Raw genomic sequence first — 236,663 nt, 5'->3', positions numbered from 1 at the left:
CTTTATATCCCTCAAGTTCCCAAAACGGGAAAAACAAAGCCCATGGAGAAAATATATAAGAATATTGCACGTGGTTATACTAACTTGTCCATGCAAATCATATAGGAGAGGGCGGAGAAGAAACAAAAGACACCAAGCAAGGAAAATTTAAAGTATTTGAACTGATTGGGTGTTTTGAGAAGAATATGAAGGTCTCCACATTTCTTGGGAAAAGGGTATTTAGGGTATTGTGGTATTTGTTGCCATAAATATTTCTGTGAAGCTGCTCTGGACATGCACAGGAGTGGATCTGTGCAGCACAATACATGGTTAGCGCACTTTAAGCCAGTGACATGGGGAGCTGAGGTCTCACAAGCTTCACATAGTGTCACCAGTTCTCCCGCAGGCTGGGAACTCTGGCATATCTTTAATTATGAAGATGACTGCATCATTTTACATATTTAAATCCTCTTCCATTTTTTTTTGGTATTTGGTTTCTATGAGCTGCCTATTCCTGTTTTTTTTTTTTTGCCATTTTAATTTTGATAAACAGGGGTTTTGTACTTTTTTCTCATTGAAGAAACTGATCACTGTGCCCTCTGTGTTAACATAATACAATGTACGTCCTTTATCTGCTCCATCTGTTGCATGTTTTTAATTTTTATTTTTTCAAATTTTACTTTATCGCACCTTCTTGATTATACATGACAGTAGAATCCATTTCGATAAAATTATACAAGCCTACGCTCTATCTTATTCTAATTAGTGCATATTTTTTCACTTTGAGAAATCTCTTGATTTGATATGTGAGTTTTTTTGGGGGGGCTATTTATATAATCTTAATTTTTGCATAGTCATATTTGTTACTTTAAAATTTTAAATTGGGGGTGGATGTCTTCCTTAGGAAAATCTTCCCTACTCTGAAATTATAAAGTAAAATTTCCACGCCATGGGGGTCTTACGGATTTTGTGTTTGGACAACTGTGGAGTCCATCAAACCATTTTCAGTGTCACGGAGCTGCTGACACGTCCTGTGTCCCTGAATCACTACTTCAGTGACCTCTACCAATAGTCCTACTGCTGAACCCTCGCTGCACTCCTGGCCCAGCAGTCACTGGATCTGGATGCTGTATCCTTTTAATCTTCTGCCTGGCCCTATGAGGAAATAATAATCATAAATTTATTATTATTGTTATCATCATCATCATCATCATCATCATCATCATCATCATCAGTCAGCTCTTGATCCTGGGGTCTGCTCAGCAGGAGTGAGATCGGCATGCAGATTTCCCCCTCCCCTCTCCTAAACGTACTGTCTTAAAAATCAGGTTTCCATAACAACGCAGGGATCAGGAATGGTATTTGTTTTCCTACTGCAGGAGATGGGAAGCAGCTCCATCCAGGGAGACTGGACACAGGGACCTGCCACAGAAAGATGCTCAGGGCAGGGGGACGAGGCACAACAGAAGTATAGCATTGGCTGCCTGTATCCACAGGCTCTGGAACGGTCTGTCCCTCTTTCGACATACATTCAGAGCACAGAATGCTTTAACACCAGAAAGAATCCAATCTGTAAAAAACAAAGGAAAAGCCCCCAAACCAATATTTTTTTTTCAGAACCTATGCCGACATTACATCTCTTTATCCCAACACCGTCAGTATTATTTATTAACACCACGAATATTCTCTTACATATCCTAATTCAGTGATCAAAATTAATATTGCTACAAGCCATTATCTAAACCATAGACGTTTGGGGGTTATTCTTAATTGTCTCAGTAATGTCTTTCAGTACCAAAGAAAGTCCAGGATGGACTTTGGTCACTTGCACAGGTGGTGTCTGGCAATTTTCCCCATTCTGGAGTTGATATTTTTCCTTGTCTGTTATTGACAGGTACGGTCTCAGAGTCACTCGCTCTGCTCAACCACAGACCCAGTCTATGTCAGTGGACCTAGAAGTTTATAACAGGGCTGAAAAATTCCTGTTGCCCAGTATTTTGACTGTACGTTCGATGCTTAGATACATTTAGATACACAGCTCACTGCTGTGCTACCATCTGCAGGACTCAGTGCAGTGACATTCTGCACAGGAGCAGCGGGCTCCACCAGATAGTCTAGGTGTGTGGTCTGTGACCCCTCTAGGTTTGGCAGATACACTCCCTGTTTTTGGCTTGGGGACAGAATCACCTCAGAACATGTCCTTGTTGTTAGCTGATGCATGACTGTGTTTTGTAGAGCACATCTTAGGGACTATGTGATGATCCTGTTACTCTTCACGGAAGTTAAAAGAAAGTTGGAGGAGGAGGAGTAGGAGGAGAAAAGGGGGGAGGAAGAGGAATAAGAAAGGAGAAGGAGAGGAAGAGGAGAGGGGGAGGGGGAGGAGGGAGGAGACGGAAAGCAAATATTAATATGGAACATTCCTGTTTTGCACCTTCCAGTTCTGCCCATGGATTAGGTTTCTCCTTTTCCCCTTTGTACAGCTATGGTGCCTCTGGGCCTTTGCAAATGCTGTTCCCTGTACCTGGAACTCTTCCCTGGTAACTCTGGCTGCTCTTCAGTCATCGAATTTCAACTCGAACTTGCTTCCTCTGCAGGTCCTTCCCACCCCGCCCTTTCAGCTCATCACATAACATGATTATTTAATGCTGCCCCTCTTGTTTGCTCTACAAGGAAATGGATCATGTTTATTTTGCTTACTGTAAATCCCTTATTACTTACTGCTTATTGATTCTTCCACTCAACAAATATTCATTAACCAACGGATATGTCAGGCACTGGGGGTAAAGTAGTGAACAAGACTGACAAGATTTCTATCCTTCCAGGGGAGGGAAGATGATCCACAAAATAGTAAATCTGGTGGCAGAGGTAAGCTAAACAGGATGAAAAGGGCAGGGGAAGGGAACAGAAGCGCTGAAGGGGTGGGTATGATTTGCGAACTGAGGTCCGGACGGGTCACTGGAGCAGAAAGTGAAGCAGGGTTGAAGTGTTACAGGGAAGGGTCAAGGCCTTGACGCAGGAATAGGTTTGGCATGTGGGAAGAACAGCTCCTGGCAAGCCAATATTTGTTTAATAAAGAGACGATTGAATGCCTTGGGTCTTGGGTTGTGTCGGGCGTTTTCCCAAGTTGTATTTCCTGTGCACCTCATCAAATCTGGCATGCGGGTGCATCAAACCAGCCTGCTGGTTGAGCAGAACTGGAGGTGGCAAATTCATTCAAGACTGCACAGGAAGTGAGGGGTAGAGGGGCTGCCTGCCCACTTGGTGCTGGCTTTCCTATATTTAAGGTCTCTTCCCTGATCCCTGCCGCTAGATGAGTTGGCCATTGTCATTCCGGTTGTTCCTAGACATTCAGACACAGGGACGGGTGTGCGTGTTGAAGACTTGAGTGTGGCCACCTGCCCTCTCTCGGAAATCTCTAGAGCTTCGTTTATTTTTTAGGGATTTCGGTATATGCCCTGGCTCCACCCGGCGTCAGTTCTTCAATTCGAATGACAGGTTGTGACGAGAGACCCAGGCCACGGAATAGAAGAAGCACACAGAACTGTGGACACGTGGCTGTCCCCAGGAGCCAGGCTGCTGGGCGGGGACGCCCGCGGGGAGGACTTCTGGGGCGCCAACTAGCTCTGGGACCGCGGCTGGCAGGCCAGTACTCGGCAAATGAAACACTGCTCGCCTGGGCTGCAGAATTTAAGGGAGGGCCCCAAAACCGAGACACCAAGAAAAAGAATATTTTAAGGCCAGATTTAAAACAATTAAAATGAATTCCCCAAAGCCACGGTGAACAAAATAGCAATACGGTAAAGAAAGGATCCGTTTGGTTGTGTCGGGCATCTGGGGAGACCCCAGGGTCTGATATTGAAGAATTAGGGCTGTTTGGGGCGCTCGGGCCGAGCGGCGATCTGGGGCGCCCCCTGGGCGGGGCGCGGGGCCCGGCACCGGGAGGAGGGCAGATGGGGCGGGGTGGAGCCAGGCCTCGCCTCCCTTCGCCGGTCTTCCCTCCCCCTCCCCGGGGCCTCTCCCGGGCGCCCAGTCCCTTCCCAGACACATTCCGCGCCGCCTTTTCCCGCGGTCCGAACGGGGCCCAGCTGACTGGCCGCGTTGTTTACGGGCTCCAGCAGCCCTTGCTCCCGCCGCCCGCCCGCCGCCCGCCACCCGCCAGCCCAGGTGCCCGCCCGCCTGTCCGCGCGCCCCTCTGTCCGCGCGTCCCTCTGTCCAGGCGTCCGCAGATCGTGGTCCAGAGCGCGCGGGGCGGAGATCCGCGAGGCCGGGGCGCAACGAGGAGCTTCTGGGCCTTGAGATCGAGGGACCGGGCCCGAGTCGCCGTGGCCGGGGGGTCGGGACCGCCTCCTCCCTGCCGCGCCACCGCTTTTGTAGCGGCCAAAGCCGCGCGCACGCCCCGGGGCTGTCTCAAGGGCCCTCTCGCGTGGGGGCTGCGGCCAACAAGTCACCCGCGTGGAAGAGAAGGACGCGTAGCCTCCAGCGCCTCTCCGATAGCCGCCTCGGAGCATGACCCCCGCGGCCCGGCTCCGCGCGCTCTGATCCGCGGAGACCCCGCGCTCCCGCAGCCATGGGCGCCGGGGGCCGGCGGGGGGCGGCGGCCGCGCCGCTGCTGGTGGCCGTGGCCGCGTTGCTGGTGGGCGCCGCGGGCCACCTGTTCCCGGGAGAGGGTGAGTCTCGGGGTGTGGAAGTGGGCTGAGGGCACCGCGGTGGGGAGGGGGACCCCCGACCCAAATAGAGCCTCCGCTAGGGACTGAGAACCCTCTGGGGCGGGGGGGAGCGGTGGCGGGGACCGTCGCTGGGGCCCCGCAGGGGGCGGGAGGCTGCTGACCTTGGCTTTTGCCCGCTGTGCTCGCGGCTCCTGCCCCGCGTGCCCGACCCGGGCCTGAGGAACCTTGCCCCAGTGCCCGCCCTGCCGCCGGCGCCTCTCCAGAGCGCGCCTCCGAACTGTGTCTGGCCCCTCGCGAGCCCAGCTTGCCCCGGGGAGGTGACACGCGTCCTCTCTGGGTCGTCTCTGGAAAGTGGGGTCACTGTGTCGGGGCAGCTTGGGACAGACAGCCAAGCGCCCTAGCAAGCCCATATGGTTTGGAGCCAAAGCGCAGGGGGCCCCCCTGGTGGGTGACGCTCAGGCTTCTGGTGGGGAATTTTAGAAACCCACTGCCCTGGCTCCTTGGCTGTAGACCCGGGGCCACCCGTGTTTACACTTCAGCTTCCAGATGTTCAGAGGCGAACTCTAAACCTTTGGCAGCAGCAGTTATAGTAGCAGTAGCGGCGGTTTTTCATCAAGATTATTATAATTAGTATCACCGTATGCCACTGGGCTGCTTAGTCTTATCTCTCTGGACCCTTGGTGGCCCCTGGAGCCTGATACTGTTGTGCACCCATTTCAGGGAGCGGTAAATCGGGACTCAGGCTGGGTACATAATTCCCCGGAGAGGGAGGACTTGAATCTGTGTCTGTCCCACCAGGCTGTGGACTACTCTCTCCCTTGTCTTTGGACACCCAGATCCACTCCTACCCTTCAGCTTGTCCTTGCTGAAGGGGTCCTTGACCTTGAGTGAATCTCTAGCTCTGGCATTCTCTAGTGTCTCTCCTGGATGTCCCAGTGTGGGGACAGAGGGAAACCCCAATCCCGATGTCCTCTGGGGGCTTGGTAGCAGGTGCCTTTCTGGTTTTGATACAAAAATTGAAGAATCATGTAAGAGAATATAGCTAGGGTTTCCCACCCTGGGGTCTGAAGTCCTCTTAAAAAATATCTGCTGAGTTACTGCTTCAGATTTCCTCATAAAAGGAATTTCATCATGGAGAGGAAGGGGTCAGGGAGGGAATTGAGGCTCCTAAAATTCACTGCCGGAGAATGAGTTACATGAGACAGCAGTGACTGTGGAGTTGATCAACCCTGGTGACTGAGCGGCTGTGCTGATTGCACAATGTCTATAAGCCCCAAGGGTCTGGTATGCAGTAGGTGCTCAGTGAAGGGCGGCGGTTGGTTTGGGTTCTTGTTAAGATAGTGCAAGCTGACTTGTTAGAGGTATGCCAGGCTTCCCAGGTGCGCGCCCTTGCCTGCGTAGGTGTGGTTCCCTGCTCTTCTGTTCCTTGTGCTGTGCTAATTGTGGGTCTGTGCCTGGGCTTTCAGGGATCAGTAAGTGCTTGTGCTGTTTCTTTGCATATGTACCATTTCCCCCAGGACAGGGGCCTGGGTTGATGGGTTTGGCACTGCATTTCTAGAGCAGTGCTTGGGTCTTAGTAGGTGTGCAGTAAAGACTTGTGAATGGGCCACCGGTGGTGGTGGTGGTGCCATCTGGGCCTCTGTGGCGTGTTTGTCATTTATCCTGTGGAAGATGTATGCCCCGTGCGATTATTGTCCCAGCGGTTCCTCAGCACCACCCTGGAGGTGGGGGTGAGTCTTCCCTGTTCACAGGCAGGGAAAGAAACTCCCTGAGGCCTCCAGCCAGCTCGGAATCCCCCCGTCTGGCTGTGGAGCCTTGGCTTCTCAGCAAACAGTCCCTCTTTTGGATCGGATCCTCCCCGCCCCTGCTTTGGGGTTTAATGGTTAACAAAATCCTATCAAATAAATGAGATGTGATGCCTCTCAGAGGCTTGGGGAGGGGCAAGGAACCTTCCAGATCATTAATCTGCACTGCCAACCAATACAGTGGAGTGTGGAGGGAAACGGGCGTGACTCGGAAGGAAGGCTTTTGGAGACGTCCTGGGCTCCTGCTGGGTCTTCCTTGTTGCCCTGAACTGAGGGCTGGTGTCCTTCTGCATTTCGGGCTCCTCCTGGGCCTCCTCCCTGCGATGCAGACCTCCTGGCAGTCAGTCATTCCTGATGCTGGCTTCTTTCCTCTCATTCAGGGAGATCTTTGGGGGGACCCACCCCAACCCACTCCATTGACTTCCATTCTTGTCTGCTTCAAGCAGGTCTTCTCAACCTCGGCATTTGGGGTTGGTTGGTTCTCGGTGGTCGGGGCCGTCCTGGGCACTGTGGCGTGTGGAGCAGCCTCTCGGTCTCCTCCCGCCTTAGGGTTGGGCCCCTTCCCCAGGCATGGCAAGGAAGGATGTCTCCAGGGTGGCCAGCTGTCGCAGACCGCCCACAGACCCTGGCTCTTCCCTCTTTGTTCAGTAATCTTCATTCACCCACAGCCTGCCTATCAGTACTCAGCACCCAGGCCATGGTGCCCACCCCTGCCCTCTGGCCTTCCCCTCACCCTCCCCTAGCAGGCCCTGGACGCTCTTGCTGTCTCACCTTTCAGCCACAGTGTCTGGCATGGTCTCTGACCTCCCAGTCCCACTCCTCCATCTTGACCTCAGCTAACCCTGGGGTTTGACACTGCTCTGCGCCTCCTGCGTCTCCGCCCAGTGCCTGGCTTTCCCTCGTCTCTGTTCCCTCCTGCCCAGGCGGGTGCCCACGTCTCTTCCTAGAGAGCCAGACTCCCTTCACAGCCTCCTGTCAATGGAACTGACATCTAGTCCGACTCCTAGAACAGGAGTCCTACCGCCTTTCTGCACACAGTTTTATGGGCACGGGCCCAAGCGTGTTTGTTTATTTCTCATCAAGGGCCACTTTGTGCCCTAATGGCAAGAGTTAAATAGTTTCAACAACAACAACACATTTACACATAGGCTCTTCCCTGAAAGAGTGCTGATCCGTAGTCAGGACCAAACTTCTTAAAATGCTTTAAAACATTCTTAGTGTTTTTGCAGTGCCGAGGATGAAACCCCAGGCTTCCTGCGTGCCAGGCAAGTGCTCTGTCACTGAACCACACTTCTCCAGAGTTGATCTGGACAGTTGATCAATAACTAGTGTGGTCCCTGGTAGCACCCGAACAAATCAGCTGACACAAAGTGCCCAGGAATGTGACAACTTTTTCTGTACCATGCACTCCAGGTTAGATAAATGCGTGTTGTCTGCCTGGCTGGGCAAACGGGTTCAGGGTTGGGGACCGCCCCCCATACCCCCATAGAACTGTGTGCCATCTTGGGGTTTATGGATCTAAACAGCCGTGTTGGCATGGAATGAGGATCTGCGTCGTTGGCGTTTCCTCTAGAAGGAAGTGGGGGATGCTGTGAGCTTTTTCTTCCAAGCCCTCCTGTTTCATTTCTATGAAGTGCACATCCAGAGGTCATTCAGGTTTTGCAATTGGATCATATTATGTTTTTTGTTAGTTAAACTAACGACCAGAAGTGCATCTCACCTTATCTGTCTAGATAAGTGTGTATAACACACACACACACACACACACACACACACAAGTACAGAGTGAAGAACAAAGGCCCCCCTTCAACTCCTGCTCCCCCAAACCACCCCTTCCTGACCCGGCAGGTAAATGGGCTTCATGTGTATCCTTTTAACCTTTGAAAATATTTAGTTTTAAATTCTCATGCAGCACACTGACTTTGGGGCACTCCTTTGTGCACTTGTGGAGGTGTGTGGTCCCTCCTGCAACCAGGACGCAGAGTAGCCTCTCTACTGCCCAGGGGTCGTTTAAGTATCTTGAGTCTTGAATTTGAGGACCAATGAGGTGATCCTTGGCTTTCTTTCAGGGCTTGTGCTGTGGATATGCATAAGCCTCCTATTCTTTTTGGAGTCACGGGTTTAGCATTTTTGTGCTTTTTGTTGACGATCTGGTGTTTAAAATGACCCCCAGCCACAGTGCTAAAGTCCCTCATGTGTCCCTGAGGCAGCAACCTCAAGTAGGAGATACATTGTCAAAGAAGTTTCTTGTAAGTCAGGCGCCGTGGCGCACGCCTGTAATCTCAGCGCTCAGGAGGCTGAGGCAGGAGGATCACAAGTTCAAAGCCAACCTCAGCAACTTAGCAAGGCCCTAAGCAACTTAGCAAGACCCTGTTTCAAAATAAAAAATAAAATGGGCTGGAGATATGGTCAGTGGTTAAGTGCCCCTGGGTTCAATGCCTGGTACCCCTGCCCCCTCCTCCCCTCTGAACCCAATGCTGGGGTTCAGACACAAGAGCTTGTGCTGCTGGCTGTGAGCTTGATGTTCTTGAAACTATATACAGGAAATAAAGTGTCTTTCAGCATCCACAAAGCAAGGTTAGGCATTGATCTGTTGAAGACATTGCGGGCAGCAGGTCAGAGGAATCTCACCTGGTATTTCCCCCAGGAAAATGGCTCAGTATTTGCTGATCCAGCGCCCCTGGGGTGAGCCATAGAACAGAACCACTGCCAATAAGGAGACTCTGCTGCAGGTGGTTTTTTACCAATGTGGTTTAGAATTTGTGCATTCGAGCTTGCGGTTTCCCATTTAGAATCCTCCAGAACCCAGAGGCCCTTTCTGCTGGGTTTCCATCTGTGTGCAGGTCCTTGCTGACCTTTTGGAGAGTTCACAAGATGGCACAGAATCCCTGGCCCGTGTTGCCTGGAGGAGGTCCCGCTCTTCCTGGTGCCGTGTCACACGCCTGTCACCCCAGCGACTTGGGTGGCAGAGGCAGGAGGATCGCAAGTTGGAGACCAGCCTCAGCAACTTAGCAAGATGCTTTCTCAAAATAAAGTTTAAAAAGCCTGGGGGTGTACCTTGGGGGTTAGAGCACTTGCCCTGGGTTCAGTCCTCAGCACCCTAAAAAGTAAATAAATAAATAATGTCCAACCCCGGTGCCCACGAGTGCCAAAGGGGCTTTTGGGACGTCACGATCTGCTGTCCTGTGAGGTCAAGTGCAGGCTGGCTTGAAGTCCCAGCAGGAGTTGCAGTGAACTTGTGACGGTGGACTTTTAATTTCAAACCTGGCTTTTCCTTTGAATTCCTTCAGTGAACGGAATGTCCTCAGGTTCACAGGACGGCAGTAGCAGGGCAGCCCGGGGAGATTGTCTTTTCTGTCCATCGCCTTGTGGAAACGTGGAAAACAGGTGCTTTCCAGATGCTGTGGTGGTCGAGTGTGTGGTGGTCGTGGTTGGGGACAGAGGGAGAAGCCTCCGTTCTGACGGCTTTTCTGTGACTTCTGGTGTCCCCTGTCCCCAGGCGCGCACCCTTTGTATCCTTCCTGAGGACCAGTAGAGGGGCGTTTCCAGGTGGCTTTACCTTCACTCCGGGGCATTGCGTAGGTGCTGCCCGTTGCCTGTCTCGGTCCTGGACCTCTCCGGCAGGCACCTCTGGTCCGGCCTCTCTCACCGACCGCCCGCGCTTCCCTGGGTGCTCCGTGAGTGCAGTGTGCTCTCCTTTCCTACTCTGATCCTTCGGTACCTGCCGGCTGTGTCCCGTCCCCAGGCCCTGGAGTGGCTTCCTCAGCTCCAGAGGCTGCCTTTCCCCGTTCTTGGTGCCTGTGCATTTCCGCATGCACTTCCTGTGTGCAGAGGGGCTTCTTCCCTGTTTTGCTCGAGGACACCTGCTCCTTCCTCACTGAACCGGGCCTGAGGTCTCTTTCCTCCCCGCTGGCTTGGCTGTCTCTCTGGTCTTCTGCTCTGGTGTAGGCTTGACTTAGCGGAGTCCCCATTGTCTGCAGGTGGGGGATGGTCCCAGCAACACATGGACTCTGGATAAGAGAATCATGCTCCGAGTGCAGAATGGTAGCCCAAGCATACTAACTAATGAGCTCACATCCAAGCTCTGCCTCATCTTTGCTGTGTGACCTTATATAACCCACATCCCTCTCTGAGCCTGTTTTCTCTTCTTCCAATAAATTCTTCTCAGGGATCTGTTTTGCACTGTACGCTGCTGCCCCTCAGGGTATTTACTGCCCCTCCTTGCCCAGCGGTTTGCAGCGGAGCCCACCTCTCACGCCACGGCTGCTCCGACTTTTTTTATGACCCTGGGGATTGAATCCAGGGGTGCTGAACAACTGAGCTACATCCCCAGCCCTTTTTATTTTTTATTTTGAAGCAGGGTTTCCCTAAGTTGATTAGGGCCCCATTGAGTTGCTGAGGCTGGCCTCAAACGTGTAATCCTCCTGCCTCAGTCTCCTAGCGGCTGGGACCACGGGTGTGTGCCACTGTGCCCGGCCGTCCTGACTTCACAATGGGGCCTCTTGTGTTCACGTGGTGGAATCCGCTTTTCAGAGTCCGTCTTTCCTGGTCGATGCAAGATCCACAGAATGTGTGGGTCTCCTCTGGCCTTCTGACGTCCCCGCACCTTGTGCGTGTTTTGGGTGGGCGCCTGCGCCCCCCAGGGAGAGGGATTCTGAGAGTGCTGTTGGCCTTGGGCCCAGGGCTTCCTTCTTCCACGTGGCCGGCCGCCACTTCCTCCTTGGTGTGTTCGAAGGTCCCGGTCGGTACATCCTCTATGAGTGCTGCCGCCGTGAGAACGTTCCAAAAGGCGGACGCTGGAGGTGCAGGTCCGTCCAGCCCTCTTTAACCTCTCAGTCAAGGCTGACTCCTTTCTTTTCCGCCTTCTGCCTTTGGCTGCCCGTTCTCCTTCCCAGGTTCCCCTGCCTGGCCCCCGGGCAGTGGGAGAGGGCCCTTCCACTCCACTCAGGTGAACCCCTTCATCTGGGCTCGGTCCACCCACACTTTCTAGGAGAGGAAAGAAACGGAGGCTCAGCAAAGGACATATTTTGCTCATGGTCACACAGCAAGGCTGAGGCAGAGCTGGGATTCGAGCTTCAGCTGCCCTCGCAAAGTGCCCCAGGCTGGGTGGTTCCCGTAACAGATCTTAACAGATCTGCTCCCCGTGCCGGAGGCTGGAGGTCCAAGGACGAGGTGTCCGCAGAGTTGGTTCTTCTGAGGTCTCTCTGCTCAAGGTCCCTGTCTGGGCTGCTCCTTTTCACGCCCTCTGCCTCCATTTAAAGTGCTCTGTGGCTTTCCTGAGGCACCCGGGGCCCCGGGTATGCTCAGCACGGGCTGCCCCAGCCACGCTCCATCCAGCTCACTCGCTGTTTGATCGTCCGGGCTGGTCCCAGAACCACACGTCCCGGCTGGCCGGAGTTATGGTCTTCCTCCCCCTCCTCCCGCGGGGGAGCATGCGCTGACTTTCCTAGAGAAGAGCGGCTGTGTGTCCAGGCCAGGGTGTCTCTGCCTTTCCATGGAAGTGACACCGTCTCACACAGCCCGCCACCTGCTTGTGCTTTGCTCTTAACGACACGTCCTGGGGTCTTTCCATATCACCCGTGGGGCAGCTTCCTGGTTTCTGTTTTAAAATTTAATTTTTAGTTTTCATTTTGAGACAGGGTCTTGCCAAGTTGCTGAGGCCGGCCTCCAACTTATGATCCGCCTGCCTCAGCCTCCCGAGTAGCTGGGATTACCTGTGTGTGCCATCAAGCCAGGCTCCTGGTTTCTTCATAGGGCAGCACATCATGTCCGTGGCCCGTGGACCAGATCCTGTTTGCATATGGCCTCCACCATAAGAATGGCATCAAAACCATTATTCAATGGTTGAACAAAATCTCAAATTTCTATTTCATAGCCCATGGGAAATATATGTAATTTGAATTGTGATCTCTTTCCCTCTTTGGGGTGTGCTGGGAGTCTCACACACTAGTTAGGCAAGTGCTCTACCACTGAGCTGTACCCCGGTCTGTAATGTCTCTAAATACGGTTTTATTGGAGCACAGCCTCGGTCACTTGTTTATACATGGTGGCTATAAAGGGAGAATTCGGTAGCTGTGACTGAGATCGCATCTGTCACCCATGGAAGCGAAAACATCCTCTGACTTCTAGAAAGAGTTGGTCGACACCTGTGTTATTTCACTGCAGCTGAGACCTAACCGTGTGTCAGGATCACCTGGATGTTTCTGGTAAAATGCAGATTCCTGGGTCGGGGAGGAAAGGACACAAGAACCTGCTTTTCTAATGGTTCCCAGCTGCTGCTGCTGGCCCAGGGCCCCCTGTTTGAGAACCACTGCATCAGGCAGATGACCACAGTTGATTTAACCAATCCCCTCTTGATGGACAGCTATGTTGTTTCTGGCTTTCAGTGTTATGGTTAGTTCTGGGTCGAACTATTCATATTGCTCCTCTGAAGCCATCCAGGGGTCCAGAAGAATCTGCACTTATAAAGTTCCTGCCCACTGTTCCCGGGGTTTCATCTCGCACCCTTCAACCTCATACAGTGTGCCTAGGTCTCTGGAGGTCCCAAAGGCGGGCTTCCCTGTGACATTTACCATGATATTTACCCAGTTCTTTTCTCTTTCACCTCCTGTGCACCTGCTTCTCCACTTGCCAATTCCAGGAAAGGTGATGCCCAGAAAGGTTAAGTCATTCACCCAGTGTCACACAGCTGCCAAATGACAAATCTGAGATTCTCACCCGGGCTCTGGGGCATCTTGGTTGTGCAGTTCCCTGTGGTGCTACTTGTCTTTTAGCTCTGATGGCAGTGTGTCAGGGGTTCTTAGGCTTCTCCCCTCCATTCCTGCTTAGCTGCAGCCGTGTTTCCTTGCAGGGCCCCCTGTGCCCAGTGTGAAGCCCAGCACACTGGGGTGTCCAGCCAAGGTCTGTTGAATGAATGCCGAGGTGGATCTGCCCGGCTCTCTTGCCGGCTGCAGGGCCTGTGTTAGAGTCCAGTCTCTGGATGCGGCTGCCTGCTTCGGCCTGACGCTTCTCCTTTGCAGAAGCCAACCTTAAGAGCAGGTAGAGCATCGTAAGGTCTCTGACACTCCTTGTGTCTGGGCTCCGGCTGCTGAAGGGGCTGCATCTGGGAATTGGTTCCACTGGTTCAGGCTGGACAACAGACAGGCACGCGCGACCAGATCCCCGTTCTCACCCGCCCCTCTTGGCTTTTGCTGCTTATGGGTGAGGAAACCGAGGCACACAGAGAGGTAGAGGGTTAGCTCAGCCTCACACAGCTGGCAGGGGGCCGAGGTGGGGCGAGGGACCACCTCTGTAGGGTCTCTAGTGTGCCCTGAGGCTGGCGTGGCTGGTGACTCTGCACCTGAGTTCAAGACTCGTGGGGGCAGGACCCCCCTGAGTTTAGGAGAAAGCCGTTTTAAGACTGGAAAGAATGCAGAAAGGACCGTGTGGGCCCAGAATGGGTCACTAGGGAGCACTTGAAGAATGCTGTGACCAAGGAACGGGGACGTTGGTGACGGAGGCAGCAGCAGAAAGGCTCTGGGTTAGCGCTGGGTGCGTCCTTCCCAGCTGCCCCTCCAACATGCCCCCTTTGCTATTTTCATGGTGGAGAGAAAAATCAGGAAAGAGGAGACGCTTTCCAAGACAGCTCCCATGCAGCCTGCCTCCTGGAAGATCCTCAGATTCCCAGAGTTCAGGACGGCACTGTCCACTGGAACATTCTGCTGCGTTGGGTCTGGGCAGCACCGGGGCCCTCAGCTCCGGGGCCCTCAGCTCCTGAGCACTTGAGTTGTGGCCCGTGAGCCTGAAGTTTTAGTTTTACTTAACGTTAATGTATTTAACTGTGGGCATAGATGTTTATGTAACTTTGATTCATGTAAATATAAAAAATCAGCACTTGATTTTAACTAGAAAACTCTAGAGTGTGTTTGGAACAACTTGGGCAACTCGGTTTACATTTTCTAAACCGTCTCGGTCTTCAGTGATGTCCTGTAAAGACCAGTCCACGCCGATGGCGTCCCTGAGTTGCGGTGAGCTGCTGAGGCCACACATACTCTCCCAAAGGCTAAGTGTGGAAAAAGTCCCGCGGATGAGCTCAGTGATCATGTTTTAGGGTTGATTACAGGTTCAAATTAGGTTCAAATTAAATAAAAGACGTACCATTTTCTCTTATATATATATTTTTCCTTTTCTTTTTGTGGTGCTGGGGATTGAATCCAGGGCCTCACCCTGCTAGGCCAGGGCTCTACTGCTGAGCTACATCTCCAGCCCAATCTCTAGACCTTTATAAAGACAATTTCCTATGTGACTTGCACCTCCCTGGCCACCCACATTGAAAAGCTATAGCTTATCATTGCCCTTGACCTTAAAGTGACAGGTGTAGATGATTCTTATTGGACTCTGTGCTACTGTTGTAGTCCTGGTGGTACCGCCTCCAGGAAGCCTTCCTGGATTGTCCAGACTGAGTCTAGGGCTTGCTTCATTCTCCTCTAGCCCCTGAAGCTGCTCTGGGTGGTTTCCTTCTTGGTCATGTATGCCTTTAAGAGATGGGGTCTCACTCTGTTGCCCAAGCTGGTCCCTAACTCCTGGGCTCAGGCCATCCTCCTGCCTCAGCCTCTGTGGCTGGACTACCTGGGCCATACCAGGCTTGGTTCCATTTTAGGTGGATTGGGTGGTTACTTAGTAACGGCCGGGCGGTACCCTCAGGGACAGCCTGGGTCCTGTTCCTGCTGCAGTTGGCAACAGTACCTCGGGTTTCACATCCGCAGAGTCAACTATCCATGGACTAGAAATATTAGAAAAACAAAAAAAGCAAAAACGTGTCTTTACGGAAACTGGTTGAACTTTTATCTCTGTCACTGTCCCCTAAACAATGTAGCGTGACGACCTCTCACGTGGCGTCTGCGTCATTCCGAGGTGATTTAAAGTCCGTGGGAGGGTGGTCGTGGTCTTTGGCCCATCACAGAGGGTCCTTGTGCACCCGCGGGTCTTGGTGTCCCCTGGGAGTCCTGGGACCACGTCCTCATGGACGCAGAGGGGTGGCCGGGCTTCCAGGATCCGCAGCGTCTGGCGTGGCCCAAGTGCTCAGGGGCGTTGACTGGAGGAAGGAACGGAGGTGATTCTCTCTAACAGGTTTTCCAAGGTTTTGAGGCCTGAAAATGACGTCCTGCGTTTCCCGCTTGGCCACGTCCACTTGCCTCTTCCCGAGGTACGTGTTGGAAGGAATGGAGCTGGCGACACTAGCCGGGCAGTTTCAGGCACAGCTGCTGCCTTCGCCGCAGGACCGGCTGGATTTGGAAAGGGGCCTGCACCTCTCGGCTGGCGAGCCCCCCACGCCGGGGCCTGCCGTGGGCACCTCCTCTGGTCCAGGTGCCGTGAGGACGTGTGCGTCCGCCGAGGACAGGTTAGCTGCTGCTCGGAGCCCCCTGCCGCCTGCTCCCCGGGCTGCAGCCACCCCGGCGGCCCTGGGTCCCACTGAGAACGGAGGCAGCAGAAGCCCCTCCGCTGGGCTGGTGCGGCTGGCCTCCTGCGGGCACTTCTTTCCAGCAGTAAATTGCTCCATTTGGCTGCTCAGGGCACATCAGGCTTTAATGAGTTAAGAGTTAGATTCAGAAGAGATTAAAAGAGCAAAGCAGTTCTTCATTATGGCCGCTTGATCCCCGACAGTGTTGGTGAGCTGGAGCCCAGGCCCGCAGCCTCCCGGGAAGCTCGCCCTTGGTGCCCAGTGTGCCCTCAGGCGGGGCCGCAGTCACCCAGTCACTGCAGACGGTTTAGGACATTTCATGGCCCCCCAGAGAATCCCCGCGTCCAGCTCGGATTCCCGACAGCCCATGGCTCTGGACGTCCCACGCAGACGGAATGGGACGCTGGGAGTCCCTGTGTGTCTGGCTCTTTGCGTGTGGAGGTTCGCCTTGCGCCAGGCAGTGAGAACTTCTTTCCTTTTTCTGGCGGAGTGACCTTGCTGTGTGGACGACCACATCTGTTTATCCGCTTGCCCCTGGGAGTCTTTGCCCATGAGTTTCCGTGTGGACGCGTGTTCCCATCTCTCGAGGGCTGGGCCTGCTGATCTTCTGTCCTTTCTTGGTTTCATATTCTGAGGACCTGCCAGCCCGTTCTCCAGAGCACCTGCACCGTCTGCCACCCCCACCGGTAGCGTGGGGTTCGACTTCCCTGCGTCCTCCTGAGCCCTTGGTGTTGTCTCTTTTGGTGGCCTCTGCCCTGGTGGGACAAAGCAGCCTCTCACGTGGTTGTTTCCATATTCCTGGGGTCTCGTGGCCGGTTAATCTTTGAATGTACGTTCATGTGTGACTTTGGTTCTTCCTGATTGAATGGGGACAAATCTTTGCATCCACAGTAATGAAAGACAGAGTGTGAAGTTCAGGTTTGAGTAGCCCAGAGACGGGACTCTGGAAGCCAGGTAGAAGGCAGGACACCTATTATGAACGTATGATAATTTATAAGGTCATGTATATCCCAAACATTGCCTGGGGTACACTTATCCTAAAAAATCTATTCCTTATGTGACATTCAAGTTTAATCGCTGCATTTGGCAAGGGTGGTGTGTCCTTGCTTTGCAGCTTGGCGCTCCTGCAGAGTGGGGACGGAGCTCCTTGGGCAATGCCTGTCAGTTCTCTGTGTGTGACGCTATTGAGGTGACAGTGGCCGGGAGCCTCGGACCTGCCTGGGTGGCATGACCATGTGGGGCTGGAACTGGCCTCTCATACCCTGGAGGCGGCCTCCCAGCTTTGGCCTCTGAGGGCTGCTCCATTCAGAGCTGAACAGGGAGCCCTGGTCACTGGGGGCCCCGACTTTCTCTCTGAGGGCCCCGTGCGTGAGGGTGGTGTTTCCCCTTAATTTAGCTCAGCCTGTCTGTTCTCCCTGGAATGTGCTCCAAGAACACGGCTTCCTTTTTCCCAGTCGTTGGCTGTTGTGATGTCTTTTGAACTTGTCCTTCTTTTGTGGGTTGTTCTCAGGGTGGATTTGTAAGAGGATTTGCCGCTTTTCTTTGGAACAGTCCGTTTGGCTCAGTGTTCAGGAAAAAAGCAAGCAGGGTTGGGAGCTGAGGTGTCATCCCAGGTGTGGGGGCTGTGTTGAGCGTGGTCTGCGCTGTGAGCGTGCCCTGTGTGCCATGAGTGTGCCCTGTGTGTGTTGTGCGTGGGCAGGGAGATGCTGCCTGTGTGTGACAAATGCCCACCACATGGAAGGGACACAGGAGAAGGGACAGACCCAACTAGGTAGTCAGAGGAAAGGAAATCAGGGAAGGCTGCCTGGAGGAGGTGCATTTGAACTGAATCTTGAAGGATGAGGGGCTGGATTTGGAAACAGAGCTTAGGGACAAGGGGCTTTGCCCGACAAAGGAGAGACTAGTCCAGAGGTGACGGTTGCTCTTTTTGAGGGATACGCCACCACGACACAGTGGAAGTGAACTGAGTACCTCCTGCATGCAGGCACTGCTTGATCTCTTTTCCTGTGTTATTGCACTGATTCCTTGTCTAGAGTCACGTCCAGAAGGGACCTTGGGGTTGTGTGACTGTGGTGGGTTGTTTGGTGTGGCCGGGGCCAGAGGGGTGGAGTCTTGAGGGCCGTGAGAGAGAAGGGCAGGGTCATGGGGAGCCATGGAGGGTGTGGGAGCCAGGAGGCACCACCTTCAGGAGAGTGAGCATGCAAGGTGTTCCTGAAGCGAGAGAGCAGATTTCCTGGGGCGCTTTTGCCCCACCCAGGTTAAAGGTAATTAGGCCTTGATTGCTGGCCAGGAGGGCCGGCCAGGAAGCAGAGTCAGCTGGGGAGGCGGGAAACCTGATAAAACAAACAGATGCCGCTTTCCCTGCCCGTTCTGCGGTGGGCACCTCTGTCCCCAGGGGCATTTCCTGGATCCACCCGCCCCCCCCCCCCCCACCTGCCATGGTACAGTCCTGGAGGCCTGTTGTGGAGGCTCTGACAGGGCTGCCCGAGGAGTTCCCTCTGCCTTTTGAAGGCCCCAGCTCAGGTCCGGGCGCCAATCAGGGAAAGCCTCGTCCAGGGCCGGGGTGGATGGAGTCTGGAGTGCAGGGCCTGAGTCAGGTGCCCGTGAAGCTGGCACTTCAGTTCTTCACCTTGAAGTGTGTTGTTTACACATGATCTTGATGGCACCTATTTACGGGGAGAGTGGGACGGGTCGATACACACGTGCAGGGATCACGTCTGGGTGAGCACATTTCTGTCGCTCCCCACGTGGATCATTTCTTGGGGTGAGAGCGCTGGGAACCTCCTGCTCTTCTGGAACACACCAGCCGTCGTTGTTCTCTGTGGAAGCTGCTATGCAGCAGGTCACTGGGACTCCTTTCTCCTGTCTGCTTCTGACTTTGTGCCCATTGACTGGCCTCTTCCTACCTCCTGGCCGCCTGGCCACGCCCACAGCCTCTGGCAACCACTATTCTGTTCTCTGCTTCTGTGAGGATAGATTTTTTAGCCTCTACAGGTAAGTGAGGTTTTATGGTAACTGTCTTTCTGTGCCTGGCTTATTTCATTTTAACAGTGTCCTCTGGGTCCATCCATCTTGTCACAAATGATAGGAATTCATCCTTTTTTGTGGCTGAATAGTATTCCCTTCTATGTGTTTATCACATTTCTTTTATCCATTCATCTGTTGATGGACATGTAGGTCGATGACTATCATTGAAAACAAGAAATAGCAAGTGGTGGTAAGAATATGAAGAAAGGGAACTCAAACGCAGTCATGGGAATGTAGATTGGTACAGTCACCATGGGAAACAGCATGGGGTTTCCTCAAAGTGTTGAAAATGCAATTACCAGGTGATCGGTGGTCCCAGCCCTGGGCACACCCGGGACGCAGCGCCGCTCACGTCCCGGTCCTCGGTGGTGGCCCGTGCGCCCGCTCACCTGTCTCGCTGTTTCCTTCCAGTGTGTCCCGGCATGGATATCCGGAACAACCTCACCAGGCTGCGTGAACTGGAGAACTGCTCGGTCATCGAAGGACACCTGCAGATCCTACTGATGTTCAAAACCAGGCCCGAGGACTTCCGGGACCTCAGTTTCCCCAAGCTGATCGTCATCACCGACTACCTGCTGCTCTTCCGGGTCTACGGGCTGGAGAGCCTGAAGGACCTGTTCCCCAACCTCACCGTCATCCGCGGCTCCCGCCTCTTCTTCAACTACGCGCTGGTCATCTTCGAGATGGTGCACCTGAAGGAGCTGGGGCTCTACAGCCTCATGAACATCACCCGGGGCTCCGTGCGCATCGAGAAGAACAACGAGCTCTGCTACCTGGCCACCATCGACTGGTCGCGGATCCTGGACTCCGTGGAGGACAACTACATTGTGCTGAACAAGGACGACAACGAAGAATGCGGGGATATCTGCCCGGGCACCGCCAAGGGCAAGACCAGCTGCCCCGCCACCGTCATCAACGGGCAGTTTGTGGAGCGCTGCTGGACGCACAGCCACTGCCAGAAAGGTACGGGGGATGGGGCCGGGCCTGGGCAGCAGCCGCGGCGGGGCGGCCTGCTGCTTCTGAAGTAAAGTTGGGGTTACCTGAACACAAGCACCACGGGACGTCCATAGGCGGCCCGGCAACCTTGAGGCGGCTGGGTGACTAGCGGAAGGGTAGTACATACAGCTCGGAAACACTGCACAAAGGGTCATCCACATCATGGGCAGAACGGAGCAGGCTGGCTGGAGATTTATTTCCTCGTCCTACTCAGAATAGTGCGCAGTTCAAAACTCGTGATTTGTTTATTCCTGGAATTTTCCATTTAATATTTGTGGGCAACTGAAACTCTGGAAGTGAGACCTCGGATAGGGAGAGGCTGCTGTACTGAACGGTGCCATTAGAGCAGGCAGGTGTGAACATGTGGGTGTGGCTGTGTTTCAATAAAACTTTATTTACAAAAATGAATCGTGGGCCAGATTTTGTCAGTGTCTGTCCTTTGCCACCCCCTGTGTCAGACAGTGGATGTTCCTGTGTTCCTCGTCTTGGGAAAGGGGTCAGAATGGAAGAATGCAGATTTGGTTAAAAAAAAATTGTTTTTTTCTCTCTTATCTGATTATAGAAGTCTAATTGCTCGTGATAGATATTTGGAAAAAGAAATGTGTGATGAGCAAAATGTCCGTCTTCTGCTTCCGTGACTCTCGATGGCAGTGCGTGGGTGCCTGCTCCCGGCGGGTGTGCAGGGGGCCTCTGTGCGGCCGTTCCTTGTCCTCGGTTACCGGGCACTTGGGGCCTTTCCAGCCCTCGTTACTTCTTCAGGACTGCTTTCCAGAAGCGGCTTTTCTGGGGCAGAGGCTCTCCAGGGGGATTGCCACATGACCTCCCGAGGGGGCGGAGCCGTCCCTGACCGCGCCCCGGTGGGGAGGAGCCGGGCGCTCGCCCCTCCCTGCCTTTCTGTGATTGACATGGGCTGCACCTTGCCAAACCCGGCCCGGTATCGTTGGGTTTCCGTCCTGTCTGCGTCCTTCCTGCCCTTCGTCCTTTGGTCTTTTAGCTCCTCGGTGGCTTCTGAAAGGTTCGTCTGTACTTGGCTTTCCTAGAGAAGGTCGCTTTCCGACCTTCTGGCTCAGTGGTGAGAACACCCTGGGGTGCTCTCCCCAGGCAGGTTGCTTTCAGGCCCCTCTCTGATTCATGCCTAGGAAGCCTCTTTTTATCTATAAGACAAACACCCACCCACAATTTTCTATTTTAATTTCAATTATTATCTTTTTTTTTTTTAAAGCTCCCATCCTTAGCATTTGGGATCTGTTCCTAAGTGTGATTTGGCGGGAATGTCCATTCTCGCCCCCAAATGAGCCAGGGTCTTGATGGTGTTTATGACAGAAATCTACCCCTTGGCCTGTTACGGTTAAGATGAGGTGTCCCCCAAAAGCTCACGTGGGACACAGTGCAGGAAGGTTTGGAGGAGAGGTGGCCGGGTTATAGCCTGACCCTAATCAGTGGCTCAATCGCCGATGCGATTAACCGAGTGGTAACTGGAGGCAGGTGGGAACTGGGGCGTGGCTTTAGGGTATATATTTGTACCTGGAGCTTCCTGATCACCGTGTGAGCTGCTTCCCTCTGTCAGGCCCCTTCGCCATGAGGTCAGCCTCACCTCCAGCCCTGGCCTTCTATGGGCTAAGACCTCTGAAACATGAGCCCCTAAATAACCTCTCCTCCTTTACATTGGTTCTGGTCAGGTCCTTGAGTCACAGCAGGGGAAAAGCTGACTAAAACCTGGCCTTGCCTGGGGTTCCGCTTCTGTCTGCCTTTCCTTGCACCTGGGAGAAACCATTCTGAGCACTAGCTTTATGGTGTTTTGATACCCAGGAAGGCAGTTCCACACACATATTCACTGCGTGTTTATTGTTTTATTGACCTCTTTCACATGTTGTGAAATTCCCAGGAGTGAACAAAAGACTGAGGGGAGAAAGCCAGTGGTTGACTTAAGGGTTGTATCACAAAAGATAGGGGAGAGGAGAGAGCCCCAAAGCTCACCTGAGCCCAAAGCAATGAGGAAGCCACACAGGGAGAGTGAGTCCTGAGTAGAGTCCTTGGAATTTCATTAGGACCCCAGGAACCCCAGAGACCCCTTCTGTGGTACAGGGTTGGGTGGTGGGCCTTGGGAGGCAGGAGAGCTGAGGAGAGGGAGTGGGACAGAGGTATTAGCAATTGTGGAAAGGGCTTGAGAATGTGGGTGAGTCAGGGGTAAAGAAGCCCCTGGGCATGGTGGTGTGTGCCTGTGGGCTCAGCAGTCAGGAGGTTAAGGCAGGAGGATTGCTTGAGCCCAGGAGTTAGAGGCCAGCCTGGGGAAAGAAAATGAACATTCTTATCCCAGTGCTGATTTCTCCAAATTCAGGTGCAGCTTTGAAATACCCCTAGCTCAGGCAACTTGAGGCAGAATTTAAGACTTTCCTCTGTGGATTTATTTCTGTATCCATGTTAATCAAAATACCCAGGATGGAATCATCTTTAGTTTAGCCTCCTGTGCACTGATGTCCCCAGCAGTTTTTAAAACCCATTGATGTGGAGGACTGGGCTTGTGTGTGCAGCACGGGGGGCTTTGTCCCCGGGTGGGGCAGGTGCAGCGCCTCCTGTTGCTGTGACAGACACCTGTGTGTGTAGCAGGATCCTGAAGTCTGGCCTCCATCTTGGCCCCAGGTAGTGGAGCCAAGAGAAGATAGGTGGGGCTGCTTCTGAAATCTGGCCACAGGTTCTATGTTCTCGCAAGCTTGCCTACTTATAAAGACGCTCTGTAAGAAGATGATCATACAGGTTTACAGATCACCCTGTGAACACACACCGTGATCAGGTAGTTGTGTAATGACTTTGGTATCGTCATGAATTACACAATTTCTGTGTAACTCATGGTCTGGTCCTAGGTGTGTGTTTAGGTCCAGGAATGAGTTGGTTTTCATTATTTTACTGTTTCAGTCCCAGTAGTCAGACATTTTTGAACTTGACCAGGCGGTACTACATCCTCAAAGTTACCATACCAGATGAAAATCTGCCTATGTCAGAAACAGCAGGCCAGTGGTCCCCACTCCTGAGCATACAGCAGGATCACCTGGAGGGCTTGTTAAAATAATTGCTGGGTGGGGCCTGTAATCCAGCAGCTCGGGAGGCTGAGGCAAGAGGATCGAGTTCAAAGCCAGCCTCAGCAACTTAGTGAGGCCCTAAGCAACTCAGGGAGACCCTGTCTCTAAATAAAATACAAAAAAGGGCTGGGGATGTGGCTCAGTGGTTGAGTGCCCCTGAGTTCAATCCTTGGCACACACAGAAAAAATTGCTGGCTTCCAAACCTGATTTGGAAGTGGAGTGTGGAGTCAGACCTGGGAACCTGCATTTCTTATAAGCTCACAAGTGAGGGTGGTGATTCAGGGACTGACTTCTGGAACGATCTGATTCCAGCCTGGGTGTCTGCATCTAACTGGCCCCTACCTCAGCAGCCCCCGTCTTGCACCTGGCTTTCCGGGTCGTGGGATCCCTGGGCCCACCTGTTGGTTGCCTGCTGTGGAACAGCACCCTGTCTGCTCAGCTGCAGCCTTTTATTTATATTTATTTTTCAGTTTCTTTTTTTGTAGTAAAATATATGATATGACATTCACCATCTCACCCAATTCAAGTGTCCCGTTCAGCAGCTCCTGGCACATTCACACTGTCATGCAACTGTCCCCGCCGCCGTCCATCTGCAGAGCTCTCTCATCTTCCCAAGTGGACCGTCCCCATGAAATGCTAATGCCCCAGCTCCTCCCAGCCCTGGTTCCTGCCATTCTGCTTTCTGCCTGTGTGGATCTGACAGCTCTAGGGAGCTCCCGTGATGGATCTGCAGGATCTGTCCTTATGCATCTGGTGTATTTCATGAGCACAGCGTGCTCAAGGTGCACCATGTGTTGGCATGTTAGAATCTCCTTCCTTTTCATGACTGAGTAGTACTCCACTGCTGGACGGACCGCTTTGTTTGTCTGTTCATCTCCTTGTGGACATTGGGATTTGTTCTGCATTTCAGCTCCCACAAATCCTGCTGCTGTGAACATGGTCATGCCGCTCTGGTTTGTAAAATGCTTACATTAACCTGTGACTGTGGCTTCAGAAGGTTTAGTTTACATCTGGTGGGGCCTTTGAACACAAAACAGACTGAAATGAGCCTTCAGAAGCGATTCCCCTTCCTAGGCCACAGAAGCTGGCCTGCAAACAGCCTAGCAATCCCTCTCCCCTCCACCCAGAGCCCGTGACCCAGCCACCTCCTTTTCTGGAACGCTTGCCAGGTTCTGGAAGCATCTGGGGAGGAGTCCACATGGGGGACGAAGGTGTTGGCTTGTCCTCTGATGCAGGCTCCATTCTCCGTGATGCCCTCCTGTCTTCACCTGTCCCTGAAGCAAGGCTGCTCTGGGCAGAGAGAGCAGGAGAGTTTTCAGTGGTTAGTGAGTTCAAACGGGAAAGCCCACCAGCAGCCCAGTGGCTGGGGGCGCTCTCCACCACCCGCTCACAGATCTGGGGAGAAATGCCAGGCGAGCGCACATGCCAGGGACCCTGAGTGGGCAGAGTGGAGGCGAGCCACACCTGTGGATGGCCGGCTGTGTACCAGGCCCCGGGTGTGGGGCCCGTGAGGGGCCAGCCCTGTGTTGAGAGCTGAGCTGCCAGGCCAGGGGCCAACAGTGAGCATGTGACCAACGTACTTGGGTCTTTGTGTGCCTGGGACAGAGCCGAAACTGTCCTGCAGAGTCCAGAACATGCCACGCCCCACACTGAAGTCCTTAAGGCCTGGAAGGTTGGCCTCCTGGGAACCAGTTCTCAGTGACCGTGGATGTGCTCAGAGTCCGCGGGTCTGGCTTCAGGCTGTTTTGCCATCCACCGTTCACCAGATGGATCGAGCCTTGGTCTCCCCATCTGGAAAATGGGGATCATTATGGCACTTGCTTCTTGGTGCTGTAGTTTAGGGTTAGATGAAGTGAAGTGCTCTTAGCCGTGTCTGGCACTCCGTGAATATCATGGAAACTTCCAGCAGGTGAGCACGGCAGGTCCATGCTTTTTGGGCCAACGAGCTGCCAGATGAACCCCTGCCCCATTTCTGAGTTCGGTCTTGAGGCTGAGAGAGGACCGTCTACCACACAACCAGCTGAGGAGGGGTGGGTGCCAGCCCCACAGCCCCGGGGCGAAGACCCCGCTGCTGCCAGGTGGCACAGCTTGGGATGGGCTGGAAACCCCCACCCTGGGCCTTTTGCAGGGACCAGGAGCCACAGGGTTTGCCTGACCAGCTGCTCTGGCCAAACCCACTGGCATTTTTAGGGGGGGAAGTCACCCCAGCTGCTCCCTGCCGGTCAGCGGGGTGGATGAGGCTGGGTCCGCTGGGCACCAGGGGAGCCGGTCAGCGATGCCTCAGGTGGATGTGGGCATGAAAGCGGGAGGGGTGTGCCGCCCCCCACGTCTGAGTTTACGGCTCTGCTCCAGGCTGTCAGGCCAGGCGCTGCTCAGAGGAGCGTCAGGTGTGCCGGGCGTGCTGGGGGGGCTTGATCTGGGTGGAGGGCGCCTCCCTGGAGAAACTGCCTCTCCTCTTCCTCCTCCTCCCTCCTTCTCCCTTCTCCTCCTCCTCTCCCCTCCTCTCTCCTCTGTCCTTCCTCTTCCTCCTCCCTCTTCCCTTCTCCTCTTCCCTCCCCCTCCTTCCTCCTCCTCCCTCCTCCCTCCTCCTCCTCCCTCCTCCCTCCTCTCCACTCCTCTCCCCTCCTCCCTCCTCTCCCCTCCTCCTTCCTCCTCCCTTCTCCTCTTCCTCCTCCTCCCTCCTTCTCCCTTCTCCTCCTCCTCTCCCCTCCTCTCTCCTCTGTCCTTCCTCTTCCTCCTCCCTCTTCCCTTCTCCTCCTCCCTCCTCCCTCCTCCTCCTCCTCCCTCCTCCCTCTTCCCTTCTCCTCCTCCTCCCTCCTCTCTCCTCCTCCTCTTTAACTTTGCCTTGATATCCTAAGAGTCGGAATCGCCTTTCCTGCTGCTCTGAGTGCTTCAGCAACCTCTTCGGACACTCATGCCCCTAATGCTCGCTGAGCGCCGACTGTATGCTAACAAGCTCTCCAGGCACTGCCACTCAGAATCCCTACGCCTTCGGGTTTCCATTTACCCTGGGGGCGGCTGGGGCTGGGCTGGGAATGGAGAAGCTCACTCTCGGAGACCTAGCGGGAATGCTCAGACCGCAGGCTTGTGTGACCCGAGACCCTGACCAGAGGTTCATGGGCACATGACTTCCATTTTTGTATGGCATGTGAGGTTTTTTTACACTTTTAAGAGATTGGGGAGAAAAAAATCTAAATAATAATATTTTGTGGCAGTGAAGGTTATGTGGAAGTCGCATTTCAGTGTCCTTAAATACGGTTTGATTAGGGCGTGTGCCTGCGCACTGGTCCCGTGAAGTTGGCAACACCCAGAATCAGGGGACACCACCGCGGGCCCTTGATGGCCTGGAAGGGAGGGTGCTGCCAAGCATGGGCACCACCCTTGCCCTGCAGGCGCCCTCGACGGGCAGGGGCATTAACAGGCGGCTGGCCATTGGGTAGGAAGTGTGCCAGAGCCCCGCAGGTCCCCCAGCCCCCTCCTCCAGGTGAGTCATCCGCCGGTGGTCCTGGGCACGCTTGGAACCAGAACGCCCGCAAGCCATGACGTTCTCTAGATAAGACGGCAGAATAGTGATAAGTCAGGTTCCCCGGGTCTGCGTCACTGTGGTCCCTGCCGAGCGGAGGAAAGTGTGTCGTGCACAGGAGAGAACGCACCTGGAGGCAGGCAGCAGAACTGTGACCCCAGGGACCCCTGAGCTTATCATTCATCTCCATTCTGTTTTGCTTCATGAATGACATTGTACAAAATCTAGCGGGGACGGGGAGAGCGAGCTCCAAGCTGCAGACATTCCGTGGAGGTCGTGACTGCACAGAGATGACTGGAACTTTTAAATGAACTTTCGATTTTGGGCATGACAGCTTTTATGTATCGGGGAAAGGACAAATGCTCTAGGGTATATTTCTGAGCTCCCCTTCCCCTCCAGGATCCACGAGCTGCCATTGGCATTTATAAAAGCTGAGATTGTTCCAGATGGGAGTGACCAAGAAGTCGTTTTGGTTTGGGTGGCAAATGACTCCAGGCGTGAGCAAGAAGGAACGGTGTTCTGGGTGCGTGGAACAGCAACGACGGAGCACAGGCTGCTGGAAAGGGAAGCCAAGGCCAGCACATCACTCTCTGCTCTGAACGTCACCCTGAAGGTCACTGGGGCCGAGTTCAGGATCTCTGTCCATGTCGAGGCTCAGCTGCGCAAGCTGGGCACTTGGTTGAGACCCCTCGTCCTTTCTGAGGAGAGGAGAAAGTCAAAGAAATGTAGTCGTCTCCCCTTAAGTTTTGCTTCCTGTGATTTCAGCTGCTCTGTCAGCCACAATCTGAAACTCTTAAACGGAAGAATCCCAGAAGTAAATACCTCATGGTTTTCTGAACTCCACCCTGCTCTGAGTAGCGTAACCGAGCCCTGCCAGTCCTCCACGGGGCCCTTTTCCAGCGTGTCCGTGCTGTGTGCCTCACCCTCCCGTTGGGCACCTGGTAGCTGTGCTGGTTATTATCACAGTGCTCATGATTTTATGTAGTAAAGGAGCCAAAGCTGGAATAGCGATGCTGGCACTTCCGACAGTCCCAGGAGAAGCCAGAAAGTGCTTCTTTCAAGTGAAAAAGTGAAATACAGTAAGATACCTTGAGAGACTTGGAGCACTTCTATTACAGAATGGTATCATTTTTCCATTTAATTATTAGTTATTGTTAATCTCTTAAATTTTACCAGAGGGGTGTGTGTGTAGGAAAAATAGTATAGGTAATGTGTGGGGGTATCTTTGGTTTCAGGCATCCACCTTGGGGTCTTGAACATTTCCCCTGCAGATGGGGGCGGCTGTACTGTGAGGGTATTAATCCAGGGAGGCAGAAGGCCGCTTGGTGGGCAGGGATGCATGGCGGGGTAGTCCCGCTGGCCACATGCTGTGGCCATTGCCGGGCTTCCTTTTCTAACAGGTGCCCTTCCTGGAGGGGCTTAGGGATATAAGCCAGAAGCTGCCCCCCAGTGAGGTGGGCCCATCCTTCAGGGAGAGGCCGGGCAGAGTCAAGGCGCTCCCGCAGCTGTTTGGTAACTTGGTAACTGGTCTGACGAGTTTTCCTTTGACATGATGAAATGCATTGACCAGTTGTTTCCCATCCACCCTTGGCCAGAATCAAAATCTGTTGTCACCGAACACCTGAAGTGCCTCAGGGGGGTCCCAGGGACCTCAGAGTGCCTAGGGCTTGTGGTCTGCCCTTCTCTCCCGCACAAGTGCCTGCGAGAACATTCCCTTCTCAGGGAGGGGACGTGGGCTCCGGATGGGGGACACCGGATGGCACAGGTGCACCCCCCCCCTCCTTTTCTTTCCCCTCTTCCTCTCTCCTCCTTCCCTTCTCCCCTCTCTCTAGTCCAGCCTACAGGTTTGCTTGCCATTAAAACAGTGTCAAGAGTGGGGAACAAAGAGATTGCTTCCCTTTGGGCCCCATGGCTGGTCGGAGCCTGCTTACTGCACAGGCCTGGGGGCCCTCGTGATAAAGACCACCAATGTCAAGGGCCTGGAGGCTTGTGGGCAGAGGGTCATTTGGTTTCTTTATTCTAGAAGTTTCTTTGCCTCTTGATTTGTCCCCAGCAGAGAGGGTAACCCGGGGACTTGGACTGCAGCTCTGGGGACTCCTGGGTGGGTTCATTTGAAGATCTGATAAGGATGGGGTGTTCAGCCCTAGTGCCGGGTTTATTGAGCACTCGCAATGCCTGTCGGCTGGCATTTTGTTTTATTTTAACCTCCTCGGAGGCAGTGAGGAGGTTAAAGGTGTCACCATGTGCAGGGAATTTGGATATCTAGCAGGAGATATGCAAAGCAAGAAAGGTTTGAACCAGCTACTCGAGACATCTTTAAAAATTTTTAAATTATGGTGCGATACACAGAAGATTTGCCGCTTAGTACATTCACAATGCTCCGTACTGCTACCACCATCTAGTTCCAGAACCTTCTCACGGCCTCCAGAAGAAACCCTGGCATTGGTCCCCACCCGGTAGCTGGCTTCCTGCGCTCTGGACGCACCCAGCAGGTACCCTGTGCGTCCTGCCTCTTTCCCGCCGGGGTTGCCCTGCGGGTCAGGCCCTGCTGCCTTGCGGCATTGAGGGGACAGACACACCAGCTGCTGCTGGACAGCCGCCTTGCGCTCCCTTTGCGGGTTGCGCAGGGAGCTTTTCTCTCTGTGAACCCATTTCTGATTCTCCTGGGGACATGGCGGGAGCCGGATTGCTGGGTCACTTGAGAATCTTATGTTTAACTTTCCAAGTGGCTTCTTCCTTTTCTTTTCTTTCTTTTTTCTTTTGTTTTATTTTTATATTTCGTTCTAAAAGAAAACACAGATTCAGAGAGGCACGCAAAACAAACGGATTGCCAAACGCAGTCCCCGGAGGCGGACGCCCGTGAAACTCTTGACCCCGGTGGAAAAACAGCCCTTTCCCAGCCAGGCGCCTCCGGGAGCCCCAGCCCAGCCCCTCCGCACAGTCCCCGCTGTTCCGTCTAGTTAGTGGTCACGTCCCTCCTTCTGCATAATTTTGTCATCCAAGTGTGAATCTCTAGAGAAAAATTTAGTCTTACTTAAAACAAGATTGATGCTTCTGTCTGGATCTCCAGCTGCGGTTCTCCACGGCTGGGAATTTGGTGGCCCAGGGGCGTCGTCCCAGCCCGGGGACAGGCAAGCGTGTCCCTGCATCTCCTGCAATGCAGAGACAGCCCCCCGCCAGGGCCAGTAGAGTCCCCTTGTCCCCGAGCCGGGGAGGAGAAGCCCTGGGTTCCAGGTTCCGTCAGCCACCTTCCCTACCTGCGCTTTCCCTGTTGCAGAACTGAGCTCTCTTCCTGGAGTGCGCCCAGAGCGAGTGGCACTGTGGTGACAGTTCAGCATCGCCTGTGTCCTTGGGACCCAGAGCCAGCTTCTACCTTGCTGGTGGATTTATTTAACACCTACCACCTTCACCCCAATGCTGTTTGCAATAAGCCCCTTTCAAAGATGAAGGAGCTGGCTGCTGCCCCCGATCCATGAGCCACGGACTGATTTCTTCCTTCCTTCCTTCCTTCCTTCCTTCCTTCCTTTCTTTCTTTCTTTTTTTTAATTAAGAAATTTTTCAAAAAATTTTACAGACTGCATTTTGATGCATTGTACACAAATGGGGTGCAACTTTTCATTTCTATGGTTGTGCACGATGTAGATTCACACCATTTGTGTGATCATACACCTACTTAGGGTAATGTCTGTCTCATTCCACCATCTTTCATACCCCGCCCCTCCCCCCCCCGCCTCTCATTTCCTACTAGGTAATCTAAAGGTCTCCATTCTTCTCTGCCCCCCACCCCCTTTATATATCATCATCATTTCTTTTTAATATCTAAGAATTCCCTCTGCCCTATGATGGTGCTCATTGGCTGCCCCCTTTTTAGGATAGGACAAAGAAAGCACAGCCTGGACATTGTCATAGAATGTTTTGTTCTTGATGGAGACAAGTTTGCTACAAAAATCATTTTTATAAGAGTGGGAACTATGTGGGTTATTGGAAGGAAGTTTTCAAGGGTGAGCAAAAAGCAAGCAGTCTGTCTTGGATTTGGGGCTGTGCAGGGATGAGGTGGTGACAGGTATCAGGAGGAAAGCCATAGACCATTCTCCACCAGGGAGGTTGTCCCTGGGATGCCCGTGTGTTCCCAAGGATGGCTCAGTTCTTCAGACTCTCAATTTTAAAAGGTGCTTTTGGAAGTTATTTTGGTGCAGGGTTTGGTATGATTTGGGGACATTATGTTTACAGGTGTCTTCTGGTGGGGATTTCAGGGAACGGCAATGGGCGCGAGGATCATGGCAGGCGGGAGCTGGGGTGTGAAGGTGGAGGGCCCGTTGGCACGTTGGCCCCGAGGTCTTGGTGGGAAGAATCGGGGTCACTAAAGTAGACCCAGGCCATAAGAGTTACAAACTCAGCGTTGAAGAAGCCAGAAAATGGCTCTGGTGGTCCTTCCCTTGACCCCGGATGCACGTGTTGCCTACACAGAGGTGAACGTGGTTCTGAGTTTTTCCTGGTGTGGCAGAGCAGATCTTGGGAAGAAAGGTTCTAGTCAACCAGGAATGGCCAATGGGAATCAGTTATTCAGAACTTGGTCTTGTGAACTCAGTGAATGTAAAATGACAAGTGGTGTCTATCCACCTTATTTCAGAGGACTTTAGGCTATTTCTGAAGGGCTTTCCTGATTTGGTTGTAACTCCATTTTCCTTGTACTATTTATCCTTTAAGATCTTTCATCTTTCTATTGCTACTTCTTCTCGCTGGATGGACGAGATTCAGGGAGGAAGTATTAGTCTGTTTTCTGAAACTGTAGCAAAGAACTGGAGGCTGGCTACTTCATAAAGAAAAGAGATTTAGGTAGCTCACAGTTTTGGGCACTAGCCCCCACCCCCCAACCCCCCAGTCACCTCACACTAACCACCACCTCTCATGTTGCCAGCGAGGACCAAGCTCCCAACACGCGAAACCTTTGGAGGACACACTCAAACCACGTCCAATCTATACAGAAGACCGGCATGTCCAGTGCGCTTCATTGGATGGTGGTGCAGAACTAGCTTGACGAAATTCTAGCATTGCACTGTCCAGTACGGTGGCCCCGCTAGCCATAAGTGGCCAAGTTGAAATTAATCAGAGCTAGACATTTGCTCCTCACATTTAGACCACACTGCTGGAAGTTCCTTTGGGCAGTCCTGCAGTAGAACCTTCCCATTCCATGAAAGATCACCCTGGAGCCAGACAGTCCTGAGCCAGACCTGGATCTGAATCTTGTCTCTTTCGCGAGACTTGGATAAGTTTTTTTTTTTTTAACTTCTTTTTCTTCCGGAATGAGGACAGGATGAGGAAACCAGTAGCAAAGGTTTTTACAACTTTTAACTGACAGTCCTTCTTTTGATAAACATCCCTTTCTCCTTTCCTTCGAGTTTGTTCTCCATTCCCCCAAACATAAAGTATAATGCTGAGTGTGTTTTTGGCCTCTCTACCCACAGAGAGTCCCTGGCTTAGAGGAAGGGAAGGAGTGGCTTGGGAAAGCTGAAGTTCAACAAAAAGACTGTTATAGTAAGAAGAGGAACAAGGAAGGGACGGAGGGTGTTGTGTGTGGGTCACCAAGAAAAAGGAGTTCATCAGTTCCTTCCTGGTCTCCCCTCTCTGGGGAACAGGTAATGGTGCTTTTCAGTTTGAGCAAAATAAAATAGATATGGGCAAGAGGGAGGGGACTCAGGGTGGGGTAGGGGGCGTGCAGAGACCCTGAGCCTGAGTTTGTCTTCCTGGCTCGGCATTGAGTGTCTGCCAAGTCCTGATGGCCGTTAATAGAAATCCATTTGGACTAACTTAAACCACAGGGTGGGATGATGTAGGCTTTCTTGGAGAACTTGTATCAGCTAGTTTGAGCTGCATAACAAATCACCCTGAAACATAACAGCTTTAGCAATCATTTATTTACCTCATGACTTTGTGGGTTAGCCGGGCAGGTTTTCTGGTCTGGACCTCCTAGTTGACTGCAGGCAGAGAGGTTTGGCTCTCAGGCATCTGGAATCTGCTGGGGGTTTGGCTGGTGGCTGGACAGTCTAGGATGGCCTCGCTCTTGTGTCTGGTGAGTGGTGCCGGTAGTCACCTTGCTTCGTCTGCTCATCCTCCATTGGCTTCATTGGACCAGGATCACACGATGATCTCACGGGTCCAGGACCAGCAGGAAACCAATCCCAGGGCACGGTACTTTAAGCTTCTGTTTGCGTCATGTGCTAATGTCCCACTGACCACAGCAAGTCATGCAGCTAAGGTAAACTAGGAGGGGAGGTGGGTGCTGCACCTGTTAGTGGGAGGGGAGAATTCAGGGTCATTTTTGCCCCTACTACCTGACCCCAGGGTGGGAAGCACAGCGGGGCTCGTGGAACAGGTTAGCTCAGCTGGACCTCAGGTCTGGGACCACATGGGTGAGAAGAAAATCAAACCATTTTTCTGAGTCACGATTTAACATTCAAAGTTCCAGTATTGAAAAGCCAGTTCCTTCCCCGGTGATTCTTGGTGTTATTTTATTTTTAAAGAGGTTTAATTGACATCATGATTGTGCGTATTTGTGGGGTGAAGTGTGGTATTTTGACATGTATTAAATGTGCAGTGATTGGGTCAGCACTGCTGTCTCCTCAGACATTTGCCATTTCTTGGTGTGGGAGACGTTCAGTTCTCTCTTCTAGCCGTCTTGAAGTCTGCAGCCCGCAGCCCTGCTCGCTCCTGAGACACCGCCTCTGTCTCATCCCTATGTCTCATTTTCATCTCAGCACCATAGTGATTTGGTTGTGACCGATTTAGAGCTTGTTTTATTGAAGTGACAGATCCAGTTGTCCCTTCTACACTTTCCCAACGTGCTTATCTCTCTCGTTGAACTGGACTTTCCAAATCTACCCCTTCCAGCACATACAAGACCGACCGACGTCGATTACAGTTTTAATTGGAAAGTTAAACCCATAAATTAGAGACAGAAGTACCTTAATATTTTTCTTTCCATGCAGATCATTTAATCCGCAGTGAAATCAAATTTAAAGGGTCCCTTTTCCATTCGTTCATCTTTTCTATCGGCCCTTTCCATATCGGTGTCCTCGGTAAATTTCCGTTATGATGATTTCTGATTTGTGTATCATGGAGTTTTTGTTGTTGGTTGTTGCTACGGTGAACGCATACTGATCCAGAACCCAGTTTTCTGTGAAATTGAAATATTTTTATTCCTTCTATGCAGTTTTATTGCCTACAAATTGTGGTCACTGAAAAACGACATCTAAGAGTCACGGCTCTTACTTCAGTTTTGAATCCTGTTCCCTCTGGCTTCAGGACTAACGTGGAATATTTAAGAAGGGGTGACCTGGCGTCCGGTTACTGGGTTTCCTGACGTGAGGTCTGCCTGCTTTCCTGCCGGGAGCCCGCCTCGCCCGCGCTGAATTACTCGGTAGCGTAGCGTCGAGTTGGATTGTGAGGCTGCTTTGTTTCATTCCTTGGACTTTTGCCCTCTGTGTTCATGAGTGAAATTGTGCTGTGCTGTCTGTTTGCTTTTGCAATCTCTTCATCGGGCTCCTTATCGGATGTTCCAGTCACACGGGGAATCAGGCAGGTTTCCACTGTGCCGTGTGTCGGGAATCTAACCCAGCACCGGGCAGTCCTTGAACAACCTGGTGGCTGTTGGAGATCTTAAGGTGCTATAATCCACAGGGGAAGGAATTCTTAGATAACTTTGGAGAAATTTCATACAAGGTTGTTAGAGAGTTCAGCCTAAAAAATGACACACTCGCCCCTCTGGGGAGATCTCTGGAGTCTGATTTTGTGATTTGTATTTTCTTAGCAAAATTTCACTGAGTTTTTCTGATTTAACGCACCTTATTATGGTTGCCCTGGTCTCATTTATAGATTCTCTTTTACCTTTGTTTTGATTTGACAGTTTTACTTATTTTCAGAAAAGCAGATCTTGGATTTATCTCTCAGTTCCATTTTTTCACTGTCAGCTAGCCGTGATTATAATCTTCTTTCTTTTCATTTTAAGATTATTCTGAGCCATGGTTTTGCTCTTTTGATTTATCCCTTAGTGCGAAATGTTTAGAGGACGTATCATACATCTAAATCCGCCTTGTAATAAATTGGGGAATGAACAAATGAAAAATCCAATTTCATTCTTTTAATAAAATTACAGCTTTTAAAGCCACGAATCCATTCTTGAGAGAAGTTTTTGCTACTCTCCTAAGTTTCAGCTATGTAATGTTCTTGTTTTCATTTTATGGTAATATTTATTTATTTATTTTTTGCGGCACTGGGGATTGAACTCAGGGCCTTATGCTTGCGAGGCAAGCACTGTACCAGCTGAGCTATCTCCCTAGACCTTTATTTTACCTATGGTCCTGGGAATTGAACCCAGAGGTGCTCTACTACTGAGCTGCATTCCTTGCCCTTTTTATTTTTTATTTTGAGACAGGAACTCCCTAAATTGCTGAGGCTGGCCTCCAGCTTGCCATACTCCTGCCTCAGCCTCCCGAGTCACTGGGACGACATGCCAGGCTTAATTTTTTATTTTTGATTCTTATTATCTCAGAAATTGCTCTTGAGTACCTACTATCTTTCAATTACTTTATATAAATAATATCATGTCATCTTTGTAGCCACCCAAGAACCATCCCTGGTGTACAGGCTGTTTCACAGCCCATGAAACGAAGCCTCAGTGACTTGCCTGGGGTCACAGGCAGTGGAGTAGGGGAGAGTTTCGGTCCTTGTTTTGATTCTAAACCATGTGCTCTTTTGACTCTGCTGCACTGCCTCTCCAGTTGAGTGAGTTTTAATCACTAGTTGTTAGGGTTTAAAAAAAAATTAACTTTTCATTTTAATGAGTTGTCTTAATTTCCAGTTAAGACACATTTTTTTAAAACTTGTTTTGGACAATGGCCTCAACATGTGAGCTGTGGTTTCTGCATTTACATTTGTGTGGCCTCCTGGTGACTGAGGGACTGTTCGGTGGCTCCTGTGAATGTTCTGTGGAAGCTGGAGGCACAGGTGAACCCAGAGCCTGAACTCGTCTTTAGCTCCACTGGGAAAATGCCCTCCCACAGGTGTGTCTCTGCAGACGTGACCTCACCCACCGGGCGAGCCTGGCCCCTTGCCTCCCTCCCGCGGTGGAGCCCGAGTTCCCCAAGCGCCGTGCTCTCTGTCCCCGTCATGTGCTTGTGGTTAGTGACTCCGGCTTGGGAGTGTGACTGTGGACCCTCCTTCCCCGTGGCCTTCCTTTCTATTTCTGGGCCTTGCTCTCAGCGGGAGGAAACTGAAAAGCCAGAGTGACTTGCGGTGACATCAGGGATCAGACCTTTCTTTCAAACTGGGCCGTGATTCATCTTTATTTTTATGGGGCTGTATCACATTGGAAGCATTACAGTAGTAGTTTTTGTTTGAAATCTAATAAGGGTTTTAATATGCCATCTGGAGCCTGTGTTCCTTATACTTTTTATTGTTCATGACGTAGGGTAGTGTTGCTAACATCTGCCCAGAGGGTCCGTCCTGTTTCTCCAAACCTGGTTTTCTCTGTACAGGTGGCAGCCAGAGACAGAAGACCGGGGACTGCTCTTGGTGGAGACCTGCTTTGGATTCCTTTTCTTTTTTATTTATTTAAAATTCTAATTCTTATTCTTACCCTCCTTCTCCTCCTCCTTTGAAATGAATCATATTGTGTTGCCCAGGCTGGCCTCTAACTCCTGGGCTCAAGTGATCCTCCTGCCTCAGCCTCCTGAGTCGCTGGGACCACAGATGCACACCATTCTGCCTAGTTCAGAACGTCTTAAAATTAGTACTGATTGTTGAGAGAGTAGATTGTAAGTGTTCTCACTGCAGAAAATGAGAACGTGAAGCCATGTGTATGTTAAGTAGCAGTATGTAGCCACTGCGCACTGCACATATATTTCAAAACATGTTATATGCGACAGATATATATATACACATTTATATATATAATTTTTGTCAAACAAGCAAATACATAAATCTAAAAATTTAATATTTGAACAGAAGAACATGATAAGGGATATCTGCTTTTTAAAGTCATTAACAATGAAAAATCATTAACTTTCATTCACATCAGTAATGAATAAAAATTCGCCCTTTTTGACATCTTTTCCCCAATTTAAAAGGGTTTGACAGTTTTAGTTTGGGTCCAGGTGGAGGATGTGGAAGGGCCTCTCACTGGCTGTTCATCGACTATTGCCGTGGAACTCCTGCGTAACCCTAACGAGGCTAGGCAGGGCTTCTCCTCCTCGGCGCTGACATTTAGGGCCAGATCATTCTCGGTGGTGGGACTGTCCTCCATATTGTGGGGCCTTCAGCAGCATCCCTGGCCTCCACCCACTCCATGCCAGTGGGACCCCCGTGTCTCCAGAGGTTGACAGACGTCCCCTGGGGGGCCAAGCCCTCCCCGCCCTTTAGTTGAGTGTGGGGGGGCACTCCCTCCCACCGGAAGTGCGCTCCTGCTGTGGCGATATGCCCTCAGCGGTCACGCCCTCTAATAAACCACGCCCACCACGACCACGCCCCTGTGGCCACGCCCCTTCATGACTGCGTCCTCCTTCACTACCTGCCTTGACTTTGTAGTAGTCGCTGTTTTCCTTGCACTTCGGTGTTATATCATAACTCTAAATTGTATCCCTGGATACCATACTTTAACTTTTCTCCTAAAAAAACTCTTTAAGGCTGGGGGTGTAGCTTAGTGGTGGAGTGTGTGAAGGCCCTGGCTTCAATCCCTAGCACCATTACAATTTTTTTCTTAAAAATCATTTATTACGCCGGGCATGGTGGCACATCTCAGCCTCCCAGAGGCTCCGGAGGCTGAGACAGGAGGATTGAATGATTGAGGCCGCATCAGCAACTTAGTGAGACCCTGTATCAAAAACTAAAAATGGCTGGGGATGTGGCTCAGGGATTAAGCGCCCCTGGGTTAGAGCCCCAGTAACAACAGCAACAAAAATTATTATGCTTTTTAGAAAAGTGTGTATTCTCTATTTCGTGTTATCCGTATTTATTTTGGAAAAAATATGCATAAAAGCATTAGCGCCCCCAGAATCCTCAAAACCGGGCATGTTAATGTGGATGCAAAGTCTTGCGGGGTTGTCCTGCAGACACCCGTGCGTCCAGCCTCGAGGCCTGTGATGGTGGGGGCTAGCTGTGTTGCCATCTGCTTCTCTCTTGGCTCTATTAAGATGCTTTCCACATCGATAGGAATCTACTTCACACTTTTAATTCCTGCCTGGGTGGCCATTTTGAGGTTGTTTCCAATTTGTCATTGGTATGAGAAAATGCTGTGATAAAATCTTGGATCTTTATCTGTGTTGACGTTTCAGACTGTTTTCAACCTCTCTTTCCCTAGCCTTATTGAGTCTCATTTGCAGACAATAACACATGGTCAGGGCGTGGTTCAGGGAGTCTGATGAAGGTGTGCGCCCTGGTGACAGCTGCTTCTCATCATCTCTGAAGGTTCTTTTCCGCCTCCCTCCCCAGTCCGTGCCCCTTCATCCGCCTCTTCCACATATGGATTGGCTTTGTGTGCTCCAGACAGGCAGTTGCCCCTCAGTGTCCTCAGCTGGTGGGTTTCAGGAACCCCCATGGGTTCCTTATATATGGAGTGCTCCGTCCCTTATATAAAAGGGCATAGTACTTGCACAGAACCGACGCAATCCTCCTCAGACTTCAAATCACCTCCGATGATTTAAAATACCTAATGAGTACACGCCATGTGCACAGTGGGGGTGCTGAGTTGTTTGGGCAAATGACAAGAAAAAGGTGTGTGCGCAGTCAGTGCAAATCCGCCCCCCGCAGGCCTGACTGGGTACTGCACATGGCCGCAGTGTCCGCTTTCCACAGTTTCTCGGGTTTGTTGGCTGTGGAGTTAGAGTTATATGCTGTGGATTCCTTGGCATCTGGTTTCTTGCACTCAGTGTTATTTCCTCTTGAGTCACTGTTGCTTATGTCTCTTTCCCTTTTAGTTCTCTCCTGACCCACCCGTGGCCTTCCATGTTCTTTACTTGCAGTTCATCTGTTGAATAAATCCGTCTGTGGGTTTCTGTTGCTGTTGTTCTGCCGGCAGGTTCTCTGTTGAAGCTGAGCTGCTGGCCTTGGAGTTTCACATCCCCCATCCCCTGCATTTCCTGCAAATTTGTTGCTGGATCCCGACACAGGGCTGGAGGGGTTGGATCCTTTGTGCAGGACTTTAGATTATGTGTCATGTTTATTATGGGGTGAGGAGGTTTGGGGTCGATCAGTCTCCTCTTCGCAACAACCCAAAGAAGTAGGTGTATGTAGTTGCACCCATTTGACAGATGGGAAGGAAACTGGGAGCCTTCCCAGGCTCCTCAGTACCTGGGTCTTCCTTCTTCCCTGCACATGTACTGCTCTGACCCTTTAGGATCGTGGGCAGTAAGTAACTGAACACCTATGAGTCTCAGTTTCCTCATCTGTCAAATGGGATCGTGACACCACTGTAAGGCTCTTCTGAGGCTTTGTGGATCACATAGGTGGTCCCCAGCACTCAGTTTCTAACTCCGGAAGCATCTTGCTGTGACAAAGCTCTGTGACCCATGGGGACGTCGTTCCCCCGGGGTCCAGGCAGGAGCTCTTGGCCCCTTTTCCCTTCCTGTGCTCAATGATCTCCTTTAGACTGGCCCCGAGCTTTGCCGTTTTTGGTGTTTTGTCTTTTGGGGCAATTCCTGGCAGTCCCTGTTTGAGCTGGGGACTGACTTGATTCTCCTCTGTGACCCTTTGGGGCCAGGCAGTCCCTGGGCACCCCAATGGTGAGATCGGCCAGAAATGGAGCCTCTGCCCGCGCAGGACACTGCTTGAGATAGGACAGACCTCAGTGCTGTGCTTGTGGGGGCGGGGAGGTAGCCCGCTGGGTTAGGAGCTTGTTCCCCGTGGCCCTTGGGGGTTGTGGTACTGGCAGGGTCTGAAGTCAGGAGGGCAGAAGCGTGTCACGTTGGGATGTGAGGTGCCCCCAAGGGCTCATACGTGGGACAGTGCTCGGAGGTTCGTAGGGGGAACAACAGGTTGTGAGAGTCTTAACCAGTCAGTGATTCAGTCCCCTGTCGGGGTACCTGAGTGGTAACTGAAGTGGTGGGCGAGGGAGGCGGTGGGACTCCGTGTGGCCCGCGGAGACCTGGCTCTGCTTCCTGATCACTCTTCCGCCCCGTGGTCGGCCTCACCTGGAGCCCTGAGGAATGGAGCCAGCTGTCTGTGCCCAGGGCCCTCTGAAACCGCGAGCGAATAAACTTCTCCTCCCTTAAAATTGTCCTGGTCAGGTCTGTTAGTCACAGCGGTGACAAAGCTGGCTAAAACAGCAGCGGTGGGCTCACAGCTCCGATGCCGGATCCCCCCGTGTGTGCTCATGCTGGGGACCTCAAAATTCAGGCTGAAGCCTAGTGCCCAAGGTGGCGGCAGTCGGACCTGTGATCAGGTCATGAAGGTGGAGCCCGGGAATGGGGTAGTGCTCTTGTGAGGTGGGGTGAGACCGAGGGTCTCCCTTCCACTTCGTGAGGACACAGCTGGACGGTGCCAGCTGCAGACCCTCCCCAGACAGGGAATCTGCTGGCACTTTGATGGCAGCCTTCAGAACTGGGAGGGGTGAATTTTTATTGTTTTCAAGCTGCCCCGTAGGCAGTGTTTTGTTGGAGCAGCTTAAACAGAGAGCTAACGAGCATGCTCCTTCCGGTAATCTTCTGAGGAAAATCATTTTAGTCTTTCCATTTTTTAGACCAAAAAAAAAAAAAAAATGTTCACAGAGAAAATAGGCCCAGTGTATTTGTCCCCCTTTCCTTTTCTATAGCAAAATACCCAAGGCTGGGAAATTTGTAAAGAGAAGAGGTTTATTTAACTCATAGTTTGGGAGGAGCTTGGTGCTGGCTCTGGTGAGGCCTCTTGGCTGCCCCAGGGTGGGTGGCCTGATGGCTTGAGCACAGGTGGATGTGAGCCGTCACTTGGTGGACAGGAAGCCAGAGAAGCCAGGGCTGTGGTTTGGATGTGGTCCGAGTGTGTGTCCCTTGAAGGTCCGTGTGTTAGAAGCTTGGTCCCCAGTGTGGCCACAAGAGAGGTAGTGGAGCCTAATGGATGGTGACAGGAGGGTGCCTGTGGAAGGGACCAGGAACCGTGGTTAGTCCCTGAGAGAAGGCTGGTCTGACAGAGCAGGCCTGGCCTCTCCCGCTGGCAGCGCCGGAGCTTCTGAGCTGGGCAGTAGTGTGTGCCTGCCACACGCCCTTGCCCCGCGGCAGCTGCCCTGCAGGCTGGTCGTGGGAATCTCACGATGGAGCCGGAGCTGTCTGGTCGCCTTTGTGAGATCCTGTGCACATGTGAGCCAGGCCACCAGGGCTCCCGTCCTGCCTCAAAGAACAAAGTACAGGTTGTGTAACGTCCCTGAGAGGGAGTGATGGAATGACGGGCGTGTGTCACAGCCCATGGCAGGTCGTGGCACGTGTGTGTCCTGGGAAGTGCCCTGTATCTGTCACGGGGTCCTTGGCACTCTGGCTTGAGGTGTCCCGTGGAGGCCATCCCCGGTTACCCGCGACCTGATTCTCTCCTGGATCTCTCAGGGAGCCTGTGGAGTCCGGGCATCTGACAGAGCTCACGAGCTTTCCCTGGGCTGTGGAGTAACGGCAGTCGGCTGCTTGATGGGCGGGGCAGGCGTTTGGGGTAAATCAAGTCGGGATTTTCCATGTGGACAGAGCATGAATCTGGTGGCCCTCAGCAGGTGATGGAGGATCTCATTGGGACAACAGCTTGATGCCAACAGCTGGGTGAATTCTTGAGCCACATGTCTGGATGTCAGACCTGCTCTGTGTCCAGTTGGAGCCCCAGAGGTTGGGGCTAAACATGTGGAAGGCAGGTGACCTTCATCCTCTGGGACCTGTGACTTTGGGTGACAAAGGAAGCTCATCTTTTAAAAATTTACTGTTTTTTTTTCTTTTTTTAATTTGGAAACCATTATAAATATACCATATCTACCATCTCCCTACGTAATACAGATCTGTCATCTGTATCTACATCTCCCTCTAATTTTCTGTCATCTATCGCTACCGGCTCAGTCTGCCTCCTCCAGATGCTCATGTTGAGACCAGCCTGTGCCTCAGAACGTGACCATGTTTGGAGACGGGGTCTTCCCAGGGGCAGTGTAGGTGATATGGGGTCACACACGGGCCCTAATTCTACACTAATTGGTGTCTTTATAAGAAAGGGAGGTTGGGACACAGACACGCAGGGATGGCCATGTGAAGACGCGGGGAGAAGAGGGACGGAAAGCCCAGGAGGGAGGATTCGGAAACAACCAGCCCTGCCCACCAGGTCCTGGACTCGCAGCCTCCCAGCTGTGGGATGGTGCATCTCTGTCGTGTGAAACCCCAGCTGTGTGCTGTGTCATGGCAGCCTAGCAAGTTAACACACACACGAGTTGCATGTTTGCTTAACTTCACGAGAACATACATGTGTATTTGCACGTAAAATAATAGACACTTAGGATAAAATAATCACGTATTTATTAAACTAAGAAGTACATGAACCGCCGGTGCCTTTAGAGCACTCCACTCCCTGTGTTCCTGCTTCCTCCTCCCCAGGTGTGCAGGGGACTTGGGGCGGTGGCTCCCAGCCCTATATGTACTTTGACACGGAAGTTTGTACATCGCTGCCATCTGGTGTGCTTGCAGGCGGTCCAGATAGGCGCATGAATAGAAGCGTGTTCTGGTTATTGCCAGAAACTAAACAAACATGACAACTCCTTGACATCTTTGTGTGTGTGTATTAACTCGTGCTGTGTCTTGGGAGCCTGGTGTCCTTTTGCACATCTCAGTTCCAAGGACTCTAGCTGGGACCGCCGTCCTCGAAGGTACAGCTTTGATCCTGGAGGTACTCAGACTCCGCCTCCCCACACAGCTACGTGGTCTTCTTCTTCTTTTTTTTTTTAGTGCTGGGGATCGAACCCAGGGCCTTGTGCTTAAAAGGCAAGCACTCTACCGACTGAGCTGTCTCCCCAGCCCTGCCACGTGGTCTTCTTCCACATGCAATTAGAATTTCTGCGGGCCTTCCCCTCTCACTCAGTGTTCTTGAGCTCTGGGCCCCTTAGGACAGTGGCTAGCGCCCCTCATTCATGATACTCCGTTGTCTGAGCCTGGTTCTGCTTGCCAGCTGTCATCAGGCACACCGAGCTTCCTTCTGCGGTGTTTCTTTTGTAAACGGTGCTACCGAAGGTCCTTGTGTGGGTCTCCTCCTACCCATTTGTGTGTGGCTTTCCACACTGATGTTTGGGAACGAGGCTGTGGGCAGTGGGGCATGTGTGTTTTTAGGTCCAGCTGGCCCTCTGTATCCAGGGGATCTGCCCCTTTGGGTTCAACCAACCTGGGATCGAAAATATTCAGGGAAAAAATGCATCCGTAGTGAGCATGTGCAGACTTTTTCTTCTTGTCATTTGCTAGATGATCCAGTATAAAAACTATGTCCGTGGCACTGATGCTGCAGTAGACAGAAGTCATCTGGAGGTGATTGACAGCGTCTGGGAGGATGCAAATGCTCCCTCATTCTATGTAAGGGTTTTGAGCATCCTGGGACTTTATATGCACTGGAGGAGCCTGAAACCAGCCCCCCATGGACACGGAGGGCAGGCTGGGTCATACGCACCCTCACACTGGCCTGTGGTGCTGTGACCACCACATGTCTCCAGGAGTGACTGAAGAGCATGTCAGACGCTGGAGGTTGCAGGGACATCTTAATCCCACTGCCTGGCAGTGGGCACCCGTAGTTTCTTTTGCCCCTTCCTCATTTCTGGTGAAGCTGATCGTGTCTGTGTCTTCCCGCCTCGGTCTCCTCTCTTACCAGGAGCTGCTCCCGGGCAGTGGCTGGGTTTTCTCCTTGGGGACCTGCACAGGTGCTCTCCACACAGACCACACGAGGGATCCCGGTGTCTGCAACACTGAACCTGCTCCCTGTGCCCCCGACCAGCCTTTCCGTGTGAACCCGCCTTGGCTTTTCACACCTGAGATGATGGCCAGGTAGAAGGCCCCTGGGATCCATGGCCATGCATCTCTTGGAGATGTTGGCGTATAGATGTCTTCAAATGCTTTTCTTGTTTTTTATCTTTAAAGTTTTTGTGGGTGTGGCCAAATGCACGTGAGATGAAGTGGACGTCTTGACCGTCTCTAGGTGCTGTCCGGAGGCACTGGCACATTTCCACTGGGTGCAGCCGGCTCGGCCATCATGTCCAGGACTTTGCCTCCCCTGAGCCTCTGTCTGGTTCCACACTCCCTCCAGCCCCTGCCCAGCCCTGGTCCGGCCGTGCCACCTCGGGTCTCTGTGATGGACGCCTCCAGGGCCTCCCGTGCCTGGAATCTTGCGCAGCTGTCCTCCCACGCCTGGCTGACTTCCTGAGCACAGTGCCATCCAGGGCCCGGGTGTTGTGCACAGTTTGCATCTCCTTCCTTGTTAAGTGGTCTAGTACCCCGTGACCTCCAAGTGCTGCGTCTTCTTGGTCCATCCGTCTGCGGGTGGACTTTGGGTCGTGCCCACTTTGGCTACTGTGCATAACGCTGCTGTGAACGTCGGTGTGCAAATATCTGTTCCTGGCTGCCAGGTCCTGGAGACAGAGGTGGTGCCCCCTCTGCAGATCCAAGGGCGGGCCAGCGGGTGACCCGCGAGGACCAGCAGCGCAGCCCTCTGCCAGGGGAGCGGGCGTTCCTGGCCGGCTGAGAGCCGCCGCTCCGCCGGGCGCACTTTCCCTTTCTGTTCTCTGTTGCCGTGCATAGCTGGTCGCTTGGGGCTGTTTTCCACTTGATGAGGAACGGAGGATTTTGCCAGGAAATAGGTGCTTAATTTTCTCTACTGTTTCCTTGGTTTTGGGGAGTTGAGAGGGAGGGAAACAGTCACGGATTTAATTTGTGATTCCACATTCACCCCATCTCTCCGGATCACCTCAAGCTCACTGGGCGGCTCAGGTCTCTCCTCTCTTCCTCTTCCCTTGGCTTGTCTTCCTTCTTCTTCCTCATTTTGTGCATAACTGAAAGTTTATTTCATGTCCCATTAGAACACTTAAGATTTAAATGGATGTATTATACTGTACATATTTATGGGGCACAGTGTGACTTTTCAGTACATGTATACAGTGCATAATGATCAGATGGGGCAATGGGTTTATCCTTCCCTCAGACATTCATCATGGGTTTATAGTGGGAACATTCAAAGTCCTCTCTGCTGGCTGTTTATTTATTGTTTTTTTTTTTTTTATGTATTTTTTTGGTGCTGGGGATGAAACCCTGGGCTTCCAGCATACTCTACCACTGAGCTGCAGCTGCTAGCTATTTTAAACATATCTTTCAAGAACATATACTTTTTATTAAAATATTTGATATCACTTACCTGCTAGCTGATTTTGAAATACACAATAAGTTGTTGTCCACCACACTCAGTTTTGTGTTGAGAAGACAGAGCCCATTGCTCATTTAATCAGCTCCAAATTGTACATCTTTTTTTTTTAAATCAACTTTATTGAGTCATACTTTATATACAGTGAATTGTTTACACGCAGTGGCTGTGTAAAACACGTGGCCGTGTCTCCAGTTAAACATAGAATGACCCGGTGATCCTTCAGGTCTGCTTCTGGATGGGAGCTGGGAGAACAGCAGACGTGCTGAGGCCTCGCGCCTCCTCAAGCCCAGCAGTTTTGCTCTCCGTCGCTGCAAGGTGGCAGAAAACAGGTGTCCACTGAGACACGAGTCAGTAATAAAATGTGGTCCATCCCTGTGGAGGAACAGCGTTCAGCCTTACAAAGGAAGGGAGTTCTGACCTGTCAATCTTGGAAACGCCATGACCCGTGAGCTAAGTCAGTCACAAAGAGCAAGTGTGGGTGACTCCAGTCCCAAGACGCCCCTAGAATGGTCAGATTTGTAGAGATAGGAGGTCTGCCCTGTAGTGGGATCCAGAGGCTGGGGAGGGGTGGGCGTCAGTGTGGAAGGGACAGATGGGAAGACGAGGACCTCTGGAAAGGGTGGTGGAGACGGCTGCACAGCCCTGGACACGAGCTTCCTGCCTCTGAGCGGTGCAGGTAAACATGGTCAAGATGGTAGAGTTCGTGTGAGTTCTGCCTTGATTTGAAAAATATCCATGGAAGTGTACTGTTGGCTGACTTTTGGCCAAAGCACGTGCCCAGAGCCTCCACTGTCAAATCACATAGCGTTGCCATATCCCTCAAAGGCTTTCTCCTCGCCAGCCATGCACGCTGCTCATTTCTGTCACTGTGAATCACTGTCCCCCTTTCCAGCGCTTCCTGCAGATGGAGTCACGTGGTCCTCTCTTGGTGTCTCTTTCTGAGCGTGAGGTTTTGAGATTCGGCCTGTTACTGCCTTTATCCAGAGCTCACCCCTTTTCTGGTTGCTCAGCTGCATTCTCTTGTATGGAGAAGAGTTTTGTTTTTTGCTTTTTGTTGTTGAGGAACATTTGGGCCATTTTCAATTTTTGTCTAAACCTGTTATGAGCACGGCGCGGGCCTCTGCTTCCCTGTCTCTTGGGCACAGACCTGGCAGCAGAGCGGATGGGCTAGAGGGTAGCTTTGTTTAATCCCCATCCATCCATCCACCCGTCAGCACATGGCCTTTAACTTTAAGACGGTCTAGACTGTTTTCCTAAGTGGCCTGCTGTGTCCTGTCCCCACCAGCCAGGCATGAGGGTCTATGTCCCATCAACACTTGGGGTCCTCCACGTTTTTATTATTAGTGGCTCCGGTGGCAGGTGGTGCTGACTCAGTGGGTCCCACTTGCATTTCTTGGATGACCAGAGATGCTGTTCATCTTCTTTCTTTATTTTAACTTATTTTGTTGGAGCTAGAACCCAGGACCCGTGTGTGCCAAGCCCGCATGCTACCACCCTGCTCCAGCCCCAGCCCCAGATCCCAGAAGCCTTTCACGTGTGTGTTGTTGATCGGTATATTCCAAACCTTTGCTTGTTTAAAAAGAAGTAGGGAAGGGGCATTTGTCTCATTATTCATACATTTTGGAAACAAGAATGTTGTTGGAGGTAATGTGAATATTTTCTCCTCTGGTGGTTTGGCCTTCCCATTTTCTTAACAGTGTGTGTGTGTGTGTGTGTGTGTGTGTGTGTGTTGCTGGGGATGGACCCCAGGGCTTTGCATGTCCTAGGAAAGAGCTCTACAGTGAGCTGCACCCCCAGCCCTTAACATTTTATTTTGAGACAGGGTCTTGCTAAGTTGCTGAGGTTGGACTCAAACTTGCAGTCCTCCTGCCTCAGCCTCCTGAGTAGCTGGGATTTCAGGCATGTGCCACTGCACCTGTCTTTGCCTTGTTTTCAGACTGTGGATGTTTAAGTTCTACCAAGTGGGTGCTGAGGTCAAAGGTTGGGCTCTCAGGTCTGAAAATGATCATCAAATACTAGCTCTCAGGAACATCTGGGAAAAACCTATTTCCAGAGATATTTTAAAGACGGGACTCAAAAACCTTGTTTTCATGATTCGAAGATATGCAAGTGAATATTTTGAAATCTCATCCTTAAATCTGGACCCTCATAATGGTGGATTTCCTCACTTCCTGTCTTTCTGTGGGTATTGTTTTGTGAAATGTGCATACAGTAAGTGCACAAACATTTGTTTGGTTTAGAGCATCTTGATGACGAGAACAACTCAGGTTGAGTAGAGGAACAACCCCAGTTCCCTGGAAGTGCCCTTATAGCCCTAACCCCCTCCCCCAGAAGCAGCTCTCTCCCCATCTTAGTGATCGCCAAGACTATTTTTAGCAACTGAATGTTGACCAGACGTGCCTGCGACTCACGTAGAGTGGATCAGTTGCATCCTGCTCAGGATAGGCTTTGCTGCTCTATCAGGAGAATCTTGCTCTATTTTTTTCCTTCCTCTCCTGCATCGAGTCCTTGGCCTCTCTAAGGGTCCTGCACTGGCCGTGACTTAATATCACATTTCAGATACAGCGTGTGAATGCCACCGCCTTAAGAGGATACACTGTGCTAAGTCCCAGAGAAAGCCAGAGCTAAGATGGAAAGCATTAAGCCCTGATACGCACAGAAGCTCGTCGGAATACGAGGCTGTAATTTCAAAGGTGGTTAGGAAGTTTCCCCCAATAGGCTTGGACCAAGAGGCCAATAGAGTCCCGTCTCAAATTTCAAGAAGTAAAGATTAAAAACCGAACAACGTGGCAGTCACATTTCTGCAGTTACTTGGTCAGAGTGATTGAGGGCCCTGAGGAAGCCGAATTTAGTCCCCTGGGGACTGATGACAAACCCAGACAGGTTGTTATGCTTCTGGGTCTCTGGGTTCCCACTTGTGGAAGCAAAATGTGATCTAAACTTCTTGGAGTTACTGTAAGGCTTAGTCCAGGTATTGCACATGACTCATTCAGCACATAGTAAGTCCTCACTTAAAAGCCAGGAAATGGTGGTCAACTTAGGGGGTAAAGAAGAAAGCAGTTGTATACAAACCATAGTAAAGGAAATAATTGTCCGTATTTGTTTTATTCAGAACAAAACATAGCACACACAAACATGAACACACAAATTTATCCTCTGTCACTTTGGATGACTAACGAACCTTGTGAAGAGCCAAAATAAATAGATCTTTTAATAGGAGAAAAACGAAAGTTGTTCAGCTTCCCTGGGCTGCTGAAAGTTGCAGGGCTGGACATCCCTGACATGCAGGTTGATCTTGGTTGTGCCGGTTAGCAGAGCCGTGGGCAGCGTGAGTTTGTGTACGTGATGGGGTTTCTGACATTGATGGAGTGACTCTCAGTACTTGGCTTCAGGGCTGGACCATGGACGTTTCTGGAAAGCTGCAGTCGTGTTTCATTTCCTTATCCCTCTGCCTAGCACATGCCAGGGAACCCAGAGAAGTACCGAGGTTGATAACCAGGCCCTGCCTCTTGCTAGCTGAGGGACTCTGCGCAAGTTACTGGAATTCTACAGGACCCCTTGGTTTCCTCATCTGTAAAATGGGAATAACAATGTACCAGGACCCAGAGGATAATGCAGGCTCGGTAATCATCCTAGTTACATTGTTGCTGTTATTTTGTTCTAGTGCAGCTAAATATTGTGGTCATGGTGTTGCTGCCCTTATTCCTTTTCACCAAGCTGAACAATGGAGATTTTTAATGTGCACTAAAATGTGCAGGTTTGCAGTACTCGGCTCCAGGGATTTTACTTTTCAATTTTGTGGTGCTGGTGAGTCTCGAGCATGCTGGGCAATTGCTCTACCACTGAGCTACACAAAACCCACCCCCGTATAGTGGATTTTGACGAGGAAATACGCCTGTGTAACCATCAGCAAAGCCGAGCCCGAGGGGATTGCCGTGTCCGGGAGCTCACAGGTCCCTTCCCAGGGAGTTCCCACGTCTCAGGACACGTGCAGCTGTTAGGCTTACCATCGTCATTATTGACTGTGAGTGTTCAGTTTACGTTTTTGAAGAGGAGAGTGGAGGAAGACATGGGTATCCATTCTTTTCGCACTGTTAATGCAAAAAGTGTGGCATATCACTGATCCTGAGATGTGACTGTGTGCAGTGGCCACGCCTGTCACTCCAGCAACTTGGGAGACTGAGGCAGGAGGATCACGTGTTGGAGGCCAGCCTGGGCAACTTAGCGAGGCCCTGCCTCAAAATAACATAAAAAGTGCCGGGGATGCAGCTCAGCGGTAGAGATTCGCTGCCATGAGCGGTGAGGATTCAAACACCAAGAATTTGCAAAAGCGATTTCCAAACTCAGAAACCCTTTTTCCTCTTTGCTGAATGGCCAGAGGCTGTGATGCAGATTTCCTGGCTTTCTGGTTTCCTTGGTGGCACAGGTAGTACCAAGCAAGTGGACAGTTCTGGTTGTGGAATTCGGCGGGCTGGTGTGGCTCCCGGCTGTGGCTTTGGCTCTGGCTCTGGAGGCCGGGCCAGCCGAGGGGGTAGGCTTTCCCATGCCCACGCCAGGTCAGGAGGCTTTGGAAGGCAGCGGCTCCGGCTTAGACATGTGTTCCCTTGGCATTGGCTTTGTTGAAAACACATTCCCTAGATAGTTTCTCTTCTGTGCAGACCTCTGAGGTTCTTCCGCATGTGGAGGGCCTCTCTGTGTGGGGAGCAGCCCCTCTCTCTCCTGGGGGGGGTGGGATGCCACACTGTGAGCGAGGACCTTTGCAGGAATGAGCTCCCCAGCTCCCCAGCAACCCTGTGACGTGGACATCACTATGATTTCCTGATGTGGAGGAGGAAGTTGAGGCTGGGAGAGGTCGGGGTGACCCAGCTGTGCCAGGTGGGCTGTGGCTTTGCTCTGAGCTACAGCCTGACCCAGACCTGGAAGCCTTTCTCTCCCTCAGCCCTCCACCTGGTCAGTCTCCTGTCCTCTCTGCTCCCTCGTGGCTTTAAATCAACGCTTCCCACCCAGATCGCTCGTTCGTTGACTCGCGCATCGGACCCAGCTTCTGGGAATCAGGTACTGTTCTGGAGTCTTGAGAATGTGGCTGAGAAGCAGGTGGGACAGTCTCTCCAGTCCTGAGGGTGGCGTTTCAGCAGCAGAGGAAAGATGCCTCGAATGAGCTGCAGGCCAGTGAGAGGTCACTTCACACCTGTGATCAGAAACAGGGTGTCTGTGATCAGAAACAGAAAGTCACAAGTGCTGATGGGGATGGGGGAAATCGGGACCTCCGTGCATCACCGATGGGAAACCGACCCTCAAAAAATCAAACAGAATGGCTGCAGGGTCCGGAACCCCCACTTTGGGGTACATATCCTGACAAATTGAAAGGGGTCTTGAGATATTCATACGCCAGTGTTACAGCGTCATTATCAAGAGGCATGGTATCCAAGAGGCAGGAGAACCCAAGAGCCCCTCAGCAGGTGGGTCGCGTCCATCCAGCCAGTGGAATGTCATTCAGCACTGAAGGAGAGGGCAGTTCCCACATGGGCCACGGCGTGGATGCACCTGGGGACACGGTGCTCAGTGAGCTCAGCCAGACACAGAAAGACCGAAACCGAGCGAATCCACCCAGTGGGGTCCCTAGAGGTGGCAGATCCACAGAGACAGGAAGCAGGATGGTGGGAGCTGGGGGCTGGGAGGACACAGGGAGTCAGTGTTGAATAGGGACCAAGCTTCCGTTTGGAAGATGAGAGAGTTCTGGGGATGGTGGTGGGACGGCTGCCCAGCTTGCGAATGTACCCAATGCTGTTGAATGTGCGCTCGGACGTGTCCGAGATGGGGAACGTCATGTCTTGCGCATCTTACCACAGGTGGTGAGTTAAAAACGGGAAAGAGTAAGCTTTTGGCCTCGGGAAGCGGTTGTGGTTTCATTGAAGGTGCTGAGAGGCCCCTGGCAGGTGGACGGACATCTTGTGCTTGGAGATCTGCGAGACTTCTGCCTCTCCTGTGTCTTCGGCATCCTTTGGGTGGCTGCAGTGCAGTGAGGAGTGGGTGGAACCTTGAGGCGTGTCGGTCTTTGGGGTGAATGTGGTGCTTTTAGGCCTGCTGGGGGCGGTGGAGGGCCGTCAGGCAGGAGGGGTCTTGTGTTTAGTCACTGGACACGCTGTGGTCAGGAAGGGATACTGTCACATCTGAGGCCCCTGTCACTGTGGCCCTGATGGTTGCGCTGTGTTGTGGATTGGGTTGTATGTCCTGCCTGCCCCAGGACCTTGTAATGTGACTGAATTTGCACATAGGGTCTTTACAGAGGTGTTGAGTTAAAATGAGGCCATTGGAGTGGGCTCCAACCCAGCCCCACAGGGATTCTCACTAAAAGGGGGAACTCGGACACAGAGATACAGAGCGAGGCCAGGTGAAGAGGAATGAAGGGAAGAGAGTGGCCTAGAACAGATTCTCTTTTACAGCCTTCAAGGAAACCAATACTGCCGCCATCTTGATCTTGGCCTCCTGGTCTCTAGAATTTTGAGGGAATTTGGGACTTTGTTACAGTGACCTTCGCAGTGAATATAGGGCCATCTCTCGAGTGGGTTGAAACCCTCCAAGGGGTTTATGTGGCTGGGCTCTGTAGTTAATACATTGCCTAAGTGTCCCAAATCTGTATCTGAGTTCCTATCAGACATTCCATGTGTGATTTCACCTTTGCCTCTCTTTTAGAAAGTTCTTCCTCATCCCTGTGTAGGAAATGTCCATCTGTATTTTTTGTTGTTGTTTTTATGAATAATTCTCGGCTTTTCACGCAAAGGGTTTATTGTAGTCTGGCTGAGAGGTGAGGGTGTGACGAATCCCACTGTGTAGCCCAGTGGGTTGAACGGCCACCTCCCTGGGCCCACAGCTCGTGTTCCCGGTACTGATTTCTTTGTCTTGAGCTCTATCTGCTTTTAGAGTCACGTACTCTAAGCCATCAACCTTTATATGTATTTTGACCTTTGTGAGGCAGTGAAAATGATTGTAAAAGTGTCTTCTAGAATAGTCCTTCCTTCCCATTTTTCCAATGCACCCTAGTTTTGTTTATTTTTCCAAAAATTTAGAAAGTGTAGCCAAGTTCCAAGAAAGAAAAAGGAGAGAAAGGAGATTAAAACCAACCAAACAAAAACACCTCCAAAACAAGCAGACCCAAAGGCCCTTTGTGGGTTTATTGTGGGATACTAAGTGTATAAATTGACGTAGAAGTGACAAGTTGACGATGTTTACTTGTACCGTCTAATGTCATGGATTTCCTCTCCATTTTCCCAGGGGTTCTTTGCTATTCTTAGAAATGTTTTGTGATTTTTTTTTTTCTTTAAACACAAGCTACTTCTTGTGAGCATTGTTCTTAGGTTGGCTGGCTTTCTGTCACTCCACCCCTCACCTCCCTCCAACATTCACCCACCCACCTTCAACGTTCACCCACCCATCTATCCACTCAGCTATCAATCTGTCCATCCATCCATCTGTCCATCCACCTACTTAGTCACCCATCTGTCTGTTCATCCATTTAGCTATCTATCATCACCCACCCACCCATCCATTCCACCCATTCACCCATCCACCCATTCATCCATCCATCCACCCATTCATTCACCCATCCACCCACCCACCCACCCACCCATCCACCCATTCATCCACATATCCATGCATCCACCCACCCATCCACCCATCCACTCATCCACCCATTCAGCCAGCCATCCAACTACTCACTGATCATCTTTCCACTCATCTATCCATGCACCTATCCAATATGAGATTTTAATTTTTTTAAAAAAGCATTTAAATTGATTATTTTCTAGAATAGGGGACAGGGATTATCTTTTATTGGGTGCTTACTAGTTGCAAAAGGCATGCAGTTGATTCTCTTCAATTTTCTAGCTCTGTTATCATAGTGTCTGCAGATACGAATGGTTTGCTGCTCTTTGCCAACAATTATGTCAGTTGCTGCTTTTAATCTTGTTACAATAGGAACTTCCAGAACAGTGTTAAATGACAGAGTTGAGTGTGGCTGGGGCAGGCTCGCGTCTGAGTGCAATGCCTCAATTGTTTTGCTGCAGAGGATAATTATATAATTGTTAATACTCTTGACCTTCCTGTTTTTAGCCTTGCTCAGTGAATGGGGTGTGATCATGAACTCCTGTCTTGTGGAGCCAAGAGATACAAATGACATTTGTCCATTTATGAGAATAGCAGATCCATTTTGGTGAGTTGTTAGCTGTAAAATAGCCTTTAAACTACCATCCGGGTTTGCAGGCAGAGTGGAGTATGGGCTTCCTGTCACCTGAAAAATCTCCATGCTCATTCTGGTTTGTCTTTTCCATGGAGGTGCCGTGGGCTCCAGGCTGGGTACACTTCGTACTCTGGGTCCTCACTGAAGTGAGGGTGGGTTTCAGAACCGTTGTGCACAACGGTGGTCAAAGTGTCTTTCTGAGCAGGACCAACTGAGCCCTCAGGGATGAGTCTCGTGGACCTCAGAGAGGTCCCAAGGTTGGGACAGTCGGGTCCAGGTTTATCCAGCAGTTTCTCTGGGTGACGTCATCTTAGTTTCTGTGTTGAAATAGGACCTTAGTGTGAAGGTACCGATTTCAGACTAGCTGGTTTCTGGTATATTAAGAAATGACCCAACAAAAACCCTTTCAGGATGTGATGTTAATCCTTGGTGAGACATGTCAGTTTTCAGCCAAACAAAAACAAAACAACTTATGCTGATGCTTTATTTTCCTTGGCGGGGGCTGCTTTTCAATCCGTGACTCCGCCTGACTCGATGGAGAAATTATTTCATAACGTGCGAGGGGATGTGCAATATCTGCTGGTCCTCTTGGTGAAAGGGGAGCCCTGTGGCTGGAGTCACACAAAGCTCTCACATGCCGTCGAAACCCTGGTGATCTTTAGGCAGTAAGGCAGCTGCTCCGGAGGAAGCTTGTCACACATGGCTCTTTGTCCCAGGGGGACCACAGTGGCAGAGTGAATGTGTTAGTTTTTCACACCAAGTGTATGGAAAACAAATGAAAAATGAACATATATGCTGGAAGACAAGCTGTTCTAGAAGCATCCTTGTTGACTACCTCCAGAGCGCAAGTCCCAGAACACCGGATACTTTGAGGAGGAGAGGTTTCTGTGTGGCCCTGGGGCTGGCTTGCTTGTTTTATTGGTTTCCAAGGTAAGATTTGAACTGTTTACCAAAGGAAAATAGTGTAATAAGTCTCCTCTGGCACATATATTCCGTGTCCAAGTGGAACCATTGGAATGTTGCTCAAGATTTGCAGAATCGGGCTGGAGGGTGTGTGTGTGTGTCAGACCAGCTTGAGTGATTTTTATCAATGTTTTTGCGGCTTGGAAACCTGTTTGGAGTGGCTCATTTTTACTCATATGGAGGTAGAATTGTGTGGTGCATAGGATTTACCTCCCATTTCAGGCGTGTGTGCGTGATTGTGTGTGTGTGTGTGTGTGTGTGTTGGAGCAGCTGTTTGAAAGAGGCATCTTTGCCCCAGACTTTGCGTTGAGCTTAGAGGCATTGAGGTGTTGTCTCGAGGAGGCAGAGAAAGGCAGCGTCTGGTGGTGGGGCAGGGTCTTTCCCCGGACTCTGGACACACAGTGGATGGTTCTCTGGTGTGGCCTTTCCATGCCTGCTCAGGTCTTGAGCAGTAGCTCCCATTGGATGCCAGTCCCCCAGATGTGACAGCCAGATGTGTCTCCAGACATTGCCAAGTATCCTCTGGGGGCTAGAAGCACCCATTCGAGGACCACTGGGTGAGGATGATGGGACACAGGGGTGGGGGTGAAGGAGTTAAGGATGCACCATTTCAAAATGCCATACTGAAGTCGCTTGAACTGCAGCTGCGGGGTAACCACCTGCCTTTATACACGCAGCAAGCCATAAAGATTCTTTGGGGAGGGGTGTCCTTCACATTCCAAGGTCTGGAAACGGCCTTGACCACCAGAGACTGCTGCTTGAACAGACAGACTCTTTGAAGTAACGCTTCTTCCACAAGCTTCCGCAGCCCCTTCCCCATGTCCTGACACCCCTGAATTCACTACGCTGGTCCAGAGACCCATTGATCTGTCCTTCTCTCGTGAATTTGTTCTTCGTCTAGAAAGGCTTTGCCTGTTTGTTCAGACTTCACGTCTTACGAGGATCCCCCCGTGCATGTAAAATTCATTCAACTATTTTGCTTTCCTCTTGTTAAGCAGCTCTCGTATTGATTGAGTTTCCAGATCTGGTCAGAGAGCCCACAGAAGAGCTGAGGGGAGGACCCCTGTGTCACAGGGGTCTCCTCTGAAGACATTCTCTGCCCCTTTTTGGGTGGTCCTGGGGAGGGAACCCAGGGTTTCACATGTGCTGGGCGAGCACTCTGTACCCTCAACCTTTTATGTTTTGAGACAGGGATTCACTGAGCTGCAGAGGCTGGCCTTGAACTTGCAACCTTCTGCCTTGGCCTCCCAGGCAGCTGGATTGCAGGTAGGGCCACCGTGCACTGTTGCTGTGCCTGTTTGTGTGGTGCTGGGGTGGAACCCACGGCCTCACGTGTGCTAGGCGGGCACTTCATCCGAGCCACACCCCAGCCCTCGTGCCCCTTTCACAGCAAAAGGGAAACCAAGAGCCAGTTGTCGGGCACCTGTGTGCACCTGTCCGTGGCTTGGCCTGGCGCTGCTGTTGACTGCTGATGGAGAGCACTTCCATACCCCAGGGGACCAATATGATTTCAGTCAGCCATTTGATGGAGGTGGGTTTATGTGTTTCCCAGATGCTGGGCTAGGAAGTGAGGACGTGGCAGTGAGGTCCTCTCTCAAAAGCTGTCCCTTAGACATCGAATCAGTGACACTGTACACTGGAGAGGCACAAATGCATTTGGTTCAGGGCAGGGCTGGGAACTGGAACATCCTTAAGCCGATCTGGGAAGGGAACTGCTGGTCTTTTACCCCAAAAAATCACCTTATTCCTAGGATGGCAACTGACCCACAGAAACATTGACTGAGCCTCTTGTGGTACCTTGGCCACTCACTCTGCTGTGTGACTACAGTTAGGTTGCTTGGCCTCTCTGTGCCTCAGTTTTCTCCTTCATAAAATGGGGGGTAACAGGAGAGCCTAGGGTTGTTGGGAGGAATAAATGGTTAATAATTGGAACAGTGCTCGGTGCAGGATTACGTGGCACATGGGATCGGCCTCTCCCTTCCCCGGCTGCCTTGGTGGGGCTCTCCCTGCTCCCTCCAGCCTCCCAGTTCTTTCAGCTCTGGGTTTCCCACTCTCTTGGTGCAGTTTGGCTGAAGGCCATCCTCTGTTGGCCAAATTCAGAGACAAGGTGTTCTGTAGGGCTTCGAGTCAGAGCTCATGCCTCTAAGAAAAGGGCTCTGGATTATTTGTGCAAAGCCCCTGCCTATTTGGGCGTAGTGGGGACCGTCTCTGCTTTCAGCTACGAGTGTCCCCGAACCCCGCTCTCCGTGTTTAACCCGGTGCGTTTCCCAGGCTCCTGCGCTTCGTGGCTCCTCTGATCTGCGGGCAATGGCTGCACTGTCATCCTCGGGCAGTGACAGTGTCTTTCTTTGTGTGTTCTGTTCCTCTGGTTGAGGCGGGGCTTGGTTGCCTGGAGCGTGGGGCCTCTGCTCGTGGAGGCTCCTCGTCCTGGGGCCACAGGCCCAGGCGCCTGGCACCCCGGAGCTGCCCGCGAATGGGGCTTCAGAGCTTCCCTGTTCACTTCGCCGTGCGCCTGTCGGGGCTCCAGGTCGATGAGGAGGACTGAGTGAAGACCCGCATCAGCCGGTTTGAATGTGTTCTAAGACCTTATCTTTTCTTTTTTTTGCTTGATTTGTGTGCTGGTGTGTTCTTCTGGCTCCGAGGAGAAAAACTGAGAAACTGGGTTTAAAACGGTAAAGAGAACATCAGATTTGGGGCTTCCGAGCACCTGCGAGCAACAGTGTTGGGTAGGTTCTGACCACCAGGCACGGGGCTTTCATTGCCGTTTCCATGATCCTAAGGCCTGAACCCATGGTCTGGCGCCGGGACTCTAGCTTCTACTGCTGTTTTCTGCCTAAAGCGGAAGGGACCTCAGAACTGGGTTTTGGAGGGTGGATAGGAGTTTGCTGAGGAAGCACAGCCTGTGCTGACTTTGGTCCCCAGGTTTTGACCAGTGACCGTCTTACACCAGAGCCTGGGGGCCCCTTGACTTCCCACTCCTCCCTGACTGGTCGCCTCTGATGCTTCCTGGGTCTTCCTGCCGGGCTTTCCGCCGGGCAGTCCATTTCATGATGTGGGTGAGAGTTAAGTGGGGAGCCATGTGCAGTGGCTGGCATGTGGGGACCCCCTTGAGTTTTAGCTGGGGCTGTGCTCAGTCTCTCTTTCTGCATGGAAGCCGCCCCGTCCCTCTCTGGAGTAAGCGGCTTCCTGGCCTGTAGCCTCCCCCATGGAAGCAAGGGGTGTCCCCAAAGACAGAGCGACCTCTCCCCACGGTAGGGGTGGACACAGTCTCCATCCCACAGGAGCCTGGTGTGCTGGGTGTGGGTTGGGGAGGTTCACACGTGCAAGGTCAGCAGCCTCCATTGGATACATAGGAAGCAGGTTCAGGATTGGGATTCTGAGCCGAGACAGCTCGAGGCCATTGGAGGTCAGGGAGGTGGCTACAGCTGCAGCCCAGCCAGCCCAGCTGGGCCAGATGTGGATGAAGACTTCCTTCTCTTCCTTTTCCAGGACCCATTGCAGTTGAGCCCCGTCCAGCCTTGCCCATTTGTCCCCAGCCTTCAACCCCTGCTGGACTCTGACCCAGCCTTTCCCCAGTGGGTGTCTAGCAGGACACTGGTGGCAATGAATGTTTGTTAGGTGCTTGCTCTGTGCAGGGCACAGGGCTGAGTCCTTTGTGGGCACTGTTCCACTAGGTCTCCACCATAGCCTGTCCAGTGAGTGTGGCCATCAGTGTCCTCTTCCAGGGAGAAGACAGGGACAGCGTGGGCGGGGTGGCTTGGAGGAGTTGAATCATCTGCAGACAGGGGGTTGATGCTCGGTGTTGTCCCAGAGACTGTGCCGTTCTGGGGGGTGTATGTGCTGGGGACGGACCCAGGGCCTCCAGGCTCAGCAAGGGCTAACCACTGGGCCACACCCTATCCCCATGTAAACTGTTCATAGTCAGACAGTAATATTGTCGGCTCTGCAGGCTGCATGGTCTCTGTCAGGACGACTCAGCACTCTTACTGCAGCATAAATGCGGCTATAGACAAGGAAATGAATGGCGTGTCTGTGTTTCAATAAAACTTTATTTATAAAAACAGCAGGACCCTTTTAATGGGAATACAGTTCATTGGATTTTGACAAATGTGTGTGCAGGTGACCACCAACACCACCGGGATATAGAATGGCCACTGCCACCCCAATTCCTGAGTGCCTCTTCTGTAATCACCCCTTGCTTCTACCTCCAGCTCCCCACAACCCAACCCCTCTGGTGTTCTCTGCCACTTGGGTCTGCCTTTTTGGAATGTTCCATCCATAGAATCTTACACCGGGTAGCTTTGTTCCGATGTTCATTCATTTTTGAGTGATATTTGGCAGACGCTGCATATTGTCGGACCAAACTGTAAGAACATGATTGGACTGTGAAGGTTTTTTTTTTTTTTTTTTTTCCAGCCCTCACACAGTTAGGCACATGGTCTCCCACTGAGAGACACCCACCCCTTTTTGTTTTGAGACAGGGGTCTCACTGAGCTGCCCCCACTGGCCTTGTTGAAAAAGTCAAAAGAAACACATCATTAACTTTAACAATAGATTTTATTTCACTTGGTATACTAGGCCCTTCATATCTGTGGATTCTTCTGCATCTATGGATTCAAGCAACTGCGGATCAAAAAGATTCAGAAAAAAGAAACCACATGTGTGCTGAGGGAGTCTTTTCTTGTCCTCATTCCCAAAACGATACAGTGTAGCAACCATTTACACAGCAGCTTACACTGTTAGAACCTGAAGTCACCCTTCCGAGTGACAGGAGGAAGCACCGCGTTCCATGCATCCCTTTATGAAAGGCACTTGAGCATTTGCAGATTTTGTATTTGTGGGGGGGGGAAGGTCTGGGAACCAATCCCTGGCTACACTGAGGAATGACTGTGAATCTAAATCATCATCAATTCAATATGTAATCAGTTTGAAAAGCATGAACGAGATACTAGAAGTGATACGCCCAGGCCTGACGGACCACGGCACGACTGCCTCCCTCACACTGCCAGTTGTCAAAATGAAACAGGGTCTTGCCCAGACCATGCCCACTGGGGCGGTTTTTGTATTTAAAGTACTTGAGCTTTGGGCCAGAATTCAGTGCTTAGTTGCGTTTACCACATTTCATGTGCCGAGTGTTAGCAGGTGGCTGCCAACCTGGATGGTGCAGGTATAGAACAGTTCCAGAAAGTTCCATCAGACAGAGCACTAAGCCATCCCTGTACCCTGTGCAACTGCGGGGCAGAGAGGGACGAGGGGGGACATAATGATGACGGCCGGCACTGGTTTTTGCCTGTCCTGTGCGCTGACCTAGGAAACCAGAAGACAAGGTGGTAGGTTTGAAGATGCAGAAGCTTTTCCGCTTGCTGCACAGTTCTGGGTCCCACCCTGGATAAGTGGCCATGCGGGCTGAAACCTTCATTGCTCTGATATCTGGGTCTGCATGATGTCAGGACATCTCATTGTCCCCTTGTATCCTCCCCCTGCTTCCCCGGGCCCTCCGGGGGTGCATTTTAGACGCTGGATCCATGGCATTCGTAATGGCAGTGCCGTGTTTCATTCTCTCCGAGGTCCTTGTCCTGGAGTCTCTGGACACTGGCCTGTGTTCCTGCTCCCTGGGAACAGGTCTGTCTTTGCTGACTGGTTTTCAGCCTCTCCCCTGCAGCACCGCGGAGGCTTTTGCTCCTTTGAGCGCAGCCCAGTCCTCCCATGGAGGCCCGCTTGAAGCCCCTGGAGACCTGGCTGGCTGGATTGTGGATGCTGAGAGGACCTGGGTAGGAGAGGCTTGGTCAAGTGGAGGGACTGTCCCACCCAGCAGCCTCTTGGATGCCAGGTTTCCATGTCATGCTTGGAGACTTAGCTGAGTAGAAGACATGTGGGAACTCCATATCAGTTTTGCCGCCTTTTTGTGAGACGTCATGTGGTGATTGCTGCTGGACGCGCCGTGGCTGGGGGCGGCGAATGCTGGGCAGGGGCTGTGGGTGCCCCAGGCCCGTCCAGGTCCTGTCCATGCCTTGTGAATGTTGCTTCACCCTGCACGAGGCTCTCTGCAAAGGTGATTAGGTTAAGGATCTGGAGGTGGGGGGATTATCCTGGATCATCTGGGTGGGCCTGATGTCATTACAGGGATTCTTTTAAGGTTAGGAGGGATGTGGGGGGTGGTCAGGGAAGGCTGTTTAGAGAGATAACCCCCCAGCACCCACTGACACCTGTGTTTGGGCCCTGTAAGACTCATTTTAGGCTAGTCACCTCCAGAACTATAAAAAAGTAATAAATCTGTGTGGTTTTATATGTGTGGTCGTTAGCTATGGCTAACAGACAGAGGGAAAACCCAGCTTTGGTCCTGGAAGACCCCGCTGCGTGCGTCTCTGGCCAGGGCCGATGGGTCGGGCAGGGGTGCTGGGATAGTGGACGTGGGTCCCAGTGGCCTCACTGGGCGTCCTGGAGGACTGCAGGGGCTCCCTCAAACAGTGGCAGCTCGCTCCTTCCCAGCCCCCTGGACACTGGGGCCCTGCCCCCCGGACACTGGGGCCCTGCCCCCCGAGCCCTGAGCCCTGTTCCCACTGGCTCCTGGCCGTCTGTGGTGTGTATTCTGCCACCGTGCCCCTCTCTCATTTCCTGCCACTTCCTAAACAGGAGCTGTCTGGTCTCCAGAGTGTCAGGGAGGCCCAGGACCCCCAGCAATATGCTGGCTAGGGTTTCAGAGTAACGGTCAATAACACCCACCCTCTGTATCCCTGGGTCCTGCACCTCCGGGTTCAACCAGCTGTGGATGAGACGTATTCAGAAGAGAAAAGACTGTGTCTCTGCTGAGCACGTGGAGGCTTTCCCTTGTCATTCCCTCAGTGATGCCAAGGGCCAGCCATGTCTGCAGCAGTGACACGGTATGGGGTTTTGCAGTCACCCAGAGATGACTGACAGCGTACAGAGGGGACGTGAGGTTCCAGGCAAAGACTCCGCCATGTTGTAGAAGGGCTTGAACATCTGTGGGTACCCATGAGGGTCTTGGAACCCGTCACCCGAGGACACTGAGGGACACACGTACCCGTCTTCTCCACCACTGTCCCCTAAGCCGGACCCTGAGATCAGGACCCGTTTCATGCCCATTGACCCCCCACCCACCGTAGGGCCTTGTGGTTTGAAGACCTTTGCAGAACGGAAGCTGGGGGAGCAGAAAGGGAGGCTGGGGGTGGGTAGTTCCAGGGTGCTCTCTTCTCTAAGGGAAGCACCGTGCTTCCTGCCTTTCTTGCTCTCTTCCGAGCCAGGCCGGAGTGGAGTGGGGAGAGGGTGCCGTGGCGTGGGGACAGCCAGAGGCCCCGCCTGGACCGGGAGTCTGGGAGAGCAGTGGTGCTTTGAGAGTGATAATTTCCACCAGATATAGACAGTGACATAAGGGGATAAATACGAGGGACTGTGACCTTTCCTGGTGTCCTCACTCGATGCATATGACAATCAGGATGAAGCCAGGGAGGGCCTGCACTGACCCTTGTTCCTGAAAATGAGTGTGGATTTTGGAAGTCATGCCCTGGGTCTGAACCTTGGTTCCACCATCTCCTTACTGTGTGACCTTGGGATTTGCTTAACATCTGTTTCCCTTTTTATAAAAAAGAGAGATAGTTGAGTGCAGTGGTTCATGCCTGTAGTCCCAGCTCCGCAGGAGGCTGAGGCAGGAGGATCCCTTGAGCCCAGGAGCTCAAGACTGGCCTGAGCGATATAATGAGACGCTGTTTCTTAAAGGTGTGTGTGGGAGGGATAAATAGCAGTCCCTGCCTAGCAAATCACTGAGTGGGTTAAGTAAGGCAGTGCTTGCAAATCTTCCAACATGGTTCCACCCCCATTGGCTGTCTGTGGGTTCTAGCTGCAGCGGATTTAAAATCCCCAGACAGTGCATTGAAATCTTGCATAGGGATAATCGGGCCACTGCCATGCCTTTGTCTGTCCTGGTAAACACCACCCAGAGGAAGGAGGACCTGGGGACCTGGGGCCAGGGTAGAGAGACCTGGGCCTGCTCCATGACTGTGACCTTGGGACACCTTTTAGCTTTTAACTCCAGTGCTAACAGCCGGTTCCCCCTGGTCAGGCGGTCGAAGTCCAGGCCCCCTGAGGCGTCGGTTGGCTCCCGGCTGCTGGATTCCTTCTTCAGCACACGTTCATGGAGGGCAGGCACAGGGGGAACCTGAACCAGGCTCCCGGGAGGAGGGACGCACAAAAGGCCTCAGAAGAAACCAGGTTCCCGACCCGGGGGAGGAAGGAGGGAGGGCATTGCTTCCTCTGGGGAGATGGTTCCTCTTGCGTTTCCTCTTGAACCTGGCTTGCTTCTTAGACTGAATTTTACCCCATTTGGGTGAGTAAGTGATTTTATTTTCCTATATCATCTTCATTAAGTGTCTTTCTTAAAAGCCATTTGTTAGGAAGCTCATCGGTGCAATGTAGACGGCCAGCCCGTGAGCATGGGAAGGTTCGGGTGTCTCTTTCCTACATGTGAGCTGTTGTTTCCTTTTTAAACTCCCACCTTCCTGGTGGTGCTGGGGATGGAACCTGCGCCTCTTGCATGCTGTGCTTGTGCCGTGGCCAGAGCTGCATGCAGGCCTCAGGCCCTCGCGAGTGCGTCTCAGAGGCACAGAAGTCCACCTTGCTGCCGCTTGCTCGTTACCCCTCCTTGGCCTCTGCTCACGGGCCGTCGAGTGTACTGGTGCCTGTTGGGCAGGCTTCACTTGGTCACGTGACGTCAGGTAGCATGGTCTGCTTATCCAGGATTTCAGATTTCCTAGCTGCTTCCGACACTTCAGCACCTTTAAGTTTCTGAACAGCTGCTAAGTAGTAGGGATGGTTATCAACCCCTCACCCGCCCCCTTGACAGATGGGGAAACTGAGTGTGGCCCAGGGAGGGAGCTCACTTGCCCACCTTCACCTTTGCCCATTAAACTTCAGCTTTGCCCTTGAAGTTGGTCTGCTGGGCCTCAGGATTGAGCTCTTCGCTCCAGCTGTCATGTGTCTTCCCAGAGGCTCCCCTCCACTCCCTTGGGAGCCCCTGGAGTCTCTGCCGTGTGTTTCCAGCTGTCCACCCAAGGCCAGTGGAACTCGCCACATCTCCAGGGTATGACCTGCTGGGGTGGAGGCAGTGTCCTGGGATCATTTTGACTCCCAGGTGTTGTCTTGTGGTCTTGAGCAAAAATGAAGTGCTGGAGATACACACAAAAGAAGTGGGAAGAATTTCCTGGAAGACAGGAGGTGTGAGCAGAAGTTAAGCATTAGGAAGCCTCGGTTTGAACATCCCGTAGTGTAGACACTGAATGTTAAGGACACTGGAGCCCAGCTCTGGCTATAAATCCCAGCTCCATCCACAACGTCCTCCAGCTGTGACCTTGAGCCAGTTACTGAACCTGCTTATCCTTCCTTTGCAAAAATAAAGATAACCTAGAGGACCTAGCAGGTGTGGTCAGCAGGACAGTGCACGTAGCTCCTCCAGGCAATGTCTGGTGAGGGGCCAGCCACCATGATTGCTCCTGGAGTGATTTTTTATTTTTTTATTTTTCCTAGCATTTGTTTATTTATTGAAGAACTTAAAGAAAATTCACACACAAAATCATTGGAATGTGAAACAAAAGGGTACTGTAATAATTAAATCAAGGTAAATTAGTGTAACCTTGAGAAGCAAAGTACAACTGAAAAACTTTAGATCACCCAAAGGTGATAATTCATCAAGAAAAAATATAAATTTCTAATGGGAGTAATAAATAGATTTGTTCTTGTTTGATAATCTCATTAATGAAAAAGAAGAGTAAATAATGTGAACACACTGAGAAAATATTCGAATTTCTTGCTAATTGAACATGAACTACTGCCATCTAAAAAGATAATAGAAATCATAGTATTCCACTATAAGGTCAGAGACACAAACTGGTAATATGTGCCATCAATTCGAACAGTATTCAAGATTAGACACCGTACCTAAAAAAGTATTGGAAATGTCCTGAAACCTTAACGTGAAACTTGCCATTTTATCCACGTCTAAGTGTGCAGGTCAATAGCTGCAGCACCTTCACAGGGCTACGCCGCCGTCCCCACCTCGATCTCCAGAACTGACTCATCCTCAAAACCAAAGCTTTGTCCCTGTTCAGAACTGTCTCCCATCCCCTCCCAGCCCCTGGCACCCACCGTGGTGCTTCCTGTCTCTGTGGATCTGACGGCTCTCGAGACCTCCCAGGAGGAGAACCGTGCAGTCTGTGGCCTTCTGTGACTGGCTGATTTCAGTGAGCCTGATGTTCTCAAGGTGCATCTGCACCGTGGCATGAGTCAGAATGATTTTCCTTTCTAAGGATGAATCACATTGTGCTGATCCATTTTCCGTGGATGGTTCTGAGTCTTAAATCCCAGGTTTGCCTAGGCACCTTGCACAGGTATGTCCAGATCTCAGGTAGCAAAAGGATGTTCCATAACACACAGAGTAGAAAGCCTTGCTCTTGCACCCCCACCCCTGGTCTAGACTGTCTCTGTAAAACCAGATAACCCAACTTGTTCCTCAAAACAACCCTGGGGAATGGAATAAAAGATGGCATATGCAATTGCTCCAGCTGGGCGCAGTAGCGCAAACTGGTGGTCCCAGCAGCTAGGAGGCTGAGGCACGAGGATCACAGGTTTGAGGCCAACCTTAGAAACTTAGCAAGACCCCATCTCAAAATAAAAAATGAAAAGGGTTAGGTGTGTAGCTCAGTGGCAGAGCTCCCCAGGGTTCAATCCCTGGTACCCAAAAGAAAAGAGGAGGAGGAGAAAGGAGAGGAAGAGGAGGAGGGGGAGGAGGAGAAATTACTCCAAAAGCACCAAGCGAAGTCAGAGCTTTTGCTACCGACTCTTTGACGTGCTGTTCGACTTCTTCTGACTGAAGTCTTTCCTTGTTGGATTTGGGTTGCTCGGGGTGTTGCCCTTCTCCGTGGGTAACTTCAGCAGCCTGTGCGCTATGCTGTCAAGGTGTGCAAGCCCTGTGTGGCGCTGGCTGCTGAAATCATCCCCTTTCAGACACTCTCGTCCTGATTCACGAAGACTCTGAAAGGAAGAATCTAGTGCTGCCTTCCTTGGTAAGAGAAGCAAAGGGAAAATGGATACTCACCAGTAATTCTTTGCACACTTCACTGACAGTGGGTTTCTGTCGTGCCCGTAGAAGTTTAAGCCTCCTCTACCTTTGTTGCAGGCCTCGTGTTCTAAACCCTTGTGGATGGGCTGGGAACCTCCCGTGCTGCAAGAGTTCACCAGGGGCTCAGGCTGAGGGTGGCAGAGAAGCAAATGGAAATGCCTCTCTGAGTCTGTCCAACCGTCACGCTGGAAGCGTCAGGAGGTCAATGCCTGCAGGCCTGCTGTTGCTGTCGAAGTGCTCAGCAACACGGCAGGTCCTCCACACAGCCTGGACAGGTGCATGGGGTGGTGGGTGCCACGCGGGTGCCCTTGGGGGCTGAGCTGGAGTCTCAGGGCTCGGGGTTCTGGGATGACTAGAAATCGCAGTGTGACTACAGGAAGCCTGGGCAGCGGAGCCCAGAGTCTGATGGACAGATGCTATTTCTGCTCCTTCTGCGCTCGTGATCTCCCCCTTCACCAACGGTTTCTGTCTAACGTGATGGTTCTCACCCAAGGGTGATTCTGGAGACGTCTGGGACATTTTTAGTTGTCCCAATTAAGGGATTCTACTGGCACATAGTGAGTAAAGACCAGGGATGCTGCTGGGCACCCTGCAGAGCCCAGGACCGTTGTCACCACTGAGATCATCTGATTCCAAATGTCCACAGTGCTGAAATCAATCAAGAAATGCACCTCTCAAACAACAGTGATGTTGGAGTTGTCCATCCCAGATCTTTACTGCTGAGTCTGTGACATGGGAAACTGCCCAGGGTTGCCAAGCATGGAACTGACAAGGATAAAGGAAGAAACCGGGGTTGGGGATGGGGGCTGCCCTAGATGAACCCCTCCAAAGCTCTGCTTGGCAGAGGAAGTGTTGCCTCTTGCCCAGAGCATCTCCCTCGATAAGCTTTGTGGACTGTTCCAGATGCACTGGGGGACATTCCTACTCTGCAGTGCTGGCTCCCTGGCTTCTGTCTGTGGGAGAGGCAGCACCTGCTTCTCTTTACCCTGACCCGTGGAAGTATAGTTGTGCATGTTTTGGTTCATGAGGGGTCACTCGACTGGGCACTTGGCTTTTGTTGTTGGTCAATTTAATTTGTTACTCATAATAAAATCCGGAACTCACCTGGCTCCAGAAGACCTGGGTCATTAAAAATGTTGGCTGGAACAAATGTCCTTTTCAAAGACTGGCTCCCTTGGAAAAGCCAAGGATGGAATAAAATCTTTACCTGGAACAGAAGTGCTGGCAGCTGGAGGACAGGGTCACCTCCTGAAAACCAAATTCAGCTTATTGCTCAGTAAACCAATAAGCTTAGCCCAAGGCGACACCCCCAAACCTCCGAATTGCTTGGGTTTATCAAGAGCAGTCTGACCAATATCCCTGGATGGGAGCTTTAGGCATGGTGTTTAAGGAAGCACCACAAAGTTCACCAGCACTTTAATACTGGGTCTGTTTGATTTAATTTTTTTTTTTTTTTGTGCTGGGGATCCATTCCTGGGCCTTGTGCATGCTAAGCACACACTCTGCCGCTGAGCTACATCCCCGTCCTAATGTCTTATTTTTAAAAATCAAAGTGAGTGCTAGAACACCCACAGTGAACAAAATTTTGATATTTTATGCATCATGGATTTTTTTGGCCTGAATTTTGATTTAAAAAAAAATTACACAGAAATAGCATTTATCTGGATGACTGACTGGCTGCTGCCTTAAATGTGCCCAGAGCAAGCGCCTCCTCCCTCCTCCTGGCTCCTGCACTAAGAACCTGGGTAGTTTCCTCAGATCATGTGGCAAATAGGGAAACTGAGGACCAGAGTTTAAGTTCCCCTCTGGTGGTCACACGGTGAGCAGATGGCCGAGCCAAGACTTGAACTGGAATAATTAAAACTCTTCAGAATTCACACTTTCCTGGCTTTTAGGTATTTGCCAATTTCCTAAATCTGTGTGTGTTTCAAGGGAACTGAATTTCTCCTCTTAATTTCTTTATGGAAAGGAAATAGCCCTGTTTCCTTTTAGCTTTTAAGTTCTTGAATGAAATGACGGCCACAGGATCAGGACCTGGACACTTGCTGCTTCCTGTCTCTGTGGCGCTGAGACTCCGGTGGCCTCCTGGGTGGGTCCTGCCCTGTGTCCCTTTGGGCCTGGCTCACCTCACTGTGCACAGTGTGCTAGGCTCCATCCGTGGGGTGGCGTGGGTCAGGACCTCCTTTCTGTTTGTCTGAATGCTCTGCGTTGTGGGTATAGACCACTTTGCTTTTCCGTTCGTCCTGGTTTTTTGAACAAAGGGCATATATATGTGTGTAAGGGTCAAAACATTTACAAAACACAAGGGAAAGTACAAAAGGCCCTTTCATGCCAGCATCCTCCCTCAGAGGCCCCGGCCCTTGCAGATTCTTGTCCCTGGGAGGCCCGTGCACGGCCTGCGCACAGACGCCACGAGCACCTGCCCGCTTCCTTTTTAGCTTTTTCTCGCTTTCTTGCTGCGCTACTCCCTGACTTCCTCCCTCAGTAGTACGTCTTGGACATCATTGTGAATTGCATTTTCTTTTACGACCGTGTCCATTTGTGACCATCGATTTATCTAGTCCTCAATCAACGGACGTTTCCAGCCCTTTGTCATTATGGACAGCATTGCCGGGACAGCCCTTCGCTGGTGGCCCCGACACTTTGACTTTGGGGCGATTTCCCCGAGTGCTGAGCACACTGGAGAACCTTGCCCTTTGCGGTGGAATAGGGCGGAGGAAGCAGGATTCAAGGATGGGGTGGGGGGCGTGGAGCACAGTCTTTATTTTTAACCTGTATGCTTTCAAGTTATTTTTATCCTGAAACCCACGTGGCTCTTCAATGGAGTTAGATACACGACTTTTATGGAGTTGATTTCAATGTTTGCACACATGTAGGGGCGGAAGCTGGAGGTTTCAAATAAATGTGTGGCTCTCACAGGCTGCGTGGGGCAGGTGGGCGTCGCCGTTCGCCGGTCTGGCAAGGCTGCTTGGAGGACTGGCACCTTCCTGAAAGTGGCGTGTGGGTGGATCGCCAGGCGCCTGCTCCCAGTCTCAGGTTGGGCTGCACTTGGCCACCCTCTCCCTCCACAAACTTGGGGCCCTTTTCAAGGTCAAGGGGTCTTATGTTTGGAATGGTTATGTATTTCTAAACCATTTAACCTGTAAAAACCGTGCGACTATTTCTATTGGAGTCCTGTCTTTTTATGTCATTAATGATGCATTTGGGTGCTGTGTGCTAATCCGTTTTTCACATAAAGGAAGGGATTTGTAGTAACACATGTGTTCTCTGTGGCAAAATGGACTGTACTTCATTTCCTAGATTATAGCAGAGGCTGACACCTGGTGTCGCCGGTGGCCAGCCAGCTGCCTGTGCAGCCTTAGTTTTGTCCCAGGCTTCCACACTCAGTGACTTGTCCCAGGCTCCCTTTGGGCTGGAAGAACTCCGCCTAGGTGAGGACATCATTGACGGCAGGAGTCACCATTTGTACAGTCGGGCTTTGTCCTGGACTTTGGGGTCTGCAGGGAATAAAAGCCACGGGCAGCCTGCACACTCCACAGGGTGTGTGGAGCCCAGGAAACACACCTGTGAGCAGATGGACAGGATCATGTCAGGTGTCCTTGAAGTCCACTGAAGAACTATGTCAGGATGACAGGCTGAGGCAGGAGGCAAGGGCTGCCTCGGGATAGGGTGCCGGGGGAGCCCCTCTGAGGCTAGACCAGGAGGACAAAAGGGAAGCCATGGCGCGAGGACCTGGTGGCAGTGACTTCTGCACAGGCCAAGCTGCTGAGGTGGCAAAGGTAAGCCTGGTGATTTTAAGGAATGGATTTCGTTGTCCAACTGATTTGTGCACAGAATTTAGGGACACTGGTGGCCAGCATTATTACTTTAGTCCACAGAGGATTGTGGACTTTGTCTGGCACTTGCCATAAAAACATGTGCTGCAAATTTTAATTACCGTTCACTTAAATTTGTCTGCAGGGCTAGGGAGCCCAGTGAGGCTTGCGTGCTGCCTGGCTGGTGGGTACGGTGAGGACAGTGATGAAGTGACATTACCTAGCTCAGAGGAAGGTCTCAGCAATGCTAGTTCCCATTCCCTTCAGATGTAGAAGTGACGAGGAGTCAGGGCTCACCAGCTCATTGCGTCTTTGAGATGGGAAGGGCCTCATACCTGGCAGAGAGCCACCTCCTGCTGTGGCCCCTTGCACCAGTCCTTCAAGGTAGGTGGTCTAATGCTTCTCCATTTAAGAAAGGCTCAGGGAAACGGAGACTTCGGTCAGTGCGTCCCAGCGTCAGGCAGAGTCCACCTTGGATCTGTCTGATTCTCTGATCTTAGCTTCTGACCACGGGCCATAGACGCAGTACAAGTGGGGCCGAGGAGGGCCAGGCCTCACGTGGAGGTGCTCTCAGGCCAGCTTTTCGGACTTGTGGCTGCTCCCTCTTCTGGAGCTCTCCTGGAGGGGTCCTGGCTCTTGCATGGTGCACTGGGCTTATCTTGGCCCCTCCCACCCGTTTCCATGGAATCCTGCTGCTGGTTTCTCACATGCCTGAGAACTGTTTTCTCTGAAGCTGGTCAAGGTTATAACACTCGGTATATGTGTGCGCGTTAGACCCCATTTTTCTAAAGTAAAGTTTCTATTTGGATATTACTGTTTAATTTTCCAAGAATTTTTTTTTTTTGGTTGCTAAGGGAAGTGCATTAAATTTTATCTCTGCATCCTGTGGGACTCTGAATAATGGGGCACGGGGGGGGGGTGGTGGTGAGGAAGCATAGGAAGGAAATTTGGAGGGGGTTTCAAATGTGAGAACCAAGGAGTGCCTTTGATCTTTGGACTTCAAAGGGGAAAACTCAAGGTGAAGTGGAAGTGGGTGTGAGGAGTCTGCTCAGGAAGGCTGAGCTGGCAGTTCCTCCTGGTGGCCACATAAGGGTTGTGTGGCACAGGATCAGTGGTACCTCAGAGGGGGATGCTGTCTTTGCCCCAGAGGGCGGATGTGTTTTAGTTGAGGCTGCAGCTTTATTTCTCTCTGTGAGAATTTCCTGCTCTCTGACTTCCTTGAGCCTGTTGGTTTGTGTGTGTGAACTTAGCTACACCTCCTGCTTTGGTCTCAACTCATTTCAGTTTGAGCCCAGATTCACTCGAGGCTCACGTTCCCAACTTTTCCAACATCCCATAATCACAGGCCTCTGGGAAGAGCCTTCTCAATCGCCCTCAAATTATGGTTTTCTTAGGAGGCTATTAAATCTTGATTTCTGAGAGGAAAATTGGGCATTTTGTGTTTTTCCTTTCAAGCCTGAATGTTCTACTATGGTGGGTGAGCCCTTCTAGAAGTTTCCAAGTGGTTTCAAAGGGCATGTAGGTGTCATTGGGAATTGTGGTCATTTTACGACATGGTATTAGGGGTTCAGAAAAGAGCAGGTTGCTTGTTTTATTTAGATCCTTGATGACTCTTTGGGCTGTTACTTTTTGGGGAAGAGATGAGTGGAAGGTGGGCGGGGACAAGAAGAGATTGTGGGTTGTTCTGAGTGGACGTGCAGAGCTGCCTGCCACCTTTCTGGGCTTGATTGTGGGTCCTGGGGGCACAGACAGTTGGGGTCATTTCCACGCCTGGCATAGAGCCAGTATGTGTTTGCATTTGCTGAATGGAGTGTAGTGGGGATGGATTTCCAGCACTGGTTACCAGTTCAGGCCACCAGAAAGACCAATCAGGGCTGATTTAGGAGTAGCCCACAAAAGTGGAAATAGACACGGTTTCCCCAAGAAAACCTCAAGCAGAAGGAAATGAAAGATGCTTGGTGTGTACCTGAAATCTGGGCACTTGGTCCATCCAACTGCTCCTGCCCCAGGGGATAGAGGAGGTTGTTAGCACTCCTCTGTGGAGGAATCCAGGCTGAGGGATGCCGTGTTGGACAAGTGTCCTGCTTCATTGCATTCCGGGACTCACACCAGTCCAGTACTGTTACAGTTCTTCTGTGTATATGGAAATTGAGGTGCAGAGAACAGTCCTGTTTTCAGGAAGTGCAAGCATCTGCTCTATGTCCGGGTCTGCCTGACTCCATTGTTCCGGGCACCCCACTCTCTGGTGATTAAGGAAGGGGTGGATTCCAGGTTTGATGACAGAGCCTTAGGAGAGCAGCAGGGGTAGAATTTCTCTGATCCATGCTCTGGTTCCCACCCCAGGCCTGGCGCTGGGAGCCTGGGAGGTGTGATTGACTGTCCATCTGTCCCTTAGCTTGCTTGCATAGCAAGGATAGAGGCTCAGCCATTACATTGACGTTTATCTGTCTGCATTTGCTGTTGAATGCAAGAAAGCAACATTTTGGCTTTGATAGAGTAACTTGCTGAAGAAATTAACAGCCCAGGCTTAGAGCAGGGTTACAGTTTGTCACTAAACTTCCTTGGGCACCCTGCACCTGTTTTTCTGTGTCTCCCTTTCAGGCTGGGGAACAGTTGCAGTTACCAGCTTGTATCTGGAACCTGCCACTTTGTAGCTTGACTAAATCCACTGGATAGTGCTCAGTGATGGGGGACAGCAACAGCACATGGTTTGCTGCCTATTAAACTTTTTAATTAAAAAACTAAGACTACACCCGACAGCCTGTCTGTAAAGGTGGAAAGGGTTTCCAGGGCAGGTCCATGGTGCAGAGAAAACCTCCCTCTGAATAAATCCCGACAGGAGGGTGAGGGCGTGGTCATTGCTGACCTTGGTTTGGGAAACACGATTTCTTTGTGGTTGCAGTATTCATGTAAAAGAATACACTTTTTATCAACGCACTTTCTTCTCAGCAGGCGTTGAAACGCTCCAGCCTGATGAGGAGGCATCTGCAGGCTTTGTTTTTCTTTTTGCATTCTCTTTTGTGCACTGGAGCTCTCAGCAGCGTAAGTGGAGGTGGAGCCAGGAAGTTTCAGGTGTAAGAGCTGCTTGCTCAGGTAGCTGGAGAGCTGTGAAGTGGATCTGAGTAACTGGAGAAGTCGGAGGATCCAGAGGCAAAGGGGCAAACACGTTCTTTTCTCTAGTTGAAATAAACATGGCCGGGAAATGGGTTTTGCCCCAATCAGGGAACACCATCACTATACATATGGTAGGTGCCCCCAGGAACACAGGCTGCGGGCTAGGGGATGCGCACAGAGCCTCTTTTCTTCTACAGTAGAGAAGAAAACAGTCATTTTGGCTTTAGGAGCCAACTCAACCAGGAAATAAGCCAAAAAAAGCTGTCTCCCTTTTGTCACCATGGAATTTGCAATAGGTGTATTTTCTTTCTGACTTATGGTTCTGTTTCATGGAGTCTCTATAGAAATTCAGTACATTTCAATGTTGATTTTTGCCCTTGAGGAGCTGAGGGAATTTTCTCCATTCCCTGTCCACAAACGCAAGACTGCCAGCTCGTGTGCACAGCAGCCCTGGAACACCGTTATCTCTTGACGTGTATCTGAGACTACCATGTACTTGTTATTGGAAAGCCATCAGTCATGTGAGTGGAACTTTTTATGGTTGAGGTTGTCCCCACGGAAACTCTCCTCGCACAGACCCTGCACAGGGACGGATTTCAGACTATTATTTGCACAGGGACTGTTATTCTCCATTCGTACTTCCCTATTCCCATGGAGGCTGCCGTCCTCTCCCTCCCACCACTAGGAAGTTGTCATACCTAATTCCAGCAGTGACACAGAAAACCTCAACACGGAGCTAAACACAGAGAAAGAGAAGCCAAGAATTCAAGGCACAAGGTGTTATCAGGGAGAAAAGGAGAACCTGCAACTTTGGAAGGGGCATCAACTAGAATAGAAGCACACTTCAGAGAGAAGATGGTTGGAAATGCAAAAGGAGAAAAGCGGAGAGCTCCAGGAGGTCCCAGCACAGCCTTGATCATGTAGGTTAAACTCAGACGACAGAGAGTTGGACTAATGAGGTTAATGAGATGGTGGTGAACAGATATGGGCTGAACTTTGCACCAAGCGAACAATACACATTTTAAAGCACTCTTGGAATATTTAGACAAATTAATCATCTGTTAAATTAAAAAAAAAAATGCCCAATACATTCCAAAAAACAGACCCTGCACTGACCCTAATCTTTGGCTACCACTAAGCATAATTAAAAATTAGTTCTTTAAAATATTTTTTTAGATGTTGATAGATCTTTATTTTACTCATTTATTTATATGTGGTTTGAGAATTGAACCCAGTGCCTCACACATGCTAGGCATGCACTCTACCACGGAGCCACAACCCCAGCCCCAGAAATTAATTTTTAAAAGCTTAACCAGACAAGCATGCAAGACTGCCGCAGACCGCTCTATCACTTAAAACAACAAAAACAACTCAAGATCTTTCAACTTTGATCAAGGGGGATCAAGGCACTGGAAGTGTAGATTATTCTAAGACAATGAAGGTGTGACTGTGGAGATGAATGCAGAGTTTTAAATGATGTTGAGAAATCACAAAAATGAGACAGTGAATAATGAAATCAGCCTATACAGGAGGAAGGAAATAATAAATCAGCAGGGATGAACTGACTGAAAACAACTGACAAATTCAAGAATGAATCTTCTAGAGCTGTGCTGCCTTTAATGAAAATTAAGTTGAAGATTTGCTTCCTTGGCCATACTAGCCAAGATTCTAGTCCTTGGTGGCCACATGTGGCTAGTGACTACCAACTTAGACAAGAATCAATCAAATGATGTGAGAAAAATGAGGGAGGGAGATGGACAGAACAAATATTGTATATAAAATTAAGAATGAAAACGGAGATGTAACTTAAAATCCACTAAAAAATCATAAGCAGAACTTTGCTAATAATCTGAAAACTTACCAAAGTAACTTCATATATGGACTTAAGTGCTAATTTTATTTAGCTTGTTTCCAGTTGTGAGAAATCGATACTCCGAATTTGCCCCTGAAAACAGTTCTCCCTGTATCTGGTCACTTGCACTCTCTCGCTATCCTTAATTTCTATATAGCATGTAAAATGCATATTGACTCAAGTAGCAGAAGACATAAATAAATTGAAAGACAGCAACTTTAAAAGTTATTCCTATAGTTAGTTGGTTGAAATGTTGTATTATATACACAAATCAGGAAAATGTCAAGAATGTGCAAAACAACCCCAGGGCCCTTACACCTTTGCAAGAGTGAATTTTCGGAGCAGGCTGGGTGGCTTAATTGTGACTTGGCAACCGCAAACATGCAGTTTTGTGTAGACACCTGGCTCTCCAGCACTGATGACCTGGACTCCACACTTCTTTACCCTCCTGAGTTGTGTTCAGATATCCAAGGTAAAAGCCTGGGTGTCCTCCAGCGGGTAAGTCCAGATGGCTACCTAGGCCGGCCTCTTCCTCCTTTCCCTGATGTCTTCTGGTCTACCCACCAGAGTCACAAAAGCTGCCCCCAAATGTGGATCTGCTGGTGTCCTTCCTACTGGAAGTTCTTCTCTGGCTCCTCCCAGGGTGGGGGTGGCACAAAGTCTAAGCCCCTAGGCTCCCCACCTTTCCTTTATGGCCTGATGGCGCCTCTCTTCTCCCTGTACTTTGCCCTTCATCAACCGTTTGCAGGTCCCTGATGCAGCCCTGGGGATTCACACTTCTACCTGGACTGTTCTCTCTTGCTGGGATAAAATGGAGGTCACTTAATCCCCATTTTTTTTTCCTTCTTCCTATAATTTAGCATGAACCTACTGTATGCTTGACTCTGGGATGCAGTAACAACTAAGACAAAAGTTCATCCCTTATGTAGGGCCTATATCTCTTCTGTGTATCCTGGGAGGGCAGGGACAGGGTACCCATCCATTTATGTACCCCCAGTGCCTAGATGGGGCCAACTGAGGTGAACTAGGATGAAGATATGAAGGTAACTCACAGCTTGTGACTCAGTGATACTACCAGTCTCTGTCTCTTCAAGAGATCAGGGTTTGAGTTCTGGCTGGATTGGCATCCACAAATTATTGGCCCTTCTGTGTCTGTTTTCCCTTTATTGGGGGTGGTTGTTTGAATAATGGAGTTAGTGAGATCTTATTAACTAATATGGGTTGAATATTGTATGCTGCAAAAGGACTACATTTTAAAGTGTATTTATGAATGGATGAGGTTGTTACGTGAGATAAGGCCCATTTGCTGCCTCGGTTTACTGGAATTGCAAATATATAGAGAACGCAAGTTTGGCCTCTTCACAGGCAGAGAATGCTGGCCAGAGGGCATCCCAAAAACGTGGCATTTAAGAACGTATCTGTGAGTACGATCCTTGACTTTCTGGGCACATTGTGGGCGGCACATTAGGGCGTGCTGTCCGGGGGAGTCCAAAAATGCGGACCTTCCTTTCCCATCCCCGCCCCAGTGGGGGATTTTGCTGTGTGGTCCTGCCCCTCTCTGGGCCTCTCCCCAGCGAGGCCTGGGGCCAGAGCGTCCCTCCGGCAGTCCCGGGCGCTGCCACGCGGTGACCCGATCTCCTCCCGGGCACACGCCCAGCGCCACGCGCAGCCCAAGCCACTCGGGTGGATGTTCGATGCACACTCAGCTGAGTAGTCTCCTTTAGCTTTTTTTCAAAGTACCATGCGTCGTAGGTGCTCCTTGCACGGTCTGCACTCGGGAGAGGCCCTCCCCGAGCCCCGGCGAGAAGTGCGGCGCGGCACTGCTCCATTGAGCGCGGGTCTGGCGAGAGCAGCCCCGCTGGGGGTGGGGCCAGGGCCCTGCAGCACGTCCGCCCATTGGCTGAGCGCGAGGGCGGCGCTGCGGCTGCAGCTGCACTCCGGCCTGGATTCCACCGAAAGGAACAGAACGCGCCGCCGGCTTTGTGGCGCGCGGACGCCGCAGGCTTGAGGGGGCGGGGCCTCACAAGCCTGGGCCCGCCTCCCGTGGCACAACCGCCGGGAACCGACCAATCCTGAGATGGCCCTAGCGGGAAGGCCCTCCCCCGCCCCGCCCCTCTCCTGGCGTCCGTGTGCGCTGTAGATCTCCGAAGAAGTCCGCAGCTTGCACTGGGCCCGCCCCTGTCGCCACACACACCCACACACCCACCCACGCGTACACTCTATCAGTCTTGGGGTGAGGAGGCCCCGCTCTGGGACTGTTCTCCCTGCTTTTCCTGCCTTTACGCGGAGTGTATTCCTCCGAAGAGCTGCTCAGCTCGCACTGGGCCCTCCTGCGCTTACGCGCGCACACATACACATACACACTCACACTCACGCTCACACTCACTCTCACGTACGTACGCGAAACTGACCAATCGTGAGGCCGCCCTCGCGGGGAGGGTCCCTGGGCTCCACGCCTTTTTTGCTTCTGCGTGCGCCGTATTTCTCCAAAGAGCTCTACAGCTAAATTCCAAAAGCATTCGCTCGGGCTGGTGCCGTATTGTCAGGGAAGGAAAAGGGGCGCCTCCCTGCTTCAAGAACGCACGCTCCTGCGGTCGCGCTGCCGACCACCCAGTTGTCAAAAGCTCAGGCCCTGCCCCCACCCACCATTAAATCATTTACTAGATTCCAAGGGGAGGAATTTGGCCCCGGGGACTCGAACCTCTGAGGTCAGGGTCTGGGCCAGCGTGGGAGAGAAAGGCTTTGAATGGAAACAAAGTATATTGCTTTAGGAGTTTATAAAATTCACACTAGGGAGAGAAGAAGGGCCGATTGTGAATGTGCCGGCAGGCTCATGATGTAACCGTGTGGTTTGGAAATTTCTGGAAAGCAATAATGTTTGGAGTAATAAATTTTGAGCTTGTTTTGTTTTTGTTTTAATTTAAGCGACAGACTTTGGGAAGGAATGTAGCAAAATGTTACCGACGTTTGCCACACTATGGAAACATTTAAACATTAAAGAGTAGTTTTTGTCTTTGATTTTGTTTCACCATACAGCTTTTTAGGAAAAACCAAACTGATTTAAGAAGGGGGACGAAGCGCGGGGGTGGGGGGAATCAAAGCGCTTCATTTCTGTGTGCAAGTTATTTATCCTGCAGCGTTGCATTCATTTCTCTTACTACTTAAGCTTTTAACTTTGCTTTTGACAAGATGATCGCTCTTTATTTTGATGTAGTTTCAAAAGAAACAAACGGATAAGTTCTAAGAATTGTACCCGGATCTTTCAATTGTTTACGTTTTACCCTATTCGTGTTATTTCTGTATGTATGCGTGCACCTTATATGCATTTTTTCATGGACCATTGGAGAATCCTTTGCAATTATGCTCCTTCCTTAATTGTTTAGTGAGTTTTCCCCAAAACAAGAAGATTCCCTTACACAATGGCAGTACAATAATAAAAAAATCAGGAAATTAAAGCCCATACAACATTTTAATCCAGTCTTATGTAAATCTCATCAGTGTGGTCCTGATGTTGTCCTCCCCCCCCCCCCATGAGTTTCAGCGGGGGTTCACATTTTGCTTTTAGTTGCTACTTCTCTTTAATCTTTTAGTCTATAGAATTGCTTGTTGTGTGTGTGTGTGTGTGTGTCTTTCATGACTGTGATACTGCTGAAGAGCATGGGCTAGTTATTTTATAGAATGTTCTTAAATTGGATTATTATTCCTTGGAAAGAAGATCACACAAGTCCTCTGCCCATATCTGGAGGCCCTTTTTATTGGCAGTGCTATTTGAAACATCTGTGACTGGAATCCTTCAGAAGAAATACACCTTACAGCTCAGCAGGCCACAAGACCTGCATTTTACCTGAAAGAAAACTGTGCAAATTTAACCCTTGTTTTCTCCCACTCTGATGATTTCTATTTTCTCCCTCTCTTTCTCCCCGCTACAAAGAAAACCCCCCCAAAAAGAGAAACAAAAATCCTCCAAAACGTCCCAGGGAAGGAAGTGCTGGGAGATGTGGCAGCATTGCCGGGCTGGATTAGTTGAAGTCAGGGGTGCCAGTTCTGTGTCACTCATGTTGGATGCTTATGCAATACCAGAACAGGTTTCCTGTTTTCCACAAATATCTATGACAATATCTATCACATGGGGGCATCTGAAAAAAGAAAAATGAATTGCCAACAATTTATTGAAGAGTCCATAAAAGAACAAAGCATTTATTCAAATGGAGCTACTCCTGTGCTCCTGTGATTTTGTAATAGAGCAAAAATGACTTTCCATATTTTTATCTGTGAATGATGGTTGTACACAGTGGTGGAATTCATCGTTACTACTCACGCATGCACAGAATATTACAGAGTAATTTTGCGAACATCATTCCCCCATGTTTCCCCTTCCCCGCCTCCTTCTCCCCCTGGTCTCTTTCTTCCTACTTAACTGATCTCCCTTCAATTTTCATGAGATCACCTGACTTCCATTTTCTTTTCCTTTTTCCTCTCTAGTTTCCACATATGAGAGAAAACGTATGACCCTTGACTTTCTGAGTTTGGCTTATTTCACTTCACATAATGCTCTGAAGTTCTGTCTTTTTCTGCAAATGGCACAACTTCATTCTTTATGGATGAATAAAATTCGATTGTGTATATACACCATGTTTTCTTTATCTATCATTGCCAGACACCTGGGCTGGTTCCACAGTTGGCTATTGTGAATTGTGCTGCTATAAGCATGGGTATGAATGTAGCACTGTAGTTTGATGACTAATTCTTCAGGATAAATACCAAGGAATGGTGTAGCTCCATGGTGGCTCCTGCTTAGTCTCTTGAGAAGTCTCCTCACTGACTTCCATTGTGTTTGCACTAATTCATAATCCCACCAACAGTGTAAAAGTGTCCTTTTCCTCCACATCCTCTCCTTGCATTTATTGTTGTTTGTGTTCTGGATGACTGCCTTTCTGACTGGAGTGAGATGAAATCTCAGGTAGTTTTGATTTGCATTTTCCTAATTGCTAATGAGAGTGACCATTTTTTCATGTATTTGTTGATCATTCATATTTCTTCTGTTTAGTTCATTTGCCCTTTTATTAATTGGATTGTTGGGGTTTTGGTGGTAAGTTTTCTGAGTTCTTTATATGCTCTGGACATTAGTCCTTCGTCAGAAGAGTAGCTAGCGAAGAGTCTCTCCCATTCTGTAGGCCGTCTCTTCACATTCTTAACCATTTCCTTTGCTGTGCAGAGGCTTTTTCATTTGATGCCATTCCATGTATTAACTCTTGGCATTATTTCCTGAACTTCAGGGGTAATATTGAAAAAGCTATTGCCTGTACTTATATGCTGGAGTATTCCCCTACATCTCTTCTAGGAGTTGCATAGTTTCTGGTCTGAATCCTAGGTCTTTGATCCATTTTGAGTTGGCTTTTGTGCAGGGTGAGAACTATCTAGGCAAGAGAAGGGAATGAAAGGAATTTTAAAAAGGATGAAGTCAAATTATCACTGTCTGCAGATGATATGATCCTATATATAGAAAATCCCAAAACACCAGAAGACATCTAGAGGCCATAAATAAATTTAGTAAAGTAGCTGGTTATCGAGTCAATATACAAAAATCAATCACTCAAAAACATTTTAAGATATCTAGGAATAAATCTAACCAAGAAAGTGGAAGACCTGTACAATGAGAGCATTGAAGAAAGAAATCAAAGAAAACACAAGAACATGGAAAGACCTCCCATGTTCATGGATGGACAGAACTAATAATGTTAAAATGGCCATATGACCAAGAGCAACAAATAGATTTAATGCAATTTCCACCAAAATGCCAGTGATGTTCTCCACAGAACTAGAAAAAAGTCCTAAAATTCATTTGGAAGAAAAAAAGACCCAGAATAGCCAAAGCAACTTTAAGTCAAAAAAAGTAATGCTGAAAGGCATCACAATATCTGATTTCAAATTATACTACAGAGATAAAGTAACAAAAACGGACTGGTTGTGGCATAAAAGCAGATACATAGACCAATGGTATGGAATCAAAGATAGAGACAAACCCACACATCTACAGTCATCTGCTCTTCAACAAAAGTGCCAAAACACACATTGGAGAAAAGACAGTCTTTTTAATAAATGGCACTGGGAATACTGATTCTTCATGTGTAGGAGAATGAGGCAAAAATGATTTTAAAAAGACACTTTGCATAAGGTGTTTATGATTTCTCAACTATTCTTATGCAGTTGATGCTGGAATATTTGGAATAGAATCATATCACTGATCAATAACATTTTCTTGTTTGCCTAGGAGAGGCTTCTCAAAATATATTTTTATAGGCCTAGGGAGGCTGAGGCAGGAGGATCACAAGATCAAGGCTAGCCTGGGCAACATAGCAAGACCCTGTCTTAAAAAAAAAAAAAAAAAAAAAAAAGATGTAGTGTACACACAGATGTAGTGTACATAGTAAAAAACAAAAATCAAATTGGGTGCATTTCTTCATTTCTTGTGCCCCTTCTAAAAGGATGTATGAATCATATATCCTTTCCCTTTTAATTCATTTGAAAGTACAGTTTACATGGGGTAAAATTCATCCACCTTAGTTTAAAGTTCTGTGAATTTTTAAAAATTTTATTTTTAACAGATACATAAAAGCATAAAAATTATGCGCATTAATGTCATACCACATAATCTTTTGATGGCTGTGTATGTTGGGTAGTGTTTAAATCAGGGTGAACATATTTCTCTCCCTGGGCTGAGGGTGTGTGGTTCAGAGGTAGAGCACTTGCCTGGCATGGATGCCGCCCTTGGCTCATCCCCAGCTCTGCAAGAAAAACAAATGGAAGAACCGTATCCATCTCCTCAAACATTTTTCACTTATTTATGGTGAAAACTTTCAAAATCCTTCCTTCCAGCATTTCGACATGTGCGGCGCATTGTCGTTATCTGTATTCACCTTACTGTGCAACAGCCCCCCGAACTTCTTGATCCTCCCTCTTTCCTCACTCCTTGCATTCTTCTTTGCCTGGCTCCTTGGAGCCGGGGATGGAGCTAGGCCCTCCTTCCACGCCCAGCCAGGGCTCTGCACTGAGCCACGCCCACCTCCTCCGCCCCTCCCACTGTATTTTAGTGACACTCATCAACCTTCCTCCTCCTCCCCTCCTGATACATAGGTGATGATCAGCACCATTAAGATGCGGAACGGCCCCCACCCCAAAATCCTCCTGTGCCCTCCTGGGTCCAGCCCTGGTGGTCACTCGGTGGCCTCCATTGTCACTGTAGTCTTGCCCTTTCCAGGATGTCCTATAAGCAGAATCACCTTGTGCACAGCCTGTGATGGAGATGTTTGGCCCAGCTGCTGGCTTTGTTGGCAAGTGTTGGATGCTCTTCCTTTGCATTGTCCAGGCTGGAAGGCTTGTGTGTTTGGGAAGTCATTTTATTAGGGCTTTGATGATGATTCTTATGAATGAAAGGGCCAGCCGGCCCTTGGATAGGGCCCCAGCCCAGGAAATGGCTCTTTCCTGCTCTCGTGTGCTCTGCCAGAGCCAGTGTTTGTGACCCCTGGATCATTGTCTGCCTTATGTATTGCTTCCTCCAATTGAATCTCAGCCCTCAGATCCCCCGACAGATCAGTACTAATGATGACACTGATAATGACAATGACAGTGATGCAGTTGGCCTCTCACAGCCTCACATCCCACATCCCCCCTGTTCGACCAACTGTGGGTCAAAACAAGCCAGGAAAAAAACGCACCTGTCCTGAACATGGACAGACATTTTTTCTTGTCGGTATTCCCTGAACAGTACAGCGAAACTGTTCACCTAGCATCTAAGTGGTGCGGGTATTGTAATTCATCCAGAGGTGATTTCAGGTCCACAGTAGCCGGTATGCAGGTTCTAAGCAAATGCCACATCATTTCCCACAGGGACATGAACACCTGTTGATTTAGGTATTTGCAGGTGTTCTTGGAATTCTGGTGCTTTTCTCGTATCATCCCATTGAGTTCTTGTAACAGACCCAACAGCATGTAGGAGATGCTTGTTGCCATCCTATTTTTGGGACAAGAAAATCAAGACTGCCATTGGTGTACGAAGGAAATCTTCATGGCCTGTCTGTTAGGTGGCAAGGTGCCTGATTTCTAAAGCTCAGTGCATCGCATGACTGTGGCTCCTCTGTTTGTGGATCCTGGAGGTGACCGTAGTCCCTGGTCATTCTTCCCACCCAAGAGTGTCAGGTGCAGATCCAAAGATGGAGATTCCATCTTTGGAATCCTGCTGTTTCTCTGCTGGGCCTGTCTTCTTGCCTCTGTGAAAAGGAGATAATGCTACTTACCTGACTCAGGTGTTGTGTGACCCTAAAAGCCCTTCAGAGACACTCGTGGGTCCTCTCCCCCAAGACCTGCTCTTATTGGAGGTGCTGAAATCTTTTGGGATTCATCTAAAGAGGCAGAATATGCACTTAGATAGCTATACTCAGGACTTGGTGAGGGGGTTGGTGTGGGTCTCCTACTGGGTATTCTTGGATGAATTCTTAATTGGAGTCTTCCCCAAAGTCCTTCCTTTGCCCCCCCCCCCCCCGCATTGGGCAGATGACTCCTGAACTCCTACTGTACCTATTTTAGGAGTGGGTGCAGTAACCCCGGCCCCTAGGACTCCTCTCTAGACAAACAAGTTAAAAAAATGCAAGATAAGTTTTCAAGAGTGATAAACGCTTTACGGAGATTTTAATAAGATAATGAGTTGGAGCATGGTTTGAGAAGTAGAGGCAACTTCCTTTGGGAGGATCTTTGTAATAAGTTGGGACCTGAAGGCTGAGAAGGGGCTGGTCATGAAGGGACAAAGGGCAGAGTGCTCCAGCTAGTTAGAATAGCAGATGAAAGCCTCTGAGGCAGGACCAAGCCTACCTGTGTCAACACTCTGCTGCCCCGGGCTGGGAGGGCTCAGTGGGACTGGACCCCAGGGGCATGGAGGCCTTGGCAAGGTGTTCATTTTTATTCTCTAAGGCGGCACTCTTCCATGCAGGAGGCAGGAAGTCACTGTGGCAATTAAAATTGAAATTGGAAAAGAGAATTAATACAGTTAGAAATAAAGTTAGAAGTTAGTCCCTCTGGAGAAATGGGAACTTTTGTGCACTGTTAACTGGAGTGCAAAGTGGTTCTGTCACTGTGGAAAACAGAACGGCTGCTCATGGAGAGATTACTAGAATTAGCATCCGATTCTGAAATTCCTCTTGCGGGTACATTGTCTGAAAGAATTGAAGGCAGGGATGTGAGGAATCTTTGTACACCCGTGTTCAGGGCAGCAATGCTCACAGAAGCCAAAAGGTAGAACTAAGTGGCCGCCCATGGATGACTGGATAAAGGTACTCGGCTGTCCTCACAGTGGGATGTCTTTCGACCACTGAAAGGAGGGTCCAGTGCCTGCTGCACCACAGATGAACCTTGGGGCATTTTGCTCTGTGAAATCAGCCAGATGTCCATGAAAGGACAAAGGAGTCCACTCACAGGAGGTCCCCAGAGTCATCAGATTCACAGAAACAGAGCTATGGGGGCTGAGCAGGGGGTGGGCAGGGGCTGGGGAGTTCAATAGGGACAGAGTTTCAGTTTGGGCAGATGCGAAAGTCCTGGAGGTAGATGGTGGTCATCCCCATTGCACAGCCAGGTCCTTAATGCCCCCTGACTGCGTGCTTAAAAATAGCCAAGGTACCACATTTATGCTGTGTGTATTTCAGCACAATCTAACAAGAAAGTGTGCTGTCGCCCTGTTCATAGCACAGAGGCGAAGCAGCTGCTGTGCTGGTCAGCACAGATAAAGAGTGTTGCCATCATCCCTAGAACTTCAGCTGGACGCTGCTGCTCCTGTGTGGAGGTAGCTTCCAGGGCTGTTTCTCTTCTGGCTGGCGGGAAAGTTTGCGGTGACAATGACAGAGCCCGATTTTGGATGGGTAGCAGCCCCTGGCTTCCAAGCCTTTTTTAGGCGGTGCAGGGAGCTGGGGAGGGAAGCACCTTTGAGAACAGGCCAGGCGTGTGGCCCAGGGCTGTCTGGCTTCTGGGAAGCGGGTGCACAGGATGGATGCCAAGGGCCGACATGCAGAGGTAACCAGGAAACCATGAGTGGTGGGGCCCTGGGAGGAAGGGCAGGTATACCAGCGGGGGAGGCCAGCCTTGGTTTCCCCAAGTGGCTTCCAACAAGAAGGCTTCTCCTGCCAAGTCTGTACAAGGCTCGCTCCTCACTTGCAGGGCCTCCTTCCTCCTGGATCACCGGTCTCCCTTCCATCCTCCAAGTGCCTCTCCCGACCCCCAGCCACGCACCTGTTCCACCTGTTCACACATTCCTGTGTTTAAGTAACTAATATGCTGCCTCCCGCAGACCCTGTGCTCCCACAGGCAGGGGCTGTGGCCACCTCCCCCCCCCCCCCCGGGGCTGCGGCATCTACATCAGCATAAGCAAATGTTTGTGGAAGAAACTGGTTTTTAGTTTTGATTTTTTTGTGGGGGAGGGAGGTCCACTGGACCCTGTGCCATCAGTGTCCCCATTTGTGAAGTGGGAAAACATGAATAGCACTGTGTCCACTTCCCACTTGGGGCGAATCTGACTCTCTAGAGCCAACGGTGGAATTCTCAGGAAATTTACAAGACTTTTGTTAAACCCAGGCACTATTAAAGGTTAGATGGTATAAACCTACCATCAAATTGTAAGTCCTCAAACTTCGCCACTAGTTAGTACTGCATTTTTCCGTTATTTGTGCCTTTGAGATTATTTACTACTTTGTATCTTTAATAGATACAGATTATATCTACGATTGGAAATAGTATTTAATGGGATGCTACCGTGTAGCTCTTGCCACCTCTATGTTCAGTGGCTTCCTGTGGGTGACCTGAAATGGACCCTGGAAATTGGCAGATGTTTTAAAGTTAGGGTCTCTCTGAACCCCCACCCCACGTGGTTGTTGGATATTCCAGTCTCTCGTTGGTTCTGGAGCTTCAGGGAGTCAGAGGAGGTGCCTGGCAGGCGGGTGTGTGGAGCTGTGGCTGTTTTTGTTATTATTTTGCTTGGCTTCCACTCCCCGGTCCGGAACCGCTGCCTGTGCAGACAGAAAGTGAGCAAAGCCAGTGACCAGCTGTGCTTTCTTCCCTCCAGTTTGCCCAACCATCTGTAAGTCACACGGCTGCACCGCTGAAGGGCTCTGCTGTCACAGCGAGTGCTTGGGCAACTGCTCCGAGCCCGACGACCCCACCAAGTGCGTTGCCTGCCGCAACTTCTACCTGGACGGCCGGTGCGTGGAGACCTGCCCGCCCCCTTACTACCACTTCCAAGACTGGCGCTGTGTGAACTTCAGCTTCTGCCAGGACCTGCACAACAGATGCAAGAACTCACGGAGGCAGGGCTGCCACCAGTACGTCATTCACAACAACAAATGTATCCCCGAATGTCCTTCCGGGTACACCATGAATTCCAGCAAGTGAGTCCTCGGGGTAGGGGAGGGGGAGGGCCAAGAGGGGAGGAGCGTGGGGCTGTCGATCATACTTAACACCCTTAACATGGCTAAGCGTGGTGATGACGGTTTGCCTGTTAATGCTGCATGCAAAGCAAAGGTCCCTGGCCATGAGCGAGGTTGCGGCTGCGGAGTGCTCTGCCCCGGGACACGCTTGGATCTCTTAGGTGACATTTTGCCCCTTGTTTTGGTCCTGGGCCCTGGCGCAGGAGTGAACAAGCATTTTCTCTAAAGAACTGGGCGATTCCTATCTCCAGTGTCTTACACTCCATTCTTTAGCTAGCGGGGACATCAAGGCAGGTGTCCTTCATTTCCCCTGGGATCCTCCATGAGGTCCTCACCGATGTGGTTGCTTCCTTGTTATGCCAAGGATATAACTGAGGTTTTCCACATCTTCCCCGTGTGGAGCTAGACAGAGTGTGGCATCCGCCCAAAATAATGCCCCAGGGAGGAAGAGACCGCCTTCTGCGGCATTCCCGGCCTTTGGGCCTTTGCTTTCTTGGAAGGAGAGCGCAAACCATTTCCTCCCAGTTGGGTGGAAACAGCAGGGCTTTCTCTTGGATCGTGAGCCAGATTTTCTACACATGCCATGGGTTCTGGGTCTGTGTCCTTCGTTTCTAAGGTGAGATATTTTAGTGTCTGGGGCCATAACCACGTTTTAAAATCTGTTTCCTGGTTTTTGTGTTGAGGGGTAAAAAAAAAAAAAAAAATCTCCACCGCAAAACAACACAAAAAAACAAATCAGAAACAGACGCACGTCGGGTGGCCTTGGGCTGACCTGCTTACGTAAAAATCTTCCTCTTCAGACTTGAGAATTAGCCAAGCGAGAGTGTTCTGGTGGGAAATTTTATTTCCCTGAGTGGAGAGGGCAGGAAGGAAAACAATCTTTATTTCAGTCCTTATGAACCTTCCTTAGTGTTTATGAAACCTGAAAGTACAATGTGTTTTGTGTTATTCATTTTTGATGTGCAAAAAAAAAAAAAAAACCTCAAGTGGTCTTGCTGACCGAAAATAGGCCTCTGTATCACCTTTGCTTGCTTGGATGGAACAATTTTTTTTGTCCTGGTCAGTTTAACAGTAAGGTTGGGAAAATGAACATATTCCTTTTGATTCATTTCTGCTTCCCCCCCCCCCATATGAAATAAAGAGAGGGCATTGATGACTTATGGGGAGATGTTCGTTTAAAAGACCTTGACTTAAATAAAAGGCATTTCCCCCCTCACTGGATGGAAGGCCTGAGAAATGCAGCAGCTTTTTTGATGCCTTCACTGACGGTGTGTTAAAACAGAATGGAACCCTGAGGAGCACAGGGGTGTGGCTCAGGGGTTAGAGCTGGCCTAGCAGGTGGGAGGCCCTGGGCTCCATCCCAGCCCCACCCACACAAGGCAAGCCCAAGCCACCCCTCTAAGAAATGGCCAGCACCTCCCTGACAGCTGGGGCCTAGTGTGGGCTTCCAATAACAATGCAGCGTCATTTTTCTTTATAGTTAAAACATTTTTTTAACAATATTTTTATTTCTGAAGCTCTTATTTTATGGAAGGCTTTTTAGTACTGCTGTGTTTTCTAATGTGGTTTGATATCGAAGAGGGCCAGATATGTTTTTTTTTTCCATTCTGGGTGGCTTATCTGGGACGTGGTTCTTAGTATTTTTGGAGCAGAGTTCTGGGAAATGACATCAATTGATCAAAATGCATCCCATCTGTGGTCACCCCAAAGCACCCGGTGGATCAGTAGGGTATGCTTTCCTGAGAGGAGGGGACCCAGAAACTTGGCGAGCGTGTGGGGTGTCTGTTGGGAAGGGGGAGATATGCCAGATCCTCCCGTTTTCTCACCCCTGCTCATCAGCGCCCTCCTGGACGGTTGCGCCTCCGTCCTGCAGCACCAGGCACCTTTCACATTCTGTGCTCACTGCCCTGCTTCTGTCATTGCTGTCTTGGCCAGAGTAACCTTTTTTCTTCTTTGAGGTGCTAGGAACGGGTCCCAGGGCTTCACACCTATGGGCAAGTGCTGCACCACTGAGTTGCGCCTCCCCAGCCCTCACTGGGAGCTCTAAAATGCCAGCCATCTGATCAGGCCCAACACTCCGGCCGCTGCCCAGGGTCCTACACAGCCTCCAATGTTCCGCCTCCAACCCCACAGGTTCGAATCTGGCTCCATCCCTGGGGCCTGGCCTTGCTGTAGCCCTGGGCCTTCCCTCCAGCCTGGCGCCTTCTTCCCGCTTCGCCTGGGTGTTGGCTGCTCTCTCTCCTAGAATGCTTCACCCCTCCACCCTGGCTGGCCGACTTCTGTCTGTCCTGCAGGTTGTAACTTAGAAGTCACCTGCCTGGAGACTGCTTCCCTGTCTGCACGGGCTGTCTGCCTGCTTCTGGCCCATCATTTTAACTCTTACAGCATTTTTCACCAGCTGATATCTGTTGTCCCCCACTGGGTCATGAAGTTTGTGACATCAGTCAGCTCTTGCTGTGTAACCAGTCACCACGGTGCCTAGGGGTGTAAAGCAACCCTGACTCATGCATTCCATGGTTTTATTGCTTGACTGCAGCTCAATCTGGCCAGGGCTGGCTTGGGGATGGCCAGATGGTTTAGGACCACTTCTCTCAGTCACCTGGGGCCTCTCTCCCTGAGGTCTTTCACCCTAGTAGCCAAGAAAAACAGGCCCCAAACTCCAAGAGCTCTTTGAGCCTCTACCTGCATCAATTGCTAATATTTCACTGGCCACAGAGAGTCACGCAGCCAAGCCACGATTCCACAGGGGGATATCAGCCCTTCCTGGTGGAAAAGACCACAAGAACAGCAAAGAACTCATGGCCACTCGCTGTTCCCCACCAGGAAAGCTGCGCTCTGCTTTATTCACTTCTGAGACCCCACAGCAGGGAGCAGGGGCTGGCGAAGAGCCAGGTAGTCCATACTTTACTTTCAGCTCTGAGGGCCACGTGTTTTCCATTGCCGTGACTCAGCTCAGACTCCGCAGGGCAAGAGCAGGCCAGGCGCTGTGTAACCAAGGGGCGTGGCTGTGTCCAATAGAACGGTATTTGCAAAAACAGGTGGCCAGCTGGATCTGGCCCCTGGCTGTGCTTTGCCAACCCCAGGCTCAAAGCCCTGCCTGTGGCATAGGTGTGGAGACAATGAAAGAACCCACACATGTGGTTGCTGCTCTGTGTGCTGCCCAGCTGTTCTGACCATCTGGGGCTACTGCACACAACTCTGTCACTGACCACCTGTGGTCAGCACCAGACTCCATGGGGTCAAGCCTCCGTCCCCAACAAGACCGCCATTATACATACAACCAACTGTATATTCTGGGGGTCCCCAGAACACCCACGCCGCTGACAACTGGCTGTAAATAGGGGGTTTCTCACAAATGCTTTGGGTTTGGTGATTCATTAGAAGTACTCAGAACTGACATAAACCCTTGGCTGCAGTTTTACCACAAAGGACGCAGAGGCTGAGGTCTGAGAGAGGCCAAGGCAGGGCAACCCAGCTTTTGCCCGTGGACTCAGAGCCTGTCACCTTCTGGCATATCCATGTGACGGGCCATCAGTCAGGGAACTCCACTCTGCTTCGGTCTAGAATCTGCTGGGGTCTCATTATGTAGGCCTGACGGAGGGAGGCATTGGCCACGTGCCTGGACTGCACACTCAGCCCCTTCGCTCTCTCTGGAGGTCTGGCAACTGGACATTCCAACCCTCTGCTCACGTGGGTGGTCTGTCCAGTGATGGGTTCCCATCCTGAGGGTATCTTGGGGCCTGCCACAAGTCACCTCCACCTTCCAGCTCCTGACAGCGTTTCTTGTCGTTCAGAAAATCCTGAGAGTTCCAGAAGCCCTGTGCTGGGAACCTGGACAAAGACCACACGTGTAGTCACCCCTCGGAACCCCTGGAGGATTGATTCCAGGACCCTCTGGAGACCCATAACTGTGGCTGCTCAGGTCCCTTGTATAAAATGGTCTGGTACAAGACGGAGCAGCCCTTATCCAGAATGCTGACAACACAAATATTTTGGATTTTTCTAGATGTAGGGAAATTTACACATGTATAACAGGTCGCTTACTCTTCACTGATTATAACAAGTAAAAAAGACTGTATGTATTCCATACAGGTGCATTTTTTTTTCCTGAATATTTTTTGTCTTTGGTTGGTTGAATCCACAGATGTGAGACCTGTGCATATGGGGGAGGATTGTATTCTTTAGTAAAAAAAAAATAAATCGGTCTGAAGTGCTGCGTCCACAGAGATGTGGAAATAATAGTAGAACAAAGATACACGAATAAGTGATCATCAGAGCATAAATGCCAGTTTTTATTTTCTATGTTGTTAGGGGTCATCATTGTCTGTTTTACCCATAAGAAAACAGACTTTGAGACTCCAGTTGGAAATCTGGTGGTTTTATGTGACAGAACCCAAACTCAAACTGACTTAGGCAAGATTAAAGGAATTTATTGGTACCCATAGCCAAAAAGTTTAGGGAACTGCTTCAGGCACAGCTGCATCCAGGAGCTCAACTCATGTACACAATCAATCTCTTTCCATCTTCTATCTCTTTTATTTTGCTCTCCATTTTTCCTTTCTTTTCTTTTCTTTTCTTTTCTTTTCTTTTCTTTTCTTTTCTTTTCTTTTCTTTTCTTTTCTTTTCTTCTCTTTTCAACCCAGGTAGCTTCTCCTTTCTCCCTCACTCTTTGTCCTGTGCCAGCAAGATGGAATATCCTCTCAGATACTCCAGAAGCAGATAATTTCTCCTTCCAGGAAGTTCTAGCGAAGCCCTCCCTGGGCTGCCTTGGATTGTATACTTGCCTCTGAGCTCCCAGGATGGCGGAAGCTGATGCTCAGCCTGGCCTGCGTCCTGCACCCTGCTTGGGTCGCGCATGAATTTGGCAGTCTAGTCCTGACCTCAGAGATCCTGAGCAAGGGCAGGCGGACTCCCAAAGGACGCCTGGGATTGTACATTTGAGGGTGTCATGCTGCAGGCAGGCGATGCCAAGGGTTGTCTGTCACCTTCTCTTAGACACAAAGTGGTCACAGTAAACTCCACAAGGACAGCAAGCGTCCTGTGTCCTTGGAGCATGACCTCAGTCCTACCACTTGGACACAGTGGCATGGGCCCCTCTTCAGGCCATTCCCTAAATTCCATCACCCTCGTGTGCCTTACGTCCACTGCTCTGGTATCACCCACAGGCTGAGACGTGGCCCTGCCTCCGTGGGCCGCCGAGCCGATCCATCACCCTGGGGTGTGGCAGAAGTTGTGCTGCCACTTTGGGGTGAAGTGTGAGTCCTGTTGTTTTGGGATACAAGTGTGTCCTCTAGCTTCTGGGTCACGCTCTGGAGTCTGCCACTAAGGGGAGGTGACCTCAGTCTCACTTCTGGCGGTGGGTTTTACCTGGGGATGATTTGTTGCCCTCCCACCCAGGGGACATTGGACAATGTCTGGGGACATTGTGGGTTGACACAGCTTGGGGAGGGGATGCCCTTGGCATTGAATGAGCAGAGCCCAGAGTCGCAGGGCACCCCATCTGGCCTCCAGTGTTCCTGGGCCGAGGTCAGGGACCCTGCTAGGGTAACAGCATGGGTCACTGGGTCCCTGTGGAGCCTGTGGCCTGCTGTGCCAGGTGGGGGGACCCTGTGTGCCCTGACCCCTCTCTTTCTCTCTGCTTCAACCTCAGCTTGATGTGCACCCCATGCCTGGGCCCCTGTCCCAAGGTCTGTCACCTCCTAGAAGGCGAGAAGACCATCGACTCCGTGACGTCGGCCCAGGAGCTGCGCGGCTGCACCGTAGTCAACGGGAGCCTGATCATCAACATTCGAGGGGGCAGTGAGTGCTCTGGGTGGGGCGTGGCAGCCAGCCGGGCCGCGTGCTCCCTGTGAGCGGTGGAAACAGCTTTGCTCTGAGGTCATCTGGGAGCACCCTTCAGTGGCCGTCACTAGCAGAATCATGCCAGGAGTTTGCCTCAGAACTTGAAACGGGCAGCTCAGTGCCTGGCCCCATCTACTCTGGAATTCTCGTTTTCCAAGTTGAGAGTTAGCGTGTCAGGAATCTGCCTTTTTAACAAATAAGCCACATGCCTTATTGTAGACCATATTTCCAGACATGCTCTCTGGTGAAAAGGTATTCTCTTGTACATTAATTTCGCCAGAAAACATTGATCGAATAATCACAGCAGACAAGGCAAATGCCTGGCCTGGGTGGCTTTAAAAATAAGCAGATTGGTGCGTAGAACAAGCTCAGCCTTGGGCAATGCCACGAAGACCAGCACAACAGGTAGGGAAAGCAGCAGAAGCCAGCATCTTTCTTCTGTAAAGGGCCGCGTAGTGAAGAGGGTCCCTCAGTATCCAAGGCATTAGTTCTAGGACTCCCATCAATCCCCACATCCACAGACGCTCAAGCTCCTTGTTTGCACAGAACTTAGGTGCAGCCTCCTGTAGGCTTTGGATCCTCTCCAGATGACTGGTCATCCCTATTTGATGTACGTGCCATGCAGATAGTTGATAGGCCATGTTATCCAGGGAGTGGTGACAAGAACAACACCCCCACACGTTCAGTGTGCACGAATTCCCCCCCCCCCCAATTCTTCTGATCTTCAGTTGGTTGAGTCCACAGGTTTGGAGCCCACAGATGCCCTGGGCTGGCTGTATTTAGCGGTGTGGGCTGCATAATCTTGGTCCTAACTCAGCCCTGCGATTTGGGTATGGAAACAGTCATCCATACAGTTCAGCCAGTGGGCATGGCTCTGTTCCCATAAAACTCTGTCTGTAAAACAGGCTGGATGGACTGTCCTTTGCTAGCCTCTGAAATAGAGAAGAAAGGAGGTTGCTGTTTGAAGAAGTTTCTGGTCTAGGGAAGGAGCTTTGAGAGGGTGGTGGCCGAAGCCAGGCAGATGTCTGGGGTGATATTCCCAGGCGAGAGGATGGAGGCTGGGGCATGCCTGGCCACTTAGGGAGGAGGAAGGTGGTTTGTCTGAACCCCTCGCAGCGAGCGTGAACTCCCCCGGGGGAGACGGAAGGAGATCTCATGGTGCTATCTCTGCTCCCTAGACAACCTGGCCGCTGAGCTGGAGGCCAACCTCGGCCTCATTGAAGAAATTTCAGGGTATCTAAAAATCCGCCGATCCTACGCTCTGGTGTCCCTGTCCTTCTTTCGGAAGTTGCGTTTGATTCGAGGAGAGACGCTGGAGATCGGGTATGTGGGCCTGCTTCTGTGTGTATGGCCATCACTGACGCCTTTTCGCTGGAGCGCGGGTGTTTCATGTGGGTCGTTCTGGTGCTTCCCATTTGGGCTTTCCAGAGCTGGAGCCCAGCAGGACTTAGTACAGGTCACATACGGGACTTTAAATGTTCCAGTAGCTGCACTTTAAAAACTTTAAAAGAAACAGGTGAGATTAATTTTCCTGGCCCCTTATATCCAAAATGTTATTTCAACATGGAATCAATAAAAAAAAAAAAAAAGAAAGAAATCCAGAAGCTATTTTACACCTGCAGCTCCCCATTTGTAGGACAGTTTGGAATGGCCCCGTTGCAGGTGCTCAGTAGCCAGGTGACAGAGGCGATGGCTTCTGAATCACACTGTGGGTCCAGACGGTCTCCTGCTCCCACTCGTCCCCTGCTGGCGGTCCACCGATGTTCTAAAGCACAGGTCTAACCCGGTCACGGAGCCGATAGAGAATAAACCTCCAAGGGCCCGGCTTCCTGTGAGGAGGTGCACGTTCTTGCTGTCGGTCTGGCCGGCAGTACACCAGGCCTGGGCCCACCGCTGCTTCCCGCGGTGTCCCGTCACCTGCCGGCCGAGCAGGCAGGCCACTTTGGTTTTCTCGGCTCTGAGGCCTCTGTCTCAGTCTCTCCTCCCTGCAAGACCCAGTGTCAGTCCGCCATGCTCTTGCCTCCCCTCCCCCCAAGACAGAGCTCAGACACCCTCCTAGCCACAAAAAACGACCTCTGCTTCCCAGATCTCCTTATTCAGTATCCACCGAGTCTGTGCCTCAGAAGTGGCCGGCGCTGGGTTGTAGCCCTGAGCGAGGGGACTCCAGGCACCCCCTGCCGCCGTGGAGCCGAGCAGGAGGACTGCTGGGCGACCGGGATGTGTTGTTTCCGCAGGAACTACTCTTTCTACGCCTTGGACAACCAGAACCTCAGGCAGCTCTGGGACTGGAGCAAGCACAACCTCACCATCACTCAGGGGAAACTCTTCTTCCACTATAACCCCAAACTCTGCTTGTCGGAGATTCACAAGATGGAAGAAGTTTCCGGAACCAAGGGACGCCAGGAGAGGAACGACATCGCCCTGAAGACCAACGGGGACCAGGCATCTTGTAAGTTGTGCTGCTCTGGGGCTGCAGCCTATGGGGCAGAGGGTGCAGCTGCCCTTCCTTGGCCACCTCGCTGGCCTGCAGGCGTTAGGCAGGTGTGGTACCACGCTCGTCTGTGCTCGTCCTACCAGGTTCAGAGCCTGGTGCTGGGAGGTGCAGCAGAGGCGACTGCCCACCCGCCCGCCTGCATGGGTGGGTGGCACCTCCTTATGGAAGTCTGGGACTTCGTGCTGAAGCTGAGGGTCCAGTGTGGATATCACGCCTGGGTCCATCTGCGTCCTCTGGGAAACAACATTGAGACAGAGTGGGGAGCATGGAAAGGGTAGTGAGGGCAATGCCGGTGAAATAAAAGGGGAGAGGGAAGAGAAGCAGGCAGGCGGGTCTCCCCTCTGTGAGCAGAGAGAGGGAAGGGACGGGGCCGGGAGGGCCTCAGAGAGCGGCGCCCCCCTGAGAGGCCCTGTGCAGCCCCTGCGAAGTTAAGGCAGTGGGTGTCTGGAGAGGTCTTGCATGGCACTGGGAGGAGCAGACCTTGCCCAGCTCAGCCGTGGGTGGAGGCTGACTGGGGGAGCCAGGCCAGGCAGGAGCGCGTGCTGGGTTCTGTCTCCGCAGTTGGTGCAGCTGGGGGTTGTCCCTGTCCCCGTTGGGGAATTAGCTCCTTAGGCAGGACGCTGTCCAGCAAGGGTCAGGTCAGGGTGGAGGGCAGGAGGGAGTTAGCCTCCCAGGCCCGGGGAATGACTCAGCTGCGTCTTTCCAAGGTTTATTGGTCCACAGTCTGTCAAAGTCATTTGGCACTTGTCTGTCTACGCGAGAAGTCGCATCTTCTGCCATGTCAGCTTGCAAGCCCATGCGCAGGGTGACTTTGTATCTGGGAGAACGTTACTTTTGAAAAGTCCTTGTCTAGATAACCGTGGGCCGGTTGTCCCGCTCAGGTGGATGCAGGCTGGGGTTATTCAGTTGTTGCCCTTATCCAGTTGAATATCTGGTCAGCTAATTGACTGGCACGAAGGTGCCAAGTCGCACAACCTGCGCTTGTCTTCAAGTGCCTCCCCCAGTTCACACTCGGCAAGAGCCGTGCTCTGCTCCTGCAGGGACGAGACCCCGTGAGGGACAGCACGTTGACATCTCCCTTCTGGCAGCCCTCCAGGAAGTGTGGGGTCACAAGCTTTGACCGGAAACTACTCGCTACAGCAGTAGCTTGATTTTTTTTTTTTTTTTTTTGAACTTTTCTAGGTGAAAATGAATTACTTAAATTTTCTTTCATTAAGACATCTTTCGACAAGATCTTGCTGAAATGGGAGCCATACTGGCCCCCTGACTTCCGGGACCTCTTAGGATTCATGCTCTTCTACAAAGAGGCGTAAGTAGAAGGCTCGCGAGTCCTGTGTGGGGTGGAGGTGGGTGCTAGACCTCCCCCGGGTGCTCTTCCTCCTTGCGGAATTAAATACCTTAGGTTCCTTTTAACTATCTAACCAGTCGATGGCAGGCAAAGTCAATGACACCCCCTTTTGTCAAAAGCCTGAAATCGAGGCCGAAAGTTTTCCTTTGGTCTGGAGTGTCTTTTTCCTTTTTTGAGACCATCTAGCTGTGTTGTCCAGACTGGCCTCAAACCCCTGGCTTCGAGCAATCCTCCTGCCTCAGCCTCTCGAGTACTGAGACTGCAGGCGGTGGATCTGCCAGTTCTCCAGAGCACTCTTGCGTTTTGCCCGTTAACTGACACATCAGGCATCTTGAGGAACCCAGGGGTGCAGTCTGAAGAGTAGGTTTTAAATTTCTTTCCCAAGACTTTTTATTGTAGCAAAATGGACAGCACATACAATTCACCCTTGTTGCCCTTTTTAAATGTACAGTTCTGTGGCATCAAGTACATCCACCGTGATAGACAGTGTCATCACCATCTGTCTCCAGAAAGCTCCTGTCCTCAGAAAATTCGGAATGCATTAAGCCACGTCTCGCGTGTGGTTCTTAGCATTTTGAGCATGTGATTGGGCTGGGATTCTTAAATTTGATTCACCTTTTTTTGGATACCAGGGATTGAACTGCTGAGCCACGTGCCCAGCCCTGTTTATTCATTTTGCTTCATTTTATTTATTTATTTATTTAGAGACAGGATTCTCACCAAGTTGCTTAGGGCCTCTCTAAGTTGCCAAGGCTGGCCTCAATCTTGCAGTTCTCCTGCCTCAGCCTCCTGAGCTGCTGGGATTGCAGGTGTGAGCCACTGCGTCTGACTTGGGCTGGGATTTGTAAGGGAGGCAGCAGAGGAGCAATAGGAATCAAAGTCCCACCTCTCAAGGTGTGTCACGTGCCAGTCTGTTATGAAATGCCATCCCTAATTCATGGGCCAGTTGCTGCTCTTATGGATGTCCCTCCTCTCGTGATGGGATCACATTCTGATAACCGAGTGGAAAACACTGTAAGTCAAAAAAGGCAGCAGCCACGCCAACCTCCCGAACGTCCGAGCTCAGCAGCAAGGTACGCTGCTGCGGTTCTGCCCTTCGCCTTTGCAAGCTGCCCGGCGTCATTGGGTGTCACCCTGCGTGTCGCTGGCCTTGGGGATCAAAATTCGGATTCAGAGTAAATGCATCTCACCTTTGCACCATCATACGGTTGAAAATCGTGAGTGGAACCCCAAGAGTCAGGGGCTGTCATCATGTCACCGAGGTGTCAGGGCGGCTCCTTGCTCTCGGGATGCTCCATGTCATTTCACCTTGTGGCAGAGGGTAGTGAGGCGGTAGTGGACGTCCAGCAATGGCCGTGTGGTGGTGACCGCCTTCTTTCTCCTTTGTCTCGAAAGCCCTTACCAGAACGTGACCGAGTTCGACGGGCAGGATGCATGTGGCTCCAACAGCTGGACCGTGGTGGACATTGACCCGCCTCAGAGATCCAACGACCCCAAGCCCCAGCACCACCCTGGGTGGCTGATGCGGGGTCTCAAGCCCTGGACCCAGTATGCCATCTTCGTCAAGACCTTGGTCACCTTTTCTGATGAGCGTCGGACCTATGGGGCCAAGAGCGACATCATCTACGTGCAGACAGACGCCACCAGTACGTGTGTTTGTGAACGTGGTGTTGTCATGAGGTGGGGAAGAGGGACACCTCCAGGTCCTACACGGAGCAGTTGCCGTGACCCTGCTTCTCTGGGAGCCGGGTGCGGAGGGCGATGCGTTCAGGAGACGGTGTGGAGCCACAGCCTCCTTAGGGGGGAACCTAGTGTCCTCGTTCCCTGCGGTTCATGCCTTCCAGGGTTTTGTCATGTGAGGTCAACCGCAGTCCGGAAACATTCAAAGGAATATTCCGTAAATAAACCATTCATAACTTTCAAGTAACTTATCACAGAGCAGTGGTATAAGTGTTCTGTGACCGTCGTCCACCTCCCACTGTGGCTAATGTGTACATCAGTTCTACCCTAGGTCCGTGTGTACAGGGAAACCACAGCGTGCTCAGGGCTCCAGGGCTCAGTGCTGCCTGGCTTCCGGCCTCTGCTGGGGGTGGGGACTCCATCATCCATAGATAAGGGGGCGATCGTGTGTTTTTTCAGTCTCTTGTGAAGTTTTCAGACATTCACAGAGCCAGAAAGAATGCCTGTCTGTCCTCGGCTTCTCCACTTTGCCATTGTGGTTGTGTTTCTCCTCTTCTTTCCTCTTCCCACTTTAATTCATTAGTATTATTTTTTTTTACTGGAATGTTTCTCAGCGATCAAGTTATAGCTTCACAAAACCTAAGTCCTTCTCCCACGGGAGCCGTTCCAGGGAACGCTTGGCAGAGTCTGCCGCGCCATGGTTGTCCCAGCTGGGGAGGGGACGGCTGGCGGCCAGCAGGGGAGACCAGGGAGTCTGCTCGTGTCCCACCATGCAGCGATGGCTTCCCGTGACATAGCCTGGTCCGGCCCAGTGTCTGCGGGACAGAGAGTGCAAGCTTGCCCTGTGGGCTACAGTCCAAGCTTTGAAGTCGACACTGGCTTCCTGGGCTGGTCCACTCGCATGCCGTGTCTCCCAGCGATGCCGCCAGCTTAGTTTCTGGACGTATTAGCCTCCAGATCCTCTGCCCACTCTATGGCCTTTACCTTGAGTGTCCCTCCCCCCACCAGCTCCCGAGGACACCTCTATTTTTGAGGGGAATGCTTTGGGGAGACTGAGGCTGGTGCATTTTTGGGGCTGTCAGATGTCAGTTCAATGACCTGATCCAATGGCTTCAAGTTCACCCAGTGACCAGGTTCAGTTTGGAGCCAGTGTTAACCAGAAAGCATGAGTCTGGTGGTCTCCCTGGGGTCCTGTCTCTCCCCAGCAGCATCTCCCCAGTGCCTGGACCGGAGCTGGGCATGCGTTGGAGCTCCATCAATGCTCATGACGTGGACGGGTGAACATGGCCACGCATGGACTGTGATGTGGTGGCCCACGCCCGGCCTGGCTGGGGTTCCTTGTGCTGGTGCTTTCCTCTGATGTTAAATAATCCCGCAGCGACATCCTCTGGGTCCTGTGACTTGGGTGTGCCCGCCCCCTGGGTTCCACCCGGCAGCCTGCTTGTCCTCACTGTAGACCCGCTTCCTCTCTCCCGCAGATCCTTCCGTCCCCCTGGATCCCATCTCGGTCTCTAACTCCTCCTCTCAGATCATTTTGAAGTGGAAGCCCCCCTCGGACCCCAACGGCAACATCACACACTACCTGGTGTACTGGGAAAGGCAGGAGGAAGACAGCGAGCTCTACGAGTTGGATTACTGTCTCAAAGGTGAGCGCAGGGCCGGCCCCTTGTGCTACGAGCCACTTACGGGGATGGAGGACCCTCCTCCTGCTTCCCAGGGTGCATGGACACACACACACGCACACACACGTTCTCTCTTAAACAGAAGCACATTCACATCTTTGAACACTACACAACTACACACTCAGAAGACTCTGTCAAAACCAGATACACTCGTGGACCACACGGTGATGTTCTGTCCAACATGAGCCCCAGGTAGCACAGGGTTCCCAGAGGACACTGCTCCTTCCCTGTGTTGGCACTCCACGTAGTCACCCCACTGCGGTCCCCAAGGACGCCTTTCTCTGCCCCGTGCTTGGTGTCTGTCATGTCTGGTCACCGTCTTCCTCTGGGGCTTCTCCTTTTCCCCTTGTCCCCGCCACCACCCTGTGTGGCGGGCTTGCGAGGTCTCAAGCCAATCCAGAGAGGGACTCGGGCGCCACCAGGACGCCGGGGGTTTAAAGGGTTGGGGTCGGCAAGGAGCAGTCAGCTCTCTCTGCTCCTGTGCCTTCTGCTAAGACAGGTAGTTGTTTTTTCAGTCTTTAATCCTGTTTACTTCAAGGTCCTCCATCCGAGGGAAAAATGGAGAGCTATAGGAAGCCTCAAACTAGCTGCACTAGCTAAAAATGCTCTAAAACTGGGTTTAGTTCTGATTTTTGTGAATGCACGATAGTCGCGATTGTCTGTAGTGACAGGATACAGTGTGACTTCCGACACATGTATCCGATCAAATTCGAGTCATTAGCATGTGGGTCATTTCAAACGTTTACCATTTTTGTGATGAGAACCTTCAAAATCCAGTCCTCGGGTTTTGAACGCTGGCTGCCGGGTTGCAGGGACAAGAGAGAGCCCTGGTGGCGTTCCACGGGGGCTGTGCTCCACAGGAATGCACATTTCAAAAGAGCCCAGGATGGGCTTTTTTTTTTTTTAAATCCCCACACCAAATAAACTGAAGGACCCTTTTCCTCTTTAGTTAGTGCTTGGTTGGTTGGTTTCTTGCAGTGTTTTCAGCCCGTGGCCTTGGAGGAGCAGGGGCCGGTGGGGGAGTGGGAGCCGCGGTCTGCTCTTGGCTCATCCCCTGCCCTGCTCCGGGGCGCTGGCCAGGACACCCGGCCCTGACAGTCTGCCTCCTTTCTGGGAGCAGGGGCGGGGGACAGCTGATCCCTGGGAGCTGTCCCAGCTCTCAGATCATGTGCTATATGTGTGCCTCTGACATCATCCCTGCCTGAGCCCAGGATTGCAAACTGATTTATCTCCTGGATGCTTTATATAACTCCGAGCAAGCTGGCCCTCTGCTCAGCTCCTCGCCCTGCGCTCTGTCTTCCAGTATCCACTGGCAACGCCAAAGCTTTCCTTTTTTTTTTTTTTTTTAAAGAGCAACAACTATTATTCTGTGAGTCTAAATCTGTGATCACCACGTGACAGTCTGAGCATCGTTTTAGGTGTATTGTCAAAGAATTTCTCCAATTAAAAGTAAACTCAGTGAGGATGCATTCTGTGTGATCCGCTCCCGGGAGGTGCCCGAGTCGGGCTGAGAGGGGTGGGGGACAGTTGCAGCTGGGAGGACGGGGAAGCTCCAGAGATGGACTTTGTGACGAGCGGCCTCCGTTGTGAGGACACCTGCTGCCACTGTTCTCAGCACTGCAAAATGGTGAAAACGGTGGCTCGACTTTCTTTGGGACAGTTTAAAACACAGACGCAGACACACACTAATGAGTTCCCGTGACCAGTAGTCGCTTCCTGTTAGTGTGCTTTAAAAAAAAAAAAATTGTGGACTTAAGATAGAATTCACCATTTTAACCCTTTTCGGTGCACAGCTCAGAGGCGCGGAGGGCGCCTGCGTGCCACCAGCCGCCTCAGAACTCCACGCTGGGTCCCGAGGTGCTCCCCAGGCCGCCCTGCCCCGCGCCCACCCCGCTTCCAACTCACGTGTTCCCTTCGTGATCTCAGAAGAACCCCAGGCACCCAGTCTCCTGGGACCACACCTGGGTCCCATCAAATGTCCCTTCCTCTCCAGAAACTGACTAGGACCCTTTTGATTTTCATGTCTGTGGTGTGGCCCCCTCATCGTCACCCGCCTCAACTCTTGGGCTTCCAGTGATAGAGCGCAGGGGAGGCGGGACGGGGTTTCCTTTGCTCAGCAGGCAGCCTGGGGGCTGGAGTTTGCCTGAGGAGCAGCGTCCACCCGGCTGCGCTCAGTGTGGGTGGCAGGAGCCCCCCAGGAGTGACCTCAGGGATAAAACGCAGACGGCCATGGCTCTTTAAAAGAAGCCATTTAGTGATGTTAGGACCACCACCTTGGGACGTGGGCACTTTTTCTTCTCTTGTCAGTTCCCTTTCCGAGGCTGCTTTGAATGGTTTCCGACTCGGGCTTCTCTCTGGCCTTTAGTTCATGGTGTCCTGGGCCGTGGCACTGTGGACAAGGGGGGCTGGCCGTTCTCTGTGGACAGGGCCCTCCCGAGCATTGGAGGGTGTTGAGCGGCATCCCTGGCCTCCACTCGCGGGCACCCCCAGTCCAGGTGTGACTCCTCAGGTTTCCAGGCTGGGTGGGAACTACTGGTCAAGTCTGACTTCTGAATTCTCCAGTCGACGCCCTAGAATTCTGTGTGGAGTTCTGCTTTACCTTCTCATGACTTTACATTGGCATGGCTGATGGATCGATTTCATTCATTCACTGTGACAGCCCTTCTCCCACTGTCCCCTCCCTTACCCCAGTCTAGGTACATTGGTCCCTTGCAGTTTCCATAGGACAAGAAAATCCCTACCTCAGGGCCTTTGCACATGCTCCTTGTGCCACCGGAATCACTTTCCATCAAGTGACGTGTGGCTTATTCCTTAATTCAGATCCGCTCAGCGGTTACGTTCTCTGAGACCATTCCTGAACAGCACCTGCAGACACCCTAGGGCCTGCTCTGCCATCTGACCCGGGATATACCAATTTACTGGTTTGTTATAGAGTGTGGAGGCTTTTCCTGGTTTCTCAACACTCCAGCCATGCGATGGTGGTGTCCTGCTGACGTGCTCTCCCAGTGGACACTTGCGCGTCCCTCCAGAGAGAGTGGAGCTGGACCCCAGGCCCTGTGCCTCACGCCCAGCCCCTCTGAGAAGGCCCCTTTGTCTGTACCGGTGTGTGTTTCGGGGAGGCTTGAACCCCTGCTCTGTGCCCTCTAGGCCTGAAGCTGCCCTCGCGCACGTGGTCCCCGCCCTTCGAGTCCGAGGATTCTCAGAAGCACAATCAGAGCGAGTACGAGGATTCGGCCGGGGAATGCTGCTCCTGCCCCAAGACGGACTCTCAGATCCTGAAGGAGCTGGAGGAGTCCTCGTTCCGGAAGACCTTTGAGGATTACCTGCACAATGTGGTTTTCGTCCCCAGGTTAGAACCTCCCAGGCCCCCGAGTCTCTCGGTGTCTATTGGCCTGATGTTGGGGGGTCATCACAGAATGAGAGGAGGTGGGCCCCAGAGTCCACTGCAGGTGGGTGGAGTCTGAGCTGAGCCCTTTCCTGGATGGAGCAAAAAAAACCTTAGGCCTTTACCAAGGGGTGATGCACGCCTGTCATCCCAGCCACTTGGGAGGCTGAGGCAGGAGGATCACAACTTCAGGACCAGCCTCAGCAACTCAGTGAGACCCTGCCTCAAAACAAAAAATAAAAAGGACTGGGGGTGTGGCTCAGTGGTAAAGCCTCCCTGGGTTCAGTCCCCAGTTCAAACGATCAACAACCCACCTTGGGATTTCAGTGGGACCACTTTCAACGAGAGTCCATAGTCACACAAGAGGGAAACTTGATATAACCTGACATTTACCTTTCGTACTGAATGGCTCTCCACCCTACTTGTGAAACAGACCCCATTAGATCATTAGGCAAAGCTTGAGAAATGCCTGCCTGCACCCCACGTGTGATTGGCTGCTAAGTCTCAAACTCGGTCCCCGCTCCCTCTTTCCCAGTTCGGGTTAAGAGTCATCCTTTCGGAACGTTCCATCGAGGCCCAGAGGCCTCTGTTTCAATGGGCTGACTTCCTCAGTGAGGAGGAGCCCCTGAGGTCCAGGGAGGCATGCAGGACGCCCTGCTCCAAGCGTGGAGTCAGCTCGTTTCCCCTTCCTGCCAGCACGGACGCCAGGCCAAAGGCACGTCCCGGCGGGCAGTTCTCCCCTGGAGTACCCTTCCCCGCGTGAGCGTCAGGTAGAGTGGCAGGGCAGTCGACAGCAGGACCTGGGGCTGGGCTCCCTGCCCTTCTGGGTACGACTTGATGAGGCTCCTTCATTTCTCTGCCTCGGCCTCCTCGTCGGTGAAACAGACTCAATACAGTCAGCCCCCGGTGTCTGGGGGTGCTTCCAGGACCCCCGAGAACAGATGCCCAAGGCCCCGTGTAAGTGGCGCGGTGTTGGCAGAGGTTCGGATTCATCCCTGGACGACTGTAGCACCTACTGCCGTTGCTGGTTGCTCAGGAACACCGACAGCAGGGTCTGCGCTTGCTCAGTGCAGAGCAGTCCCCTGCAGACACTCGCCCCCACGGCTGGGCGGGTCACCCGTGGGAACCCCCGGATTCAGGGGGCTGGCGCCACCTTCCTATGTGTCCGGTCCTGAGAGTGATCGGGCTACGCAGGACCCTCCACCTCCACACCACTGACGTTTGCAGCCAGATTGTTCCGTGTGGCAGGAGCTGTCCTGGGCTTTGCAGGACGCCGAGTGGCATTTCTGGTCTCCACTCAGTGCCCAGAGCCTCTCCTACCCCAGGCATGACAACCAGAAGTACTGCCAGGTGTTCCCAGGCATGTGGGCTCTGAGTGTCCACAGCCGGGACCCCTCCGACCTCTCCATCTTTGTCCTCCTGCCCCCAGGACTTGAGAAGTGCCTGACACAACTGTCCTTTTCCAGAATGGGTCAAATCCCGGAGGGCTTGGCCGTCCCTGCACTCGCCAGTGCTGCCCCCGCAGACGTCTCCCCAGAACCTGCAGTGTGACCGTGCTGCTGCCTTTTCCTTCCTTCTTGCGTTTTTTCCCCTATGACCCTGAGTCCAAAAGAGCATTCAGGGGCACCTCCCAGGCCTCAAAGCAGTTACTGTTTTACTCACTGAAAACAAAATGCTGCTGGATTTGGGGAAATGCTAAGCTGGCTGTGGGCAAGTGTCACCAGATTTGACACCCTAAAGGCATCCCAGAAGACTGAGTCTCTGGGGAGCATTTCCTCTGGTTCCCCCTTGCCCCTTGCTGGATTCCCTGTTCCTATAGGAGAAGGTACCTCATTCACACCAGTCAGTGAGGGAGGTGGAGGGCAGCAGGACCCTTGTTTTAGTTTGTTTTCTGTTACTGTAACAAAGTACCTAAGACTGGGTCTCTTATAAGGAAAAGAGGTTTATTTTGTTCACAGTTTTGGAGGTTGAAAATCCAAGATCAGCTAACCCCATTGATCCAGACCCCCTGGGCTATATCCCATCATGGTGGATGGCATCATGCATGGCAGGAGTGAACAGGAAAGACAGGCCACATGGTGAGACAGGAAGCCAGACAGAATGGGGAGGGGCAGCAGTGAACTCCCTCTTGGCGTCACCTCTTAAAAGGCCCTGCCATCTCTTACCACACTGAGGACCAAACCTCCTGCGTGAGCCCTGGGGGACACACTCAGACCACATCCAAAGCCAGCGGAGCTCTTGCTGGCCCAGGACCAGGCCTCCGGGGTGTCAGTCAAGAGGCCCATCTGGAGTTCCACTGTCTTCAAAGTGGTCATTTTGTTTTCACAGAAAAACCTCTTCAGGCAGTGGTACCGAAGATCCTAGGTATGACTCACCCAGGGGACATCCATGTGGCCCTGTGGCTCTTCTGTGCCGGGCCTGTGGGCCTGGCGGGGCAGGGGCATGCGGTTGCCTTGGAGATCTCAGGGTTTCTCTGGCTTTCTGCACGAGATGGGCTGCTTGCTGAGACTGGGTGCTTCACAAATCCACTGTTCAAACGTCTTCACTCGGGAACGGAATCTGGGCATGAATGTGGGAAAAATCTTGACTAACAGCCTTCCTAAAACATGGAATCAGGGAGCGCTTCCCGGACGGGGCCTCCGTGCCTTGGTTTCCCCCAGGTGTCCACTCACTGAACATCCGTCCACACTTCCTGTGCCCATGCCAGGTGTCCAGCCTCAGCAGGGTGACCTGCCCGGCAGCTCCTCCTCCATGTGAGAACACTGATCTGGAAGGAGACCTTTTTACTTGGGTGACAGTATGAACAAAGGAATGTCATGTCACTGAATCCTACTGAGGGAGAGCTCCCTTTAATTTGTATCTTAAAAGAACAAAAGGAGGGCGGTCTTGGAGGAGGGGGAGACCCCAGAACCTGGGGAAGGCCCGCACTGGGGGGACCTGAGGTGAGACAGGAAGGACAGCTGGGGCCAAGCGCAGGGCTTCCCTTAGCAGAGGGCGCCCATGTATCTAGGTACCTCGTGGCCTCCTCTGACCCCTAGTGGCCATTTGGAATATAATCCATAGTTCAGAAGGTCCTGAACTGTGTGGCGTTGGCCCCTGGAGTTCTTCACTCATCCCTGGTGGGTGTGTGGGACTGGATGGTTCTCTGGAGTGGCCCGTCCTGGACGCTGTGGTAAGTTGGGCAGCAGCTCCGGCCTCCACCCACTCCATGTCCCGGAACCCCGCCCACCCCAGTGGTGGCAACGAAAGAGTCTCCAGACATTGTCAGGTGGGTCTGGTGGAGGCAGCCCTGCCTGAGACCAGGGCGTCCTGTGAGACTGTGGGACACCCGCCACCTCTGCAGAGTGGAGGACGCAGTCCATACTCTGCATGGGGCCCTTTCCTGGATGTGATTCTGTGGCATGCAGGGAGGCTGTGGAAATGTCGTAGGACTGGTTCCTTGGTGGCCGTAAAGCCAGTGTGGACATTAAGGAAGTCCCACACTTGGTTTCCCAGTGCGTGTGAAGGTCATGTTCACGCTGTACTGTAGACTATGAAGTCGGCAAAAGCATCGTCTCGTACAAAATACCTAACTAGGCTTAAAATAGTTCTTAAAAAATCACTTGAATCGTTGGAAAAATGGTGCTGACAGACTTGCCAGAGCAAGGGCCCCACGAACCTTCAGGTGGCGAGAAATGAAACGAGGCTGCGTCTAACAAGCTGAGGCTCTCCTGGACGTGCCCTGAAGCCCCTGGAGGAGACCATTCTGTCCCAGATGTTTTGATTCGAGTTCCTCGGTGCTGTTTGTGAGTCCCGAGCTCCTGGCTCTTTTCTCCAGGCTCATTTGTGCCTGTGCTGTAATATTCTGACTCCTGTTAAGTTGGAGGTACCTTCGGCTCCACAGCCATTTCCCCTTCCACCCAGAATGCTGCTGGTCTCTGGACACAAAAACACCACAGAGCAAATCTCAGTGACTTACCCCAAGGTAGGTTTCGTTTCCCAGCTACACATTTTCTGATGAAAGAACAATGAAAGCTGAAAGTAACTTCCAAGGCTGGAACAGAAAATGAAGGCTGTCCCTTAAATATCTATTGAGTTGAGCAGAAACTGAAACTCCCATCCAAGTCTGTTTGAAAAGTAATGAAAATGTAGATGTCATGTATCTTGTTGAATCTTGCCAAAGCTTGGCTTTAGTACAGATTAGTGGCTGTAAATGGTTCGATGAATTAAGAAGATAAATTTGTAAAAATTAGGGCTGGGGAGATAGCTCAGTTGGTAGAGTGCTTGCCTTGCAAGCATAAGGTCCTGGGTTCAATCCCCAGCACTATGAAAAAAAATTTGTAAAAATTAAAAAATATAAATGTATTGGGAATCAATATTAACCAAGTGTATAATAAATGTAATCGAAGGGAAAAACAAAAAAATCTAGAAAGCATATACTAGGATCTGAAGAAAAGAGTCATATTCTAAGTTCTCTGGACAGTGAGTATGTTCATTTAAAATTCTTAGAGAGGGAGAAGGGGAAAGAGGACTCTTATAAAATTAGGAGTAGAATACTTCTTCAAGATAATTATTACCTAACAGCCATGCTGACATCATTCTTGAAACTATTCTTATTAGAGTTAGGAAAAAAAAACAAGGAAGCCCAGTCTCATCATTCCCAGTGAGTATTTCTCTGGGCATGTGGCCAATGCAATAAGACATGAAACAAGTTGGCACTGCAAAGACCCGCCCATGAGAGGCTGGGGTGCAGCCCAGCGTTAGAGCACTGGCTCAGCCCACACAGTGCCCTGGACCCCTTCCCCAGTATTAGCTGTAAAAAAGGAAGGAAACTAAAAAAAAAAAAAAAAAAAAAAATAGAGTGTGGGTAACAAAATCATTGAGCTGTGCACATCGCCCAGTTTGAGGGTAGGTCAGCTGAGGCCCTTGAGCCGCTGCTGCCTGTTCTGTAAATGAACTTGTGTTGGAAGACAACCACATCCACCTGTCCACGTATTATCCACAGCTATTTAAGCAGTAATGGCAGACTGAGCACCGTCACAGAGGGTGTAGGCCTGTGAAACCCAAACATGCACAATCCAGCCTTTTATGGGAAAGATGTGCCAACTCCCGTTCTAGTTTATTCTAAGAAAACCAACCATGAAAACTTCAGAATAAGCGAGCATTCGAGGAAAGTAGATACACTATAAATAAATCCAAAGTTAGTATATACTTATGATAGTTAGAATATAAAATAGGGGAAAAGTCCCTCTTAAAATTGCCATAAAGCTTGAGTACACCCATGATAACCCATGGGTAGCTTTATAGCCCTTTATAGCTAGAATTAGCTATAAAGGTAACAACAAAGACTTTTTTTTAATGATGCATAAATTTTTACAAATTCATGTGAACAAGCATGTTTTGAACCATTTGAAGAAGCTTTCCAGCAAGCAGCAAGCTGGGGTAGATCTTACGGAATGATAGGTAAAAGGTCGGTACCCTTGAACTTGCATACATGACCTTAGAGCCAGATGTCTAAATGACGTTACAGCCACATGTCTGAATGGACCGTGGGAGTCGCAGTAAGGAAGGCACTAGAGATGGACAGAAAATCAGGCAAAGGACGAAGAGGGACGGTTCCCTGGAGACGCACGAAGAGCCCACCCAGGAAGAAGCGATCACCAGCAGCCCAACGAAGAGATGCAGCCAACACAGTGGCTGATGCTCTGAGGTTGAAACTTGGGGGACCCTTAACTCTTAACCCTCAGGGGGCCCGAGGTTGTCCCGAAGCGCGGGCTCACGGGCCCCCCAGGGTGAGAAGTGCCAGTGAGCACAGTTCCCAGGCAACGGTGCGGCCACGTGTGACAAGAAAGGCTTCACATCCTCTTGAACCGAGTACATTTCCTTCTACGAGTCTACTTTTAGGAACCAATAAGACCGTCGGAAAGATGAAAGCAGTATTCGTAGTAGTAAAACAAACTTGGGAGCACTTTTCACCACGCTCCTGGCCCCCCCGAGAAGACTCTTATAAACAGGAGGCTGGTCGTGTGAAGGACGACTCAGGCACTCAGTGGACTGTTTTGTAGACAGTCAAGGTTTCCGATTTTCTGCAGGGAGCGCGTGCTCCCTTTGTGATTGGGGAAACCCCTGACACCAAGAGAGAAAACACGGCAGGCCTGGCCTACTCGGGACATTATGTTTCAAGGAAAATATTTCACGAATGCTTCCAGCAGACCAAGAGAGTCGCACAGTTGGCTTGAGCCTCATCATAGCCAACAGAATATTCATAGGAGAGATGATTGCTCAAAGGAAGCCGGGGCCAGTTGCATTTCTTCCCTATCCTTTTCTTTAGGATTCTGAGAGGTGTTGGCTCTCATCGTTAATTCCGTCATATGTTTCTTTAAGAGGTGGGGAGAAGCACGCCAGCTGGATCCTGCTTCTCCAAGTTGCCCTGACTCAACCCTGTGATAAGATTCTTTTACTTGGAATTGAAGCTCCGTCCCTCAAATGTGACAGTGCCCCACACTCACAAGAATGAGGAAATGTGTTCCTCCAGTTGAAACTGATGGTGTGGGTCACAGTTTGGGCCACCGGGCAAATGCCCTGTGGCAGGTCTCCTGAATAGCTGGGCTCTTACCTGCTTGGGGCATCTTGTTTTTTAACACGGACCCTGGTGGCCTATTTCTCTGCAAATTGAAAACCTGGAATTGAGCATGTTGAGGGGAAAATGGGAGTGTGGCTATCACTGAGGGCCCCAGAGCCACCCAGGCCTGACAGTAATTACCTGGTAATTCCTGGCAATCTGCCTTTTAATCCACACCCCCTGCACCCCATCCTTTATGATTCGGCTTGGATTCTCCAGCATCATCTTCTCTGAGATGGTGACTGCGTGCCCACGTGTGTCCTCTTGCCATTACAGGCCGTCTCGGAAGCGCAGGTCCCTTGGCATGGTGGCGAACGTGACGGAGCTGGCGCCCACAGCCCTGGTTCTCCCCAGCAGCGCCCCCAGCGAGCCGGCCAGCCAGGAGGAGCACAGGCCCTTTGAGAAGGTGGTGAACAAGGAGTCGCTGGTCATCTCGGGCCTGCGCCACTTCACCGGCTACCGCATCGAGCTGCAGGCCTGCAACCAGGACGCCCCCGAGGAGAGGTGCAGCGTGGCCGCCTACGTCAGCGCGCGCACCATGCCCGAAGGTGGGCGCCGCGGGCTCGGGCGCCAGGGGGAGGCCGTGCATTCCTGGGGGGCTGTGTTGTTACTGGTTTGTGCGTTCTGGGCGTGTCGCCCAGGCTGTCCGCACACTCTGGGCTCCAGGCTTCCTCCTGCCGTGGTGGAAACAGTAGAAAATACACACCAGCGGCAGGAAAATGAGGGTAAGATTAAGAAACACGGATCTGGCGTGTCAGAGCCCCGCAGAGAGACGGAATCGCCAGGGCGTGTGTGTCTGTCTCCATGACTGTGGATAGGGTCCTCCTATCAGTGGAACCACGCAGTATCTCTTTTTGATTAATTCATACTATTTGTCTTCACAGTTTAGCCAACTGCCTCCCCAGTTGCTGGGATTACAGGCCTGCGCCACTGTGCCCAGCTGTATTGACTTTTTTTAATTCTCTTTTGTTGTTGTTGTTGTTGTCAATGGATCTTTTATTTTATTTGTTTATATGTGGTGCCGAGACTTGAACCCAGGGCCTCCCACATGCCAGACAAGTGCTGTACCACTGAACTACAACTTTTTGTCCGGATGTTTTCTCTTGCCATTGCTCCTTAAACAACACAATATAACAACCGTGTCTGCAGCATTTATGTTACAAGTTTTTAAAGTCATCTAGAAACAATTTAAAGTCCCCCGGAGGGTGTGCGTAGTTCTGTGCAGACATCACTTCCTTTCTCAGGAGGACAGCCACACTTGTGTGGAAGGAGGGAGAGGTTCATTTTAAGGAATTGGCTTATGCAGTTTAGGAGTCTGGATAAATCTAAAATCTGCAGAGTCGGCCAGCAGGCTGGAAACCCCAGGGAAGAGTCACAGTTCAGGCCCAAAGACCATCAGTGGCAGAATTCCTTCTTGCTTGGGCAGCTTCAGCCCTTGTTCTACTCAGGTCTTCAACTGATTAGGAGAGGCCCACTGCGTTACGGCAGGTCATCAGCTTTACTCAATCCACTGATTTAAATTTTCATCTCATCCAAAGAATAGCTTTGCAGAAGCACCCGGAATAATCTTTGGCACATATCTGAGCACAATGCCTTAAGCTGACATATGAAATTCATCATCACATGTAGTAAGAAAGGTTAAATTTAGTTACCCGAGTACCTGAGGCGAACCCTGATTAGTCTTTGTGTATTGTTCCACAACTTTATTTACTCAGATGGGTTCATACTATACAAATGATTTTTGTTCTTTTTTTCTGATTTTATTAAATTATGGTAAATATACATAACATGAAATTTACCATCTTAGCAGGCTCACTGACAAACGTGGTCCAGGGGCGTGAAGCACGCTGACACTGTGCAGCCCCCACATCTGTCCCCGCAGCTCTCCTCTCCCCACACTGAAGCTCTGGCCCATGTAACGCTGACCCCTGTCCCCTCCCAGCCGGGCTTCTGCCTTGCTACCTCTTGTCTCTGTGGATTGGCTGACTCCAGGGGCTTCCCGTGGGTGCGGCCACCTGGTCTTCTGTGCCTGGCTGATTTTACTCAGTCCAATGTCCTGGTGTTTCTTCCATGTTTTTGTGTATTATAGAACATCCTTCCTTTTGAAGGCTGAGTAATATTCCTAAAAGTAGCTTTCAACTCACTTTTTGGGCTCCTGAGCTGTGTCGTGTGCCCGGTTGCATGGTATTTCAGTTGCGAGCAGGCCATCGTGTCTGGTTTAAAGTCCTTTTGCAGTGGTCTGCCGGTGGTTGTGTTGAAACGTCCCACTTGACAGGGAACACTTAGATCAGCAGCTTGATACACTTGTCCAATTATTTTCTTCAAACCTATGTGTTGAGTTGGAATTGCTTGTTGAAAAGGCGTGCAGAGTGACAATCCATTTTTGTCACAAGGATCCTCCAGACATGAGTCGATTTATCTAAGCATGTCTATGTCATTTGTGTTCAAAGTGCTTTTCCCATGATGGTCTATTTAAACCCCAATGAAAGTGCAGTCTAGTCAGTAACAGGCCATCAGGGTCAGTTTCCTAGTTTTAATAACGTACAGTGGGTCCTCCCTATCCAAGGGTTCTGCATCCCCACGTCTAGATGAAAAACCACAGATGAAAAACGTCTAGGAAAAAGATTTCCCTTCGCCATTATTCCATGGACAGCACAGCATAATAACGATGTGCATCGCATGGACATCGTGTTAGATGTTACAACCATCCAGGGGGTCGGAGTACCTGGGGGATACTGCTTAGGGTCTGTGCAGATTCTGTCCCTCTGTGTGTGGGAGGCACTTGAGCATCTGTGGATCTGGGTGTCTGAGGGGGCCCTGGAGCCAGTCCCCTCACACGTCCACGCTCATCGACCCCCGTGGATGATGCGTGTGGGAGTTTTATTGGTGAAAACTGGATGAAGGGTCGTGGAAATCTCTGCTGTTTTTGCAACGTGTGGCGAGTCTGAAATGGCCTAACAGAAAAGGTCGATGAAGAAGGTGACCCAGGGACTCTTTCCCACCACCCCGGGAGGTTTCATAGGTCCGTTTTCCGATGAGGAAACGGGTGGGGGCCGTCCGTCCCACACAAGCCCAGCTCACGGCTGTGAAGCCGTCGGGCGGCCATGGTGGGTTTGACCAGAGTTGCTTCCAGCCTCTGAGTGCTGCTTCTTACAGCCAAAGCGGATGACATCGTTGGACCTGTGACCCACGAGATCTTCGAGAACAACGTCGTTCACCTGATGTGGCAAGAGCCCAGGGAACCCAATGGTCTGATCGTGCTGTATGAAGTGAGCTACCGGCGCTACGGCGACGAGGTAGGGGTCCGTTGTGCTTGCCCCCCCCCACCCCCGAGCCTCAGCTCTGGCCCAGGTGTGCCCCAGATGCTGTCCTGAGGCTCACAGCTGCGGCTCTGCTGCCCAGAGACGAGCGGTCGCGCCAGCGCGTGGCTCCCATCTGCCCTCAGTCCCTGACGCTGCCGTCAGCTGGTCCTGGGGTTAGATGGGGGCTGCCTCTGGTCTGTGGCTCAGAGTTGACCCACACCTCACCTGGGCTGGGGCAGCACCGTCTGATTTGAGAGCGTCCTCCCATAGCCAGGCCAGCCTCCGCCGGGGATTCCCAGGGACCCCATCCACTCTTGGAACCCACTTTAATGGGGCCTGAGAATGGAGTCAGCACACCGCGGCCTGCAGAGACTCGTGAAAAAGACCAAAGACGCACGGAGACTCTGTGGTCCTCACTAAAAGAGTAAATTCTGGAAAATAGAAGTGTTCTTAGTCATCTTTTGCCAACTGAGCGGGGTCGTCATATTTGCTTAACAAATGGCCTGATTTGCCTTTTTTAAATGATCATTTTTTTTTATTGAAGAATTTTTTTTTTTTTTTTTAATTGTGATGCTGGGGATTGAACCCAGGGCCTTGTGCTTGCGAGGAGCCTCCACCAACTGAGCTGCATCCCCAGCCCTTGGAGAAATGTTTGTTCGCAGTGCTGGGATCTAACGCAGAGCTTCACACATGCTAGGCGAGTCAGCCCGCCACCGCTCAGCCTTGTCCCCAGTGGTGGGTGACGTCCCTCCCTGCCCCACAGACCTCCTGCGCCAGGTGCACATTCATGAGTTGCTGTCCTTTGCCTGACTCCACAATGCGTGCTGGCTGCATAGGATTTGATTTTGCCGCTGAAGTTTTGTTTCTTTATCACATTTTGTTTGCCTGGGAGTTTCCCTGTTCTGGGTAAAATGCCAGTTTTACCTGCACAGCGATTTAGCTCTTGGGCTTAATAGCTGAAGATGTTTCAGTGAACTTCTGCTGCGTAGCAGGCTGCCCCAGAGACACAGGTCAAAAACGATGGGCATTCATTCTTTCTCTCAATGCTGAGGGTTCATTGGGTGTTTCCTTTGCCCTGAGCTGGTTTGACTAGGGCTGGGTGGTCTCACTGGCATGTCTGTGGCTCACCTGGGGCACGGGGCACTCAAGTGTTCTCGGTAGGCTAGTCCAGGCAAGGAAGAGCACGCCCCTCCAGCCCTCTTGTCCGCTAGCCAAAGCGTATCCTGTGGCCAAGCCCAGAATCAGCATGGGAGGGGGCTGCTCATGATTCCATAGATACAGGGAAGTGTGGTTCACTTATATTATCCTGTAAGCATTAATCCCACATGTCCTAAAAAATATTCCAGATTTGGAGTAGGGGACCGGATTAGTCCCCTTTTCCTTACTGTAGACAAATGCCCAAGGCTGGGTAACTTTGTAAAGAAAAGAGGTTTTTATAAAGCTCACAGTTCTGGAGGTTCAAAGGGCTGGATCTGGTGACAGCCCTCTTGCTGGCAGTCCCAACCACACCAGGGGCATCACATGGTGAGACGCAGGGAGCTTGTATATGTCTGAGCGTCTTGTCTCTCTCTTCCTCGTGAAGCCACCAGTATTTTACCCTGGGGCTTCACCCCGATGACCTTATCTAATCCTACTCACCCCCAAAAGGCCCACCTCTAAACACAGTGGTCAGAATAAGTTTCTACCCTCCTACTACCTCTCAATGGGAATGAAGTTTCAACACACAAAGCCCCGGGGGACACACACAAACATTCAAATAACAGGGAAAAGGCTTCATGAACAAGAGTCTCATCACTAGCAGAAGGATGTAAGTCATTTGAAGGGTGCCTTTCTGCTGGGGAGCGGATACAGAATATGGCACATCCATAAAACCCGTGTATGTGCAGCCATTTAAAAATGGTGTTTGGAAAGACTTTTGTCCAGTGTAATGTAAAAATTGAGATTACAGTCTCTGGATTTTAGGCCCTTTGTGCCGTTAACCCCCATCTTCCACCAGCCATTAAGAACTCCCCTTTCCCCCATTTAAATTAGCTTAAGACAGAGGAAAAACTCCTTTGTTTCCATGACTGAACAGTTGAAAGTGCTTCAGGCATGGCTGGATCCAGGACTCCTTCTTGTGGGTTGCACCTTGATGCTCCTGGCTGTGCTCTTGTGGTTGCGGTCATTCCGATTCTCAGGAGACAGTGAGAGGTCAAAAAACATTTCCGTAGACACTTACTTGATTATTTTCAACTTTGTCCTTAATCGCCTAACATTTCGATCAAGAAAAAGGTAGCGTGAAACCTTATATTTTCATATACACATAATTTATACTGCCGGAGGGGCGTGGAGTAGCCCCATCCTTGAGGAATTCGTCTCTAGCCCTCCGGCGGATGCCTGGGGTTGGTAAGGACCGAACCCTGCGTTTGCTGGGGTTTCCACACGTGTGTACCTGTGATAAAGTTAACCTGCAGGTTAGGCACAGGGAGAGGTTGCCAACTCTAACTGGTAATAAAACAGATCATAACGGCATGCTCTAAGAAGCTATTTAAAGCATGCATTGTGTATTGCTGGAATTCTCCAGTAAATATCCTGGACTGTGGCTGACCTTCAATACCTGGAGCCTCGTCGGGGCGTGGGGTCTGCTGTAGGGCTTAGCGCAGTTGCAAAGTTCTCTCCAGCGTTTGGTGGAAGGTGACTTGTTCCTTCCCTTTTGCGAGCTGAATGGACAGGTGGCCTCGAGCCAAGACGGCGCTTCTCCCAGGTGAGGTGTTACGGTGGAGTGGTAATGAGTCTGGGTGAGCGAGAGCTCACCGCGGCTCTGTCGTGGCGGAAGCTGGTCTTGCCCGGCTCTCGGCATCCCGCTCAGCCGTGCCCGCCTCAGGTCTGCGTCCACCGGCTTGCCAGGCAGGTCTTCTCTGAAATCCATCTGTGCTCGGTGGACAGGAGAGCTTTTCCAGGAGTCCGGGGTGTGTGGTGACACGGGGACTGTGTTTTGTGCCTGGCGTGCTACTACCTTTTGGATTTTTTGTTCTCTTTCTGTTATTTGCACAAACTTTTCACGCGACCGGCTCTGCCCTCGGTCGGGTGTGGGTCCTGGCCCGGCTGGTTGGGCTGTGGGGTCTGTGGGGAGCGCTCATCAGGCTCTGGGTCTCTCCCTCCCCTTCCCGCTCCTGCTGCTCCAGGGGTCTGGGTGGGCACGGGCGGCAGGGAGGGCCCTGCCCCTTTCCCGGATAGCAGCCCTTGCATGTCTATATTTGCTTATTTGTCCCCTTCTGCTTGGTGACTCATTCTACTTGGAAAAACCTTTGGACCAGAGTTCCCCGCCCCTGCCCCTGCCAATGGGCCAGTTTGTTTTCCTGCTGTTCTTGTCACATGATAAGCACCGGAGATTTTATATTTCTCTCTCTTCCTCCCCCTCCTCCCCCCAAATTTTCCCGCCCCATTCTGCACACGCCTGGCTAACCCTGGGCGGGGGAGCTGTTCCGGAACCTTTTTGAGTGTGGGCCTGACGCTGGCGGGTCTGACCGACAGAGCGGGAGAGCCTCCCCTCTCTCCCATGGAGCCCTGGTTTATCTCTAGCTACGGGCGATCCTGGGGTGTGGGCCCCACTTTATTTATGTCCTTTCCTAATGGACGTTTGGCTCCAACTCTTTTCGTGATGATGAAAAAAATATATGAAGAGCCAGTGCCACGGAAGGAAAGGGCTTTCTTACCTGTCCTTGGACATCGAGCCTGCTTGGTTCTGCTGGGGCAGAGGCTGGCAGGTGTGGGTGAAGACGGAAATGACCGACCTCCAGGGGCCCTTCATTGCCACCCAGCTCTACCTTTGCTGGTGGTCTGGAGGGTGACCTCAAGGAGAAGTCCAAGGGTTGACCTGCCTCTGAGCAGCCATGAGGTCCGACATGTCCTGTAGGCTGGACGTGGCCTGCCTCCTGTTGCTCTTGGCTCATGAGCTGAGAATCACCTTTACATTTAAAATGCGGAAAAGGGCAAAAGGACAATAAGGAGAGATGGTCACGGGAGGGGGCACAGTGTCATCTAGAGGAATAGGTTCACCGAGAAGCAGCCACACGGAATGATGGATATTTCAAAATACCAGAGAACAGGGGTGGGGTAGGAGGAGTGGAGGGAGAGGAAGGTGTGGTCACGGGTCCCCCAGCAACCCAGGGTAGGAGGGATAAATTCTACTGGTTACACGCAGGAGGGCGACTGTACTTTTTTTTACTGCAGCTTATTCCATGTTTTAAAAGGAACTGGGAGAGAGGGTTTGCAGTTCCCAACGCAGAGGATGAATGTTTAAGGAGATGCAAATGCTGGCCACCCTGAGGTGACAGGTCGCAGACACGTGCTGAGTCACCACCCCAGACCTCCTGAATGCGTGCAGTTACAATGTGTCCACTGATTTTTAAAAATCAAACTTAAAAGCATACATCTGACGTTCTCGAAGGAAGAACCTCAGCGCCAGGGGTCGGGTGTTTGTTGGCCCGCTTTCATCTCTCCACGCAGGGTGCGTGCACACGATGTCACATGAATACCGACCATTAAATTGTCAATTTAAAGCAAGGTGGTTTTGAAAGAGTGTTTGACCACAGGGGACGTGTGTGAAGCTCGGCTCTCGGTGTCCGCCGTCCCCGGTTGGCACTGGGCCGGCCCGTCTGTGGGAGGTACGGATTTGCCGGTGGCTGTCCTCACGCGTCCGTGGCAAAGTCGCATCTGCCCCACGGAGTGAGAGTTCAGCGTCAGGCACTTGATGGTGCATGTCCGCCAACACCCGTCTGAGCCCCTGTGTCCTTGCCTGCACCACAGGGACCACAGACCTAAGATCCAGGGCAGGCGGGGCTGAGTCGGGAGCCTCGGGAGACTCTGCGGAGTTGGCTGTGACCCACGAGTGTCCGGCTCCAGATCCACAGCGCTGTCGTCCAGAGCTCCTCGGTCCTCGAGGCCGCCCTGTGTTGCTCTCTCTGCTTTTTGCACCTGAGTGTCACCTGAGCTGGATCCGGGCTGTGACGTCCCCACCTGGTGCAGGTGCCCCAGATGTGCAGAGCTCAGCTGCCCCTGTCTCCTTCCCCCTAGGAGCTGCATCTCTGTGTCTCCCGGAAGCACTTTGCACTGGAGAGGGGCTGCAGGCTGCGTGGGCTGTCACCAGGGAACTACAGCGTGCGCGTCCGGGCCACCTCCCTGGCAGGCAATGGCTCCTGGACAGAGGCCACCTATTTCTACGTGACAGATTATCGTAAGTCTCCGTGACAACCTGAAGTGGTTGGGTCTGCTTGGCACTGGGGGCACGGTCGGACTTTTCCAGTGCATGACCCCGGGTAGGCAGGAGTGCCAGCCCTGGCCTTGGCCTTTGTTCCACCAGCTGCTGCTGTGTACCTAATGCTAGGTGTTTGCCCTCTCTGAGCCTGCACCTGATGCTCTGTATTTCTGGGATCCACATCTCAGATTCAACCAATCATGGATTGAAAATATTAGAAAAAAATCATGTCTGCACCAAATGTGTGCAGATTTTTTTCTTGTCATTTCCCCCTAAACAGTAACAACCATTTACTTAGCATTTACATTGTGTTAGATACCCTAAGTTATCTCGAGATGCTCTGAAGTCTGTGGGAGGATGTGCATAGGCTCTGTGCAGATGCTGTGCCATTTTTTTTTGAAGTACAAAATCATCTTTATTTGTTCTTTTCAGTTATACATCACATATCATGCATACACGGAGTATGACTTCCATTCTGTGGTTGTCCATGACGTGGAGTTTCACTGGTCCTATATTCATATATGAACACAGGGAAGTCGTGTCCCATTCATTCAACTGTCTTTCCCATTTCCCCTTCACCCCCCACGCCCCCGTCCAATCCAGCGAACCTCCTCTCCTCCCTCCCCTCCACCCCCTGCCTATGGTGAGTCAGCTTCCGCATATCAGAGAAAACATTCCACCTGTGGTTTTTTGGGATTGGCTTACTTCACTTGGCATTAGAGCATCCCTGGAATTTGGTATCCACAGGGGCCCTGGCACCAATCCCCTTGGATTCTGAGGCACGGGTGTGCACAGGGAAAATAGCAGGACCCACCATGTCAGGAGGTGGAGGGACTTTTCAGTGCCACCGTCCATGGCGCGGGCAGCTTGATGGACACATTCGTTCCATTGCTAGTGTCTCCATCTTTGTTAATAGATGGACCACGTCCCCAGGGAGGAGGGCAGAACGTGCCTCCCCCACCCTGGGTGCAGCAGTGAAGGGCTGAGCATGTGGGTGCCCTCGTTGTGCCACCTTTGGGGAAACCAGGCCCCCCGAGGACCGTGGGGAGGGGACGGCTGGCTGTGCTGTCAGGTCGTGCTTCCTGGAGGTGGTGACATCTTGGCCAAGACCTCAAAGAATGAACGAACAGAGGCCAAGGAAAGGCGGGTTGAGCCCACGTGTGATGGGAACCAAGAGGCTTGGGGGGAGGGGAACTTCTGGCTGGATGGATTTTCCCACACTGGGCACCATGTGGGGCAGAAGTGGCAAGTGCTTCTGGCTGGGCTGGCTCTGGTCAGGGTCAGGACTAGGGTGGACGTTCTGATACCAGCTGGGTGCTCTGCAAATCACGTCCAACTCAGAGTGAGCAAACAGCCCACGAGCTTAAAAGCACACGATGGTCTCCAGCAAGCCCACCCTCACTTCACACACCAGCGTCTGCTCGGGATCCAACTACTTGCAAACGTGGGGCTTCACCTGACCCCCTTGGATCTTAGTGGGAGTCCCTGAGTGACCACCTGGATTCTGTGCTCGTGACGCCGCCTGAGGTGGGGGAGAGAGAAGCCAGGCGATAGTGGGCTGGGGGCAGCGGTGCGTTTCAGGATCACAGACCTCTGAGACCACTGCTCAGCCCACCAAGCCCAGTGATGATTCAGGACTATCAGGAAACAAAGGGTCTGAGTGACCAGCAGAGAGCAGCTCAAGGTCAAGTGTGGCTCCAAAAGGTGATTTTTGATGTGAAATTTGATGTGAACACATTCTGATGTTGAACCACATGTTTTCTTATTTTATTTCAGTAGACGTTCCATCAAATATTGCAAAAATCATCATCGGTCCCCTCATCTTTGTCTTTCTCTTCAGTGTTGTGATTGGAAGCATTTACCTATTCCTGAGGAAAAGGTGAGTGTGGTGGTGTGCTGGCAAATGGTCAACAGCTGGCTCTCTGGGGAAGAAATATGCCTCGATGCAGATGGAGGTATAGCTACATTTATTAGAAATCCAATTGCCATGGGATGAATACATGCAAGTTGCAGGTAATAATCATAGCAAAATATACACTACTCTTTATCAAAAATTCCCTCCGTCCAGTTGATTCCCAGGGAATGCTCTTGATGACTTCTCCCCCAGACCTTTGAATCCATGGTCAGCCTGTGGTTGCAGTTGATGAACAAGTATGGCTCCAACAGGAATGTTAATTTTTTTTTGCATTAAAGGGTAAGACCAAAATGAAGTAAGAAATGTATGTTCATCAGTGGCGCAAGCAAGGTCTTTGCAGAAGCATAGTTTTTCAATACCGAAAGAACATCGTCTTTCAACTTTTTTGGGTCATGGGTGCAGAAATGACCCACCGTCAGGTTGAGTCTGCCTTACTCGTGATACTGAATCCACCGCTTTCTTAACTTAGGAAAACCAACAGAAAAGTAAACCCATTCCTGACTTGTAGTGTTTGCCTGTTTCCATGGTGTAAATGTTCCCACTGTGGCTGGTTCCAAGACCTAGAGTGCCGTGAGACTCTCAAGCTGGAGCGTCTTGCTTTTTCCCTCCAGGCAGCCAGATGGGCCTATGGGACCTCTCTACGCTTCTTCCAACCCTGAGTACCTCAGTGCCAGTGACGGTGAGTACCATCTCCCTCCTGTGGGTGGCCATCCCACCAAGGAGGCGCCGAGGATCGCCTGACACCCCGGACAGGGCAAGGGAAGACTCCCTGTTCCCTTGAGCCTGCCCACCTGCCTTACTGCAGGAGCCCTGTTCGTATGTGTCAGGTGTCTGCTGTCTGATTCCTGCTTGGGTGGGAGGGTGGAGCTGTTCTGGGACCTCGGGCTGGGCGGGGAGGTTGAGGACCTGGTGCTGCAGTGTGGGGGGTGTGCAGCTGGAGTGGATACTGAGGCTCAGGGCCAGAAACCACTTCCGAACTCCTCCTCCAACTTGGGGGGTGGGAATTGGGAGCCAGAATGGGAGAGCAAGAGGACAAGAGCCAGGGCCAGGGCCAGGCGAGTGGTTGCTGGGTGAATGCTAGGGACACGTCTGCTCTTGGTGGCAGCCTACATGGTGTGCTTTGTGTTCCCAGCTGCAAGGGAGGGCAAGTTCCAAGGGTGTCGGCTCGGCCCAGATCTCTGCTTGGGCCATGCTTACTGATTCCCACTGACCAAAGAAAATCACAAGGCCATGTCCAGGTCCAAGGGGTGAGGACATAGGCTCCAGTCTTCTATGAGACAGACGCCCTGCCAGGCATCATTTTCAGCCTATTACAACCTGTTCCCATCCACTTGGCATTTTGTGGAAACAGCTCCAGTGGGAAGTAGCGCCATTCTGTAGCAGGGGTCTGCAATCAGACAGGAAGGGCGGGCTGCAGGCTCAGGTCCAGGACCCTGGTCCAGTTGTGCCTTCTCCCCCAGCCTCTGCCATCTCCGTGGGGACAGATATACCTGCCCTGTTCTTGGTCTCACGCTCAGTGCCTGGCAGAGGTCCTGGGTCACAGGGTGCCTGAGCATTTGCAGGGGACTCAGGGGAGGACCCTGGGTGGGAGGTGGCGGGGCCCCAGAGATCGGCCAGGGTTGCCGTGTAGATAAGTGAGGAGTAGTGTTCCCCTCTTCCGTGTACGTGCCGGACGAGTGGGAGGTGCCTCGAGAGAAGATCACCCTCCTGCGAGAGCTGGGGCAGGGCTCCTTCGGCATGGTGTACGAGGGTAATGCCAGGGACATCGTCAAAGGCGAGGCGGAGACCCGGGTGGCCGTGAAGACCGTCAATGAGGCAGCCAGTCTCCGGGAGCGGATCGAGTTCCTCAATGAGGCCTCGGTCATGAAGGGCTTCACCTGCCATCACGTGGTAAGTCTGGGTGGGTGGGTCGAGGTCTCCTGTCATGACCCTTCCCTGGTGCTGCTGCTTCCTACCACACAGACTGCCAAGGACACTGGATGTGGACCCCTGCCCATCTCCCAAAGACGGAAGAGGGGGTTCCTCTATTCCATCCTCTGCCACCTCATCTGGAACCAGACTCTATCTCTGTACCATTGTTTTGCAGAACCTTCCATCAATTTCTGGAATCTTCTATCCCTTTCTAGAATCTTCCTTCACTTTCCAGGAATTCTATCTTTCTGTGATCTTTTATGACTTTTTCCATCGCTACCCGGCATCTTCCATCTCTTCCCTCTCCTGGCTTCTTTGTAACTCCTATCCACATGGGGGTCCACTCCCTGCCCCCTCATTCTTGCTTCTCTTTGAAAGCCAACATGAACCTTCCCTGCCTCCCTGCTCCCTCAGTGGTCCCTCCATTTCTTGTGGTCTGTGTCCTTCTAACCGTACCATGTGTATTTATGGGGCACTTAAGCCCCTTTCTTGCCCCTATGATACAACAGATTCCTGCCCCTGCACAGCTTTCAGTAAACAGGTGGTGGAGAAAAAATTCCAAACTCAACATGCTGATCGTATGTTAGAAGAAAATGCTATGGAAAAATGAACAAAGAGAGGAAAGAGGGTTGGGCTTGTGAGCAAAGACCTCATGGATGTGCAGGACTGAGCTGTGTAGACGTGGAGGGAACGGGCAGAGGGGCAGCGACCTCACAGGACTGGAGGCAGGAGCACGCCCCTGTGCTTAGAGCACTAAGGGGGTGGCTTTGCCCTGGAGTGTCTGCTTGCTCCCACACTAGGGCTGACCCTGCCCATTGGGGCACAGAGTGCTGAGTGGGCACCAGGCAGAGAGACCAGGGTGAGTGAAATCACCCCACGGACCCTCACCCAAGAACCCCCGTGCTTACTCTGCAGGTCCGCCTCCTGGGAGTGGTGTCCAAGGGCCAGCCCACGCTGGTGGTGATGGAGTTGATGGCCCACGGAGACCTGAAGAGCTACCTCCGCTCTCTGAGGCCAGAGGCTGAGGTGAGCTGCCTCTAAGTCCCCGGCAGGGCACTGGCTCCTGGCCGTGGGTACCAGGGTGGCTGAACACGAACCCGTGTTTCAACTCTAGAACAATCCCGGTCGCCCTCCCCCTACCCTGCAAGAGGTGATTCAGATGGCAGCAGAAATAGCAGACGGGATGGCATACTTGAATGCCAAGAAGTTCGTGCACCGGGACCTGGCAGCTCGAAACTGCATGGTTGCTCACGATTTCACTGTCAAAATTGGAGGTTTGTCTTTGGGACTTTCTTTCTGCTTTGAAATGTGTGACCTGCCTAGATTAGATTTCAGGAGCAAGTTATCCACAATAAGTTGTCAGATCTTTTCTACAGTGTCAGGGCTTGGGGTGGGGGCCCAGTCTTCCATCTGGTATCTAGTTATATTTTTTTGATGAACTCACTGCTTCGCTTCTTCCAAAAATACGTGCGTGCTTGGTAGGAGCTAGCCACTGCAGTAGGCACTGGAGACGCCCCCTGGAATAAATCACCGTGAGCTGTAGTCTTTATCTGTATTATCTAGCACAGGCTGGGCTGCGTCCCCATTTACATTTCAATCAAGTAAAAGTGAAAATCCAATCCACTGGTTGCATTGGCCACAGTCAGGTGTTTGACAGCCACCTGTGGCCACCCCATTGGACGGTGCAGATATAGACCATGTCCATCCTACAGGGTTCTAGTGTGCAGGGCTTCACTAGAAAAGTAGTAAAGAAGTTCACACTTTCGCCAACGAGACGAGGAAAGGAGGGCAAAGAACAGGAAAGGGAGTAGAGTCCCATGTGCAGAGAGGCCACGGGTAGAGTCCAGTCCTGGAAACATCTGTCTGTAAGAAGGTAACGTTCCAGCCACATCTGGCAGTTTGAGCAAGAGCATCCAGGGGAGGGGACAGCACACACAAAGGTCCTGAGGCTGGAAAAATGGCTCTATGGTCTGAATGAGAAGGATATAGAGGGGACCAGAGGAGCAGGAGATGTTTGTGAGCTGAGAGGCCAGAACCAGACCTGGGTGTCATTGCAAGTCACAGGATGGCATCTTGTAGGTGTGCAACGAGACCAGGGGAAATAGGTGGGAACGCGATCCTGTTTATGATCCCCAAAGAGATTCTCGCCATGTGTGGTGGTGATGCCTGTAATTCCAGAGGCTCGGCAGGCTGAGGCAGGAGGGTAGCAGGTTCAAGGCCAAACTGGGCATTCTGTCTCAACCTAAACATAGAAAGGGCTGGAGGGTGTAGCTCTGTGGTAGAGTGCCCCTGGGTTCATCCCAGGATGTCAAACAAACAAACAAAAACACTGAAACCAAAACCAGACCAAATCAGACAAGCAAACAAAACCCCAAAACAAACAAACAAAACCCAAAAGACATCCTCTCACATTAGTGATGGAGCGGGAGGGGGCATGATCCTCTTTACGTAGCCTTTCCTGTCAGGTCGGAGGGTTGGTCTACAGGTGGAAGGTGCTGGTGGGCCTGGGCGGTTCCAGGGTAGAGAGGAATGGCTGGATTAGGAGAGAAGTGGGGCAGAGTCCCTTGGTGCCTCCTGTCCTGTTCTGTCATGTCCTATGTCCTGTCCTAATGGCGGACGACGTTCTCCCTCCACATCCTCACGGATCCCTCAGAATCCATTCTCACGGAACGTGACTAGGGCAGTGGGAACGGCAGGCTCTGGGGCCATGGGCTGCAGGTTGAGCGTGTGAACTATTTCTCGTCAGATTTTGGAATGACCAGAGACATCTACGAAACGGATTACTACCGGAAAGGCGGCAAGGGCCTGCTGCCCGTGCGGTGGATGGCGCCCGAGTCCCTGAAGGACGGGGTCTTCACTGCTTCTTCCGACATGTGGTGAGTTGTGGTGGAGTGGTGACCAGAGGGCCCCGGCCTGACTAGGCGTGGGTGACGGGCCGGGGGGCGAGGAGAGCCGGCCTTCCTCACGTCTCTTCTGAGGACGTGAAGTCCTGTCTGCAGACCTTGCTCGGCTCCCGGGACGTCCCAGTCAAGACTAATGAATCGCAGGACGATTGTCCCTTTAACAAGGTGCTAGTAACTGACAACCACGGTCTAGTAAATGTGTGTGTGTGTGTGTGTGTGTGCGTGTGTGCGTGTGCACGTGCTGCTTCTTCATCAGCTACTCTCGACCTGTTGGCAGGTCCTTCGGTGTGGTCCTCTGGGAGATCACCAGCCTGGCAGAGCAGCCTTACCAAGGCCTGTCTAACGAGCAGGTGCTGAAGTTCGTCATGGACGGCGGGTACCTGGAGCAGCCCGACAACTGTCCCGATACAGTGTAAGTGCAGAGGCCTCGCCTCCACGCGTGTGCTCGAGTGTGCCTGTCCTACGCTGTGCACACACTTGTGTGCCAGTGTGTTTGCTTGCACTGTGTCTCCGGTGCACGCTTGCGTTTGCACGTGCCTGCACGCGTTTCCGTATTGGATCATCACGCATGCCCGTGCGCTGGGTCTGCATCCCACGTCTTCATGTCGTTTGCATTTCAGACGAGATCGGGTGCGTTCAGGGTGGTACGGTGTAGACCTGTTTCTGCATTTCGGATCTTCCTGAGCACACTCGTGTCCGCATGCAGATCTTGTGTGCTTGTGCTTGTGTGCACACTTGGTGTGCACATCCTGTGATCTCTCCTCTCTGTGTGTGCACTTGGTGTGTTTATCAGGTGTCCGCATCCATGCGTGTATTTCCACACCACGGCTTCACACACCTATTTTTATTGCATATCACATCTTTGGGAGACTGTGCAGGGAACCACGGGAGTGGCAGTCTTGGAGAAGGAAACCTGGGGACTTGGGGGGCATTCTCTCCCTATGCTTGTGTTTTACTTTACACACTTAAAATTGATCGGGTAAATGTATTAGATATCCCCCCACATACTTTTGTTTTAAATTTTTGTTATAGGGTCAAATAGTCAAAACACACATATGCCATTACACATTTGAAAAATTGTCTAGCCTCACTAATGGTCCAATAAATAAAGAGTAAATAAAGAAAAATACTGCCTTCTAAAATTAGAAAAAAAGGAAGAAAAGAAGAAAGAGACTTAATACTCAGTGCTAGCAATGCTGTTGTTAGATAAGCATTCTTACCTCCTTTTGTACTAGCTACAGAGCAATGTTAGAGTTGCAAAGAAGAAAACCCTAAAATTTAAACATCCAATAATATGAGACTTGCCAAATAATTAATATAATGTAGCAAATGAAATTTCAACTGATGCCTGTGAAAATATGTTTAACTAATTGGATAAGCTGATGTTCAAAGAGGAAAAAGTGTTTTCTATTACATTTCCAAATGTGTCCAGGTGGAACAGACCAGGTGTGCTAGCTGAGGGAGCGCTGTGAGGGAGGTGTATTTTCTCTATACTTTCGGGTGTTTTTAAAACACATTCCACAATGAGTACTTAGTACACCAAAAATCCTTTGCCAGTATTTATTTTTTATGCTTCTGAAAATTTATGGAGGGAGATCGTTTTAATGCTTCCTCCCCCCACAATGAGGAATCAATTTAGAAGGCTTCATATGACAAAATGTATGAAGCAGAGTTATTTGGAAACTCTGAGAAAAATATTTCTAAACTTTGCCTCTTGAAGATGTGCAGCTGGCGTTCCTTCTAGGATCAGGGAGATGAAGTAAGCCCTAGGGCAGGAGTTCCAGACCTTTCCCACAAAGGGACACTTAGTAAATGTTTCCAGCGTGGTGGGCGTTCTGGCTCTCAATCCAAGCTACTCCACTCTGATGGGTATAGCCCCAAGGTGGCTGTAGACATTATGCAAATGAGTGGGTATGACCATGTGCCAATTAAACTTTATTCATAAACACATTCAGAGGGCCAGATTTTGTGCTAGGGTTGGCATTTGCCAGTTCCTGCACTAGAAGTTACAGTGGGAGAAGAAAGAGGTAAAATGCAAAACACAGGCCCCCAACCCCTGTCCCGAGTGCTGTTGGTTGAGTGAAGTGGTAGCCTGGAGGTCCCAAGGCAGCCTCTTCGGATGCAGCGTCTCCTCCTGCACATACTGTGAAGCCCACTGGCAGGAGCTGGATCTGTGACTGAGGCCCCTCCTGCCACCCTCTGAAGATGGAGGGCTGGACCTTTGGCAGGTGCACCTGCTGGGTTTGAGCATCCCCACTCTGAGGGGTCTTCAAGTCCAGCACTGCTGGTGGGCACAGGGGAACCCTTACGGGACGCCCAGGTGGGAATGGAGGGTTATCAAGTGTGCCAGGTGCAGAGGGGCGGAAGGTCGGATGGATGGAGGGACCCCCTCACTGCACCTGGTTCTGGAGTGAGACGGCCCCTTTGGCCCCCTTCTGGCACCCTCGAGTTGCCATTCCTGCCTTGACAAGTGCCGTCCCATGAGGCCCCCCAACACCAGCACATGTCATCTCTGAGTGTCGGTGCAGGGCTGGACTCCCAGACTCATCCATGACGTGTCCCTCTGCCCCACAGCACCGAACTGATGCGCATGTGCTGGCAGTTCAACCCCAAGATGCGGCCCACCTTCCTGGAGATCGTCAACCTGCTCAAGGACGACCTGCACCCCAGCTTTCCAGAGGTTTCCTTCTTCCACAGCGAGGAGAACAAGGCTCCCGAGAGTGAGGAGCTGGAGATGGAGTTTGAGGACATGGAGAACGTGCCCTTGGATCGGTCCTCCCACTGTCAGAGGGAGGAGGCCGGGGGCCGGGAGGGAGGGTCCTCGCTGGGCATCAAGCGGAACTATGAGGAGCACATCCCCTACACCCACATGAACGGGGGCAAGAAGAACGGGCGGATTCTGACCTTGCCGCGCTCCAGCCCTTCCTAACAGTGCCTGCGGGGGGACGGGTCTCCGTTTTCACTTTCCTCTGGTCTGAACGCCTCTAGAAAACTCAGGATTCTCATGACTCTACCCCAACGTCAGACAGCGCTCAGAGATCGTTCCTGTACGTTTCTGTTCATCTTTTGGCCCAGAACACGCTGTGTGCTTGCCAACTCGACGGGTCCTCAGGAGACTTAACTGTGAACCTGGAGGGGACGGGGTTCCACGGCTGCTGCCCTTTGGGCGTCCACAGTTTCAAACCAGGATCTTTTTTTTTTTTTTTTTTTTTTCTAGTAGATTGAAAGAAAACACCCGTTTTTACGAAGTTTTTATTTTTATTTTGTCTTCTGCTAGTGTCTGAGCTACACTTTAAAAGAGAAAACTTGTTTGTGGAACAAAAGTTTGAAAGAAACAAACAAACAAAACCCTGTCCCAGCAGAATCCCGAGCTTTACTGGGCGGGCTTTGGCATCCAGGCAGAAGGATTTGATTATTTTTTTTCTTGTTCACACCATCGGTTCCTCAAGTTGACCAATAGCTGCTGCTGTCCCACTTCTGATGAGGGTGCACAGCCCTGGCAGGTGTGCCCGCGTGTGCTTTGGTGTGCGTGCGTGTGCAGGGTAGAGGCAGCTGCGTGTGTGCGCGTGCGTGACATTCATGCTGGGTTGAGGCTCTGGAATGGGCTCTGACTGACTGCGGTGGGCAGTTCTTACTCCCTGGGAGGCTGTGCCCGAGACCGATCGTTCTCCTGTCAGGACTCTTGCCTCAGGTGTCTTTTCTCCCTTCCCTTTGGTGAATAAAATGTTTTCCAGGAGTCCAGGGAGGAGCATTTAGTTTGGAGTGATCATCTTGGCTGTTTGGAAGACCAAACAAAGCCAGGACAAAAAGACAAAGAAGCAAAAGGAAAAAAAAAAAAAAAAGAAAAGAAAGGAAAAAAAAAAAAAAAACTGAGATGACAGAGTTTTGAGGATATACTTGTAACATATTTAATTTTTAAGAAATCTCTGGCATTAGCCTCATAAGTTATTGACTGTTTTCTGGAGGAGTTCTGGGTGGGTCTGCCTGTCTAGGGAGAGGGGGTGGGGCACAGGTAGCCTCTTACTTGGGTCTTAAATGTGTGTTTTCTGGAAATTAGGCCACATTAGCTGCTAACCCTTTTGGACATTTTGAGGCCACATGGAGTGTGTGGACAACTGGGATTTATGGTTGGTCTGGTTTGGACGTCAAGTTCTGCTGGAAATGTCCGGCTTGGATGAACTGGTAGTCACCTAGAGATGGGCCCGCCTTCAAGAACACCTGTGTTCACCCTTTGGTTCTCTGTGCGTACCTCCCCCCTACCCCAGCATTTGTGCACCTTCCTCAGTTACTGGGCAGACACAACAAATCAGATCCCAAAGACCAACACCAAGGATGGACTCTGAGAACATGAAGCAATATCACAGGGGATGTCCTGAGAATGTCGGTCCCCTCCATCCTTGGGACATGTGAGTGTCCTCAGTACCAATCTCCCAGAGCTGCCCTGTGCCCAAGAACCTCAGCTGGGTCAGGAGCAGTACCTGAGCATGTCCCTCAGGTGCTTATAATGTTGCAACCTCTAAGAGACTAACGTCTGGAGGAGAAACCATCAAAGACTTTCCCACCACTGAACGGGTTGAACCCACAGTTTTTTTCTCTGTGTGAGAAAAACCACAGCTGCTCAAGTGAAGGACATGGTGAACTCTCCACCTGGGTTCATCAAAACCGTGCCCACCGGTCACTCCTGAGTGTTTCCCTATAGGTGTTTGCTTGTTTCCTTCTCCACTTCCTCTCCTAAGAGTTGTGGGGCAGACATACAGTGACGACCTCCGAGCCCTCTCGATTCTGGGTTGAGAACACAGGTAGACGTGAATTCAATCGCCGATTACGATCTTATTTATGTGATTTGAGAAAATACAACCTGTAAAGTATTGCTGGGGAGCCTCAGTGATTGGGTACAAGAAGCAAGAGTACAGAAATTATTTTCGCCAATATTATTTTGTAAATAGAAGAGGGTCTGTATGTCAATTAAAGACACATAGATCTAGGTATTTTGTTCTTTTCGTAGTAAATTCGTAGTGGTAATATACTACACTAGCAGCAGTTTTCACATTTTTCTAATTCAGAAAGGTTTTCTTATATTAGTGGGAAAAAGTATTTATTTTAATATATAAAATCACTCTAAAAATCACTTTCATAAAAAATGGAGTGCATGTAAATTTTTTTCAAAGAAAAGTAAACAGGTGAATGTGGGTCATGATTTTTTTTTCCAGCACAGTCTACCTCAGCATATTGTTAGGATGTGGTTCCATGACAGACATCTTCGAGACTTCAGAATTCTGCCTGGATCCAGTTCAAATCAGGAAAAAAGTGTATCAGCTGATTCCAAACGGCAGGGACCAGTGAGAATTTTGAAGGAGGGAGTTAGGATGGAGAAGTTGTAGCCTTCATGTGAACCTAAATCCTGTTTCTCCCAACTGATAGTATTTCTCTCTGAATTAAATCTTCCTTTGGAAAAAAAAAAAAAATCCTGCATCTATCGACACTGTGTGCCCCAAACATAAACCAAGTTTCAGGTCATTACAACGTAGCTGAAGTACGGATGGAGCACCTGGTCTGCCTTCCTCGGTTGACGTGTGGCTGTCTCATGTGCCACGGAAAAGACCAGCTTTGGCTCTGGGCCAGAATCCGTCATGCCCCTGTCCCACTGAATCCCTCAAAAGTGAGTGCAAAGGTAGCTTGGGTTCTCTGATGGCTCATTCCCAGTCCTGCAGACTGCCGAGGCCCTGGGCGGGGCAGATGGATCGTATTCACAGGCACCTCACACACAAACACCTATTGCAGGGTCTCCTTTCACGGGAGACGGGGCAGGGGGCGTTTCTGGAAATTCCAATTCAAAACTCAGCGGTGTGCTGAACACAATTTTAACCACAAAACCCTGAACCCCTGGCTTGGGACTTGGTTGACCTCCAGCTGATAACGTCTGACCTTGTGCGACTTTGGGAAGGCTTGTGAAAGTCTGGCTGGGTCGGCAGGCAGGGCCGTTGTCTTGTTTGCCAAGCTCACTGCCCTTGCACTTCCGGCACTGCCCGGCGGACCTACTCTCCACCTGTCTGGAGCGGGGTCGAGGGCCGGGCCTACCCTGTGCAAATGTGGCTCCACCAATCTCATTTTGATGTCTCCTGCTTCAGTGTGAAGGGCAGGCAGCTGTTGGTTCACAGAACTCCTTTTGGCATTGGAAAATGTTGACTTGATAACAATAGAAGTTTGGCCCGAGAAAGGCATGGCTGGAAAGGGATGCTGCCATTCTCCGGATAAAGCACGATTTAATGAAAATGTGGAATCGAGGAGAGGGTTAGCACTACGATGCTGTGACCTCTAGGAAGGGTGCCACCAACCGATGAACAACCTTTGATCATATCCCGCCAGGGCAGATGGTCCAGTGTTGGATGTGCTTGCTGGGTTAGGAAGTCCTTTCGTTATAGGAAGTCCATAACACTAGTTGATGGGCAGTGTGGACATCGGGGTGTGGTTCCTGCTGGCCATCCTGGTAAGTGGACAGATGTGCTATTGTACCAGCAGTAGTCATTTTTCTACTCCATGGTGGGTGGGATGTGGGGATAAATGTCTTGTGGAGGCCACCTGGTGAGTCCTTGACACCTTAGGCTCTTCAGAAATTTGGGTTTTATTGGGGGTGGGGGAGGGGGAATGGTTTTTATATAAATGGTGTGCATAGAGTAGTGTCATTTCAGAAAATCTTCCAGAATGTTCTTAAGAATACTGATTTATGCCAGAGGTTGGAAATGGAAAGAACAGCCAGCACTTCTTCTTTAGAGCACATAAAAAGAATCTGATGGCCCCTTAGGGGCTGTGACAAGGTAAATATATCCTTAGGGGTCCTCAAGAAATGGAGGCAAGCAATGACCTTTTGAGCTCACTGTTACCTTCTGGTACTAATCAAGGTCCAGAACCAGCCTCTAGCCAAATGTTTATGTGGGTGTGGGCCATAAACATCCTTGTTAAAAACCAGATCATGGATCTGGGGCTCTTGGTTGCATTTGAGAAGGAAGGACTGGCCCCAAGTGTGTGTGAACACACGTGTGCAGGCGGCTTACCCGGTCTTTATACTTTCTAGCAAGTCTGCTGCTCCCTGCCCCTTTGTGTGTCTGGGTGGCCTTGGCCCTGCGTGTCGCAGTGCAGATCAAATGTCCACAGCTTTTGCAGAAGGCAAAAGAACTCAGAAACATTAAACCCACCCAAAGCCCAATTATTATGTTTTCAATGTTTTCCTACAAAAGCCAAGTAGCACCATGTACAGAATATGCCTTTTTTTGGTGGTGGGGGTGGGGGCCTGAAGGTATTGGAATTGTTCTGCATGTAAAATATGGGATAATTACTTGTTTATATTAAAATTCTGAGTAAATTATCTGAGCATACTCTTGTGTTTGTGTGGCTGACCTCTGAGGGTTGTGGCTTTTGGGTGAGCTGTGCTGATGGAAATGTTGGGAAGTTGTGAGTGATGAGGGGAGGCAGAGCCTCGGGCTCGTCAGCGCGCAAGCTGAAGGTTACAGAGCTGCTGGTGGCAGAGTCGATGATCTCCGGGCTGCACCTGCACCGCCAAACTGCTGGTTGACTTGCTGCATTGCTTCCACACCAGGCGCTCCCCAAGGCCTCCGGGCCCCCCACGACCCAGCCACCCAGGGGCTCACTGTGGGATCCCAGGGAGTTTGCTTGAGTCCATCATGCTGGAAACTTGCATGTCAAGCATTTTAAATGTCATCCTGGGAGTGGAGACCTGCCCCTGAGGTGGGCAATGGATCATGGATTGAAAGCCATTTTGAACAGCCCTCTACGAGCTGAATATAGAGCATAATGAAGAGGAGACTGACTCCCCATTTTTAGCTCCTTGTGTGACTTTTAAAGAGTCACATAATTTCACACGCTAGTTTTGGCTGCATAACAAACATCTCCAGAACTTAGTGGCTGAAAACAGTCAACATTTCTTTTTGAAAAAACATTTAATCAATACATAAAAACATACAAGTGGCACATATTAATGGGGTACATGTATTCAATACATGTGTGTCTTATGTAATGCTTCAGTCAGATTAAATATATTTATCTTCCCCAACATTTATCATGTGTGGTGAAAGCTGGAGGAACATCCACACAGAGCATTCTGGCAGCTTCTAGTTCTGAGATGAGGTAAATGAGAAAAAAGAGGCAGTGCTGAGCAAGAAGGTGTGTGGGCACATCCCCGGCATCAGGAGGAGCTGTGGACAGTTTCTCCCCCCGAGCAGCCCATTCACCTCAAGCTGGAATTCTCCAGATTTCTTGGGCTATTGGTTGTTTGCACATTTTTTCTCTAGTTTCCAGAGCTCTCTTAATTCAGACACCAGCCAAGAAGAGAGCTTGGAGTATTTAGGGAACTGGGCTCAACCTACCTGAAACAGAGCACTGCCGCCAACAGTGGGATATCAGGCTCCATGAGGACACACTTCCTGCTACTGTTGTGTTCAAAATCCATTTAGTCCAGACCCCTTTTCTGTAGGTAGTGTGAACACTTTCACATGCATGCATTCCTTGGAACTTCTAAATTCTATTCCTTTTTTTGTGTATGAATTATTCTCCAGTTAAAATAGGTGGAAATTAAACAAAGTGGTGCCCAGCATACAATTAGCACTCAGTGTCAGCTGTTGCTGCTATCAGTAACACCATCGCCACCACCACTACCACCTCTATCACCACTACCTCTGTCACCACCACCTCCATCACCACCACCATCATCACCATCACCACCACCTCCATCACCACCCCCCCCACCACCACCTCCATCACCACCACCACCACCATCATCACCACCATCACCACCACCATCATGATCACTACCACCACCATCACCACCACCATCCCATCACCATAACCACAATTTTTGTCATTATCTGATGCCTCAGCAGCACTTTCCATCCCACCCTGATTTCCTGCCTCTTCCTTCCACTCCTCCAGATGGTTCTTTCCCTCCTGCAGCCCTCCCTCCTGTGTTTGTGGATGTGGGCTTCTCCTTGGCAGCCTCAACCCCTGCTTCTCCTTTTAATTTCTCTGCCTCCCTCCCTTGTGCTCTGGGTTTCTTGCTTGTCATCTCCATCCCTCCCTCTCACCTCCCTGGTCCTACCTTGTCTCTGCCCTTCCCTCTTGCCTTCTCTCCACTCTCCTCTCTCCTTCTAATCTGCCTCTTGCTTTTTCCCCCTTTCATCTCCATCTTCTTCTCTGTTCTCTCCGTGGCCAGCTCTGCTGCTACCTCTCTTATTTGCGTTTCTCCCCCCCTGCTCTCTGAATCTGGCTTGCCCACCTGCCATACCTCTCATCTTAGCTTCTCTTATTTTCCATTCTCCTCCCTCCCTGCCCCCATCTTTTCTCGGCCTGATGTCTGGATTTACTCTACCTTATTTTCCCCTCTGCCTCCTCTTCTTGTCCCTATTTTTACTCTGTCTCTCTGTTTTATTGTCTTTGATCTGTCTACTTCTTGGTCACTCTCTCTGAATCACTTCCCTAGTTTGGGTCACTTCTCTTTCAGTGCATTTACATTTGTGCCACTCAGTCTCTGTCACACTGTCACTTAGGTCTTGCTTTCCTTTCATCTCTCCTCTTTTTCCCTTATCTCTTTCCCCTCCTTTTTCTCCAATTCTTTATTTCTCTTATTCTCTTGATGCTTTCTAGATTTTTCTTTTGCCAGATTTTTTCATTGCGTTCTCTCCATGCGTCCTCCCACCCTTTTCTCCATTGCTTTGCATTTTCCTTCTTCCCTTCCATCCATCCAGTCATCTCTGTCTGTCTGACCATCCATCCAAGGCTCCTGGCCAGTGGTCAGACTTTGTAAAAGTCTTAACCCAATCAGTGAATTAATCCCTGATGAGGATTATCTGGATGTATCTGGAGAGTACAGTCTCTCTCTCTCTCTCTCTCTCTGCTTCTTAATGATGCAAGTTGCTTTCCTCTGCTCCAATCTTCCACCATGATGTTCTGCCTCACCTGGAGCCCCGAGGAATGGAGCCAGCCTTCTATGAACTTAGAAACTGTGAGCCCTCAAATAAACCTTTCCTCCTCTATAATTGTACTGGCCAGGTCATTTAGTCACAGCAGTGAAAAAGCTGACTAAAACAGCATGGAACTTATTGTCTCTTACCATTCTCAGAAGGAACTAGCTTCTGGCCTTCAGAACTGCCAGAGGGTAAATTTCCATTGTTTAGTCTTCCAGTTTGTGATACTTTGTTACAAGCACCCCTTGCAATTTGAAAAGATGCAGGAGGACTCTGATGAACCACTGTAGTTCTCATGCTCCTGCAGGATCAGAGAAGGCTTGGGCTGCAACTGCACTGAAGTTGAATTTCTTTCCTGGCTCAGCTCTTCTTCCCATGCCCCTTTATGCTGTTGATTCCAAGCTATCCCTGCTAAACTGGCTCATGTCAACACCCGTCTCAGATGTGAATGGGATGCGTTTGCTGTGTAACAAACATCCCCAATACTTAATGGTTTAAAACGACAGATAATTATTATTTCTCACCATTCCATGGGTCAGGCAAGAAGATCTCCTAGCTTAGGCTGGCAGGTCTGGCCTCTCAGATCAGCTGAAGGTTTCTCTGGGGTTCACTGATCCTGGATGGCCTTAGTCACCTGTGTGGTGATAGCAGTCTGGTGGATTTGAGTCCTACCCTTTGGGAACTCAACCTACCACAACCAGAGACATTAGGACCACAGGAAGCCTCTCACACACAGGTACAGAACCGGAGCCACAGAAGGACAGTGAACTCCCCACAGTCACACAGCACACACTTGTCTTGTCTCACCCTGTGTTTTGTTTGACAGTCCTCCGGGTGTATCTGCCATTCCAGTACTAGGGAGGGGCAGGGAGCTGCCATTGTGAGGTTTCGTGGATCCCTGAGAGACGATGGATGCCAGAGAACGACCCTAGGGAAATGCAGCCAAGGATTTCTGCATCATTGAGGCACGACTGACGCAGCAGGGCTTCCAGTGAGAGAGCTGAGTTGGCCGGTTGTTCACGGGGTGATCTTGGACAACTCATCTACCCCTGAGCCTCAGTTTCCTCATTTTAAAGGGGACAGTCACAGACCCTCTCTTGCAGAATATCATGAGATGAAACTGGCTCCGTCTGGAAAGGCATGAAGCACAGGCCTCGGCACACCTGCAAGCTCAGCAAATGTGAAGCAGCCCATCAGCGCTTCCTGGATGAACGCACAGCCTCCGTGAGGGGCGCCAGGGTGTGTGGAGTCACTTCTTGAAGCCCGCCTGGATCAGGACCCCGTGAGGATTGCTCAGGACGAACCTGGCTTGTAGATATGGGACTCAACTTTCAGGGAGTTGAAGGAATGTCTCAAGACCCCCCCACCCTTTCTGTCCTGTCACTTTGGGGACAGTGGCTGTGGAGTACCAATTCTGGGGTGACTCGTTTCACCCTTGGTAGTTGTCACATCTTCATGTTTGTGGCTTTGTGTGATCCCCTCCTTGAGCATGGGCAGAACATGAGACTTGCTTCTGCAAATCGACCATGGACAGGATGACGTTTTCACTTCCAAGGTTACTTTACGTAATACTTTATTGTTTCGGCAGACTCGAGTGAGGGATTGTCCTGGTGGCTTTGAAGAGCAAAGTTTCCTGTTGTGATCTGTCTTTGGAAAGGGCCACATGGGGAGGAACCGCAGCAGCCCAGAACCTGAGGGCAGCTCTTAGCTCGGGTCCTGTATCTGCCAGGAAGAGAATTCTCCCAGCAACCTGAGTGAGCCTGGCAGCAGAATCTTCCCCAGTCACGCCTCCGGGTGCAAACACAACCTCCTGAGATTCTGAAGCAGCCAAGTCGTGCCCAAGCTCCTAGACCACAAAAATTGCAAGGTCACAAGGGTGCATTGTCTTGTCACTCAAGGTTTTGTAAAGCAAGAGGAAAAGACTAAAACAGCACAGTGACCTGCTTCAAGGCACAGATGGAGCTATTTCCTGTGTGGCCCATAGTGACTTCCCTCAGTGCTAACCAACTGGGGTTCATCATTGGCATCCACGTCATCCTTGTGTTCCTGGAAGGGGGCATCTCTGTGTGTGCCCTCCTCCCCTCATAGAGTAACCCAAGCAAGATGCTCCATTTGCAAATCCTAGATTCCTCTGCCTTGGACTGCTCCATGCAGATCCCTTAAAGATCAAGAAAAAATTCCTGGATGGGCATGGTGGCACATGCCTGTCATCCCAGGATCACAAATTCCAGGCCAGTCTGGGTAATTAGTGAGACTCTGTCTCAAAATAAAAAGGGCTAGAGATGTAGCTCAGTGGTAGAGCATCTCTGGGAAAGGTGGGAGAGTAGGGACGGTCTGTGTGTGTGTTTGTGTGTGTGAGAGAAAGGAGAGAGAGAGAGAGAGAGAGAGAGAGAGAGAGAGAGAAAGGAGAGAGAGAGAGAGAGAGAGAATGTATTTCTGGTTAGACTTGGAAGGCTCCAAAACTGATGTTCTACCACCCCCTTGTGGTTTATGTATACTTAGTTAGTTATGTTTTTTCCTAGGAACTTTTTTGGGGGAGATCTCTTTTCCAAATTTGGGACCTGAGGTTCAAAATGATCTCTCATCTTTGTAGTTATGTACAGATCTCCATTTCTATTTTTGTTAGAATTTTTTTGATTTCAATTTTTTTTTCAGTTGACTTTCCTGTCGATCTCTATTGTATTTTGGGGGGGGGGTATGCTTAACCACTGAGCCACATCCCCAGCCCTTTTTTACGTTATTTAGAGGAAGAATCTTGCTAAATTGCTTAGGGCCTCACTAAGTTGCTGAGGCTGGCTTTGAATTCACCATCCTCCTGCCTCAACCTCCCCGCAGCTGGGACCACAGGTGCACACCACCACACCCAGCTGTATTCTGATTTAGAGTGTGTTTGGCCCTCTCTGTTATTTCCCTCAGTTTGCTTGAGATGTGTATTTTGTGCTGTCCTGTCTATAATTTCTTTTCTGTCGTTTTTGAGGTGCTGGGGATGCAACCCAGGGTCTTGTGCGTGCTAGACAAGGGCTCTACCACTGACTCCACCACAGCCAATGCTGATCATTTCTCTGGCTGATATTGGTCTCTGTGTTTTCAGGCAGCCACCTCTTTGCTGAGCCCTGCCTGACCTTTCCTTGGAGTTGACCAGAGAGGGAAAGATCTCTGGTGTTCCTTTTTTAAGGACACCAATCCTATCAGATTAGGACTCCACCCTCATAATTTCATTTAATCTTAATTACTTCCTCACAGACCCCATCTCCAAATACAGCCCAATCTACGAGCTTCAACAGGTGGGATGGGGCTCCCATGAACATTTAGTCACAAGGGAGCCTTGGGGTGAGTAAGTTTATATGAGATGATCAAGATACACCTCAGGTCCATTAACCTGAGGGAGGGACAAAAGTGAGCCATGGACGTTCCTGAGGAAGAGCATCCCAGGCAGAAGATTCACAAATGCGAAAGTCCTGAGAGGGGAATAAATGTGTTTGGATACTTCAAAAATGAGGGAGGAAGTCAGAGTGACTGGAGGAAAGTGAGCAAGAAGAGCAGCAGCTCAGTTCAGAGAGCTAGCTTCTGGCTGGATGGGGGGGGGGGTCTCGCTGGCCACTTTAAGAACATTATCTTTCACACACTGTGAAATACAATTTACATCTCAAAAGAACGTCTTGGCGCTTTGCGCTGGGAATAAAGAAGAGCAAGGGGGAAGTGGCAGATCTGTTCAGAGGCTACTGGAATAATCGCAGCGGGGAATGGTGGGGGTGGTCAGAGTCGATGGGGAGCAGAGGTGGGATTCCAGGTATTTACGTTTAATACTAAGCCAACAGGCTTTACTGAGGTGTGGGATGCATTTTATGTTTGGTCTTTCCAATATCTTAAGATTCTGTGGGTCTACTTTTATAGTTGCTCTGGTTGATTTCATGTTTCCTCAATGGTGCTGCAATTTTTGATTGTTAGCATCTGTTCATTGTGACTTGTACCTTTTTGATTTTGCTTTATTTTCAGTCTTAGATTTCTTTGAGAGTATCTGCTTTTGTTTAGGTGGGCGGGCACTGCTGACCTAGGGCCTGAGGGAATTCTTGGCTTGGATTTTCAGAGCTTGGCAGGTGGTGTGAGTTCCCAACTCCATGTTAGAGTTTGCTTGTAGTTTTGAATTTTTGAGAGTCTTTGCCCCACTATCCAGAGAAGTTAAGGAAGGCAAGTAGTTACCAGCTGATAAATGATGTTTCTGTGAATGATGAGCCACAAACATGATGGTGGTCCTATAAGATCACATCCCTCTGCATGAATCAGCTTTTCATTATTATAACAAAATACCTGAGAAAATCAAATCATAAATGAAAGGTTTATTTTAACTCAGTTTGGGAGGCTCTAATCTAATGATTGTTGGCCCCATTGCTTTGGGCCTGTGATGAGGCAGTACCTCAAGGCAAGGAGCACATGGCTGAGCAAAAGCACTTGCCTTATCATCCAGGAGGCAAAAGGGGGAGAGGAGAGGACCACAGTCCCTCTGACCCCTTCAAGGGTGTGCCCTCAATGACCTGAAGACCTCTCACTACACGTGACTCTTAAAACTTACACCATGTCCCAATAGTGCTATCCTAGGGACCAAACCTTTAACACAGGCCTTTGTGGGGCATTGGACATCCAAGCTATAGCATACCTATTGATGTTATAGTCCTCTTAGTTTATGTAGATACACTCTGATATTCACACATGGTGAAATTACCCAGTGATACATTTCTCAGAATACATTCTGTTGTTAAACAATGCATGACTGTCTGTCTGTCTATCTATCTATCTATCTATCTATCTATCTATCTATCTATCTATCTATCTATCTATCTAATCTTCCATCAATCGTCTGTCTGCCCTGGTTGGTTCTTTGTAAGTGATGGATGTTTTCCAATTTAGTCATTCACTGACTCCTTCCATATCTCAGATTTATCATCTGCTATTGAGATGAAATCCCAGCTCAGTGGAGACTGGCAGGAATCCACACAGGGGCTGCGCTCCAGCACTAGCGGATCTGAATCTCTGCATTCTTATACTGTTGTGGTTTTTCCTTTCTTAGCACCTTGTTGAAAAAACATTTTTTCTTATTACTGTATTTAGCCTTTCTATGTGTTCTGTAGTGGGAATGTCCTGCAAGATAGTTAATCTGCACCTAACAAAAAAAATCTCTTTGTTTCAGGTTGGTGTTTTCTTCACCGGTTTCTTCCCAGCTGAGTCAAATTTGCATTCAGCATTTTGTGGCTTCGGGGCTGGGTCCTATGGTTAGCTGATAAATGTGATGAAAGATAAATTCCTCTTCTTAAGCCAATTTGTACCCCAAGAAGCATCACTGTCTGCAGGTCATAAAAAGTTATAAGATAGGAAGCACTGTCCCTTTGTGAAAGGACGTGTGTGTGTGTGTGTGTGTGTGTGTGTGTGTGTGTGTAGATTTAGGGTGGTGACACACTGCCATCTTCAGGGAACATTTGGGATGTCAAGGAAGGGCATTTTAGGTGGTTTCATGTTAGCCTGGGGAAGAATGGATCAAAGCAGAAAATATTAATTCGAAGAAACTACAGAGACAGCAACATCAGGATCAGGGGAGTCCATCTGGATTTTGGCTTGGTTCCCTATTTTTTTGTGTTCTCTCTTTTTCTCGTAGTAGAATGGTTAAAATTACTGATGGCTGAGTAATATATATAAAGAGGTTTACTCTGGCTTTACTCTGGTACAAGGTCAAGAGCCCACATCAGAAGACAGCCTTCCTGCCCTCTGAGTCCTAAGTGCAGGGCACCACGTGGCAAGAGACGGGTGGCAAATGTGTGTGTCGACACCCTTGTGTCTCATAAAGCCACCAGCATTTAATCATAGGGACAGCGGCCTGTTGACCTTACCTACTCCTACTCACCTCCCAAAGGCTCCACCTCCAAGTTCTATGGTCAGGTGAAGTTTCCATCCTCTTAATACCTCATCATGAGGGTTAAATTTCAACACATGAAACTTTAGGGGTCACGCTCAAAACCATATCCAAACAAAATCAAATGTGTGAGGATTGAGGGGAGAAGGGGCAGAAGCATATGTCAGAGTATTTCTGAGAAAGTGTCTGCCAGGCTGAGGAGGTGCCCCAAGGCAGCGGCCCCTTAGAGGAGTCCCACACATGCCCGTCTGGTGCCCACCATCACACTCAGGCATTAGTAGGCAACATGACTTTGTCGTGAACCCTGCCACGGTCTGAGGCTGCAGCAGCTGGCGACAGGCCATTTCCTGAGCTTTCCGCCACACATTCTCCCGAAGGGAGACCTGAATGGCGTAGACTGTGAAGGCCACCAGTGGGAATGACACACGATGCCCCCTTCACGGTGCTGCGGGCGAGTGAATACCTGAAAGCCCCTAGCACAGTGTTCGCCTGCACGTTTTTAGGGAATTTTCCTGCACTGCTGGGGTTTGGATGTACTTGGTCCCCCACGGATTCCTGCGCTGAAGCCTTGGTCCTCCGTGCATCGCGACGTGGGCCTGGTGGGCAGTTCTGCCCTTGGAGGGAACTGATGTAGTTCTCAGACGACCCCGGCTAAATCTGTGGTCATAAAAGGAGCAACTGGGTCTCTCCTCAGTGCCTCTCTGGCTGCCTGTCTCACCACGCCATGATGCCGTGGACCATGGTGCCCTCTGCCTGAGGTGATGTCCCCAGGGTCAGCGCCACGCTGCTCTGAATTCTCGCCCTAAACAAGCCGAGGCTCTGCAAACCCTGAATCTGGAGGTAGGAGCAACACTTTGCTTGGAACGGATTCGGGCAGCAGCTACCGGAATCGGGCCGGTCCCCGATATCGTTCGCTCTGCTCCGCCAGTTGGTCTCTGTCGCCTGAGACGACAGCCCTGACGACGGAGTCAGGCGGAGCGGAAAGCCGTCCCGGGCCTCTGGCCGGGTCCCCCCACGCCTAGCATGGGTTACTGCTCCTCCAGCGGCCTTCCCAGGGGCTGGGTTCCAAGTCGACCGGAGGGTCTGTCCCCGCTGGCGACCTCGGCGAGGGACGCCACTCAGGCATCAGGCGCGCAGCGACCGCGCCGTGCAGGGGTGAGGCCGGCGCAGGAACCCCGGTCCCCGTCAGAGCCCGGCACCAGTGGCTGTCACAGCGGCCAGTCCCGCGCAGGCGGAGGGGCAGCGCAAGGGCAGCAAGAGGATCAGGCGAAGGCCTCAGCCGGCACCGTTCGACGCGGCGTCACTCTCCGCCGCAGGCCCGCCGACCTCTCCCCTCTCGGCCCTCTCCTCCTCTGGCCCCGGGTCCGCCTTCCTCTGCTATCTCCGCTAGTCCCGCCGCTTTTCGGCTTGGCGGGCTCGCCGCTTCCCAGCCTCGGTTGCTTCCGCCACACTTCGGACTCTCCGCCCTGTCTCCGTCGCTCCGTCGTTCAGTTGGTTCGGCGGGCTCCTTCTTGGTTCCGCCTCGGCTCCGCCTCGGCTCCTCCTCGGCTCCGCCTCGGCTCCTCCTCGGCTCCGCCTCGGCTCCTCCTCGGCTCCGCCTCGGCTCCTCCTCGGCTCCGCCTCGGCTCCTCCTCGGCTCCGCCTCGGCTCCGCCCCCCCTCGGCTCCGCCCCCCCCCCGGCTCCTTCTCGGTTCCTCCTCGGCTCCTCCCGCCCCTCCTCGGCTCCTCCTCGGCTCCTCCTCGGCTCCTCCTCGGCTCCTCCTCGGCTCCGCCCCCCCCTCGGCTCCTTCTCGGTTCCTCCTCGGCTCCTCCCGCCCCTCCTCGGCTCCTCCTCGGCTCCTCCTCGGCTCCTCCTCGGCTCCTCCTCGGCTCCGCCCCCTCCCTCGGCTCCTTCTCGGTTCCTCCTCGGCTCCTCCCGCCCCTCCTCGGCTCCTCCTCGGCTCCTCCTCGGCTCCTCCTCGGCTCCTCCTCGGCTCCCCCTCGGCTCCGCCCCCCCTCGGCTCCTTCTCGGTTCCTCCTCGGCTCCTCCCGCCCCTCCTCGGCTCCTCCAGCTCCTCCTGGGCTCCTCCAACTCCTCCTGGGCTCCTCCCGCCCCTCCTCGGCTCCTTCTCGGTTCCTCCTCGGCTCCTCCCGCCCCTCCTGGGCTCCTCCAACTCCTCCCCGGCTCCTCCCGCTCCTCCCGCCCCGTCTCGGTCTGTCACTTGGTCTGTCACTTGTCCCGACTATTCCTTCATCCAGTTGCCTAGGTTCGGCTCTCCCGCCTATCTTACCCTTGGCTTTCTGCGATCGCCCGGGTTTTGGGTCTGGCGGGGTCCTCATGGCTGTGAGGGGAGGTGGTGATAGATACAGAGAAAAGGGAGTGAAAAAAGCGGCCATGCGCTGGCAGCCTTCATCTCCCAAGACAGATGTTTTCCAGGTGCAGCGGCAGATGGGAAGGAAGTGTCTCATTGCCCTTAAAGAAACCGCCTCCAGGAGGTGTTAATCTCCAAAGCAAATCCTCTCCAGACACTGCCCCCCCACCCCAAAAAGTTCAAATTGCTGAGTGGCCGAGGGAACTGATACGTTCGCTAGACCACCCCTCAAAATAACCTATAAAACCCAGTCCCTTTCTTTGTTCAGTGCTCATATCCACCAGGGAAGTGGGTCCTCGGTGCCACTTCATCCCTGCATCCCCTGTTCCGGGTGGAACTTTGCTCCTGAATAAATAGTGAGCAGATCTGTGAAGTCCGCAGCTCTCCTGGTCTTTCTGTGCTAACAGGTGATACTACTTCAATTCCCATGGTTATGATGTGAAAGTGTCCTTTCCTCGAATCTTGCTGCTGCAGAGCTGGGGCCTTCCGAAAAACAGGCAACTGAAGACCCCTCCCCCCAGTTCAAACCCGGATTCTTTTGATCAAGTCAGAAGATTCCAGATTTGTTGCTCAGAGTAACAGGAAAGAGTTTATTGAAGTGATAGGAAAAGGGAGAGGGGACACTATCAATGCAGAGAGCAGGTCCTCTCAGAGAGGAGAGGGACAAGTCTCTCTTGCATTGCAGTTTTATTAGGGAACCCAGAGAAGTTTTCAGAGTCCCGCCCAGGTCCATCTCTTGACTTCTCACTGACAGCAGGATGACATCAGACTTCCAAGTACCCACCCACCGCCATGGCAACTCCAGGTCATCTTGGCCCATGCTGATGGTTCTAATTGGATTTTTAACAAAAAATATTTTTTTTTTTAGTTGTAGATGGACATATTACCTTTATTTTATTTATTTTTATGTGGTGCCCAGTGCCTCACACGTGCCAGGCAAGTGTTCCACCACTGAGTCACAACCCCAGCCCTCTAATTGGACTATTTATTTATTTATTTATTTATTTGGTGCTGGGGCTCAAACCCACGGCCCTGTGCTTGTAAGGCAAGCACTTTACCAACTGAGCTATCTCTCCAGCCTAATTGGATTCTTAACTATACTTTCTTACAGATTTTATGGTTAGGAGGAACCTCCTTATTTCTCAGAGCTTCTCCCCCTTCAGGGTAACTTGGGTTCTTATTACCGACATTATTTTGGGCCTACTAACAGGTAGTTTGCTAAGGAATGTGACATAGCCTGTCCACTTAGGCCAGGCAGGGCTGCAGGCAAATTTATTCTTGGAAAAGAAAGCACGTGGTAAGTTAGCACAGTGGGTCCATTTTGTAGAATCATTCTCTTAACCTCATATTCCCACCATTCACATCTGCCTGTTCCCTAACATTGCCAGTGCATTATCTTTTTAAACTAAAAAGAAACCTCCACATATAATCAATGAAAACAGGAATCTCAGTATTTTGCTGTTTTTCTTTTTCCAGGTAAAATTGGGAATCATCTGTATAATATAAAATTGCTCCCCCACCCTTACGATGCAGTCATTTCCCCGCCTCCCAACCACTAGTCAGTCTGTGAACATCCTAGCTAGCTATTGGTTCATCAGTCAGCCTGCAAGTATCCTTCTCCATTATTGGTCCCATTAACCCACGGAATTTGCTTAAGGATAGCTCGCGCCATTTTTCTCTCTTCTTCTCACATTCATGCTTTCTCTCTCCTCCTCACTTTCTTTCTCTCTCCTCCTCACTTTTCACACTCTCTTGTGTGCGCTCTCTCTCTTTTCCTCTCATTTTCTCTCTTACCCTGCAGGGAGACACTCTGTTTGCTTACTAAACCCTCTTATATGAGTTCCCATGTCTGGAGTGGTTTCTGGGTTCTTACATTGGTGCCGTGACTCGGATGGGCTCTTCTATCATCGCTTAGGTGGGTGGAATCCCATCCGTTGCCCCAGACCCCCAGACGCTGGTTTTACCTTCCATTTGCCCGGACACTCAGTTCTCTGCATTCATCACTGGACTTCAGATTGGCGAGTTCCCTAGGTGGGGTCCCCTAGGCCGACTTAAACACTCCTCTGCTGACCTGAGAAGCGACTGTAGAGTGTCCGGGGCCCTTGAGGTGGCTGAGGTGTGGGGGTACCCCCAGCCACGACTTTTATAGTTACGGCTGGTCCCCTTAGTCGGTCTCATCTGCCGGGTGGGTTCCTGATTTTATGGTGGAGATTCTCTCTCAGGGTTGAGGCCCCTCTTCATGCTCGCACTCGTCTCGAAAACCCTGACGTCAGGTCCTCAACTCTCTCAGCTTTTGCCCAGCACACAGACTGATGCTTGTGTGACGACACCATCGATTTGCTGCCTTCTCATCTCCAGCCGACTACTCTGTGGCTTCGGGACGCAGGGGCACAGACTTGGCTGTATGAGTCTCTACCATGGGATCTGGTAGATCTGAATTCCAGCAGATTCACCCCTGGGATGTCTAGTAGACAACCTTAGAACCCTTTGCCTGACCCCCAACTTAAAGCCATCAAAACTCAATGATATTTGGCCACAGTAGCCTTTAGATAATCAACCAAAATGGCCACGTAATGGCACACAGCTTCTGTGAGTGAGCAGGCAGATGGAAAGGGATTCCTTATCTTCAAGTCTCTTCTTTCTTGTGCTTCTTTGCTCTTCCTGCAAACTCAAATGCCTCCTTTGGCTTCTTCTCCCCCTCTTAATCCCTCCTCCTCCTCTGACTTCGACTCAGCTGTTTCTGCTTCCATTCCCCTGCCAAGCCCACCTAGTTCTCCTGCCTCAAGGTCCACAAATGCTGGTGTGGAGGGAGTAACCAGCCCAACAGTCAGTGGCATGTCCCAGTAAGGAGTATGATAGAGCAGCCCCATTCCTCAAAAGTAGTGAGAGATCATGTTTCACAATTTTCTGCATCCAAACCTGAGTTGATTACTAACCAGGAAAAAGGGTTAAGGTCCCCTGGGCGTCAAGTTTCTGCTAGAACCTGTTATCTCAGCTCCTTTCAGATCTCAGTCAAGGCTTACATTGAAATGTAAATGGAGGAAGCCAGAATGCTCAGTGGGAGACCAGTCTCAAACCCAAGAAAAAAAAAAAAAGTGTCCATTTTAAATTTCTCCTGGGCTGAAACTCAGAACACTCTATCTCTCCCTCTCACCTCTTCTCTCTGCCCTTCTCTTTCTCACTCTCTCAAGCTATAATTAATGGCCTTTATCATTTTTCTCCTAGGGCTCTTGATTTTCTTAAATGCTATATTTTTTGAGCTCACAATTTTGATCCTACATACCTAGGTTAATGGTTTTTGATCAGTTCTTTTTATCCAGCTCTAGAGTTATTTTTGAACATCTGTTACATTGCAATGGAGATAAACATTACACGGCCTTTGCTTTTGTGTTAAACATAAGTGTGCATAAAATTAAAATTTTAAAAAATGGATCTGAATACTTTTAATTCACATGATTTAAAAAGGTTCAATTTAAATTGGGTAAACTAATAGAAGTAAAATGTCTTTAAAATTAACTCACAAGTCTCTAGGTGGTCAAACTAATAAAATGTTGACGTTTATAAAACATCTAACATCAATTTTTCTAGGACTTTTCTTCAACAGGAAAGAGACTGCAAGTACTGTTGGTACACTTGTCTGATACCTTGTTTTTTTTTTTTTTTCAATAAGTTGAGAGAATTAGAGTTGACATATATGGGATTACTCAAATGTGTTTGTTAGCGACATGTGATTTATTTACAAAGTTATAATAAGTGTGTTCATATTTTTCAGGTATCCAAGCCTTTAAAGCAGAAAATTTATCAAGCTTCTATTCTCCAAATTAAACTTGTCTGTAATGGTAATTTTAAACTTATAAGATGAGTAAATGTTATTGGGGATTTATTTCTATCATTTAATGTTCTATTATAGGACCTGTCATCAATAGAATATATGTAAAATTTGTTACTTTTTACACAGAAATAAAAAAAATTTAAATGTAATTGTATTTCTAAAAGTTAGTGAGAGCCTGATTTGTTTAAAAGTGAATCATGAAAGCATTTTGCCACTTTGCCACACAAAAGGAAAGTTAAAAGCTCTCTCAGCCTTTCTTTAATTCATGTTTTAGATATAATGTTAAATTGTTAATTAATGTTCATATAGACTCAGGAAGATTTGTGAAGAGCCCTGCCTTACCTGAGATAAGGCTCTGCCTCATCCTGCTGCATGTTAGAATGGCTCCAAAGTAAGCCAGACTTTAACTCATTTAAAGTTGTGTTCAAAAGTTTGATGTTTGTTGTAAAGATTACTGTGATCTCAAACAGGATATAATGAATAACTCAGCCAAAATTCAAGATAGCTATTGCACAAACTGAATGTTTTACTGTTGGTGATTCCATTTTGTATTTTCCTTGTAAATGCTGTTACCTGATTAATATTTTGCAGAAGTACTGCTTCAAGAGCAAACGCCATAAATTAACTTGAAATAGTAAGCCATTACCTATAGGACAGATAATGTAGAACACAATTAGATAAAAGGGAGTAAATAACTGTAAAGTCATAGACATTGAAATTAAAGCCCAGCACTCTTACTTTATGACTGGTGAGATTGGCTTGCTAGATGGTTAAGATCAAACTTAGAGAAGATTAAATATAGAGGCCAAGAAAAGCCAGTATTTGGGTTTTACCCTCAGTCAGCCTGAATCCAGGGAATAAGAGGAATTTTCTAAGGAGCTTTGCAACTCTGGGTCACATGACCTCCTGATCAGGGAGATTGATGACACCACTAGAGGATGAAAAGCCAATCAATGCATCTGAAGCAGAGGAGAGTCTGGAATAAGGGAGACATCCCTGGTGCTTCCAAGGGAAGCCACCTCATTGAGGAGACCCTGCCTAAGAGATGGCAGTAATGGAGCTAAGAAGCACTAAGGAGCTAAGAAAGTGCCCCTTAAGTGCTCTACGAGTGACCCCTGTGGGAACTCAGCTAACTCTTTACCAGACAGGAACAGGTCACTTTGACCAGCTTGATCTTAGACACCTAGCAAAACAGTTAAAACCAAAACATAGCCATTATTGGGCATTTAAAAGAAATAATAGTTAAATGTAACTTAAGATGTACACTTGTGTTAGCCCACTAGAGTAGAGACTAAAAGCTACAAAAGAGAGATTCTTAAGCAAATGTGCCTGATAACTATCAAGAGAAACTGCCAGAGTCAGAAATTTTCAGTCAGTTTAAGGCCTGCAGATCTTCCTAAGCTACACAGGTAGGCTTAACCTATGTTTGCTAGTATGATTATCTAGCCCTAAGTAACAAATATAGAGATCTCTACTAAATGTTGTGTTTACATTCCTGATAACCTGGACAATGTTAAAGTTCCCAAATAAAGGCCTTGTCCTCTCCAGCCTTTGTTAGGCCTTGTTATGGGAACAACTTCTCAGTTCTTCCACCCCCTGGTTAGGGATTATTGACTTCTGTCATCTTCATGATATTCATTGGCATTTTCCAGATTCTGCAACATTTAATTTGTACTAATCTCATTTCAGTACTCATGTCTTTTTGTTCTTCTCTCATAGAAGCACCCACCCCCAGATGCCTTTACAACCTGCTCTTCCCCAACCAGACTTCTACCATGGACCCCTCGATTAACCCGATTTCTAAAAAGGGAACTCCAAACTGCTTGCCCCATGCTACCCCTTTCCAGCTTTAAGAAGCCAGAGTGGTCACTGTCCCCCTTTCCCTACAGCAGTAAGGAGTTCCTAAAATTAGAGGGGGGAATGAAGCCAGAATTGGGGACAGGCAGTTAGTGTGGAAATAGGGGATCAATTAAATCGAGGAAATAAAGTCCATGAAAGCCATCTGCCTCTGGAAATCTGGAAGGTGGAGACTGCCCCTGGAAGAATGGACTTTTTATATCTCACCTACAAAACCAGGCCTAGTTACATAGGCAGGAAGGAGAGATAAGGGGGGAAAGAACTGGAGAACAAAAGATTTTCTTATAAAAACAGAAACAGGGGAACATAATATAAAGCTGCTCCCCTGCCCTTTATGATGCAGTCATTTCCCTGCCTTCTAACTACTTGTCAGTCTGTGAACATCCTAGTTAGCTATTGGTTCATCAGTCAGCTTGCAAGTATCCTTCTCCATTATTGGTCTCGTTAACCCATGGAATTTGACTGCTTAAGGATAGCTCCCCACCATTTTCTCTCTTCTTCTCCTCACATTCATGCTCTCTCTCCCCTACTTCCTTTCTCTCTCCTCCTTGCTTCTCACACTCTCTCTCATGCACACTCTCTCTCTTTTCCTCTCATTTCTCTCTTACCCTGCAGGGAGACACTCTGCTTACTAAACCCTCTTATGTGAGTTCCCATGTCTGGAGTGGTTTCTGGGTTCTTACAATCTGCTCCCTGAGAATCATTTTTATTTTCCATGAACATGTTCTCAGGATTTGCCCACTTCACTAAAGATTCTTGGCCTCTACTTGCTGGATGTTCTAAAATATTATTAGTAAATTAACTTTTTAAAAACAATTTTTTAGTTGTTGATGGGTCTTTATTTTTATTTATCTGTATGCAGTGCTGAGAGTTAAACCCAGTGCCTCACACATGCTAGGCGAGTGCTCTACCACTGAGTCCCAGCCCCAGCCCTGCAAATTAGCTTTTTGTGGTGATTTGACAACATTTTCCTCTGTCTCCACTTTTTAAAAAACATGAAGTCACATTTATTAACTTTGTGACTTCTGGTCTCACATCATATTTTAAGACCTTCCCTTTGATAATATATATAACATATTTGTGGTTTCTTGTAGGACTTTCACAGTTGTCATTTTCTCACTTAAATCTATGGCAATCCTGCTCCTCATGAACAACTAGCCATCTGAACATGATTTTTCTTTTTGACTTACCATTTTTTCTTACTGACTTAACATCACCCGCTCACATATCATTTTTAAAAAATTCAAGCAATCTGTAACTTGGGGACTGAGACGTGTGCTGCAGAGGGAGAAGGAAGAGTCGCCTGTCATGTGAGGGCTTCTTGTGTTTGGGATTGGGAAAATCTCTGCAGGGTTGCCATCTGTTGTGGAAACCTGAGGCATCGTGTTCTGGGCTCCCCTACCCATTTGTGTTGAGAATGTTGCTGATGCTTCCACCAACTCTTATTTTAAGAAAATGGGAAGTGAATTCTGGGGATCTGTTTGTCACATTCATTGGAAAACCTGGTGGACTGCCTGTGGATTGTGTGTCTTGGGGTGTCCTTGCTGTAGACACACATACTGGGCCTTGAGAAGATGAGCGAAGCAAGCTGGCATTTGTGTTGGGTGACAGTGGTGTGGCACCTCACAGCCTCCTTTCTTTTTGATTGTGTAGGAGGTTAGGGGTTCTTTTTGGGGTTTCTTGCATTATTACTGGTGTTTACAGGATATAGGGGAGCACTTGGTGAATCACCCATTGCCTCCAATGCTGGGGGTAGCTGGTGGGAGGTCAGGAGCTGGGGCTCCTGATGTCTTGTGCTAGGGGCCTAGAAAGTCACTCCTCGGTCCTCATCTTTTCTGGTGTTAGAGACTGAGAGGTGTCCCTAGGTGCAGGCTCTACTGGGGACAGGATGGAGGTGTTATTGGATGGGGCTCCTCCTAGCCCTGGTTTGGGAGAGCCACTTTCTGAAGCCCTGCATGTGTGTACTGTTTGTGTACACTGTGGTGGGTCAATGGGCTTGGACTCCCCATTCTCTGGTATTGAGGGCCAGCTTGAGGGAGTTACTTATGGGGTGACTGTCATTTAGTGTTAGAAGCAATTTTTTATTTAGAAGTATTTTAGACTTACATAAAAGTTGCAAAACGGTACAGGATTGTTTTATAAAGTCAATATTCAATTGTATTTGCTTGAATTTTATGGTTCCTGCTGATTTTCATTCATTGCTGGAGTTGTTTCCACATGGAATTTGGTTTTGCATGGAATTGTTTTCCTTTAACCCAAAGAACTCTATTGTTTCTTTTTTTTCTATTCTTAAATTTATTTTTTATTGTAAACAAATGGGATACATGTTGTTTTTGTTTGTACATGGAGTAACAGCATACCATTTGCATATTCATACATTTACATAGAGTAATGATGTTTGATTCATTCCATTACTTTTTCCTTCCCCCACCCCTCCCACCCCTATTTTCCCTCTATACAGTCCCTCCTTCCTCCATTCTTGCCCCCCTTCCACCCCCCATTATGTGTCATCATCTGCTTATCAGTGAGATCCTTCGTCTTTTGGATTTTTGAGACTGGCTTATCTCACTTAACATGATATTCTCCAATTTCATCCATTTGCCTGCAAATGCCATAATTTTATTATTCTTTATAGCTGAGTAATATTCCATTGTGTATATATATATATATATATATATATATATATATACACACCACAGTTGCTTTATCCATTCATCAATTGAAAGACATCTAGGTTGGTTCCACAGTCTGGCTATTGTGAATTGAGCAGCTATGAACATTGATGTGGCTGTATCTCTGTAGTATGCTGATTTTAAGTCCTTTGGGTATAGGCTGAGGAGTGGGATAGTTGGGTCAAATGGTGGTTCCATTCCAAATTTTCTAAGGAATCTCCACACTGCTTTCCAGAGTGGCTGCACTAATCTGCAGCCCCACCAGCAATGTATGAGTGTACCTTTTCCCCCACATCCTCCCAACACCTATTGTTGCTTGTGTTCTTGATAATCGCCATTCTAATTGGGGTGAGATGGAATCTTAGTGTAATTTTGATTTGCATTTCGCCTATTTATAGGTTTCTTGCACAATCACAATGTGCCACGGGGGATCAGACCACCAGGTTCCTACACGGGTTCCCTTGGTAACACTGAGTCAACTTGGGGCAGTTGTTTATTTCCTAGGTCACCAAAGTGGAACACTCCTCCCTGCAAGTTTTCCCTACGCACTTGAGACATTGCTGCCAGCCAAGAACCAGGATTTCTCCCAACAACAGTATTTAAGAGGACAACATTCTTACGCATCATATCAGACCATATTTTACAGTAAGTGATACAGACCTTTGATTGATGGCTACTGAAAATGTCCATTGGTTTTGTTCTAGAGAGTCATTGGCAGGATGAATAAAAAGACTTTGACATGTGTAGCTCTGAGCCCAGCCATTGTAATTCTAAGGATCCTTTTGTTTTAATCAGAGAGCAACATCTATAAGCTGTGTTCTCTCACCTATCAAAGACCTGTTTACCATCTTCCTGACTATGCTAATATGAAAGTCAAACCCAATTAGAAAACTAGGAACATATGAGAATTAGTGTGTGGGAAAAATTTTGCTGACCCCATGGATTATGGTACGTATGTGTGAGAAATATACAGAAGACACACATCCAGAGGCATCTGATATGTAAGGACAATAGAGGAATAGAGATAGCAGGTGGTTTTAACATGTTGTTTGCATACACCAATGTGAGCGATATGACCAAGGCCATGAAGTAACAGCCTGAAGGAGATAAAACTTCTTGTATCCCATCCTCCATTAAAAAATTAAAACTCTGTTTTGCAAATGTTTGCATGAAGACAAATATATATGCCTTATATATTAGCACATTTTCCTTTCCCTAAAGTGATTTTGTTTTTACTTCTTGCTTTGTAAGAAATTAAGACATGGGCCCCTAGCATTCTGTGTCTGGTGGAGAAGCCAACTGGGCATGAATGGTTTGTGATTGCAGAGAGGCTCCTTCAGGCACAGGCAGCATTTCTAGGCTCAAACCTGAGAGTGCCACCTGCCAAGGCTCACTAGAGTCTCAGCTGCTGAGAGTGGAGAGCAAGGGACAGAGCAAGCTGACCTTGCCTCCTCTTCTAAGCAGAGAGACCAAGTCTCCCTCCTGCCTTCAGGAGTCTGGCTCACAGTACATACAACAAATTCTTTTTTTCCCACACGTGGATTTGCTCCCTGAGTATACCTGACTCACCATAAAATATTTTTTTCAAATGCATTTCACAGTATGAGTTTCTGAGTTGTCCTTGCAATGTCCATGTCAGATGAATCTGCTAAGATGTCCTGACTTACTGGTGACATTGGGAATATGAGCAGTTCCCTATCCTCTGTCCCTGAGGTAAGGTCTGATCACCTTGACCTGCCTTCATCAAGAACCGTGCTTGGGAAGGTTAAGCAGAACCCCCTCACCCCAATGATTCCTCTTAGTCATTTCCATCCACAGACTCAATCTGTTTCTAATGTCCATGCTGTGTGCAGAAATATGTCCACTCTCTCTCCACTGCAAACACTCAGTTTGGAACTGTCCTCATGGAATAAAATATGTCTACTGTCTTTAATATTTACCACACAAGTTCTTAATTTAAAAGGTCTCAGGACATTAGAACCAGAGTTCCCTGACTGCCATCCCCATATCTTGCAGATCTGACAGTAAGATATAAAACATAAGCAGTAGCCATCAGAATCAAAGTGCTTACAAAAATGAATCAGTTGCAATGAACCAAGTGTCTCTTGGAGAATTACGGAAAGAAAAATCCTGGTAAACATAGGAAAACTCTCAGAGAATAGAAAAGATAGCAGACAAACATCTGGATGTGAAAATATAAGAGATGTGGGCTTCTTCTGTAGCAGGGAAGAGATCCCAATTCCTAACCTGCCATACCTGCCCACCAATGTGGACAGTCACCACAGGCACACCTGTCACTCCAGCATCACCATTTTCAGTGGCATACATTCTTCTCACAGGAGCACACAATAAAATTGCTGGAATTTCCTGAATTTCTGCATTAGTTATCTACTAATAAATCAGTCTGCTGACCTGATGTTCATAGTATCCCAAATCTGGTTCTGAGTAAACATACAAGTGAAACAGATCAAATAGGAGGGCATAAACATATCAGATGACTGATCTCTTTTTCCAGACTGACTTGCTGTTCCAGGAGAATTGGAGCATCCTGGCTTGAAATAATGACAGGAAGTTTATTTGAAAAAGTGAGTTAGAATTCTGTCCATGGAGCTGTGCTTGAATAGCAGTGGATGTTCTTCAGGGGTTTTAGGCATCATAGATGTGACTACAGAAACATCATTAGACTTTGTGGGAAGGATGTTTTGTGGTAGCTTCCTGGTACAGAACTCTCACCAGTGGCTCAGAGGGCCTTTCTAAGGAACATCAATTGATCTTATGCAATGAGAGCCCAGGCTGGGGAAGGCCAGGGGTGGTGGAGAAAGCTGGTGAGCTGAGCCTGAAAGGGGAAGCTAGTAGGAAGAGAAGCAGAATACTCTGTTCCCCACTTAAGGAAGAAAAATGGTCAACAGGAAGTCAAAATAAATGAGACAGTTCTGGGTAGGTGGGGCAGGAGACAAGGAGTGCTGATCCACAGAAATCCCTTCCAATAACCCACTAAATGAAGAAATGAAAAAGGTGCTTACAGCCTGTGAGAGTACACATTGTACAGATCATGTCTCAGGCTTAGGAAAACGGTATAAAGGGGGAGAAGTGCAACGATCACCCCATCTCCATCCTGGTACATATTGGCTTTCACTCTGTGCAGACATGTAGAATTGTCCGTGCAGGATGCCAGGAGGGGAAGCTGCAGCATCAGCCAGATAAAAATCCAAGGGAGTATCCCAGACATCTTCAGAGCTCCAGCTCTGGGTGCAGGTGGAGCCTGCAGTGTCAGGCAGGTTCATACATAAGCTCTGTGTGTGTGTGTGTGTGTGTGTGTGTGTGTGTGTGTGTGTGTGTGTTGATGGAGGGGCCTCTCTAACCCCCCTACCTTCTTTCACATTCCTACATTCCCCTGGGTGAATCTGAAACTCCTTCTGCCTGGGGCTCTGCATCTGAGGTCTTGCATCCAGGTGAAAAACACAAATTGGAAAATATGTTTTGAGGATCATCCTCTCCAACCCCAGGTGTCATGATTTCATCCAGACCACAGATAGCAAAGCCCCAGGGATGAACTTCCCTTGAGCAGATTTGGTCCCAAAATCTTTGGGTGGTTTTGATTTGCATTTCTCTAATTACCAGAGATGTTGAACATTTTCTCATATATTTCTGATCAATTGTATATCTTCTGTGAAGTGTCTGCTCAGTTCCTTAGCCCATTTATTGATTGGGTTCTTTGTATTTTTGGTGTTAAGTTTTTTGAGTTTTTGATAAATTCTGGAGAAATGCTGTATCTGAAGTGCATGTGGTAAAGATTTTCACCCACTCCATAGGCTGTCTCTTCATATTGATTGTTTCTGTTGTGAAGAAAGAGCTTTTTAATTTGAATCCATCCCATTTACTGATTCCTGTTTTTATTTCTTGTGCTTTGGGAATCTTGTTAAGGAAATCTGGTCCTAAACTGACATGATGAAGATTTTGGCCTACTTTTCCTACTGTTTGGTGCAGGGTCTCTGGTCTAATTCCTAGATCCTTGATCCATTTTGAGTTGAGTTTTGTGCAGGGTGAAAGGAGTTTAATTTCATTTTGCTGCATATGGATTTCCAGTTTTCCAAGCACCATTTGTTGAAGAAACTGTTTTCTCCATTGTACGTTTTTCATACCTTTGTCTAGTATGAGATAAGTGTATTTATGTGGGTTTGTCACTGGGTCTTCTATTCTGTACCATTTGTCTACCTGTTTTGGTGCCAATACCATGCCGTTTTAGCTAATATTGCTCTGTAGTACAATTTAAGGTCTGGTATTGTGACACCTGTTGCTTCACTCTTCCTGCTAAGGATTGCTTTGGCTATTCTGGGTCTTTTATTTTTCCGAATGAATTTCATGATTGCTTTCTCTCTTTCTATGGGGTATGTCATTGGGATTTTAATAAAGAAACCATAGATCTCAATAACACAATCAAAAATTTAGATTTAACAGACATTTATAGAATATGCCATCCAACAAAGAATGAATACACTTTCTTCTTAGCAGCACATGGATCCTTCTCTAAATAGACCATATTTTATGCCACAAAGCTACTGTTAGCAAATACAAGAAATATGAGATTACTACCTTGTATTCTATCAGATCATAATGGATTGAAATTAGAAATAAATGACAGAATAAAAAAACAGAAACTTCTTCAATACCTTGGAGATTAATAATATGCTATTATATGATGAATGGATAACAGGAGACATCAAGAGGGAAATAAAAAATTCTTAGAAGTAAACGAGAACAAAGACACATCATATCAAAATCTCTGGGACACTATGAAAGCAGTACTTAGAGGAAAATTTATTTCATGGAGTGCATTCAACAAAAGAAGAAAAAAATCAACAAATAAATGACTTAACACTACAGCTCAAAGCCCTAGAAAAAGAGCAGACCAACACCAAATGTAGTAGAAGACAGGAAATAGTTAAAATCAGAGCTGAAATCAACGAAATTGAAACAAAAGAAACAATTCAAAAAATTGACAAAATAAAGAGTTGGTTCTTTGAAAAAATAAACAAAATTGATAAACCCTTAGCCACACTAACAGAGAGAAAGAGATAGAAAACTAGTTACTGTTTTGGAATGAACAAGGAAATATCACAACAGACAGGAGTGAAATACAAAACATAATTAGAAGCTATTTTGAAACTCTATATGCCAACAAAACAGAAAACAAGTTTCTAGAGACATATGAATTACCTAAACTGAACGAGGAGGAAATACAACAACTTAAATAAATCAATTTCAAGCAATGAAATAGAAGAGGTCATCAAAAGCCTACCAACAAAGAAAAGCCCGGGACCAGATGGGTTCTCAGCCGAGTTCTCCAAAACCCTTTAAAGAGCTCATTCCAATACTCCTCAAAGTATTCCATGAAATAGAAGAGGAGGGAACCCTCCCAAACTCATTCTATGAAGCCAGTATCACCCTGATACCTAAACCAGACAGAGATACTTCGAGGAAAGAAAATTTCAGACCAATATCCTTAATGAACATCGACGCAAAAATTCTCAACAAAATTTTAGCAAATCGCATACAAAAATATATTAAAAAGATAGTGCACCACGATCAAGTGGGTTTTATCCCAGGGATGCAAGGTTGGTTCAACATCTGGAAATCAATAAGTGTCATTCACCGTATCAACAGACTTAAAGTTAAGAATCACATGATTATTTCAATAGATGCAGAAAAGCATTTGATAAAATACAGCATCCCTTCATGCTCAAAACACTAGGAAAAATAGGGATAGTGGGAACATTCCTTAACATTGTAAAGGCCATCTACGCTAAGCCCATGGCTAATATCATTCTAAATGATGTAAAACTGAAAGCATTCCCCCTAAAAACTGGAACAAGGCAGGGATGCCCTCTTTCACCACTTGGAATTGTTCTTAATGTGTTTTTGAATGTGGTTTGCCAACATTTTATTGATGGAGTTAGGTGCCCCCAACACAAGCAACCACCTCATTGTTCTTTCTGTATTCAGAGCCTGGAATGACAGTGGTGGTTTTGGCAACACAGGTGAAACTTCCACAATGAACTCAAGTCCAAATCCTATTTACTAGATGATGCAAGTGGCTGTGTTGGGACGGCCTATGAAGAGCAGGGAACAGAGGAAGCATGGGAGGAGGGAGATGAGCAGGATGTAGCTGAGAGCCTGAGTGTTAGCCTTGATTATGGGAGACCCCAAGAACAGCAGCTGTGAGTGCAGAGAGGCAGAGAGCCATGCAGGCCAGTGCCATGCCCAGAGCATCCTGGAAGACCAGGAAGGTCACCACCTTGGGGAGGCAGTGATTCCTCTCACCGTTGGGGTACTTGTGTACAGGGCACTGGACACACTCTCTGCATCTTGGGAAAAAGCTCAGGTTCAGTATTTCCTCATCACAACTTCTCCATTTCTCCATATTGAAGAAAATGTTTGCCCTGTATTATCAGTGTGAGTCCGGACTGCCTTGGATGTAATATTAAGATACACCAAAGAAATTTCTGTATTTCTGATGTCAGGAGAATGCTTTCAACCTCAGAAAATATCAGTCCCATTCCAATGGCCTCTGTAGAAAATAGCAGCATGGAGGACTGTGCAGCTGACATTGTGGCACTGTCCCTGTGGATGTTGATTCCCCACCCCTTATCTCTACCCCACCCAGGTTCTGTCTCAGTCTGAGCCTCCCAGTGCCACACACATCGTATTTATCCAAGGGAAAAAAATTTAGTTCTGTCTATTCAGACAGAAACAAACTCTAGCTCTCATGGGACTTCTAAGTTTATCTTTACCATAATTCCATAATTTATGCAGTTTTTTTCAATCTGAGTTGGTATCTGAAAGAACAAGATTTTTTATTGTACATTTTCAGTTTTCTGGGACTGATTTTTATCCCAATTTTCCATCTAAATACTGAACATTGTGGTTGAATTATAAAAATTTAGATTTGAATGGAAATTTATTTGCTTTATGCAATTATTCATAATTAATACAGTTACTGAAGAGCAGTGTGATGGAAAAACAGTGCCTTGCCTTTGAAAATGAAATCATGGATGGATAAGCCTTCTCTTAAATATGATGTGTCACAAGTATTCTGACCTTTGCACAGCATATAGTCCCTACTGCTAAAGCTCAGATCTGCTTTGTAATAGCATGAAAGCAGTCATGGATCACAGATACATCCAAGAGCACAGTTCATTTACAGAAATTGGCACCAGAATGGGTAAACTTCCTGAACATCTTATTTGGGTCCTAAGTCCTTTTCCCATTTACTTATCTTTCTTATTTTACACATTTATTATATATTGCAAATATGGCCAAGAAATGGAAGTAACTTTCAGCTAGCTTATTTTTACATGAAGTTATCTGCTTCCTCTGTTGTGTGACTGAGATGAAGTGATTCCCACTACTAAAATAATTGAAATGGCTTAATACTTGTCTACAGAAGAGAATTGGGCAAGTTCAGCCAAAACCATCCTTCTCTCTTGCTGGAGACACAACATAAAAGAATGCCTTAGAAGGAATGATTTCCAATTAATACTGCCCCACCTTCCGTAGGGTTCCGTAACCAAAGCTATAATTTCTGGTCCGTATATATCCAGCATATGCATGAGAACATTTTCCTTTTCTCACATAATGCCAAAAACCTACTCACCTCACTAAATTAAACCTCTATAAGCTGTGACCTGTGTTTATTATTTCAGTGAGAAACAACCAGTTTTATTTCTACCTTTTCCAGTAAATTTTTATTTTTTTTATTACTTTTTCCTGACAATATTCCATTGGGTAGGATCCCTATTGTAATATCTCTGAGAAGTTGAATACTAAACAATTAAAATTCTGGGACATGAAAAGACCAAAAGAGTGGTTTGATTGTAGTTCAGTGGTAAGTCATTTGTCTCCCATGCCCCAGGCCCTGGGAGCAATTCCTCAGTACTTAAGAGGAGGGGAGTGGGAGGGGAAAGAAAGGGGAGGGGGAGGAGGAAGGATAGAAGGGTAAGAAGGAGGAGGAGGAGGATAATGAAGAAATGTAGAACATCTGCTACAATATGCATTAACTTTGGGCAATTATGCTCCTTGTAAGAAGTCACAAACAATAAGTAGTTTGGTATTTAAATTTATTTATGCTAAATACCCAGAATAATTAGACACACAGAAATAGAAAGCTGATTGGCAGCTGCACAAGGAGGGAAAAGGAGGTCTTGGGAATCAGTGCTCAATGCACAAGAGCTTGCCTTTAGGTGAATAAGTGTCTGGGGGACTAGACAGGATGGTTGCAACCACTTTACAATGAGCAGATATCATTAATTTTTAGATTTTCAAGGAGTTAGTTTTGTGTTATATCATTTTCATCTCAGTAGATAAGAATCTGTTTCCCTGGAAATACCAGTCCCAGTCTGGTTTTGTCACAGGAAAAATTTAAAGCAAAGTCAATAAACATGAGTCACTAACTCAATGGAAGAACACATGTTCTTAGAACTATGTCCATTTGTATTTGAACTTAGTGTGTGATCAAGACAAGCATTTCAAAATTGTTTAACAAGGATGTTTTGTTAAGATTTTTTTGAACAGTGTGTTATTCACATATAAACTAATTTAGCATGAATGGTTATACATGTGGAATAATACCAAGTATATTTATAAAGATCACATTATTGTATGTATGACACTAAGGATATGAGATGGAAACAATCATCATTTAAATTAGACATTTTATTTAACTATGAATCTTTAGTGTTAGGCAGTGAGCCACATATAAGGCATTAATTAATTCTACTTAACATTCAGGAATAGCTGTTGTACTGAGACAGCATTCACCTGTGAGCTCAAATAGCTGGTTATGGTTAGTTTTATGCATTAGTCCTTTCAAAAGGAAGGTTGATCTTGTTGATAAATAGGATGTGACTGAAGTAATTTCATGGTATCAGAAAGCAAAATCAGGGTGGTATTACCATGGTTGCTCAAAACCCCAAAATGATAATAGATACACATGAAGTAATCTGAATGCCTGATTCCTCTGGAGTCTAGTTAATTCCAGACTTTTTTCAAACAGTTCTTATCAGGTCTCTTGAGAATTATATAGCACTTGGGGGCAAAGATGCAGCCCAGGAGGCCAGCGCTGGAGGCCAGGATGGAGAAGACCTCCACAGCCACCATGACCTTGCCCTTAGTGCTGTGGTACACAGGGAGGGAAGGTGAGGCCAGACACTGCAGAACACCAGCATGCTGAAGGTCAGGAACTTGGCTTCATTGAAGGTGTCAGGCAGGTTCCTGGCCAGGAAGGCCACTGTGAACGTCCCCAGGGCCAGGGAGGCCAGGTATCCCAGGCCACAGTAGAAGGCAGTGACCGAGCCCTTGTTGCAGGTGATGATGATTGTGGCCATGTTCAGAGTGTGAGTCTGAGTCCACAAAGGGAGGAGAGGTGCCCAGCCAGACTCCACAGAGAGTCAGCTGGATCCGGGAGCAGCTGGGAATGATGTAGTTAGGTGCCCTGACACCAGCAACCGCCTCATCCTTCTCCCTGGAGCAGTGAACTTGAAGGCCACAACCACAGTAATAGTTTTGGCCAAGACAGTGGAAACAGCCACCGTGAATACCAGTCCAAATGCTATTGGCTGGAGGGTGGCAGGTGGCTGTGTGGACGGCAATGAAGAGCAGGGAGCAGAGGAAGCATGGGAAGAGGGAGATGAGCAGGATGTAGCTGAGAGCCCGGTTGTTGGCCTTGACTATGGGAGTGTGTTGGTGCCTCACGAAGACCCCAAAGAACAGCAGCTGTGAGTGCAGAGAGGCACAGGGCAGTGCAGACCAGAGTCTTCCCCAGGGGATCCTCATAGGCCCAGAAAGTCCACAGCCTTTTGGAGACAGGCAGTTCGCTCAGTGTTGGCGTACTGGTGATTTGGACACTTCACACACTGGTCCATGTCTGGTGAGAACATGCAGAATGTCATCAGTCCTGGGTCAGTAACTCTCTTCCTTCCGACCCCCTCAAGGAGGAAATGAGGCAAGCTTAGCTAACATGTCCTTCCTTGTGCTCTGGACAGTGAACCAAAGAATGCTGTGTAAGGTATGATTCTCACTCAACCCTCCCTATTCTTTATGGTGAAGAAACCATGCTGTTGTTTCCTCTTTCCACTTATCTTGCTTATTCACGAGAATATCTTTCTTATCTAACAATGCCAAAATACCCACAATCTTAGTCCATTCAGGATATAATAAAGACATAACCTTGAGCTCATTGTTCATAAAAACATACTTTTATACATCCACATTTCTGGAACCAAGGAAGTTCAGGCTGGAAGAGCTGTATGTGCATGGTCTGCAAAGGCTCTCTCTCTGCTGCAGGGAATGTGACTATTGCTGTGTACCCACCTGGGTGTAGGTGCAACTCCCCAATCTTGTTTCTGATAGCAATAATCTTATTAATGAAGGTGGAGACCTCATGAATCTGTTGCCACCAGAAGCTCTACATCGTCATACCATCAGCTGCAGGGCTGATTTTCAACATATGGATTTGAGGAGGACACAAAACCCCTGCCTGTGTCACTTAATTGGACCTCTAGAAGCTATGGTCTGGGTAAGTTTATTAAACCATCACAAGGAAATAATTGCCAAGTCATAATCATTTAGAGAAGACCAGCACATAATTTCATGGGGAGTCCCTCCCACCCAAAAGTTGCAGTGTCTACCCAGAGTATGCAAGATCTTGAGTGAACTGCCTGGCATCACAGACCAGTTCTGACAGTCCTGACACCTTTCTGTTTCTTTTCCAGCTAAGAATGGGTCTTATTTGTCCACTTACTTCAGTCTTCTTTCATTTTTTCTCAATTCTTCCAAAATTTCCAGTAAACTTACTCAATATATTTCAAATTTTAAACGTTGTGTTATCTTTTAAATTATCCTTTTGAGAACATCAAGAGTAGTAATAGAAATAAATAGGTTGCATCTATCAAATTGCATGGTATTGGCACCAAACAGACAGGCAGGCAAATGGTACAGAATAGAAGACCTAGAGAAAAAACCCATATAAATACAGTTATCTCATACTAGACAAAGGTGCCAAAAACATACAATGGAGAAAAGATAGCCTCTTCAACAAATGGTGCTGGGAAAACTGGAAATCTGCAGCAAAATGAAATTAAACTCCTCTCACCCTGCACAAAACTCAACTCAAAATGGATCAAAGGCCTCGGAATTAAACCAGAGACCCTGTACCATAAAGAAAGAAAAGTAGACCCAAATCTTTGACATGTCAGCATACCACCAGACTTTCTCAAAAGACTTCCTTTAAAACACAAGAAATAAGAACAAGAATGCCTACAACCACCTTGTGCGTTGGAATTGCGTTGCATGTTTTTGTTAGGTTCTGTGGGTATCACATGGAATGGTAATTCCCTATCCTTAGCCATTTCTAACATTCCCACCTATTCTTTATTGCACCACTTGGTGATCTCATCATTGGCAGACACTACCACCACTGTCAAGACTTCCATGCCACCCTCCCAAACATGGGTTGGCATCACCCATTTCTTCCTACAGTCCCTGTGATGGCATCTGCTAGACTGCGGTGGAATGCCTCGAGTTCACCTCTCCATGTGCTGTTTCCCACCCAGGTGTGAGCTGGGGGAGAGCAGGAAATACACCCTCCTCATTGGTGGCGTGCTCTACCACAACCTCTTCTGCACAACAGGGATTTTTATTCCTTAACACAAGCACAATCTTTCTGAGCACCTGTCCTACATCAAGAACTGTGCTGGGTACTGAGAGAGTAAGGCTTGCAAGACCCACCTCTTCAATGTGATCCAAATGTACCTCCAGAGAAGCTAAGAGCAGGGTTGGGGTTGTGGCTCAGTGGTAGAGCACTTGCCTAGAATGTGTGAGGCCCTGAGTAGAATTTTCAGCACTGCATATAAATAAATGAATAAAATAAAGTCCATCACATCTAAAAATTTTTTTAATTAAGAAGAAGAAACAGATAGAGACATAAAGTACAGTGTGTTAAGTTCATAGGTGGAGATAAAACTTAGGCTACCATTAGGTTGCTGCTGTCTGTAGTGGGTTGTAGAATGCTGAGTCAAAACAACACGTGGTTCAAGAGATGGGGGTTTATTCTTTCATGGGGTGGGGGCTATGATTATAACAACTGAGTTTTGACTTAAGCAAGGAAGAATTTTGTCCCTGCATTTCTCTTCCAGATCAATTCCAGTTCCCTGCATGGGTTGGGGATATAGGAGATTCCAGGAATTTTTTCCTAAGACAAGCACTCACCTGTCTGGTTGGAAAATCTCATCCTCTGGGCAGGGGATGCAGTCAAAACAACAGGCAGCCTTCCCTCCTGGGGGGACTTCCTGAATCCAGGTCTACAACTGGCACTGCAGACTGAGTGGGGAGTCTAGGAAAATCAGATATGGGTTAGCAACAGAGAACTTTGACCCCATCCCACAATAACTGTAATGTTTTAGAGTATTGGACCACTAATAAACTTAGTCACATATACCTACACAAAGTTGAAGGATCAATGCCAACTACGCTGCCTAAATGTACATATGATTATCTAGAGACACATGTTGAACAAATGTGTTCCTTTTTTCAACCATAAGAAAGTCACCAAGAAAATCTTGGAAGGTGAAATACAATGCATTAAATATACAGATGTGGTATTTACTAAGTTCTGCAGAAGCAACACAACCCACCATAGTGTAATGCAGAGAGTTATGATTAGTGCCAACCACACCTGTCTATATCCTGTGGCCCACTCTATCTTGTCCTCAGATAGAGACAGTTGTTGACCATGTGGTAAATATGGAGAAAAACGTTCCAACTTTCACCTTAAGTCCAAGGCCTTCTGGAAAATTCCAAAAGTTAAGAATGTCATAGTCTCTGTCCAATTGTCCTTTCTGATTTCACACTCACTGGGGTCTCCTGCAGGATTGTTAAATTTGATGTTCTTCAGGAAGGGGTGCAGCTGAAAGAGAAGCATCAAGTATGAAGAGTGCCCCAGAGTATGAAGAAACCTGGATTAGGGAAGGCTCCACATTTTCTTTACCTCCCTTCCTAAAAATTTAACTTCATTACAGGCAGGTAACAGTAAAACACAGAGAACTAGCATATCCTAATGTTTCTACACTATCAGTCAGACTCCGGAGGAGAGTTCCAAACACACACATGTCTGGGTGGTCAGTGGGCAAGCTGTTCAGATAAACCTTGACACGGACACCTGTTTCCTCTCCTTGTTCTCAGGTCACCTGTCAGCCAGGTCAGGACACAGGGCCTACTGTGGTTGCACAATTGCATGAGATGACTTACGCAAACCATCCATTGTGCTCAGCGTCCCTCAGGCAGTTCAAGAGCTTGTTTTGTGCTTGTCAATTAAGGACTTCCTGGAAGGAGTGGTTTCCCCTGTTGAGAGCAGGGGGACGGGCAGGTCCTGAGGTGCTCCCTCACTACACACTGATGATCTTCATTCCTGGCTCCTTTCCCTTTTCCACTGACATCGGGTTCTGATCACCATCCAGGCATAAATTTACCCGCTGGCAGTGAAACAGTACAGAAGTACTTGTGTTTGGGGAGAGGGGTCCTGCACTGCTTGGTTTGAGGCCCTGTGGAACCCTTCAAGGCAGGACTCCACCTTGGTGAAGTTCACACCACCCAATGGGAGATTACCTGCCAGGTGGAGAACACTGGTCCTTTCCCACTCTTCACTGGTTGCACATCACTTGTTGAAGAAGCATCTCATGGAGGGTGTGGGCCACGGCATACACAGCATTGTATATATTGTAACTCCCGTCACTCATGGCCATGTCAAAGTGGTGCCATGGTAACCATGCCAAGGAGCCTTTGGAAGAACAGTTCCTCAATGTTGTACAGTCAGATTTTGAGACTGAGCAGTTAAAATGCATCCACCACAACCTCGCAAGGTATGTGTCCTCTGGGTATTGATGGATTAGCTTGTCTGGATAAAATGTTTAAAACCAGAAATCTCCCCATGGTAGTGTGAAAAGAGGAGAGCACCATGGAATGGGTCAAGGATGAAATGTCTCTTACTGGTGGTAACATCCCACTGAGAGGTGGTGGACCCCAATTCTTCGTGTGACTAAATTGTCCCATCTTTTAAAACTCACAGCTAGAAGAGACTCTGTGTCTCCAAAATGATCACAACCCCTTGCTGATGATTTCACGATCTGGCTGTATTGTATGTGAGCTCTTTTGAAATACAAAAGCACAGTGACTGGGGATCATATTAATAAGGCTGCACAGACTCCATTCCTGTCCATTTCTCCTCTCAACTCTGAGAGAAATCGAATGCCTTTCTCATCTTCTGAGATCACCAGCCCCACCCAGTTCCAGCTGAAATGAACCATCAAGGACACCATGCCAAAGGCCAGAGATGTGTCCTTGGGAGCCATCTGATAGAGAGAAGGAACTGGCCAGGGTCACTCAGGATGGGTTCAAAAGGGCCCAAAGGTGAGCTGAGGGGACAGAACATAAATGTCACATGAAGAAGAGGATTTGCATGAAGCCACCATCTCAGAATTGAAAGGAGTTGTACAACATTTTTCAGTGGTAGAAGTGAAGATTTTCTTGCCCTGGTTTTCTAATCCAGTCCTAAATTTCATAGCATCCAATGAAAGAACTGATTAGTCCTCAGTGTTCAGGGAAACCCCTTTATCTGTTTCCCCCGCTCTTCCCTGTTGTTTTCAAACCACGTATATAAAGATTCCCCTCCAGTGTTGGAGCACTTAGCCTTAGAGACTATACACTTTGATACAGGCAATAAACTCCATCTTCTCTTTCCACTCACCTTCTCCCCTGACAATGGCACCAATAAATAGTTCATCTCTCCCCGTCCTGCCCCCTCACCTGTGGAAATTTGTAGAGCTGCAGCAAGTGTTCCAATTTGGGCAGATGTCCATGTTTGTCCTGTAATGACTGCTACAGACTTGCTCTCCTTTCTACAGGTGTAAATTAGGGATGAGCTTGTCCATGCCGGTAAGCCACGTTAGAGAAGCTCTCCAGTGTCCTCCGATCAGTGTGCAGGGCACTATGGAACTCATATCCCAGAGACATGTTGGGTAAAAGATATGGGTTCCTGTTGATCTCTTCAATGGCAAAAAACCCATTGACAGGGCATACTGGTAGTTCCTGGACTGCAACCTGCATAGAGGGTCATAGGGATCTTTAGGGATGAAACTCCAACTGTGATTTTCTTTAAATACAATATAATGATTTGTAGGTACTGAACACTGTCTTTGCCCCCACACCCAGTTCATATGTTGAAATCCTCCCCTGTCATGTGATGGTGTTAGAGCATGGAACTTGTTGGACAATTAGGATTAAATGGGGTCATGAGGGTGTGTCACTTATCAGTGTCCCTAGACATGATCTTCTCCTCTATCAGAGAAGATCCTTGTCCATTCATGAGCCAGGAAGCAGACCTTGGCCTGACAACCAGCCAGTTTGTGGTGTGATCTTGGAATTCTCATCCTTCACAAATGAGAAAAACAGATGATTGTTGTTTGGAGTCACCTTGTTCATGGTATGTTGTCCTAAGCAGCCTGCACTGAGACAGTGAAACAAGTGAGGGTGAAGGCCCTCGCAGGTGGGGTGACGGAAACAGTCACCCTTACCAGATGTTTGACGTCCTCAGCAAGGGGTCTCAGGACTTCCCTTCCTCCCCCTCCTCCTGCCCACCCCTCCTATCTTCTTGTCCTCCTTCCTCCTACTTTACTTTTCTATTTGGGGCTATGATTAAAATGGTTCAATATGTAAGAGAACAAAGACAATTTGTTTGGTGTTGCCTTGATGCTTCTTCCATTATGAATGAGCCATTTTATTATAATGATGAATTTTGTCTCTTTTCAATTTATTTGACATTATTTTAGCCCCCCACCCTGGATTTTATTGTTTGGAATTTACCTGGTGTATCTTTGTACTTTCTGCTTGTGTCTTGACTTTGAAATATGTCATATATTTTTTATTTCATATATCCCTTTTAAAAATAATTGACCAAAAATTGTGATTTTCTTACCAATTTGGCAATCTGTGTTTAACTGAAGAATTTATTCTCTTTGTTGTTAGAAATGTCATTTTTTTCACGTTGTTTGTATTTTACATCGTATTTTCATGTAATAGTTTTTGCGTGGCTTCTCCTTTTGTTCTTTACCACGTGCACACCAGACCACACTATCTGATGTAGAGGTATTATCTCATCTGTGCAATTTAGAGGCTCTTATTAAACTGTCTCTGCATGAGTTGTTTCTTTCTGTTTTCTAGTATTTTCTTCTGTATTTCTTGTCTTTCTCATTCTCTTGAGACATCTGCCTTTTCCGTCATGTTTTCTAGTTTCTTGTTATTCCATTTTGATTTATTGTTTCCTTCAAAATTTACCTTCAGTTCTTTACATTGACTTCTTTATTACATACCTATGAAGTTTTAATATCTAAAAACCTGTAGGGTTAGTTTTCAAATAGGTCTTTTTTGATAGTTTCCAATTTCATCTTTCTTTTGCAATTATGTCTTTTATTCATGCAAACTCATAAATGCAGTTAAAATTACATTTTTTGAAAACTTGCTGCTTTGTGGGGAAACCCTTTCTAGACCTCCTTACTACCAAGAGTCCTTGTGATGTTTTTCCCACTCATACACAGGTTTTCAGTGAGTTGGAAAGACATCAGTTTTAATGCAAATGACTTTACATTTGCATTAAAGAAAAGAAAGAGAAAATAGTGCCTCTAAACTGAGCTACATATCACATTTATTTGGATTGAGGAAAAACAGAAGAGGCCTAAGCACAGGGCCCTGGCCTACACCAAATGGGCCCCAACCCAGTCCTGGTGAGTCAGAACGTCAGGGAATGGATTCCAGGAATCTTGATGTTTCAGTAAGCCTTCCAGTAGATTTTGATCCATGATAATGTTACAGAAACTCTAGTTTAGTAAAAAGTCATGATATCAAAGAAACAAATATGAGCACAGCAGAGTGAAGTAACTGCCTAGGAACTTGATGAACTTTGGTGTTCAAAAATGCACATTAAAAAATGTTCATTATCTCTAGCAATTAGAGAAATACAAATCAAAACTACTCAAATTTCACTTCACTCCATTCAGAATGGCAATTATTAAGAATACAAGCAGTAGTAAGTGTTAGAGAGGATATGGGGGGGAAAGGTACACTCATACATTGCTGGTGGAACTGCAGATTGGTGCAACCACCCCAGAAAGCAGTATGGAGATTCTTCAGAAAACTTGGAATGGAACCATCACTTGACCCCGCTATCCCACTTCTCAGTTTATAACCAAAAGATTTAAAATCAGCATATTACACTGACAGCTGCACTAATGTTTATAGCAGCTCAACTCAAATAGGTAAACTATGGAACCAATCTAGGAGCAGTTTAGCAGATAAAGGCATAAATAAAATGTGGTAATATACACAATGGAATATTATTCAGCTTTAAGAAAAAGCAGTTATGGCATTTGCATGTAAATGGGTGGGAGCTGAAGACTATTTTGCTATGTGAAATAAGCCAAACTCAAAAAACAAATGGTCAAATATTTTCTCTGATAAATGGATGCTGATACATAATTGTGTGGGTAGGGAAGAATGAAAGATCTTTGAATTGTGCAAAGGGGAGTGGGGGTAAAGAGAGGGAGGAATGGGAAGGTTGGTGGAATGAGGCAGATATTATTACCCTATGTACATGTATGATTACTCCACCAGTGTGAGTCTGCACCATGTACAGCCAGAGGAATGAGAAGTTGTTCTCCATGTTTGCACAATGTGTCAAAATGAATTCTACTTCATGTATAACTAAGTACAACAAATTTAAAAGTAAGATTAAGAAAACAAATTTAATGGGGAACCAGGCATTTGAAATCTATCAAGATCAAAATATCCAAATTATACTAGATCTGTAGAGAAAAGAATCACTGCAGAATTTGTGAGGCGAGACTTTTGATTCTGGGTTCTGCAGGTTTTTTGCATTAGGAATTCTACAAAAGTGAATACAAGTTAGATACATATTTCCAACCATATAAAGTTAAATAGGTTCAATTATTGGAAATATAACAAAAAGTGAAAAAACAAAGAAGCTAAGTAGAAAAGTTAAAATTTAGAATCATAGAGTTAAAAGCATACCCATCACTCACAATACATTTCATCATATGTATTTGTTTTAATTTTCATTGTACATTATACATTATAGTGATATGTAATAGTGGTATATAACATGCTGTATTCATACACGCAAATAACATGATCCCGTTGACCACACTGCCTAATGCCTTTGCTTTTCCTCCCTCCTCCCTCTACTTGGTTCATTTGTTCTACTCTACTCCTCCTCATCATTGTTATTGTTATTATTACTGTCATTCACTAGTGCATTATAATGACATGCAATGACATGCCTACCACTCCTCCCATTGTCTCAGTCCCCTTCCTATACTCTGTTGGTCTTTCTCCTATTTTCATGAGATCCCCTTTTAAAAATTCCTTTGTTTCTCCTCTTAGCTTCCCCATATGAAAAAAAAATCATTCTACACTTGACTTTCTGACTTTGGCTTATTGCACCTAGGATGATATTCTCCAGTTCCATCCATTAACTAGTAAATGACATTTTTCTACTGGCTGAATAAAACTCCATGGTGAATATATTCCACATTCTTTTTATCTGCTAGTTTGTTGATATGTGCTAAGACTGGTTCCCTAACTTGGCTATTGTAAATTGTGGTGCTGTAAACATTGGTATGCATGTATCACTGTAGGGTGTTGATTTTAGTTCTTTTGGATAAATAACAAGGAGTGGTATAGCTGAGTCATAAGGCAGTTTCAAACCTAGTCTTTTGTGAACTCTCCATGCTGCTCTCCAGAGTGGTGGTACTAATTAGGTTTGGAATTATATAATTCATCCTCTGAAAGCAAACATTGCCCATCAAAATTGCTATTTTCAGCAGAGTTATCATTCAGAATCAAATAGAAATACAAACCTTCAAAGGTAAGAACAAATTAAAGGAATTCATAAGCAGTGATCCAGCACTATAGAAAATGCTTGATAAAAAACTGCACACTGAACTAAAAAGAAACTCCAGTGCTCCTTAATAAATGACACTTGCTAAAAGAGCAGTTATGCATGTGAACATATGACCAAAATGAATATATAAAACAAATAAAAATGGAAGGATGTAATAAACATCTGTCCATAAATATTGAATGTAAATGGTCATAAAAGACATAATTAGGCACACTGTATTGAAAAACATGACATAATTGTATGCTGTTTTCAAGAGACTTGGGCAAACATATTCACAGGATCAAATTAAAAGATTGGGAAAAGACATTCCATGCTAATGGAGTCCAAAAAAACCCAGGAGTAGTTATTCCCATAGCCAACAAAGTAGATTTCAAGTAAAAATTAATCAGAGGAGACAAGGGAGGTAACTACATACTGGTGAAGGGAAAAATCCAACAAAAAGATATAAGGATAGAAAATCTTTATGCCTCAAATGCCAATGCACCTGTTTCCCATAAAACAAGTGCTTCTTGACACCAAGACTCAGGTAAACCCCTATACAGTCATGCTGGGTAATTTTCACACCCATCCCTTTCACCAGCACACAGGTCATCCAGACAAAAAACCAATGAAGGAGATTCTGACCTAAATACTACTAAAAGTCAAATGGATATAACAAATCTATAAACTATTTCATCAAAGAACAGTTGAATTCACAAACATGTATGTTGCAGAAAAGATAGCTTTTTAAACAAATGGTGCTGGGAAAACTGGAAAATCCCTATGTAGAAAAATGACACTTGATCCCTATCTTTCACCCTGCACAAAACTCAATGTGGATCAAAGACCCAGGAGTTAGAACAGAAACTCTGTAGCTGGCAGAAGAAAATGCATGATAAACACTTCAACATATTGTCATAGATACAGACTTCCTTAACAAGACTCCATGTGCAAGAAATAAAACCAAAAATGAAAAAGTGGGATAACATCAAATTAAAAAACTTATGCACAGCAAAGAAAACAAGGGCATGAGGAAAGAGCATACAGAATGGGAGAAGGTTTGTGCCACATGCTCCTCAGATAGTCAATTACTATCCAGAATATTTAAGGAAATAAAGAATCTTAACACACACACAAATAATAACAGTTAGTATATGAGCAAAAAACTAAACAGATACTTCTCAAAAGAAGAGACACAAATGACCATCAAATATATGCAAAAAGTTCAACATCTGTAGCAATCAGGAAAATTCCAATCAACACTACACTGAGATTTCATCTCACCTTGGTTGGAAAGGCAACTATCAAAAACAAATAACAATAAGTGCTGATGAGAATGTATTTTGTGGGTGAGACTGCAAATTAATATAACCCTTCTGGAAAGCACTATGGAGACATCCTGAAAAGACTAGAAATGGAACCACCATACAACCCAGAAATGCTACTCCTTGGTGTTTATCCAAAAGATCTAAAATTAGCATACTACAGCAATATAGACAAATCAATGTGTATAGTAGTTCAGTCCACAATAGCCTAGTTATGGAACCAACCCAGATGGCCTTCAACAGAAGAATGGATAAAGAAAATGTGGTATATATACAGATTATAGTTTTACTCAGCCTTAAAGAAGAATGAAATTATGACATTTGGTGGTAACTGGATGAAAGTGGAGAACATCATGCTAAATAAAATAAGTCAGACCCAGAAAGTCAAGGATCAAACGTTTTCTCTCATATGTAAAAGCTAGACCAAAGTAAGGAAAAGAAAAGTAGGGATTTTCCATGAAAACAGAAGAGCAAACTGTGGAATAGAAAGAAATTGATGGGCAGAAAGGAAGGGTTGGAAAAAGAAGAAATAGTGTAATGAATCTTACCAAACTACCCTATGTACCTATGCATATACCACAGCGAACTTCACCTTAACGTAGTTCCACAATGCATTATTTAAAACAAAACTATAAATAAGTAATAGAAAGATCAGTAGAGCAAAAGGAACAGTGGGACAGAGGAGTGCAGGGAAAGTGGAAGTAGTGGGGACTGAATTGGAGCCAATTATATTCCACATTTGTAAAATCATGTCAAAATGAACCCCCAAATTATGTATAACTATTGTGCACTAATAAAACATTAATTAAAACAAAAAACCCTTTGTCTTTTTTGTGTTGCTCTGCAAAGTGCCAGCTACTGTGGCCCAGTGCTGAAGCTGGTTGAAATAGCCCTCAGCTCCTTTCTCACCAGAGCAGGTTGAATGAAATGGGAATACTGTCAATCAGAGTTTCATCTTGACCAAGTCTAGGTCAAGGCACTCCCATTGTGGGGCTCATTTAGAGTCCTGCATCGGAAGTTCCAGCAGCTGGGGTTCAGTACTTATTGGGACTTTACAACTTTGTTGGATGGTATCTGGTCAGATTAGATCAACACACCACCAGCCTGGGCAGATGCCAATCTCTGCTGGGCTTCTGGGTCTCAGAGGCCTCCTGAGGATTCCACTCTTGGTGGATAGCAACCAGCCTTAAACAGGCCTCACATGCTCCACTGTGCATGAATACAGCCTCCTCAGGTTGGGTCCTCAAGTGTAATCATGCCCAACTGCTCAGTTTCAATACCTTTTTGTCCAGTTACAGAAGTCCCAGACTCAAACAGAAAGTGATTTGTATGTCTTTATCTCTAACCCTCTGTATCTCTAACCTTCATCCTCTGGTTTCATGGTGCCTGCTTCAATCACCTTCACACAGAAGGTGCCTTCCAGGAAGTGTGGCAGTATCTGGTAAGTTCTCTCAGGCTCCTGTAGCTGGAAGCTGAAGCTTGGCCTACTGAAGATGGCTCCCGCCTCAGTTCTCCATTGCCCTTGGAGGAACACGGGTCACACTACAAACACTAACTTCTGTGGAGACTCTGTTTCAGCTGCATTCAGACTGTTTTCTGCTTTACAAGTTTTCACCCACCAAGTGTGTCTACTTTTGACGGGTTTGACAGAGTTGGCTCCATGGAAATGTCACAGGCCAGGCTATATGAGCAATGACTGAACAGACTCCATTCTGCTCTGAGACTCCATGTTATGTAGGAAATCAGCTTCTCCCATGGGAACACCCCACCTCTGTCCCCATCATCAGTTACTTAATGTGACATGTTTAGCAATACAAAATGACGAGTCTTATGTGATGAAAAATTGCTCTTTTGATCCTTATTTCTCCTAAACAATGCACAGTGATATCAACAATGATTGTGTGGATGTTAGTAACCATTCTTTAGTTTGTACCTAGGTAAGGGTCATTTTGATCCACTTTCCCTTCTGCTGATGATTTCATGATGTTTGTAATTTTGAATCATAGGAAGAGACACTGATGATTGATGTGAATTTTGGTATAGGAACTCCTGCAACCCTATGGTCAGGGCTGTTCTCCCAATAGCCATTTTTTGGGGCATTATCTTATACAGTCAGCCAGACAGCTTAGTAAAGACTCTCAAATTTGGACCAATCAGTGGTGATCAGTCTGTCTTAAGTTGCACCCCATAACATACTGTGATGCTTTTTTCTGCTTGTGTTCCCTCCCTGTGTGGTGACCTGGTCCAGTGCCACCACCAGCTTGGTTCCAGTGTGCTCTTCCCTGTCCTCTGTTCAAAGCACCTTAGGTTCTGGTCTGAGTCTCTGACTGTCTGACATGCACTGCAGTGAATCCCCTCTGCTCTCCACCTCACTGGGAGCCAGCGTTCGTGCTCCTTGGACCCCGACCCAAAGAGCAACTGGAGAGCACACCCTTCCTCTCACCTGCCATCTTGATTTCCATCTATTTCAATCATTTAAGTGGCTAATTCAGTGTTAACTGTTTATCTGTCTTTCACAGAAGAAATATAAAATTAAAGTCGAATAAAAGAACAAAAAGAATGGCAAATTTCAGTGTTCTTCGGTAACAGTGGTCCACCTCAGCTGTGAATACAGCCCTTGCTGCTCTGCCTCTGCAGCTAGTTTTAAAATGGACATGCTTGCTTCTCCTCTTCTCTCCTCCTCCCTAACCTGAGGGAGGGGAACAGGATTGCTTTTTCCCATCCTAGCTGAGTTACCTGTCCTTGAGCACACGCCCACCACCGGGACCAAGTACTTCAGACTTCAGACAGGGATGAAGTCTCTTCACCACAGGGACTTCAGACTTCAGGGATGGCAAGTTCTCCCACCCCACCCCCAGGAACACCTGGAATGAATATCTTCTTTAAAAACCCTCTGTTCTCCCTGATGGGCAGAATCACAGCCTCTGGGACAGGAGTCCCCTTGCTTCTCCTTTGCTAGGAAAGCAATGCACCTTCTTTTTCCTTTCAAAACCGTGTCCACATTATTGAATTGACATTGGGGACAAGGACCGAGCTTTTGGTAACTTATAACAGACACAAATGCTCACAGCATAGCCACAACTGAAAATACTTACTAAATTTATGTGAATGCTCATATGCATTTATCTCAGGTGAAAAGTATTAAGGAAAACAAAATTACCAGAAATTGAAAATAATAAGCACACATATAGTTTTATAAGTAAGACAAAACATTAGGAAATATTAATTTAAATGAACCTAACCATAGCTATGTTCAGACCAGTCATCACAGACTCTAAGGTTTTGACTGAAAATGCCAATACTGAGGTCCTGCATATTGTTAATCTTTATTTATTGTGTTTTTACCAGAAACATATAATAAATTACAAATTAAGCCCTGCCCAACAAACCAGTGTCTATTTATGGGTCTCAAGTTTGATGCCAGTGTTGGTCAGTACTGTCCAAAATACTTGAGATAATCAATGTAAAAAGAGAAAATGTTCACTTTGGTTTACAGTTTGGGAGGTTTTAATCCCTGGTTGGTGGCTCACCACTTCTGGGTCTTCAGCAGCACAGTCTGTCACTTATAGAGCATTCCATGGAGCAAGGAGCCCACCTCATGGCTCAGCAGGTTAATCCAGCCCAGGAGAGAGAGATCTTGGGTCAGCACAGAAATTCAGTGAGCAAGCACATTTGAAATGCAGGGTGCTAAACCACACACTAAGGAAACTTCTCATTGAAGGCTGAAAATATTTTTAGCTGGTCAATAGACAAAACAAAGATAATTTTGATGAAATGATTTTGAAAGGAAATGAAACACGTGGTTAAAAAGCCATCACAAGGAGCGGAGACAGAGAGGGAGGGAGGCCTGAGGCACATGAGGACATTGGGTTACAGAGAGGGGACCTCAGCTTTAAGCTTCTTGAGTGGAAGATGAAAAGAACACAAGCATATGAATTCAACATGAGTGAAGGAGACAGAGAACATGTCTGAAGTGGTTGAGAATGAAGGAGTAGAGATGACGGAAGACTGAGGGGAATGAGGGCCAACGTCCAACAAAATAGTCAGCAGATCTGGCTCCTTGGAAAGGTCCACAGGTAGACAGAAGGGGACAAGTCAGAGGAGGAAGCCTGCTGCAGGAAGAGTGTCAACATTCCAAGGAGGGAGAGCTCATGAGTGAGGGCACGCAGGCCATTGGAAAGTCACTCCTTTGACTGCAGGAAAGGCTGGGTTTTTTTTTTTTTTCTTTTTTCAAATGAAACTAGTAACCTGAACATACTGAAATATGAACTCAAGAACATTACACAGATACTGCTACAAGGTGTGCTTCATGAAATGCACAACCCAATAGACACCAGGCCTGAATGGAGTCACAGATAAGTCATATCTGCCACTCAGGAATAGATAGTCACTACACCAGGAAACTTAACACAGAAAACAGAAAAAGAAGACACATGTCTGTATTTTAAAGTCTCCCTGCACTTGTTACAAATATCCAACAGAAAAAATATGAGCAAAGAATTATTCCAAATGGAATATTAGATAATCTTTTCAAATCCTTACATTTAATGTCTCGATATTTCTGCAAGGCAAAAACAAAAATAAAACCCACATAGCAAAAAACCACATTCATCAAGGCATACAGAGCATTTTATAAAACTAAACACCCATTTCTGAGTAAACAAATTAGCTTTGTCAGAAGACATTTCCTTAACATTATTTTCACACAATAAAAGACTGTAGCCCTGTCCTAGTGCATCTGTGTTGTGGGGGGGGGGGTGGCTGAGATGACAGATAAGTTAATTAGCTTGTATGATCACTCCATGATGAAATCACATGTCACAATGCCACATCACACCCCATAAACGTACATAACATTAACATGAAGCATAATCAAATCTGAACCTCTTTTAAATACACCCTCTTGGCATGTGCACTGAGTCACAACCACAGGAAGGCCATGGCTGAGGCAGATCCCCTGCAGGGTGCTCTGCAAGGCAGGCTCCTCGCCCTGGGCAGACCTGACACTGTGACCCCACGCTCCACGCCATGGGTGCAGCAGTGGCTCCTCCTGCTGTGGTGGCATGAGAGCTTCAACAGCCTGCCCTGCACATTTCCATGAAGCCAGAGGACGGTTTCTGTTAGCACCAGAATTGTTTAGCACTTGACTGGGATTCCTAAGCTACTTGATATGCCATAGAAAGCACTGCAAAGAAGCCTGGACGAAAGGAAAAGGCAGCAGTATTTATTCACCTGGAAAATGCCTGCTGAACAGTCAGTATAACCAATAAATAAATGTAGTGTCCATCCAAGCACATAATAAATACTGCTTGCCAATGAATTTTCAAAATAACAGCAACTATGTAAAGTGTTACAGGTGACAAACAGCAGTCACCTTGGGGGAATATGTAAAATTCTACTAAAGAATAAGAAAGCATATTAGTAGCAACATTGAATATATATCAACATTCCCCCAAGTGCTACCAAATTTAAAGCAAATCCAAAGTGGCAAGAATTTTTTAAAAATAGTGATGACAAAATTAATTGAGAGATATTTCAGTAATATGGAAAAATTTAGAAAATGAGTGAAAAGAATTCAGAGTAATATGGAATGAGGGGACTTGCAGACCATTAATATTCATTGCTAAGTAACTAGAGTATTTTAAAGATGATGGCAACGTACCAGAAAATGCAGACACACAAACAGGATAAAAGAGAAAAGAGAGGAGTGATCTGGGTATATGTGTGTGTTGTGCATCACTATGATCCTATTAAAATCAGTAGAGGAATAATAAAATACCTCCTCGATAGAGAAAACAAATAATTGTGGAATATAAAGGTGAGTTCATTGACTCATTTGTGATGTCCGTTAACTCGCATGTGAAGGGAAGTAAAGTCCTGGAATCAACGTGCCTGTTCATGAACTTGCACCCTGGGCACCTTGGCTGAAGGGCAGAAAGAAGGAGATGAAAGACGGTGGAGGCTCCACACTGCCTGAAGTTCAAGTGCTTTTCTCCTTCAGATGCAGCACACACAGACACTGAGAGACGCAACAGGCCCCAGGGCACACAGACACCGAGAGACGCAACAGGCCCCAGGGCACATCTGCACTACTTCACGACCAAGCATGGGCTCTCCTGGAAATGCACAGTGTGTTCAAAAGAAAATGCTTACCCTTAAATAGACGAGTCAGCAAAGAGCGAGCCATTGAAAGCTTCAGAGGCATTATGAGTAGGACCAGTGCAACCACTAATAAATAATCGTAAAATTGATGAATGAGAAAACATTTGTACATGTCGAATTTAGACCCCATTTTTTAATTAAATGTGAAGGAAAATGTGGTCTCCTGAAGGCCTAGTGATGTGGTCAGTAAGACCACTCCAGTAATAGCAGAACCTATTACTATCTTCAAATAATCTTCACCAAAAAAGATGATTATGTTTGGTGAGGAATATATAGTTTGATTTGATCATCCCCCTTTATACATATATCAAACATCACTTTTTATTCCCTCAAAATATAGAATTATGATTTATCAATGCAAATAAAAACAAAATATAGCTTTGTACCCAGCTGTTTTACATCCACACATACATTTACTTTAATTAGACTTTTCAGATATATGCAGAAGAATCTATCAAGAAATTTTTTAATGACTATGGGTAAATGGAAGAAGATTAATAGAGGGAGGGGCAGGGGACAGGGAGGTTAGGAGAAGGAACGGTGCTGGATCTGCACTCAACAAGACCTGCTGGTAGAACTGTCAAAATGGATTAACTGTCATGTACAACTAAAAGGAACCAATGAAAATGTCTTTATTCATTAAATATTCCAAAACCCCAAGTGTCCTTCTGCTGTCTACCTAATGACAGAAAATGAAACAAAAGAAAGTGGGAAATCAGGAACATCCAAACACTGTCCTGAAAACAGCATTTTGCTAACCCTGTGATAGACAGCATTACACAGTCCTTACCCATGAACACAAGAGTTTATATCTTTGCAAACATACTTCTGATATTTTTTTTTTTATGGAGAGAAAAGAGGCTGGTTAAAGAGGGATTGAGACAATAATCCCACCTTTGCAATGTATTTATGTGAAGAAAAGTACAGCCCTCGGCCCCGCCAGGCTAGGACGCCTGTGGGTCTGAGGCTCTTGTGCACAGGACTTCTTTAAAAGGTAGTATAGTTGGGTTTTGCCATGATGCTGATAAAATGGAAGCAGGTTTGTGTCCTCAATCTCATTTCTTTCCCTCTGATTTTAGGAGACACAACAGCTTTCTCCTGGGCCCCTGACTCCTGCACTAGGTCACCTCAGGGGGCCATGAATGTCACATGATGGCAAGAGGCTCCTTTAGGCACAGGTTTGCAGGCTCAGGTGTGAGAGAGCCACCAGCTGAGGCTCACTGGACTCTGAGCTGCTGAGAGTGGAGAGCAGAGGACAGAGCAAGGTGGCCTCACCTCATCTCCTAGGGAGAGAGACCAAGTCTACCTCCAGCATCAGGGTCCTGGGCTGTGGGGACATGTGACACTCCCTGCCTTCAGCCCTGACGAAGGTTTGCTCTTGGGTCAAGTTCTACTGTCCTCCCTGAAGTCTTGTTCAGCTAGGCCGTAATGTCCTCACTCTTCCTTTCAGCAAGAATCTGGCCATGTTGGCTGAGCCACCTTGGACAGCTGGCCTTTCCCAGTATTCTGTCAGTTCCTCATCCTCCAGCACCTGAGGTGCTGTCTGCTCACCCTGCCCAGCTCTCCACACATACCGATGTCCTTCCACTTACCCAGGGTCTCCCCTCTCCTGTTCCCCTTGGTCATTCTCTATCCACTGACCCTGGCCCTGCTCCTGGGCTGTGAATCCCAATCTCCCTAAGTGTATTCAGAGTTGGCCTGACCGCTCCCTGGCTGGGAAACCCCTGCAGTGTCCCTACACCTGTGAAGATGGCCCCTCTTGAAGAGTCTATGTTGCCTTTCTTGACAAGTGTCACTCCTAATTTTCCTCTCTGTTAATACCCAGGGGATTCTGGATAGAGCAGTGGAGATTCAACTCTCACGTCCTACAGACCTGATCTAACTCAGATTCACAATCAGCAGTCGCCTGGGATCTAAGTGTGTACATTAGCACATTAATAAGTGTATCTGGGAAACTCCTGAAATTCTGCTTCATTCATTTGTAAATCAGTATCTAACTACATTATCAGTGACACTGATAAGATCCCAACCCTGAGGGTTGCATGTCCAAGTGAAGCAGAATCAAATTGAAACAGATGAAAATCTCACTGATGTTGTGTGTCTCATTGCTGGCCTGAATTCCAGCTCCAGGAGGCAAGGAGCACCCAGCATGAAATATGTTATGGAAATGATTTGAAACAATCATCCAGAGCAGGAAGTCTGCCCGAGGGGACAGGGAATGAATAGCAGTGGCCCCTGTAGGGTGTTAGGAATTATATGCTGGTGAAGAAACTTCAGCAGACCCTCATCTCCGGGGAAGTGACTGTGTGTGACAGTGTCTTAGTGCTGAACCCAGGTCCTGGCTTGGGCTGGTTTTCTAAGGGATGTCACTTGACCCCATGCCCTGGCACTCTTATGAGGGACAGAGATGATGAACCAAGGTGGAGACTGCCATCTCTCTCACCTCCAGACATGAAAAAAGGAGGAGCTAACAGGAAGAAAACCAAAGGGGGAAAGGATTCAGCAAGAAATGAAAAATTCCTGATGGGTCCTGAGCATTGATTAGGAAGAACAGGACAGGAGGGCGTGGCTCTGTCCTTCCAGACTCCTCCGCATTACTCATCCCTAAAATCACCCAGAAAGAGAAGTGAAAAGAGCACTTACTGCAGGGAGAGGATGGGCTCGCCGGGCCCTCGGGTGTCCTCCATGTTCTGGTATGTGTATAGGGGGAAGAAGCCCCCAATCACCATGTCGCCGTCCTTGGACACCTTGTGTTTCTTTCTCAAAAAGCATTGGGGAGTGGTGGAAGAGCAGGTGAGGAGGGGGAGCTTTAGGACCAAGGAGATGCATATCAAGGTCAACATCTCTGATATGTCTGTAAAGCCCTGAGCCCAGTAGAGGAAGCTGCAGTTCAGGGAGGTCAGCGAGCTGGACATACACCCAGGGGCAGGTGCACCTGCATCTCTGAGGGCTCCTTATGCTGTGGGCTGGAGAGGCCAGGTTCCTGCCCCGACTCCTTGCTTCCCTGCTTCCACCACTTCCCTGGAGGAACCTGGGACATTTTCTGCCCTGAGGCTCTGCATCTGAGGTCCTCACTCAGGGAAAAGCACAGGTTGGAAAACACATGTGGGTGTCATCCTCTCCACCACAGGTGCTAAGATTTCATCCAGGTCCACAGAGAGCAAGGCCCAGGGACAAATTCCTCTTGGGTGCACTTGGTCCCAAGCCACCTGCATTTCACTTTGCACCACCTGCAGTTGAAATGATGAAAGTGGATTTCCCCAGAGGAGGCAAAGCAAGATGTGAGGTGAAATGTCAGAGAGTGCACATGCCAGGCAGGGCTCATCAGAGACACTCAGGCATCCTGTCCAGCAGTGCCCACAATGGGGAGGTGCTGCCTCAATACCCAGTGTCCAGGGCAGCCATGGGATGTCCCCTGTGTGGCCCACCATGTCTGTACACCACTCCCATGTGCAGAACCCCTTGAGGGTGTGTGTTCCTCATTGCCTGTGGAGCCAGTTCTCATACTGAGTCCAGAAGGTCCAAGCCAGGGCCTCAATACCTGGGCAGGAGCTAAGTTGCATATTTGGGACTAATTCTGGACTCACTCCTTACCCCACTTCCCATGAATCAACGTATCACCCTGTGCCTTTGGCTCCTCCATCATGGAGGCTGATGTCAGGAGAGGATGGAGCTGGGAAGCCACCTGCAGTTCATGTACACACTGCCTATTCCACCTCCCAGGAAGAACCTGATTCATACTGCAGGGCTCTGGGGTCCTCAGGCCACTGAGCCAGGGTGTGGACTAGTCTGCTCACATTGTCATGGGTCCCTAAGGAAGTTGTGCCACTGTAGGGCCATGAGCTTGGTCTAAGAGGGGCAGTGTGATGGCAGAACCAGTCCTGGTTATAACATGAAATTGTAGGAAACACTGGTGCTGGGAACAGGGTCAGTCCCTCCCCTTCTGGCAGCCTTTCTTCAGGACACCTCATTAACCATAGGCCTCTACCTCTTAAATTGACTCCTTTCCTGGGATTCTGATTTCTCCCCTCTGAAGTGTAAACGCCCCTGTTCCTTCTTTGGACACAAGGCTAGATATTATGGAGGCCATGAGAAGAGCCAGTTTCTCCCCTCATCTCACTTTTCCCACTGGAAACCCTGCACAGGGCCTTCATCAGGTACACTAGAAATTTTGTGGCACCAGATAGCCTGTAACTGTTGTGAGAAACTGGGGAGGCAGCTCAGAATTTGGAGTCCCGTCTCCTTTGGATGCACCAGTGTAACAATTAAGTGTGAGTTTTCCATTGTCCAGTGCTGCTGCTTCCTGTGCTTCTGACAACAGTTGGTCCCACAAGTTGTCATGAAGTACACACGTGATTTGCCATTTCAAACACTATCTTGTACAATAATTACCCAAGTCCTAGTCCTGGGGTCAGGGTTTTTGGAGACTGGAAAAATGAATGAATGCAAACACAATCTGCTAGATAGAAGTCGAGTCCAGGGAGAAGGGATAAAAGTCTTCACTCATGGCAGCCAATTGGAATTCCAGTGCACAGGACCAGAGATGTAGATCAGTGAGAGCAAGTGCCTGGCATGTGCAAAGCCCTGGGTTCAACCCCCAGAGCCCAAGTGAGAAAAAAAAAAAAAGGAAAATGATTGACATTTACATGTGGAAACCTAACCAAAAGGAAAGGTCAACAATTGACAGTTGAGAGAGAACCTCACTCAGCAAGGAAACAAAACCAGGCAGGCAATCTCTAAATTAATTTACATGATATAATGTATACATACATATATACAATTACATATATATAATGAATTTACATAATATATATGTGTGTGTGTGTATGTATAAATCTTTTTTAACAGATTGAATGTAGAGGCACTCAACCTCTGACCCTCATCCCCAGCTGGTTGTATTTTTTATTTTGAGACAGGGTTTCAATAAGTTGCTGAGATGGGCCCTGAACTAGTGATCCTCCTGCCTCAGCCTCCCAAGCTGCTGGGATTATAGATGTGTACCACTACACCCAGCAAGTTTTACTCAAATTACTAGAAAAAAAAGTTTAGGAAATATATTGTGAGAATAAAATGTGTTAAGAGAAAGCAAACCTAATCGAAATGGAGAAGAATTACCAGGTTACACTTTAAAAGACTGAAATGAAAAGGCATACAAATTAAAATAAAAGATAAAATTTTATAGAAAAAATCTCAGGTGCATGATTGAGCACTGGAATTAAAAAATTAGCAAATTGTAGAGAATAACAAGGAATTTTCCAAGAACACATCAAACAGTGTGAAAGACGTGAAAAACTCAAGGAAAATCAGAAAACCAGAAGTTATGTCAGGTGATTCCAAGCACTGAAAGAAGTTGCTTAAAGAAAAAACAAAAAAGGAAAGAGAATCCAAAGGTGAAGATTTAATGGAACATGATTTTTCATGCCTAGAGCTCTTGTTAATTTCTGGTTGCTTTTGTTTAATTTCTCATTTCATTTTTTTAATTTAATTTTTTTTTTGCTTTTTGTCAAAAGTATTATTGTGTATGTTTATGTGATTCAGTGTGATAACTCGTCATATGTATACAAAAGGAGACAGAATGGTCAGCATTTCCGTCTCCTCAGTCACTCCTCATGCGTTTGTGCTGGGAACCTTTCCCCTCCCTTCTCTAGTTCTCTGTGACATATGCCCAGTGTTGTAAGCTGCAGTCGCCTGCTGGGCTGAGGCCCACTGGTTCCGAGTCTGCCAACCTAACTAGATATTGGTACCATTACCCACCTTCCTCTCTCCCTTCTTCCCACCTTCCAGACTGTACTGACCACTGTGTCACTCTGTACTTCTCAGAAACCAGCATTTTTAGCTTCCACCTGTGAACATATGTTTGCCTTTCTGTTCCTGGCTTATTTCACTGAGTAAAATGTCCTCCCATGTCATTTGTGATACCACAATGACTCACTTTTATTCTTTATTATGTCCAAATAATCTTCCTGTGCATATACCATGTTCTCTTATCTATGTATCTGTCCCTGGATACATCACTTGATTCCTATATGCATCTATTAAGCGCTAATTTAAAAACATCTAGGGGCTGGGGTTGTGACTCAGTGGCAGAGGGTTGCCTCTCACACGTGAGGCCCTGGGTTCAATCCTCAGTACCACATAAAAAATAAAGAAATAAAGTAAAGGTATTTTGTCCATCTATAACTAAATTTTTATAAAAAATTTCATAGATATAAAGAATGCAGACCAGTAGAATAGAGAGGATGGGTAACAGGGAGACAGGAGGGGAAGGAAAGAGGAAGTACCGGGGACTGAAGTGAAGCAAATTATATTTCATACATTTACAATCATGTGAAAATGAGCCCCAATATTAAGTGTAGTTACAGTGCACTAAGAAAACACTAAAAAGTGGCAAAGAATTTTTGCATTGTATAGATATAAAAAGAATTTCATTGACTAAAAAATGCATTCAGAAAGACTAGTGAATATATTACAGAATTTACATTAGTATATATATACACATATATATGACAAAAGTGTGAGAAGGAAACAAAATGAGCATTAAATATTGAACATTTTATTTAAATATTTATCTTTACAAGTTGGCTGGTAAGTAAATGAAATACAGCTAAGAATTCTAAGGAAACCTACTCAGGAAGAGCTGCTACATTGGGATAGCATTCTGTTTAGGAGCCTAAATGGCTGCTGGTGGCTACTTTCATGCATTAATCTTTTTGAAAAGGAGACAGATCATGTTGATGAAAAAGTTAAGTGTCTCTAGTTACTTCATAAGATCAGAATGCAAAATCAGTTTGGTTTTAGCTGTGCTTTCTCAGAACTGTGAAAATGTAATAAAGACACATGAGCTATCTGTCAGAATGCCTGTTTCCCATAGAACTTCTTCTGTCTTTCAAATCTCTCAGACAGTTCTCCTCAGGTCTTATGAGAATAATGTAGCACTTGGGGGCAAAGATGCAGCCCAGGAGGCCAGCGCTGGAGGCCAGGATGGAGAAGACCTCCACAGCCACCATGACCTTGCCCTTGGTGCTGTGGTGCACAGGGAGGAAGGTCAGCCACACACTGCAGAACACCAGCATGCTGAAGGTCAGGAACTTGGCTTCATTGAAGGTGTCAGGCAGGTTCCTGGCCAGGAAGGCCACCGTGAAGGTCCCCAGGGCCAGGGAGCCCAGGTATCCCAGGCCACAGTAGAAGGCAGTGACCGAGCCCTTGTTGCAGGTGATGATGATGTGGCCATGTTCAGAGTGTGAGTCTGAGTCCACAAAGGGAGGAGAGGTGCCCAGCCAGACTCCACAGAGAGTCAGCTGGATCAGGGAGCAGCCGGGAATGATGAAGTTAGGTGCCCCTGACACCAGCAACCGCCTCATCCTTCTCCCTGGGGCAGTGACCTTGAAGGCCAGGATCACAGTGAGAGTTTTGGCCAAGACAGTGGAAACAGCCACAGTGAACACCAGCCCAAATGCTATTGGCTGCAGGGTGCAGGTGGCTGTGTTGGGAGGGCCAATGAAGAGCAGGGAGCAGAGGAAACAGAAGGTGAGGGAGATGAGCAGGATGTAGCTGAGAGCCCGGTTGTTGGCCTTGACTATGGGAGTGTGTTGGTGCCTCAGGAAGACCCCAAGAACAGCAGCTGTGAGTGCAGAGAGGCAGAGAGCTGTGCAGGCCAGTGCCATGCCCAGGGGATCTTGATAAGCCAGGAAGGTCACAGTTCTTTGGAGACAGTGGCTTCTCTCTGTGTTAGCATGCTGGTGATCTGGACACTTCACACAGTGGTGCATTTTTGCTGAGAAATGCAGAATGTCATCAGTCTGGGTGAGTAATTATCAGTACTCACAAGTCCACTCAAAGGAGTGCATTGGACAAACTTAGCTGAATTGTCATTTGTTGCTGTGGGCAGTAACTTAATGAGTGCTGTTCAGAAAATGGCTGCAAACCAGCACTGCCTACCTTCTTCGTGGTCAGGGAAACTAAAATATTCTTTCTCCCTACAATCTTGCATATTCATAAGATCACCTTTTTCTTTCATTTTAAAAGTGGAAGACTCCCTGCCTTACTGAATTTAGGGTACAAAAATATAATCACTTAAACTGTGTGATTCATAAAAGCACAGATATAACCCTCACAGGTCTGGAGCCCAGGAAGTCAAGATGAAGATGCAGTCACTCCCTGTCTGTGAAGGCTGTCTCTGTGCCTCAGATAGGACGCCCTGCTGCTGTGTCTCCCATCACAACAGGAGCAAATCCTCCAAACTTTTTTTTTAATAATGACATTAACTCTGCTATGAAGGTGGAGACCTGATGATCTAATGCCCTATGAGTTTATTCCATCTAACTGAGGGCCAAGTTTAAACACAAGAATTTGGAAGGACCCCAAACACCTGTATAGCTAAACTGTCCCTCTGAAAGCTGTGACCTGGTTAATCCAAGTGAGGGGCAGGTATTTACTGAGAAACCACCATGAGTAAGATAATTGGTCAAGTCCCAAGGTTACAGAGATGACCAGAAGTCTTCAAGGCCATAGGGAGTGTGTCCTCCCACCCCATAAGTCAAAATTCCACCAGGGATCATGTGTGAATTTTCGCTATAACTGAATTGAATCCACACATTAATTCGTTTTCTTTTTTTGTAATTTTATTTTATTGTAAACAAATGGGATACATGTTGTTTCTCTGTTTGTACATGGCGTAAAGGCATACCATTTGTGTAATCATAAATTTACATACAGTAATGTTGTTTGATTCATTCTGTTATTTTTTCCCTTCCCCCCACCCCTCCCACTCCTCTTTTCCCTCTATACAGTGCTTCCTTCCTCCATACATGCCCCCCTCCCTAACCCTAACTCTAACACTAACACTAACCCTTCCCTCCCCCCCATTATGTGCCATCCTCCACTTATTAGCGATATCATTCGTCCTTTGGCTTTTTGAGATTGGCTTATCTCACTTAGCATGATATTCTCCAATTTCATCCATTTGCCTGCAAATGCCATAATTTTATCATTCTTTATGGCTGAGTAATATTCCATTGTATATATATACCACAGTTTCTTTATCCACTCATCAATGGAAGGGCATCTAGGTTGGTCCACAGTCTGGCTATTGTGAATTGAGCAGCTATGACATGACGTGGCTTTATCTCTGTAGTATGCTGATTTTAAGTCCTTTGGGTATAGGCCAAGGAGGTGGGATAGCTGGGTCAATGGAGGGTCCATTCCAAGTTTTCTAAGGAATCTCCACACTGCTTTCCAGAGTGGCTGCACTAATTTGCAATCCCACCAGCAATGTATGAGTGTACCTTTTCCCCACATCCTCGCCAACACCTGTTGTTGCTTGTATTCTTGATAATCGCCATTCTAATTGGGGTGAGATGGGAATCTTAGGGTGGTTTTGATTTGCATTTCTCTTATTACTAGAGATGTTGAACATTTTTCCATATGTTTGTTGATTGCTTGTAGATCTTCTTCTGTGAAGTGTCTATTCATTTCCTTAGCCCATTTGTCGACTGGATTATTTGAATTCTTGGAGTAGAGTTTTTTGAGTTCTTTATAGATTCTGGAGATTAGTGCTCTATCTGAAGTATGATTGGCAAAGATATTCTCCCACTCTGTAGGCTCTTTCTTCCCATTGCTGATAGTTTCCTTTGCTGAGAGAAAGCTTTTTAGTTTGAATCTGTCCCAGTTATTGACTCTTTCTTTTATTTCTTGTGCTATGGAGTCCTGTTAAGGAAGTCTGGTCCTAAGCCGACATGTTGAAGATCTGGACCTACTTTTTCTTCTATACTCTGCAGGGTCTCTGGTCTGATTCTGAGGTCCTTAATCCATTTTGAGTTTAGTTTCGTGCATGGTGAGAGATATGGGTTTAGTTTCATTCTGTTGCATATGGATTTCCAATTCTCCCAGCACCATTTGTTGAAGAGGCTATCTTTTCTCCATTGCATATTTTTGGCACCTTTGTCTAGTATGAGAAAATTGTATTTATTTGGGTTTGTGTCCGTGTTCTCTATTCTGTACCATTGATCTACCTTTCTATTTTGGTACCAATACCATGCTGTTTTGTTATAATTGCTTTGTAGTAGAGTTGACGATCTGGTATTGCAATACCCCCTGTTTCACTCTTCCTGCTAAGGATTGCTTTAGCTATTCTCGGTTTCTTATTCTTCCGCATGAATTTCATAATTGCTTGCTCTATTTCTGTAAGGTACGTCATTGGGATTTTAATTGGAATTGCATTGAATTTGTATAGCACTTTAGGTAGTATGGTCATTTTGACAATATTAATTCTTCCTATCCAAGAACATGGAAGATCTTTCCATCTTCTAAGGTGTTCTTTAATTTCTTTCTTAGTGTTGTATAGTTCTCATTGTAGAGGTCTTTCACCTCTTTTTGTGAGATTGATTCCCAAGTATTTTATTTTTTTTCGAGGCTATTGTGAATGGGGTAGTTTTCCTAACTTCTCTTTCTGAAGATTCATCACTTATGTATAAAAATGCATTGGATTATGAGCATTGATCTTGTAACCTGCTACTTTACTGAATTCACTTATGAGTTCTAAGAGTTTTCTGGTGGAATTTCCAGGTTCCTCTAAATATATAATCATGTCATCAGCGAACAGGGATAGTTTGAGTTCTTCTTTTCCAATTCGTATCCCTTTAATTTCTTTGGTTTTGTCTAATTGCTCTGGCTAGAGTCTCAAGAACGATGTTGAATAGAAGTGGTGAAAGAGGGCATCCCTGCCTTGTTCCAGTTTTTAGGGGGAATGCTTTCAGTTTTTTGCTATTTAGAATGATATTAGCCATGGGCTTAGCATAAATGGCCTTTACAATGTTAAGGAATGTTCCCACTATCCCTATTTTTTCTAGTGTTTTGAGCATGAAGGGATGCTGTATTTTATCAAATGCTTTTTCTGCATCTATTGAAATAATCATGTGATTCTTGACTTTAAGTCTATTGATATGGTGAATGACATTTATTGATTTCCTGATGTTGAACCAACCTTGCATCCCTGGGATGAAATCCACTTGATCATGGTGCGATATCTTTTTAATATGTTTTTGTATGCGATTTGCTAAAATTTTGTTGAGAATTTTTGCATCGATGTTCATTAAGGATATTGGTCTGAAATTTTCTTTCCTTGATGTGTCTCTGTCTGGTTTAGGTATCAGTGTGATATTGGCTTCATAGAATGAGTTTGGGAGGGTTCCCTCCTCTTCTATTTTATGGAATACTTTGAGAAGTATTGGAATGAGCTCTTCTTTAAAGGTTTTGTAGAACTCGGCTGAGAACCCATCTGGTCCCGGACTTTTTTTGCTGGTAGGCTTTTGATGACTTCTTCTATTTCAGTACTTGAAATTGGTCTATTTAAATTGTGTATGTCCTCCTCGTTCAGTTTAGGCAATTCATATGTCTCTAGAAACCTGTTGATGTCTTCGAGGTTTTCTGTTTTGTTGGAGTATAGATTTTCAAAATAGCTTCTAATTATGTTTTGTATTTCAATCCTGTCTGTTGTGATATTTCCTTGTTCATTCCGAATTTTAGTGATTTCGGGTTTTCTCTCGTCTTCTCTTTGTTAGTGTGGCTATAAAGGGTCATTCAATTTTGTTTATTTTTTCGAAGAACCAACTATTTATTTTGTCAATTTTTTGTATTGTTTCTTTTGTTTCAATTTCATTGATTTCAGCTCTGAGTTTAACTATTTCTTGTCTTCTACTACTTTCGGTGCTGGTCTGTTCTTCTTTTTCTAGGGCTTGAGATGGTAGTGTTAGGTCGTTTATTTTTGAGTTTTACTTCTTTTATTAAATGCGCTCCCATGAAATAAATTTCCCTCTAAGTACTGCTTCATAGTGTCCCGGAGATTTTGATATGATGTTTCTTTGTTCTCATTTCCTCTAAGAATTTTTTAATTTCCTTGCTAATATCTTCTGTTATCCATTCCTCATAAATAGCATATTGTTTAATCTCCAGATGTTGGAAGAGTTTCTGTGTTTTACTCTTTCATTTATTTCTAACTTCAATCCATTATGATCTGATAGAATACAAGGTAGTGTCTCTATCTTCTTGTATTTGCTAACATTAGCTTTGTGGCATAATATATGGTCTATTTTAGAGAAGGATCCATGTGCTGCTGAGAAGAAAGTGTATTCGCTCTTGGTTGGATGGATATTCTGTAAATGTCCGTTAAGTCTAAATTATTGATTGTGTTATTGAGATCTATGGTTTCTTTGTTCAATTTTTGTCTGGACGATCTGTCCAGTGGTGAGAGAGGCGTGTTAAAATCACCTAGTATTATTTGTGTTTGGTGTATTTGGTTTCTGAAATTGAGAAGGATTGTTGACATACATGGATGAGCCACTGTTGGGGCATAGAGTTTATGATTGTTATACTTGCTGATTATGCTTCCATTATGCAATATGTAATGTCCTTCTTTATCCCTTCTGACTAACTTCGGCTTGAAGTCCACATTATCTGAAATGAGGGATGGATAACCCAGCTTTTTTGCTGAGTCCCATGTGCCATGGTATGTTTTTCCCCATCCTTTCACTTTTAGTCTATGGGTATCGCTTTCTATGAGATGAGTCTCTTGCAGGCAGCATATTGTTGGATTTTTCTTTTTAATCCAATCTACCAGTCTATGTCTTTTGATTGATGAATTCGGGCCATTAACATTCAGGGTTATTATTGAGATATGATTTGGTTTCCCAGTCATTTGGTCATTTTTAAATTTTGCTTATCTGTTTGACACAACTTGGCTCCTCCTTTATTTGACAATTCCTTTAGGATAATTCCTCCCTTTGCTGATTTGCTTCTTTTTTTTCATCTCTTCCTCATGAAATATTTTGCTGAGAATGTTCTGCAATGCTGCCTTTCTTTTTGTAAATTCTTTTAGCTTTTGTTTATCATGGAAGGATTTTATTTCATCATCACATTTGAAGGTAAGTTTTGCTGGGTATAAGATTCTTGGTTGGCATCCATTTTCTTTCAGGGCTTGAAAAATGTTGTTCCAGGCCCTTCTAGCTTTTAGGGTCTGGATTGAAAAATCTGCTGATATCTGTATTGGTTTCCCCTTGAATGTAATTTGGTTCTTTTCTCTCACAGCCTTTAAAATTCTGTCTTTATTTTGTATGTTAGGCATTTTCATTATAATGTGCCTTGGTGTGGGTCTGTTGTAATTTTGTGTATTTGGAGTCCTATAAGCCTCTTGAACTTGATTTTCCATTTCATTCTTCAGTTTGGGAAATTTTCTGATATTATTTCATTGAATAGATTGTTCATTCCTTTGGTTTGTTTCTCTAAGCCTTCCTCAATCCCAATAATTCTTAAATTTGGCCTTTTCATGATATCCCATAGTTCTTGGAGATTCTGTTCATGATTTCTTACCATCTTCTCTGTTTGTTCAACTTTGTTTTCAAGGTTAAATATTTTGTCTTCAATGTCTGAGGTTCTGTCTTCCAGGTGTTCTATCCTACTGGATATGCTTTCTATGGAGTTCTTAATTTGGTTTATTGTTTCTTTCATGTCAAGGATTTCTGTTTGGTTTCTTTTCAATATCTCTAACTCTTTATTGAAATGATCTTTTGCTTCCTGTATTTGCTCTTTTAACTATCGATTGGTGCGATCATTCAATGCCTGCATTTGCTCTTTCATCTCATCGTTTGCTTCCCTGATCATTTTAATTATGTCCAATCTGAACTCCTTTTCTGTCATTTCTTCTGCCATGCTGTCATTGGGTTTTATTGATGTAACATCTAGATTTGTTTTCAGCATTTTCTTTCCTTGTTTTCTCATGTTGTTCAGGTATCAGTTGACCGCTGAGATATTGCAGATTTCCTGTATTGGCTTACAATGTCCCTGAAGATTTCTATATATATCCCCTCTTAGCCTTTAGTAGGCTGAAGTCTTGGAGGAGGTTGATAATGTGGTGCTCCACAAGGAATCTGCCTCTCTAGGAGTGGTGGACTTCAGGTGGGGTATATTCCTTGCTAGTGGGCAGAGGTGCCTCCACTTGTTGACCAATGGTCATCCAAAGGGCAACTAGGCTGCGGGCTGAGGCAAGGCCTGTTTGGGCCTGTGTCTCTGCTTTTACCGTCCTTGTGGGGAAACCTCACCTGGCAGGGAAGACTCACCCGGTGGGGAGGTCTCGCTGGTCAGTTCCCTCGTAGAGGTTCCCCTCAATTTACAGATACCGCCTGGGCTGGGCTGCCTTCCTCTGCAAAGTTCCCAGGGGTCCAGCCCTACCTCCTGGGCCTGGGAGCCTCACCCTTCGCAGATGAATCTCCTTAGGCTGCCCCTCCTCAGAGAATCTGCCCTCATGCCTGGAACCTTCGCTCCGCCCCTAAGCCTGTCTCTGTGCGGCTCTTCCACCAAGAAGCCTCCTAGATCCTGGGACCCTGCTCTGCACCTAATCGCCTGGCTATGCGGCCCCTCCTCTGAGCAGCCACCTGGGGTCCCGTACAATCGCTCTGAGTCCCAGAGACTCGCCACACGCCTCTTCCTCCAGACAGCCGCCCAGTATTCCAGTGCGGTCACTGGGAGTCCAAGGAACTCACTGCGTGCCTCCTCCCACCAACCACCCGTAGCCCGGGGCAATCAATCACTCCGAGTTGAAATGACCCTCCCTGTTCCTCCTCCTCCTCCAGGTAACCCCCCGGGTGGTTTAGGAGCGGTCACTCTGAGTGGCTCTGAATCCACGTGACCTGCTGCACGCGTCCTCTGGGCAACTGCCCAGAGCTCTGGTGCGGCCACTCGAGACCAAGCGACCCACCACGCTCTTCCTCCAGGCCGCCCCCCTGTGTTCAGGAGCGGTCGCTTTAAGTCCAAACAACTCACCACTCGCCTTCTCCTCTGAGCAGCCGCCTGGAGCGCTAATGCAGTCACTGCGAGTCCAAAGGACTCGCCGTGCTCCTCCTCTTCCTCCTCCTACTCCTCTGGGCAGGCCCTGGTGTTCAGAAGTGGTCTGAGTCCAAACAGCTCGCCACGCAGCTCCTCCTCTGGCAACCGCCTGTAGCTCTGGTATAGCCACTCCGAATCCAAGTGGCTGCGCTCCTCCTCCTCCTCGTCCTCAGGGCAGGTCTGGTGTTCAGAAGCGTTGCTCTAGGTCCAAACAGCTTGCCGCGCGGCTTCTCCTCTGGCAACTGCCTGTAGCTCTGGTGCAGTCACTCCGAATCCAAGCGGCCACGCTACTCCTCCTCCTCCTCAGGGCAGGCCCTGGTGTCCTGAGTCCACACAGCTCTCTTCACCGCTCCTCCCCTAGGCAGCCTCCGGAGCCCCAGTGGTTGCTCCGAGTCCCAGCGCTGTGCTGAGCGGCCTCCTTTACCACGCTCCCAGTTGTCCGAGTTCACTGCTCCAGCGGGGGGAGGGGCGTCTCGCCGGCAGCTTTACTTCACAAATCCCTGTGTTCCGGGACCACCGTCCCATCCGCGACGCCTCCCCAATGGGAGAGACTCACCCGGCTGCTTTGAGTTGGTCCCAAGTCTCTCAATTTCTCCTCTTTTGAATCCTGAGTCCTGGAGCAACATGAAATGCAGCCACCCTCTAGGCCGCCATCTTGAAACTCCCACACATTAATTTGGATAACATCCTTTCCATTTTTGAGTCTTCCCAGTCATGAGAATGCTTTGCCACCCCCATCATTTCAGATATACTTTACTTTTACAAAAGATGATCTATAAATCTGTGGGTGGAAATCTTTCACATGTTTTCATCAAATTCATATCTGGATCCCACTTAATTTTCAGGTATTTTCAACATTATCTCCTTAAATTCATTTTCCAAAAACTATGTGACTTCTAAGTAGAAATTAAAATTGTGAATGCTAACCCAGCATTGGGCCACCACTGGCCTTTTCCCAGGGCACTGAGTTGTGTGGGTTTCACATTCACACAGGGATGTGCTCTGACGATGTGCCTCCATCACTTATTCCCAGGCCCAGTCCTTCTGACTCCTTTGCCTGGCAGTGCTCCTGGGGCAGGGGCTACCATGGTCAGGGAGTCCTGCAGTGGTGGATCTGCATCCTCTCGCCCCGGGCCTCACCTCTGCACAGTGTCTGCTCTGGTGTTGTGTGAAGGCCCAGGAGAGGTGGAAGAAGCCTCCTCCTCCATGGGCAGCAGGTATCCTTGTTTGCATGAGATGAATGAGTGTTGAGTTTCATCATGTTTGCAGGTATTGAAACCATAATCTCTCTCTCTCTCTCTTTTCTTTGTATAAACCAGTTGGGATTATGATGTAGAATCTTTATAAAATACAGCTGCATTTAGTTTTGTATGTAAATTCTTTCTCTTGTCATGATCTTGTCAGTCCAGGGACCGCAGTCAAGCTATTAGGAGGAGTAGATGGAACTTTCCCATGTTTCCCAGCCTTTGACTGTAGGGAACATTCCTTAAGCTCATTTGTCAGCAGTCACTGATGCAATGTTCTAAATAAACCAGTCTTGACAGAGAAACTGAGGGAATGGTGAAGACTTGCCATGGATTGAGGCCTTTGCAGTGACTGAGGCTGAGCTAGGAGCTGAGGGGAAACCTTGCTCAGCAGGCATCACAGCAAGCTGTGGTGTGAGCTCACCCTGCTGCTCACCTCACGCTGTGTGCTGGAGCTTGCCTTCCCCCAGTCCTTTGTCTCAGACTTGTTGCTGGTCAGAATCATGTAGGGATACTTGGATTGTTTATATTTGTATGACGTATAGCTTACCTATAGGTTGGTTGTGTTGTGTTTTAACAAGCGTCTTAACCTGACTGGATAATGTGCCTATATATGTCGTGTACAAACCTGAGTAAAATTAGATCTGTGCCTTCCGAGCCAGGTCTCCGATGTCTGTTCACTGGTAGGCATTGTTCATCCTCACTCTAGGCAGGACCCCATCTCCAATAACAACATTGGACATCTATTTTGCAATCACTTTCTAACCGTACTTACTAACGGGATTCCCTGTGATGTTTCCAAAGAAGCATGGGGGGTGTGGATGACGTCCACCCACTCATTTCATCTTCCAGCCCCCACCCAGCACCCTTTCCTGTAGTTAACCTCTGTCCCACTTAGGACAGGGCTTCTTTTAGTTTCCACACAGAAGAGTCAACCCATGGTACTTGTCTTTCTGTGTCTGGCTTATTTTGCTTGATTCTGTCCTCCAATTCCATCCATTTCCCTGAAAATGATGGGACTTGACTTTTCTCTGGTTGAGCGATGACCATGTGGTGGTGGGTGCTGCATTTGAGTCCATCCTCTTGATGGGCACCTTGGCTGGCTCCACATCATGGGTATTGTGAGCAGGCAAGAGCACAGTGTGCAGTTCCCACCTAACATACTAACTTTATCTACTCAGTCCTGGATTCTTGGTATTTCTGTTGTTATTCTTTTGTGGAACCTCTATACTGCTTCCCATGGAGGCTGTACTCATTTATATTCCCACCAGAAGTGTAGAGTTCCTTCTCCTCCACGTCCTCCTCCGCATTTGTTGTGATTGGGTTTCGTTAGTTTGTGTTTATTAGTGCATTTCAATGATACACAGTGGCCTGGTTCACTGTGACAACTCATGATGCACACAGATCAGAGTGTGCTCACTTAATTCCCAGTCCTCCCCTACCTGCTACTCCTTTGCTCTGGCAGCATATACACTAAAATATGTTGTTTTGATAACAGCCCTTCTACCTGGACTCGTTGGCATCTTGTTAAATCTGTGACTTGCAGTTCCCTGAGGAGTCCGACTAAACAGGTATCATGTCCTTCTGAAAGTCTGCTGAAACACACTGGTCACTCTGCAGGTCAAACTTAAAATTTTGGGGAATTTTAAATCTATGGATTTGATTTCTTTAACAAATATCGGCAACTCAGAATTTTCATTTTGTCTTGGGACCTTTTAATAATTATTATTTGTCTGGTAATTTCTGCATTTTATCTAATATTTCAGAGGTATTAACATGAACTTACTTAGAACTTATTTTCATCATATTAACAATTTTTTGTAGCTCTGTATAGATAACCCTCTTTCAGTCTTAATGTCAATAATTTTTGCATTTTTCTCTTCTGTCTCAGTAGTGGTTTGTCAATTTTCTTTTGCTAAAATTGACTTTGGATTTGTTGGTCTTTTATTTTCTTAAATTGATCATTTCCTCTCTTCTGTTCTCTTAGTGTTTAGTTTGCTGCCCTTTCTCTAAGTTTGCAATGTACTCTGAGGACATAAAACTCACTCTTCCATGTAAATGTGCGTAATAAATCTTATCTATATTATCTATCTGGCTACCTATCTATCATCTGTATACCTGCAGGATATTTCTTTGTAAGAATAGCTTTAGGTGAAACCCACCAGACATAAGAGGTAGCATTTTAAATTTGAGACATTTGTATTTCTGTCATGATATTTATCACCCATGGGGTTGGCTTTGACGTGCATTTTAAAATCTTCAAGCATGTAGGAGTTGCAGTTGGAGGGAGATGTTCTTCTTCTTGGTTTTGTTGGGATTCTGTTGTTGTTTCTGAGATGAAGTCTCAACAGTTGCTAAGTTGCTGAGGCTGGCCCCAAGCTTGCAGTCCTTCTGACACAGCTTCCTGAGACACTGAGGTTATATTTATGCACCAGTGCACCCAGCTGCAGCTGTGTTCTTTATATGTGCCCCGGGAACATACTCTGGAAACTACTGTATTCCCAGTAACCTTTACTAAAATTGATGGTATGCTGGACTATATTGTTAGATTCAGTATATTTTAAATAAATTGAAATTATACTACTATGTTGTGAAGCTAAACTACATAACAATCCCAAAAAAGAAAATGACAAAATCCCAACTCTAGAGGTGATTTAATACCACAAACATGAGTGACTCCAAGATGACAGCTATTGTATACAAAACTCTTCAATTTTGGTCTGCCAGGCCTGGGTATATAGCTCAGTTGATGGAGTGTATGCCTTGCATGCACAAGGCCCTGGTTGCAATCCCCAGTACCAAAATGGAAACAAACAAAAATTAATGGTCTACCAGCCCTTTTTACATCACCTCTGAACACCCACACCCACCTTCTTTGTTTACAAATCACACTGAACATTTTTGGTTAGATTCTCTGAACAGTACGTGAAGTGGTAATTTCCAAGATTTAGCCATTCCTAGAAATTCTACTAAGAATGAATACCACCATTTGGCCATCGGATACACTGATTATACCACCACATTCAAAGGTTCCCTGCACCTTCCTAGAGCATGTAGATGGCACTACTGAATTCATCCAGGGAGTCTCTATGCAGACTGATCCACTAGGTTGGATTCTCATTCTTATATGTCATTTTTCCTACTCATTGCAAACTAGAGAACAGGAAATCTGCCTGCCCCCTGAAGGCGTGCATGCACCACAGCATGGTACACACTGACAAAATGCACTTTCCTCATTCAGAAGCAACCTTCCTGAGCATCTGCTCTGCATAAGAACAGTGGTGGGCACAGGGAAATTAAGGAGGGATAGGTCTATATCTTCAAAGTGCTAGTTGGAAATCTCCATGTAGTTTGAGGAAGATGTAAAGTAGACAAATAAATTATAATTGGTTAATTTCATCCAGACGGAGAGGAAGCTGAGGTTACTTTTAGGTGGTCAAAGGACTTCCTGAGACAGTACTGTCTGCAGTGGGCCTAGAGTAAGGAATCAAAGAGTGTAGTTCAAGGCACAAGGAGTGCTACTACAGAGGGTGCTATTAATGATTAGCATAACTGAATTATCAACCTAAGAAAGGAATAATTCTATCTCTGCTATTATCTCCCAGAACCTTTCCACTCCCTTGAATAGGTGTGGGGTACAGGAGATCTCAGGACATTCTCCCTAAGGCATGCACTCACCTGTCTGGTTGGAAATCTCATCCTCTGGGTGGGGGATGCTGCCAAAGCAATAGGCAGCCTTTCCCTCCTGGGGGGACTTCCTGAGTCCAGGTCTACAACTGGCACTGCAGACTGCGTGAGGAGTCTAGGAAAATCAGATATGTGTTGGCAACAGGACTTTTACCTAGTTCCATAATAACTACAATGTTTTAGAGTATCGTAGCACTAATAAACATAGTTCACATATACCTACACAGAGTTAATTGATCAGATGCCAACTACACTGCAAATGTGATACTTATGAACATTTAGAAACCTATGGTTGAATGCACCTGTTTGCTTCCCACCCATCAGAAAATCACTGAGAAAATGGTGGAAGCATGCCAGTGAGTTGTTAAATAGACAAAGCTCATTTTTCAGTAAGCTCTGCAGAGCCACAAACACCACCACAGCACCATGTTTATTCATGCATAATGCAAAGATTTTTGATGAGGTCCAACACACCTGTCTATTTCCTGTGGCCCACTATATCTTGTCTTCAGTCACAGACAGCTGTTGACCATGTAGTAAATATGGGGAAAACGTTCCTACGTTCACCTTAAGTCCAAGGTCTTCTGGAAAATTCAAAGTTTGAGAATGTCATACTCAGTGTCCAATTGTCCTTTCTGATTCACACTCTCTGGGTCTCCTGCAGGACTGTTAAATTTGATGTTCTTCAGGAAGGGGTGCAACTGAAAGAGAAGCATCAAGTTATGATGATGTTTATAACAGAAAACCTGAATTAGGGGAAAACCTGCCTTTACTTTAATCCTTTTCTTGAAATAAAAGTTTCTCATAGACACATAATGGAGTGATGCAAATGAAAGCATAAGGAAAATGAATATATCATAAACTTATAAAACATGAATCAACCTTAGGAGAAGATATCCAAATTCATGGACACATGATAAATCTTTGGCGAGCTCTCCACATAAACCTCGACACCCATTTCCTCTCCTTGTTCTCAGAGTACCTGTCACTCAGGTCAGGCCACAGTGTCTAGCATGGCTGCAGAATTGCATGAGATGACTCATACAAACCGTCCATTGTGCTCAGCATCCCTCAGAAAGTTCAAGAGCTAGTTCTCTGCTTGTCAATTAAGGACTTCCTGGAAGGAGTGGTTTCCCCTGTTGAGAGCAGAGGAAGGGTGGGATCCTGAGGTGCTCTCTCCCTACACACTGATGATCTTCATTCCTGGCTCCTTTCTCCCTTTCCACTGACATCAGGTTCTTGATCACCACCTAGGCATATGTTAACCGCTGACAGTGAAAACAGTACAGAAGTGCTTGTGTTTGAGGAGAGGGTCCTGCACTGCATGGTTTGAGGTCCTGTGGAATCCTTCAAGGCAGGATGCTACCTTGGTGAAGTTCATACCACCCAATGGGAGACATTACCTGTCAGGGGGAGAACATGGGTCCTTTCCCACTCTTCACTGGTTGCACATTCTTTTGTTGAAGAAGCGTCTCATGGAGGGTGTGGGCCACGGCATACACAGCATTGTATATATTGTAACTCCCGTCACTCATGGCCATGTCAAAGTGGTGCCATGGAAACCATGCCAAGGAGCCTTTGAAAGAACAGTTCCTCAATGTTTTACAGTCAGACTTTGAGACTGAGCAGTTAAAATGCATCCATCACAACCTTGCAAGGTATGTGTCCTCTGGGTATTTGGTTGGATTAGCTGTCTGGATATAATGCTCAAAACCTGAAATCTCCCCATGGTGGTGAGAAAAGAGGAGAGCACCATGGCATGAGTCAGGGATGAAAAGGCTCTCACTTGACATTACATCCAAATGTGAGGTAGTGGTCCAGATTTTCCAAGTGTCCAAATTGTCCCATGTTCCAAAAGTCATGCCCAGGGCAGAGTCCATATCACCAAAATGATGATGACATTTGCTGTTGAAGTCATTAACTGGTTATAATACACATAAGACCTTTTTAGGGATAATGACACATTGAATGGGATCATATCACAATGCCTATGCAGGCTCCATTCCTGTCCATCTCTCCTCTCATCCTGAGAGAAATCAAATGCCTTTCTTGTCTTCTGAGATCACCAGCTCCACCCATTTTCAGCTAAAATGAATCATCAAGGACACCATGCCAAGGGCCAGAGATGTGTCCTTGGGAGCCATCTGATAGAGAGAAGGAAACCGGCCAGAGTCACTCAGGATGGGTTCAAAAGGCCCAAAGGTGAGCTGAGGAGGAAGAACATGGAGGTCTTGTGAGGAAGAGGGTTGGCACTAGGCACCCGCTCAGCACTGAAAGGTGTTCTACAATAGGTTGAAATGGTGGGAACTTTAAAAATTGCTTTCTATTTTTCTAATCACCTCCCAAAACCATATCCTCCAAGGGTACTGACTAGTGTCAATTCTGGGAAACACTTTGATCTTGTTTTTTCCTCTCTACTCCAAAGAAAACAAATGTGGATACCCCATCAGACTCTGAGTCCTTATCCTTTGAAACACTTTGATACAGGCATACACTTAGTCTTCTACTTTCACTGTCTATAGTCCCCTGAGAAAGATGCCAATGGAAAATGGTCTCAGCCCTTCCCACCACCCTCACCTGTGGAAATTTGTAGAGCTCCAATAGTGTTCCAACTTGGGCAGAAGATGTCCACGCTGTTCCTGTAAGTAATGCCTCAGATTTGCTTTCTTTCCTACAAGTATAATTATGGATGGCCATTCCCAGCCCTGTGACCCAAATGAGGGTGGTCTTCATGGTCAACTGATGATTGTGCACAACACTATGAAATTCATATCCCAGAGATATGTTGGGTAAAAGATGGAGGTTCCTGTTGATCTCCTCAATGGCAAAAACCAATGCTAGGACATACTGGTTGTTCTTGGGTTTCAACTTGTGCAGGTGGCAGAGGGGTCTTTAGGGATAAAACTTCAACCATGATTATCCTTAAATCAAATGCAACATCTTGTTTGAATGGAATACTTGTTTCCCTCAAAATTCCTATGTTGAAAATATTCCCCCAAAGTGATGGTGTTAGAACATGAGATCTTTGGATGTTAACTAGGATTAAATATGGTCATGGGGGCAAATCTCTCAGAAGTGGGATTAGTGCCATTTTGAAAGCCCAGAGAGAGCTTGCTTCATCTCTGCAGGAAGAGAACACAGTGAAAAGACTGTCTGCCATCATGAACTTGGAAGGAGGACCTACCAGGTGACAAATCTGGCATGCACAAGTCTTGGAATTCCTGTCCTCCACAGATGTGAAAAATAAATATTTGTTCATTAAGCCACAACAAACTCAAATGGTTTGCTGTTACAGCAGCTTGAACTGCCTGAGTCCATAACATAATTAAGGATGAATGCCCACTCTAGTCAATCTGTATCTATAGGTGGCTTCTGTAAGGCCTTTAGCTTTGTAGCTAAAGCAAATAACATGACTTTCCCTCCTCTTCCTTCTCCTTCTCTTTCTTTCTGAGGCCACATAATATTGAAATGATATAATACATATAATAACAATTACTATTTCTTTCTGATTGATTGAAATTTTATTCTATTATCAATGGGTTATTTGATTTGTAAAGATGATTCCATCATTTCTCTGTTTGTTGGATTTCATCATAGCCCCTGGGTTTATTTTGCCTAGTGCATATTTGTAGCTCCTGTCATTTCTTGACCAGGCATTGTTCCACACAGTTTTTATTTAGCATTTCTCCTTAACCAGAATATATGTAAATTTGTGATTTTCATGTCCCATTTGGGAATCCATACCTCGTTTGCACTTCTGTGATTATGAATGTGCTCACTTTGCTCTCATTGTCTGTGTTTTATTTGTTTTTCTAGAACTTCTTTGCTGTTACCTGGATGTGCACCACTGGCATGCTCTCTGAAGTGGGCAGGCACCTCCTCTGTGCAGTTCAGGGCCCTGGACCTTGCATCTATCCCTAGGGAACCACTTTTTTGAGCCTCCTGTATTTTATTCTTCATTCTCTCTTCCTCATCTGCTTTTAATTCATGTTTTCTAGTCCTTGACTTTCTGTCCTGGTCACATGTTTCCTTCAGAAGTAGAATTTAGTTCTCTCTATTCCTGTGTCCTATATCACCCATTAGTTAATGTTTTAGTATCTACGAGGTTCAGTGCTGTTCTCTAAATAGATCATTTTTTAAAGTTCTAGGCTTCCTCCTTTTTCTGTTATTCCATCTTTTATTTTTGTGACTAGTTTATACAGTTCTTTTATATTTTGAAGTTTGTATAACAAACAGTGGAGGATGTGGAGCTCAAATCCTACTGTTTATTTTTTATTTTAAGTATCATCTGTGTTGTCATCATTATCAATACCTCATTTCCTTGGGTGTTGGTGAACTTTGTGAACTCATCCTTGTAAGACTTTGACTTATGGAAAGCCTGACCTCTTGGTCTAGGATCTTTTCCTCCAAGAAGAACATCATGGTCTTCTGCTCCCTGTCATGTAAGGTGACACCAAGTTGAATATTTTTTTTCTTTCTATGACCTCAAGTTAACCTGAGAGTCCTAAATTCAGTAGCTTCAACTTGCTCGTTGTTGGGAGAAATTCTAGTTCTTGGCTAGCAGCAGTGGATGTCTCAAGTGTGTAAACATGTGGGGAGGAGCGTTCTGATCTGGCCACCTAGGAAAGTACACAACTGCCCCAAGTTGACTCAATGTTCCCAAGGGAACCCATATAGGAACCTGGTAGTATGATCCCCGTGGCACATTGTGATTGGGCAAGAAACCCGTAAAATGTACAGCTGTTCCTGCAATAAACGCGTTTGCAGGCTTCTCACCACAAGTCTGCTTCCACCCGACTCCTGGAGTCTGGGTCTTGACTCTTACCCCATGTATGAGCTAGCTCAGCACAAGAGAAGTAACATCTGGCACCCAACATGCCTCAACTACTCACGCACCCCGGGATTGGCGAGTCCCCCCTGAGGTAAGGGCCTCTTTGTGTTTGGTGTGCCGGCGGTCCTGTGAGGGTGAGCACAGGACCCCTCCCCTCTTTCTTCCTTGTATTGTTCGGATCCCCAAGAATAGGCACACACCACCTCTCACTTGTGTTGGGTACTTTTCCACCAGCAGCCCCACTTTCTCTTTCGGTTCTCCTGGCAAATTCACATGAGGGATTGATCCTCCCAGAATTCGGAACCATATCTCCTCTGTGGAGATTTCTACTGGAGACACTCTGTGGGCATATGGCCATGACCTAACGACTCACAGAAGTCCCCACTGAGCAGGAGACATTGGATCCTAAACACCTCTCTGTATGTCATCAGATAGGCTCCCTTTGTCCTCCTGCTGGTCCCCTATCTTAGGCCTAGGGATACTCATTGCAGGTTACCTTACAGTACTTCTCTTTGTCTTTGAGAGATTCGTTTACTCCAATCCACAGCTCAACACCACCCTTTCACGTAACTCCACCCCATAACAATGGGAAATCTGCCCCCCACGCAGCGAGCTCAGCAACTTGCTACTTTAAAGGCACTTTTCTTGCAGCATGGGCTTAAAGTGAAACCAAAAGATCTCAACTGTTTTGGGATGAATCAGTAATCATTGCACCGTGGATCAGCCCTGAAAACACTTGGGACCTCCAAATTTGTATGAAGGTTCTTTACTGACAATAAAATGACCCTCCAAGCCTCCACTTCAAGCGTTGTAACTTCTGAGGATGAGGAGGAGGAAACCAACAATAACAAAGGCCTCCCACTGTCTGCCCCTTCCCCTCTAGACCCTTGGAATGAATTGCCATCTCCCGTTCCCTCTGCTCCCTCCAGAGGTCCCTCCGTGAAGCTGCGAAGCTTTAAAAGGGTCTTCTTTCTCTCCCAAGGATCCATTTGCAGCATACCCCATCAATTTGGGCCCTGAGGTGGGTGAAAGGCCTTGGATTCCCAGCCCACTTTCAGACCTGGCCCTCCTTAGTAAGGCAACTCAGGATTCTGGTCCCGACTCCCTTTACTTTGAAGAAGTACTTAACCAATGGTCTGCTAATCTTCAAAATCCCTTTGATTGGCTTACTGTTCTCAAAGCCTGTTTAACTTGCCTGCAATTTTTGCAGTGGAAAGCATCCTATGAGGAGGAAGCAGAAACAGCATGTAATAATTTGGCATACAATATCCCCTTAACATTGGACATGCTTACAGGGCATGGTGCTTATGTTAGCCTACAAGCTCAATTGTAAATTGGTAACCTTATGTTTTTTGACCAAGTCAAAGATTTGCTTATGAAGGAGGAATATCCAAAGGCCATTACCGAGTTCCTAAACTTAGCTGATAAGAATTATAAGATCTCAAAGAATAAATCTTAGTTATGCCAACAGGTTCAATACTTAGGATTGCAACTGTCTCAAGGAACCCACAAATTAGGGCAGGAAAATAACCACCATAGGACAATATCCTCTGCCCCAGGAATATCAAAAATGGGCCTTACTTCAAGCTCCTGTCCTCAGCTTACCTATGAAGCAAGATTTAAACTGTTTGTTACTGAGAGGAAAATAAATCCTGGATAGGCAGCCATGGTCAGCTCAATAGCCAATGGCATATCTCAGTGAGGAGCTTAGCATAGTAGCTTCATTCTCAAAAGTAATGGAAAATAAGGTCTCATGATCTTTGACATTCAAATCTGTCCTGAGAGAAATGGCTAAAATTCCTTAGGCATCAAATTTCTGCTAGAGCCTGTTACCTCACTTCCTTTCGGATCTTAGTCAAGGATTACATTGAAATGTAAATAGAGGAAGCCAGAGGGCCCAGTGGGAGACCAGTCTCAAACTAAAAAAAAAAAAAAAAAAAAGGCAAACAGTTCTGAACTCCAGCAAAAGTAAATTGCATGGTGCTTTACTATAATAATTAATGGCCATGTTATTTTTCCAGGACTCTTGTTCATTCTTTAAATTCTATATTTTTTTTGAGCTCATGACTTTTTTTGATCAGTTCTATTTTTTTATTCAACTCTAGAGTTATTCTTGAACATCTGTTATATTGCAATGGAGATAAAAACTACAAGGCCTTCACTTTTGTGTTATGTGTATATCTGTGTTGTCTAATGTCATGTTGTCTATGTATGTACCTGATGACAAAATTGACGTGAATAACAAGCACTCATAAAATTAAAATTTAAAAAATGGATCCAGATACCTTTAATTCCCATGATTCAAAAAGGTTCAGTTTAAATTGGGTACATTAATCAAAGTAAAATATCTTTTAAAATTAACTCACAAGTCTCTAGGTGGTCAAATTAATAAAATGTTTAAGTTTATAAAATGTCTAATATCAATTGTTTCCAAGACTTTTCTTCAACAGGAAAGAGCCAGTAGATATTGTTCAATGCACTTGTCTGATATCTTGGTTTTTACAGTAAAATAAATACATTAGACTTAACACTTATAAGATTACTCAAATGTGTTTGTTAGAAACATTTGATTAATTTACGAAGTTAAAATAGTAACTTAAATAACATTGAGTGCTCTTAACTCATTAAATACCAAGGGGTAACATACTTAAACATTATTGGTGTTTTCATAATTGGTGAATAAAAAGGGTTTAAAATTGCTTTGTGTCATCACTAAAAACAAGGTAACTGAGAGTTAAGTCCCAAGAAGTACAATTCTATATACAAAGAGCTTGAAAGTTTCAACTGGGTTTCAATTAGAGTACTATAAATGACAAAATATTTAATCTTATTAAAATGGAATAATTTATCTAGATCCAGAAATTTCATAAGAGTGGTTTCAGGATGTTAAAAACAAGGGGTCAACAGATAGGAAAGGGAAAATAAAAGGTTTTAGATATGGAAATACATTTAGTGAAGAACAAAATGTTTCTGGGTAAGAAAATGCTTATGTGGTAAACATGAGGGTCTAAGTAAGTGCTAAGAAAGTCTGTGTAGGTAAAGGGCAAATTTCAACAAGTTAGTGTGTGACTCAGTTGGTTATATGTATGTGAGACAATCAGTTAAAGCTATTTAAGGTTTTTCCTAAGGTCAAATACTAATGTACTGATATAAACCAAAGTTTAGTCTATACATTAAAATGACAAGGATTTCTTAGAAACACTAATTTGCTCTTTTTTTTTTTTTTTTGTCTGTTAAGTTTTATTCTTTAGAACAATTAGTCTTAAAAATTGGGATTTATACAATTATGGTTAAACAACAACTGTTAGAGTATTGTACTATGTTACAGAGTCTAAAGTTTTCTTATAAAAATTGAATTTGGTTAATATAAAGGTATCAAGGTAATTGGAGTGGTCATTATTTGTATATTAAATGTGTTCATTTCTTCCAGGTGTACAAGTCTTTAAAGAAGGAAATTTGTCAAGCTGCTATTCTCCAAATTAAACTTATCTATAATGGTAATTTTAAACTTATAAAGAGTAAATTTTATTGGAGATTTGATTCTCTCAGTTAATGCTCTATTATAGTACCTGTTATCAGTAGGCTATATGTAAAATCTGTTACTTTTTACATTGTGATAAGAAATTTGAAATGAAATGTATTTCTAAAAGTTAGAGTCTGATTTGTTTAAAGGTTAATATTGTGAAACATAAAAACATTTTGCCACTTTGCCACACAAAAGGGAAGTTAAAAGCTTTCTCAGCCTTTCTTTGATTCATGTTTTGGATATAATGTTAAATTCTGTTGAAAATGTTCATATAGACTCAGGAAAAAATATATGTAAACTTAAAATGATATCTAAGGATGTCAAAGATCAGCACTGGAATTAGAATACTTAAATTTTGTAAAGAGCCACACCTTACCTGAGGCAAGGCTCTGCCTCCCACCTTACTTACATGTTAGAGTGGCTCCAAAATAAGCCAGACTTCAGCTTATTTAAAGTTATAGTCAAAAGATTGGTTCTTGTTGTAAAATTGCTGTGATCTCAAATAGGGGATATAATGTAGAGTCAAAATGCTCAACCAAAATTCAAGATAGCTATTATACAAGCTGAACATATTTTTACTCTTGCTGATTTCATTCTGTAAAACTGTTACCTGTTATTTTTGCAGAGGTACTGCTTCAAGAACACACAACCTAGGTAACTTGTGATAATAAGCCATCTCCTACAGGACAGATAGTATATAGTGGTAATTTCCAGTACTAATACAGACTCCACTTAAAGAAAAGGGTAAATAATTGTAAAGTTATAGACATCAAAGTTAAAGCCCAGTACTCTTACTTTATGACTGGTGAGACTGGCTTGCTGGATGGTTAAGATCAAATTTAGAGATTGAGATTAAATACAGAGGCCAGTATTTGGCTCTCACCCTCAGAGTCAGCCTGAATCCAGGGAACAAGAGGACTTCTCTAAGGAGCTTGGCAACTCGGGGTCACATGACCTCCTGATCAGTGAGATTTATGAGACCACTGGTGGATGAAAAGCCAATCAGTGCACCTGCTGCAGAGGAGGGTCATTGGAAAAGGGAGACATCCCTGATACTTCCAAGGGAAGCCATCTCATCAAGGAGACCCTACCTAGCAGATGGCACTAAAGGAGCTAAGAAGTTGCTCTCAAGTTCCCCATGAGTGACCCTGTGGGAACTCAGTTGACTCTTAACAAGACAGGAACAAGTCAACTTGACCAACTTGATCTTAAACATCTATGTTTTGGTTAAAACCAAAACATAGTCATTCTTGGGCATTTAAAAGAAACAATAGTTAAATGTAACTTAAAATGTACACTTGTGTTAGCCCAGTAGAATAAAGAAGGTACAAAAGAGAGATTCTTAGGCAAATGTGCCTGACAACTATCAAGAGAAATTGCCATAGTCAGAAATTTTTAGTCAGTTTAAGGCCTCTAGATCTTCCTAAGCTACACAGGTAGGCTTAAATCTATGTTTGCTAGTATGATTATCTAGCCCTAAGTAACAGAAATATAAGGATCTCTACTAAACACAGGTAATACCAATAAAAGGATATTTTACAAAAATCAGATGACATTAAGTAGCTTAACTATATTTTCTGGGGACATCAATGACATTAACAGTTAAATGTTGTGTTTACATTCCTGATAACTTGGACAATGTTAAAGTTCGCAAATAAAGGCCTTGTCCTCTCCAGCCTTTGTCAGGTCTTGCTATGGGAAAAACTTCTCAGTTCTTTCACCACCTGGTGATAGATTATTGACATCTGTCATCTTCATGATATTCACTGACATGTTCCAGGTGCTGTAATATTTAACTTGTACTAATCTCATTTCAGTACTCACAACTTTTTGTTTCTCTCACAGAAGCACCCATCCCCAGATGACTTTAAACCTGCTCTTCCCCAACTAGACTTCTACCATGGACCCCTCAATTGACCCAATTTCTAAAAGGGAACTCCAAACTGCTCGCCCCGCCACCTCAAAGCAGCCATAGCAGCCATCACCGCCTTTCCTTACAGCAATAAAGAGTTCCTAAAGCAAGAGGGGGAATGAAGCCAGGAATGGGGACAGACAGTTAGTGTAGAAATAGAGGATCTGGTCAAATGAAGGAAATGGAGGCCATGAAAGTCATCTGCCTCTGGAAGTTGGAGACTGCCCTTGGGAGAATGCAATGTCACCTTAACCTGTAAAAGATGTAGGGTACACTCACTTCTTGGGACTTTAGAACATCAGCTATGGCCCCCTTCTCTCTCCCAGGAGAAGTCTGTATTATTACCTCTAAATAGAACCTGCTTAATATGCTAAATCCTACTATAACATTAGGATTAACCTGCATACTCTTCCTTATAATACTTGCAGTTCTTAAATGTTTATGGTCCATTTTCAACAAAAGAGTCACAAGGGTTCAGGTCAATCAAGTCCTCCTGAAGGAATCCCTTGTCTGAATTAATAAAAATGTGGGAAATGTTGGGAGAAATCCTAGTTCTTGGCTGGCATCAGTGAATGTCTTGAGTGTGTAAACCTGTGGGTAGAGTGTTCCACTCTGGACACCTAGGAAAGTACACAACTGCCCCAAATTGACTCAGTGTTACCACAGGAACCTGAATAGGAACTGGTGGTCAGATCCCCCATGGCACATTGTGATTGGGCAAGAAACCTATAAAATGTATAGCTGTTCCCACAATAAACAAGTTTGCAGGCCGCTCGCCACAAGCCTGCTTCCACCCAACTCCCAGAGTCTGGGTCTTGACGCCATGCTGCTTACCCTGTGTATGAGATAGTCCAGCACAAGAAAGGGAACAGCTTGTGACCTAAAGAAAAATCTTTTTCATTGTTGGATTATCATTTAATCCCAATTTTCCCTTTGCTCACATGCATGTCTCTGTCCTAGGAGATTTCTTTGATGAAGTTAGAAAGCTTATGAGTTGAATTAAAATTGCACTAAATGAACAATCTTTTTTCTTTATGGAGTCAAATCTTTCTAGTTATTCACACTTCCAGGAATGAAAGTCTGCCTTTTGATTTCTTTCCTTTCATATGAATATATTCATTGAGTTGGGGAAAATGAAATTTAAAAGCAAGTCCATGTCCTTTCATTTTCATTAAAGAAAAGAGACAGCAAAGATATTCTCAATACTATGATATACAACTCATATTTCTGAAATTAAAAAAAGGAATGGAGAGTTTATAAAACTCCCAGGAGAGAGAGAGAAAGAGAGAGATCAATCCTTGGTTCAGCCACAGATTCTGATTCAGTAGCTGATCATACAAGCAGGAAAAATTAAAATCCAGTTGGTGAAACAACACGCTAGAAAAATCTTCATTAAATACTGAAATTAACTGTATTAATTACTCTCACATAGCTGTGACCAAAATACCTGACAAGAGCAATGTAGAGGAAGAAAAATGTATTTTGGGTTTGTGGTTTCAGAGGTAAAGTCCATGGTCAACTCTTTCCATGGATCTGGGCCTCAAATGAGGGCAGAAGTATAGCTTCTTGACCTCATGACAGACAGGAAGGGTGGGTCCCAGGTTCATGCCCCCATGACCTACTTCCTCCAGTCACTCTCCCTGCCAATAATTACCACCCAGTACAGGAGTCCTTCCAAACTATTGATCCATCTTGTGGACCAGTCCACTGATCAGGACACTCTCTCATAATCTGATCATTTCAGCTCTGAACATTGCTCCATTGTCTAACACTAACCTTCTGGGGACATCACACATCCACACCATGACACCATCAATTAGAAAGTAGTAACATGGAGCTCAAGAGACAGAGAGGGAGGGGGAAGAATGACGTGAATGAAAATGCCTGATTCAAAAGAAAACTTCTTAGCATTATATGTCTCGAATAGTAAAAAGAAATGGTAATAGTACAAGCATGTGAATTAAGCCTTAACTAAAAGTTAAGTAAACAAGGAATAAAATAAATTTGAAATAGTTGAGGAGAAGCAACTTGGAGATGGAAACAGAGTAAGGAGAAAACAAATCAAATATGTCTAGAAGAAAAATAATTAGCAGGTCTGGTTCTTTATAAAGAATAAAATAATTGACATTACTCAGATAAGTGTAATGAAGAAAAATACTCTAGGGAAAGCAAATCCTGACAACTTTAGGTAAGGGAACTTATAAACGAAGGCACGTGGGCAAGTGTAAATCCATTCCTTTGACTTCAGCGAAAAGACTGTGAAATTTAAAAATAAAAATGTAGTTCCATAAACTGACACAAATATAAAATAGAGAAAAATATGCAAATAAGAGCTACGTGGTTTCTACAGAGGTTTCCAGAAAAAAATTCAAATTCAGAGCAAGACTATATGGATTTCAGATTAGTTATTTACAAAACTTAAGAATAGATAATCAGTCTTCAAAGAAACTCTTAAGTAAAACAAAAAACAGAAAAAGATGAAACGTGGGTTATTGATGGAATTCATGAGTTTGCTACCAACATCCAAATTTAAGTTAGAACAAAGGTTTTCCTGCATAAAACTTAGATAATCTTTGTAAGTCCTCACATTTAATATCTATTCCCAAAGAAAAAAATTGCATCATGTTCATTGAAGTATATGAAATATTTTATAAAAGTAAGCATCTATTTCTGAGTGACCATATTAGTTCTGTTGGAGAATTTTTTTTTTTACATTGTGGTTTTTAAAACACCTAAGACAGTAACCTCATCCTAACTCATCAACTTTGAGAGGCATGTGAGGTGATGGATATACTAATTAGCTTGATATAATAATTCCATGTTGAAACCTCATACCAAAGTGTTACCCTGCACCCCACAAATGCATATAATTTTGCCAATTAAAAGTAAAATTAACTGATAAGACTAAAACTCTTTCAAATCAATACCCATAGCAAGTGTGGTGAGGCTGGAGCTCCCGAGGGTGTTGGGCATGTAAGGACACACCCCTCCAGCATTGCTCTGACGGACAGGCACTCTGCCACCCCACACCTGAGCCAATGCTATGAACACTGGCATCGGCACTGTTGGCTCTGTGACCTCCTGTTGCTGGAATGGAATAAGGATGAGGAAAAATCTGTGTCACTCACATTCCCATGAAATCAGACAATCCTGTTAGCAATAGAATCATCTATTGGGTTTCCTAAGCTGTTAGATGACAGGCAAATGAGAATAGAACAGCAACAGGCTGCAGTGTTTGTTCACCTGGGAAATGTCTGGAAAATATGAGAGGGAAGAGAACTAAGAAAGACACTCAGAGGTCAACCAAGGACAAAAAGACTGTGCGGTTGTCAATGGGTGTTAGAACTGGCAGTCAATGCTGATGGGAACACATATGTAGAAACAAGAAAAATTACACTGAATTCTTGGATAAAAATATAAAATTCTACTAAAAATCCTAAAAACATTTAAAACTATGTTGCAAGATGTCACCATTCTCCAGAAAGTGCCACCAAAGGTATATCTTGGCAAGAGGTTGCAAAAAGTGTTTTACAAAGTAACAGCAAAATATGCTTAGTCTTCTGGTAACATGGAAATTCTCAACATCTCTAGCAATTAGAGAAATGCAAATCAAGACTACTTTAAGGTTTTGCTCACTCTAATCAGAATGGTAATTACCAAGAATACAAGGAACCATAAATATTGGTGAGGATGTGAGGAGAAAGTTACACTCACACATTGCTGGTGGGAATGCAGGTGCAACCATTATGGAAAGCAGTATGGACATTCCTCAGAAAACATAGAACAGAACCACCATTAGACCCATTTATCCCACTCCTCAGTTTATACCCAAAGGTCTTAAAATCAGCATTCTACAGTGACACAGCCACATCGATGTTTATAGCAGCTCAACTCACAATAGGTAAACTATGGAATCAACCTAGATGCCCTTCAACAGATGAACAGATAAAGAAAATTTATATATATATTATATGCATATATTTATATATACATATATAATTATATATGACAGAATATTACTCAGTTTAAAGAAGAATAATATTATGGTATTTGCTGGTAAATGCATGGGGTTGGAGAATATCTTGCTAAGTGAAATAAGTCAATCCCCAAAAACAAAGGTCAAGTGTTTTCTCTGATGTGCAGATGCTAATGCACAATAAGGTGGGGGGCAGGACTAGAGAAGAATAGAGTTAATTTGGGTAGAGTGGAGTGAAGAGAGGCGAAGGGGAATGGGGGTAGGAATGATAGTAGAGTGTCCTCATGTACATGTATGACTGCATGACAAATGTCACCTTACAATATGTACAATCAGAAAAATGAGAAAGTACACTCCATTTTTGTATGATTTATCAAGATGCATAAATGCATTCTATTGTCGTGTGTAACTAATTAGAACAAATAAAAAAATTTTTAAAAGTACAGGAAATTTAGTAAAAAAGAATTAAAAATAATAAGGGAAGAGTGTGAAAAATAACATCAATAACTACAACTTTTTGAAGGCAGCAATGGTATCAGAAAACAGATGCATCAGTAGGATGAATTGGAAAGTAGAGAAATGACCTGGGTTTATGTGTAAGTGCTTCATGCATCAGAAAGGTGGATTAAGTAAGTTAGAAATAAATTACTCAGTGGTGAAAATAAATGATTATGATGTACAAAGCTGTTTATATGCTCATATTAATGCAAAATAAAACCCAGAGGCTTTCAGTTGTTCTTGAAAAATAAAGTACTAAAATTAACTTTTGTCTATTTATTGAGTTGTAGATTCACTAAAAGGTATAAAAAATAAAACAAAAAATGATGATCTTTCACTCTATCTGAAAGCTCACGTTCTGTTCTTTTACCTTAAACATGCCACCCTCAGAACAAACTGATCACCGACTGCCAGTGGAGCACCAACTGCCTGCTGTTGCCTGGAAGTTCACAGTTACAGTGCCTACAGGTTTGATTACCTGTGGCTGCTGCCATTTTGAGACAACAGCCAGGCCCCATAGGACCCCTGGCTGGACTGACTGAGCCCTGTCTCCAGGATCCTTCAGCCTGACTGATCACTCCCTGCCTCTCGGGCCCTCACATCTACTGACTGCTCCCTGCCCCCAGAATCCCCAGACCAACTGACTGCACCCTATCACCAGGACCCCAGACTGACTGATTTCACCCGACATCCAGGATCCCACAACCACACCAAACACACCCAACCTCCAGAACCCTGCCTGACCAACCACATCCCGCCTCCAGGACCTCCTACTGACCATGGCCACACCCTGAGCTGCAGCTCCCCATTTGCCAACACATTTTGAAGCCAGAGCAGCCATCTTGGGTAATCCTGGAAGCCATAGCTCTGATCTCTAGGTGGGGCAAAACCCATCCTGAGACGCCTGCTGGAGGCTGGAAGCCCATTGTCAGGTACCTCTCATGCATCAGGCTACTGAACTCTGGGAGGTTTCATTACTATATGACTGTTATACTGTAGATTTTCTTTTTTCTCCTTATTGAAAAAATTTGTTTTTATTTCTTTATTTTCTTGCTCTCTTTTCCTTTTGTTTACCTGTTCCCTCAGAGTCTTTTTCTTCCTTTTTTGCATGCTAACATCCAATTTCTTTTTATTACACTCTCACCCTTTCTATTATCTAGAACTTCGGTATAGTTTTTTCTTATCCCATTAACAACCACATTCTACATCCCTCTGCATCCTCTTTGTCCTCCATTTGAAACTGCAGACCTTATTGCAAATCTGTTTGTTTTACTGAAGATAATATTTGAACACATTCAGTTTATTATGACAATTTCTTATTGTCCTCATAGGGGCTATTTGGTCTAGGATTGCATAGTGTCTGAATTGGGCACTCCTTATATTGATCTCCCTTTAAAGAAAGGGTTTTAGAAACCTATAGGGCCACTATAAACCTATAGGGGAAATCTGCAATACCTCAGATCTGCACTGCTAGAGCAAAAGATACATGAACAACATGAAAAAACAAGGGAAGAAAATGATCCAAACAAATCTAGATTCTATAGTAATAGAATCCAATGACAGTGTGGTAGAAGAAATGTCAGAAAAGTACTTCAGATTATACATGATTAAGATGATTTGTGAAGCAAAGGATGAGATAAGAGAGCAAATGCATGCAATGAATGATCACACCAATAAGCAGTTGAGAGCAACTGCAGGAAGCAAAAGATCATTACAACAAAGAGATAGAGATTCTCAAAACAAACAAACAAACAAAAGAAAAAAAAACCCAAACAAACAGAAATCCTTGAAATGAAGGAAACAATAAACCAAATAAAAAACTCAATGGAAAGCATCACCAAAACACTAGACCACTTGAAAGACAGAACCTCAGACAATGAAGACAAAATATTTAATCTTGACAATGAAGTTACCCAAACAGAGAAGATGGTAAGAAATCATGAACAGAATCTCTAAGAAATATGGGACATCATGAAAAGACCAAATTTAAGAATTATTGGGATTGAGGAAGGCACAGAGATACAAACCAAAGGAATGAACAACCTATTCAATGAAATAATATCAGAAAATTTCCCAAGCCTGAAGAATGAAATGGAAAATCAAATACAAGAGGCTTACAGAACACCAAATGCACAGAATCACAACAGATCTACACCAAGGCACATTATAATGAAAATGCCTAACATTCAAAATAAAGATAGGATTTTGAAGGCTGTGAGAGAAAGGTATCAGATTTCATATAGGGGGAGACCAATACGAATAGCAGCAGACTTCTCAACCCAGACTCTAAAAGCTAGAAGGGCCTGGAACAACATATTTCAAGCTCTGAAGGAACATGGTTGCCAACCAAGAATCCTATACCCAGCAAAACTAACCTTCAGATTTGAAGATGACATAAAATCCTTCCATGATAAACAAAAGTTAAAAGAATTTACAAATAGAAAGCCTGCGCGACAGAATATTCTCAACAAAATATTCCATGAGGAGGAAATGAAAAACAACAATGGAGGCCAGCAAAGGGAGGAACTCCCTTAGAGAAAAAACACTCAAAGGAGAAACTGAGCCAACATAAAAATCAAAAATAAGCCAAATAACTGGGAATACAAATCATATGAGATATGATTAATAACCATGAACGTTAATGGTCTAAACTCATCAATCAAAAGATATAGAATGGCAGAATGGATTAAAAAGAAAGACCCAACAATATGCTGCCTGCAAGAGACTCATCTCATAGAAAAAGACATCCATAGACTAAAGATGAAAGGATGGGGAAAAATCTACTACGCACATGGACTCAGTAAAAAAGTGGGGGTTTCCATCCTTATATCAGATAAAGTGGACGTCAGGCCAAAGTTAGTCAGAAGGGATAAAGAAGGACCTTTCATACTGCTTAAGGGAACCATACATCAGGAAGACATAACAATAGTAAATATTTATGCCCCAAACAATGGTGCATCCCTGTACATCAAAAAAATCCTTCTCAATTTCAGGAATCACAAAGACCACAACACAATAATTCTGGGTGACATTAATGCACTGCTGTCCCCACTAGATAGATCTTCCAAACAAAAACCAAGCAAAGAAACCATACAATTTAATAACACAATCAATAACCTAGGCTTAATAGACATATATAGAATATTCCATCCATCAACAAGCAAATTCACTTTCTTCTCAGCAGCACATGGAACCTTCTCAAAATTAGACCATATGTTATGCCACAAAGCAGCCCTTAGGAAATGCAAAAAAAAAAAAAAAAAAAAAAAGAGAGATACTGCCTTGTGTTCTATCAGATCATAATGGAGTGAGAGTAGAAATCAATGAGAAAATTAAAAAAACAGAAATTACTCCAACATATGGAGACTAAATAATATGCTATTGAATGAAACATGGAGAACAGAAAACATCAGGGAGGAGATAAAAAAAATTCTTAGAGGTCAATGAGAATGACGATACAACATATCAAAATCTCTGAGACACTATGAAAGCGCTACTAAGAGGAAAAATCATTGCATGGAGCACATTCAAGAAAATAATGAAAAGTCAACAACTAAATCACCTAACATTACAGCTCAAAGCCCTAGAAAAAGAAGAACAGAATAACAGCAAAAGTAGTAGAAGACAGGAAATAATTAAAATCAGAGCTGAAATCAACAAAATTGAGACAAAAGAAACAATCTAAAAAATTGACAAAACAAAAAGTTGGTTCTTCAAGAAAGTAAACAAAATAGACAAACCCTTAGCCACAGTAATAAAGAGAAGGAGAGAGAAGACTCAAATTACTAAAATTCGTGATGAAAAAGGAAATATCATGACAGACACCACAGAGATAGAGAACATAATGAGAAACTACTTTGAAAGTCTGTATTCCAACAAAACAGAAACTACCAAAGACATTGACAAATTTCCAGAGACATATGCTCCTCCCAAACTGAACCAGGAGGACATACACAATTTAAACAGATCAATATCAAGCAATGAAATAGAGAAGAGGCCATTACAAATCTACCATCCAAGAAAAGCCCAGGACCAGATGGATTCTCAGCTGAATTCTACAAGAAATTCAAAGAAAAACTCATTCCAATACTTCTCAAAGTATTCCAGGAAATAGAAAAGGAGGGTACCCTACCAAACTCATTCTGTGAAGATAATATCACCCTCATACCCAAACCAGGAAAAGACACATCAGGGAAAGAAAATTTTAGACCAATATCCTTGATGAATATAGATGCAAATATCCTTAACAAAATATTGGCAAACTGTATCCAAAAACATATTAAGAAAATTGTGCACCACGATCAAGTGGGGTTCATCCCTGGAATGCAAGGATGGTTTAACATCCATAAATCAATAAACGTAATCCATCATGTCAATAGACTTAAGGAAAAGAATCATATGGTCATTTCAATTGATGCAGAAAAAGTGTTTGACAAAATACAACACCCCTTCATGCTCCAAACACTAGAAAAAATAGGGATAGTAGGAACATACCTGAACATTGTAAAGGCTGTTTATGCTAAGCCCATGGCCAACATCATTCGTAATGGAGAAAACCTGAAACCATTCCCTTTAAAATCGGGAACAAGACAGGGATGTCCTCTTTCACCACTTCTATTCAACATTGTCCTTGAACCTCTAGCCAAAGCAAATAGGCAGACCAAAGAAATTAAAGGGATACGAATAGGAAAAGAGGAACTTAAGCTGTCACTATTCGCTGATGACATGACTGTATATTTAAAGGATCCAAAATCCTCCTCCAGAAAACTTCTAGACTTCATCAATGAATTCAGCAAAATAGCAGGCTATAAAATCAACACGCATAAATATAAAGCATTTTTGTATGCAAGCGATGAAACAGTTGAAAGGGAAATGAGGAAAACAACTCCATTTGCAATAGCCTCAAAAAAAAAATACTTGGAAATCAATCTAACCAAAGAGGTGAAAGACCTCTACAATGAAAACTACAAAACATTGAAGAAAGAAATTGAGGAAGACCTTAGAAGATGGAAAGATCTCCCATGTTCTTAATAGGTGGAATTAATATTGTCAAAATGTCTATACTACCAAAAGTGCTATACAGATTCAATGCAATTCCAATTAAAATCCCAATGATGTACCTTAAAGAAATAGAGCAAGCAATCATGAAATTCATCTGGAAGAATAAGAAACCCAGAATAGCTAAAGCAATCCTTAGCAGGAAGAATGAAACAGGGGGTATTGCAATACCAGAACTTCAACTACTACAAAGCAATAGTAACAAAAATGGCATGTTATTGGCACCAAAATAGACAGGTAGATCAATGGTACAGAATAGAGGACACGGACACAAACCCAAATAAATACAATTATCTCATACTAGACAAAGGTGCCAAAAATATGCATTGGAGAAAAGATAGCCTCTTCAACTAATGGTGCTGGGAAAACTGGAAATACTTATGCAACAGAATGAAAATAAATCCCTATCTCTCACCCTTCACAAAAATCAACTCACAATGGATCAAGGACCTTGAAATCAGACCAGACACCCTGCAGATAATAGAATAAAAAGTAGGTCCAAATCTTCAACTTGTTGTCTTAGGATCAGACTTCCTCAACAGGACTCCCAGAGCACAAGAAATAAGAGCAAGAATCAATAACTGGGATAGATTCAAACTAAATAGCTTTCTCTCAGCAAAGGAAACTATCAGCAATGCAAAGAAAGAACCTACAGAGTGGGAGAATATGTTTGCCACTCATACTTCAGATAGAACACTAATTTCCAGAATATAAAAAGAACTAAAAAAACTCTATACCAAGAATAGAAATAACTCAATCAACAAATGGGCTAAGGAAATGAACAGACACTTCACAGAAGAAGATCTACAAGCAATCAAAAAACATACGAAAAATGTTCACCATCTTTAGTAATAGGAGAAATGCAAATCAAAACTACACTCAGATTCCATCTCACCCCAATTAGAATGGCGATTATCAAGAATACAAGCAACAATAGGTGTTGGCGAGGATGTGGGGAAAAAGGTACACTCATACAATGCTGGTGGGGCTGCAAATTAGTGCAGCAACTCTGGAAAGCAGTGTGGAGTTGCCTTAGAAAACTTGGAATAGAGCCACTATTTGACCCAGCTATCCCACTCCTCGGCCTATACACAAAGAACTTAAAATCAGCATACTACAGATATACAGCCACATCAATGTTCATAGCTGCTCAATTCACAATAGCCAGATTGTGGAACCTAGATGTGCTTCAATTGATGAATAGATAAAGAAACTGTGGTATATATATACCATGGAATATTACTCAGCTATAAAGAATGATAAAATTATGGCATTTTCAGGCAAATGGATGAAATTGGAGAATATCATGCTAGGTGAGATAAGCCAGTCTCAAAAATCCAAAAGATGAATGATCTCACTGATAAGCGGATGATGACACATAATGGGGGGTGAAGGGGGGGAAGAATGGAGGAAAGAGGGACTGTGTAGGGGGAAAAGAGTGGTGGGAGGGGTGGGGGGAAGAAATATAACAGAATGAATCAAACCTCATTACCCTATGTGAATGTATGATTACGCAAATGGTATGCTGTTACTCCATGTACAAACAGAACCAACATGTATCTCATTTGTTTACAATAAAAATAAATTAATTAAAAAATGCCACATTCAAAAATATTTAAAACAAGAAACATCATGAAAATTTCTACAGTAATTGACAACCAAATATATATTTTCTCAAAAAGAAAATGTTCTTTTATACATGAAAGGTCTATTTTTAAATAGAATAGTAAAGAGCAATTCTTTCAAGAATATATTTGTTTTTTAAATTTATTTATTTTTTAATTTGTTTTTATTGTAAACAAAAGATGGGTCCATTCCACCTTTTCTGAGAATTCTCCACACTGCTTTCCAGAGTGGATGCACCAATTTGCAACTCCCACAAGCAATGTAAAAGTGTGCCTTTTCCCCCACGTACATTCCAACATCTATTACTGTTTGTGTTCTTGATAATAGCCATTCTAATTGAAGTAAGATGAAATCTTAGAGTTATTTTAATTTGCTTTTCTATAATTAATAGAGATGTTGAACACTTTTTCATATATTTATTAATTGCCTGTATGTCATCTTCTGTAAAGCCTCTGTCCAGTTCCTTGGCCCATTTGTTGATTGGATTATTTGTATTTTTGGTGTAAAGTTTTGTAAGTTCTTTATAAATTTTGGAGATGAGTAGTGCTCTATCTGAAGTGCATGTGGAAAAGATTTTCTCCCACTCTGTGGACCCTCTTTTCACATTATTGATTGTATCTTTTGCTGAGAAAAAGCTTTTTAGTTTGAGTACATCCCATTTATTGATTCTTGCTTTGATTTCTTGTGCTTTGGGAGGCCGACTTTGTCTTCTATTTGGTGTAGGGTCTCTGGTCTGATTCCTATGTCCTTGATCCATTTTGAGTTGAGATTTGTGCATCATGAGAGATTGAAACAAGAGAAACAATTCAAAAATTGACAAAACAAAAAGTTGGTTCTTTGAAAATGAAAAAGTAAACAAAATTGATAAACCCTTAGTCATACTAATGAAGAGAATAATGAAAACTCCAATTACTAGAATTTGGGATGATAAAGGAAAGATCATGACAGATGCCACTAAAATACATAACATAATTAGAAGGTATTTTGAAAATCTATACTCCAACAAAATAGAAAATATTCAAGACATTGACAAATTTTTAGAGAAATATGATCCTCCCAAACTGAATCAGGAAGACGTACACAATTTAAGCAGATCAATTTCAAGCACCAAAATAGAAGAAACCATCAAAAGCCTACTGACCAGGAAAAGCCCAGGACCAGCTGGAGTCTCAGCCAAATTCCACAAGACCTTTAAAGAAGAACTAATGCCAATGTTCCTCAAAGTATTTCAGGAAGCAGAAAAGGAGGGAACCCTTCCAAACTCATTCTGTGAAGCTAGGATCACACTGATACCAAAACCAGACACAGACTCATCAAGGAAAGGAAACTTTAGGCCAATATCCATGATGAACATAGATATAAAAATCCTAAACAAAATACTGGCAAATTGCATACAAAAATATATTAAAAAGATAGTGCACCATGATCAAGTGGGGTTTATCCCAGGGATGAAAGGTTGGTTCAACATCCAGAAATCAATAAATGTAATTCATCACATCAACAGACTTAATGTTAAGAATCATATGGTTATTTCAATCAATGCTGAGAAAGCGTTTGATAAAATACAGCATCCCTTCATGTTTAAAACTCTAGAAAAAATAGGGATAGTAGAAACATACCTCAACATTGTAAAGGCCATCTATGCTAAGCCCACAGCCAACATCATTCTTAATGGAGAAAAACTGAAAGCATTCTCTCTAAAAAACTGGAACAAGACAGGGATGCCCTCTTTAACCACTTCTATTCAACATTGTCCTTGAAACACTAGCCAGAGCCATTAGATAGACCAAAGAAATTAAGAGGATACAAATAGGAAAAAAAGAACTCAATTTGTCACTATTTGCTGATTACATGATTCTATATTTAGAGGATTCAAAAATCTCTACTAGAAAACTTCTAGAACTAATAAATGAATTCAGCAAAGTAGCAGAATACAAAAATCAATATGCATAAATCTAATGCATTTCTATTCTTAAGTGATGAATCCTCTGAAAGAGAAATTAGGAAAACCACTCCATTCCCAATACCCTCAAAAAAATAAAATACTTGGTAATCAATCTAACAAAAGAGGTGAAAGACCTCTACAATGAAAACTGCAGAACACTGAAGAAAGAAATTGAAGAAAATCTTAGAAGATGGAATGATCTCCCATGTTCTTGAATAGGCAGAATTAACATTGTCAAAATGGCCATTCTACCAAAGGCGCTATACAGATTCAATGCAATTCAATTAAAATTCCAATGACATTCTTCATAGAAATAGAGAAAGCAATCATGAACTTCATCTGGAAGAATAAGAGACCTCGAATAGCCAAAGCAATTCTGAGCAGGAAAAGTGAAGCAAGAGGTATCACAATACCAGACCTTAAACTTTACTACAGAGCAATAGTAACACAAATGGCATGGTATTGGCACCAAGATAGACAGGCAGATCAATGTTACAGAATAGAAGACACAGAGATGAACCCACATAAATACAGTTACCTCATACTAGACAAAGGAGCCAAAAACATACAATGGAGAAAAATAGCCTATTCAACAAATGGTGGTGGGAAAACTGGGTATTCACATGCAGTAAAATGAAATTAAACCTCTATCTCTGACCCTGCATAATTTTATTCTTATTCAGATTTTTTAAAATCATGTTTTGACATAGCTAATCCTACAGTGTTCCAGGAGATTTAAACATTAACCATAATTTACAGTCCTGATGTGTTGTTAACTTGTATGAGTGGTAGCCAGCTGTGCGTGGGGGAGCATGCATTTCATTCCAGTTACTTGAGAGGGAGAAGGAACACAAGTTCATAGCCAGCCTGGGAAACCTATGATGACCCTGTGTCAAAATAAAAAGTGGATCTGGATGTAGCAGACTAGTAGAGAACTTGCCTAAAATATGTGAGGCCCAAGGATCAAATCCCCACTATTCCAGTAAATAACATAATTTAGAAAGAAGGAAAACACCGCCCATCAGATCATGATGCCCATAAGTGGAAGAAGCAAAAACCATGGTGCATAATGCTTTCTCTTTTTCTGTTGACCTTGTCTTTCGTTTGCTTGCTTGATTTGCAGCAGTCGTTTTCAAAACTGTGCCTACTTATCATGTCTTTACATAGTTTTGTCTGGAACTTAAAATCTATATGCAGCCAAGAATGAAGACATGGTAAAGATATCATTAGGCATAGAAGCTCTTGGAATCATCACCACATAGAAGCTTGCATCCCAGAGCTGTGCAGGAAGAGGTTAAACACAAAGAGAGAAAAGTCTGGGGTGTGGCTGGTGATCCAGCAGAAAAATGACCAGGAACCTTGGGAATATTTGGAAAACAAAGTCAAGGTAGCAAATGTAATCCAGGTCAAGAAGGTGAGGCCCTGTCAACATGGTGGGAGCTGGAGGAGGATGTGCTGAGGACTTCCTACCAAGATCTTCACACCAAGATCTCTTAGGAGGGACATGGACAGCCGTCAAAGCTGCTGACAATGTGCAGGATCATGACTAGTGCTTTTCTTTCCCCTCAGATTCCTCAATCTGTGTGCAGCCACAGCTGTGGTTCAGGATTCAGGAAAGTTCCCCAGGAAGGAAGGCCTGTCTGCTGCTTTGCTTGTGTTTTGCCCAGAGGGACACATTTCCAACCAGACAGGTAGATGTAGAAGGAGCCTATGGTCACTCTGCCTCCTAACCAGTCCCAGGGGAGAGGAAACCAAGGCTGTGGGCCTCACGCAGGGACCACCAGGCGCCTCTGTCCTTGTCAGGTGGTGCTCATCCCTTTTTAGCTTCAGTGTGGAACTCACTCCACTGGTGACATTTCTTTACCATCCGATGCTGAATAAGACAGCGTCCATCTGAGATTTCCCAGGGGACCAGGTAGTTTGTCCATGGGAAGTTAGGAGTTTGAGCCTATCCATAGAATGTAAGACACGGAATCCTCTGAGTTCCCCTGGGGTGCACTGACATCTTGAAACCCATGCTTTTGCATACCAAATGCTAAGTGTAGGAGTTGTTATGGAAGGACCCTGTTGAGGGCACTGTACAGTATTAAGTCCACACAGGAAATATAAAGATATCAGGGGGCTGGGGTTATAGCTCAGTGGTAGAGAGCTTGCCTAGCATGTGTGAGGCACTGGGTTCAATCCTCAGCACTACATAAAAAGAAGTGAATAAAATAAGGGTATTGTGTCCATCTATAACTAAAATATTTTTAAAAAATAAAATAAAAAAATAAAGATATCAGTAATGGCAAATTACATACTCTAGCTCAAGAAAATCACAGTTGAAAAAAATAAAGTCACAGGAACCTAATAAAAGATACAATCTGGTATCCCTAAAAGTAGCTTATACACATGATTTAGGTTTAACAAATTATGCATTGAAATGAAAATATGTTCTTGTGAAATGACAATTAAGAAGGATTAATTTTAAAAGACATATTTTTCAAAATGGAAAGAACAAATATGCTAACAATACATTTTCATTCAAAATCCAAATCTTTTCAATTTCTAACTTTAGCATTTATATGGTACCATTAATAAGAAAAGTGATCAAAAAATAAACATGTATAGTAAGAAAACCTTGTTCTACTAGATGTCATTATATTTTAACGTACACTGAAAAATACAGTAGTAAAAAACATAGATTGTGTCTGGACAAGTACAGTTAATTTCCTGAACTGATCTGAGTAAGAGCAGCTTTTAGTTTGATCCCCCAGGCCAATGCCATAATGCCACTCCACAGCTCAACATGAGGAAGACGCTGGGCAGGTATCGAAAGGGTGGAAGAACCAATGTCTTGGGGACAGCTTGCAGCCACAGGGTGAGGGACCTCAGACCACAACTTCTGAGGATTCCACTGGACTGGGTTTGGTCTTTTCTGCAGTTGAGAGCATTCTCCTGCACTCAGGAAGGGAGAAAATTCTCTACATATCTCAGGATTACATCAGGCAGTCTGTAATCACAGTGATATTACAAAAAAAAAAAAAAAATCATTTCTTTAAATGAGATAAAAGTGAGGAGTTTGTGAAAAAGAAACACTGAAACTTTCTTTGCTTTTCACCCAGATATAGAGTAGTGCCTCACACGAGTACCTTAACAGTGAGAGGGCTCGCTGCCTCCCCAAGGTGGTGACCTTCCTGGCCTTTGAGGATGCGCTGGGCATGGCACTGGCCTGCATGGCTCTCTGCCTCTCTGCACTCACAGCTGCTGTTCTTGGGGTCTTCGTGAGGCACCAACACACTCCCATAGTCAAGGCCAACAACCGGGCTCTCAGCTACATCCTGCTCATCTCCCTCACCTTCTGTTTCCTCTGCTCCCTGCTCTTCATTGGCCCTCCCAACACAGCCACCTGCACCCTGCAGCCAATAGCATTTGGGCTGGTGTTCACTGTGGCTGTTTCCACTGTCTTGGCCAAAACTCTCACTGTGATCCTGGCCTTCAAGGTCACTGCCCCAGGGAGAAGGATGAGGCGGTTGCTGGTGTCAGGGGCACCTAACTTCATCATTCCCAGCTGCTCCCTGATCCAGCTGACTCTCTGTGGAGTCTGGCTGGGCACCTCTCCTCCCTTTGTGGACTCAGACACACACTCTGAACATGGCCACATCATCATCACCTGCAACAAGGGCTCGGTCACTGCCTTCTACTGTGGCCTGGGATACCTGGGCTCCCTGGTTCTGGGGACCTTCACGATGGCCTTCCTGGCCAGGAACCTGCCTGACACTTCAATGAAGCCAAGTTCCTGACCTTCAGCATGCTGGTGTTCTGCAGTGTGTGGCTCACCTTCCTCCCTGTGCACCACAGCACCAAGGGCAAGGTCATGGTGGTCGTGGAGGTCTTCTCCATCCTGGCCTCCAGCGCTGGGCTCCTGGGCTGCATCTTTGCCCCCAAATGCTATGTCATTTTATTGAGACCACATAATTGCTCTCTGCATGGGTTCAGAGATAAAACTCTTTGTGGGAGTAATAAACCTTCTTGAGTTTGTTTTTGAAAATCAAGTGTTGGAAGATAAATCTACACCCTTTCAACAGGTTGATATTGGATTTCTACATGAGATTTCAATGAATCAGCAATCCACACCCCTTTCTACACCAATGACAGTTGCCCTACCTGCATCTATCTCTTTTTCCCATTGACTTGCACTTGAAGTGATTTTTATTCACAAAATCTGCAATGCATCCTGTAGCTCCTGCTCATCTGTGGACTTCCCACCTGCATGTTGACTTCCATTTGACTCCTTCACTCACTTTGGTCATACATAATATGTTCTCAATTCATCCAGGCTGTTTGCTCTATTTTAAAATCCTTCTATGTGTTTCAGTGATTTCTTTTCTATAAAATAAGTAATATACTTCATTTACTAAGTAGAGTACGTTTTGGAAATGGCTAATATATTGCTTCTTATTTTTTTTTCTCAGTATTCTTGAGATTACTTTTCAGAATTTTTCTTTGATGTGTTCCTTAGAATTTTAGACTCAGTTTGTCACGCTATAAGAAATATGATTCGAATTGAACTAGCAATTTGTTGAATTTGTGTGTTCATTTTGGAATCCAACTTATAGATGCACAATAGTTAGATTTTCTACCATGGGTAGATAAATACATCTTTCCATTGACCCTTTTTAAATCACCACTTGCTCATAATATATATACACATGTTTGCTGCAATATACATAAATACAGATTTTCATATATGTATCTCTGTGCTTTGCTATATTATATAAAAACAGAGAACACAAATGAAATACCTTATGTCATATATGTGAATATCCTATATGTTCTATGAATTAATAGAGAAGAACATTTTTCTCTGCTAGATTTTCAGATTTATTATGTTGTAAAAGGAAGGCATTATTTCTTTTATTTTTGGCACTAATATTTCTTTTATTATAATAGCATGATTTATTAAAATTTTCTTTTTTTATTGTAAACAAATGGGATACATGTTGTTTCTCTGTACATGGAGTAACAGCATACCATTTGCATAATCATACATTTACATAGGGTAATGACGTTTGATTCATTCTGTTATTGTTTCCTTCCCCCAACCCTCCCATCTCTCTTTTCCCTCTATACAGTCCTTCCTTCCTCCATTCTTAACCCCCTTCCACCCCCATTATGTGTCATCATCCGCTTATCAATGAGATCATTCGTCCTTTGGTTTTTTTGAGATTGGCTTATCTCACTTAGCATGATATTCTCCAATTTCATCCATTTGCCTGCAAATGCCATAATTTTATTATTCTTTATAGCTGAGTAATATTCCATTGTCCATATATACCACAGTTTCTTTATCCATTCATCAATTGAAGGACATCTAGGTTGGTTCCATAGTCTGGCTATTGTGAATTGAGCAGCTATGAACATTGACGTGGCTGTATCTCTTAGTATGCTGATTTTAAGTCCTTTGGGTATAGGCCAAGGAGTGGGATAGCTGGATCAAATGGTGGTTCCATTCCAAGTTTTCTAAGGAATCTCCACACTGCTTTCCAGAGTGGCTGCACTAATTTGCAGCCCCACCAGCAATGTATGAGTGTACCTTTTTCCCCACATCCTCGCCAACACCTGTGGTTGCTTGTATTCTTGATAATCACCATTCTAATTGGGGTGAGATGGGATCTTAGGGTGGTTTTGATTTGCATTTCTCTTATTACTAGAGATGTTGAACATTTTTCCATATGTTTGTTGATTGCTTGTAGATCTTCTGTGAAGTGTCTGTTCATTTCCTTAGCCCATTTGTTGACTGGGTTATTTGTATTCTTGGTGTAGAAGCATTACTTCTTGTACCACACTTAAGTCACCTTCTTGGTTCCTATATTTGGGTGAAACGTGGGCTTGTTGACAGCTTTATCTCATCTCTCCCATTCTTTATTCCCCTTCATCCTCTTTTTGGTTACTTTACTAATATGATGCCTGATAGTGTAGTTGACCCTAAGATTCATCTATTACTTTAACATTCACTAGGAAAGTTGTCAAAATTATTACCACAAAATTTTCTATACATGTTACACATTTGGCATATTCTTTATCCAATGAAAATGTGTTCTTCCATTATAAATTGGTCAGAATTTATGAAGATTTGGTTGAATTGTTTCTTGGCTTCCTGGAATTGATATTTCTCTTATGCCTTTCAATTTTGTGAACTTCCTTAATCACTATGGCTCTTTCCTCTTGAGTAAGGACTTCATTGCTCATGATGTGCGGTTCCTTCATGAGATGATTTATTTTTCATGTACATGTTTGCACCCATTGTAAACAGATCAACCATCATTTTCATCTCTTATTCCATCCTTGTTGGATTTTTTAGAATACCTACTCAAAAGCGTGTTTCTTCTATCATGGCAAAAACAACATCAAACTTTTAAGATAAGAGCATAGTTTCAGTTTATATTAATTACAAGTAATGGGAACCCAAACATAAATTGAGTCAGCAAAAGAGAATATATTCCTAACTATAAATTGTAGTGCCTACTGTACAAAACAGGGAATTGAATTCATTGTCTTCTTTGTGTAGATTAGGTCACATGCTCATTCTGGACCCCTTGACTGCACCAGGCAGAAAGGTATCAGATTATGACCTATGGACCTAGCACTGTGGTTAATCACACATACACTCCAGGATGCTACAGTGGTTCACACTTGCAAACCTGGTTATTAAAAAAGTAAGAAGAGAAATATCCAGTTGGGGAGACAACTGTAAATTATTCACAGTAACCAAGTTATCCCTTGTGAGACCCCTATCCACAATGTTCACACCACATGTGGAATGACCCTGAAGGGCATCACATTGTTCTCTTCTTTGTTTCACACAAAGAATGAAAATTGGCACTCAGCACGGTGGCACACACCTGTAATCCCAGACATGTCGGTAGCCGAGGCAGGAGGATTTCATTGAGAGGCCAACGTTGCAATTTAGCAAGGCCTTGTCTCAGAATTGAAAAAAAAATAAAAAGTCTGAGATGAGGATCAGTGGTGGAATGCCCCTGGGTTCACATCCCTGTACCAGAAAGAAGGAAAAAAGACAATTCCCACTCCTGAATCTTCGCACATTGGAAAGAGGCTAAAAGATATCAAAGACGCGTGTAAAATAGCAAGTGGTTCACAATTCAGGAGAAAATAATCTCAATACAGGAAACTGAAAATGCCTCATGTGGACCAATATGCATTGGATTCCTAGGTGGATTTTAGACTTGAACATTTTATGAAAGATGACACAAAAATGGCCAAAACACATAAGAGTTGTTGAAAATCTTTCAAACAAAATTGAGACATGTCTTTTGATGTGCTAGGAGAGGTAACAGTGAACTCTTCTTGGATTGTGCTCATATATTGGAAGCCTGGTCTTTAATGTGGCAGTGTTGGAAGGGGCTTCATGAAGAACACTTAGGACAGGGTGTCACAGCCCTTATGAATGGATTAAGGCCATGGAATAATCAGCTTATCTTCAGTGAGTCAAAATGCCTGAGAAAAGAGACTTAAAGGAGGAATAATTTATTTTTGCTCAGGTCCAATAAGTTTCAGCCCAGGATCTGCTAGTGCAATTTTTTTCCTATGATGAGGCAGAAAGATGTGGCAGGGCTCAGCTGCTCACCTCACGGCAGGCAGGAAGCAATATGGATCTGGTGACAAGACATACCCTCGCAGACATGCCACCACTCACTTACATTCTCTAACTGCTCCAGCATCCCAGAGTTCCCTGACCTCCCCATAGCACCACCAGCTGAGGACCAGCCTTCAACACAGGAGGCCACAGGGACATTCAGTATCTCAAACACAGTTCTCTGCCCCTGGACCCAAAAGACTCATGCCCATCTCATACTGAAAATTTGCAGTCACTCCATCATGCAGAGTCTCCCCAAAGTCTTAATGTTCCAGAATTGTTCAAATGTCCAAATCCAAAGACTGCTCTGAGACTCAGGAAATCTTATCTAAGAGCCCCTACAACATTTTTAGAAGTTGCATATGTCCAACATACGATGGCATGTGATAAATATTCCATTCCTAAAGGAAACCACACAATACCAAAAGAGGATTAGCCCCGAGCAAGGCCAAAAGTCAGCAGAGCAAACATTCAATCCTTTCCCTGCAATTCTGGCATCCAGAGCATGTGGTGGTGGGATGTTGAACTGAAAGGTCTTGGGTAGTTCTGACCCTCTAGGCTTTCTGACTGAAACACATGTGGTCATTCCCTTGAGATGGCCCTGCTTATTGTCTGTGGCTGTTCTCAGCAGCCGTTCCACATTCCTGGTATCTCTTAAATTCCTGGGATCTCCACTTCAATTTTAGCTCACTGACATCTTCATGATCACCCTTTCAGGATATGGCTGCAGGAATTCCTACCATGCCACACTTTGCCTGGCCTCCTGGCCTTTCTTGAAGTCCCGGTAGAAGGCTCTGTGGATTATAATACTCTCATACTGGATGTCTGCAAAACAAGCAACATGTGGATATTGTCAAGATCTGTTGGTAAAAGAAGTAGTTCTTGGTCACCTTGGACCAAAGGTAAGCAGCCTCTGGTAACTGCATGGCTAAACATGGTGAAATGATTCCTGGGAAAATGTATTGCTGGTGACTCTGGGAGCAGGGCTCTCTCTTCTCACAGCAAATTCTTTCAGATAGGTTACTCATTTATATCCTTGTGCCTGTAGTGACTGGTGTACAATCATCCGTACTGAGATGCACTCATGGTATCTTCCCTATTGTCCCAGTGCAAGGGGCTCAGCTTCTTTTCAATGGTGCTAATCTCTCTGCAAAGCACACCCTAGTTGACCTCCGCCTTACACGTGGTCCTTTTCTGGCCAAACTGCAAGTGCTTCAGATCTGTCTGATCTGCTTTTCTTCCAATTCTTAATGTAAATTTGGATACAAGCAACCAGAAACTGCCAAACCACTGCCTGAATGCTGTTTTTCCTTGACATTTCTTCTGCCATATACATCCTAATCTGAGCTTCACAGAGTCTCAGGGCATGGGCAAAACATAGACAAATCCTTTGCCAGAATTTAACACATATGACCTCTAGTCTAATCCTCATGACAGTCTTCATTTCCATCTAAATCCTCCTAGGCGTAGTCTTTACTGTGGATATGGTGATCACCATTCAGGTTCTTAGTACCAACTTCCTGTTACCAAGTTTTCATCACTGTGGCAAAAATGCCTGAGCGAAGCAACTTAAAGGAGGAGCAATTTATTTTGGACCACAGCTGTAGGGTTTCAGTTCATGCATTACTGACTCCATTGACTCTGGGCATGTGGTCATACAGAACATCAGGGCAGATGTAAGGTAGAGTAAAGCTGCTTTCCTTATGGTGGCTGGGAGTCGAGAGGGCATGGGTGAGGGATCAGAGACAAATATACCCTTCCAGGGTAAGGCTCCAGTTACCTCCTCCGTCCAGTTTTGTTCCATCTCCTGAAGTTCTACCACCTCCCAGCAGCACCACCAGCTGAGGACAAAGTCTTCACCATGTGGACATTTGTGGAACATTCCCTTTTCACAGGCCTGCACTTCCCACCATGAGAATGAGTCATTACCAAGCAATGACCCTCATTTCTTGTCCTTTGACCGTGGCCATGTTTTCTTTTCACATCATATGCGCCCATGACCATACATTATTCAGCATGTTATAACACAACATTAGGCCCTCAGATATGCAATCTCACTTTGGGCTTTCATCCTCCAGATCTGTGAACTAAGTGACCTTTCCTTTTACATATGACAACTGGTTTTGTGTTAAAGCAACACAAATTGGGCTATGTCACAGAGAATTGAAAATACCAACTGGAGTTAACAATGTGAAGGAAAAAGGAGTCTTTGAAAATCAATTTACATATCTTTTAGTTTTTTAAGTTCATCACTGACTTACCATAGGGTCCAACATTCATTTCACCTCTTGATGTTCACCCAAGAATCATGAAAGAATAGAAGCACAAAAGGTTTCTATTAGAAGGATCATAAAATCTTCATGAGAGCCAAAATTTGGAAATAACCCAAATGTCCTTCAGCAGGAGGGTATAAAACATCATGGTATATGGGTTAGTGGAATGTCCCTCAGCAATGGAAAGGAATGGTGTTATTTATGTACAAAAAAGAGGTGACTTCCAAAATCATCATTTTTTTTATTGTAAACAAATGTGATACATGTTGTTTCTCTATTTGTACATGGAGTCAAGGCATACCATTTGTGTAATCATAAATTTACATAGGGTAATGTTGTTTGATTCATTCTGTTATTTTTTGTCCTTCCTCCCACCCCTCCCACCCCTCTTTTCCCTCTATACAGTGCTTCCTTCCTCCATTCTTGCCCCCCTCTTTAACCCTAACCCTAAACCTAACCCTAACCCTAACACTAACCCTCCCACCCCCCATTATATGTCATCATCTGCTTATCAGCGAGATCATTCGTCATTTAGTTTTTTGAGATTGGCTTATCTCACTTAGCATGATATTCTCCAATTTCATCCATTTGCCTGCAAATGCCATAATTTTATCATTCTTTATGGTTGAGTAATATTCCATTGTATATATATGCCATAGTTTCTTTATCCATCCATCAATTGAAGGACATCTAGGTTGGTTCCACAATGTGGCTATTGTGAATTGAGCAGCAATGAACATTGATGTGGCTGTATCTCTGTAGTATGCTGATTTTAGGTCCTTTGGATATAGGCCAAGGAGTCAAATGGTGTTTCCATTCCAAGCTTTCTGAGGAATCTCCATACTGCTTTCCAGAGTGGCTGCACTAATTTGCAACCCCAGAAGCAATGTATGAGTGTACCTTTTTCCCCACATCCTCTCCAACACCTATTGTTGCTTGTGTTCTTGATAATCGCCATTCTAATTGGGGTAAGATGGAATCTTAGGGTGGTTTTGATTTGCATTTCTCTTATTACTAGAGATGTTGAAATTTTTTCATATATCTGTTGATTGCTTGTAGATCTTATTCTGTGAAGTGTCTGTTCATTTCCTTAGCCCATTTGTTGATTGGATTATTTGCATTCTTGGTGTAGAGTTTTTTGAGTTCTTTACATATTCTGGAAATTAGCGCTCTATCTGAATTATGAGTGGCAAAGATTTTCTCCCACTCTGTAGGCTCTTTCTTCACATTACTGGTAGCATCCTTTGCTGAGAGAAAGGTATTCAGTTTGAATCTACACCAGTTGTTGATTCTTGCTTTTATTTCTTGTGCTATGAGAGTCCCGTTAGGGAAGTCTGATCCTAAGCCTACATGTTGAAGTTGTGGATCTACTTTTTCTTCTATACTCTGCACGGTCTCTGGTCTGATTCTGAGGTCTTGATCCATTTTGAGTTGAGTTTTGTGTAGGGTGAGAGATAGGGGTTTAATTTCATTCTGTTGCATAAATATTTCCAGTTTTCCCAGCACCATTTGTTGAAGAGGCTATCTTTTCTCCATTGCATATTTTTGGCACCTTTTCTACTTTGAGAAAATTGTATTTATTTGGGTTTGTGTCCATGTCCTCTATTCTGTACCATTGATCTACCTGTCTATTTTGGTACCAATACCATGCCGTTTTTGTTACTATTGCTTTGTTGAAGATCTGGTATTGCAATACCCTCTGCTTTGCTCTTTCTACTGAGGATTGCATTAGCTATTCTGGGTTTCTTATTCTTCCAGATGAATTTCATAATTGCTTGCTCTATTTCTGTAAGGTACATCATTGGGATTTTAATTGGAATTGCATTGAATCTGTATAGCACTTTTGGTAGTATGGCCACTTTGACAATATTAATTCTGCCTATCCAAGAACATGGGAGATCTTTCCATCTTCTAAGGTTTTCTTTAATTTTTTTCTTTAGTGTTCTGTAGTTCTCATTGTAGAGGTCTTTCACCTCTTTGGTGAGATTGATTCCCAAGTATTTTATTTTTTTCAAGGCTATGGTGAATGGGGTAGTTTTCCTAACTTCTCTTTCTGAAGATTCATCACTTATGTATAAAAATGCATTGGATTTATGAGCATTGATCTTGTAAGCTGCTACTTTACTGAATTCACTTATGAGTTCTAAAAGTTTTTTGGTGGTATTTCCAGGTTCTTCTAAATATACAATCATGTCTTCAGCCAGCAGGGATAGTTTGAGTTCTTCTTTTCCTATTTGTATCCCTTTAATTTCTTTCTGTCTAATTGCTCAGGCTAGAGTTTCAAGGACGATGTTGAATAGAAGTGGTGTAAGAGGGCATCCCTGCCTTGTTCCAGTTTTTAGGGGGAATGTTTTAGTTTTTCAGCATTTAGAATGGTATTAACCATGAGCTTAGTGTAGATGGCCTTTACAATGTTAAGGAATGTTCCCACTATCCCAATTTTCTCTAGTGTTTTGAGCATGAAAGGATGCTGTGTTTTATCGAATGCTTTTTCTGCATCTAAAGAAATAATCATGTGATTCTTAACTTTAAGTCTGTTGATATGGTGAATGACATTTATTGATTTCCCGATGTTGAACCAACCTTGCATCCCTGGGATAAAACCCCCTTGATCGTGGTGCACTATCATTTGAATATATATTTGGATGCGATTTGCTAAAATTTTGTTGAGAATTTTTGCATCGATGTTCATTAAGGATATTGGTCTGAAATTTTCTTTCCTTGAAGTGTCTCTGTCTGGTTTAGGTATCAGGGTGATATTGGCTTCATAGAATGAGTTTGGGAGGGTTCCCTCCTCTTCTATTTCATGGAATACTTTGAGGAGTATTGGAATGAGCTCTTCTTTAAAGGTTTTGTAGAACTCGGCTGAGAATCCATCTGGTCCCGGACTTTTCTTTGTTGGTAGGCTTTTGATGACCTCTTCTATTTCATTGCTTGAAATTGATTTATTTAAGTTGTGTATGTCCTCCTCGTTCAGTTTAGGTAATTCATATGTCTCTAGAAACTTGTTGATGTCTTCCAGGTTTTCTGTTTTTTTGGCGTATAGATTTTCAAAATAGCTTCTAATTATGTTTTGTATTTCACTCGTGTCTGTTGTGATATTTCCTTGTTCATTCCGAATTTTAGTAATTTGAGATTTCTCTCTCTTTCTCTCTGTTAGTGTGGCTAAGGGTTTATCAATTTTTGTTTATTTTTTCAAAGAACCAATTCTTTATTTTGTCTTTTTTTCCAATTGTTTCTTTTGTTTCAATTTTGTTGATTTCAGCTCTGATTTTAACAATTTCCTGTCTTCTACTACATTTGGTGTTGGTCTGCTCTTCTTTTTCTAGGGCTTTGAGCTGTAGTGTTAAGTCGTTTACTTGTTGATTTCTACTTCTTTTGTTGAAAGCACTCCATGAAATAAATGTTCCTCTAAGTACTGCTTTCATAGTGTCCCAGAGATTTTGATATGATGTGTCTTTGTTCTCATTTACTTCTAATAATTTTTTTATTCCCTCTTGATGTCTTCTGTTATCCATTCATCATATAATTGTGTATTATTTAATCTCCAGGTATTGGAGAAATTTCTGTTTTTTATTCTGTCATTTATTTCTAATTTCAATTCATTATGATCTGATAGAATACAAGGTAGTATCTCTATCTTCTTGTATTTGCTAACAGTAGCTTTGTGACACAAAATATGGTCTATTTTAGAGAAGGATCCATGTGCTGCTGAGAAGAAAGTGTATTCATTCTTTGTTGGATGGTATATTCTTTATATGTCTGTTAAGTCTAAATTGTTGATTGTGTTATTGAGATCTATGGTTTCTTTATTCAATTTTTGTCTGGAAGATCTATCCATTGGTGAGAGAGGTGTGTTAAAATTGCCTAGTACTATTGTGTTATGGTCTATTTGATTTCTGGAATTGAGAAGGATTTGTTTGATGTACGTGGATGAGCCAATGTTCGGGGCATAGATATTTATGATTGTTATGTCTTGCTGATTTATGCTTCCCTTAAGCAGTATGTAATGTCCTTCTTTATCCCTTCTGACTAGTTTTGGCTTGAAGTCCATATTATCTGAGAGGATGGATACTCCAGCTTTTTTGCTGAGTCCGTGTGCATGGTATGTTTTTTCTCATCCTTTCACCTTTAGTCTATGGGTATCTCTTTGTATGAGATGAGTCTCTTGCAGGCAGCATATTGTTGGATTTTTGTTTTTAATCCAATCTGCCAGTCTATGTCTTTTGATTTATGAGTTCAGGCCATTAACATTCAGGGTTATTATTGTGATATGATTTGTATTCTCAGTCATTTGACTCATTTTTGTTTTTTGACATGATTTGGGTTCTCCTTTATTCGGCTATTTTTTAGGCTAGTTCCTCCTGTTGCTGATTTGCATCATTGTTTTTCATCTCTTCCTCATGGAATATTTTGCTGAGAATGTTCTGTAATGCCGGCTTTCTTTTTGTAAGTTCTTTTAGCTTTTTTTTTTTTTTTTTCATGGAAGGATTTTATTTTGTCATCAAATCTGAAAGTAAGTTTTGCTGGGTATAAGAATCTGGTTGGCATCCGTTTTCTTTAAGGGCTTGGTAAATGTTGTTCCAGGTCCTTCTAGCTTTTAGGGTCTGGATTGAAAAATTTGCTGATATTTTTATTGGTTTTCCCCTGACTGTAATTTGATTCTTTTCTCTCACGGCCTTTAATATTCTGTCTTTATTTTGCATGTTATGTATTTTCATAATAATGTGCCTTGGTGTGGGTCTGTTGTAATTTTTTTATTTGCAGTCCTATAAGCTTCTTTTACTTGGTTTTCCATTTCATTCTTCAGATTTGTGAAATTTTCTGATATTATTTCATTGAATAGATTTTTCATTCCTTTGGTTTGTTTCTCTAAGCCTTCCTCAATCCCAATAATTCTTAAAATGGTCTTTTCATGATATCCCATAATTCTTGTAGATTCTGTTTATGATTTCTTATCATCTTCTCTGTTCAACTTTGTTTTCAAGATTATATATTTTGTGTTCAATGTCTGAGGTTCTGTCTTCCAGGTGTTCTATCCTATTGGTTATGCTTTCTATGGAGTTTTTAACTTGGTTTATTGTTTCCTTTGTTTCAAGGATTTCTGTTTTCTTTTTTTTATCAGTATCTCTAACTCTTTATTGAAATGTTCTTTTGCTTCCGTATTTACTCTTTTAACTGTTGATCGGTGCAATCATTTAATGCCTGAATTTGCTCTCTCATCTCTTCCTTCAATGCCTGCATTTGCTCTGTCATCTCCTCGTTTGCTTCCCTGACTGTTTTAATTATGGACATTCTGAAGTCACTTTCTGACATTTCTTCTGCTGTGCTGTCATTGGGTTTTATTGATATAGTATCTAGGTTTGTTTGGGACATTTTCTTCCCTTGTTTTCTCATATTGGTCTGATATCAGTGGGATTCTGAGATATTGAATAGATTTCCTCTATTGGCTTATAGTGTCCCTGTAGATTTCCAGTATATCACCTCCAAGCCTTCAGTAGCCTGAAGTTTGGAGGAACTTGATAATGCAGTGCTGAAAAAAGCTGACCCTTGCCAGCTACTGGGTCCAGGGCTGAGGGCTGGTTCTGCATGGAAATCCTCTCACTGGGTGGTCCTGCTCCTAGAAGCTGGCTATAGACAGGTCTTGCCCCTGCCTGAGGGAGCCAGGCTGTTTGGGGAAATCATGTCCCTGTCCTGCCTTGGTCCCAGAAGCTGCCTGAAGACCAGGGCCCACCGCTGGGTTCAGGGCTTGGGGTTGGCTCTGTGTGGAAAAGCTCTCACTGGGTGGGCCTGCTCCAGGAAGTGGGCTGTGGACCACGCTTGCCGCCGGAGGGAGCCAGGCTGCTTTGGGAAGTGTCTCTCGCTGCCCTGCCCTGCTCTGAGAAGCTGCCCACTGTCCAGCCCTGCTGCTCGGGCTGAGCTTCACCTGGTGGGAGGGACGCACCCCACGGCTCTATGTTAGTCCAAGTCTCTCAATACCTCCCCTTCTTGAATCCTGAGTTCTGGAGCAACGGGAAATGCAGTCAACCTCTAGTCCACCATCTTGGATCTCCTCGAAAATGAATATTAAAATTTTAAGTTATCATCTCTTTCCTTTACTATGGTTATTAGCAAAAACACAAAAGATGAGAATGTGTTGGAGTAGAGATAACTCTTCCAAACTGCTGAGAGGAATATAAATCAACACATTCATTGTGAAGAACAGTGTGTTTTCTCAAAAATCTAGCAATAGAAGTGCCCTATGATCCAGCACACTCACTACAGAGTACATACATGCAGAGTGTGAGATACTTAAATCCAAGAGACATCCGTCACCCCATGTCCACTGCAGCACAGTGTGCAACACCCAGGAAGTAGAATGCACTGGTGTGTGCATCAGCAGATGAATGCATGATGAAGAGGCACGTTCATTATGCCCTGGGAAGTAGGATGCACCTAACCCTCCACAGAAGGAGGACATCCTGTCACCTGTGGACAGCAATGATTAACCAGGAGGACACTGTGTTCAGTGAAATAAGCCAGGCTGAGAAACACAAATACCCTCACCACACTCATCAAGGGATATAAAAGTCAAACTCAGAAGCAGAGTCAGATGGTGGTGGCTTGAGGCTGAGCAAGAAGGGAGCTGGGGAAATACAGGGAAAGAAAGCAAACTTTCATTTATCCAGGAGGAACAAGTTCAGGAGATCTGCTAGCATGCTCAGGACAGCTAGTGGAAAATATTTTACACTTAAAACCTGCT

The 236,663-nt window shown here is 46.9% G+C and overlaps 2 protein-coding genes and 1 pseudogene across 5 annotated transcripts; 2 read left to right on the top strand and 1 right to left on the bottom strand.

Annotated features, from left to right (window-relative positions):
* Window positions 1–4,036: 4,036 nt before the first annotated feature.
* INSR (insulin receptor) lies at window positions 4,037–127,656 on the top strand. 3 transcript variants are annotated; one of them, XM_079116205.1, is made up of 22 exons: window positions 4,037–4,646; window positions 19,329–19,880; window positions 85,099–85,420; window positions 91,110–91,258; window positions 92,479–92,623; window positions 93,535–93,749; window positions 94,977–95,103; window positions 96,538–96,788; window positions 98,301–98,468; window positions 101,652–101,853; window positions 104,218–104,253; window positions 108,767–109,038; window positions 111,647–111,786; window positions 116,848–117,007; window positions 118,808–118,907; window positions 119,555–119,622; window positions 120,589–120,833; window positions 121,770–121,880; window positions 121,969–122,128; window positions 123,601–123,730; window positions 124,035–124,169; window positions 126,332–127,656. In XM_079116205.1, exons 1-22 carry the CDS (start codon window positions 4,547–4,549, stop codon window positions 126,684–126,686), a joined length of 4,143 nt encoding a protein of 1,380 aa, XP_078972331.1. In that variant the 5' UTR covers window positions 4,037–4,546; the 3' UTR covers window positions 126,687–127,656. The 3 variants fall into 3 exon arrangements, with proteins under 3 accessions (XP_078972331.1, XP_078972330.1, XP_078972332.1); XM_079116204.1 differs by having other exon boundaries at window positions 118,805–118,907; XM_079116206.1 differs by lacking the exon at window positions 104,218–104,253 and having other exon boundaries at window positions 4,039–4,646; window positions 118,805–118,907.
* Window positions 127,657–158,393: 30,737 nt separating this feature from the next.
* Window positions 158,394–184,579, bottom strand: LOC306646492 (vomeronasal type-2 receptor 116-like; annotated as a pseudogene). The gene is made up of 8 exons: window positions 183,737–184,579; window positions 172,036–172,194; window positions 170,633–170,649; window positions 165,319–165,495; window positions 164,005–164,810; window positions 163,076–163,306; window positions 162,610–162,733; window positions 158,394–160,267 (listed from the first exon to the last, which is right to left on the bottom strand). The product of its transcript is annotated as a vomeronasal type-2 receptor 116-like (transcript).
* A 38,221-nt stretch (window positions 184,580–222,800) lies between these two features.
* On the top strand, window positions 222,801–224,027 carry LOC306646491 (vomeronasal type-2 receptor 116-like; the record flags this gene model as incomplete). Its single annotated transcript, XM_079115089.1, is given in 3 exon segments — window positions 222,801–222,872; window positions 223,123–223,768; window positions 223,771–224,027. Coding segments are annotated over 3 exon segments (975 nt in total).
* Window positions 224,028–236,663: the final 12,636 nt, after the last annotated feature.

This window comes from Sciurus vulgaris (assembly GCF_902686455.1).
Source record: "Sciurus vulgaris genome assembly, chromosome: 16".
Lineage (NCBI taxonomy): Eukaryota > Metazoa > Chordata > Mammalia > Rodentia > Sciuridae > Sciurus > Sciurus vulgaris.
The sequence above is the reverse complement of the archived record's forward strand: the minus strand, read 5'-3'. Positions and strand labels throughout refer to the sequence as shown.

Bases quoted from the DNA above. Each gene is read 5' to 3' on its own strand.
- INSR (XM_079116204.1), top strand. From the start codon at position 4,547: ATGGGCGCCGGGGGCCGGCGGGGGGCGGCGGCCGCGCCGCTGCTGGTG. The intron at 19,881-85,098 runs GTACGGGGGATG...TCTTCCCTCCAG, and splicing joins GCACAGCCACTGCCAGAAAG to TTTGCCCAACCATCTGTAAG. The intron at 120,834-121,769 runs GTAAGTCTGGGT...CTTACTCTGCAG, and splicing joins GCTTCACCTGCCATCACGTG to GTCCGCCTCCTGGGAGTGGT.